At 38.7% G+C, this 288,358-nt stretch overlaps 4 protein-coding genes across 5 annotated transcripts; 3 read left to right on the forward strand and 1 right to left on the reverse strand.

Moving 5' to 3' along the window:
• Positions 1 to 17,127: 17,127 nt before the first annotated feature.
• prkn (parkin RBR E3 ubiquitin protein ligase) lies at positions 17,128 to 170,687 on the forward strand. Its single transcript, XM_084093279.1, has 12 exons — positions 17,128 to 17,217; positions 48,952 to 49,115; positions 73,854 to 74,070; positions 77,759 to 77,877; positions 90,900 to 90,983; positions 92,686 to 92,801; positions 98,819 to 98,955; positions 153,180 to 153,241; positions 154,913 to 155,062; positions 165,924 to 166,010; positions 166,291 to 166,408; positions 169,956 to 170,687. The coding sequence occupies exons 1-12, from the start codon at positions 17,211 to 17,213 to the stop codon at positions 170,063 to 170,065; spliced, it is 1,371 nt and encodes a 456-aa protein (XP_083949405.1). The 5' UTR covers positions 17,128 to 17,210; the 3' UTR covers positions 170,066 to 170,687.
• A 1,052-nt stretch (positions 170,688 to 171,739) lies between these two features.
• Positions 171,740 to 186,594, forward strand: LOC311069673 (uncharacterized protein). Its single transcript, XM_084093009.1, has 19 exons — positions 171,740 to 172,244; positions 172,372 to 172,501; positions 173,497 to 173,639; positions 173,733 to 173,819; positions 173,972 to 174,122; positions 174,746 to 174,907; positions 175,123 to 175,232; positions 176,233 to 176,361; positions 176,447 to 176,538; positions 176,619 to 176,730; positions 177,901 to 178,071; positions 179,382 to 179,452; positions 179,540 to 179,707; positions 181,924 to 182,042; positions 182,118 to 182,322; positions 185,310 to 185,520; positions 185,600 to 185,676; positions 185,817 to 185,986; positions 186,184 to 186,594. The coding sequence occupies exons 1-19, from the start codon at positions 172,176 to 172,178 to the stop codon at positions 186,225 to 186,227; spliced, it is 2,421 nt and encodes an 806-aa protein (XP_083949135.1). The 5' UTR covers positions 171,740 to 172,175; the 3' UTR covers positions 186,228 to 186,594.
• A 689-nt stretch (positions 186,595 to 187,283) lies between these two features.
• Positions 187,284 to 237,186, forward strand: ubr2 (ubiquitin protein ligase E3 component n-recognin 2). Of its 2 annotated transcripts, none has more exons than XM_084093280.1 (47): positions 187,284 to 187,443; positions 196,164 to 196,423; positions 200,918 to 200,996; positions 201,795 to 201,905; positions 202,922 to 203,052; positions 203,266 to 203,404; positions 203,508 to 203,570; positions 204,667 to 204,787; positions 205,076 to 205,183; positions 211,107 to 211,195; positions 213,836 to 213,934; positions 215,992 to 216,155; positions 216,455 to 216,554; positions 216,647 to 216,775; positions 216,863 to 217,046; positions 217,928 to 217,989; positions 218,076 to 218,186; positions 218,306 to 218,371; positions 218,847 to 218,969; positions 219,121 to 219,184; positions 219,305 to 219,429; positions 224,381 to 224,433; positions 224,514 to 224,616; positions 224,699 to 224,747; positions 225,032 to 225,186; positions 226,904 to 227,006; positions 227,082 to 227,191; positions 227,273 to 227,353; positions 227,434 to 227,615; positions 227,987 to 228,192; positions 228,275 to 228,368; positions 228,836 to 228,994; positions 229,641 to 229,732; positions 229,820 to 229,898; positions 230,016 to 230,164; positions 231,039 to 231,094; positions 231,228 to 231,324; positions 231,441 to 231,508; positions 231,764 to 231,899; positions 232,015 to 232,111; positions 233,212 to 233,342; positions 233,426 to 233,534; positions 233,645 to 233,701; positions 233,788 to 233,865; positions 233,984 to 234,154; positions 235,652 to 235,753; positions 235,838 to 237,186. In XM_084093280.1, the coding sequence occupies exons 1-47, from the start codon at positions 187,360 to 187,362 to the stop codon at positions 235,977 to 235,979; spliced, it is 5,271 nt and encodes a 1,756-aa protein (XP_083949406.1). In that variant the 5' UTR covers positions 187,284 to 187,359; the 3' UTR covers positions 235,980 to 237,186. The 2 variants fall into 2 exon arrangements, with proteins under 2 accessions (XP_083949406.1, XP_083949407.1); XM_084093281.1 differs by lacking the exon at positions 213,836 to 213,934 and adding an exon at positions 214,018 to 214,116.
• Positions 237,187 to 251,493: 14,307 nt separating this feature from the next.
• On the reverse strand, positions 251,494 to 255,325 carry prph2b (peripherin 2b (retinal degeneration, slow)). The gene is made up of 3 exons (XM_084093890.1): positions 254,381 to 255,325; positions 253,249 to 253,495; positions 251,494 to 252,725 (listed from the first exon to the last, which is right to left on the reverse strand). The coding sequence occupies exons 1-3, from the start codon at positions 254,959 to 254,961 to the stop codon at positions 252,525 to 252,527; spliced, it is 1,029 nt and encodes a 342-aa protein (XP_083950016.1). The 5' UTR covers positions 254,962 to 255,325; the 3' UTR covers positions 251,494 to 252,524.
• Between the last annotated feature and the right edge of the window lie 33,033 nt (positions 255,326 to 288,358).

Genomic DNA, 288,358 nt, shown 5'->3' on the forward strand with positions numbered 1-288,358 from the left:
CGGGCTGGGCAGCCCTCCTGCGGCCGGCTTCATGTCGAGACCTGGGTATTCTTTTTTTGTTTTTCACGCAAGCCCTACCGCCTTGGCGGCCTTTTTCAGCATAGCTGTCATCTCTGGATCTGGCTCGGGCAACGCTGGTCTCCCAGAGGGAGGCAGCACAGCCGAGTCGTCATCTCCAGAGCCCAGCTCCCCTTCCGATGCTGCGATAGACATCCTGTTCTCTGGAGGGGCCCCGAATGAAACGGCTGGTCGGTCCACTACAGAGGGACCAGCGCCTTCATCGGGGAGCTCCACCGGTTGCGGTGTTAAAGAGGAATGAGGGATCCACGGGGCTTTGCCGGGCGGATTACCCCTCACTGTGATCCTCAGATCACCCAGCTCGGACGGCACCCTAGCCCTCCTCTGGGAAGGCAACCCAGAGGAAAGACTAGGGAGGGGCCCAGAGGCGGGGACTGCACCCACGCTTTTGTCAAAGGCGAGTCTCGATCTCAACACCGAGATGATCATATTCCCGCAATGGGAACATGACTCATCCACGAAAGCTGCCTCAGCAGGCTGTAAGCCCAAACACGCGATACAGTTCTCATGACCATCAGAGGGGGACAGAGCCTTACCACACCCAGAAACGCACGGATGGAATGGCATCTTGAGAAAGACGCACTCACACCCGTGTTGCTCTTTTAGGAAATGGGATCGTCACCAGTGCCGGAGCACACAGGGAATGACCGCGACAACACTGAATCAGTGAACTGAAACAGTGAAGCACTCACTTCTCGCCCTCTAACCAACCGTCAAACAAACAAACAAACAGAAATTTGATGCTGTTAAAACAGCAGTTGAGAGCTCAAGAAGCTTGCGATCACCGCTGTACTCGCGCAGTAGAAACACCAACACTGGGAGGTCTTCCCGCGAGGACACCGACACACTCGCTTGCTGTATAAACAGTAGTAACTCTTCAGAGACATCCGATCGACTCCGAAGCGAAAGGCAACTGGTGCGTTTGTCCACTACCGTGTTTATACCCGCGCTGCGGGGCGGAGCTTGTAATCACGCACACCAATGTTGAATTGGCTTGATTAAAAAGTAGTACGAAAAAGACAGGCTCCCTAAGCGTGATCCCCATTCAGTCGACGTCGACTACGTCTGACGTTCTCGACTGAAAGGGAACTGTGACACTTTGTTAAAGTTAGTTAATAAAAATACTGTCGCACATTGTTTGTTCAGTGCATTAATGTTTACAAATTCTTTTGATTTTAAAAATGTATTAGTAAATGTTGAAACGAACATTAACAAAGATTAATAAATGCTGTAGAAGTGCTTTTCATTATTAATTCATGTTAACTAATGTAGTGAACTACATTTTAAACCCCAACTAAGCAAACCAAATGTGACACTAGTGGCAAGGAGCTCAAACTCCATCAGGTTACAGAAATGGAGAAAAAACCTTATGATTCCAGGCTGCATCACAAGTCAGATTGTGGATTGATATAATTCGACTGGCTTATCAATGACTGTAAGCACTGCGTTGCGGTCCTGGCAGGTCCTGTACTCCTCTGGATTAAGGCTGTGCTGATGGAAGAAGAGGAGGTAAACCGTGAGTAAGTAACCCCTGAGGACAGAACTGCACCACAGCTTTAGTCAGTCTCAGTCTGTTCACCAGGAATAGATTGAGCTTGGACATAAGATCAGCTCCCTCCAATACACACAATTTGCCTCAGAGATGGAAAAGCTATTACACACCATGCAACTTTATATTTTGAAACTCCAAAAAAAAAGAAGAAAAAAAAAAAGACTGCTGTGTGCAACACACCTATCCTATGAACTGTAAAAGTTTTTAATGTTAAATAAAAACATGAACAATTCTCCTTTTGCATTCCAAAAGAAGAAGAAGGGGAAAAAAAGAAGAAGAAAAAACAGCCTACAGGTTTGGAACAACATGAAAGTGAGTAAATGATGACATAACTTCCATTAGATAAAAGAGCACTGCTGTTTTAAACTGGTCAGCACATCATCCGTTTAAGCAGACATCAGTTGGATGCGGCCTGGCCCTGGATGCTGAATTGCCAAATTACATTTTGCCCTCTGCTGCTGAACAGAGGAATGTTTCTTAATGTCAGCTTTAATCATCTGACCTGTTACAACTCCTTAAAGATGCAACTGAACATCAAATGTTTCATTGCCGACCTTCAAAATCTTGAATGCGTTAATGAGAGTCAAAATGGAAAGATATGAAATTTAAATGTATAGAGTTTTCACCAGGGTGATATTTAAATCACAGCTGCATGGCAGTGAATGCCAGACTGTGCTTGCAATATTCCTCCTCCGTTCTGTTCCTTTATTCTCTTGAGACCAGGTAAAAACGCAGTCATCAAAATGCATCAAAAAGGCATTTTGACTTTGTGAGGTCACAATCATCCCAAGCTCAGCTGACAGGATATTACAGGATGGATGTTTAGTCAAGCAGAGAGATGCTTTAAAAATCTGAATGCAAATAATCCTCAGCTCTCAGGTGGTGGTTGGAAATTAGTTTTTCAATATCTTTTTCGGGTTACACTTTATTTCAAGGTGTCCTTGTTACAGTGTAATTATAGATTTAAGTACTGAGTAATGTTAATTAACAACATGTACTTACTACAGGGATAGGGAAGGATTAGGATGTGGTTGAGGGTTAGTTGCTGGTAATCATGCATAATTTACTGTTATTACGTGTAACATATGTAACAAGGACACTGAAGCCACAGGGCAGTTAACTGGGTCCAACCCACACTCTCTACACCAAACTGTGAAAACATTCCACTTTAGACCGTGGATGGTCTGATGAGATGCGAATAGATCCACTTCCGCTGGGCCAAATCTCTCCCATGTCGACTCCACCGTCTCGGGGTGGAGTCTTCATTCCCCAGGCCTCAACCCCTGCCTCGACAGGATGTCTGTTCCCAAATTCTGGTTCCCGGGGACATACATTGCCCTGAGGGACAACAGTTTCCCCTGGGACCACAGGAGGATCTGGTGTGCCAGTCAGAAAAGAGGGCACAACCTCAGACCCCTCTGGTGGTTTATATAGGAGACCACTGTCATGTTGTCGGACTGAATCAGGACGTGGTGGCCCCTGAGATCTGGGAGAAAGCTTCTCAGAGCCCTGAATACAGCCAGCATCTCCAGGCAATTTATGTGCCAAGAGAGATGATGGTCCCCCCATAGACCTCTTGAAAAGCGGCCTTGTCGGGATGCGTCTGTCGAGACGTTTTCCGGCGACAAGATGCTCCCATCACTGGGCCCTGAGACAGAAACCAAGGCTCCTTCCATATCGTCAGGGAGTGAAGGCATCTAGGCGTTACCCTGATCGTACAGAATGTATTTTCCCTCGGGGGGAAACCCCTTGGTTTTCAGCCACCACTGCAGGGGTCTCATGTGCAAAAGGACATACAATCTGCAGGAATGTATCTTGTCTTCCAAAAGTACCAGAATGTGAACAGAACAGAACTTAGCTATGGTCCTTTTACAACAGATATTTCAAGTTACCACACATAATGCTTTTGCAACGGTGTCACTTCTTGTAATATAAGACAAGGACATTTGCTTTCATAGATGAACGTCACCTCTGTTATGACAAAAGACAACCACAGGAAGTAAGGAAGCTTTCTTACTTGATTATGTCATGAAGTGGATGTAATTGAATGGAGCCTCACTCTCCACCGACAATGTATTCCTGAGGGTGCATTACATAGGGGGCTGTAAGACCCTCAGGAGTCAGGATTAACTCTCCACTTTAGAGAAAAGAAAAAGGGTACAGTGGTGGGGAACCCTACCAGAGACACCCTGGAATCTCAGAGAAATGGGGAATCTTATTCAAACAGTATCAACAAATAAGAAACAATATCAAGTCGATAAAACTCTTCAAAATTCGGCGAAGTGTATTGGTGAGAACACTCGTACACAGAATACACACCCAGACATGTGTCTGCACATGACTGCACATCACATTTTTGACATTATTGATACTGCTTGCAATATTAATGCAATGGACCGGTCTATGGGACATAAATTAAGCCTTTTAATGAAAGGGTTATTGAGCTGTTTACACTGTCATATACAATAAAAGAGCATGCAGAGCGAGAGTAAATAGAAATGGACAAACCTGCCTATAGTGCCTACCTTACACAACACTGACAGTGGATTTGCGCAGAGCGGACAAATTCTTTTACACCGCATCTGTCAAAGTATGATGTCACACTCCGCACGCATATTTTAAAAACATAATTCAACATATAAATAACCTTTTTTTAATTGCACACTTAAATGGTTTATTACAGTACCCCTGCTGAGAAATCAATGGAGAAATATCACATTTTCTCTCTTCAGGTTAGTGCTGGGCAGTGTACCGGTTCATACCGAATACCAGTGTTTATTTTTGTTATGATATGAATTTTTAAAATACCGCAGTGTATGTCACTTTAATAAAGATCGGAATGCGGCGCGACACTGTTTGAGAGGGTCCTTTTTCACTGTTGCACTGTGGTGATGCACGTGTTAGGCCCTGTCCCCAATGGCACCCTAAGCACTCGTGGTCTTCCTACGAGTCTGCACTTTCATGACGTAATGCCGCTTTGACTGTCGGGAAGAAGTCTGCTGCGGAACCCGCATCAGTGAAGGCTCGCCAAAAGTGCGCATCGAGGGCACATATCGACCGCAGAGGGGGCGCTCGCGAGCACCCTTCTGAGGCCTAAAATGACAAATGGGACACCCTACGGTTTCACGGACTTAACGGACACGCGGCAGCCATTGTAAGTCCACAAGACTGAAAGTGCATATGAAGTGTGCCATTTGGGACAGGGCCTTACTAAGCGTGACTGTGAAGCTGGATAGGTTAAACTATAATTGATAGCTGTCAAATTATATTACAGTGTTTCCCATACATTGGTTCACAATATCAACACAGCCTTTTGGAAAATTTATTTGTGGTTGGCATTGACATCGTTGAATAAACATGAGCACTGCATGTTTCAAAATCAAAACGCGGCGCGGGTGTTTTTACAGTGAGGAAAATAAGTATTTGAACACCCTGCTATTTTGCAAGTTTTCCCACTTGGAAATCATGGAGGGGTCTGAAATTGTCATCGTAGGTGCATGTCCACTGTGAGAGACATAATCTAAAAAAAATAATCCAGAAATCACAATATATGATTTTTTTAACTATTTATTTGTATGATACAGCTGCAAATAAGTATTTGAACACCTGTCTATCAGCTAGAATTCTGACCCTCAAATACCTGTTAGTCTGCCTTTAAAATGTCCACCTCCAGTCCATTTATTATCCTAAATTAGATGCACCTGTTTGAGGTCGTTAGCTGCATAAAGACACCTGTCCACCCCATACAATCAGTAAGAATCCAACTACTAACATGGCCAAGACCAAAGAGCTGTCCAAAGACACTAGAGACAAAATTGTACACCTCCACAAGGCTGGAAAGGGCTACGGGGAAATTGCCAAGCAGCTTGGTGAAAAAAGGTCCACTGTTGGAGCAATCATTAGAAAATGGAAGAAGCTAAACATGACTGTCATTCTCCCTCGGACTGGGGCTCCATGCAAGATCTCACCTCGTGGGGTCTCAATGATCCTAAGAAAGGTGAGAAATCAGCCCAGAACTACACGGGAGGAGCTGGTCAATGACCTGAATAGAGCTGGGACCACCGTTTCCAAGGTTACTGTTGGTAATACACTAAGACGTCATGGTTTGAAATCATGCATGGCACGGAAGGTTCCCCTGCTTAAACCAGCACATGTCAAGGCCCGTCTTAAGTTTGCCAATGACCATTTGGATGATCCAGAGGAGTCATGGGAGAAAGTCATGTGGTCAGATGAGACCAAAATATAACTTTTTGGTCATAATTCCACTAAACGTGTTTGGAGGAAGAAGAATGATGAGTACCATCCCAAGAACACCATCCCTACTGTGAAGCATGGGGGTGGTAGCATCATGCTTTGGGGGTGTTTTTCTACACATGGGACAGGGCGACTGCACTGTATTAAGGAGAGGATGACCGGGGCCATGTATTGCGAGATTTTGGGGAACAACCTCCTTCCCTCAGTTAGAGCATTGAAGATGGGTCGAGGCTGGGTCTTCCAACATGACAATGACCCGAAGCACACAGCCAGGATAACCAAGGAGTGGCTCTGTAAGAAGCATATCAAGGTTCTGGCGTGGCCTAGCCAGTCTCCAGACCTAAACCCAATAGAGAATCTTTGGAGGGAGCTCAAACTCCGTGTTTCTCAGCGACAGCCCAGAAACCTGACTGATCTAGAGAAGATCTGTGTGGAGGAGTGGGCCAAAATCCCTCCTGCAGTGTGTGCAAACCTGGTGAAAAACTACAGGAAACGTTTGACCTCTGTAATTGCAAACAAAGGCTACTGTACCAAATATTAACATTGATTTTCTCAGGTGTTCTCAGTAAATAGTTAAAAAATCATACATTGTGATTTCTGGATTTTTTTTTTAGATTATGTCTCTCACAGTGGACATGCACCTACGATGACAATTTCAGACCCCTCCATGATTTCTAAGTGGGAGAACTTGCAAAATAGCAGGGTGTTCAAATACTTATTTTCCTCACTGTATATTAATGTATCTGAAGTGAACTGACGGTCTTTAGAGAAGTTTCTTTGTTATTACGATTGAATCTTTCTTTATCTTTCCTGATAAAGCAGCGTTTATGAGCGTTGCTGCTTTGTGTACAGCCGTTACCGGGGAAACCGCTATTTCTGCCGCTCCTAAAGCGCCTCCTGCTGGCACCTCTTTGTAAACAGCCTTGCAAACCTGTATTAATAATGTGGATTTTTTTTCTACAATATTCACTCGTGCCAGTAAAATAGGGCATTCTAAGTCAATCGACTGCAGTATTTCCTCTCTCACTCAGTGAAAAATGTGTTTTACACCCAGTCATGCTTGGAAAAAAAAAATACCGTCATATACCGTGAAACCGGTGTAATTTAGAAAAATACCGTGATGTGGATTTTTGGTCATACCGCCCAGCACTACTTCAGGTGTATACAAGCAGCAACAAGCCTGAGCACAAATGCTGTTCGTGGGTTCAGTGCAGATTATATTCTACACATCGTGCCTTCAATGATTCAGCCTCAACCATTACTTGATGATAGGAACAGTCGTACCTCAGTGTTTGGATTTATGTGTTTTTTGCTGAATAGAGCACTTTGCTTTCAGGTCAAAGTTTTTAAAGCTACATTTAAAGTTGGCCTTTCTGCAGAAGTGAGACATCTTGAGGCAAAAGACTCAATTATCTCTACATAATTACATTGTTGTCACACAAGTGGATTCATATTGAACAGAAATGCACTCTGTCAAGATTACTGAATTCCTACATCAATAATAATATGTAAAATAATTCAGAAATTCTAAATGTAAAAATGCTTTAAGCATTCCTTGCAACAACAGAATGAGAATGAATCAATGAGCTGTGAATATCTCCTGATATGCTGTAGTTGTAGATTCAATCTAGATCCCGATGATGAGAAAATCTGTGTAAAAAAATGTTTTGCGTTGTAGCAAAAATTACTAAGACAGCTAGCATCTCTCTTAGGAATCTACTTCTACTTAAGCACTCCTTTAGTGCATTTAGGTGGGAATTTTGCTTTATTAATTAGCACCAAACACCATGTTCACCAGAGGAGAACTGGCCCCCAGACTGAGCCTGGTTTCTCCCAAGGTTTTTTTCTCCATTCTGTCCCTGATGGAGTTTGGGTTCCTGTCGCCACTGGCTTGCTTAGTTGGGGACTCTTAATATTCAACTGACGCTGTTGAATGAGACCTGAACTGAGCTGGACGATGACATTGTTTTTTTGTTTTTTTGCAAAACTGCTTTATTGATTAAACTAATTTAATGATTGATGATCGTTACAAAGGAACTGAATCAACACTGAACTGACTTCAGCTGAACAACAGCCGGAATGCATAATTTTCCCGCTAACTGCTTTGAAACTATCTGTATTGTATAAAGCGCAATATAAATAAAGGTGACTTGACTTGACCAAGCAAATCTGCTGCACCCTCTTAGCGAACATCTTTATCCTAACAATCACAGATTGCGAAAACACTCACCATCACTCGCATTTGAAACTAAATAACTTTGCGACATAAGTCCCTCTTCTCCGACTCACAGTATATTTGTCAGTTGCAACCGCCCTGCTACAGTTTCCTGGATCTGAGGCAGATCTCTGACAGCTTGGAGTTGATCCCGGTACCAATCTGGCTCCTCCGTGCCAACGGGAAACATGCCAGCATGGCATCTGCGGCGGGGGATCGAGCGACACTGCGACAACAGTTGGAGGCTCATGAGTGAGATAGAGGGACGGAGAAAGCGACACAGCAGTTCCTCAGCATTGCCAGAGCTGTCAGACCATTAAAAAGCCAAATGATGATGAATGAGAGAGATCAGCCTGTCGGAAAAAGCCCCCCTGGCTGTCATCAGCCAGCTACCCCACTCTCAATCCTCATTCCACTTTTGAAGGGTTTTTCCTTTCAAATCATTCACATCCCGATGCATCCCGATTCCCGACACACCTCCGAGATACACGCTGATCGTGTTGATGATTTGGTGTCAGAAATTGAATTATTGCATACGGTGATAAAAGTCACAGAAAAGACTTTTCCCGTGCCTCTATCTACAGGGACGTAAAATAGCAGAAGAGATATTGAATGAATAGAGTGGGCTTATGGAAGTGGATGGGAACTGTAAATCAAAGACAGTAAATGGATAAGAGCATCCACCTACGAGTGGAACTTCACAGCGGCAGGAGTCTAAGAGCAAGCTGAGATTAAGTCGTGATGAAAAGCTAAAAGAATTTGTTTAGCTGTTTTGAACCAGAGTGGTGCCAAATCTAGTAGAGATATGTACTGTACATAACTCTGAGTTAAAAGGGAATCAGGGGAGCAAACCGGCTCCGTTCCAAAACCTGGCATGCTGCCACACATAGGTAGCTGCCATCAAAGGTAGCATCCTGACTGTCATACCTCATAGGCGATTGATTTGAAGTGCTTTACACAGGCAGAAACTCAACAAGAGAGACTCAACTTGCAATTATTTTAATAGTTTGACCATAGCATTTTGCTAAGCTAACGACATGAAAACGAGCACACGTTGCAAAGATTTTATCAAGCACAGATATTTTGGATTGTGGAAATCTAAAAAAAATTGAAGTACAGGAAAACATAGCATGATCTATAATGTTATAGCGGATTCCCATTCATTTTTCAACTCGTGGCTTGTCTCTTATATGTCCCTGCTCTGATGTACTGGCCTTTAGCCAAAGAGTGCAGTAAACACAGTAAACACTTGAGCCCAGATGTACCTCCACTTGAAGAATTTAATAAATAATACACAGCTACAAAACAGAATTGATGAGTGACAAAGCATGGGAAAAGTACCCATGTAAAGGGAAACAATAAAAAAAAAAAAGGAAAGAAAAGAAAAGAAACACGTTGAGAAAACAAAACATTTGAAAAAGGTCAGGATCAGATAAGTGCAGTATAAAAGATACCATATGGGGAAGACTGGATGTGGAAAAGATGTTAGAAACACACGGGCAGTCATGGTGTGGCAGCCTCAACTGAGCGAGAGCAGCTTCGCCTGTGGAGACATCGATCCACGTATTGACCGAATCCCCACACACCTGCCTTTATCTTACTACAGCTCAGCAAGGCTCCTAGAGGAAGAGTGACCAGCGAGAGGACAAAGAGCGTAAGGCAGGAAGAACAGGTCTCCAGTTATTCATCACATATCACCGCCGATGCTCTTGACATTTAGTCTTTGACTCTACATTCAGATGACACTTGCTGCAAAAGATATATTCCTTTGTCATTTTCAGGTGAACAAATATGGCTTTTGTGGCTAGAATATGAGTAGAATTATACAACATCTTGACTAGATGAAGCTAAAGTTCTCAAGGCTCTTTCACATGAATCGCATCAAGGCTTTTGATTTGACCTCCACGTGAAAAGCATTGCAGATAGTATCACGGATGGGCAATTTTACAAGTTCGCTATAGTTGATATAGGAAGCGGGGAACATGCACTGTAAAAATTCACCGTTTTTGAGCTGGCAAAAGTTTTAATACACTGCAAAGTGAAAATCAGGACCTGACGTCAGGCAGTTTATTTCTAACCTGTTGTGATCTACAACTTAATAAAGCGAGATTTGGTGAAAACTAAGCAAATATTTAATTACTACAATAGTAATTGCTTGCTAGAAATAACATCAAAAGTGGATAAAGTTGGCCAAAAACGTACATTTACACACAAACTGACCACCAACCGCAACTTTTAGATGCCATATTTATTTTTTGGCTCAACTGTCACGGAATGGAACGCACAGCATTGTGGGATATCAAAGGGAGTGAACAGTGAAGGACATATCTATGCTGCCTTCAAACATCCATCAGATGAAGGTATCTTCAGGGACTGAAGCTAACATTGGATTCGGACGTGCCTTGTTGCCTTCCTTCCTTCGAATGCATCCTCCGAAGGCAGCAATTTTTTTGCTTGCTGGCGCAGCTCTATAGATTAGTTGATTTAGTTGTTTAATTGTGTTTGGAGCTAAACTCTACAGGACAATGGATCTCCAGGAGCAGAGCTGAACTCATAAGTCATGTAGAAGGTCCTTTACATGTGCACAATATAGTCCGAAGAGTCTGAAAACTTCTAATCATTTTCTTCTAATCATTCTCATTGGAGTGCAATAACATGTCAACACTAAATCTGGTTCAAAAACAACTCTATCTCTTTCTCTAATGACCTGATACTGCTTTTCCACTGGGGTTGGTGCCAGAGCCAGTGCCTAATTTGCAACCGAGCTGCATTTTTCAAAATCCTGGTTCCTAACCGTCCCCCATAACATTGAGAAGAAGTGTAGTATTTTTTTAGTTTTGTCAGATAATTCTATTCTCCTTAATAATATGACTTTGAGCCATTGCTTTTCTGTACCCTTCTTCTCTCTTGCCAGTAACTGAACCTGAAACCAGAAGAACTGAAGCTGGTAGTGTTGTTAAATGACGGTTCTGGCTTTAAGGTCAAGTCTAACATTTGGTAAAATTCTCAAAAACCTACAACAACCATGCTAGGTTTCCTCCCATCGATGAACTGAGACACTGAGGCCCAATCCCAATTCTATTTTATACCCCTTCGCCTACCCCTAACCCTTCGCCTACCCCTTACCCTTGCCCCTTGAAACAGAGTGGCGTAGCAAGGCAAGGGGTGAAAATATTCCCCTAATGGTGTGTTCACACCAAACGCGAATTTAATTATTTGCGCGAGTAGATTACATACAAAGTCAATGCAAAGACGCGAATAGACGCGAATTTGCGCCGGGCAGCGCGAATGACGCGAATTGGGCGACGCGTTTGCCGCGAAAGCTCGATAATCGCCCCAATCGCGTCTTCCGCGCAAGTTGAAAAATTTCAACTCGAGCGGAAAATTCGCGTGAAGACGGTGAAATTCACCGAGTTGAGTGCGCCTCTGGATGGTGCTGTGAACCCAGACACGTCGGCGTTTGGCTTTCCTCCATATTTGGGACTTCCACAACAAGTACAGAGCAGCAATATCATTTATTTCAGACATGATGGAAAAATTATGGCAGAAAGAAATTGTGTTGTTGTTGATGATGATGACACACTCCTTTTCGCGGGATGTTTTTATTCGCGAGTGACGCGAAAAACAAGAAAAACATCCCGCGAGTAGGGGAGAGTGGGGTAAAATGAGCCAGTGGGTAAGTTGACCCACCCCCTGTTTCTAGGCAACTATGCACATTTGGTGTCATGGGACCATACATTTTGAAGGACTCCATCATTTATATATTGCTGTGAAGAGGAGAAGCACATGGGACAAGAGGGAAGTTGTCTTTTCCACAAAAACACCTTTTTTGCTTGTTAAAGTAAATTTTCTGCATTTCAGGTATATTAGCCGTTTTGTCAAAGCAAATTGATCTAGGTCTAAAGTTGTGTATGGTACATGTTGGTGATTTGTCAACATTTAAAACCATGTGAATCATTAAGCTAAAGGTTATCCTGAATTGCTAAGCTAGGCCGTTTTTACCAAAATGGTGGCTATGGGGCAAAGTGAGCCAGATGATGTGGGGTAAATTGAACCAGTGGTTCAACCTTTTTGAAATGGAGAAAATCTACTAAATTGTGTTGAAATAAAATGTCTTTGTATAAGCAACATATTAAAATGCAATTAACATTTATATACCCTAATATTTCATAAAAACGATACATTCGGCCGAAATATGAAAGACAATATTTTGTTGACTAGTTTTGGATAAATTATAAAGTTTTTTAAAATAGACTACTGCCACATCAAATAAGCTTTTGTTTAGCAATTTCTGCTCATATGTTGTATATATATATATACGCACAGTATTTATTTATTTTTTTGTAAAAAATAAAATCATCAACTAAGATGTTACTATAGTATTTGTTCCAATGTAGGCTATATTCAAATAAATGAATACATATAGTAAAATGTAGGCCTATAATTTATTTTTTACAAAGAAAGAGTACACTTGAAATATTGTTGAAATTGTAATTGTTGTTGTAATTGTAATCTTTTTAATAAAATAGCAAAACATATATTTACAAGGTAGATGTAAGCTAAATCTTAGAAGGTCAATATAAGCCTTCTATTAAAATTATTTGTATTGTGCTTTATATTAGTGACACATTTGGGGAGAAGATTTAGTTTTTTTAATAACCACGCATAAACATTATTCTCTCAAAAATACAAACATGTACATACATGTTGCTCACATATTATGGTAGCCCTGTTTTGTGCTAAATAGTGCATTTACACCTTTGCCATTAATATGTGTATAAGCAACTGAAAAAAGCACAAATGTCAGGGCATTTCAAAACATCCCAAGGACCCCAAAAACACCTCAGACCCCAGAGGGTTAACATTGTTTAGAAAGGTAAGTGTGTTATTAAATTATTATTTTAAAGAGGCAAGTTTTTTTATTATTATGCTTGCATAAAAAAGTGAAAGATAGGATGGTCAATTTACCCCCAGATGTCTCAATTTACCCACTGACTGGGATTTACCCCCTAGCCTGGGGTAAGTTGAGTCACATGAACACTTTTTTTTCTGAGGTCATATTTTCAAGGCTCTTTGTCATAGGTGCATTTTTTAATTTTCAGTTTATAGGCAACATCCCAAATTAACAGTGGATGTCTTCATTGTACTTCTGTCTCAATTTCCCTTGCCTTGAGATCCACACAAGTAAAAACTGGCTCATCTTACCCCACTCTCCCCTAATCTAGAGCGAGTAACGCGATGCGAATATACACTTCGCGTTTGGTGTGAACACACCATAAGAAATGGGACACCACTACTACACCGTTACATGTCATTATACGTCGTTGCTAGCGCCTACGTCATAGGACATGCGTCAATGTTAATCACAAACTTCCAAGATGCCGTCGTCAGCTGTAGTCTTGCGTGAGTTACAGCTATTTTTTGCATTTTTCTTCTTAAGTTCGCAGAAAACAATGGCGATGACGATATCTTCGACGCCTAATGCTGCGTTCACACCAAACGCGAATAGAGCGTCTGGTGCGAGTGATTTCAATGTTAAGACGCGTTTACGCGCGCGTCTGGAGGTCTTGCGGCACGAATATGGCGTTTAGCGTGGCGTGGACGCGAATTCGCCTCATTCACGCGTCCACTTCGCTTCAAACTTTTGCTTTTTACACGCGTCATATTGTTAACGAACTTTAGCGATTTTTTTGCAACCGTTTCTTTGAAGAACATGACCGTAAATATGAACACAAGATTGAATGTGACATAAAGAAAATGATTATTGGCAGTCATGTTGCCTCTGTAGCCGGTGTATGCAGGTACATTTCTCATACCCCTTCGTTTGAAGTGTGGTCCCGAAAAATCTTCGTTTCAAGGGCTATCTGGCCCTTCCCCCTACCCCTACCCCTCCAACCAAAAGAGAATCGAGACAACCCTACCCCTTCACGGCAACGCGCAGAACGGAGGGGTAGGGCCAAGGGGTAGGGGCAAGGGGTGAATTCAACTCTCTGGTCAGGCATAGGTGTTCTTCGGTGAGAGAGGAAGATCATATAAACCATCTCACGTGGTCTGATGGAAAAGGGGGTCCTAGTGTGAAAGTGCCATTACATTGTAAGTGAATCTTGATTAAGGTCTTGCAACACATGTAAGTGTGTATGTGGTGTGTAGTAGTGGTTAAGGCCGCTTCAATCCCTCTAACGAGTGAGCCATGAGCCATCACTATTGTGCCCTTGAGAAAGGCACTTAACCTCAGGTTGCTCCAGGGGAATTGTCTCTGTAATAAGTTCATGTGCTGTTCTATGGTGACATTGCGTGAAAGTGACGGAAACAAATTCTGCAGGCTCTGGCCGTGAGGCAATAAATAAAGATTCTAATCTGTTTTATATAGTAGTGTCACTATGAGAACTGGAGCTAAACAGAAATCATGGCCAAAGGAGGTACAAAAGAGACCAATAAAACAACAAAAAAAGTTGCTCTGTGAAACACACAGTTAAATGTTTCCGGCACTTTGCATTTTCATGTCTTATTTATTATTATAATATTTTTTCTCTTTCCTAAACTCTGTAATTTAAATAAGATTTGACATTAACAGCTTCCTGGCCAACAGTCCTCATCGTGCAAATTTATGTCACCTTTTTAATTGACAGGCATAGAAAATAACAGTTCTGAGAATGGCAATTGTTGCACACAAAGCCAACATTTAGAAGAAATGCCTTTATATTTAAAAAGGACTGGAACCTGAAAAATACTGCGTTCAAATACTTTTGGGAAGTTATTTCCGAGTTCAGAAATTGCAATTGCATCATGCTGTGCTAGTGATTTTGTCCAGAACAAATAATAATTGTTGGGCATTTTCCCTTATACTTACCGACAAAGAAAGGTTTTTTTTTAGCACTATAGTGCAACAATGTATGTCCTTTAATTGATGGTCTGTCAATGTATTTTATGATTTTATGCACCCAAAATTATGAGAAATGTAGTTTTGTTGAGAAAAGCTCACAAATCGCAGCAATTAGTTATACAGTCTCAATTATAATACAATCAGTCTAACATGACTTGAAAGCAGCAATAATCATTCGCATTCGCATAGACTAAAATGTTTACCTGATGAACACAAGATCAAATTAACTTCTATTGTTCTGTAAGTTATCTGTTTTATTTTTCTTTAAAGTAATCAGCTATTCCTGAAAAACGAAACATCTAAAAAGGAGTCTGTCCCTTGAGGGAAAAGGAAAAATATTATAATCTGTCATCTAGCTCATTAATATGCAAATTGAATCCTGTTTAGTCAGTCATTTTACCATGCGAGTAAGGTTGTTATATGCCACATCATATTTGTAGAGATGTAGAAAACATAACATTGATGCCTTTTCAATTTGAATATTAATGAGGTTTAAATCATTTGCTGCTCTTCCAGATTTAACAGGTTCTTGCATTTATTAAAGTGTACACAACAAACATCTTCGTAAGATAGATCTTTAAACAGGGCAAGCAATTCTGGGACAGACCAAATCCTATTTGGAAGAGTTAAATGGCTCTGTCTTTGAACTGAATAATGCATTGACAGTGCACATCAAAATATGCACTGCATTTTAGAGTGAAAGACCAAGTAAACCAAAAGCCACTCGTGCAAGTTCAGCAAATACACAACAACGTTACAATATGAGAACCTCAAAAGGTCAATATTGAACTTCACAATTTCCATGAAACAGTCTTGGACTTGCAGATTTAGGTAACCACTAAACTGTTCAGATTTTCTTGGATGTTGATCCAAATTGGATCTGTGATTTTGACACGGGAAACTGCTAAACAATATTGGTATACAGTTGAAATTTGCAGAAACAATATTTTAACTTGTGTGCTGGTGCAACAATTTGGGAGGGATTGTGCACCAAATTCAGCTGGCTTTATGATATTTTGTAAATTGTTAACATCTCAAAAGTAAGACCACAAGATAACATAAAACTAGTAGAGGTATATTTCAACAGGATTATTCCCAGGTCAGCCTGGAAACAGGTGAAACGAACAAAACAGAAGTCCATTTCACACTTTTATAAGCCCTCCAAAAAACAATCAGGCACTGGTATAACATCCAGAATTAATATAGGGCCTGATGAAATATCTGCAGTATATGCTATACCTGCAGAAAAAAATATTTTGTTAGAATTCAATAAATAAATAATGGGTAAATAATAATAATAATTACAAAAAATATAATATTTATATCTGTCCCACATTCTGACTGCAACTGTGTTCTTGCACAATTAAACATTTGATAATAAAACCTAAGAAGTGACACAATTTGGAGTCAGTCTTCAGCTTGGCAGGAAGACAAGTAGAACATATATCTATCCATATCTATCTATTTTTATTTATTTATGGTAAATATGATGTAGTGTAGGCAAAATCTATAACACTGTTATAATTTAAAATGTATTTACTTTGTAAATTTGTATTTTAGCAGTAAATTTAGTAAATTTGTACATTTAAAAATTGATGTTAGAAAATAAGAAGAAACTAAAAAACAAATCATAGTTTTAAGCTGCATTTAGACACATTTGGGCAAAGATTGGGAACATTTTAATAAAATAAACTAAAGCTCAAATATATTTTTAGTATGAGGTGAAAAAACATTTTGTGACTGTTTGTAAAAAAAAAAAAAAAAACCCTCTGCTCAAGTACTGGCAATTTTATGATTTTATGAACAGAATCGTTGCATATTTTTGTTACCTGATTTTATATGCACCTGCTCTGATCATCACCATCAAACTGTGGATTTACCTCCAATAAATCACTTGCAAAGAACATGCTGGTCCAATAACTTCCTCTGACGTTTATCGAACCAGGAAATGTAGTTTTTCCACCGCTCAAGTCTTTAGCACTGTTACCTGTCAGACCCACCTGAATTTGAACTAATCATGTTGTAGCTGAATTAAATTTAGAGAAATTCAGAGAACGTGTCATTCGTCATCTCCTACGCTGATTATTTCCCCTCCGCTGCAGAGCGAGCTCTCATGAACTACATTTCCCATGATTCCGTGCTGTTTTGCCCTGTTAGCGCACGCGACATGTCAACAAACACCAAAGTCACACACTGGAGTGAATCTGGGCTGTAACAGATATAACAGCATGATCGGTAAGCCCATATTTATTAACAGCTACCTATGGCTGTCCGTAGGCTATAATAACTATGGCTTTATTTCCATTTGAAACAGATTTCAGACCGGTGATGTTGTGTCATTTGACATTAGGCTACCTTCACATGACAGCTCATTGCGCTCTTCAAATAATCAACATAACACAACATAATTGTTTAATAAAGAAATAAGGCATAATCATATAAAATGTTGTAAAATGTATCTCAGTGTAAAGCATTGGGTTCTAGGTTATACTTAAAATTACGCGAATTCAGAGAAATGTGAAGGAGAGTGTTGACAATCATGAACATTTTAACTTTTTCACCAACAAGATCTACTACTATTACTAATATGAGGCTAGTTGATTTTTTACCTTTTTTTTTTATTTTTTATTCAGAGTGAGTTTTGGAAGTGTGCATTTATTTGCAGACACCTTAAAATATTTATGAAATAGGCAACAAAACAATTCAAGAAACAGCAAAAATGATAAGGTAACATACAGAAATATCCAATATTTGTTTTCATCATCTTTTCTTAAAAATGGTATAAAAGTTTTTCATAAATTGTATAAATTTATAGCATTTAAATACATATCAGTTGCTCCAACAAAAATGTGACAGTATACCTGATATTAAAGAACACAGTTCAGCCATTTAGTTAAAAATCCCTTATGTAGGCCTAGTTGACTGAGTATATGTTGGTGTGATTTTATTGTGTGCACCTATTTACCCAACAGCTGTTAAAATTGATGATACTAAAATTTGGATATAGAGGACATCATTTAAAAAAAGAGCTTTAGAAGTACTAGATGTTTGAAACCCACATACAAAGACAATACAATAATTTGTGTCAAACCATTGAGTTACAGAGAGCTGTCAGACCTTTGAGACCCAGAGAGCTGTATGACCTTTAAGAAAACTTTCCTGTGTGACATGAAGACATTAATGCTCATATGAATCAAATGCATTTAATACTTGGAGGAAATCATATTTGCAGAGTCTTCTCAGATAGAATACCATTGTTATTTTGATCTATTTTTCATCTATAGGTCTATTGTTTTTTAAATAATTATTTTATTGTGTCAATAAGCATGCTTTATTTTTTTATTTAGCATAGGCCCAATATTTTATCAGTTGAGCTTCATTCTCGTGTTACGCAGCATGTTTGCGCTTCAGCAAGAGGTTTGTTCTCTGTCGTCATGCAGGTTCGGTTGAGTTTCTGTTTTTGTTTCCTGATCAATGTTTATATGTGAATAAAAGTCTAAATTCAATCTGTTTATCATATAAAGAGATCAAGTCTCTTTAGACAATTTGGACTAAACTGCACAATTTATATGAATTAGTTTTACAATCTTTTTATGAACTTTTTGAAGCGTCAAAGCGGTAGTTGCGTAGCTGTTAATGGAGGGAAAAAAGTGATGACAGAATTCAAATTTTGGGGCGAACTATCCCTTTAGTCTAAGTCCTGTCTGTGAAACCAGGCCTATATAGAATTCGATTGTAGCATATTTTCCGGTAAAACTTTCTCTCATGCATCTTTCAGCAGATGTTTTCTCAAAGCAAAATTCTTTTGTCCTTTTTTAGGTGTCTCGCATAATTTTCTGACCGGTCATATTCCACTTTCTTGTGCCTGCCTAGATTATCTGTGAAAAATGATATCAATGTTGAATCTGAAATAAATCGTTAGAGCTTCTCAGCCTGAGTCTGCCTTTGGACTGCTGGGCTCTGAAGAAGACGTATTGATTGTGTCTTTTCGAGTGTCTCGGTACGGGGCTCGCTGATCCCCGCGAGACAGGGATTTGGTTTGAGTGAACTGACTGGCGCTTGTCTGGCAGAATGAGCATGAATCAAGCAGCACGCCTCCACCCTCAGGCACAGCATCTCCTGCTATTGGAACAATATCTGTGCCAATAGTCATGTCACGTAAGCTTGTTTTTATATTGACTGAGCTGTGAGGAGAACTAACTCTCGTCCCGCCAGGGTAGAGCATGTTCAGCAGCACCAAAATCTGTCTTGCATCAATGGAACTGGATATGTTTGTTGATTAGAAAAGATTTAAAATGGCTTGAATTGGATGCAATAATCTTGCATCTTTTTAATGTTGAAATGCTGCACTCCATACAAATGCTTATATTCAGAATACCGTGCTGAACATCTGAATGCTCTTATGACAGTCTGCAATATAATTAATTACTTTTGACATACAGTGAGGAAAATAAGTATTTGAACACCCTGCTATTTTGCAAGTTTTCCCACTTGGAAATCATGGAGGGGTCTGAAATTGTCATCGTAGGTGCATGTCCACTGTGAGAGACATAATCTAAAAAAAAAAAAAATCAGAAATCACAATATATGATTTTTTAACTATTTATTTGTATGATACAGCTGCAAATAAGTATTTGAACACCTGTCTATCAGCTAGAATTCTGACCCTCAAAGACCTGTTAGTCTGCCTTTAAAATGTCCACCTCCACTCCATTTATTATCCTAAATTAGATGCACCTGTTTGAGGTCGTTAGCTGCATAAAGACACCTGTCCACCCCATACAATCAGTAAGAATCCAACTACTAACATGGCCAAGACCAAAGAGCTGTCCAAAAAACACTAGAGACAAAATTGTACACCTCCACAAGGCTGGAAAGGGCTACGGGGAAATTGCCAAGCAGCTTGGTGAAAAAAGGTCCACTGTTGGAGCAATCATTAGAAAATGGAAGAAGCTAAACATGACTGTCAATCTCCCTCGGACTGGGGCTCCATGCAAGATCTCACCTCGTGGGGTCTCAATGATCCTAAGAAAGGTGAGAAATCAGCCCAGAACTACACGGGAGGAGCTGGTCAATGACCTGAAAAGAGCTGGGACCACCGTTTCCAAGGTTACTGTTGGTAATACACTAAGACGTCATGGTTTGAAATCATGCATGGCACGGAAGGTTCCCCTGCTTAAACCAGCACATGTCAAGGCCCGTCTTAAGTTTGCCAATGACCATTTGGATGATCCAGAGGAGTCATGGGAGAAAGTCATGTGGTCAGATGAGACCAAAATAGAACTTTTTGGTCATAATTCCACTAAACGTGTTTGGAGGAAGAAGAATGATGAGTACCATCCCAAGAACACCATCCCTACTGTGAAGCATGGGGCTGGTAGCATCATGCTTTGGGGGTGTTTTTCTGCACATGGGACAGGGCGACCGCACTGTATTAAGGAGAGGATGACCGGGGCCATGTATTGCGAGATTTTGGGGAACAACCTCCTTCCCTCAGTTAGAGCATTGAAGATGGGTCGAGGCTGGGTCTTCCAACATGACAATGACCCGAAGCACACAGCCAGGATAACCAAGGAGTGGCTCTGTAAGAAGCATATCAAGGTTCTGGCGTGGCCTAGCCAGTCTCCAGACCTAAACCCAATAGAGAATCTTTGGAGGGAGCTCAAACTCCGTGTTTCTCAGCGACAGCCCAGAAACCTGACTGATCTAGAGAAGATCTGTGTGGAGGAGTGGGCCAAAATCCCTCCTGCAGTGTGTGCAAACCTGGTGAAAAACTACAGGAAACGTTTGACCTCTGTAATTGCAAACAAAGGCTACTGTACCAAATATTAACATTGATTTTCTCAGGTGTTCAAATACTTATTTGCAGCTGTATCATACAAATAAATAGTTAAAAAATCATACATTGTGATTTCTGGATTTTTTTTTTTTAGATTATGTCTCTCACAGTGGACATGCACCTACGATGACAATTTCAGACCCCTCCATGATTTCTAAGTGGGAGAACTTGCAAAATAGCAGGGTGTTCAAATACTTATTTTCCTCACTGTATTTGACATTTTAGCTTTTACTCAAGCAATTATTTTAGGGTTAGGTGTCTCTCAAGAGCACAATGGTTATTGTTCATGTCATGATCATTTACTCAACTCTATCTGTGAAATGCAAAACGAAATGTTCCAATGTCTGAGCTGCTTTTGTCCATACAAGGAAAGTCTATGATGGTTTATACTAGCCTGACGTCGTCATACTCAGATTCTAGTCAGAATATGAGTCTGATACTGCTCCATTGGGCTGTGATTAAGGGGCGTGTTTTAACCGAACCAGGAAAGAAAATGCCTCTGCACTCAATTGGATAGACCTACAACCAATCAGAGCAACGGAGTAAGTGACGTATGTTCTTCATTCATCTTTCCAATCGACAAATGCCTTGATCACGGTTCTCTGTTCCTCTTTTAAAATTAATGCGCTGTCGATATCTTCTATAACAGAATCGATGACAGAATCTACATGATGTTTCATAAACAAAGTTCGGGAGGAGCACGTCAAATATGCATTTATTCTATCTGACTTATTTGTAAGTGTGAACTCGTGAAATCTCAATTCTCCAGCGGCAGTCATCTTTGTTCTAAACGAATTCAACCCAAGCGCTCTTTGGTGACGTGGATGATTACGTTACTGTTGATCATCTGTCCATAATCGTATAAAGCCCGCCCTGACAATTTGATTGGTCCGAACAGCTCTGGTTCGAGCATAATGGCTCCACAATGGATCAAGTCCAGACCGAACTTCCCGACCTAAAAATGTTGTGGGCGGGGCTAAGTTCGGCTGGCATCTAGGCTAGGTTTATACTGTCATAAATGACAAAAAAGCTCCATAAAAGTATCATAAAAATAGTCCATAATGAACATAATATTCTATAAATCTTCAGAAGAAATACAGATTTATAGAATATTATGTACAAGTCAGACCAACATTCAACTAAATTGAAGTTGTTTTTCACACTGTTAATTTAGTGTCGTTAGTACTTCAATATCAGCTTACTTTATTTGATTTAGTTGCCAAGGCAACATTTCTAATTTCAGTTCATTTTTTTAAGTTTAAGTTTTTTGTTAACTATTTATATTTTATTTCAGCTTTATTTCAATCAATGAAATCGATCCTTAATAGTTTTAGTTAGAGTTTTAGTGTTATGTCTTGTGAAACATGAGAACTGATGGCCTTTTGTAAGACTTTAGTGGGGCTTAGGCAGTGTACATGTGTTTGTGTGTTCTCTTGCTTGCCTGTGTAAATATCAGCACTTTTTATTTCTTGCTTCACAGAAGAAAATGAATGATGTGTGGAGAAAGGTCTGAAGCCTCTGATGGGGAAGAATTGTTGGATTTTTTTAATAAAAAGCCATAGATTTTCTGAAACAGAATGATGATTTAGCATTATATATATCATTTTCATTACCTGTTTTTTTTTTTAAATGTCAACCAACCTTAAAATAAAATAAAGTGCATGTTTTATTCCTGAGCTGTCAGACAACTTTGTGTAAGAGGTATTTGTGTACGTGCCGTCTCAGGATTCAGAAGTGTAGTCGCTGTCTTCTGTCAGGTCCTCTTCGGATGTCTCTGAGTGTTACAAGAAGTTGAAGGAGCTGCATTTTCTGTGGTCTTACTTGAAAACCATCTATATTTGAGGCATTTCCCCACTGTAGGTTTTATCTCTTCCTTTTTTAAGCATGCTCTAGTTTCTAAATACAACACTTCATTTTACATTTTGTCCTGTCCTGTCTTTCTACTGTCTGCATGACGTTGCTTATGGAAGCTGAGAGACACTCTCTGGTCTGATTCGTCATAGCATCCTACAGTGTGTTGCTGTATTGCTCTTAGTCTGCATATAGATAAAAGAACAGCTTTCATGCTTGAAACCTTTCATGTTTATTGGTCACTCTGACAAAAAAAGAAAGAAAGGAAAGGTTTTAACATTTTCTGAAGAAATGTGAGCGATGCTTGACCATTCAAACCTCACCGGCACCGCTACAATATGCTAGACCTCAGTTGTTACCAGGCTGTTGTTGTGCACTTGCTAAGGTGTTTGACTGCAGTCGGTTACTTGGCTGTTGTTTGGTTGTTTTGGGTGGTTGCGGGCTCAAGAGAAAATTGTATTCAGTTCTCTCTAGATAGTATGATGATCGCACAGTAAAACAACAACTCAACTCTCCTTGACCAGCTGTAGAGTTGAAGTAGCCTATCGTTCATGCCTTTAGCAGCCCATACTAATTCTCTAAGTTCCCTTTAATAGAAAAATATGCATTTTCATTCCTTCATACATGGTTGCAACAACATTTAGTTCAAATTTTTAAGTGCCATTGTTAAAAAATGCTATTGACTGAAATTTCAAAGACGTTCAGTTCTTATGCTTTAAAATGTTATGCCATATATGTACCTTCCTGACAAAAACAAAACAAAAACAAATTAAAACGTTTAAGTGAATAGAGGTTGATGATATTTAAATGCGTTGGTGTAGATATAGAAAATGGGTAAAATTCAACAATTTCACAAAAAAATTACAAAAGTGAAACTCTGCATATGATGGAGCCACATTGAGATCCACATATCTCTGGAAATTAACCATATTGGGCCATAAAAATTAAGATGCCAAAAGAAATATTTGTTAAGAATTGGAATCTAAACCGATATCTTTAATACTTACAGGCTCGCAAACTTTGGGCAAAACACACAAGAAACGCTTTTGCCATTTTTGAACTGTCAATGTTGGCATTTAATGCAAGATGTCTAAAGTAAAAAGATTTAACGAATAGACCTACCAATCTCTGTGTAAAACTAAAATAAAGACACTGTCATCTTCCTAAAGCCATTTTTACCCCCTGTAAAATATCTTCTGACTTCAAATATCAGGTGAAAATTGTCGTTTTGACCCAATAGTGGATTACTCAGAAAATATACATCCATGACACTGAATATTTTGAAAAATCAGTATTTTTAAAAACTGCGTTACACGCCACTGCTGGAATCCACACACATTTGGCGGGTGTTAATGTCAAGCCCTGCTTATAATAACAAATCAGGGTTTGTGTACTGATATGACCATTACTTTTTATGGCTTTTAGTGTTTTGAAAATTGTGATGGGATTTGGGGCTTAATTTGATCAAAATACGGAAACTTATTAATTTTGGATGACTAATACACACACACACACACACACACACACACAAAAGCTAGCTGCTCCCTGACTCTTCTTTGCTGTTTACAAGGCTGTTATAGAGACCGATGTCTCAGGACAGCTATTTCAGGGATATCTGTCAGGCAGTAGGGACATGTAATGTGCAATATACCCAAAAATATTGCTTGCTGCATTTTTAAGATGGGATAATACTGTGCGCTTCTCATAACAATCATATTTTGTTGTAAAAGCCATTTGAGGTTTGCAGTACCGTCCCCAAAGCAGATTCTATCAGGGGAAAATCAACCCCACTATAGACCCTGAACGGAAACACAGGTAAAGTAAAGGGTTTGTATATTGGGTTCAGCGCTAATGTTTTTCCTGTGCTGTCCTCTGGTGGAGACGGATAGAGACAGATTGACAGTGGATATCTGTCCAAAGTGGAAGTGATCAGGGGGTCAGGAGGGTCTGCTTATAAACTCAGTCAGAGAGAGAGAGAGCGAGAGCGCCGTGTCGGTCCTCTCTCGGGACGGCAGTGCAAAGGGACAGGATTATTTACTCGCTGTGTTTGGAGTCCAAGGAGAGAATAAATTGCTATTGATTTTTGCAGTTAAGTGTCTTTCCTGCATCCAGACTGACTGTGGGCAAAGAATAATTTGCTTTAATATGTATCCACATTCGTCTTACCTCTTTTTCTCCATGTCCAAAGTGGACGTTTTTTTGACGCAGCATTTTCTCTCACTGTCAGCACTCAGACCCACTGTGTGTATGAAAGATGAAAAGTGATTTTAAAGAGTCCTGAATGCAGAACATAGGGATGGACGAATGCTGCAGGCGTAAAATCATATTATAAAATCATAAATACATTGCATTAGACTCGGAGCCTTTGTGTAGATCTGTTGAGGCTGCTGCTCATAACTGAATCTGAATCTTAAATCTTGAAGTTGGCATGTACTGTATTAGGAATGCTATTTTAGGACGCAAGGGCCACAGAGCAGCAGTGGACTCAAGCTGCACGCGTCTCTATTTGCATGTTTTTATCTTATGCAAACTTTCTACTTCACTGGGGAGTTGAAAGTATATGTTGGGATATGTAGGAAGACAATGTGCCTGTATTGTAGCGGTAATACAGTGAGACCCAGTTACTGCATAATGAATTGTCTATTCAAATATCTGTAAATTTGCAATTAAAGAGCAATTTATGAGTGACATTGTTATGTGAATAAACAAATATAGGGCTCTATATTAACATTTATGTGCATGAGGCACAGTCAAAAATGTAGGGGCAGAGTTAAAGTTTTTAAAGAAATTAATACTTTTATTCAGCAAGGATGCATTAAATTGATCACAATTGACAGTAAATACATTTATATATGTTACAAAAGATTTATTTCTATTTTAAATAAATGCTGTTCTTTTGGACATTTGAAAAAACATTGATTTCAACATTGATAATAATACGAAATGTTTCTTGAGCAGCAGATCATCATATTAGAATGATTTCTGAAGAATCATGTGACACTGAAGACTGGAGTAATGATGCTGAAAATTCAGATTTGATCACAGGAATAAATGTTATTAATAGTATTATTGCTTTTACTGTATTTGGATCAAATAAATGCAGCCTTGGTGAGCACAATTGGCTTCTTTCAAAAACATTTAAAAAAATCATTTGAACGATTAACGGTGACTACAGAAAAAAATAATATTCACTACATGTATTGCTTGTATCTTTTTTATCTTAAATGTGTGCAGCTTTAACTGTCCAAATAACTAAAATACATTTTGACAAATGAAAATTAATATAAAGTGCTATGAAGCATATCATTCTCATTAGTATGAAAATTCACATTCATGAACATTCAAATATATATGAAAATACTTCAATCAAACTTCATAACTAACATTCTATGAGGTGCACATAAACTACCTCACATTGTTTTTTAATTGAAGATGTCCTTCTGGTGTCTGCATTGCTCATGAATATTAATGACATTACTTGACACACAAGTAACTTATTTGCTAACTGGCAGATATTTTTCACTAATCAGTTGGTGAATTAAGGAATCTGGTGAAATTGGGGCTCATGAATTTTTTATGATGTTACTTGACTGGACTTCTACAAGTCTAAGTGGACGTCTACAACATCTGCATGACCCTAGTCAATTTAATAAGAAGTTCTACTTGTTCAGAAATCATAATTACTATGTGCACTTGAACGATTTTAGACGGAATAAAAATGACTTTCATTTTCCATTTCATAAATGCCATGCAAAAAAAAAAAAATAAATAAAATAAAAAAAACACACACGGACATAAACGAAAATAGCAGTCTGAAGCATCATTTGCCTATAAGGTTTTATCTGAGGTTATTATGGTGTTATTTATAAGTTTTAACCAGGTGTCAGATGTGCAGGTTTTTGCACTGCTCTATATTATACAATGAATATTTTCGGATTGCACAGATTCGGCCTGTGGCGTTTATGATCACTAGTCCCACTGCTTTAATTAGCCTCCAGTAATAAGCCTCAAGTAATCAGGCTGGACTTTACATAAAATGATCATTGCGTTAATTAGCAACAGTTTCTAATGCACAATCTAAGCATATCTATGCCACAGAGCCCCTAGTCACATTCTGTTTCAATTTGCATTCAGGCAAATTGGGTTAATGCAAGCATCTACCTAAATTCATTACCATAAAATTAATTTGTACTCATCTTTGAGGTTTGTACATTTGTCAGAAACTGAATAAAGTCACAAGAAACCCATCACAAACTCCTCCGTTGCGCAAGAGACTGTTGGCAGTATTAGCAGTAGAGGTCGAGTGATTGATCGTTTTTGCCGATTAATCGGCACCGATAACCGATATCTGGAACAATCGTTATCGGCAAAAATCCATACTGATATTTTTCCGGGTTGCATCCGTTGTTTGAGCGGCTGAGAAGGGTGTGCTGGCATTATACAATACGAGAGCGACCTGTAGAGGCGAAAAACAAACTATCACTGTCGCCTCTAGGAGTTTGTTTTGACACGCAAGACACTTTATATGCGGATTTAAAACATTTGTTATACATTGACAATAATACGAGATATAAACTCGCAATTGCGAGAAAAATCAGAGTTGCAAGTTTGTTTCTCGCAATTGTGATTTATATCTCGCAATTCTGACTTTATAACATGAAATTCTGACCTTATATCACGCAATTCTGAGAAATAAAGTCAGAATTGCGAGATGTAAACTCGCAATTGTGAGATAAAACGTTGCAATTATCTTTTAAAATGTTTTATTCTGTGGTGGAAACAAGCTTCCATAGTAATGTTTGTTTTCATTAAGTATCTATTGTAAAAAAATTATCGGTTGATTAATCGGTTACCGGCCAGCGTGGGCCAACCTAGATATCGTTGTCGATAAATGTCACTAATGGTCGACATCTAATTAGCAGTGATTAGCAAGCACGAGTTCCTTCTTTGAAAAGGTAATCTTAATCTCATGCTGTTTAGGGCTGATGGTATGTGCATCAGGAGAGAGTGTAATTATCAAGTGAGGTTTTGGGTTAAAGGTTAAAATCCAAGGGTGATAGACAATCTTCATTTTCAAACGCAAGCTATTTCTCTCCGGAGCAGAACTCTTTATATTCCTTTCATAGAAAGTCAGTTCATTTCCCGCTGAACATGGAAATGACTAATTTTCCATTTACATCTTTCAACATTTCAGAGCTTTTTATAACCCGATGACCTTTTAAGAGAACAAATTTGAGATTTAAGGCCAGACTATTTACTGCTTTTCAGGCTGCCAAGAGGGAATTCAAATAGCGTATTTTAATCACATATTAACATTCGGGAGCTCTTTTAGCTCTTTATCTGAAGCCTGATATGTCTTTTCAGTCATATTTCCGCTTATTGGTTCCACCCGAGGCTCAGAAAAAGAAGAGACTTTGAGAAATCGTAGCTTTGCCGTGTGCTGGCAGAAAGGAAATTGGTGTGTCAATCACAGGTTTTCATATCTCCAAGCGAGCTGTCATGAGAATCAGAGAAATGGATGGAGACGCTGAAAGCAAAGAGTGGCAATAAATAGCATAGGTTGGAGAAAGTGAGTAAAGGGGTAGATACCACAACAGCAGAGTGCAAGTGCTGCTATCTAATTACCCCCGCACATTGCAGAGCTATTGCTGAAATTGAACAGGATAATGACTGCACTGCTGTCAGTCAATACGAGCACAGGGTCAGTGGATTTGCACCGATATGTTTGTCGCTTGAGCTTAAAGTCTATCATTAGGCCACTTTTAAGGGTCTACAAGGTCGTTTATGTCCTGAATGCTGTCATTCATTGCAGCGCTTTCCAGATAATGGAATACGTGCATCGTGCCTGAATGTCTGCGGTAAATAACAGCATAAAAGGACAGCTTAAACCCTTGTGCGTGAACAAAATACAGTGCGTGTTGTTTTCCGCTGTGACTGGGGAGACTGAAAGTTTTTCAGAAATTAATGAGCTGCGAAGATTTCTTTTATGAGAGAAATTTCATTCTTTTGAGGAGGCTTTTATCTTTAATATAATATCAGGACAATGTCACCCTGACCTTTTTTGACTCCCAAAAAATGTCAAAATGAATTATAATTCTGAAATTAAAAACATGTTCATTGTAGAAGAGGTGTATTGATCCATTATATGTCTCTGAAATGAATTTTTATTATATATATATATATATATATATATGTATATATATATATATATATATTATAATTTTTTTAAATAAAGTAAATAAATCCTATATAATCCTATATAGTCAATAAAGAAAATGCAGCGTGTTATTGGTCACTATTTTTACTGAAATTAATGTAAATGAGGACTGGGCTGTCTGTCAAGCTCCAAAATTAGGTCAAAGGGGACGATTATCAAATGGAAAGCTTGAAAGATCAAGTCTCCGTTAATTGTAATTGTATGGAAAAGAGCAACCAGGACATTCTTTAAAATTTCTGTTAGAGATGCACCGAAATTTCGGCTACTGAAATTTTTCGTCTGAAAAAGCTATTTTCGGTTCTGTTTCGTGCTCAGTGGATTTTATGTTCCACAGAAGTAATGCAGGTTTAGAACAACATGAGGGTGATTAAATTCTATGTATTTTTGGTCACATATTCCACTTTGACATTTGAAACGCTTTGTAATCTTCATGTTTCTACCAAGCACAAAACCTTCATTCTTGGGCAGTGTCTCTAAAATACCTACAATTTGTGTGTGTATAGTCTTACTGCAGGACTAATGCGTTTTCCCTCTCTTGCTCTTAGGACCCCAATCCCATTCTTGAAACACCTCACTTTGATCCATTTTCCCTGAATTAATGTTTTATTGTTTAGTCAATGATTAGACCTAGGAATAATTTCATGGTTCAGTTGTGCCGGTGTGTGAATAGCCACCTGAAACACGCTGGGCTCCTTCTCTGAATACCTCACTTTATAATTAAAACTTGAGGATGGGGTCTGGAAAACAAATTCTGCCTGAAATTGGAATTGGTTACACAGACTCATGCAAATGTGAGATGGCGGCAGCCGCCCCAGGCCTGACGTGAAGGTGAAACATTTCTCTCTGGGAATAAATCACAAAATGGGAAAAACTAGAGAAAAGATTAGAAGAGCAGTACGTACAGTATGTTAGTCATAGGCCAAAATCTTCACAATAACGGTATCACATTAAAAAAAAAAAAAAAAAAAAAGCAAATGAATTAAATACTTCTACATTTCGTTTAAAAAATACATCTCATTTTAATTCGGAACTTTGGAAATTATTCATAACAAATGATTGATAAATGTGACACATTTCACTCAGAGTTTATTCTGTCATACTTAAAAACTTACAGTATATACTTATAAAACAGGATATATAACACCTAAGAAAATAGTTTTCTTTACATTTTTATAAAACATATATTCAGTATTTATATAAATACTGTAGATGCAGAACCCCCCCCCCCCCCCCCCCCCATCAAACAGTTAGATTTTCTTAAAAAGAAATGGATAGGAAGGACACTTTAAATGGATCAAACGTGATAGTAAAGACACACTTATCTCGGTTTCCACAAAAATATCATCATATTAGAATGATTTCTGACACTGAAGACTGGAGTAATGATGCTGAAAATTCAGCTTTGGTCACAGGAATAAATTACATTTTAAATGTATTTCTATACAATTTTTATAACAAATTTATAGAACAGTCATTTATATTGCAAAATATTGTTTACTGTATTATATTTAAATAAATGCAGCCTTGGTGAGCATAAAAAACTTAATAAGCATTATAATTATAATTTTCTGTAAAAAGATATTACTGACAAACCTTTGAACGGTAGTGTATTTAGATAGAGAAATAGACAGACAGACAGATGGATGGTCGGATGGAGACTTCTGATGTATTTATTTTAGTAGGCTGGTTGTTTTTAAGAGCACTTGTGCAGTGCTTTTAACTCTGGGACCTCTTGGATTCAGGCAAACAGAACACTTACTTTAAAGAGACTGCAGCACAATGCTAAATAAACAATGCATTTTTCATGTAGAGCTCTTGAACCAAATCTAGCATTTTCAATTTCATCCTAGCTTTTCCTTTTTATGTAGCCTCATCCTTCTTGTTTTAAGTGCTTTATCGTTTTGCATCTATCAGCTGCTTTATAAATGTCTGGTGGGCTGAAGCCAGTGTCCCTCAGGTGTGCTGGCCCCGGTGCCACCGGCACAGGTCGAGTCTCACTGCCTAATTACCATTGTTAATGATGTGCCTTTCTGCTCAACCTGTGCCTCAGTGATGGGCCATGACAGACAGACAGTCACGCTCTTCTGTCCAAAATCATCAACACCATTTGGTCCGCCTGTCAGTTTATTGCCTCCAACAGCAGTATATGAATTTATCTTCACAGAGACGGGGTCAGTAGATGTCAAGGCGAATCAGGGATGTTCATAATCTGATTTGAGGGACCAGCCGGGGACACAGATCTCAGCCGAATGGCCTGTGACATCATTTTAGACTTTGAGGCTTTTTTCACACTTGCTTCAATGGCTTGGTATGAACCCTAGTTTGATTTCGCCCATGTTTCACCATGCAGGTCTCTCATTCCTCATGCAGAGGATTCATGTGTGATTCGCTAGTGCAGGTTCAGACATGATGCTCAGTGTTGGGGGTAACACATAAACAAGTAACGCGAGTTATGTAATCTGATTACTTTAAGTAACTAGTAATGCATTACTTTTAAATTTATAACAAAATATCTGAGTTACTTTTTTAAATAAGTAACACAAGTTTATAGACTGACATCTGTCCATGAGAGATATGCAAACCTGCAAGAATGTTAAATAACACATATAATCTCACTTTATTAACCAATGTCTTTGCTGCTTACCTTTGATGATCCAGTTCAACCATGCGAATAAGCAAAAATGACTAGTTAAGCATCACATGTCTGTTTCCTTTTTTATATCTGAAGTAAGAGTGTTGAACTTTCTCCTCCTGTGTCCTATTCTTCTGCAATCCAGAATGGCAGCGCAGCTGAAAGGTTTGTTTGAGCTGCGCCCTCTACTGGACAGGCGTGAGTTTGCATTTCCTTTAGCCTGAAGCTTATTCATTTCACTTTTGGTGTGCAAGCATCTTTACATTTGCCAAAAATAAAAAAAGTATTTCCATGAAAAGTATTCTAACACATTACTTTTAAAAGAAACTTTCCCCATCACTGCTGCTGCTGCATAGACACACATAATCCTGTTGCAGATCTAAGCAGGTGGAGCTGGGGGAGGTGGAGGGGTTCAGCACTGCAGTTTACAGCAATCATTGAACCAGACTATTTAAATGTTGAGCAAGCAATCTCATTGGCTGCAGGATCAGCAGAGGCCAATCAGATTGCTCCATGCGGTAATGATGTAATTAAAGAGAACATATCAGCCAGTGCCCTCTAAAGTTTCATGAGTGAACTACATATTAATCATCCTTGGTGTGACACACAGATTCACAGATAACTTGAACAATAACTATAATTAATTAAAACAATTAAGCTACGGTGTGTCATTTGTAATTAAATGATCAATTGTTTCAACACTTTCCCTATATAGATTTATTCAATTTTATTATAGCTGAAGTTGTACATTTTTATGCACCTTTAAGTAGTGATTTACTGCATGTTTCCATTAGCTCTTTCCAGAGAAAAATTACTCGTTCACTGTGCTAATAGGAGAGGACGGATGGAGGAGGGTATATTTCCTAGTGCCGCTGTGCGCCTGATGAACAGCGCTCGACGGAATCAATTTGGCCATTGGTCTGCGGATAACTCTCCTCTAGACAGTGCCGCGGGCCTCTCGTCTTTTTCTCCTGTACTCCCTTTCCCCATTTCTCCTCTGCCCTCCTCCTTCCCTTCCATGTGGATGGATAGATAGCACTATACAGTAGGTAGTTCTGTGTCACTACCACTGAGTTGTGGCCCAAACAACGCTGTCTATTTTTGTCCTTCCAGTCATATCACTAAAAGTCGAGAAGCAGGGAATGAAAAAGCCTTACAGTAGTATTTGTTCTCTTAATTGCTCAAACGGAGTTCTGGAATGGAAGAATCAATCTTCTTTATTGTTATGGTAGGGGAAATTAAAGGCAATGGAGTTGGCAGTATTTTATGGTGCTTTTGTCAGCGCTGTAGCGGTGCTTTATTGCTAATCAATGGCAAGTAGACCGACCTGAGCCCAGGGAAAGTGGCCTGCAATGTCAGCTGTTGTTCCTAAGGTGTTTTTACAGTAATCACCTTCTTATTTCCATGAACATTATAGGGATGTGCAAAACGACATATTTTCTAAATCGACTAGGGCAGTGGGTTAGTCAATGAAGCAGTCCATTAGTCTGTTTCAAGGAAGTCTAGTTAATTAGGGTCCATCAGACCCCGATCAGAGGTGTTTCTTAGAGGGTGTGCACACAGCCCAAATTTTTGTATTAAAAAAAAACTTAAATAAAAAAAACACCTGGACGGAGCATCACACTGACTTATATACGTCCCCCAAAATAAAATAAATTTTAATTCAGGAAAGAATTCATTGTCATTTATTTTAAAATATATTATTGGATCTGACAAAATCGACAGTAATGTCATTAACTCAAATATATAAGTATTTTTTATTGCACAAAACTTTCATAATCCTCCTAAAAATTAGAAGACATGCATAGTAACAGGAACATTGCTAGCAGCAGGCGTTTTAAAGTCTAACAGTTAGTGTCCTGACATTTATTGTTGAAGATGGTGGATCTGTTAGAAAAGCGGTGCGTTCATTGCTGTAGCAGCTGTGCTTTAAAGTGGATGAATTTAGAGACGCAACTTCTAAAAGAGTTTTACTGTGCTGACAGCATGGGAGACTGTTAGCACACTGAACGTTCAGCTCGCTGTCAGCACGCTAAAACCATATCCAAGATGTTGTGCGTCTTAATTTTTCCGCTTTAATACACCACTGCTAAAAAGGTATTACAAGTTATATTACAAACAATCAAAATATTCTGTTCTTTTTGTGCCTTCAGTCAGTTAACTTAATAACATAAGCCATAACATAATTTTGTCATGATTTTCTTATTGGCTAAAAAACTTGTCTGGAACCGAATTTTGGGGTCCCTGACTGCAGTTGAGGATCGCTGTCTTAAAGAGTTAGTTCACTCCAAAATAAGACTTTTGTTCCTCTTTGACCATAAGACTTTTGTTCATATTTGAAACACAAGTTAAGATATCTTTAATGAAACCCGAGAGATTTCTGTACCTTTACTGAAAGTCCATTCCATCATAACTTTGATGCATCAAAAATTTCAGAAAGATATTATAAAAGTTACTCATATGAATCCAAGTGTTCTGAAGCATCACGTTTGTTTATATTATTTAATTTGGGCATTTTTTTTATATATAAATATTGCTCAACAAAACACACAAGAACCAGTGAGGTTTGTTCTTGCATTTCACACAAACACGCTTCCGCAAGAAACTAAGAGCTTTGTTCTTTTGCGTTACAGAAACGCACTTGTTTACCATATTTAATGTCCTTTTACTATGTCTTTTCAAGCCTTTTAAAGAGTCAATACTTTGATTGCTTGGGCTTTCAATAGAGAGACGGAAATTTCTCAGGTTTCTTTAAAAATGTCTTAATTTGTGTTTTGAAAACAAACAAAAGTCTTATGGGTTTGGAAGAACATGAGGGTGAGTAAATGACAGAATTTTCATTTTTTGAGTGAACTATCACTTTAATGTGTTATAGACATCCTTGAGATGAGCTAGTCAGGTGTTAGAAGACTAATCGACTAGTTGACCCTGCTGATTTATCCCTAGAATATGAGGAGCCATCTCTGTCCAAACTTTCAAGTCTTCCCCATTCTCTTGGGTTTCACATTTACATCTTTCCCTTCGTAAAACATTCTTCTGACCCTGCCTCCTTTCTGTCTCCTTTCTTCTCCTCCTTGGTTCTGTCTGGCTCCAGCGCTAAAGAGTCCCCAGACTCCATTTCTCTCAGATACTGCAGTACAGAATTAAGCCAATCTGTCTTCATATTACTGGCTGTGTGCGGCCTAGATTGATCTGGCCGTCTGCCACTCCAGGCGGACACAAATCATTGGCTGGTCATGAAACCCCGGTCACCCCTCTTTTGATTGACAGCACTCTGCCTCGTCTATCTTGCACTCTTTTATTCTCTCTGCTTTCTCGGCATTACAGTCTCGGCATGTTATCTGTAAATAACACACATTTCATTATAAGATGGCTGGCAGGTAGATTTTCTTCTTCCTAAGCTGCTAAGAAGAGTCGTTTTCTTTAGTCATTCAGGGAATGTGCTCGCTACTGGCGGTTGGTTGCAGATTTCGTTATGTTGTGCCCACATACACAGATAATAAGACATGCTTTGAAGAAAAGACCGTTTCATTCAAATTCATGTTACTCCACTATAAAATGGTGTGGTCTTTCTGTTTTCATGACAAAATGAGCAGGTGGGCATGACATGACATGCTAACATAAAGCATTGTTTGACCAAGTGATTTAGTCATGAGTACCTGTTCCTGGTTCAATATCCTTTGTTGGTCCTGGAACAACATTCCATGAAAACAATTAAAAGGCCAAACTCCATCCCTAACCTTACACCTAACTTAAAGGTGAGTACACAGGTCTTGACCTGGACTTGGATTTGAATGAGCTGGTCTCAACTACAACACTGGTTATAGGCTTCTTTTGGTTAATTTTTCTGGTTAATGACTGGCATCGTATGCACACTTCAGAATCTCGCCAGAAGTAGCAGGTCATCCAGGTACTTTTTGCCTACTCATTTATGAGGACTGTGAATTCAGACATATGTCTTTTGTCACATAGGCCCTACTGTTTTTTTGTCTACTACAGTATATAGTAAATAAGTATGTGATTTCAGATGCAGCCACTCTTGCATTGTGTGTTTGTGCGTTTGTGGGCGGAGCAATGAAGGGAGGGGTGTGTTTGTTTGGGTTAATTTCAAATATCAACAGTTCAACAATGATTCTCAGAAATTGTTTACTGCACCTTTAACCAGAAGAAGCCTATGACCAGTGTTGTAGTTGAGACCAGCTCATTCAAATCCAAGTCCAGGTCAAGACCTGTGTACTCGCCTTTATTTGTACTTACCTTTATTCATTCCAAGCCTGTATGACTTTTATTTCTTCTTTGGAAAATAAAACATGATAATGGGTTTAAAAAGACATTGGATTCCACTGATTTTCAATAGTTGAGTCAATACGTTGAGCAAGACTAGAAGAGGATCAAGTCTGAGTCAAGATTTTCCACATTCTGCTCTGTCTAGCACACAGATGAGCGCAAAAGCCATTCAAAGTACGCTTCATTGACAGTGAGCTCTGATGGATGCATGTGCACTACCCATTACATCTTAAAATTATTTAAACTTAGTTATATTAACATAATCTTGATTAAAATCATTTAAAAAAAATGTACGAAGTGAAACTGACATCATATTTGAGTTTATTTGTTTTATTACTTGGTACGGATCATGACATGGTCGTGCCCTGGGCTCGGACCTGTCTAGGGTACTGGCCACGTTCCCGTTAGGTCCGTGTGTTAATCCATCCCTGTTTATTACAACATATGTACCGGAGGTAAATATCAGGGCCTTAGCATCAAAAAGTTTGAGAAGCACTGCTCTAAAGGCCAGTTCACACCAAGAATGATAACTAGCATCCATACCAGCAAACGATAAAGTCCAGTTTATTATAAACACGTACTTCAGTTATGTTGTCTCCTGCTTTAAATCCTCTAGCTCTTTAAAGTCAGGAGGATTCTAATTGGCTGTCAAGTGTTTTTAGTGTTCATCAGCTGAAAAAAAAAAATGCTCTGAAATTGATTCCAACGATATTTTTCCTCTGTGTCGTTATCTTTATAGTTGTGGTTTGTCCTTCCCTATTCTCTTATAATTAGAATCCATATTAAAAGTTTATAGTAATTGTTATAGTTCAAGCTCTTGATGTGAACTTAAAGCCAGGACTTTCAAGGTCATGAAGTAACTACTGTTTTACTTTTCACTTCATGCTGATGGGTGTTATTGAAGAGCACCGGTAGAAAGCCTAGAATTTTTGTAAATCAAGTGAAAATTACAGTCCACTGCATCAGCATTTTCAAGTCTTGTTTTCACACATTGGCTCATTTCTTTTTTATGTAAGAATGACATTTTGCAGTAAACCTAAATGAATTGAGGGTTTATCATATTCTGTAAATAAGTGTTTAATCAGTGCACTCACAGAACTGAAGGCAAACATTTTAAAGATTCAATTTCCTGTGAGATCCTTTTAAAACTGCAGGAACAAATTCTGTGAGATTCAATAAGACTCTCCCTTACATGCACATTAGTGTTCAGGTAGATAGACACACTCTATATGCATCTCTCCACTTTTTTTTTCACTTCACCCTGTGCTCAGTTTACTCTTAACACAAATTTATTTTAGATGGTTCAAGCAATTTCCAATGTCATGGTCCAGTGAAACCAAGACACGAGGTCTCAGATAGCAGACGTAATAGGAGCTGCGAAACTGTGGGTTAATGTTCTTGTTGGTTGCATTTAGCTTGTTGGGACCAACAACATCAAGGTCAAGGTATGGGTTTGATTTTCACCCAGTTGTAATTATTTGCACCCTGTGTTGAGTAGACGTGAATCTCTAGAAATTAGTTCACCACATTTATCACAGTACTCATGCAGACATACAATCTGCAGTTATTTGTTTTAGCAGACTGCATTTGTCTATTTTTGCGACTCGATTTTATGACCAGAACTCCGCATTTTCCAGCAGCTGTACACAGACGTCAAACATTGCATCAGCTTTCCAAATAAACAAATCTGCCCTAGAGGATGAAATTTGATTTCTGCAGCCTGACATTCAGATGAAGGCAGAGCTTCTGCTGGACATTTTTGGAACTTCGATGAGAGAAAATATCCCAACATCAGAAGATGTGCACTGAACCATGACAGCCTTGTTGTGTGGCTTAACATACTTGTGTGAGACAGCATTTTCCCACATGAAGATAACCAAATCCAAATACCTCTCAGCCTGAACTGATGAGCACCTGGATGCCTGTTTAAAACTTGCCTCAGCAGCTTCTGATTACATTTGGCCTGGCTGATTCATTTGAGTGCAAGTCATCTGAATTTTGTCATTTCTTTGAATGAAAAGATCTTGCATGATGGTATTTGAATAAATAAATGAGAATAACTCACCTCAAATAAATTTACAATGTATCATCGAGTCTAAGGCCATGTTTAAGATGCATTTTAGTTGATCAGATCACAAGTAGACGAGGGAGACACGTTCCCGTTTACACCTGGTGTTTTAATCCGTCTCTTTTGTCCACTTTCAACCACTTCTGTCCTGTATTCTTTGAGGGGAGGGTCTATGGGCGGGTAAATATATGTTTTTTTCACCCAAATCTTTTGATCTAATGGACAAAATAAGCTAAGTTTTTCATCTTAAACCTAATGTGGGTATCCAGCCGACAAAGTTTAAATCCTGTCTAGCTAGCGCGCTTTCCGTAATGTTTTTAAGCATTAGATCTGTAGGTGGAGATTAGGCGTCTTTTGTGGCTGTTTGAACACATAATCCGCAGTGTGTGTACACAACCACCCTTTTATGCTAAAAATCCGTCCATTCCATTTTTTATTTTCCTCATAAATTAGAAACAGTGTCTCAAAATGAGCTCTTCATGAATGCATACATAGAGTGATGCAGGTATGACGTCAGAACCCGGAAGTCTAATTCGTTGCTGGTTCCTTTGAGATTTTCCTATGGGAGTTTATAATAGGGTTTTTGAATTTGAGTAAACTAAAGCCTGTTTTCGATATGGGTGTGTGTAATTTATGTTGTAGAACAAAACCATTATAAGACCCCATAGGAAAATCTCGAAGGAAGCAGCGGTGAAGTAGTCTTCCGGGTTCTGACATCATACCTGAACCACTCTATTGTGATGTCACTGTAGAACAGGCCCCGCCCCTGACTGGGGAAGCTATTGGCCCTATGAGCTTAGCTCCTCCCCTGAGTGACCTGTACACTGTCCACCATGTTAATCTCCTCGCTAGAACATTTAATGCTGCAGTATGCAATTTTTAAAATAGTTGTTAATATTTGAAATCAACCCAAACAAACACACCCCTCCCTTCATTGCTCCAACCCCCAAAATGCACGAACACGCAATGCAAGAGTGTCTCTTTTATCATAGCAGAAGTGAAGCAAAATAATGCTTTGCGAAAAATAAAGTTAAGATGACGTACGGACGACAAGGAAGCACAAAAAAAATATTTGTATTAAATTGCTGCAAGTTTTTTGTGGTGCTCGGTCTGATGCACTTTCAACATTTTTCAAAAATCGTTCACTGCACCTTTAACAGTAGAATTCAAAAAAAGAAAAGAAAAAAGATTATCTTATTAAAGCTACTAAATTTATTAAGTCGAGCACTGTAAATGATCTGTGGGGTATTGCAAATTCCGCCATGTAAAGAGCAATCCACCATGGCGCGAGCGCAACTGGAGACACTGTCTGGAGACTTATATTTCAGCTTATAAAAAGGGGCATAATAGGTCCCTTTTAAAGCATGAAAGGAAAATTCATCCTGTCTATTTTGTAAAAAACATGTTAGATCATCTATGCATTTTAAATGTTAACGTGTTTCTGACCTCCTAATTTTTATTCAAAGTGTCAACTCGATCTTCCAGGGAAAATGTCAGACTTGTCTCTGATGACGAATGCCAGATTTCTCCAATGATTACATCCGCTTAAACCCCATCACTCCACATTTGACAGTATAAGCTTATGTTCATTTTGGAGTGCAACACCAACATCTCAACATCCAATCAAAAAGCTTTTTGATCATTTGTTACACTCACTCAGCTATACATCACATTCACAATACAGAAGAAAATATCTGTTGCTACTTCAGTTTCATAGTGCCTTTATGCAAAATACTAAGACGTTCTGGAATTCATGTTAACTATTTAGTTAACTATTTAGTTCAACTTATCATTCTAATTGTTATGATGCTAATTTGTATTGGGAACAAAAGCATTCATTTTGAAAAATGCAATGCAGAAGCATTTTAACTAATGGACTTTTGGATCCTCCTGCATATTTTGCAAAGAACATCTGCTTGTTAAGTTGTGACTTATTGAATACTGTTTCCAGGTCCAAGCCTGTACTCCGATTAAAGTAAAAATACTATCCCAGCAGCCAATTTTGAGCACTTTTAATTTGTAGCACACATTTAAGCCAAGCTTTTAAAATCTCACGCTGTATACTACAGTCTCCACGCTTCCGGACATTATTTTAATGATTCATAAAGAATGCATTACTCTCTGGCCATTAGCAGCTTAAAAAGTCAGACTTAAATCAGATAGCATTATGAAACACTCCTGGTTCATTCCACTGCAACAAAAGTCAGTCTGTAGTTCTTGAAAAAGGACACAAGAATAGTAATATCTGGATATCTGCGAGTTAAACTTACTAGGGCTTGAATTGTAGCATTCTAGAGTTTGGCCTCATTGCTTTAAAATCGGGCCCAGTGGTGCGGTGATGATTGCTTTCTGTCACTCTCGCCGACTGACGAAAAACTCTGACAGTCCAGGCACGTCGAGATGCGCTCGCAAAACTGACTCCTGCTGTGATGAAACATGACAAAGGGGGAATTTACTCATTTGTTATCCTCCTGGAAGGCAGACAAAACAATGAGGGACATTATGGAAATCAGCACGACAGCACACGTCACCCCCGACCTGCCCTGACTGTGGCTCTGCGCTCGGTACGGGCTTATCTTTCTCTCAACTGTCAGCGCAGTCATTGCTATTCCTAGTGTAATCAGTAGTGGAAATAGACCAGTTGCCCCGACATTAAAGCCCGTTTGGTGTTACAGCGTAAAGAAATATAGCAGTGATGTGTGTAATAAAGAAGGAAAAGGCGTATTTTACGAAGGCAATGCAATACATTGTGATATTGAAAGGATAGTTCACCCAAAAAGGGAAATTATGTCGTCATTTTCTCACCTTCATGTTGTTCCAAGCCTGTATGACTTTATTTCTTCTTTGGAAAAAAAAAACAAGATAACTTCAGCTCTCAACCTGTTGTTAGAATCACAGCTTCTTGTGTGACATATGGACATGGATCACGCTGGTGAGTAATAAAGAAAGCTAGCATGCAGTACAATCTTTATCGTTTATTATATGTATACATAATTCCATTCTACGACTTTTAGTTTGTCAAGAAAATGAAAGTGCCTTTTTGTTTTTTAAAGTGTCCATGAATGTATTGTAGTACCCATGGGGGACCACCGAGTATGACGTAAGAGGGAACGTGCGGTTGAATTTGGGCTGCAACAACTAATCAATAAAATTGATTATTATTGACAATGAAAATAATTGACAACATCAACCAGTCATGTTGCTTTACAGTAGTGAATAATCAATTTCTATGGACAAAACTGATATGGAAAATAGTGGAAGATACAAATTGAAAATATATATATATTTTTTTTATAAATTAAGTGTAGGTTTAAAATACTACATGTAACACGTCTAATCATATTTATGAGAACAGTAACAGTAAAGGCACTATTGTTGGAAGAGCCCATTAATATAATATAATTACTATGTTCAGACAATTGAATGTGTGTGTTCTTCTTACCTCGTACAAGTTAACATTTTGTGTTTTTGTTTTTATTATAATTTTGGTAACACTACAATAAGGATCATTAGTTATCTACCTTAGTTAACATGAACTAAGAATGAACAATACTACTTCAGCCTTTATTAATCTTAGTCGATATTCATTTCAACATTTACTAATATGTTATTTAAATCAAAGGTTGCACTGTGAACTAACATGAAACAATTAACAGCTGTATTTTTATTAACTAAGACAGTAACAAATGTATTTGCTCATTGTTAGTTCATGTTAGTTAATACATTAACTAATGTTAACCAATTAACTCTATTGTAAAGTCTTACCATCATTTTCAATTTAGTCAAATTGTAAGCAATCAGCTGATTTTAGGTTTAAAATGTAATGTTTGTATTTTAACCATTTAAAAAAAAATAATGAACAGCATAGCCTACTGTAGATAGAATCACTATATTTGTTTATAGGCTTTATATTACACATTGTTTGGAGGACAACACTTGGCAGAATGTGGAATTACATTGTTTAAAATAATGGATTTAAATTAATTTTTAACTTTTAAAAGTAATCTTTAATGTATAATACTTTTTTTGTTATTTCATCTGATAAATAAAAAATAAATAAATAGATTATCAAAATAATCATTAGTTGCAGCCCTGGATTGAATCAAACATCTGTAAATAAAGCAAAGCAACTGAGAACTAAAATAGCAAAAAAGTAGTCCTTAGATGCCATGTTCAATAATCTTACATGAATTCGAACTGAAATCGATTAATTAGCAGGAGTTATACTCGTCATTAACAAGGTTTCTGTATTGTTGAACCAATGTAGGTCGAACGACAGATGTGTGACAAAGTCAGGAAACAGTCTCTCCAATGATGCACCATATAGTAGTTAAACAGTGAGTTACAACGTTGTACGGTAAACACATTTCAGGTTTAGGATGGCATGAGGGTGAGTAATTGACAACAAAATTTACATTTTTAAGTGAACTATCCTTTTAATCGTCCTTTTAATCCAAGACTGTTTTTGCTCTTCCAAACCATCCATGTGCAGGTTTCTTCCTCTGTGTTTGTCCGCTCTCTCCGATATGATTTGTTGTATTTTTGGCCTGCAGTTGGCTCAAGTGTCATTTGTCTTCAAATATGGTCGACAGAATGCCTTTATTAGAGAATGTCACGCTTTAACAACAAGCAATCACTCAAAGCCCTCTTAAAGAGCATTGCAAGACCCTCAGCTTTTGTCGTTTAGTAGCAATCAGTGCAAGCGTTGCCCCCTCTGTGCTTAAGTCAACAATATCACTAAATGCAATTTCCTGGAAGAGCTATGGCTGAGTGATATTGAGTCTGCATGACCAAATCTCTCTCTCTCTCCCTGTCTCAGGTTTATATTAAAAATATTCCAAGCTTTATAATGGGAGTTAATGCTACCTTTGATTTTGAAGCCCAAAAAGCACATCCATTCATCATAAAAGTAATCCATACGACTCCAGGGGGTTAATAAAGGCCCTTCTGAGGCTAAGCGATGTGTTTTTGTATGAAAAATATATATATTTATAACTTTTATAAACTGTAATCACTGGCTTCCGGTATTGGCCGTACGTGAGTCGAGTTCCGGCGGAAGAGTGACCTCTGACCCCACGCATGAACCCCTTAAGAAAGATAAAATGGCTATGTTTATACAGAAGCATAATATGGTTGTCTGTCCTATTTTAGAGCTAAATACGATTTTGTTCACACAGTTTCACAATTTCTTACTATTTGCTTTGTGACGATGCTGTATGTTCAATTTGAGCTGAGTGTGTATTACCATCCGTCTAGGTTAAATCGTAACAAAAGAAAATAGACATGACTCCGACGCCCAGTCGTCAGACCAAAAGATACAACGAGTCCAAAATTCAAGAAAAACGATAAACGTTTTATTAAGATGAAGAAGATAAACAAATGTAAAATTGAGTGTTTCCAGAGTAACATAAACCAGTGGGTGTATAATCTTCAGGAAGACCCAAGGCCCAAAATAACAAACAAAACACATAATAAACAAAATATCAAACTTAATACTTCCTATACTTCCTAAACTATACTTCCCTCGAAGTATCCAAATCAAAATCCAGCAAATTACGCTAAATACACTAACAAAACAGAACGAATGTGATTTCAAAGAAAAGGGCAGGTCAACCCTACAAAACACCATCACTGAAAATAAAAGACATAACCGAATCTAAATCAGGCACAATAATGTTCTGACGGCTGGAGAGGAGACGGGAGACGTGCGACCGGCCCGGAATCGCAACAGCTCAACTTCAGAGAGCGGAAGCGATAGTTTTAAACCTGCGTCGATCAAAGGGGTGGAGCCATAACACAGCTGATCAGGGGATCCTGCTTACAAACAGTGGTAACACTTTATTTCGATAGTCCACTTTAGACATTCTACTAACTATAAGTAACTTTGGAGCTACATGTCAACTAGCTCTCATTAGAGTATTAGTAGGCTGTCTGCTTAATATCTGCTAACACTTTATTTTGATGCTCCCCCAACAGACATTCTACTGACTATAAGTAACTTGGCAACTACAAGTCAACTTATTCTCCTAACCCGAACACTAACACCTAACCCTAACCTAACAGTCTACTACAGCCTACTAATACTCTAATGAGAGTTAGTTGACATGTAGTTGAAAAGTTACTTATAGTTAGTAGAATGTCTAAAGTGGACTATCGAAATAAAGTGTAACCCAAACGGCAATACAAAAAACACGGAGAATACAAACAATATACAGAATCAAAACATATTATATGAAATTACACATAATTCTGTAACAGTGTGGAGAACAAACACCTTCACACGTGTCCTCTCACCCTTTCCATTTTTTTTCATAATGTGGAATTTTAGTGTCAATTTTCTTTCTTTAATATCAGTCATTTTTCCATTTTGGGTTTATCTCTACGCCTCTGGGGGCTCTGAAAAGGTTGACTTATTTCAATTAAAATAATAAGCACACACGATAACAAGAAAAAGTCCTTCTGCACCAAATCGCCGTCATCTTAATGAAGGGGGTTGTGTTTTCGAGAGGAGGGACGGCACAGCCTGAATGTTAACATGGGTTTCTATTGTGTCTCTGTCGGTCTCCTGTCCTGTCCTCGTCCCGACCGCTGCTATCTACGACTCCTGTCTTTAGTCTCTTCTGTGAGTCTGGTACTTTCACACTTGTGTAGTTGTGTTTGTGTTGTTTCAAATTTACTTCCAAAAATGGAGGCAAATAAATGTATAAAGCTAAAATTTTAGGTAACCTTTTAAAATGTAATCAAATTAAAATTATACTCAGTATTGTTTTAATAAATTGTATAATTATTATTATTACTTTAAGAAGTACATTCTACTGTGCAATAGTAATGTATTTCTTTCATAATATCTTCAAGTTAAACTGAAGTTTCACTTTTCCAGGTTGTAATGAAGACCTTTGAGTTTCTGTGTTCTTTGAGCTGTTCTGTGTCTCCAGAAGTTCAAGTTCATGTGTTAATTGTATGGTTATGGTTATGGTATTTGCCCTATATGCAGACTGCGTGGCAAGGTGCTTGATTTTATACACCAGTGGCAATGGGTCTGATTGAAACACCTGAATTCGATAATTAAAGGCAGGGTAGGTAGGATTTTATAAAAACAAAAAATGCAAATTTGTTTAAACTTTCTATATATATCAATACATAATTAAAATGTAAGTACTCTGAAAAAAAGAGTATAAAAATCAAGTGACTCTAGACCGTTTAATCTGCATTAAACACAGCTCATTATTTCCATTCGGGACGAAACAAAGGATTGGCTTAGGCGACTGTCACTCTCTCGCAACCATGGCAACCACCCTTTTGCCACGGGATCTGCCCACTTGCGCGCGCACGTTTGATTTGAGGAATTCAAGAGGCATGGAACCTGGGAATAGCAAAACAATGGCAGAGAAAGAGCAATCAAAATTCACATTACCGGCATGCAGTTAGTGAAGGCAAAAAAAGAAGACAGTACAAGAAAAGGTAATGAACAAAAAGTCTTTGGATAAACAAAGAAATAAAACGCCTGTCAATATCGTCGTGGCTTTCCAGCGACCACCCCGTCCTCAGCCTCTACTTCCTCGGACCCTAGTTGCACGCCACGGCCTCTTGCACGACCTCCTGCTTCGCCCTAAAATTATTTTTATTTTACAAAAGGGCATTTTACAAACCTACGTTTTGCGCATGTGCTCCTGCATGCACTTTTCCAGTCACAACACAGCAATCAAAGGAGGACGCGCTGAAAACTGTAATGCTGTTCTCTTTCTTCATAACTCGTACTGAGAAGGTTTGAGTTGCAAAGGAATTTGTGACTGTTTCACCTGTTCAACCACATCAAAGTTTCGTAATTAGTAAGTCCGTGCTTTTTCTCTTTTTGTTCTTATGTGCTGAAGGGCCGCTGTGCCTTGGTGAAACGGTGTTTGTACGTGAAGAGCTCTTTTCCAAAACGCCATAAACCTAAAAAGCTGCCTCAAAGATCCAGCAAAAGTAATGATTATGAATATGTAAAATATTGCAATAAGACATTTTAATTGTTTATTAATTTCTGTGTCGGCTGCAAAGATGAAGCTGACGATAGACTCGCGATCTTCGCAGTAGGCTAGTGAACGCACCAGAGAAATGCACATTTATTAGGCTACATAGTTTTATTTTGTTTTGGATGGTTTTGTTTAGAACCAGCTTTCTGTAAATATATTTCACATTTTTTAGGCCTGTGAGGCGAGGCTACTGTTCGGTTCATGATGATATAATCTCCAGTTCAAGCACCTTGTGTTGTGATTGATAGCCTATATTTATTTTTATGTAGGCTATGTAATCCAGAAAATTGGTTAATGAAAAAAATATTAAAATTAAGATACAATTAATACAAAACGAAATTCGTTTTAAAGAAAGGCTTTGTGCTTTCTGTTTTGAGGTCTCTGTGAAAGTTTGAAAGTCTAAGTGCCGCTTTTCAGAGCGCTCTCGCGTCCATAATGGAGAACTGTCACGTAATATTGTTTTTTCCTCATAAATGCGAACACGAAAAATAAAAGACAAAAGACGTTTTTAAAAAGACAAACCATACATTTTTGAAAAAAAAAAAAATATGGATTTATAGCGTTTTGGGGAAAAATGGATGGATTTATACCATTTTGAAAATGTTTTTTTTTTTTTTTGAATTGATCATCAACAATATTGTTGTTTGATTTAATAATCACTGTTGCAAGAAGTGCCTAGTTAAGTTTTTTTTTTTTTTTTTTTTGTAAGTGGAAAAAGTAGGGGCTGCCACAGATTCTGTTTAGTTAGCTCCTTTTTTGTTTTTTTTCTATAGCCTACAATAATATAGGTCAAATGCAGCAAGTCAAAAGACCAACTGGACCTTCTTTGCCAGTTTGCACACATTTCTTTGAAGGGTGGCAAAAATATCGCCTGAATATCGATATCTAGATATTGGAAAAAAATATCGAGATATTCATTTTTGTCAATATCTCCCACCCCTACATGCAGAACACCATACTGTATATGTTATGAATCTTACACGAAATTCATCTTCATCACAATGTAACTGATGGTAATGTAAAAAAGTGTATCAATGCAACCTGTTTTTATAGCTTATATAACTAGCTCGTTAGCGAATCAAAAAATATATATTTTAAATTTAAACTTTACCAATATCAATATGTTAGGTTGATAGTGAGTACTAAAATACATCTTATTTGTTTATATTCATAAGCAATTAGCATTATATTTTTTTATTACATGTGATTCTGACATGATGTCACTACATGCACTGTGCTCCTTCCTCTCCGCTCGTCTTATAATGCGTGTTCAGCTCAGCGGTCAGAGTCGCGCGTTCATGTGTTTTGGGGGCGTGGCTTTGTAAGGAGCCCAGAAGGGAGGGGGTGGAGTGAATGGAAATAATGAGCTGTCTTTAAAACAGTCGTGAGAGGTCTACAGACACTCGATTTTTATACTTTCTTTTTCAGAGTACTTACATTTTAATTATGTATTGATGTATAAATAAAGTTTAAACAAATTTGGAAAATAAGGTTTTTAGACAAATCCTACCTACCCTACCTTTAAGAGGTGTGTCCCAAAATACACAGCCCGACCAAATAAAAAAATCGCTCTTTGGATTTAAATAGGCAAATGCTTAAGAGTCAATGATTGGATCATTATTGCATTATGTTTCTAGCATGTTATATGTTTGGCAACAGTTCTTTTGCATTCGCAAAATGTCCGTGCAAAGAGAAGTTCCTCACTTTCAGTGGTTAAAACTAAACTGCATTCATTCAGTACACATGCACAGCAAATATAATTTTTGGTACGAATATGTGTAAACCTACACCCCTACTATATCCAGGTTATATATAGTTTATTGCCTGGCCTATACCATTTATCTTTTTTTTATACTCTGTTGCCTTTTCTATACTCTGTATCCTATTGATATATTCTTTTTTATACCCCATATCTCTTTTTATATACCTGTAACACTTTTCTATAACCTATACCCAATTTACTCCAGTGGTTCTCAAACTGTGGTACAGTACATGTACCATTGGTGGTATACAGAATATCCCCAAGTGGTACATGGCACGAAACATTTCTGATTAAATAAAATAAATTAAACATTTATTTGCTTATTTTTTTTATTTATTTACTAGCTTTACACAGCTTTGTTCTTCTAAGGCTGTATTGCATAGGCCGAGTTATTTTGAGATGTCAAGCTGTGCTCTGGTGTGGAAATACTGATAAGGACTCCTTGCATCGGAGTGTAATGCACCATCATTTTAATCCATATTCAAAAAAGAGCGAACAGTATCAACTGCCTCTGCAAAAAACTTAGGCTAGGCACTTGATATCAAAGGCAAGATATGAATTATTTGACATTAAAGCTGATTTAATAGTGACCCTGACACTTTGCTTTAACCTACAGTTGTGGTCAGAATTATTGACATCTCTGGTCAATATGAACAAAGATGGCTGTAAAAATAAATCTGCATTGTTTATCCTTTTGATCATTCATTCCAAAAATCAGCAAAAGTCGAACCTTTCATTGAAGTAAAATAATTGAAAGTGGGGGGGAAAACCACATTATGAAATAATGTTTTTCTCCAAAACACGCTGGCCACAATTATTGGCACCCCTAGAATTTTTTATTAGTAAAATATCTCTGAAGTATATTCCCATTAATATAAAAAATAAATAAAAATAAAAATTAAATGGCTGTAAGAAAATAGATAAAACATTGAAAATGCCCATTTCCACCATCAGGGCAATAATTAAGAATTTCAAATCAACTAAAGATATCATAAATCTGCCTGGAAGAGGACGTTTGTCTATATCGTCCTAATGCACGATATTTTATCCCCCCACTTTAAATTATTTTACTTCAATGAAAGGTTAGAGTTTTGAGAGTTTTTTTAAATTAAATATCAAAAGGATAAACAATGTAGATTTATTTTTAAAGCTACCTGTAATACCTGGGGTGCCAATCATTTTGACCACATCTGTATATGTGGTTTATATAGCTTATTCCTTGTTCCATCCAAATATACTCTATATCCTTATATTTCACTTTTTCTCAAAATCACTCTCATTGTCTCCTGCTCTCTTAGTGTATGTGCGGTTTAATTCCAGCCATGGGTTCCCAGTGGAATTGGAAAGGGGTGCGAGTGTAGCTGAGCTGAAGGAGATGGTGGGGCGTTTGCAGGGCGTACAGCCTGATCAACTGCGGGTCATCTTTGCTGGACGAGAGCTCTGCAATGAATCCACACTTCAGGTAAAACAGTTAAATTATAATCAAGTAATGTACTTTATATGTGCTTTAGTATGTTAGTTAACACATTCAAATATGTGTAAAATATACTTTTGCACATTCAGTACGATTTAAGCACACTTCTTTTTCACAAGGGTTTGCTTTCTCACTCTCTTTGTGCATTTGTGTTTGGATAATTAGGTTGCTCTTTGCAAGTAAGAGAACATCTTGTAAAGTGTATTAGACCGAGCAGACAACTTGTTATTACAAAGCTTTTCATTAATCAATTTCCTCTATTTCTCATGCTTTTGCTTAGTCTCTCTCTCTCTCTCTCTCTCTCTCTCTCTCTCTCTCGCTCATTCTTTCTCAGCATTGTAAATGAGGAGGTCTCTGTGGGGTCTCTGTCAGAGTAAACAGAGTCAAAGTATCTCCTGAACTTTAGTCCAGAGTGCTTCATTAATCCTGACCTTCTTAATTATGCATTAAACCAGACACACACTTACTGAAGCATTCAGAAGCACTTTTCGTTGTCCACGCACATTCATGCTAAAGAGGTCTACAATAACCGGAGAAAGCAATCTGTTGCTTTACCATGCATCTCAATGGCAGTTGCTTGGGTGACATAGGACCCCTGAAAGTACACATTTTGTGTTTCGTTTTTGAGTGATTTCCTGACCTAAGCTGTGAATGTCATGTGCAGTGTTGGAGGTAACGCATTACAAGTAACGCGAGTTACATTGTTTTCCCATTTATTGACTGACGGCTCTACTGTACTTGTGTTCGGAGAAATCGTGCAGAGGTGTTGTGTGCGCTGTGTGAACATGATGGTTATTGTAGTTCTAGACTAAATGCAAGCATGAATTTACTCATCTTACTTGCACAAAAACAGTATTCAGTATTCCTCAAAATATATAAAGATAGTAAAATGCAAATGTCTCGGTTACGTATGTAACCCTCATTCCTTTTCAGTCGGTCACGTTTGACGTCACGTTCACTTCTAGTGTAACTAAATGAGCCAATATACATTGGCATACGAGTTTTGCATCTGACTCACCACCTGCAGCGCGGGTATAAATACGGAAGCAGATGCATCGCATATTTGGTTTCCGATTCGGAGCCAGGCAGGTGACCCGGTCGCCCTGCGGGGGTACAGCAACTGTGACGACGGAACGTAACGTCTCTGTTCCCTTCTTCAGGGAACGAGGGTTATATACGTAACAGAGACGTTCCCTTTCAGTCAGTCACATTTGACGTTACGTCAGAACTGATCCAACGAATTGAGGAAATCTACCAACACGCCGCTGTTGCTGGCCCTTACAGCACCTTATGCAGAGGGCTTATGCTTATATTCCGCATGACCCACTGAGTGAGACTATTGGATAACACTGGGAAAGTGTGTCCTTTCCAATGGGAAAGGAATGCTGCAGAAGCCTTATCCTGCCCTTAGGGAGGTACCATGTGGAGCTTACACATATAATGTGGCCAAGTAGGGAAGTACAACATATGGGATGTCTCTGGGGTGGCTCCAGCCTAGTAAGTGGGAAGGCACACCGGCAGAGACGACACAGCGGACTCAGTCAAGGGAAAGACATGGGTTCACCGAGAGTGGAGCCGTACCGTGGAAGAATACACATATGGGATCGCGGCAGGGAACGTTACATATGGATATACATACTGTATATCTGTCAGCGAGGTGCCTTGTGCCACTTCTAGTTGAGTGTACCTTCAACCCAAATGGACAAGGCATGCCTTGGGTTTGATACACCAAGACTAAAGCATCCACTATCCAGTGGGCTAACCTCTGCTTGGAGACAGCCTTTCCCTTCTGTTGGCCTCCGTAACAGACAAAGAGCTGGTCTGAGGTCCTGAAGCTCTGCGTTCGGTCCACGTACAGGCGCAAAGCGCGGACGGGACAGAGCAAAGCTAGGGCTGGGTCTGCCTCCTCCAAACACAGTGCTTGCAGGTTCACCACCTGGTCCCTGAAGGGAGTGGTAGGAACTTTGGGCACATATCCGGGCCGAGGTCTCAGGATGACGTGAGAGCTGACCGGCCCAAATTCCAGGCACGATTCGTCTCGATCGCTGCAAACAAATCTCGGGGATGGATGCACCCGAAGATGTGTTTCTGCGTTAGCATTTTGCACGGGAGCTTGATTGGTCGTAACTCACCGCCTTTCTTGGGTACAATGAAGTAGGGGCTGTTGAACCCCGCCTTCATATTGGCTGGAGGGACTGGCTCAGTTGCGTCCTTCGCCAGTAGGACTGTGATCTCTGCCCGTAAGACTGGAGCATCGCTGCTCAACATGGAGGTGAAATGGATGCCCCTGAATTTGGGGGGGCGCCAGGGGAATTGAATCGCATAGCCGAGTCTGATGGTACGGATGAGCCAGCGAGACGGCCTGGGGAGCGCTAGCCAGGCTCCCAGAGACTGTGCAAGCGGGACCAATGGAACCACAGACACACCCGCAGTTGGGCAGCGGCCCGAAGTGGGGTCTGAGTGAGCGGTGCAGCACTTACCTGGTTCCACAGTTGGACAGAGCGTCGACATGGCATTGTACATTGCCATCCTTGCCCTCTTGGGAACCAGAGATAGAGGAAATTGCTCTTTTATTGAAAATGTGGGTGCCACATTTTCAATAAAAAATGTGTGAACAGAAGCAAAAAGAAACACAGGATTCTCCACCCGGCTTTCCTACGTGGGAGGGAGTTGTGCAGTCACCATCTCCCGAAGAGCTGTTCCCTCCATCTCTGTGTTGCCCGTCTCAGGGCCGCTTGCTCTTATGCTTACCGCCTGGTTTGGCAAGGGCCTGGACGGGCTGGGCGGGCTTCCTGCGGCCTGCCCCACGCTGTGGCCTGGGTGGAGGCTGCTGCTGAGCGGGGATGGAAATGGCCGCAGGAGGGCAGGGTATGCCTGATCGCCTCCGTCTGCTTCTGTGCAGCTGAGAACTGCTGGGCATAGCTCTCAACCGCGTCGCCGAAAAGGCCGTCCTGGCAGATGGGCAGGGTCTCTGCGGATCCTTAAAAAGTCTTAAAAGGTCTTAAATTAGATTTTTCAAATCTAATTTTTTTAAAAAAAATCTTTTTTTTATAAAAAAATGTCTTATTTTTACTTATGAAAGGTCTTAAATTTTAGATGACTTTGACTTATACTTATCTAAATATAGATAAGTATAAGTCTTATCTATAAGACTTATATGACTTATACTTATCTAAATGCTTTCGAAATTAAAACAATCTAATTAGCGTAGGCCTACGTATCATTTTTTTAAATCTATCTTGGTGGATTTGCTTGTTCACGTGACAATTCGCATCATTTACGGCAGTATATCAGCCTGCGTCTGTCTCCTGCACGCGAGAGGAGAGAAGAAAACGAGTAAATGTCAGTTCGATTGTAAGTTCAATCTTTATGTGCTTAGGAGTGTGCGATGTTGTCTATGAACTATAATGATATTGTAATCATTGTTTTAACTATGTACGAGGCACTGCGAGTGCGAGCTGACATCGCGTTTCTCTCATGCTTGCTTTCACTGCGTGATGTGTCAGTGCAGTTATAGATGTCCCCAAATGAGTTTTTGTCTTATATTTATATCATATTATGTTGTTATATTAGAATATCACATGAGCAAGAGTGCCGTTTTCCTGTGCATAATTGCAAATGTGCTATTTATTTTATACAACAGTTAAATTAAAAATAAAGTTAACATTGTGAGTTACTTTTTGGACACAATATTGTCAATTTTCACTTTATCTCCGACGAGAATTTCATAATGAAGCCGTGGTCCAACAGACAGCGATGTTTTTTTTTTTTTTTTTTTTTTTACTGAAATCCGCGTTTTGAACGAATCATTTCAACGTTTCAATGAACAATCACTTGTTTTTCTGAATGAATCAGCCGTTTTAACAAATCCGTTGACTCCAACAACTCGCTTATTAAGACAGTGACTTGCCGCCACCTACTGGTGGTTTTAGTTTCATATTTAAAGTATCCTTTAATTAAAATGTTAAAATTATAAATCATTTCATATTTAAATATTGAATAGCTTTATTTATGCAATTGTAAATGAAGTGTAAATATAGTAGGCTAATGCCAGTTTTGATGCCGCTTCTGTGTCACCTCTGCACTGCAAGGATGGATTTTAATTTAATGATTTATTTTGACATTGGTACTGTGTTATTCTAGTATAATTTCATTTGAATGTTAGAATTTGACATAAAAGGTGATGCATACCTCTAAATACGTTTAGAAACAATGTCCATATATAGGTGAAAATGCCCCTGGAAATCAATTTAAGGTGGAAAATATTGCCCCGTAATAAAAATGTTAATTTCGGTCACTACTGTGAACTGACCACTATAGAATATAAAAAATATGAATATCTTTGTGGGTCTGCTGTCAACAACAGGCCTAAACCAGCCGGGATACCAGTACAAAAACACAATCAGTAAAATATCATCTAATTATTATCAACAAAACTTTGAAAATATATAGACATATTTTTGTCAATATTGCGCACCCCTAATGTACGGTATTAATTTTGATTTCTTCAGGTCTTAAAAAGGTCTTAAAAAGCCTTAAATTTGACTTTAAAAATTGTGCAGATACCCTGGATGGGGCGTTGAGAAACCGAACCTTGTCGGGCTCACGCATATCTACTAGGTTCAGCCAGAGATGGCGTTTCTAGACCACTAAGGTGGACATTGCCCAACCCAGGGAGCGTGGAACCCTACATAACCCCTGGGTCGGAACTACCCTTGTGCAGTTCCTTTAGCACTTGGGCCTGGTTGACCTGCAGGAGCACCATGGCATTCAAGGCGGAGGCAGCTTCTCCGCAGGCTCTGTAAGCCTCAGCGGCCCAGGAAAGCATAGCCATCAGCTCCGGGTCAGACTCGGGCAATGTTACGGACTCCGAAGGGGGCAATGCAGCCGAATCTTCCTCCTCAGAGGATGCAAGCTCACCCTCCGATGCAGCAATCGACATCCAATCATCCGGCGGAGCCCCAAAGGAAACAAATGGCACCCCAAGAGAGGGACCAGCGCACTCCTTCGAAAGCTCCACAGCTTGCAGTGTGGTAGAGGAGTGAGGGACCCACGGGGATTGGTTACCCGGCGGGAAGGCCTCACTATGATTTTCAGGCCACCAAAGCTATCAGCAAAAGTAGCCCTTTTCTAATGGCCACCAGAAGAGGAACTAGATCAGGGGATAGGGGAAAGGGCTCCACCTCGCTTGAGGTATTGGAGTCTTGACGGCAAAAGTCATTGTCCCACAGTGGGTACATGACTCATCCACGAAAGCTACCTCAGCGTGCTTAAGACCCAAGGCAAGGCAAGTTTATTTATATAGCACATTTCATACACTATGGCAATTCAAAGTGCTTTACATAGAGAGGAATAAAAATAATCACAAAATAAAAGCAAGGAGAATTCAAACAGTTATTCAAAAGCTTTACATAGAAAGGAATTATAATAATCACACTATAACAATTCATAGAGCTTTGCATAGAAAATAGACACAATAAAAGCAGGGGAAATTAAAACAGTTAATAAAAGAGATAGTAATTAAAAGAGATAAATGATACAGTTATAAAATTAATTAGAGTAAAATGAATTAAAATAGTAAATAAACTTCTCATCTGGCAAAGCACCGGTGTATCTTATTTTGACTCTGAGATTTCCCCATGACGGGCAGTATTCTTCTGTGGATTTTCATATACCGTGGATTATCTGAGCCCACCAGATTAGTAATCTGTACCAATCCAGACCAGTAATCTGTACTAGTCACCACAGTGTTCTCTTGATAATCTGTACCAGACTAGTAATCTGTACTAGTCACCACAGTGTTCCCTTGACCGTCATGAGTCAATCCCTCTCAAACTCCACCACAGAAAGGTGAGCACTTGCTCACAGATTTGGTTATCAGGACCATCGTGGTTTCCCCCACTACTACAATACCCTTCACAAAACAACGGTTATCAATCAGTGCCATTTGAGTTCAGTTTAGAATCAAAAGGAAGAATACAGTAGTTTAGAATCAAAAGGAGAATGCAGAGATAAAATACAGTGTAATCAGTCGGACGAACAGTGTCACAGTGCTCATTCAGTAAATGCACAGCTAAACAGATGTGTTTTGAGTCTGGATTTGAATGTGACTACTGTAGGAGCACATCCGATCTCTTCTGGAAGCTGGTTCCAGCTGCGGCTGGCATAGTAGCTAAAAGCAGACTCACCATGCTTAAAGTGAACCCTTGGTATTTTTAGTTGATGTGATCCTAGTGATCTGAGTGATCTGTTGGGTTTATATTCAGTGAGCATATCTGCAATGTATTGAGGTCCTAGGCCATTGAATGATTTATATACCACTAATAATACTTTAAAATCAATCCTAAATGTAACTGGGAGCCAGTGTAAAGACCTGAGGACTGGTGTGATATGTTCATATTTTCTGGTTCTGCTCAGAATCCTGGCAGCAGCGTTCTGTATGAGCTGCAACTGTCTAATGGTCTTTTTGGGAAGGCCAGTGAGGAGTCCATTACAATAGTCCACCCTGCTGGTGATGAAAGCATGAACAAGTTTCTCTAATTCTTGTCTGGAGACAAAACATCTAATTCTTGCAATATTTTTGAGATGATTGTATGCTGATTTAGTTATTGTTTTGACATGACTACTGAAGCTAAGGTCTGACTCCAGAATCACACCGAGATTCCTGACTTGATTTTTAGTTGTTAGTCCCCTAGCGTCAAGGTATGCATTCACTTTGAGAACTTCATCTTTGTTTCCAAATGCAATGACTTCAGTTTTGTCTTTGTTTAGCTGAAGAAAGTTTTGGCACATCCAACTGTTGACTTCATCAATGCATTGGCACAGGGAGTCAATGGGGCTGTAATCGTTAGGCGATAGGGCTAAGTAGATCTGTGTGTCATCTGCATAGCTGTGGTAAGCAATTTGGTTCTTTCTCATTATTTGGCTCAGTGGGAGCATATATAGGTTGAACAGGAGTGGCGCAAGAATCGAGCCTTAAGGGACTCCGCATGTCATGGATGTCCACTTAGACTTATGGTCTTCTCCTATACTCACATAATAACCTCTCCCATCTAAGTATGACCTGAACCATTTTAGGACTATCCCAGAAAGCCCAACCCAGTTTTCCAGCCTGTCAAGAAGTATGTTGTGATCGACAGTGTCAAATTCAGCACTGAGGTCGAGTAGTACCAGCACTGATAATTTGGCTGAATCAGTATTTAAGCGAATATTGTTTATTATCTTTATGAGCTGTGATGCGGTCGGAAACCAGATTGAAAATTGTCAAAGTATCCATTCGAGCTTCAGAATTTGTTCAGCTGATTGAAGACAACTTTTTCAATGATCTTGCCTATGAAAGGAAGATTTGAGGTCTATAGTCTCTCTACAGTAGCAAAAAGAGCGTGTGTGTGGTGTTTATAATATTCGAGAAGAAAGTCTGTCTAGCTTTGCCTAGTTCCTTATTGAAAGCATGGATGCTGTCTTTGTAGATGTTATAATGGACTACAAGTTTTGTCTTCCACCACATGCACTTTTCTGCATTGTCTTTTCATATTTTGCACTGCTGTTGAGTTTCTCCAAGGTGCTTTTAGTCTGCCACTCTTCTTCCTGACTTTCACAGGAGCAATATCATCAATTACACTTTTAACTTTTGAGTTAAAAGAATCAAGGAGAAAATCAACAGTCAGCAGATATGCTTGGTGTTAAAGATATAGCCTTCATAAATGGTACACTAGTGTTCTCATTTAAGCATCTCTTCTTGACAGACACAGATCTAGCTTCAATGGCAGGACAGATCAATATATCAAAGAAAATACAGAAATGATCAGACTGCTACATCCTTAACAATCGATGCAATGTTTAGACCCTTACTGATTAGTAAATCTAGAGTGTGTCCACGATTGTGTGTGGGTCCATGTACATGCTGAGTCAGATCAAAAGTTTTTATAACAGTTTTGATTTATTTTGCCATATTGTTTTCTGCATTATCTATGTGGATGTTAAAATCTCCAGCAATATCAAAACAGTCAAACTCTGAGGTATGTGTTGATAACAGTTCAGTAAAATCCTCATCAAAGGCTGGAGAGTATTTTGGAGGCCTGTAAATAATAAGTAAAATGCGTGGAGCACCTTTTAACACAAAACCCAGATATTCGAAAGATGGGTAATTCCCAAAAGATATTTGCTTATATTGATAGACATATTTAAAAAGAGCAGACACACCCCCACCTCTTCTACCTCCTCTGCAGACACTCATAAAAGTAAAGTTAGGAGGGGATGTTTCATTGAGGACTGTTGCACTGCAGCTGTCTTCTAGCCATGTTTCATTTAGAAACATAAAATCCAGGTTGTTTGTGATTATTAAGTCATTGACTAGAAGTGATTTATTTTTAAGCGAGCGGATGTTTAAAAGTGCTAACTTAACAGTCTTACTTTTTGTCCCCACAGCAATCTTAGTTTGACGTGTAATAGGCACCAGATTAGTTGGGTTTGCTGTACGGCTATTGAAGGCCTTAGACTTTCTATCTTGTAATAGAACAGCAATAGAGAAAGATACAGGCACACTGGGTTCCCGCTTGTTCTGTAAACATTTGAGAAAGTTACTGTTATCATAGCGGGGACCCAACACATATCACTGAGAGCTGGTATCAGTTGTTTTTGGTTCACCTCGAGCAGATGGAGGAGGGTGTGGGCCCTGGCGTTGTGGCAGAGGCCGAAGAGCTCTCACAGGAGGAGGGCGAGCTGGGCCCGCAGGCTTTGGTGTATTTTTTATTTTTTTGGTGTCCATTCAGGTGCTGAAGTGAAGTCCTGTGGTCATTCATACTGTGTCCAGGTGTGTGTGTGCCTTTCAGATTGAGTGGATTGGCACACACTGCAGAAGGATGATGGAGGGAGAAGTAGATATTGTTGTTTAACACTCTTGAACCAAGTTTGTTTGGGTGGTGGCCATCCTGTAGAAACAGTTGTCTCTGACTCCAGAAAAGATTGAAGTTGTCAATGAAGTTCACTCCTTTTACATTGCAGGTTTTGCAGCAGCCATGTATTAAGCCCAATAAAACCGTGAAAACCTGTTTGTTCCTTTTGCTGGAAGTGGTCCACTGATGAATGTCTGAACTTTCAGTTTTTTAATTGTTTCATATCATTCTTCCCCACATGAATGATAAGTCGATTTGCAGTCTTATGTTTCATCTGTTCTGAAGTTCCCTGTTTACATCGGAAGTTGTTGCTTGTGGAAGGCAGCACGTAGTTGTATCCCTGCTGCAAATGTTTCTGATTATGGAGTCCCCCACTATCAGAGCCCTGGGCTCGGCTGCACTCTGAGCTGACTGCCGCTGTCTGGTCGACCTTGAGCACCAGTTAGCATCAGAGTTAGCTACTGGCTGATTCGATCTTTGTTTGATCACATTCATCACGTTTGGGGATTCCACATTTACATTCATTAATACTTCAAATCTGTTCTCAAGGTGTATAGGCGGTGGTAGGAAACCAGTGTTTGCAATCCTTGTCAGAGCCGTATCTGGGGTAGAGGATGCTACTGTGGCAATATGTGATGCTCGTGACAATCTGATGTCTCGAGTGCCTTTGGGTCTCGCTCCCTGTTTGTGCCATAGATTTGTATGTCGATCAGTTACGGCTTGTTTCTCTACGCTCAGTATGGCCTGTCGAGGAGCACTAGATTCATGGGACTCACCGGCTGTATGCTGAGGGCATCCATGACGAAGCTCTGTTGTGTGTTCTGTCTGGTTTGGTGGTCCCGCAAGTAGCTTTGTTTCAAGAACTGCAATCCTTTGTGAAAGTCTGTGGCAGTTTGTGCAGCAAGTAGATTCTTGAACCAGAAGAGGCATTTTCTCTCTTATACTTTTGAATGTAGGCATTTGTGTTTTCCTTTCCCCGGAATGTAAGCTGATGGCTTTCAGTGGGAGGCTGGTCGGATAAAAGAATTCTGCTTTTTTGCAGTAATCCAACCTTTTGTCGTTTGAGCACTGAGCTGATTTGCTGAAGTTGAGATAAAATATAAAAATATAAAAGCGATAAGCAATAAGCAAAAGCGTCCGAACAGTAGCTGAGCAGGAAGTGGAAAAAGTGACCCAGACACGTGAAGCAACGATTGTGACTGTCAGCCGGAGCTAGGTAACGACCGCACATTTATCGCTGAAGAGTTTTGAACTTTTTTCTCCTGCGTCCTATTCTATGTTTTTAGCTGCACCGTTTACTTTACAGCCGTGAATTTGCATCAAATAATTTTGAAAAGCGTTTCCACAAAAACATTAATCAGCACAACTGATTTTAACACTGATAATGTGTTAAAGCATAAATGTCTCTTGAGCAGCAAATCAGCATATTATAATGATTTCTGAAGGATCATGTGACGCTGAAGACTGGAGTAATGATGCTGAAAATTCAGCTTTGATCACAGATAAAGCATCCAATTAGAAAAACAGTATTTTGAATTATAAATATTTCACAATATTACTCCAACCCCAAAGTTTTGAATGGTAGTAAATGCATATATACCTAACATGGGTTAAAACTGCATAAGCAGTTCACATTTTGAGTTGTGCCATACTTATGCCATTGTGGCACCGTTTATGCCACTCATCTCGTAAATATGATCAGTTTAACATGGATCTTTGATTTTATGTGGGTCAAAAGGATGGGGAAAGACATTCACCTTTATGTGCAGACAACACACACGGTAAGGAAATATTTACAATTTGAATCTCCCAGTGGTAAATATGGGAACAAATTCGGGTTTGAGCTCTTGTGTATGTCAACAACAAGGTTTGTCTAGTTTTTGCCACTGAAGTCTGAACAAAGCACAGTACATTCGTGTGATACATGGTACCTCATTTTCACTGATGAAACTCCTGCAGTGCAAGAGCTGTAGCAGATGCTGTGTGGAGCTCAGCGTCTCACCTCATAACTCAACTGAAAATCGTCTGCTCATCATTTGTGCCACCGGCGATAAGGTGCACATGATGTCACACACTATGACAAGTATAAAGTACAAAGTTTTGTACACAAGTGTAATATAGTAACAGTGGCGAAGGAAATTGGTATTTATAGCCTACCATTTAGCTTTAGATTGTTTAATTTAGGCTTTAAGATTTAATGTTAATACACAAATTACTTCAAACTAGGGTTGGGCAACGATTAATCGCGATTAATCGCATCCGAAATAAAAGTTTGTGTTTACATAATATATGTGTGTGTACTGTGTATAATTATTTTGTATATATAAATACACACATATGTATGTGTATATTTAAGAAAAATTTGCATGTATATACTGTAGATATATTTATACATAATTTATATTATATATGAATATTTTATATATAAATACCAAATTGTTCTTAAATATACACATACATACAGTATGTGTGTATTTATATAGACTAAATAACTATATACAGTACACACACATATATTATGTAAACACAAACTTTTATTATGGATGCGATTAATCGCGATTAATCGTTGCCCAACCCTACACCATACATGGTAATTCCTTTAGATTGGCGGGTTTGAGTATGGCAAAACCCAGTTTATTATGCATTCAGCAAATTGATTTTGTGTTCAGCAATAGACCTTGTTGGGAAAACAAATGCTACATCGCTGAGCTGGGAATATTTTGGATTTGTGCCAAACGAGAGAGGTGAACCAATAAATTTGGATGAAGCCATATGTTGGCTTTGTAAGTGTTAAAAGGGCGAACACTTCAATCGCGTTTGTTCAAGTGATGTCTTCAAGTTCCTGTGAACGCAAACGCACATCTGGTCAGGTTGGTATTGGAGAGGCTTTTTCCAAACTGGCCAAATGAAAGAATGAAAGCTGAAGAGCAGGTGCCTGCAGACTATGTTCATACCCTAAAGGCACACAGATGATAATTTATCAGAATCTCTTCGCTGTTCATTCAAGGAGTGGGGATTCATTGAAAGAAAGCTTGCATGCATCACCACAGATAACTGGGTTCGCTGTTAAGAAGTTAGAATGATCGTGGCTGAACTGATGTGGTCACAATCTTATCCTGGCCGTCACAAATGGAGTGTCAGCTGAAAAGGAGAGGACAGCTAGGATCATGGGATTGCGCTGAAATTTGGTAGCTGCATTTGCCCTCAGTTGGCAGAAAATGAGAAATCTTTGTGAAGAGCAAGAGGCCCTAAACCTGATGAGTTGAAAGAATTATGGGAGGACGTTTTATTGTCAATTCCAGTTAGAGGTGGGCGAAATGGGGAAAAGCCTACATTTTGAAATCAAAAAGGCATTCAAAATGGCTGAATTTTTTATTTAATTTTTCTTTATAGTTCTATATTTATTTGGCTGCTCAAAATCATACACTGTAAAAAAAAATAATTTAGAAAAATTGTGGAAACTGAAAAGGTCATATTGGCTCAATAAATGGCTTCCAAATAATTATCCCCATGCAAATAGATGCATTGCTCTCAATCATAGCTTAAGGTCTTCACTTAAAATGTATAGAATTCACAGAAAATCAATTAGGCCAATTGAAAATTTAGATGTGACCAGTGACAGGCCCTAGAAAGTTTTGAGTTGGAGAGGTCTGAATTTTTTTACAGTGTACATTTGAGAACCTTTTATTTAAACACTTCTACATTCCAATAAAACAACTTTATCAGCAAAGAAAACCACTTATATAAAAAACATATTTATATTTTATCTATTGTAGCTCTCAGAACCACAGCCGGTAGTTGGTCCATGACCACCGCAGTGGTAAAAAACTGCCATGTCACAGTCTTAACTTAAGGTAATCTTTCAATCACGTTAGAGCTCATAAATCAGTGGAGAAACATTAATTGTACAGACTTGGATTATTCACACATTTCCTGTCATTTTTCAGTCCTTACTTGAGGTTTTGACTGATAGAACAGACATTTAGAACAGTGGTTGTCTCTAGAGATGTTATGCTGCCTTCATGTCATTGCCTGGAAGTTCCCACTTACAGAATAAGTTCTGAAGTCTAATTACAATGCAATACAGTGTTATTTCGAACAAATTAGACATGTTGGACAATTTCATATTTCTTTCTCCCTCTTTCTCTTCCTGAGAAGCACGATCTATTTATTATTCCTCATAAGTGTAAAGTCGTGTGAATGCTTTACCCTATCTGTTTATAACTCTTGTGCTGCCAAAGAGAATGATGGGAAAGGTATAGGCTGGGGAATATAGCCTGCTGCCCCATAAACTGTTAGTAAACAAAATGTGTGCAAACTACTGTAACTGTAGAGTGAGCACTCACAAAGAACATTTAATTATGATCAATACCAATTTGCAAGGTTTGGGTGGAAAAATAACATTTCTTACTGGTAATTACGCCATTGTGGTGCCGTTTATGGCACTCATCTCGTAAATATCATCAGTTTAATGTGACTTGAAGGAACTGCAATTCTCTACTGTTGTTCTCTGGATATTCATATAAATCTCTCTCTCTCTCTCTCTCTCTCTCTCTCTATCTCTCTCTCTCTCTGAGAGTGAGTCAATGATGAGAGAGAACGTCAATGTTTCTAAACTACTCATGTATATCATTAACTATACATAGATCCTATTTGGCCTACTATAATTTTAATGGTTAAAATTAATTAATTTGAACACTTTAGTTGCACAGAAGGCAGTTTTTTATAATAATAACAATCACAGGTTATGTAATAATATAATGAATATATAATAGTGTGCATATATTTAGCAAAATGCTCCTCTCTAGTGTTAATTTTTTTCTAGCTTACTAACGAGTTATGGTCATTGAATCGCTTTCCTGAGGTTAATCAAATTACTTTGCCACGAGGAAAGACAGTAACGCGCAGAGATCTTCACCCGTATTATTGGAGACCGCCCATTGGACCGATATACGGGCTTACACCCTCATTCAAAATTTTTGATTCCTATTGAAATTACTGTACTTCTCCTTCAAAAAATTGCAGACTTCACATTTGCACTGTAGAACCAAAGACTTGAAATGGCAGAACCCTCCATTGCCGGTCACAGAAGAACGCAGATAAATTAAAAATTATTGCAAACTATCAAAAATGTTTTTTTCTGATATCTGATAGTTCCAAAGAGCAAGTCTCTGTGCCGATTAATCTGAAAAACAGATATATTGGTCAATCTGTAATTAAAAAAATAAATTAAATAACTGATTTGTAATGGCCATTTGACTTGTTTCCTGTCAGTCTATAATGTCTAGTCATTTTCAGGTCAGTTTGCAGACTTCTAGTTTGTTGGTGGCCATATTTCTTCACAAAATTGAAGCATGCAGAAAACAAGTTCCAAACGATTTTGTGTGTCAGTAAATGCGTGAGAATCCTTGTGTTTTCCCTTGGCTCTATTCTCGAGTGGCTCTTAAGCGTTGACACCAGCAGCAGGTTGTCACCTTGCTCTGTGGAATAATATGCTGTATATTTACTCAATTTGTTTTAATAAGCTCTCATCTTCTCTCAAAATTAATTTACGTGTCTCTCATCCATATTTACCACAGCTTCATTGTGCAGTGAATTTACTGGGGCACAGATAAAACTCGCACTAATTAAAAAGATTTGGCCTTGTGTATGCGTGAGTGTGTTGTACTGAGTGTTTCTGGAGAATGTAACCGACTAATAGCTTATTTGCACAGCTCATAGCTCCTGGGTCTCACATTATATATGTGTTTCTCACAGTCTGTGATGCTGTAATCAACTCCTCTTTAATTCCAGACAGTCGTACGTGTTACACATACAGACACTGACATATAAATGCAGTTTTCATTTAAAAAAAGAGTTTAATATTGTGTATCTGTGTGTTTTATTTTACACAAGAATCTTTGATCACCAAAATTATATATTTAAGTGTTTTTTCCTTGAAAAAATTCTTCATGCCTTAAAGGGGACCTATTATGCAAAATTCACTTTTGTATGGTGTTTGGACATAAATGTGTGTTGGCAGTGTGTGTACACAACCACCCTACAGTGATAAAAATCCACTCACTCCTTTTTTTTAAATTTCCATAAATCAAAAGCAGTCTCTCCAAACGACCCGTTTTCAGAATGTGGCTTTAGTGACATCACTAAAGCCACAGGCCCCGCCCCCGAGTGTTGACTGACATACCGTTATAACTTAGACCCGCCCTGATCGAGTTCACTGTGAGTTGTACACATCAGCCATTGCTGCAGCAATGCACTCACGAGACGCGTTGAAGCATCTCCCAAGCGTGGAAGGTGTTGTAGCTGGATGTATTCATTCACATAGCTCTCTCTATTTACTCTTGAAATCTGCCAGCCACTGAAGACGAGGTGGATTCATTTTGTTTTCAAAGAAAATGCTCCCTCAACTCTACAGAAATTTATGTAAGTTACTTATGCACTTCTTATACTGTTTACTCAGCTCTAACAGTGATTTTCTGAAGAAAAACTGATGCTTCATCTTTTGTGTGACATACAGTAAACTTTATTAAACTCATCAGTATATTTTGTGTCATCATTCAGACAATTAGATCGTCAGACGGAGTCCTACAGCAGGCTTGCATTAATAGTGTATACAGTAATGGTGTTCATTTCGACCATAAAAATGCCTACAGAGTCAGAGAATATATGCTTGTATTATACAAGCAATGCCAAATAGGTTATAATCGTAATTAAACTAAACTATACCTTTTCCAACTCCATACAGCATATATTCTCTGACTCTGTAGTAGTGTTGTTTTTGGCGGCCTGTTTTAATTTTAGTTTTAGTCTAGTCTTTGTGTCAAGCTGTCGTTTTAGTTTTTATTAGTTTTAGTCACGTTCATACTCTTTTTAGTCTAGTCAAGTTTTAGTCGACGAAAACTGATGACATTTTAGTCTAGTTTTAGTCAACGAAAACTGATGACATTTTAGTCTAGTTTTAGTCGACGAAAACTCATGACATTTTAGTCTAGTTTTAGTCAATGAAAATTGTATTTTAGTCTATTTTTAGTAATGCAATTCTATTTAACCCAGTCAATATAGAATTTCAAAACAAGGTTATCTTATTATAGCCTATTTAGTATATTTAGGGCAGTGACGGTGGCAGTTTTTTTTACCACCGCGGTAATGGACCAACTACCGGCGGTGGTTGGGGGGTTATTTAAAAAAATAAAAACTCGTTTTATATTTCCACACAAAGACGCCTGATATAGCAGAATAGCCAACCACTCTGCGCTCTGAGGGACACGAGCAGAAAAGAGACCATCGATCTCTTTATGATATCTAATCTTCGTGTTTTCTACTTGAGGTAAATTGGTCTGAATAGCGAATTTTATCCTCCACATGAGCAAAATATTTAGGCTATGTTTGAGATTGCGCTGCCAGAGAAAGTGAAACTAAAAATCACCCGCGCGTGTGAAACGCGCTTTAGCCTACAACTAAACTCGACGTGCCCTATGTCTAATATAGGAAACACAAACTGTGTTAAAAAGAATTTGACATGCAAGTACAAATGTATGCTATACTTTACCACAGTAAAGAATACGAATATAATAGGCCTAATTAAAAGCGAACCAATGAAGAAACGTGTATAATCCCTTTAGAAAATGGGTGAGACGTGAGTGAAGATTTGGGAAAAGAAACAAGAGATTCCATGCAGGGATGAGTCACGATTTTTGTATATTCGATTAGTTTATTTAATTATAGAATATCGAATAGGTTGTGCGATTATTCTCTAAAATAAAATCTCCATGTTCTGGTGCTGATGCGATGACGCGTTCATGTAACCAGAGACGCTGCCATAACGCACATAACAGCTGTCACAAAGAACCGGCAAAAGTAATGATTATGAATGTGTCAAATATATCAATGAGACATTTTAATAGAAAAACTAATGGAATAATATTGTTAAATTCGCTGATAATCGGGTGACCAGATCGCAAAACAGAATTTAAAGCCGTCAAAGCTATGGGTTCACGCACAACTCTCTCATTCGTCGTGACGTTATAACATTTCGTCTCGTCTCGTTTTGGTCAACGAAAATGAGGAGACATTTTAGCATAGTTTTTATTTTGTAAGACACATTTAGTCTCGTTTTTATTCGTCAACGATAATGCATCATACATGTATTTTAGTCATCGTCACATGACCATGCATTTACGTCTCGTCTCGTCTCGTTTTCGTCAGGTGAAAACGGTTCGTTGACGACAATATTTCGTCATAATTTTCGTTGACGAAAGCAACACTACTCTGTAGGCATTTTTATGGTCGAAATGAACACCATTACTGTGACTGTCTGTTTTATTATTATCATCTTCCCTGTTCTGACTCTGATCGCGGCTGCTTTGGCTCCGCCCCCTGTGCCGTGAACCAGCAGCTCATTAGCATTTAAAGGAGAAGCACTAAAACAGTGCGTTTTTCACAGACCCAAAAAATGATGATTTAAACGTGCTTTAAATAAAATTCTGTTGGGTATTTTGAGCTAAAACTTCACATACACACTCTGGGGACATCAGAGAATTATTTTACATCTTGTGAAAAGGGGCATAATAGGTCCCCTTTAAAATAGCTTGAATGTAACTCTACACCCTTGCCTCATTTAGTATACGTGATTTTATGAATATGCAAATGAGCCCCGCCTCCACTCACTCACAGCAACTCAGAGATCCACTCGCTGACGATCACATGTTGATCTGATTGGTTACAAGTTAGCTTGTGATGTCAGAAATACCAGCGATTTCAAACCGTGTTTTTGGTTCACTAGGCAATAGGATAGCGCTACAACCAACCAGAGCATCTTCCCACCAGCGGAGCTAGTTGATAGATTAAACTTTTGCCATATCCAGTCGGCAAAACTACGAACACATCTTCCTTTTTTAAGAATGACTTCAGTGCCGTTCTTTGTTCTTTTCTCAAAGAAAAGCTTAACTCCAAGTCTTCCAGAGTCGCGTCAAAAGCGATTCGAAAGACCCATCTTCTTTGTTTCAAGTAGCAGGGAATTCACGCGGAACCGTCGCAACTCTGCCGTCATTATGTTAAGCCTGCCCACCGACTTTATAGATGATGTGATAGGCCTGACGAGAGTTTGGTTTTTCCAGCTCGCAAGCCAACGGAGAGTTGCTAGACCACCCTGGCTGCAAATTACATTTGCTGCCGCTAGGGTGCGTCTAGATTTCTAGGCTATGTGTAAACTGCATTCAGCATAGATTTCATTGGTTTGTTGTTGTCACCTTATTTGCATAATTCCTTTAGTTTAGTTGCTAAAGCAACGCAGACAGTATGCACGAATAAACAACGCTACCAGTGTCCGGATTTCATTCTTAATGAATTTCCTGAAGAGAGTTCATGTTGCTGTCAGTGTTTTGTCTGCTTTCTTTCTTTGCTTGTCTAGTTGTTTGTCATTATTTCTCTCTGTTACGTCCCGTGTGCCTCCTTTGCTCTGTTCTGTGCTGTTTTTTTTTTTTGGTCTTTGTTTTTCTTTTTTGTCTTCTCTCACTCTTTTATATTCCTCTCTGACCCATTGGCTTGCTCACTGTTATTACCTCTATTTTCCAAAGTGCTCATCTCCCCCATTTTTCTCTCTGTCTCGTCCTCCTCCTTTCACACTCTCCACACTCTCTGAAGGAGCAATACAGATAAACGCCAGTGCTCTGAAGGTTACAACATGCATTCAGCTTCAAGGACTCTTCCTGAATGAGAGTCATCCTCGCCCTTGTCTTTTGCCTCACCAAGGAGCCAATCACCATCTTATTTCAGGTTTGCGCCACGTGTTTCTTTGGGCCAAAGATATACTCAACGCTAGTATGCAAATGTGAATGCTTGGTCAATGCATTGCAAGGACGGGGGTCCCCTTGTAAATACTTAATGGTGGTTTCAAAGCGGATGTTAGTATGTGATTCTAGTGTCGCCCTTGACTTCTTAAGCAGCTTAACCAGCAAGATGCTCTTGTTTTTCCATCTTTGTCTGGCGTCGATCTTCCACAGTTGGTAGTCCCGGCTCATATTAGTCACAGTGTCCTCTCAGGCCCTTTGTCTCAAGCCCAGCTCTCCACACCATCTGTCTACATGGGGAAGTGTCTCAGCTGAGCCCAACTCACATTGTCAGTGTTTTCCGAAGATGCTTAGTCATCTCTGATTGAACTAACAGAGTGGATTTTAACTTGCTCCCTAGCGGTGCTTTAATAGGAGATTTTATAAAATGCTAATTTGAAAGTGGGTTTTTATTATATTAAATTCTATTATATGGTATTACACATTTTTCATGGTCATATCCAGTTTTTTGTCAGATATGCGAGCAAAGGCATTTGCTTAAATTGCTAAAAGTGACAATATACTAATGTTATTCTAAACCTGTTTTCTTTTCTTCTGTGGAACACAATGTTGATCTATCATAAAATAAGCCATATGCACTATATTGTTATAAGCTATAAGTCTTATGAAACTGTATATGAGAAAAGAAATTGAAGGATTGTTTACTGAATAACAATCTCTGCCGTAGCTCTTAAATTTCATTGGAACTTTTATGTATTCATACTTATGTATAAAGATGCCTAGCACCATGTCATTGATGCCAATTGTTGTAGTCGAAACCAGATCATTCAAGTAAGAGTCAGTTGAGTCAGTCAAAACAAAGACTTGAAGAAGGTCAAGTTTGATTCTCGGCCAAATCCAAATGCTCCAGAGTCAATTACAAGACCATGACTGTGAAAATATAAGACTGCCAAATAGGGGCATATGACCAAAATTTTATGTCGCAATATGTCACTCATGATATGAGTGATAGTGTTATCACTGTTTCACAAGCTTGATCGTTTTTTTTGTTTTGTTTTGTTTGTTTTTTAGGCTAGTATTAGTTTTTTGATGTTTGAATGATATTGAGAATGGTGATAAAAATTACGACCTTTCAATGGTATCAACATTTTTGATATCATAAAAACCTTATTTAAAGAGTGATAAATAAAATAGACCTATACCTGAAAAACTTTAAGCGCTATAAATAAGAAATACTAAATCAAATGTATAATCCAAAAAAAAAAAAAAAAAGCATAATCTTTACTGTGTAAATTCAATTTACATTTATTCTTATTACAGTTATAAAAGTGATTCAGTCAAGAGAGACTGAGAGATTTTCACTTTTTTGTTTTGCATTAAATGACAAAATGACAGGAGGTAAATTTGGATGCTGTCAATTTAAGATCGACTGCACAGATCCATTATACTCGTGCGTTGTTCTTTCTCAACCATGGACTTCTCAACTGATTACATTCACTTAAGACATAAATTACTGTATTTACTTGCAAAAACATGGTAAAAACAGAGACCTGAAGAGGGTCTAATCTGATCTAGATGAGTCCAAATACAGAAACAAGACCCTGAAAATATGGTCTTGGACTCGAACTTGAGACAAACCAGAGTACTTCAACACTGCTGTACGTTCTTGTCATGCACCAAGTTTGAATGTGCGGAAGTGCAAATGGGATTTGAGAACTACAAGACCGGGTTTTTCAGTAAATAATGGTTTAACTGCATGCATTTTCCTCACAAAAATCTATAAGGCGGCTTAAAATATATGCACTGCACTCTTAAAAAAAACTAAATCTTTATTGGGATCTATTGTTCCATGAAGAACCTTAAACATCCATGGAACCTTACCATTGCTTCAAAAGGTTCTTTACAGTGGAAAAAGGTTCTTCAGATTATTAAGAAGTTTTTCAGTAAGTGATTCTTTTAAGAATCTGTCCACTGAAAGGTTCTTTGGGGAACCCAAAATGGTTCTTTAATGGCATCACTGCAAAAAAAGAAATATATATATTTAAGTTAATATATTCCTTTTTGGAACTTGAGAACCCCCTTACTATGTTTAAAGCTTCGACATTCTTTGGAACAGACATTCCTTTTGTGTTCAACGTTCTGAAAAGTAAAATATACTTATCTTGAAAGTAACACGGAAATTGTCAAAATGTCACTTCCTCAGTAGGGCCAAGTTTTGTAGAACATCCATTTTTCAACTTTTAGTTTTAATTCGAAGACAAACTATTTGCTAATCATGCACAGTTGACTTTCAGCTCACAGTCTAAGCTGATCCAGTGTCCCTTTAAGATGAAATATAGACGAATATGTTGAGTACTGATGCTGGTAATGACCATAAATGACCTTGAGAAAGTGTCCAGACTCTCTGGGGCTGCTTATGATTCCGGATGAAAGATAAATTGATTGTCTCCGTGCTTTCAGCATTGAAATTCATTCGCTGCGTATTTTTAAAAGCCAAGTCATTGCTAATGCACAGTGTCCCTGTCTTTAAAAGACTGACTTGTTGATCAGGCTCCCCCAAGAGAATGTCTCAAATGAAAAAGGGCACATGTGCGTAAAATGAAGGCACTTTCAGCTCATCAGGAATACAAGCGCCGCTCTGTCCCCAAAGTAAGTGGATTTGAAGATGTAAAAAAAAATAAATAATTAAAATTAAAAATTAAAAAATTATATATATATATATATATATATATATATATATGCATAAATAAAAGTCAGCATCGAGGCGGGCTGACAACCTCAACTTTATTCGGTTTCACTTTATTTTATGTGTCATTGTTACAGTGTAATTATATATTTAAGTACTGAGTAATATTAAGCAACTACATGTACTTACTATAGGGTTAGGGTAGGATTAGGATTTGGTTGAGGTTGAGGTTTAGTTGCATGTAATTATGCATAATTTACTGTTATTACTATGGTAGTACATGTAACATATGTAACAAGGACACTGTAAAATAAAGTGTTACCCTTTATTCTTAGGTTATGGATGATTTTTCCGTCTCTAGGTTTTGTGCTGAATTTTCAGGCTGTGTGTGTGTTTTGTTTGGATCAATGCTTTTTCTAAATGTCACAAGTTCACGTCCTGGAAATTGCTTTTTATCTCAGAGTGCATTTGTAGTGTTATTTTTGTCCAAAGCTTTTCCTTTTACTCTGAGAACTGGAGTTATCAGGGAAACTGCTGGCTCAATTAATGTGAATTAGAGGTTATCGCGAGTTCTGTAGCCGTACCGTTAGAATAAAAAGATCATCTTGCTGTTATGTTGTCGTGGAACACAAATGCAAAGTCAAAAATGCACTGCCGTGCAACTAAATTGATATTGACCGGCATATTTTATGTCACAGCGGCCTTTAAAGCATCCATCATGTAACTAATGATCAATGCTAATTTCCATTCCTGCATTTCTCGATAGAGATCTAGCAATGTGTTTCTATGGCCGCTTTGTTTCCCAGCATGCGGCCCATCTTTCTTTCAGCCTGTATTAGAAGTCTCTTCTATTACAGGAAAGTGTGATAAGGTTTTGCTGGGTGTCCGTTAACCTGCAGCGAGAGGGTCTTTCTTTAATTTATGTTATGCCATTGAAAAAATCAACCCTCAGGGACTGATGGAGAAAATGGACAAGATGAGATTCACATCTTTATTTTGTCTGTCTATGTTGTTTTTTGCTAACACTACGAAATGAACACTTGTTTGAGAACGGTTTCAGACAAAAGAACCATTTTCCCTGTCAGAGAGGATTTCTCTTCTTGAAGGAATGTTTTTGTCTGATTGGCATCAAACATTCTGCTATTTTTCAGGTGAAATTATTCTCTGCTCAACAAGAGGTAAAGACAAATGGTAGAGCATCACAGTTTAATAATTGGTGTGTGAATCGACATGATCTAAAAATTGGATAACATTTCATAAATGAATAAGTATTGTAAAACATAATTGAATGTCTTTGGATGTTTTTTAAAAGGAGAGAAGAATATAGCATACATTTTATGGACTTTTAAACCTTGGCAAATGTGGTCACTATAAACCATTTTATTTAAAGGAACACACCGACTTTTTGGGACTTTAGCTTATTCACCGTATCCCCCAGAGTTAGATAAGTCCATACATACCCTTCTCATCTCTGTAACTCTGTCTGACGCACCCACCGCTAGCCTAGCTTAGCACAAAGACTGGAGGTAAATGGCTCCAGCTAGCATACTGCTCCCAATAAGTTTGTATAGTCACAGCGTGTACAAATAACAAGGTCACATGAGACACAGCCATCTTCTAACTGTATCCATACTGGGAACTATATTCTCAGAAGGCGAAACACTGCTACTTCTGCGGAGTGATTTACTCCAACTCTGAGCGAACTCTCTGCTCCTCACCACGGGGCTTCTCAGGCGCTGCGAGCAAATCACTCCGCAGAAGTAGCAGTGTTTCGCCTTCTGAGAATATAGTTCCCAGTATGGATACAGTTAGAAGATGGCTGTGTCTCATGTGACCTTGTTATTTGTACACGCTGTGACTATACAAATCACAACATGTAAATAGGAAAATGTTGGCGTTATTTTGTCACTTATTGGGAGCAGTATGCTAGCTGGAGCCGTTTACCTCCAGTCTTTGTGCTAAGCTAGGCTAGCGGTGGGTGCGTCAGACAGAGTTACGGCACACACGGAGATGAGAAGGGTATCTATGTACTTATCTAACTCTGGGGGATACGGTGAATAAGCTGAAGTCTCAAAAAGTCGACGTGTTCCTTTAAAAAATGGCAAATGTATAATGACAGCATAAGGTTTTAGAATTTTTGGCTGAACTATTTCCTGTACCCACTAAAAGATACAAATATTTATACAGTCATGGTCAGAATTATTGGCACGCTTGGTAAGTATAATCAAAGATGGCTGTGAAAATAAATCTGCATTTTTTTTATCATTTTGATCTTTCATATTTAAAAAAACAAAACAGTTTTTTTTTACTTCAATGAACTTGAATGATTTTTGTAAATAATTTTAATCAGAAGGATAAACAATGCAGTTTTATTTTCACAAGCTTCTTTGTTCATATTTACCAGGGGTGCCAATCATTCTGACCATGACTGTAACATATATATATATATATATATATATATATATATTCTTTTAAATACCCGCTAAAAGATAGATATGAAGATGTGGTGAAAATGATTAAGTTCTGAACATCTTCTACAATCCACATCTCTACTCAAAGAGTAGTTTTTTTGTCATATCCAGAAAGGAAATTAAGGGACTATGTTTCTACAATCAAGCGAATACCTAAGGGAATTGTACCGTATTAAAGTGCTTCTCATTCTGTATGATATCTTTGTCATTTTTCTGCCTTCTCCAAACAATGCAGTTTTTACCTTCATCTTCCCTTCATTCTCTGCGAGATACAAGCTTTTTGTCTGTGTCTTACAGTGATTGGCATGTTTATTCTCTCTACCTGTTTTCTCGGCGCTACAATCCCACCGGTCTGCGGCGTATGTGCCAGCTTGATTACTTGAATTTGTGAAGGTACTTATGACGGCAAAGTTTGATCCTTTCTTTCCTCATGCTGGAGACAGAAATGAAAGACAACAGGATGAAAAGATCCTCTCGCAATGCGCTTTTGAGACTACAGCACCATAGAATTACTATTCATATCACTGACACTGTGGATGGTCTCAGAAAAAAAAAAAAAAAAAACATTTTCTGAGCAATTTTTTTATCTGACATGGGGTTACTACATTCAGTTTTTCCATTAATAATTACCATAAATTGCTTAGCAGAAGGTGGACCAGTGAGAACTATTACAAAGTGGATCATCATGAAATCTAATTTACATGAAGACAGCAACCACATTAATCTACTCCGCACAGAACCCAAACCTGACAAAAGCATAGGTGTTTCTTAAGAGTGTACTGGTGCATGATGGGTTACAGACCAAACAACGTTTGAGAATCCCTGAGGTATAGTGATATTAAACATGGAGGAAGCTGTAACTATCTGCTTGTCCTCTTCTGTGGCAGGGCTGCGATCTCCCCGAGCAGAGCACGGTTCACGTGGTCCTGCCCCCGTCCTCGACCCGGCGCTCTGAGCTGGTCCAGCAGTGCAGGCTGGGCCACGGGACCGAGAGCTTGACCCGACTCGACCTCAGTAGCTCCCGTCTGAACACCGCATCCGAAGGCCTGGCTGTCATTCTGGAGACAGATGCGTCCAGACAGGGGGACTCTGCTGGACACACAGGTACAGAACTGTGTTTGTGTGTGTTGTTTTATGTGCGTATGTTTGTGTTGGTGTGGAAATCCAATGGCATCTGGTGCTTTATAGGAGTGAAGAAGCACAAATAGTTAATGGAAGAATGTGTACTTTTTGGTGTCTCAAATTTTGCTCTAAATACTACTAAAGGTGAAGTAATTAACATAAGCTCATAGGAAAAACATGCCTCTATAAACTAAAACTTACAAAAAACATACAAGTTTTCAGTTGAAAAACAAAAAAAAACAAAAGCAGTTATGGCAGTAAAACACCAACAACTTTTATTCCTTTAGGCAAATCATGATTACGGTGCAGATTATTGGTTAATGAAGACAAATTTGTTCCTTGCACAATACTGTTATGGCTTCAAAACACTTACCATAGTGCATGATTTGTGAACTAATACATTTTGACATTTGCATCACCTAACCACTTCATATGTATGGCTTTTCTGACATAGTAAACGTGCTCACTAGCTCACCTGGTACAGCACTGCGCGTACGGTTCGGTTACGAGTCCAAGCTCAAAGCTAAAATGGCATGGTTGCTTATGCAAATGCATTTATATCTCTTTACGTTTGCTTTTGTTAACACTAACGGTTAGGTGTAGACTAGGGTTTTGTGTAGGTGGTATGCTATTTCCAAACAGCACTAACATTTGAGCGTCATTCACTGGGCATTTCATTTCCAAACTGCTGCAGTTTGTACAAAAAAACGATGTAAATAAAACGTTGCCATTTTCATGCTTCAGTTAAAACTGAACATGCTTTTAGAGCCACTCACTGGACGTTTCATTTTGAAAGTGTTCCAAGACATGCAAGAAGCAAAATAATGTCATTTTGGCATGCCAGAGGTACGTTTTTCCACTTAGCCTGGGTTAGAAGTTATGTGTATGTGTGCTAATTTTTTAAATACTGTCTCTTACTCAAATATGTGGTTGTGCCCAACCTTATACAGTATATAGATTATTTGCACAATGACATATTTGCCATTGTAATAGGACGCTGTTCTTCCTGTCCAATCTTGAAGCAATTGCCACTGACTAGAATTCTAGAATTCCTTTGTAAGTACTGTATATCCTTTCATTTACATTAGTTTGTGCACCGCTGAGGCTTTTGCGACCTCCTTCAGCAGTAATACGCAGCTCTCAGAGAGAGCATTTGAATGTTTTTGTAAGCGCACCGGTTGGTGAAGTGGATGCTGTCATTTGCCACAATGGCGCCGCTTTTACAAGCTGTCCTCTGCCCGTCCTTCCCTTTTCAACCTCGCTCTGGCTAGCGGCCCACTCGGCTACTTAGTCCAATCACGCTACCTCTTTTATCCAGCCCTTCTCCCTGTAAAAGCATTAGCATAATGGAGGAATCATGCAGAAATCATAAATAATAGGGTGCCTGTCTTATAAAACCCACTCTGCTCGATTTATTGTTAGCTGTGTCAAGGTATCTTGTACCTCTTGGCTGCCCCATGCTTTTAGCTCTAATGAGAACGCTGCTCCCAGGTGTGTGCGTGTATGTGCATGAGTGATTTAAACTGGGATGGGACAGACTGATAGGACATGTCCTCTCTCAACTAAATCATATGCAGAGAAGATGTTTGGTTCTTCTTTTCTGGCTAATTGGATTGTGAGCTCTTTGTCCTGGGACTGTTGTGGCTTGTTGAAGTGCTCCTACACCTTGTTCTTGTTCTCTACTAAGTGCTCTAACCAACACTTACATGTCCCACTCAAAACACTCCACAGCTGTTAACTAACAGAGGACAAGAAGCAAGGGATACAAAATAAAAGCAAACAAAAGCTTGCTAAGATTTAGTCTGCAATGTTGCTCAGCTCATCCCATCTGTTCTTAAATAAAATAATGTACTTCATTTACTTGAAGTGTAATTTCGGCAGGAAACAGAATAAACAAAAAATGTATCAAAATAATGTATAAATATTGGCTTATTCTCTACTGGTAGCCTGTGGTAACAGATGCTACGAGCCTTAGTTCTCAATTCCAAATAATCCTATTTTTTTGTATAGCTGTTCACATTGTTGTTTTAAATGTGGCCAATATCAGATTCCAGTGTGAACAGATCATGATCCTGAACTGACTGAGTTCGCAAAACATCTGACCTGTATCGGATTCAGGACCACGTATAAAAGTGGCGCAAATCAGAATTAACCACAAAAAAACCACAAAAAAAACACAATAAAAGATCAGATTTCATGTGGTTTGTGCTGTTCACACGGTCATGAGAAAAACAGATCTGAGGCGCATACGAGCGAAAAAAATTTGCACCGCAAATAGGAACTCTGAAGTGACGTAAGCCAGCCGACAGCTACGTCATTTAAAGGCACACTATGCAAGATTTGTACCTTAATATAACAGCTACGAAATCATTTCGATGGTAAACAAACTCGTAGTAGGGCAAATCATCCCGATAACAAAGCAGGGGCAAAACCAGCAATGCAGGTTTGAGAGGTGGCACCCGACAAATCTCGCGAGAATAACGACTTGCTTTACGGCACAACGTCACATACATCAACAACATATGAAGCAGCCTCTATGGATGACACTAGCACGCATTTCAGACGTGAATCATGGCAGAGTCGACGAAGAAAATGAAGAAAGCGCGGTCGGAAGAGTCAAGGAAAAGAAAACGACAACTCTGCGTGAGTGGTATTTACGACAGTAACGTTAAATGCAAGTACTCCACAGCGACTCTAGGGGTCGCTGTTTGAGCAAAATGGAAACTGCATAGTGTGCCTTTAAGCATAACATTTAACAACATCAACAACTCTGTCGTGTAAAGGGTGAGAAGTGCCTGGACTTTGGCTTCGGTCCATCTATCACTGTTGATGTTCGTGAAGTTCGTGGAGTTAGTATATAAATGCAAACTGTGTTTTTAAAAATGGCGGGTGCCGGTGTTTCGTATGGCATGTGTTCGGCCAATCAGCGTACACTTACGTCACTGATGCTTCATATTGTGCCTGAAGTAGGAGCTCACTTATCCCTTTGGAGGATGCTTTGGAGAACCGAAACATGTTCTTCCTTTTGGAACATTTATTTTTAATGTGCAGTGCAGAGAACTTTTTTTGCAAACAATCTTCCAATGGTGTGTTGAGAAAGATTACCAGCTATAAATGTTTCTTACCATGAAACTGTGTTTTGCATCATTTACAATACAAAATTATATTTTTGTCCCTGTGCATATTTTCTTGCATATTAGTAAATAGTGCAGGTCATGTGTCACTCACAGCGTACAGTAAATGAGATGAGTCTCCATCTGTCCATAAAACGCCACCTGTTACAAAATGTGAAGACACATTACGATTTTGACCCTCATATTTCCATTTCGGTTGCTTAATGTGAGGAATATTTCACACACTATGTGTTGGCACATTTACAACTGATGTAAAAGTTAGAAGATTTATGATTTTTCTTCAGTAGGCACTATTTGATTTGAATATCTTGCATCATTTACATCATCATGGGTAAGTGATATAATCATGTCTTATGTTACAGATAATAAAGTTGCTGGCCAACTGGCAATAATATGAGTTTTTACATGCTTTAGAATGTCATCCAACAAATGGTTTAATAATAGTTGTCTGTGCACTGAGCTAGTAGAAACTGTAATAAAAAAACACACACTTCACCATTATTGCTTTTTTATGATGTTTTTGGTTGTTCTTACAGAAACTAAAGGCCACAGCAGTTTCTATGTGTTCTGTAAGGCGGTCTGCAAGGCCATCCAGCCTGGAAAACTACGTGTTCGGTGCAGAGACTGCAAACAAGGCACCCTTACTCTCAGCAGGGTACGAATAAAGTTCTTTAGTGTTATTTTTTTGTGTTATGGCTATTTTAAAGAAATGCTTTTGTTCTGTGAGGAGGCCAAAATGGGTTTTCAATGGGATCGCTGCAGAAAACTATGAAAGCTTGTTTCCGCCACAGAATAAAAAAGAAAAAAGAAAAAAAAAGGTAGTTGTTACTTTTTATCTCATGATTAGTTTTTTCCCCCGCAATTGTTAGTTTATATCTCACAATTCTAAACAAAAGGGAGATTGTGGTTTATAAAGTTGAAATTGCGAGAAATAAAGTCAGAATAACAAGATATAAACACACATTTGTGAGAAAAAAAATGTCAGAATTGTGAGATAAAAAGTCACAATTACCAGAAACAAGCTTCCATAAAAAAATTAAAAAATAAATAAAATAAAAAAAAAGCACTAAGGTAATCCAAAATTTAGGTATTTTCATATTGTGGCATTTGGAATACTGTTTCTTGTGACAAGAAAAAAATTGTTCTAACAGTTCATTTATTTAAAAAAAAAATCATTTCATACGTACAATGACATGATTGCACCTTTTCTATGATGAGCACGTTATTAATTTCTGAATTAAAAGTCATAAAGTGGGCATACAATCAAAGAGCTATACAGCTGTCCTGATATTTTAAACAGTTATATTATTATTTATTATTTTATATTGTCACGTTTTGGGTGTTTGTTTCTTGTTCCTGTCTTTTGTCTGTCATGTGATCCCCTGGTTTTAGTCATGTGGTCCTGCCATGTGTTCCCTTGTCTGTTGTGTCATGTTGTAATTGGTTTATTGTTAATTGTTCACAGGTGTCCCTTGTCTCGTCGTTAGTCCTGAATGTATTTAAGCCCTCATGTTTGCCCTGTGTGTTTGTCGAGTATTGTTTGTTATTTGCCCTGGCTCCAGTATCTTGTTTTCCTAGTCTTTGTTCCTGCTCCTGTTTTAGTTTATAGTTTCCATGCCTCGTCATGTTTTTGTTTTATGTTTACATTTACATTTACATTTACATTTAGTCATTTAGCAGACGCTTTTGTCCAAAGCGACTTACAATTTAGGACTAAATTAAGCGAGTCATTGTGAAGAGGCAAAAACAACGCCGGAAGTGCTCAAAATACAAAGTTCAGGCATTGTTCAGAGTAGCATAAGCCGATAAGGGAGGATTAAAGGAAAAGGAAAGAATTTTTTTTATTTGAGGTTAAGTGCTCACGGAAGAGATGAGTTTTCAGTTGTCTTTTGAATGTTGTCAGGGAGGAGCGAGTGAAAGTAGGATGGAGCTGAGCCTGTGATAGATCTGTAAGCAAGCGTCAATGCCTTGAACTTGATGCGAGCAGCGAGTGGTAGCCAGTGCAGAGAGATGAACAGAGGAGTGACGTGGGCCCTTTTTGGCTCTTTGAAGACAAGACGAGCTGCAGCATTCTCTGCAGAATCATTTGTAGAGGTTTAGTTGCACATGATGGAAGTCCGGCCAGAAGAGCATTGCAGTAATCAAGCCTAGATATGACCAGGGCCTGGACGAGAAGTTGTGTTGCATGCTCAGTTAGGAAAGGCCTGATCTTCCTGATGTTGTGCCGTGCAAACCTCCATGATCGAGCTGTCTTTGAAATGTGATCTGTGAAGGTCAGCTGGTCATCCAATATTACTCCAAGATTTCTGACCGACCTTGATGGGGTAATTGATGATGAATCTATCTGGATAGTGTAGTCGTGCTGTAGAGACGGATTGGCAGGGAGGACAAGAAGCTCAGTCTTTGCCAGGTTGAGCCGCAGGTGATGTTCCTTCATCCATGCCGAAATGTCCGCCAGACAGCTTGAGATCCGTGCAGCTACTGTGGGATCATCTGGTTGAAATGAGAGGAAGAGCTGTGTGTCATCAGCATAGCAATGGTAAGCGAAACCATGTGCCTGTATGATGTGTCCCAGTGATGTGGTGTAAATGGAGAAGAGGAGGGGTCCAAGAACTGAACCCTGAGGAACCCCTGTGGTCAGTTGATGTGCTTTAGATACCTCACCTCTCCATGTGACCTACCTGTGAGATAGGACTCGAACCAGTGGAGGGAAGTTCCTGTGGATCTGATGATTCACAGTGTCGAAGGCAGCAGACAGATCCAGGAGAATGAGAACTGAAGATTTGGAAGCAGCTTTTGCGATCCGTAGGGCTTATGTGACCGACAGTAATGCAGTCTCGGTTGAATGCCCTTTTTTGAAGCCAGATTGGTTGACATCCAGCTGGTTGTTCAGAGACATTAAGGATGTTACTTGGTTGAAAGCAATTCATTCAAGTGTTTTCGCAATGAATGGTAGGAGAGAGACTGGTCTGTAATTCTCTACAGATGATGTGTTTAGTGTTGGTTTTTTAAGCAGTGGAGTTACCCAAGTCTGCTAGAATGCAGTAGGGAAAATGCCAGTATGGAGGGATGAGTTGGTGATGTGTGTAGGGCTGTCAACGAATATTCTAAATTCAAATATATATTCGAATAGTTCTAAAAAACAGAAATTCGAATGTAAAATTAATATTCGAATGTGGAAAAACGCCCGCGGTAGCAGAGGCGCGGCTGTCTGCTTTGCGAGTGGGCGCGCTGCCTGAGGGGTCAGGGACAGGTCACAGGAAGAAGCGTTAACGGTAAACAGAAACATTACTAAAGAGTAGGCTACTGTACTGACTGAATAGATATTGCGCAGCATGAATAAGGTAGGTTAGATACAGCAGTTTCATGCACTGCAGGCTTCCACTGGTTTGATTATTTACCATTTCATGTCAAGGAAAAGTTCAATTTTTACCATAGCACAGCTCGCTCGGAGCGTTCAATGTCGGATTCGCGTCTACCGCGTCTAGTTGGACTCTTGAACATTTTGAATTCGCGCATCAAAATCAAAAGTTTGATGCGCGGAGAGCGTGACGCCTCATTCGCGCCACAAGACCTCCAGACGCGCGTAAACGCGTCTTTACATTGACTTAACATTGACTACGTTTACATGCAGCCAATAACCCGTTCAAAACCGGGATATTAGCAATAACCCGGTCGCGCACGGCCATGTAAACACCGGCAAAAACCCGAATATGCTCATATCCCGGTTTTTAAAAACCCGGATATGATCCCTGGGGTACCCCTTTTCTAACCCGAATATTTGGTCATGTAAACGCGTATCGGCATATCCTCATCAAAAGGAACATTGATTTGTGTTCTGCGCATGTTCTATTCGCAAGGAATGTTGGTCTTTTGAGTAGAGACGGCGCATACAAAAACCCGCGTGCAGTATACCGGAAGTAAACAAGAAGTAGAGGTAAACATGGCGAGACGCAGCACAGCACCACACTTTTGGAGCGAGGAGGAAAGCGCAAACAAAGGCGATCGCTATCTGCCCCGAACTATTCATTATCCGCGTGCTGCTGCTGTTGTTGTTGTCTTCGGATACAGGAAGAAGAATCGGAAATGATGCATATTGCGTCTTAAGGTTGTCTGTACGTCCAGATGCTAACCGTGCGTCGCCGTTTACATCGGGATATTGCCAATTGATTACAAATTCCATGTATACAGGAGTAACTCTCTCTGCTCACGCATGTAAACGGGTTATTCCGAATGTTTCAGAAACCCAAATAGTGACCTTAACCCGACCATAACCCGATATTTGACAGCTTGTAAACGTAGTCATAGAAATCACTCGCGCCAGACGCTCTATTTGCGTTTGGTGTGTGAACGCAGCAGGTGAGGGCGAGAGAGAGAAAGAGTGCCTGCGAGTGAGAGAGTGAGAGTGAGGTCTGCGGTCTTGGCCATTAGGAGATTTACTTGTTTGTTTTTGTGTAGGTAATACGTTGTCAAATATTTTTAAACTTAAATAAACTACCTATACAAGTAGTTATGTCTCTTTGTATTAATTTGTCCTGTTATTGACGTAATGTGCGTCATTGACAAAATGCGCAACCAGATGTTCGAATAGTTCGAATATTTGTGTGTTTTTTAGAGGGAATATTCGAACGTCATTTTTGAGCAATTTTGACAGCCCTAGATGTGTGTGAGTGCTGGTAGAAGTGTGGGAGAGATGGCTTGTAGAAGGTGTTAGGGGATGGGGTCTAGAGGGCAAGTGGTAGGATGACTGGAGAGGATAAGTTTAGATACTTCTTCCTCGGTTAGTGGAGAGAAGGAGGAGAGAAGGTTATTGGCTGTGGGAGAGGTTGGTCTGGGTTCTTGTGTGTGTGGAGCTGAGAACTGACTGCTGATAGTTGTTTTGTTAGTGAAGAAGTTTGCAAAATCATCAGCAGTTAACGAGGAGGTGGGTGGTGGTGGACAGAGGAGAGAGTTGAATGTCTTGAAGAGTGATCGTGTGTTAGAGGAGCTGTTGATCTTGTTGTGGAAATATGAAGATTTGCGGCATGAACATCAACAGAAAAGGAAGAGAGGAGAGATTGATACATACTGTCTTTTGATTTGCGCCATTTCCTCTCCGCTGCCCTGAGTTTGGTCCGGTGTTCACGAAGAGCCTCAGATAACCAGGGGTTAGAGGGAGTAGCGCGTGCATGCCTGGAGGAGAGAGGGCAGATATTGTCTTCTGGACAAATCCAGGTCTCAGTCAAGCCCAAGATATTAAGAGTAGATTGAGATGCAAAGGCTGGAATAAAGTCAGCTTTATTGACTGCTGACTGACAATTCCATAGACCCACAGAAAGAGAGAGAGAGGTGTGTGTGAGGATGAGAGAATGGGACGCAGATTAGCAGTATTGCGCTGCCTACTTTGTGTGATGAAAGAGCGTTGTCGAGAGACAACAGGAATGTATTGAAAGCACATGTTGAGTAAGGGGAAATAAGATAAAAGTGTGAAAGGAAAGATAGAAGAAGATAATTAAGTGCCTTAAAGGGGGGGTGAAATGCTCATTTTCACTCAATCTCCTGTTAATCTTGAGTACCTATAGAGTAGTATTGCATTCTTCATATCTCCAAAAAGTCTTTAGTTTTATTATATTTATAAAAGAAAGATAGGCTGTACCGAGTCTTTCCGGAAAAAAACGAGCGGCTGAAGGCGGGCCGTGTGGGCGGAGCTAAAGCTGTGCTAACGCGCCGAGCTAACAACACACAGAGACATTTGAAGCAGTTTTACTCACTGCCCGGTTCCAACGCACGACCGCGAACCTTTATCATTGTGACTGCTCGATCCTTAAGCATTAGACGATCTGCAAATCCGTCGATCTGGGCTTTGTTTATAAAACAAGCATCGTCGAAATGCAGGGAACAAACAGTCTTGCACAACCTCCGTTGATGCTCTGAAAAAACTAACTCCATCCACTGGTCCCTTAACGCCGGGTTCTTTGGGAATCTGCGCAGGGTTGTCTTGCCCTGGCAACCAAAAACCCACTTCTTTGGTGACATTGACTTCCCTAAAGCCGAGCATAGCGCTTTGATGGGCGTACTGCTTTCGCTCTCTCGCTCTGGTCTACGGTTGCGCGCGCGCCCGCGTCCTTCCGGAGAAGTGCCCTTAGGACCCGTATAAGGAAATTCCACTACATCTGACGTCACACATGCCCATACTCGAAAAAAACTTTCCGAAACTTGTGACAAACCGGAAGGAGCATTTTTGGAACAGAAATACTCCTTCAAACGTACAATTTAATTTTTGAAACTTTGTCCATGTTTAGCATGGGAATCCAACTCTTTAACAGTGTAAAAAACTCAGTATGCATGAAATAGCATTTCACCACCCTTTTAATGGTGTCCTTGCTCGGTCGCACATGTAGAGTCGATGTTCTTTACCCGAGTCGGTCTTCACACGAGGAGGGTGAACACGAGAGCTGAACGCTTCCGCGACAGCGCGCAAACTACATACATGTTTAATCTTGTGTTGTAAATATTGCGTTTGGGTCCTCACCTCAACTTGCCTCCAGCGGAATCAGTTGTCACATATATATTTAGAAATTGTCATTACTATTAATCTTATTATTGTATTTTTGGAAAATTTGAAAATGGTATACAAGATTTTTTATTTTTTTTTAAAACAAATGAATTCAAAGAGTATATTTTCAAGAACTTGCCATTTTTAAGAACTTTATCGGCTGCATATTGATAAATTTAAAGCCATCGGCATATCAGCTATAGCATGATGAAGGCAGATATAACAAACCGAGTTTATTAATCAACTGCATGAAGTTGCCTGTTGCATAACCCAACATATTTCTAATATGCGTAAAATAATTAAATACTTGCCAAAACAAAATGAAATCGGTACAAAATATGGTTTGTCAGCATATATAAAGTTGATAGCAAAAATAACCTCTGAAGGTTGTCAAGTCTCATTTGTATTTTGTATTATTATTATTATTTTTTTAAATCTTTGTTCCTCGCTTATAATGTTGGCCTGTTGAATGTTAAATTAATCCAATCCATAATTTGATGATGCAGCAATAAACTAGCTAATTTACCTTAATGCATGTGTTTTTTGTGCTTTGCTTATTTAAAACATGATCAAAACAATAATCAATTTTAATAACAAAAGTTCAAATAAGTAGGCAAGTGACAAGTATCGTTATCGGAATTGGCCAATATTTGTTTGTTAAAATCGATATTGTATTGTGCAAAACAACAACAACAACAACAAAATTCCTGTCGGACCATCCATAGTTTTTAACAGAATGTCCTTTCCTTTATCATGGACACTCTTAAAGCTGCAGTCCGTAACTTTTTGGGGTTAAAAATTATCCAAAATAAATTTTTGAGAACATAACCAGCCAGTGTTCAAAACTATCTGCTTGCCTTAGCTCGGTTCAAAACGGTAAGCTTGTAATAATGATTTTAATTCCAGTGGTACTGGTGGATTTCCGCGGGAAATTCGAGCATGTCTTTGTGTCATTACGTCACATCTGTACACATAAAGAAGAGTCTCGGCTAGTAGGCTATGAGTGTGAGGATGGTGGAGGTGGAGATTTATAGCCTTTTCTCACAGCCCTTGATATAATTAAACTTATCAATTTGATGGCGGATCCAGAAAGGTTCAAACGACAATCATTCACGCGTTGTAAAATGCAAAAGACTTCCGACTTCGGAGTGGCTACAGAAAAAAAGAGACTGCAACCGGCCCATGTGAAAACAAGGATAAATATCGGAAAGGCATTAAATGTAGTCACGCAATGCTGATGTTGTTAACATTAACAATTTGAGAACAAAGTATCATTTGCACGGTTTGGCGTGATATGATAAGCGATCGCTAGATTTAATCAGCGCGATTTACGGCAATGCTTTTTTCCCCTTAGTTGGTCAGACTCAGAACAAAAGTGGATGTTATTTGTTCAGACGACATTTTCCGGTGAAAATTCTTATGTTGATCATACTTCCAAAAAGTAGAATCTGTGATTGCGAATGACAGTATCCACACCGGCGCGGTGACTGACAGCTGCACACTCTCCTCAAAACATTGGATTCATCCGCACTGTGCCATGCCGAGGCACAACCCAAGTAAAGTTGATAATTCCGCGAATAACTGCAATTGCAGATTTCGAACAGAGATGGCGACAAAGAGGAAAAACTACGGACTGCAACTTTAAATGTCCTCATTTAAACTCACAGATCCTCATTTTAAACAATTATTCTAATGCGGGACCTCTGTATCCCACATCACTGAATTATGACTGTAGGGGGAAAACCTGCTTATTACTGCTGTTCTTCAGTGCACATTCATAAGGGCTTTGAGACAAAAACTGTAACCAGAAACATTTGCTCTGTTGCCCCAAGTCTCATAACTAACTAACAGTGACACTTCTTAGCCTGCAGTGTGAATGCAGAACAGCACAAACCCACGTCTCGGCTGTCATAAGCCCCATCCCTCCATAATTCTGCCCGCGGCCCGTTTTATCTTTCGGCCCGTATGGACTTTCTGTCCCAGTGCGTGGGCATCGTTCCCACCTCTGCACGTTCTGCCGTGTTTGGGAAGACTGACTGACACGTCGCTAAGCTGCACCTGCCTTTTCTTTCCGCTCGCGGTGGTCTTCGGCGCTGAGAATCTGTTTGGCCGCTGACTCATTGCCAGTGCCGCCCCGTTCCTTTGCCAATCTTGTGATGCGATTGGCTCTTAACATCCTCGGGCCTGAAACGGGTTCCAGCTCTTCTCATCTAACTCTCTCCAGAGAACTTGCTGAGGAGGAGAAGACGGCAAAGTTTATGCACTCGCTGTCAGAGCTCTTCATTTGGGCCTTTGGAGAGATATTGGAATTAGCAACACTTTCAGTCAAAAACATTCATCTCCATCTACAGAAACTCCTAGCTTAAACAGCCTGCCTTGGCTTTTAACAGATTTACTGTATGATTTAGCCGCTTTTACGCCTAGATCTTCAAAACCTACATCACTGAATTAGGCCTTTAGGGGGAAAACCTGCTTGTTGTTGCTGTTACAAGTTTCTTTGTGCTTTGAACATTAATAGAAAATAACCTTGGCTTGCATCTCTCAAGAACGCAATTATGAGAAATACAGTTTTGATTAGATTGCTGGCATTATAAATATCTCAATGTGCCCTAAGGCTTTAATTAGAAGTTTTAATTATAATGTTCGGGGTGTTCCCATTGTAATGAAACCCCCAGCCCCACAGATATTACATTTCACACTTTACATTTCAGAATTCATATTTGTCTTACGACATTGTGTATCAAGTTGAGCTGTGAGCTTTTTCTTAAAGGAAGGGTTCACCAAAAAATGGCAATTATTTAATCATTTACTTGCATCATTTTGTTCAAAATTTTTATGTTATATTTTTTTCTGTGGAACACAAAATAAGACTTTTTGAAGAAAGTGGGCTGTCCTTTTTTTTTTTTTTTTAATGACTGCAGCTGTCAAGCTCCAAAAAGGACCAACAATATCATAAAAGTTGTAAAAGTAAAATTTGCTTTGTGTGACAGAGAAGGCTGAAATGTAAAAATATACTGCATTTCGTTATTCTGTGAAAATGCAAAAAATGACTGGAGAAATTGTGTTATTTAAAGGGATAGTTCGCCCAAAAATGATATTTAACCCATGATTTACTCACCCTCAAGCCGTTCGAGATGCATATTTTTCAGACGAACACATTTTCAGTTATTTTAGAAAATGTCTTAGATCTTTCAGTGGTTATAATGTGAAGCTATGGGGTCCACATTGGGACTTGAACGATGTGGACCCCATAGCTTCACATTATAACCACTGAAAGATCTAAGACATTTTCTAAAATAACTGAAAATGTGTTCGTCTGAAAAAAGATTGACATATGCATCTCGAACGGCTTGAGGGTGAGTAAATCATGGGTTAAATATCATTTTTGGGCGAACTATCCCTTTAAAGACCTCCTGTGGTGTTTATGTCTATGTGGTGTTTTTAATATGCTTTAAGACAAACCATGTGCATAATTAGCAATATAGTGGGTGCATGATGTATATTACAATGTTATGATGAACTATGCCTTTCTCCACTGACGTTCTGAGTTGTTCAAAGCGTTTCTGATGATTGTTAGAAGGCAGACTGAGATGGCGAATTTGCGTATACTAAATGAAGCAAGGGTTTAGAGTTATATTCAAGATATTTTAAGGCATGAAGAAATTTTACATATTTAAATATGTCATTTTGGTAATCAAAGTTGAGTTTTAAGGCATACAATTATTGACAAGGGGACTTTTAAGTCAATAGTGAATAGTGCAATAGTGAAGTTAAAGTAATATATGTAGTCTTGATAAATCTCAGAAGACAAATACGACTTCCAGGATATGAAATTGCTCTGTGTCTCTCTCCAATTTTGTTTAGATGTTTGCACTGGCACAGCCCACATAATAATACCTCATGTGAATTATCCGGTAATCATTGGCTGCGCGTCGAAAGGTCAGCTGCAAACAGGGTCAACTTTGAGCATCGCATTACAATGCTTCACCTGCTTTCAACACGGTGTCAGGGGTGATGCTGAGGCTTCATGCTTCACTCCACACACTTCAACACACTGATACAACACTGACACAAATCACATTAGAAGCCCTCTATAGTTGGGATTAAAGACTATTTATTATTTGGATGTTAGTAATATTTTTTACTTTGAGAAGGAATTAATGTGTTCCTGCCACTTTCCGCAAATAGGACACAAAATGCATCCTGAAAAAATAAAAGAAATAATTCAATGGGGTTTGCGATGTGTTTGACAACTGAATATGCTGGAGTTTGTTTTTGGAGGAGCGAGGAGGATTTTTCTTGAAACCCTCCCAAACAACATGTGCTGATGTAGGGGTTGTTTGATATATTTTTTAGGCTTTCTGACCCCCAAGACTCAAGTAATCTCTGCAATTCTCCATCTGTGATCCTTGGAGAGTCTTTGGCCACTCACACTCTCCTCCTCACCGTGCATTAAGACAATATAGACACACGTCCTCTTCCTGGCAGATTCGTAACATCTTTAGTTGATTATAACTTCTTAATTATTGCCCTGATGGTCAGAAATGGGGGATTTTGTGATGCTCAACAATCTTTTGCTGCACATCAGAACTATATTCTTTGGTTTTACTCATTGTGATGGATGATTAAGGGAATTTGGCCTTTGTGTTTCCTCATATTTAAACTCCTGTGAAACAAGAAGTCATAGCTGGACAATTTCATGTTCCTAGTCACCCTGGTGTGCTAAAAAAAGTAAATATTAATGTTAATATACTTCAGAGAAGATATTTTACTCATAAAAAAATTCTAGGGGTGCCAATAATTGTGGCCAATGTGTTTTGGAGAAAAACATTTATTTTTATAATGTGATATGGATGGATGGATGGATGGATGGATGGATTGATAGATTTTAGTACTTTAAAAATTCACATGACATCAAAGTGTACAGTATTTGTGTAATGTGTCTAAAGTCTAGTGTATGGTTAAACCAAAGATGGTTTCTTATATAAGCCAAGATTTGATGTCACTGTGATTAGTTGTCTGTTTCCTGAGTATTTGCTGTGTGTGATTCAACTCTGTTTTCTCTGGATGTGTGCCATGTTTGTGTTTTCATTGACTTCAAATGTCTATAATTGAGTGTGGTGAACGCAAGCGCAGTCGACCAATCAGGCGCTGTGACTCGGGTCTGTGTGTGTATCAGATGTGTCTCTGCTGGATACAGGAAGTAGAATCCTCACAGCTGGCTCACACACACAGCCCTCTTTGTTAAACACTAATGTAATTAAGGCTATGTGGGACTGCGATGTTGATTCTCCTCCATGGAGGAAAAACAACCGTCCTGAGAGGGTGGGGAGGTGAGACTGATGTGAACAATGCGGGAGGTGTGTTGTTGAATAATTCATCTGCGATTTTCTCATTAATCATTTACACTCTCAGTGGCGTACGCGTGTGTGTGTGTGTGTGTGTGTGCGCGTTTGTTTTGAGCCGACGCGTCGGGGGTCTGTGTGACCTTTCCTTGCTGTCTCTAAGCAGGTGTCTTCGTGTAATCTCCGGGCTCCTCCACCACGGCACGCGTTTCATCCCTCCTTCCCTTCACCTCCTCCCGCTCCCCCTGTGGGCGAGTAATGATTTTCTTAACCTTTTCTCTTGCTTATTAAGGGCCCTGTCAGAATGTTTAAATGCTTATGCTAATCAGGCACGGTTGGAGTCGGACGGGGTGGGGGGGAGACGTTTTCCCAAAACAATTATGGATGGAGAGAGTGTCTTAATCTGGCAGAAGGACAAGGAAGAGTATGTGACGGAGGTGGCAGGTATAAAGAACACGGTCTGATGCTGGTGGTTTTTAAAGGGATAGTCCACTCTAAAAAATATTTGTTTTATATGTATTATCTGTAATTATTTAACCTGCATTGTTATTTTTCAGTAGATACTTACAAAAAGGCCATTTTGGAATTTTTACGCAGCACTATGTATGTTTTTTTGGTTGTTTTAGGAGCAACTCTCAATGTATGTAAAATAGCTATATAAAGATTCTTCAAAAAGTCGCTGTTTCAAGAGAAAAAAACTTTTCACTTTTTTGGTGAAGTACTTCCTTAAAGGAATAGTTCACTTAAAACTGAAAGTTCTATCCTCATTTACTCACCCTCAAGTTGTTTAAACCCTGTATGAGTTTCTTTCTTCTTCTGCTGAACACAAAAGATGATATTTTGAAGAATGTCTGTAATCAGAAAGTTGATGGACCCCATTGACTTCAATAGTATTTCAATGGGGTTCATCAACTGTCTGATTACAGACATCAGAGTTAGAACAATTAGCGTTTGCATTTCGAGGTCTTAGGTTTTCAACCCAGGTTCATTAGAAAAAAGTGTCTGTGGCGACATTTCTGCAAAATGTTTTTGGTTAAAATTTGGTTTGTATGTTTCACAACACTTTCAAAGTTGAATGTCCAGTTAGAGGCGCTAAAAGTATGTTCATTTTATCAGAAACAGGTGAACGTGAATGTGGTTGTTGGTGATTGTACGTTTCGCAGCAGTTAGGAAATTAAATGTCTGGGAAGTGGCACCAAGGTTAAATGGTGTATTGTAATCAAAAATATTGTGCCACCTACACTAAACTCTGCCATAAACCTAACCAATAATGCTAACAAAAGCAAACTTGAGATATAAACGCATTTTCTTAATCAACCGTGCCATTTTAGCTTGCTTCTACAAGTATTTGAGCTCTTTTATCGTGGTTTGTGTTTCATGGGACTCGTATTCGAGTGCTCTGCATCACAAGTGCAATGTTAGTTACCTAACATTTTCTATGTCAGAAAAACCAAATCCATGATTTACCAATCATGCACTATGGTAAGACTGTTTTGAGGTCATAACCTAGTATTGTGCAAGGAACTGCACTAAAATAAGTCTTTATTAATCGATAATCTGACCACTAGTGTTCATTTCAGCTGGTAGGCATAAAGGCTTTTTTTCCAGTGAGCCAATGTTCAGAGTTTTTGATCCATTTTTCTTTTGTGTTAACCTGCCCTTCTGTCTTTTGACCCTTCTTTCTATCTTACTCTATATTCCTCATCACATTCCTGCCCTTTACTTATCGTCCAATTACCATAGTCGTCCTCATCTTCCTGTGACTGATGTCCATCATCTCTGTGTGTGTGTCTGTAGGGGCCGTGCTGCTGGGATGATGTCCTTCTCCCTAACAGGATTCATGGAGTATGTCAGTCACAAGACTGTGATGGCACAATAGCGGTGAGACAGCAACAATTTTGTTATATGATTATATTAATTATTCTATTGCCACTTTCTTGAATAAAAAAAAAACACACCTTAAAACTGGCTGGGAGACCAGCAAAACCAGCCTAAACCAGCTAAAACAGATTGGTTTAAGCGGTTTATTATCCTTCCCCTGGGCCATTTTGACCCGAAACAAATATTATTTAAAAATTGAGAGTTCATCAGAGGGGTCCAAAACCCTACGACTTTTGTCACACTTGAACCACGAATACACACACACACAAAAAAAAAAAGTTTATATATATATATATTTTTTTTGTTTTTTGTTTTGTTTTTTGTTACAGTGTTAGTGTAACTAAAGGCACCAGGGTGGCGGTGCCACCGGCTTGGGCCCGCAATCGCTGCTCGCAGCTATATTTATATATATATATTTAAAAATACTGAAACTTTACCTAAAAAAATATTTTATAATGTCTACAGTGTATCTGAATGCATACTGAAGAGAACTAACTTTAGGACCAAGTGGAAGAGTGCATTTGCTCCAAATAGAGCTATAAGGCTATCTAGTAGCAAGATTCATGAAATAACATGTTATATTTTCTTTTTTTTCCACAAGAGATTGGCAAAGACACCCAATGTAAGATATTTTGAGCTGAATTAAAAGGGTTATGTATGAAATTGTGATTTATTTTGAATTTAAAGGTGCTATAAGCGATCTCACGCGTTTTTTAGGCCAAAACATTTTTTTTCACATACCGCAAACATCTCCTCACTATCCGCTAGCTGCCTGTCCCCTGAACACACTGTAAAAAAACATGGTCTCTGAGGACAGCCCAGGCTCCGCAAACTGCAGCAAAAACAAACTGAGCAACAAACAGAGCAACCCGCAGCACGAAACATAACAAACTGTTCCAGCCAATAACCGACAAGAATGATGTGGGGGTGGGGTTCGGGGGGTTAGTGCGCGGATGAGGAGGAGGGAGGGTCTAGCTAGCCTCCGTTTTGTTTGATAATAATTCAAACATCAACAAGAGGTTACGCCAACCGAAATCGCTTACAGCACCTTTAAGTTGAAAGATTGTGAGGAATGTGCTTAAATTACTAAATTACTAGGATATTTATTTATTATTAATTGATCAAATCTAGTAATTTAAAGGTAAATAAAATGAAAAATAACAAAAAATCTCAAAAGAATTGCATTAAAAAATAGAACAAATATTATCAAAATTAAATAAAATAAGCTTTCTGGACAAAAAAAAAAGTATAATTTTAGGGCTTCGGGTCATTTTGACCCACGAGGGAAAGATATGTTACAAAGTGCGAGGGAAGGATGAGGGTTAAGACAGGAAATTGTGGTGAGAGATGGAGGAAATGGACGTTGCCTTGGCTGGATTCACACCTGAAATTCTCTTATGGTGTCTTGAGTAAATGTGTTTACATCTAGTCCACAATTTTTATCATTACATACAGTAGTAAGTCACTTACATTTGACCAAGCATGCTACATCAGATTGTACTAATATTAGAAAGCCATTTTCAATGAGGCAGAATATTTATTGTGCCTTTTTGTCTGTCTAGTGCTGTAAGTGCTTGTTGCACTAAATTGGTAGCTTTAACTCAGCTGGATCCAGTAATGCTACCCTCATGTTGTAGGGTTGTTTTAGTCTGTTAGTGGGGGTTTGCAGGTCATGATTGCATCTGGTTTGTGTTTCTTGTAGGAGTTTTACCTGAAATGTGCTGCCCACCCCACCGGTGATAAAGACACTTCAGCTGCGCTGGACTTGATAATGCCCAACACACGCAGAGTGCCCTGCATCGCCTGCACCGACATTGTGTGAGTTGCTCTCGGTTTTTCCATGTGTCTCTAAACCCATCATAGAGGTCGAAATGAGTCTCTTAGGCTGCACAGCTAAGAGCCAATCTGACAGTTCATTACAACATTAATCTCAGCGTGTCCCAAACAGGTGTGATGTGATAAACCAACAAACGATAAAAGCTTTTGTCCTAACCAGCCACGATTACAAAACATTTTGTTTTTGCTTGGTTTCTATTAGGGAATCGATTAAAACCTATAAATAAACCCTGAAACCATAAATATATTAACACAATGAATCCCTGAATTAGCGCGGACACAAACACACACACACACACACACACACACACACACACACACACACACACACACACACACACACACACAGAGAAATTGCCAGTAAATTGCTGAAATAATTACAAGGCAATGGCAAGTAGCATATCAGATTAAATGGGAAATGTTTAAGTAGAAAGACAAGAAAGTGCATTTTCTTGTAAAACGGACTCTGGTGATATTTGTTTTATTTACAACTTTGAAATTTTTTTTACGTTTAAAATATTTCATTATTTAAATAATCATTTACATAATATTGGTTTATGGGCATATTTTTAACTTGAAGCTTGCAGATTATTTCGATTGATGCATATTGGAATGTGCCACAGTTATAAATCCCAGTTATTTCTGTTTTGTCTTGTTATTCTGCTTAGCTCTGCCTACAATACAAACTCATCACTGCTTTGAAACTTTGTCAAGCTACAAGCTATTATTGAAAGTAGTTAAACTATAGTCAAAAGTTCCCTTTTGAAAAAGTACTCTTGTGTAAAAGAATATACTTTAGTATACTTTTAAAAGAATACTTATTGTGGAAATAAGACAGGCATTGGGTATTCCCCGTGAATAAAGGCTGGCTGGCAGCTGTGGGCTCCGGGATGGCATCCGGCAGCTAACCTGTGCTGGTGATGGGAACAGTAAGGTGATCATGGGTAGGATTACACGCTCCTTAAGAAGACCTGTTAGTTAATACCTGCAGGCACCAACATTGTGCCTTAAATTGCTGGAAACGGTCTATAGGGACGTCTCGATAGGGTAATTCGACCAGTAGTTGATGGTTTCCCACCATCATTTTATGGGCGGAGGAAACTTCTCACTAGTATCCGACCAGAAGAAGGTCAATGGCCATTCAATGGAGCTTTGGCCCCATTAAGGAGACCTAGACCTCCTGTCTGCTAACTCCTTTGGCAGCATCCAGTTTCTCTCTCAGATGTACTGGCATTGCCTCTCCTCTGATCAAGAGGGACCTGGACGAGAGAAGCCCTTGAGAAGTGTTAAGTCCCTGATATACTTCAAGCGAAATTGTGACGTCATGTGATGTGACGTCATTTCGAACAAAATCAATCCAAAACAAAGTTTCTTTTGGAGTTCGTTTTGGGAGTTGGATACAGCGGTTTCCGGAAAAGTTCGTTCCGGCTGCTAAACACCTTTGTATACATTGGTCCGTCGTGGTCAGATGTCTGCTAGTAAAAACATACTGAAGAGCTGCTTTATGATAGAAATTTAAGTTTTACTTCTGATGAAATGAGACACTGACACTGTTTTTCATGTTTGAAGCTGCTTAAGCAAGATTTAAGCAATCTATTGTATAAAGTTCTAGGCTTTATATAAATAAATGTGACGTGACTTTACTTGAGTGCAGAATTCTGCAGAGCTCATGCAAACACTTAGCATTTATTTTGTTTTTGAGAGAAAAGCGTGCAGCACATATTTACATATTAACCGTCGCTCTCAGCAGACTTGGCGGCATCGGATGTCCGCTTACAGTATATCACTGATCGCATATTTCGAACTTCGTTTTACCCCTAAGCGAAGAACATAAAAGAACTTCGCCGTGAGTATATCAGGCCTTTAAGACCATACAAGGTAGCTTAAACTGTCCTGGCGGTGACAAAAGTCCACTTGTCCTGACCACTTCTCCTGCAGAAGAAACTTGTGGCTGCATATGGCTTTGCAGAAAAAAACCCAGTTTGAGATAGTTACCAGTGATAAGCCAGAGCAATGGTGATGTGGTGATCATTCTAGGCCAAGCCCATGTTGAGCTACCGCCCACTTTAAGTCATGCAGCCCCTGACCAATAAGGAGCTTCCACTCAGCACAGCATTACCAGAATGGTTGTACTAGTGTGGTTTGTGTTCTACTTAACCCATAAAGTCAAGATTAATTTTTTTGACCCACTTAAAGGTGCAGTGTGTGATTTTTAGCGGCATCTAGTGGTGAGGTTACGAATTGCAACCAACAGAAGTTACGGTGGCCGACAGGAAGTGATGTCGTTGTCTGAGTCAGCAGAGAGTAGCCAGTTAAGCAATGAGTTTTCTTTACGAAGATAAATGAAGAAATTATATTTACATAATTATTCAGTTAAACGATATGTTATTGTGAATATTATTGTTACTTGTTCATCATTGTGTCAGTGTTTTATTCGCTGACTTTAGCTAGCTTCCTTGCACGAAGAACAACATAGTGACGAAACACATTTGTCCGTTTAGGGCCACTGTAGAAACATGTCGATGTAAGGGGACCCGCGGTATGTAGATAGAAATGGCTCATTCTAAGGTAATAAAAACAACGGTTCAGTAAGTAAGGTCTTTATACACCACTGAAAAGTTATGTATATGATATTGCATTTATGTCAACAGATCCTCCTAAATATTACACAATGCACCTTTAAGTACTTATGTATATGTCATTTCATAAGTACTTCTCTACCCCTGGTTTCACAAAAATTGCTTAGGCCAGGCCAAGACTAAAATGTATGTTTTTTTTAACTGAAAGCAAATTGCACCGGTGTATCTTAAAGGTATAGTGGAGGATTTTCTTTTTCCGGGTGGATCATCAAGACTATTGGTCCTCCTAGTTGTCAATCATTCTGGTGATATGTTTATGTAAGGCCGTCGTACGTGCTCGTCCCTAGGTAGTTTTCGCTTTCTGCGCATGCGTACTTTCAGGTGTATATGTGTGGTGGGCTACGGTTTCAGCCATTCATTGAAGCACACTGTTCTCACCGGGTTTTTTAAAAATGTCTGAGGGTCGCAAGAGAAAAAGTGTCTACAAATTGTATGACAAGAAGAGAAAGGCCTCTGAAGAAAGAAACAAGACCAGAGTGTTTTTGGGAGAATATTTCACACGCTGGCGTGCGCTAAAAGCACAGGTTGGGCTTGATGAGCACTGATGCCTCAGTCGCGAAGTTTCTACTCGACAGGTAAAGTTTGGCATGCTATTTGGAGAAATCCATTTAAAATCGCTGCTAGTAAAAGTTAATGTAAGCTATGATTAGCGATGTCTGACATAGTGGAAAAAGTGCAAATCTTCTTTTGGAAAGTAGGCTTGTATGAGCCATGCCGACAGCAACTTGTAAACAGAGCTCTCTCCTGCACACGTTTAATAGGCGTTCCCTCTCGGGAGCAGGTAGAGTGTTGCGCATGTGCATTTTTTCAAAAAGAGGAGAGGGCGGTTCTTTTCTAAAATTCGGGAAAATCCTCCACTAAACCTTTAAAATATGTCAGTGCCATTGTTTTGTCTCACGATGCACATCAGTCATGTTTTTTTTCTTTTTTCTAAGGCAAGTTTATAAAAGCTACTTAAATGTCCTAGTTGAACTAAGGCCTAATCCTGGCTCTGTCTGTAAAAGCAGGACTTATTGTTTTTGAAATTTCAATTTACTGTTAGGTTTAAGTGTATGGTAAAATAAAATATACTTTGATGTCATTTCTATTTAAACTTGTCTATCAAGTATTTAAATATAGTTGTAATTATAGTTGCAGTTTAAGTTGCAGTTGAATACATTTAAAATAAAATAGCTTTAAAAGTAATATTAGGCCAAACAATTAATGCTGTTGTTAATAGGCACCTGGTTAGCACGCTGTGTAAGACCAAAGTCCCTTTAAGACACGTCATTTCACTCGGCGGCCATCTTTAAAACGCCTCTCGGTCATGCAAGTGCAGCTCATATCTCTCTGAATGGGGAAACATCAAATTCTCCAAAATTGTTCGCCAAGCTTACGATTAAATATTTGAAAATCACCACTGAAATCTGACAACAACTCTCATAAGTCTCATAAATCTTGTTTCTAAATGCTTGAATTGTGACAAAAAACTGAATTTTTCAGGCTGGATCAAGCTAATGCGCAATCACAGTCTTAAGCGCTCGTCTCAGAACACTGACTGAGTTCTGTGAACTGACTGTGAACACTGCAGTGACGCGATGACTTTACCAGTCAACGATTGGCTCTTTTCTTATGAGGGCGGGACTGATTCCTCCATATTGGGCGTTGCACTTTCTCCCATTCATAATAATAGGAGTGCACCTTCTTTCTGTATATAAAGTCTTAGTATGACTCACTCATAGACCATTAGACTGATCAAATTACAAAGCAACAGACAACAACCAGAAAGGAAAAATAACTGTCTAAACAAGGCAAGTTTGACAGGGCAGTTTGGAGGCTTTCTGATTGATCCAGCAGTCAGAAAAGATGAAATGCCTGCAACATATTGGACAGGTAAACTAAAGATTGATACAAACATTCTGAACGATAAGCTTTCTGTACTCTGCAACCTACGTACACCTCCTGCTGTGCGGCCCTTCAATCAACAGTGGCCATTTTTCCAGAAAGAGTGAGCGCTAAGTGTGTCCTGCCAATGAAGGTCAGCTATTAGCGGGGCGGTCCTGCGTTAGAAGCTCTACCTGCTGCTCTCGCGTGGAGGGCGCTCGAGCGCCTGGAGGAACCAGACAATGAAGCCCAATCACCAACAACCACCATTCAAATCAAGGACTGATTGAAGTAGTGCCGCAATTACCTTCCTGAGTAGAGCTTTGTTTTCCCACCGTCCTCCATTCGACTCTTCTTCCTCCTCACAGATCTCCTCCGTTTGTTTAAAAGGGCATCGACAAGGACGCGGCCAGGCTCTTACAATAGAAGCGGGAGAACCGGGTCAGAGAGGTGGAACATTGTGTTAGCAAGTCGACTTCCAGTCAAGTGAGTCTGGGTTTGCGAGTGAAGGGGGAGGACTGGAGAAATGGAAAGAAAACTACACTGAAGTAACAAGAGTATTTGAGGTTTTCCGAATGTTTTGAACAAGCAACATATCTAAACAAGCTCTCTACCCGCCCCCGTTCTCCCAGCAGCCCTCTCCTCATCAGTGCTCTTCTCCAGGGAATCTCATGAAAACTGTACGGATCATATCGCACACCAAAAACTCAATAGTTTCTCTGGCCTTGACAAGTTTTTCCAGCAATCCATGTTTTCACTGCTATACCGTAGGGGGCGCTGTTACGCATCTTCTGAAATATTACAGCATCTTTGGATCCCAAAACAAGCAAAGAAAAAAGTAAACCAGGAACGAATAGAAGATTGCTTACGCACTAGTAAGCTAACGTGATCATCAGACATTCAACAGCATATAAATCAAAACTGCCTAACGTTACAGAATGAGATGTCGGACCCATAAAGAAGTAACGACTGTGAAGCTTTGAGGTGTTGATGGACGTGATCTACTCAATGTATGTTTTGATCATCGCTCTGAATCCGATACTTTTGACAAAAACCCGATTTTCTCAGATTTTTGTTCGTTTTTTTTAAATTATTTTTTTAATGAAAAATTCAATATTCAAGTATTAATAAAAAAAAAACTGAATGAAGCTAGAATAAAATGTTTTTATGTTTATTTTTTATTGTTGTTTAAAAGCAGAGGCTCTGTTCTTTCTTTTTTGGCCTTAAAAAAATGATGGAGGATGTGTGGATAATCAAGTGAACTTTAGTTGCTTCAATCCAGTAAATGTTCATCTTGAAATATTACATGCATACAATATGAAAGTTATTCTTATGTCAACTTTATAAAGGTCATCAAAGATTTCACATCAAAAAGACATGTGAACCATGACATGAAGGTGGACGTTTTTACTAAAAGTAATTTTACTTTTATAGTATGATGCAAAGCAGTGTAAATGCACCCTGTCAGTGGGATTCATGTCTCTGTGTGTCCTCCAGGACTCCAGTGCTGGTGTTTCAGTGTGCTGAGCGTCACGTGATCTGCCTGGACTGCTTCCACCTGTACTGTGTGACCAGACTCAATGAGCGGCAGTTTATCCAGGAGCCGCTGGTGGGATACTCGCTGCCCTGCGCAGGTAAACACACCATAAGTGTTCATGGACGTGAGCGGCTATTAGTGCGCGCGCGTGTTTCTGTATTTCGTGTGTGTTTGTGTGCATAGGCTGCTGTGTTTGGCAGTGATTGATGGTGGTGTGTTGGTGGCTGCAGTGAAGAAAAGATACTATCAAATTGTTCTCCTTCACTCTCTGACGCACACATTTGCACACACTGGGCCCTCGCCGTGCCCCCGTTGGCCCACCACATCCGTTAACGCCACCCGGTAATGGGGCTCCGGGGAGAAGCATTGACCCCCTATCAGGCAGAACACCCCACCAATCTCTCAAACGCTGTATCTCTCTGTATCTACCGCTGTCTTGCTCTTGCACTCCTTCATTTGTTTCGCTGCCATTCTCCTCCTTTCGTTTTCTCTTTCACTGATATTTTTTTTGTCTGACTCATTTTATGCTCTCAGTACTTACAGTTTTGCTTCGGCTGCATCTGGTAAAGACAGTCAATATCACTTTACAATAAGGTTCCATTTGTTAACATTAGTTCACTACATTAGTGTTAACATGAACTGACAATGAAAAACACTTTTTTATTAATCTTAGTTAAAGGTACTCTATATAACTTTTGGCCCTCGGTTAAAAAAACAAAACTGCGTGCATTTTGCAGAAGAACATTGTTTTGGTTGTGCTTTGACTCTGCATGACTGTGTTGATGAATGTGGTTCTTTCTCATAACTAAAAAAAAGAGAGAGAGATATTATCCCACTGCTCATAAAACATTCACTTCTACGCTTAAGAGTTTAGATGGAAAAGATCTCTAGCTGACTAGCTGAAGACGTTACAGTAGCTTTACCCATTAATAGACGGTACTTCCTTGAAAATAAATTCCAGCACAGCTACAACAACCATAATGAAACGACTCTTCACAATAGATAATGATTTACAGTGAACTCCGTTATAGAGATACATGTGGCAGTGTATCTGTTCAATAAAATATCTTACTCAGCTGAGTAATAAAAACGCCATCTCTGCGTCGCCTTTACAACAAATCGCACACACACACACACACACACACACACACACACACACACACACACACACACACACACACACACACTCAACTAACCTCTGACCTCCCACACCAGACACACGGCAAAGTATCCGGAGCAACTCTTCTCTATTTATGGATATGATGAGACACACGAGTGAGTGACGCAAATGCGCAAATTCTCCACGAATACCATCCCATCAGGTCTAAAATATAAACACTTAATAAGCTTACCATAATGAATCAGGGTAAGACAAAAACATGTTTTGGGAGAAGTATTGATGATGTATAGACTTATTATTTAAAATGTGTTAATTTTGAACATTTATTTATATCATATTTTCTGGCTAGTTTACTTTAGTTTTTATATAATACACCATACTTCACCCAAACTGAATAATTAAAAACAAGTTTAAATGGGTAAATCTTCTTCAAATATTTTTAAGTCTTCATTTTCTTTTCTGACACACTCCAGTTCTTGTTAAAACACACTAGACATGCTTATTCTGTGCATTTTGGGCACTTTTTGTGTGAAATCATATTTATTTTGTCCATCAAAAGTGAATGCACTCACCGATAAAACGCGTGCATGTTTTATACTCGCCGCATCCGCACGAGCGCGAAGGTGTGCGCGGCAAAAATGCCGTCATTGAGGTGTGGGCGGTCGTGCGCGTTGTGTGCGCAAGGGCCGTTTCGCTCGGCTCCGCATCCGAAGATGCACGACTTCGAGCCGAATCTGAAGTCGAGTTTGTGCGTCTAGATTACATGTTGCTTACATTTACAAAATGAGCCTAAAATAGCAGACGTAAGCCTTTAAATAAAAATAAAGGCCCATGTTTTATAAAAATGTTCACGAAACTAAATGAAAATGTTTACAAAATATGTAAGATATCGTTAATTTAGTTGTATAGGCTACGTTCTCATATCCATTTATTTGGTTCTAATGTCACAAGTAATAATCAATCTCAAGGTTTACTGCTTTAGACAACTCTTTTGTAGTGTGGTTTTGGTGAAGTGTCTAAAAAAAAATCACTTGAGTACCTTCCTTACTTCTCACCACTGATTCCTGACGGTTTAGAGGACAATTACTCTGAGTCGCCCCCTGTCGTTTCAAAGAATATAATATAATATTATGTTAATGCATTAACTAATGGGACCTTACTGTAAAGTGTTATCAGACAATCAAACAAAACTGAAAGTGCACAGCTCACATCAGTGCTGGGTAGAGATGGGATTTGTAAGGAATTTAATGATTCACGTTCAGATTCTGGTTACTTGTGAGTAACAGGCAGTCAGTAATTATACTGATTTATAAAAATGCTCCACCCCAAAATAAAAATGTTCTCATCGTTTACTCACCCTCTTGACTTCCCAGAATGATTTCTGAAGGATCATGTGACACTGAAGACTGGAGTAATGATGCTAAAATTTCATTTTGATCACAGGAATAAATTACATTTTACAATACATTATAAATAGAAACAGTTATTTTAAATTGTAAAAATATTTCACAATATTATTATTTTTTTTACTGTATTTTTATTTTTTTTCTAAATAAATGCAGCCTGGATATATAGACAGACATATACATACAGGCATATTTATGTTTAGTGAGTGTTTGTCAGGGTGTTTGTGTGTGTGTGTGTGTGTGTGTGTGTGTGTGTGTGTGTGTGTGTGTGTTTGTGTGTGTGTGTGTGTGTGTGTGTGTACTTGTTCCTGTTGTGACAGCGTGTCTTTGTGGCCATCTATCACTGTGTGTGTGACTGCAGACTGGAGATTGTGTAGAAAGGTCAGACATCAGCCTCAAATGCCATTTCCACTTTTAAACAACTTTCAACAGTCCAGCCAAAACACGCTTGTCCAAAAGGTGCAGATGAAAGAGGCCAGGCACATCCGCGAAATGTGAAGAAATGATCGGCTGCCTCCGATAAACACGATTGCGTGAGCTCAAGAAGATTTTTCTCTGAAAATGAAAGCGGAAGCCAACGCAGCCTTAACCTTCTTTTGAAATGAGCTTTACCATAACACCTTATTACAAGCTGACCTCAAAGGCACAAAATCTCCACTTAACATTTAGACACACACACACACACACACACACACACACACACACACACACACCACACGGCTTCCTGTGCGTCGAAGCATGATGTGAGGTCCATCCTCTCCTGTATCTGAATCATTCGCATTAAGAACAAGTTGAATTTTACAGATGCAAATGTGCTGAAAATTGCAGCAGTAATGCTCCCGTTCTTCATTTTACTAAATCAAGCCATTATTTTGAGTGGGTCACTCTGTGTATCGTGACAAATGGAATTGTCTGTGATCTTTTGAATCAGAAGAGTTAGATGTACTATGTAAACATGTTCTACTGTAATGTTCAGAACTCAAAACCTCCTCCACAGTTCAGAAAATCTGCAAAAATGGCTGTTCAGTTTTATTTTTAACAGTGTCCTCAGTCATCTTATTCTTATTCTTATACATCTTATTTGAGTGTCGCATTTCAACAGATTCTTTTGTGAAATTTTAATTTTTGTTATGTTATACGGGTTTTGCAAAGAGGTTGTTAGTGCCAGCCATTATCAGTTTTAACCTATAATAAACCATATGGACACAAATACATTAAAATGCATTAATAAAAAAGTTTTTTTTTGTGTGTGTGTTTTCAGTGCCCCTGTGAGAAATCATCAATTAATAATTAATACATTTAATTAGTCTATTATTTAAAACATTATAATATAATATAATTAATATAATATGTATGGTTTTTTTGTGTGTCATTTTTGGTAAAGAATGAAAAGACCTGACTATTTTTTATTTTTTTTGCAAACATATTTTTATTGAATTTTACAACACATTTAACAAAAGAACAAACATATTCCTCTTAAATACAAACATAACTTACTCAAATCCCCCCCCCCCCCCCCCCCCCCTCCACACACAGTTGGTAAAAATAAATACAAATAATAATAATAATAATAATAAAATAAAAAAATAAAAAATAAATAAAAATAAAAAATAAATAAATCCTTAAACACACAGTGTTTTATATCATACACTCCTGTTAAGCATTAAGCATTTACTACAACTTCACACTTCTATAGCCTCTTCAATATCTCCTTCTTTAAAAGACCTGACTAATTTTAATCATTTATGAATTTGTATTGTCAATATCATTCTAGCTACCATTTCTACATGGATTGTGAAGCAACAGGTGACATTGCAGAAAGGCTCTTGGCCATTGCAAGTTGACTGAAAGTATAAACAAGGCTTCAGACGTGCACTCCCCCTCGCTCTGCCGCCCGCTTTCTGTTCCAGCGAAATAAAGTGCAACCCGACGCCCCCATTTCTGATATACATCCTCTGATACACAGTAGCAATTTTGCTCTGCTTATTAAAACTTATATATGCGGGTGGGTTTTGAACCCACTCACATCAAAGGCATGAGTCATACCACTTATACTGATATTTGTATATTTATCCATATATGTGCACATTTCATTTTTGATCATTTATTTCAGTCTGGTGTTTTTAAGTGCTAACTTTTACTTTTTATCCTAAAGAGCTAAAGAGATTTGTTGATATAAATTAATGTAATTAAGTGATTTGGCTGTCAAAAATGACAAAAAAAAAATCTGTAAAAAGTATTATAAAAGTAGTCCACATGACTGATATTCCAAGTTTTCAGATGTTGTACAATAGTTTTGTGTGAGGAACAGACTGAAATATTGTGGTCTTGACAGATCTGCACTAGCTCTCCCTTGTGCATCCATGAGAGAAATAACAGTGTCCTATTTGGGAACGAATCATTCACTTGAGTTGGTTCTTTTTAATCATTTGTTCATGTATCAGACCGATCCAACACGCTGTCACTCCCAACATGTCGCACATGGACGCTTGGTTGGGATCACAGGTTACTCCTTTAGCATCATTTCTCGACATGCGATTACTCCCGTGCTTTCACTTGTTTGCCTTATGCGTCCGATCAAGATCATTTAATTCTTTGCATGCATTTGTAAAATGGTTTTATAAAGATTTATTCTGTTATATATATTTTGGAGCACCTAACCCTACCCTAAACCTAACACAAATAAAACGCGTAACAGGCAGATAAAAGTAGTCACTGATACTTGTTGCGAAAACTGACAACTTGTTTTGCATTCCAAGTCTTCTGAAGCCATGATGTCTTTATATGAAGAATAGAGCACACACACACACACACACACAAAAAAAACATGCGGAAAAACGCTTATTTTCAACCCTCGTTCTGGCCTTCTGTCTGAAATGATTAGTTTTTTAGGGGCAGCTCCTTTAAGGCTTGTCGGACACTGTTGTGATTGGCTAACGTCACTGCATAGGAAACAGGATCAGCGCAAGTGTTTTGAAAACATCCTCCATATAAAACCGTAATTTACAGACAAAGCATTGAATGCTTCAACTGTCAACAAATGTTTAATTGTGAACTCTCCATTACACTGTGCCTCATTTACAAAACAATCAGCTGTCAAATTCTCCGAACAAACATATAATCCTCCGATATGATCCATAAAGCGATTAAAAATGAACCATTCACTTGTTCCTGAAGCTGGTATCCTTATGAAATCTCTACAGAAATGAGTAAATGAGCTGTTTAAACAGTATGAGTCAAAGCGAACGTTCCTTTACGCTTCCATATTCTCTTCCATTTGTCCTGTTGTCGACAGACTCTAGCGCATGGATGATGTTATCTGTATACTGTATCAGTGTAGACAGCGTCAGTGATTATAATGAGCTCCATTTGCCTTGACGTGACGCGGCGCTCGCATCCAGTGTAGGCATGTGTACGCCGTTAATCGACTGAACGCCTGTGGGCGGGGCCTATGGTGTGATGATGTATTCGTCGATGTCTTGCTCTGGATGCGGGCATATGCAGATGTATTTGCCCGTGTGACGTCACAGATCCCTCATCAAACGATCAAAATGAGCTGTTTTTGGAGCTTGATTAAATAAATGCTATGGTTATAATGAAGAGGATGTTTTAATCTATGAAACTCGCAGGATGTTTTATTGGTACAAAGACCTCTTATATGTCAAAAGATCATGGCACATTTGATTTATCATGTCATGACCCCTTTTAGGTTTAGTCACTGAAAATGATCCCGCTCTGTGAACACGTGCTGTCATATCTCCTTCAAAAGATACACCCTAACTTCAGCATGACGCAATCGGTCACAAGACACACGAGAGCCAATGACATTTCACAATCAAAGCTGATGTAACGCTTCTTCCGGCGGCAATTTTCGAATGTGTGCACAGGATCTGGGATAAAACGTGCGTACACACAGATTTGAACTTAAAGTGTGTGTACGCACACCAACGTTCATATTTACAAAAATGGTCTTTGATGTAAAAGTGCTCAGCACCATGTCGGGGTCTGAGCAGACATACACACTTTCCTTGTGTGAGAGTCTGAGAACTGCAAGTATTTGGAAACCTCAAGTAAAGGATTTGGATGTTTACTGGTGCTATTTTATATGTTAATGACTTTAATTAGGTGCTGTTTACAAGGCGGAGATCTGAAACCGTTCAGCTGCACACAATTTCAGGATCATTTGCGATCTTGATTTTCACATCTGGAAGAGAGGTGGACGCACGTTTTTTTTTTTTTTTTGTACGTTCGTTTTCTGAATCACACGTACTCACATTTGAGAAATGATCGTAAGATCAAATGTAGGATTGTTTCTACGCATCATTTTATACATCAGGCCTCTGATCTTGACAATGATCGCTTTTGAGTTTGTTCCTCAAACAAATCAATCTTTTGGCCTCTGAACAATATTTGTATTTTTTTAATATAAATTGTGACTGTAATTGTATCTGTCTGTTATATCCTATGGTTTAAATTATATTTTAAAACACAAATTTCCTGTGTGTGTAAACATACTTGGCAATAAAGCTCTTTCTGATATAATAAACAAATGGTTATGTTTTAGGGGTTGGGTTGTGTGCTCAAAAATAATGTAAATTAGTGTAATGTAATAAAATGATTGTTTCTGGTTAAATTGCAATTCATACCCCAACATATATGTCATACTGGCAAAATTTTACCCCAATAAAATTTCCTCATGACGATAACATTCCCATACCCATGGCATCTGTGTATCGATGCCAGACGATTCTCATCGAAAGCAATGGAAGCATCCATATGTGATGAGTTGGCAGTGAGAAAGTGTTGACTGATCCAGTTCTCAAGTTCAGTTTCTTTGTGTACTAGGAAAAAAAAAAGTCAAATGGGTCTGGAACAACATGAGGGTCAGTAATGATGATATTAACATTTGGATGAAACCTGCCCGTTTCTTACAGTCGACTGCAAGCTCACAATCAGGTCTTTCATCCAATCAACAAATGATGAATAGAATCAAATCCCAACCCTATGTTTTTTTTTTTTTTTTTCTATTTTAATAATGTGTTTCACACAGTTATGTCACAATACAGAAATGAAAAAAAAAAAAAAAAAAAAATCTGATGCTGTATGTGTCAGTTACACTGTACAAACTTTTCTCTAATTTTAAATGAAATTCCACCTTTTATATAGTATCTTTTACATCTACATTTATTATTATTCCTGTCATTATATCAGGCATGTAGGATGGCCTCCTCCCACTCAAAAATCACAGGGATGCCCTCCACCACCTGCGGGTCCCCATTTGAGTTAAAAAATTGGATCATTGTACTTCTAAAGAAACTCTCTCTCTCTCTCTCTCTCTCTCACACACACACACACACACACACACACACGTACACACACCAATTACTGATTTGAGTAAATGTGAGTCAGTGAAGGGTTGGCTGCATGTTTCTGTGTGGGCACACTTATCAGACAGTGAAACGAGCGGAGTTGCATGTTAACTGGGCTCAGCCGCCGATGGCGAGTGAAACGCTAGATAAGGTGGAATTGCTGCAACACCTGTTGGAGGAAACCTTGACATTTTATCAGCTCAAAAAATATCCTTAAATACCACAGACTGCCTGCAGCCACTCCTAACACCTGCCAGAGTCAACTCTGGAAAAATCCAACTGAAACTTCTTTGCTGCTCCGCTCAGTTCACTTTAGCTCTTGCTAGTGCGGGTCTGGGGACGAATGTGTATATATATATATATATATATATATATAGGCAAGTTATTTGTATAGCACATTTCATACACAATGGTAATTCAAAGTGCTTTACATAGAAGGAATTAAAATAATCAAAGTAACTACAACAGATGCATAGGAATTAAAAACAGTATGCATAAGAAATAAAAAATAACAATAAGAGATGAGAATAAAAATATATATAAACTATATTAAGACAGTTTAAAATAAAAAAGGAGGATACTGAGGGCTAAAATACTATTCTTGACTACCCGAATCACTAAGCTCGGGGATCCCCTGTCTAGAATGGAAGAGACTGAGAGTCAGGATCGTGATTTTACACTAAAACTTACCGGCTTCTAGCGTCTTCTCGCTCTTAGGGCTTGACATTAACTTTTTTGCTCACCAGCCCCTGTGGCTAGTTGTTTTCCAAAGTTACTCGCCACTCAGCATTCTCACTGGGATCGATACCATGGGGGAAAACTGCCATATAGATATTTTTAATATCTCATAATTTGGCAGCAGGTATATTAGGCTGCTGTCACTTTAAGACCTGATGCACGGATCCATTATACTGTTAAACAAGCGGTTTCTTTATCAACTGTTTACGTTCACTTAAGACATAAATGACTGTGTTTACATGAATACTCGCCAAGACCGACATTTTAACATTATTTTGTGTGTATTTGACGCACAAAAACTCAAATACACGCAAGTATAGGTATTTGAGACAAATACACTCAAATAAACGTAAAAAGAACTCAATTTAGTAATGAGAGGCAGCTTTATGTGCGTGCACTTGTGAGCATAAAATCTGCGGGAATGAGTAAAGTTATGCTCAATACGTGCAAATTCCACGCTGATATTCAAGCCCGGTAACACCAACAATATCCATCCAGAGCAACTGAAACGAGTGAGTGAGGAGAGGTGAGAAAGCGCAGCTGGTATCATGTATCTATTCTGTGGAAAATAAATAGTGTAAGCTTTTCACATATTTCAGTATCGATATGTATTTTTGACAACACAACATTGCACTTAGTTTATTATTTCAGATGCCTTTTTAAAAGACTACAATTGTAATATATATATATATATATATATATATATATATATATGTTATAAAAGTCAACCCGCCAAAATGGTTAGTAGGAGACTAGGAGTAACTGTGTTACACACCACTGCTGAAATCCACCCGTCTTTCTTTCTTTCTTTCTTTCTTTCTTTCTTTCTTTCTTTCTTTCTTTCTTTCTTTCTTTCTTTCTTTCTTTCTTTATATAGCACTGCCAAATGCAACTGAGGTTGCCCAAAGTGCTTTACATTAAAATAAAAAAGAATAATAACAAATCTCACAACACAGACACCACATCTACCACATTGTGATTACCTGTTATAAGCGGTCAATGATAAATGTGCCTTGAGCAAGTTCTTAAATACTGATATAGATTTAGCAGATCTAATAGATAAAGGCAGCTCGTTCCATAATCTCGGCCCCATACCAGCGAAAGCGCGATCACCTTTATGAAGGCGTTTAGTCCTTGGTACGACGAGAAGTTTTTGATTTTCTGAGCACAATGATCTAGGGGGATTATAAGGAATCAAAAGTTTTGCATGGTACATCATGTCGTTTATACAGCGGGTGGGTTTCAGATGTTGCACAATGTCTTGTAGTATTAATGCAGGAATAGGCTGAAACTCCCTCCACTCTGCAATACAGGCAGGAGTGTCTGATGGAGCAAACGCCACAAACTGAAACTGGGCATGTTGATCAATGATCTCTTTTGACTGAAATTTTTTTTAAACTCCTCACACGAAATCAGTGAAGACTTTTGGTATGTGTTGTTTAACGGGTTAATAACAGAATTTATAATCGAAAACAAGAATTTCTGATTACCAGCATTATCCCTAATAATGTTAGAAAAGTAAATATTTTTTGCATTTCTTGCGGCTTTCTGGATTTGGAATAAAGAGTCTCTGAGGGATTCATAGTGGACTTGAAGTTTGCTCTTTTTCCATCTTCTCTCTGCCTGCCTACATTGTCTTCTGAGGGAACGAGTCATTTCATTTAACCAGGGATTTACTTTTGATTTATGTTTTCTGGGTCTTAACGGTGCAATACAGTTCAGAGTATCAACACAGGTTGATTTTAACAAAGTCCAATGTTCATCCACACCTAAAAGCGGCAGAGAAGATTCTAGCCTGTGAAGATTGCACTTGATTTTAAACAGCGCAGAGAATTCGACATTTGTAGAATCACTCAGTTTCCTTGACACAGAGTCATCCAAAAGCACAGGTTGCATGCCAGTCAATGTCTTAAAAGTGACAGGCATATGATCTGAAAAATTTGTCTCAAAAACCATTTCATCGTCAATTTGCAAGTTAAAATCAGTTCTGACATATGACCCAGTTTGTGAGTAGGGCTATTTACCCATTGCACCAAGCCGAACGATTCAATCAGATTTAAGAATTCACTTGAAAGTGTGTCCTTACCAGAGCAAATATGAACATTAAAATCACCCAGGAGTAAAAAGCGATCATACTTTGTGGACATTTCGTGTGGACAATCTCCTACCTTAAGCCAGGTTTCTGATATCAAGATTGTTCGTCACAATAAAATCATTCAAAATGAAAGTTTTATTTACCAACGAGCGAGCGTTTGTCAGCGCCAGCTTTATTGGTACTAATTCCTTGTCAGGTGACTTCTCGCAGCAAAAACAACGGAGGTTCCTATGATCCACGCCTCTCCCCTGACTGCGTGGTGGAATGATCCATAAAAAGTTCGGCACAATCGGCTGAATCCATCCACACAGTCCCTCCAGGACACTCCAGCAGTTGGACGTACAGACCTCCGATTTATTGCTAGGAGCATCCTAAGTTTAACAGCGATGCCTCCACGGCGTCCTCTTTTCCGGTGGCGCTTTCTGCACGAAGCATCGTACGGAAACCGCCACAGTTGCCTGGGGACATTGGCCAACAAGGGAGGAGGACAGTGACCTGCTCCCATGTAGTCGATTGTTAACGCCTCATCCACAGTTGATTTGAGAAGTAATAGCTGATCCCGATCGTAACTCAGAAGTGCATCAACTTGTTGAGTTAAAAAAGTTAACCAGCATAATAAAATACCAGCCATACACATCGGCGCCATCTTGCCTGCCCGTATTCGGTGGGTTGCTGGGTGTTAATGTAAAGCACTGTATATACAGTGTGAGTGTGTGTGTGTGTGTGTGTGTGTGTGTGTGTGTGTGTGTGTTATGTAACTGATTAATGCTACTGCAGGATTGTACATTGAGCTCGGAGATTATGATAGAAATCCTGCTTCTGGCCTTTATTAGTATTCATATAAGGATCAATGTCTTTGGCGTATAAATAATCCACAGTAGACTGCTATCCGCTTTAGATGAATAATCCCAGAACTCTGTGCACGGTACATCAGTATTCCTGTACGGATGGCATGATCTGGTGTAAATTTATAGGCCTGTTAGGATTTTTATCAGCTCTTTGCTCTATCTGTAAGTCTGTATGTGTCTGTAAAGGCCTGCGCTGCTCAAGGTGTTCTGGAAGATTTGCTGGGAAGATTCATTTCCCTTCTTACAAAGGGAACAATGCCTTGGAAATAAAATAAACAGTAAAAGTGTCACTTCATGGATGAAGGAGGGTTATTAGAAGGGAATCAGAAAGATAAGGCGAGGGAGAAACACAAGCACACGCCAACACAAGTGGTCGTTAGCATGTTAGCATTAGCCAGGACTGTCAAGCTCCTTTCGGTGCCTTTGACGGGCATTCAAAAGAATCTGTATTTATACAGAAGAATATACAGAGTTGTGTCTGCTGTATTTGACATTACAGCTGAAGAATGTCACTAGTAAAGGGTTTGGGACTGTGTATTCTTGCTTTCTTTATACAAAATAATATACAGATGTTTTGCAACTTTTAAATCAAATATTTCATTACAGTAGATGATTTAGCAGTGTCAGATATTTGTTTTGTTTTGTTTCCCTGTCGGCTATATTTGACACCACAGAAGATGATTTATTTATTTAATTTTATTTAATAGGGACATGTGTGAACAATAAACCTGTACCACACTACAACATTTATAGCCAAGGCTAATTTGCAATGTCCGTCCCTAGAAGGGCTTTTCACATACATACAAAAAGTACAAAAAATGATATTGGAACTGTGTATTCATCAGTGAATCAGCATCATGATGGCATTTTCCTGCAACTCCAGAGTGAAGTGTGGCTTATTCTGACCAAGGAATGTCTACAGTAGACAAAAATAAATATGGTTGCATGTATGGTATTATTTGCTCCACCATAATTTGAATCTCTTATGTCTGCAATAGCATAAAAACAAGATAAGGACGGCACCATTTCAGTGTGTTTTTCCACAGTTTTATGTTTCACTTTAGTACTCCAGAAAGCTGAGTAACACTTGACGGAAAATAACTGATTTTCCCACTGGAATTTCTTGAGAGTAGATGGAGTGGAAAATTGCTGGCTTAAATTAGTCATATCTTTCTTCTACAGTGATTCTCTCGCTTTCACTCGCTTTCTCAGTAGGACTAGCTGTCAAAAGAAAGATCTTCTGGATTTGAACATTCACTGTACAGTATATGTTTCTGCAGTTCACGGTAGGGCTTTGATACAAACGAACCCTGGAATTGCAGCAGTGCTCAGGTACGCCCCTCATGGCTGAAGGTTACAGTTCGTCTCTGAATATTAAACTTTTTCCCCTCAGACAAATGAGTTGTGGTGCTCCGATGAGGCCTTCTCTCAGTTATACAGACACCCACACGGATCTGCAGGTCGACTGGCTTTGAACTTGTGAAGCTCAAAGCATGGCCTCTGCGGCACTAGGTGCTTGTTCTTTGTGTTTTATGTATAATGTGATAAAGCGAGCTGGGTTTTGAGGGGAAAACCCAACCGTTAAATAATAGAATACAAGAAAATATGTAGACTTCTCCAAAATCCTTACCAGTGAAAGATGAATGAAAGAAAAGCAGCGCTTTTATATGAGACCCTGGCAGGCTGACTAGCAGCCAGTCATCCGGCTCATGCTGGGTTCGGTTCACACAGACGAGGGGACGTTGTGACATGAGTGAAACATGTGCATACAGTACCGTGATATTCTTTTATTATTCTCTTATTATAGCCTATTTGAAAAATTAAAAATGGTTGCAAATTTTCTAACGAAATGTGAGTGACTGAGTAAAGACAGCTGTACTTCCTTTCAGTAATTATAATTATATCCACATGACTAGAGACTGTGTCTGTGTCACATCCGATAATCTCTCCGTAAACAGGAGAATATCGGATGTGTATCAGTGTATTGGATCCACGTCATTAATGTTAATCAAACTCTTGTTCTTGACTGAATATCTTTAATAGCTTAAATAAGGATGAATCTATATTTAACTTATTCAAATAAATCTCTGCATGAAAGAGTGAAGAATGTTGTATGCAAGTTGTTATAAAGAATGCATCATTAATTAAAAAGAAAACCATGTTCTTGTTTCTTTATGAGAAGTGATTTAATTTAATTTTAAGATAAATACAAATGTGTTATATGTCACATCAGTTAAATCTGTGTCTATTGAAAGTTCAATCCTTAATATTAACTGGTTAACAGATGTTTTCATAATGAGCTTGGAAATTTGAGAGATTTGCTTAATTAATGCATTGCAATTTTACTAAACCCATTAGATTTTAGTCAACTAAATCTACTGTTTATTTAGTCTACTAAAACCTTATGGTATTTAGTTGACTAAAACTAAATGGCATTTTAGTCAAGACTATGACTAAAACTAAATCAAAATTTGCTGTAAAAATGAACATGATAACAGATCGCTCTAAATTGTAATGTAAACACATGCATTTTTTTGTAAAGCTGCTATATACAAATAAATGTGAAGTGAATTAAAATAACGTACTACCTACACTAAACCCATGTGTAAACCTAACCCAGTGTTAACAAAATCAAACATGAGATAAACGTGAGATGACGCAACCGTGCCATTTTAGCTCGATTCTTTGAAGTCTTTGGGCTTGTTTTTTTGTGATTCGTGTTTCGCGGGACTTGTACCAAAGTTTTACACATCACAAGAGCAGTGTTGGACCAGGTGAGCTAACAAGCAGGTTCACTACATCAGAAAAGCCAAACATATTGAGCTGGTTATGTGGTTCAAATGTCTAAATGTATTAGTTTACAAATCATGCGTCTTGAGGTCATAACATAGTATTTTGCCAGGAGCCACGTAAAAATAAGTGTTTGATAATCTGTTCCTTTAGTAATAATTTGTCTGAAAAGGAATAAAATTTGCTGCTGTTTTACTGATACTATTGTTCGTTTTAACTGGAAACTCCAGTGCATTGTATATATATTTTTGGGACTTTTCAAAAATGTAGAGAGGAAAAATAAAATAAAAAATTCCCCCAGTGAGCCAAGGTTGATTCTTTCTAGCAAACATGAGACTTGAAGTTCTTCTTGTTGAGCAGATATTTTGTTGAGCTTGCTACTCTCACAAATTCTCTATCTCATAAGTCATGAACACTGAACTAACTACGGTTGGAGTCCTTTGAAAGTTATTTGAAAGTTTCTATCTGTTACATTTCATTTAGTCATTTAGCAGATGCTTTTGTCCAAAGCGACTTACAATTTAGGACTAAATTAATCAAAGACAATGCAAGAAGTGCTCAAAATACGAAGTTCAGGCATTGTTCAGAGTAGGATAAGCCTGATAAAGGAGGAAAGATTTTTTTCTTTTTTTGGTTCTCACGGAAGAGATGAGTTTTCAGTTGTCTTTTGAATGTTGTCAGGGATTCTGCATTCCGGAGGGATCTTTTGAACCCTCATAGGTAAGGTGTTGTTGTGCCCTTGGAGAAATGCTGGCCGGTTGGGCATTTCATCACTTCTCCATTTGGATGCACAGTGACTGTAGTTTAATGGAGTCCAAGAACCTCAGAAATGACTTCGTAACCCTTTCCAAAATGATACATCTCAACTTTTTTTCCCTGTAACAGCTCTGTGTACCTGAGGTGGCCACTTCTTTATTGAAAGCTCCAATATATATGCGATTTAAACTCAACAGGGCTGATTTGAGTGAAGTCTACCTGTGTTTGGGCTCCTCAGTTGAATATACAACCTAAATATTGTCGATTTCTCTTTCAATTTAATATTATTTTCATAGCAGCAATCGATCTAATCGTATAGAAGCACCAAAAAAAGTATTTGTAATCTTAAGGCACATTTGTATCAATAGCTGCGTTTACATGGACACTTATAATCGGATTGACGGCTCATTCGGACTAAAAAACCTTCATGTAAACACCGTAATCGATCTGATTGAGCTCGATCCGATTGCAATTTTGATCCGATTGAAAGGGGTGGTTTATTCCTTTTGTAATCCGATCGAGAGAACATGTAAACACTTGATCAGATTGAAAACCGAAACTGAAAGGACTGCGCATGTGCAATGACGTTGAAATAGCGTAATGACGTATGACGCGCGGAACGAGCTGTTCTTCCTGTTGAATAAAGTGTCATATAAATGAGTGTCCCGTCATTATAAACTTTTCATTTCACTGTGAAGTGGAGCAGGACAACGTCCCACCAGTCCTTGTTTCAGATTCTCATCCACAGACGACTGGTTTGGGCATTTTTACTGCATGATGATAAGCAGCACGGCAAAACGGTTCATATGCTCATTGTCTCCAAATCATGACCAGAGACAGATAAATAATACGTCTGCTGTTTAAAACTCTGTATATTTGTGCAGTGTGTGTGTGCATTTCCGATTTTAAGCTTGTGACATATAAACGTGCACATCAACCCGATTACTTTATTTATCGTTTATGTCGGTTTACATCGATTTATTTCATTCCGATTGAAACATAAGGTGTCCATGTAAACGTAGCTAATGTTATTGCATTAAACGGCAAAATATCAAACTAAGTGGCATTTATTCTTTATAAACATTATAAATTTTAATAAATTCTTAAACTGTCAGTCAGGGATTGTTTTTTGGACATTTTCTGCTTGTCAAACTCACCATGCGTTTCATTCAAAGTTGTATTTAGGGGATTCCTACTCGATTTCTCTCATTTCTGATGCTTGGAGTGTGTCTTATTAGTCAACAAAGACTCCTAGCAAACACATTGTGGAAGATAAATGATGCTGTGCAAAGCTAGCAGTTATCAACAGAGATCATTTATTGTTTTACACCTGCTGCTGCAAATGTTTGCTAAATAGGTTTACTATCATGCACAGTTGGAACGTTGAGTGATTTGATGCTTTTTATTTGCTTCTTGTTGATTGTTAATCATCTCCTGGGGGCCGCCATGTTTGCTTGACATCATACATCCGCATCATGGAGTTCAGAATTTCCACAGTTCCAAGTCTGACTTCAAGTACCATTTATTTTTAAAGTCATCTTCTTCTTCTTCTTCCTCCTCCTCCTCATTTTCAGGCATCAGATACCATATATATATATATATATGCTTTTTGGGGCCAGTATGCACTGACAAACACACATTTCAGGGAAGGTACTGAACAAGACCCCTTCCACCCGCATCCCGACAGCAGGAGATTAATGATAATGTGTCTACTGAAACAGTCGGGCTCCCAACAGGACAGTATGACATTTCAGTTATGCAAGACTGGTAAGGTTAAAATAGAGCCATCAGAAAGAACGATTGGTTTGGAAATAGCTTCATCCCAATCAGCGCTGTTTCGCTTTCTTTATAGCGGAGATGTTGAGATTGCTGAACTTCGAAGGACCTTATTAGGACACAATGGAAACTGTTTCAACATTAATGTGAGAGAAGTGACAATAGGGTTTTTAGTACGTCTCTTAAACACCAACTCAGGGCCCAATTACTGACAAAAACGAAGCTGACTCACTGACAGCAGGGCATTATGGGCCAGCTAATACTAGAGCTGTTGACGTGAAGCTCGTGGCTGACACTGAAACCCTGATACTCTAATGTGTAGCACTCGCTGAAACCGCCGCATTATGCAGAAACGCTGCTGCTAATGTGCTTCTTTTGACACATGGGATATTGAAAGCCGAATTTCAAGAATAATGTTGAATGGTTTTATTAAACTGCTGGAATCTAAAACAAAGCCTATTAAACTCTGATTCCTTCGGATTATGTCCATTAGCTCAACGTATCTGTATCCTGGGTGATAACTGTCAATATATATCGATTATGCATTGGTCTGAAATTGGTTATTTATTTATTTACTTACCCACTTATTTTGAAAGAGAATTATTTCAACCTAGCACTGTTTATTCAAAATGTTTTGAAAGAAGCACATCTAGTTAAGTTTCCATCAAATTAAATGAAGGCAATAAAAACATATATTTATTTAATAGTTTTCATGTACTGTATATGCACCAATATAGCAATCCAAAAAAAAAAAAAGAAGCCTCTTCTGCTCACCAAGGCCACATTTATTGGATCAAAAATACAGTAAAACGGTAATATTGTGAAATATTATACTGTTTAAAAATAATTGTTTTCCATTTAAGTACATATTTTAAAATGTATTTTTTTCCTTTGATCAAAGCTGAATTTTCAGCATCATTACTCCAGTCTTCATTCTAATATGATGATTTCTTATTTACTATTATTATTATTATTATTATTAATAATAATAATATTGAAAACAGTCATGCTGCTTCATATTTTTGTGGAAACTGTGATACAATTTTATTTATTTTTATCTTTGACGAATATAAAGTTCAAAAGAACAGCATTTATTTGAGATATAAATCTTTTGTGACAATATAAAGGTCTTTACTGTCACTTTTGATCAGTTTAATGAGTGCTTGCTGACACAGAGTCGTACTGACACCAAACATTTGAACGATAGTGTATTTTTACTAAAACTTTTCAATATTTGAAAATTCTATTGAGGATGGGATGAGCGGGACACAACCTAACATGGGGCTAGTTGTAACACACTTGTTTTAAATACTTCCACACATGCTAGCATGACGAAACTTAGTGTATTTACTAGTTGCCATATCAACACTATATAGAAAATATTGTGCCAAAACTCAGAAATATTTGAAAATATCACTAAACATTTATTTAACCATAGCAAAAGTACATTTCTTACTTAGTTAAAGGGTTAGTTCACCCAAAAATTAGCCCATGATTTACTCACCAAGTCTTCCTAGGTGTATATGACATTCTTCTTTCAGACGAATTTAATCAGAGTTATATAAAAAATGTCCTGGCTCTTCCAAGCTTTATAATAGCTGTGAATGGCTGGTTTCTGTTTAAAGTCCATAAAAGTGCATCTCTCCATCATAAAAGTGCATCTCTCCATCATAAAAGTGCATCTATACATCATAAAAGTGCATCTCTCCATCATAAAAGTGCATCTATCATCATAAAAGTGCATCTCTCCATCATAAAAGTGCACCTATACATCATAAAAGTGCATCTCTCCATCATAAAAGTGCACCTATACATCATAAAAGTGCATCTATACATCATAAAAGTGCTCTACACGGCTCTGCGGGGGTTATGAAAAGGCCTTCTGAAGCGAAGAGATGTGTTTGTGTAAGAAAAATATCCATATTTAAAACTTCATTGTCTAAAATAACTAGCTTCCGGCAGACGGCCTACGCAAGTCGACTCACTGTACACCAAAAGAGTAACACTTGATTGACGATGACGATGTAGGAGTAGCATAAGCGTTGACGCCTCTCGCGGTTCAAACAAACAGGCCTGGGCAACAAACTCAAGCTCCTCTGACATTAATGTTTAAAAATTCTCGTTTTAGACTTCGAATTCATGATGGGTGTTTTGTTTTGCTCTATCCTCTGCTCTTCCGCGTTTGTCATTATGTCATGCCGTCGGGTCAGGGGTTACTCTTTCACTGTAAATCGGAAAGCTACATGTTAAAAAAAGCTACAAGCCAAAAAAGCAAACATTGTTGTTTCATCTGACAAACCTGACAACCTCTGCTAGAAATCTTATAACGGGTCATGTTTGGATCTTCCATCAGGACAGTGATTCAAAAACAAACATCAAAATCAAAACAAAAATGTGTCACTGAGCACAAAACCAAGCATCTGCAATGGCCACCCCAGTCCCTGACCTGAACCCTATAGATGATGAGTGGGCTGAACTGAAGAGAAGAAGCGCCAATATGAACTTGTGAATCTGCAGGATCCGGAGAGATTGTGTATGGAGGAATGGTCTCTGATGTCTTGTCAGTGGTCTCTGATCCCCCCCCCCCACACACACACACACTTTCAATTCTTTTACTTCAATGAAAGGTTAGATTTTTGCATTTAAAAAATAAATAAAAATAAATTTACAGCCAGATTTATTTTTTACAGCCATCTTTGATCATATTTACCAAAGGGGCAAATAATTCTGACCAGCACTGTAGGATGGCTTGAGGGTGAGTAAATCATGGGGTAATTTTCATTTTTGGGTGAACTATCCCTTTAATAGTTGTATTTTATTGAGAAAATGATTTAGTTAGTCTTGTATATTTTTTATTAGATCAGATAACATTTTAAGCTGTCATATTGGTCATGTTACAATGTGCCACTCACATGTTACAACATACCCCACCTGTGGGGCATGTTGTCACATTTCACTTCCATTTTTTCGGGGTAAATAAAGAAAAAAGTATTCACTGTATAACTGAGACAAAACCACATAATTGTACTAGACGTGTGAAATTAATGCAGGAAAAAATAAATACTCTGAACCTTAAGTAGATTTACACAAACTGAGAAAGTCACAAAGCATTAGGTTGTGCCCCGCTCTTTCCTTCTTCCATGAACAAAAATGATTGAGGATGCAATCAACAAAGTGACTCAAGGAAATAATTCGACATTTACTCACTCTAATGTTGATGTTGTTACTGAAGTTTAAATCAAGGGACGATATTTAAAAGTCATGGATCTTAAAGTTAGTGCGGTTAGTAACTTGAACGCTCAAATGAATAGTGCAATAAAATAATATAAATACATTTTTAGTAAGATACTAGGCGAGATTGAATGTTTCCTAAAGATAAATTAATTTGATTCTGTAATTTTATGCTTTTAATCATCTTAAATTGGAAAGTCTGAAAGTGTACAAACATAATTCACAATGGCAGAGTGTAACATCAGTCACCGGAACAACAGCTCCATTAATCCTCATCACAGTGACTGTCACATTTACACACTCTCGCTTTCTCCTTAATCAAAGAGATAATTAGGAGATAATTAGTGGGTTGGAAATTTGGGCACGGAAAAGAAAAAAAAGACAAAACTGTTTTACTTCCTCAATCAGAGGCCAGATTGAGGTGCAATCTGTCTGGGAGACTGACTCCACCTGTCAGGGGAATAGGGAAGGTGTGGAGGTGTGTGTGTGTGTGTGTGTGTGTGTGTGGGTTCACCTCCACATGACAGAGAAAACAGCTCGTCTCATCAGAATGAAGGGATGATACCATGAGAGAGAGAGATAGAGAGAGAGAGAGAGAGAGAGAGAGTATTATAATGGTAGTCCTACTGTAAAAAAAGTAATAATGCTAAACAATGTGTTAGTTTCAGCTATTTCATTTGCACAAAAAAAAAAAAAAAACCCTATACAATTGAACTGGTCGCTGTACAAGTCAATCAGACATGTTTCTGGTTCAGACAAGTGGATGGTTCTCTACTTGAAAAAGCAAGTTGATCCAAATATGGCTAAACGAAACTAACCATCACAAGTGTAGCAACAGCTAGACAAAATTGTCAGTAACAGTGGAGGAGGATTCATAAACTCAGTCTATTGAATCATAATTTGGTCCATTAGAGCACAATCTACTATATTAAATCATAATTTAGTCCATTTGAAGAAGGAGTAGCTCGCGTTAGATTGTTGTTATCTCAAATGGAGAGCGTGAGCCTTGAATTTTAATTCACACACTCTCTCGTATCAGACGACATTTCCGTTTCTCGTTATTCTCATGCTGAACGCAACAGCTCGGCCCTTTTGTCTGGTCAGTTGCCCTTCATGCAGGAGAAGGACATTAAAAATGAGATTCGGAGACCCCTTTATCACTGCTGGACGGCCCGCCGGAGGCACGGCGAGCGAGGAGGCCGGTGAAATATAGCGCATCTCTCTGCTGTGGAGACTCTAACCATGCTGTTATATGGGTATTGATTCACTGGCTCTTCTCTTTATGAAAAAGACACTTTTTTGTTATCTGTTTCAGCGAGTTATTAAAGAGGAAATTGAGTTATAATTCTGATGGATTTTTGCAGCATGTTTGGGCCCATTTTGCACTTTTCCTCATTTCTGTCGCTTTTTCTCTCTGTTCCACCTCGTCCATTCCTTTACATGTCTTTATTCACAGTTATTCTGCATGTGTCATGTGGTTAAGTAATGTAAGCTTCGGCTCGGCTCGGAGTGCATTCTCAATTTGCACATTGAATTTTGCTACATTCATTGCGGGACATTTAATGAAAATGCAATCGCGAGTGTCTTAACTGTGAGTGTAAATGCAATTAAGAAAACTAACATTTAAATGATCATTTTGCTACAGTTTTTGCTTGAACACATTTAAACATATCTAATCATTTCTGTAATACATTTTAATTTTAATTTTGCAACTTATAAAGCTTTAAAATATGTATTCAATTTACATATTAAAACTAGTGTATGAAATGGCAAATGTAAGTTATATAATTCAATTATCATTTTCATTTTGCACCAAACGTTGCACAAATGCACAGTGTAGACGACCTCAAGCTGTTTGCGGTAAGGTTGATTGTGGGTTTTATTATGGCCCATAACGCTATGTAAAAAAAAAATGGTGCTTATGGCTTCAATGATTGATTTTGTGCATCATTGCACTCTGAAATGCTTCAGACTGCAATCCATAAAACAGTGCAGTTACAATACATGTTGGATTCTCAGTGTCACCACAGGGGGCGCTATATTGATTATATTGCTAATGCTCGGTAACCGTTAATTTTAGTTCAAATACTGTACTTTGAAGTAAATTGTTTGAAGAGAATTCTGCTGAGCAATTTAGTCAGTCTACATATTTATCAAACTAGTTTTTAACGTAAGAACGGACCATTTGTAACTTGAATGTGCGAGACTTCTTGAGTTTGACGCTTCCAGTTATTTTAGATACTTGATACTGCAAATTGGCATGGTATCATATTATTTTAATGTATTATTATAATCATAAACACACTGTTTTTTCACACAAATAGGTTTACCATTTACTGTGCTTTGGAAATCTTCTTTTTACTGACCTAAAACAGCAAATCAATCTGAAGTCTCACACATTCACAAGAAATAGCGACACGAACCGAACCGTTCATGAATTAGTTAATTGCTTAGTTGCATGAAAAACAAAATGTTTATTCAAACTGGGAATAAATTATATACAGAAAGCGAGCAAAGAATGCTCTATCACTGAAGCGGTTATGCACTCTTACAAAAACTCCAGTTACAATTACTAAAGTTGTCTATCTGTTGTATCTGCACTTTGTTGTATATGATAATTGAATTTGCGAGGGTGCAGAATTCAGTCCGTGAGTGTGTGCACTGAACAAAACGGGCATTTTTTGCATCTAATCTAAATGACTCTGATCTGAATGGAAATGTGTGTGATTGGTTATAATGCTCAACACTAAAAAGAAAAAACATTTAAAGGGAAATCTAATGCAACGTGTGAGCAGATCTTAATGTAATGCTCTAATCAACACTTTTCATTCATTTTCACATTTTACTTTAAGCACAACAGCCGTAATAGATTTAGTTACCTAAACATAGCATGCTACGGACAAGCTCAATGAAAAAATACTCCCTGGAGACAGGAGGAGCCCGACCAGGAGTCACCCCACAGAGCCCAGTCCCTCCATGCACCTGAGCCTCCCGAGGCTTGCAGAGTAGTACAATGGATAAAGGTGACGTGGACAGCCGATTTAAAAACATGATGGACATAATCATCAATTATGCCTCTGAGAGGTTTGGCCACAATGAGAAAGGAAAAAACTAAGCCCACCATTTATGCCATGAACCGAAGAGCCACCAAAATGCATCAACTGCGACAGGAGCTTCGAACCCCAAAGAAGCAGTATAAGTCTGCCTCTGAAGAAGAAAAGCCAGCAATAGCCAACTTATGAGAGATCTTGAGGATTTTTTCCAAACAGCAGCCGTTTGTCTCCAAGCAGCTGTTTGGAAAAACCAAAAGAGTTTTTGATAAATGCAACACGCTGCTTAGAACAGAGGCGACCTAGTTGTTCTGTAGTCGAACTTGGCAAATGCTTATGGGTAAATACCACATAGGTTGGTTGAGTTGCCTTGATCTTGGATTATTACAGCAAATTTTAAGCTGGCACAGTCTTGAGAAAGGATTAATAACAGGTTGCACCATTTTGTTGGTTCTTTTTGCTCTTGCTATGAATATGGTGGTCAAATCAGCCAAGGTAGAGTGCAGGGGCCCCTTGACAAAGTCTGGTGTATGACCGTCCCCGATAAGAGCATTCATGGATGACTTGACAATTACAAATGGCTGTTGCAGGGAACAGGTGAATTCTGTAAGGCCTAGAGAAACTTGGAAGGATGTAAGAGGCAAATGTCTTGCTGAAGCAAAGGCTGTAAGCCATACTGTGAACCCATAGAGGTTGGTTGTAGGGGCTTTGCAGTGCGATCACTTGGCAAAGTCTTCAGCTGGCTCAGGATTACGAGGGTGGCAAAGAGAACAGTCATTTTTTCCACCCTATCTTGAAATTGGGACATTTTTGTTCATTTTGGTGGCACTTTTGGCCACCAATCATTTCCAACCCTGCTTTATCGCCGCCTTCAGTATAGAGGTTGGTTACTGCAAGAGTGCAGGTATGCACTTAATGTGTTTGCAGATTTGCGTAAAGCAGTGGTCGCCAACCCGTCGATCGCTTTGTTGTTTTGCAACCTTTTTTCAAGAGATGTACCGGTCGACCGGCAACTGGGCGGTTTTTAGTTTCACTTTGGATGCTCTCTATTCCAGACTTGCAAACAAACTGCATTGCAATCGTTTCCCGAAATGGCATTTGTGTGAAAATATTACGAAGTCTGTTAACAGGACGTTAACATAGGCCAGAGATGGGACAAAGAGACGGACGCAAAGAGAGCGCAGACGACCAGCAGAGAAAATACCAGACGCAGCAAGATCACTGTTTGTGATGCTCGAAATATAGGAAGAAAAATATAAATGTTGAATTGGGGTGGAGATGTATATGAATGTATCTCTGAAGGAAACTGACTGTCTTTAGAATAGTTTCAATGGCATTTTCTTTTCCTCTTACCTCCTTAAAGTTGTGTTTATAAGCGCAGCTGCTTTTTTTACAGCAGTACACAAAGAAATGCTTCTTTTCCATGAGCACCACCTGCTGTCAGAGAGTCAATTTGCATTTTCATTGTCTGTCTGTTTTTGTTTTATGCAGGTGTGTCTTATGTAACAATTTCACAGAGCTAAAGTCAGACCATTCTGTATTTGCTCTAAGTCTTGAAATCATGCAATCTAATTTAAATCAAAAACAACATGCTACATGTGTGTAGCATCTTTGTTTGGATTGTGATTAAAATGCAGTGATTTACTCTAATTTCAAATGCCAAATAATTTTGCTTGAAGAAGAAGAAGTTGTTTGCTTCTATAGGTAGATCTTGCCTTTCATCAAGGCCGAGGTCATCTTGGGCTTGAAAAGATTGGTGACCCCTGGCGTAAAGTATGTTTCTGGCATTACGTTACCACATATGATCTCAAGCCTTTTGCTAGAGTTTTTATAAGACATATTTCTTGTTATAGTTCTGGATAGTATCATGATGACCAGAGTTTAACTCACCTACAAAGGTATCAGGGAGAGAGAGTGTATCCTGTCAGCGAGAGGTAAAGTCTGCACAGGCTTTGTGTTTGGGCTGATGAGCTGGGCGTTTTCTGCACTGGAAGCGGCCGTGAAAGTAATGCTTGGTAAAGGGTTTCACCATCAGGAGAGGAGATAAGGTGTTCTCTCACTTTCTGTATTTCTCCCCCTCTCTGGCTGCAGCGCTTTTAAGTGGTTCAGCCTTTGAAGTGGAGGCAATTGGTTCTTGCTGCATGTATTGCCATGGAAACGATTTGACTCTGTCATTCACAAAGAGCCCCCTGTAATATGAGAGCATCTTTGGAAGTCAGTTGGGGTCCGTCCTGTAAGTGTGAGAGGTGTGCGAGTCTCCATTTAGGGCTGAACAATATTAAAAAAAACTGACATTGTGATTTTGTTTGTCTCCAATATATATCGTGATATGAAAAAATATAGGATGCATCACCAGATAACTTGAATAGCTATATTTGTAAAGATTGTGCGATTTTGTTGGGGAGTGCATCTGCTTAGAAAGTAGAAAAAGGCTTTTTAAAAGTGTAAAATCCTTTTTAGGTTAAACGATTTGGGAACAACTTGAACAATTTGGGTGTTCATACATGGGCTTACAAGAACCAACTCAAACCAAACCAAACTAATATATATATATATATATATATATATATATATATATATATATATATATATATATATATATGGAGTCACGTGGGGCCGTCGAGGAAGATGGCAGCATAGTTGTGTAGCTCCGTAGGCCCACCAATATTTTCTATTTATTCGAGCATATTCACTCCACATTTTTAGCAAAACTAGTGTCCTTGGTAAGATCAAATACTTGGAGAACAAAAAAGTGCTTTAGATCGCAAATGTCGACCTCCACATCTAAGTATTTTAAGGGGATAACGACGAGCCGCATGACGACCAGACAGACTTCGCTGGCACAAAAGTCGCCATTGACCCAGCCCACTGACCAAGGTTCAAAGTTACTTAAAAATAAGTAAAATGAACTCTACCTTACAAGTGGTAGTGACGGATGTGTCATCAATAAAATAGGTTGTTACTGACCTTAAAAATTCGGTGAATGCAATCCAAGAAAGGCTGGACAAAGCGGAGGGCTGCATCTCCACGTCACCTCGAAGCTTGTCGGTGTCGGCGAGCGACATGATAAACGCCTGGAATTTATGTGGAACCGAATCGAGGATTTAGAAAACAGGAGCCGCCGCAACAACGTAAGGATGATCGTCTGAAAGATGGGCTGGAGGCAGGTGGATTGATCAAGTGCGTGTGTAAAATCTTATCGGAGGGACTGGGTATTGATCCGGATGGAGAGTTCGAGATTGAGAGGGCGCATCAAAAGAGTGACGGGACCAAATATTCTTTGCAAGATTGTCAAAGTGGGGCATATGGGTCAGGTGCGGCGGGTGGGCAGATGAGTAGGATAACTGTGCTGTCTCGGAACAGTTTTGACAGCCAAGGCAAGGCTGGATAGCTGATTCTTATATATATGATATTTTATTCATAATTTACAAGCAAACAAAATGGGGTTATGATCCTAATAAATAAGAGGCTGAATTTTTTAATGTCAACAGAAACTAAAGACGATGTTGGGAGGATTGTATGTATAGAAACCCTCATGCCAGCACCCATATCACCCTCTAGCCCAAGACTAGGTTGCCCACTGAAGCTAAGCAAGGTTGAGCCTGGTCAGTACCTGGATGGGAGACCTCCTGGGAAAACCAGGATGCTGCTGGAAGAGGTGTTAGTGAGGCCAGGAGGGGGTGCTTACCCTGTGGTCTGTGTGGGTCCTAACGCCCCAGTAGAGTGACGGGGACAATATACTGTCAAAGAGCATCGTCCTTCGGATGAGACGTTAAACCAGGTCCTGACTCTCTGTGGTCATTAAAAATCCCATGGCACTTCTCGTAAAGAGTATGGGTGTAACCCCGGTGTCCTGGCCACATTCCCTCCAATGGCCCTTGCCAATCATGGCCTCCTTATAATCCCCATCCATTGAATTGGCTCTATCACTCTCTCCTCTCCACCTATAGCTGGTGTGTGGTGAGCGCACTGGCACCGCTGTACTGTGGCTGCCGTCGCATCATCCAAGTGGATGCTGCACACTGGTGGTGGTTGAGGAGAGACCCTGACATGATTGTAAAGCGCTTTGGGTGTACAGTAGTACATATGAAAAGCGCTATATAAATACCTCATTCATTCATTCATTCATTCATTAATGGAGTTAAAGTGATATTATGCAATGTATATGCCCTCAATAAGACAGATCCGGGTTTTATTAATAAAGTAAACAAGATTCTTGGTGACAAAGATGGACAAATAATTATGGCTGGGGACTTTAATCAGGTTATGGATGGGGTTCTGAATAAGAGTAAATATCAGGGACCTTCAATACCAAGGGATAGGGCTGCCCTTCATTTGCTAACAGAGGATATTGGATTGACTGACATGTGGTGCTTGGTAAATCCAACAGAAAGATAATATACTTTTTTTTTTCTCATTGCCATAAATTTTCTTGCTTTCGAACTCTATCACTGATCAGGTAGTAGATTGTAAAATTGGAGCAATAGTATTATCAGACCATGCGACTGTGGAATTGGGTATAGCTCTAAATACAGAAGCTGGTAGAAAGGGAAGATGGCCTTTAAATATTATTACAAGATGAGTAGTTTAGCACATTATTGGCTGATGATCTGACCTCCCTCTTTGAATTGAATGTAGGAAGCACTGATAAGTTGGCGTCTGTATGAGAGGCCTCAAAAGCATACATTAGAGAGAAACAGATTGCAAAGGCAGCTAGAAAGAAAAAGGAAGGAAGAGACTTGGTTAAGAACTTGGAAGCAACCATTTGTACACTGATTGGCTAGACATTAATGATTTATATCAGGATATTTGTAAATACAAATTTCAATTACATGAGATATATAATAAAAAAGCAGAATATGCTCTATTTAGACTACGGACAAGGTTTTATGAAGGAGGTGAAAAAGCGGGCAAGCTCCTGTCCAGACAATTAAAACAGCAAAATGCTGCTAACATTATTACGGCAATTAAGAAAGGAGATACTATGGTATCATTGACAAAAGATTTTTCAGAAGTTCTATAAACATCTATACACATCTTCAGGTAGTCTGGATGGAGAAAAACTGAAACAACTTTTTTCTAACATGGAGTTACCTAAATTAGATGTATTGCAATCCGAGTCTCTAGACCTTCCCAATACACAAGAGGAGGTTAAAACTGCAATAGCCTCTATGAAATCTGCCAAATCTGGGTGGACGGGTTTCCAGCTGAATATTATAGAAATTATGTTTACATAGTGGCCCCAATTCTAACAGAAGTCTATATAGAGGCATTTGAAGCTGAAGTATTGCCTAGTACTTTCATGGAAGCATTGATAACATTGATACCTAAAAAAGATAGGGATTTAAAAGATCCGGCTAATTTTAGGCCAGTAAGTCTTATTTATGTGGACTGTAAGGTGTTGGCAAAAAAAATTGCTTCACGGTTAGAAAAGATTATACCAAGTATAATTTATAAGAACCAAGTGGACTTCATTAAAGGAAGGTCATCAGCCGATAATATGAGAAGGCTAATTCAGCTGATGTGGCTAAATTCTTCAGAAAACACCCCGATCACGGCTTTATACTTAGACGCCGAAAAGGCTTTCGACAGGGTGGAGTGGGGCTTTTTGGCTGCAGTCCTGTCGAATTTTGGATTCGGTCATACTTTTAGGTCCTGGGTTAGTTTATTATATAAAAATCCTAGAGCTGCAGTGATGACAAATGGCATGGCTTCCTCATTTTTCACAGTTTCAAGAGGTACTCGTCAAGGATGCCCACTGTCCCCGTTATTATTCACAATAGTTTTAGAGCCTCTAGCCATTATGATCAGGGCAGACTCAAACATTATGGGAGTAAGGGGGGTAGAGGAGGGGATAGAGCATAAGTTAATGCTGTATGCGGATGATATTTTGTTGTTATCTCGTGATCCTTGTGAAATCTTTACCTCCATTAATGAGTATTATCCAATTATATTCAAGTGTGTCAGGATACAAAATAAACTGGGAGAAGTCGGAAGCTATGCCAATATCTAGAACATGTCATTCCCATACGGTGACCCAATTTGGCTTTAAATTGATTCCAAAAGGTATGAAGTACCTTGGGGTTAAATTAACGCAGAATGTGCAGAATATAATGTTGTTGAAGTATGAACCAGTGCTGTCAAAGATAAAAAATAGTATGGACAAATGGGAAAAGCTGAAACTTTCTCTGTGGGGAAAAGTAAATATTGTTAAAATGGTTATTGCTCCACAGTTCAATTATATATCCATGATGATACCTGTGAACATTCCAGACCCTATCTTTAAAAGATATGACAAAATTATCAAGGACATTTAATGGGAAGGAAAAAGACAGAGGATTAAAATGAGCAAGTTGGCCTTGGACTACCTGAGGTGAGGATGTATAATATCTCTTTTGAAATGGCCAAACTGGCTAAACATTGGGAGACAGATTCTGAGTTGGACTGGATCAAGATAGAACAGAAACTGGCCTCACCATTTCATCCCATTAGCATTCTTTCACAATGCTCTGGAGCTAAATGGGACTCAAATCCAGTAGCAATACATTCAAGACATGTTTGGAGCAAAATTCATAAAGTGTGCAGGACATCACATTATAAACAGTCATATGCATCATTGTGGAATAACCCTGAAATTTGTATAGGTAAAGCAGGGCTGTTTTGGAAACAATGGCAGCTTAAAGGGGTAACAGTAATTGGTGATCTGGATGAGAACAGTTTTTTTATGTCATACTCTGAATTTGTGAAAAATATAATATTGGGGTCCAAGGAAACTTTTGGAAGTATCTGCAGATTAGACATTGTGTCAAGAACAAATTTAATGCAAGCGATAACCCTGTTTATGCCTATCTTCAGTTGCCACGTGAAGCTCAGACTGCTTCTGTGTGTTACAAATCAATGCTTAGTGTAACTACAGATACCTGTAATAACCTGAAAACAATATGGCAGAAGGATTTGTGGAATAATATACATGATAATGACTGCCGGTACATCCTATTTAATGTGGGAAAGAACATACGGGAAGCTAGGGGGAAATTCATTCGGTGCAAAATAGTACATAGATATTATTATACACCATCTAGGCTTTACATGATGGGAATAGCTGGAAATAATCTATGCTGGAAATGTAATGAAGAAGAGGGTACTTATTTACATATGATTTGGGAATGTTCTTTAGTTCACCCATGCTGGTGTAACATTCTGGCAGTACTTGAAGAGTGGATGGGGTCTAATTTACCTGTGGAACCACAACTATGTCTTCCTGGAGATAAATCAGTGATACCCATCATAGCAAAACATACCTTTACCCTTATTAAGAGTGGTTGTATTAAAGCTGCCAGGATGATTTTACGAAATTGGAAATGTCCCAAAACCCCAGACCTGAAAGACTGGTCTTTCCACTTGAGTTTTCATAGGCCACATTTACACTGTTATTGACCAATTCAACATAAAGTAATAACATAACAATAACATATATTTAATTAAATCATAGTCGATTTGGCAATCACACTAAGCCATATCACGATATCGGTTTTATTTCAACATTTTTTGAATGCTGAATACATGCAGCAAGAACATATGTTGAAATAAAACCGATATTGTGATATGTGTTTTGACTATGATTTAATTAAATATATGTTATTTGACCTTCCCTGTTGTACAAGTCCCTGTTGTACCCTGTTTTGTGGAAGGATGAAAGTCATCCATCTCTATTTCTTGCTGTCAGTTTCTTTGTCATAAACATGTCCCTCTGATATCTAAGGAGGTTTTCTAACAAACTCAAATCACCTCATGATGTCATATTCCCTCTCAAAGGTGCTTCCGACTTTTTGTTTCTGAATATCTCCGGCACTCGAAAGCCTTCAAGTATATTTTCCTCTCAGGCAGGCACGTGTGTGTGCCGCCAAAGTTCTCGCGTTTGTTCTGCACCTATTTCCTCCAGAAATAATCTCATTTCGAAGCTGGCTAGTGTTTGGCAGTTCCTACTCTCTCATCCCAGGAGCCTCTCGCTCTTCGCTGTCTTTCGGCAGCAGAAGGATTTGATTTGATAAAACCACCGCAGAAACATCATCCGTGCTCGTTTGTTTACCTCCACTCACTGACTCGGTTGCTACTTCAAAGTCAGCGGAGACAACATTGGGAGCTGGGGAACTAGTGTGAATGTGTGTGATCTCGTCCTGTCAGTGGTTCTGTTCTGTTTGTGTGTGTTAGAGATTAACTGATGGCCGTGGACAGGCTTTCTGGAGCTTCGCTGGTGTTAGTCAGGAGGGAGATGTGGGTGTAATTGAGGTCATTTGTCAAAGTCTTGACCTTGTCTAGACTGGTCGCTGTCTGTTGAAAAAAGCATAATGTTATTTTTTATTTATAGAAAAGAAAGAATTGATGTTTACCAGGCCAGAGGCCCATGTTAGAGGTTTTTATATGAAACTTTCACATTGAGTTCTTATAATGTAACTTTCACAGAACATACAAATCCCCTTCTGAATCTGAATGTTAGTTATTGATGTCAAGTTAGACACTTTCCATAAAGTCACTGATAAACTCACGGTGATGTTCCTTTTCATTCTTTGCTTGGGGGAAAAAAGTTTAAAATAACTTTCGGGGCCCTATCTTGCACCCAGCGCAATTGACTTTGTACACTGACGCATGTATCATTCCTATTTTGCACCCACGCAAAGCGCGCTTTTCCCTCCACAGAAGCACGTCGCTAAACTAGGGAATGAACTTACGCTCCCTGGGCGGTTCAGCGCAAAAAAGGAGGCGTGTTCCGGCGCAAACAATCCCTGGTGCTATTTTGCAGGTTTAGAAAACAATTGCGCCACTAACCAGGAAAAAATAGTTTAAAGTCAGTGGCGCGTTGCGCATGTTATTCATATGCTATTTTAAGGGCGCATGCTTGGCCATAATCAATGTAGCGTGTGCACAACGCGCATACACTTTGATTCTCTCATCTACACAGAAGCAGCAGTTTTCATTTTTGCAAATCATACATTATTATGATAGATAGATAGATAGATAGATAGATAGATAGATAGATAGACAATTTATTATAAAAGCATACATCTAGCTTACACATTTACCCAAATTATCATACACCTTTTTAACCGAAGTTAATTTGGGTGGGTTTCTCCATCCCCAACGTCCCTGACGAGAGCGTTGCTCTCCTTGGCTGTGAACCGCTCCTGGCGCGCGTCTGGCAAATCCGCCGTTATAATAGGAATCCGCTTTAGAACAAAGCGCGTCTGCTCTTAAAGGGAATGTGAGATGACGCTCTGATTGGTTTATTTCACGTTACGCCCAAACCACACCTATGAATAATGAAGCTACTTCAGACCAACCCATTTTAGATTTGCGCCGGGCGCAAGAGTCATTTATCCCGCTGGGAAAATAGCAACAGCGCCAAGACCCGCCCACAAAGTTACTTGCACTTTGCGCTTTGACACTTGCGTTTCAGATCGTTAAAATAGGGCCCTCAGTGATTTACTGCTAGCAAACATCCCGAACCCACACAAACTGCTGAGAGTGGCTTTTAGATGAATATGTAAATATATGCTGCTCGCGCTTTCCTCTCAATTACAAAGTAAACGCAAAAACAATAACAGCGGTGAGAAAACAGCAGTTAAGAAAGTATCTGATCATAGCGATATGGACATATTTGCACAAGCTCTACAATCCGGCTCTAGCCTGGCAAGCCAGACCCACATCAAGATGTTGGGTCAGGCAACTCACCATTGGCAGGGCTCAATCCGAGGGGTGGGATAAACAGTTGTCTTTCAAATTCCCTCTGCATGCAATAGGATAGCGCTACAACCAACCAGAGTGTCTTCCCACCAGCGGAGCTAGTTGATAGATTAAACTTTTGCCGTATCTGGTCAGCAAAACTACGAACACATCTTCCTTTTTTAAGAATGACTTAAGTGCCGTTCTTTGTTCTTTGTTCTTTTCTCAAAGAAAAGCTTAACTCCAAGTCTTAGAGAGTCGCGGACAAAGCCGATTCGAAAGACCGCTGTTCGCCAGCAGCAGCCGCCATTCTTTGTTTTCAAGTAGCAGGGAATTCACACGGAACTGTCACAACTCTGTCGTCATTATGTTAAGCCTGCCCACCGACTCTATACACGATTTGATTGGCCTGACTAGAGTTTGGTTTTTCCCGCTCTAAAGTCAATGGTGAGTTGCTTGACTATCCTGGCTGCAAAATAAATGTTGCTGCTGCTAGGGTGCGTCTAGATTTCTAGGCTAATCCGGCTCTCCAGTCAAGTCACATCATGTTTATTTATAGCTCTTCATACAGTAGTTTGCTTTAAGCAGCAGCTTTACAGAATTAAACATGACAAAACAATGTCAGTGTTTATTTCAATTAGAATTTACTATAAAGTCTGCTTTATAGTACTTCTCCAGTCTGACCTCAAATGTACAAAAGAAATTGACGAATTAGACAAAGAAGTTTTCCAAATCAAAGAAGGCGGAGCTTCATAGCCACACCCACCTATTTCAGAATCGCCACGGATCAATGGTACACGTAGTTCAAAGACGTTTACTAGCAGGGTAAACTTTTCTAGAAAGTTCGCTTTGGCAAGCTGTTTCAGACTCCCGAAACAAACGCAAAAACGTACATTGTTGTGGACTGATTTTGTTCAAAATTAAGTCACACTAGTTCACCTGATGTTAATCGGGGCCTCAAGGTTATTATTGCATTGAACATGCTGAAATTTGCTGGTTCAGCTTAGATTAAAGACTCTCTGAAATGCTTTCACCAGGAGTTTTATTTTCAGTAATACTGTATTTCATATTGAAACAGGAAGTTGGAGTGGGTACATTAATATGTTTAAGTAGCGTATAGATTTTAGTGCCCAACAAAGAGGTGCAACATACACATGATTTCTGACAGTTGTATTTGTAATTTAGTGTGTGGGGACATTTTTATATAGCATTTTATTGGTCACAAATTCACCCTTGTTAACAAAATGATTTATTTTTGTCAACTTTTAGGAGTATACTAACATATAGATGGCTCTAATCTAATAGACATGGACTGAATGTCACAAAACCTATTGATTTCATGGGGTCTATAAAGGTTAAAACCCCACATGGGACAATCAGCCTTCTAATGATAGCGTCACAGTTGTGCCCTTGAGCACCTTAGGTTCCTCCAGGGGGAATGTCCTTGAGACTAAACCTGGAAGTGTTATTCCACCAGTCTCTAGAGCAGGGGTATTCAATTAAGAGTCTAAGAGGTCCGGTATCTATATTTCCTTCCCGACGGAGGTCCGGGCAATACGTTTTGGAATAGTTACATACATTTCCTTCTGGGCAGCAGTACTACTTTGTAAAAGAAAAAAGAAAAAAATCCTAAACAGTCAAAATAGTCATAAAAGATCATCAAAGATGTATATATCAGAAGTTTTATCCGGATTTTATTATTTTTACGTTTAGATACCTATGTATGGCAGAAGGACATTATAATCATAACAAAAGTTCTTGCTATGAGCAGAAAATAAAGTTAAAGGGATGGTTTGGAGTAATTTCAACCTACAGTCCTTTGCACCATGACCTCGACATCCGGGTTAGCGGTAGCATAAGCCATCAGGCAAGTGTTATTTAAATAAACTCCTGATGTACTTACAAACTTTCCAATGCCTCGTTTTCAAAGCTTTAATGGTCTTTCCTTGCCATCTACAAAAAATAATAATAATAAATAAATAAATCTCAATTACATTGTAATGAAAATGAACATGCTGATTAATAGGCCTAATGCTAAATGTAGATTTAAAAAATCGCTTTGCGTCTTTAGCGGGGAGAGAAGCAACGTGCACGGAGTGGAAAGGGCTTGAATGAAGCATATTTGGCTCTAGATGAAAATATTAGATATATAGTGCTGAACGATCATTACCATAAACGTCCCTGAGCGCTTTGTCGCTCTGTTGTTTTGATGCGCTGCTCACTTTAAACTGTAGAAACAGTAAAATGATGCTACCGTTGTCATTTTGTCTCATGGTCCGGTTGAAACCTTCTGGACCGGGGTCTGCAATTTGAGGATGAATTTGAGTCTTATTTTAATAGAATGTATTTGAATCTTAATATATGAGTATGTATATTTCAGTCCATTCCTTATTCCTTATATATATATATTATTTATACAACCTCTATGATGAGGAGATGAAATGTACTGCATAGTAGGAATGACTCACATAATATATACATATGAATTCATATGAACATGAATGAGCCATGTCTTATCTGTGGGAACTGGTTAATCTTGTCTCTTTGTTTCTCCTCATGAAGTCTGATTTACACGAGTCATCTCTGCCTGAATGAGTATTAACGGGTCTATTGGGTCATTACTGATCCGCTGTAGCGTCACTCTCTTCCTGTAATCGCATACTTTCTCTTTATCTCTCTCATATTTCCCTGTACCAGCAGCCATATCACCCTGTATCCCAAGACTGGTTGCCCACTGAAGCTCAGCACGGTTGAGCCTGGTCAGTACCTGGATGGGAGACCTCCTGAGAAAACCAGGTTGCTGCTGGAAGAGGTGTTAGTGAGTGGGGTGCTCACCCTGTGGTCTGTGTGGGTCCTAACGCCCCAGTAGAGTGACGGGGACACTATACTGTCAAAGAGCACCATCGTTGGGATGAGACGTTAAACCGAGGTCGTGACTCTCTGTGGACATTAAAAATCCCAGGATGTCCTTCGGAAAAAGAGTAGGGGTGTAACCCCGGCATCCTGGCCAAATTTGCCCCTTGGCCTCTGTCCATCATGGCCTCCTAATCATCCCCATATACTGATTGGCTTCATCTCTGTCTCCTCTCCACCAAAAAGCTGGTGTGTGGTGGGTGTTCTGGCGCAAAATGGCTGCCGCCACATTGGTGGTGGTTGAGGAGATTCCCCATTCCATGTAAAGCACTTTGAGTACCCAGAAAAGCACTATATAAATGTAACAAATTATTTTCATAATTCGGTCTTTTAAAGCCACCAGCAGAGCTCTGTCATCCTACAGCTGAGTCATCAGGTTTACCTGAGTGTGAGACTCATCTGACTCCACTGGCTTCAGGAGCCAAAACCTTCCTCTTAAACTTTTAATGGTGTCTTTCTTTGCTATCACAAAAGAACAGCATGCAGGGCAGCTTCCCACTGACCAGATACACATCTGGTTTGGTTATCGACAGGTAAACACCTGTCATGCTAATCACACGTCTTACGCCTAAAGTGCGCCTTATTTGAAGGGTAAATTCACCTCAGAGACGCATTATATCTATCATTGATTCAGTCACACCTTCAGACTCAGATTGAAAAATGCAGTTACAAGAGATGCAAGGCCTGGAACAATCAAAAACTATATACACTATCATTCAAAAGGTTGGGTTTTGGTAATACTTTTTGAAAAAACGTCTCTTATGATTACCAAGTAAACAGTATAACAGTAAATTATGCACAATTACAAAACTTACCTTAAACCAAACCCAAACCCTAACCGTAACTCTATAGTACATGTAGTTAATTAATAATACTCAGTACTTATTTGAGTATTTATTTTATTCCTGATCAAAGTTGAATTTTCAGCATCATTACTCCAGTCTTCAGTGTCACATGATCCTTCAGAAATCATTCTAATATGAGGATTTGATCCTCAAGAAACATTTCTGAAATAATTTGAAAGAACAGCATTTTTTTTATAGAAATCATAATTCTGATTTTCATAATATTATAAATATATATTTAATATAACTTTTGATCAGTTTAATGCAGTTTAATTCACTTCTGCATAAAACATAAATTAATTTGTGACTTGACTCAAATGTGATTTTTTTTACCCCTTGTCCCAGACCAACTTAAAATATAAAAATCCATCATAAGATTATAAATTATTACTTTTAAAGGGGTGGTAATGCCCCTTTCACAAGATGTAAAATAAATCTCTGATGTCCCCAGAGTGTGTATGTGAAGTTTTAACTCAAAATACCCCACAGATATTTTTATATAGCATGTTAAATTTGTCACTTTTTGAGGGTGAGCAAAAACGCACCATTTTTGTGTCTGTCCCTTTAAATGCAAATGAGCTGCTGCTCATTGATGAATTTATGTTGCTTATGTGTAATTATCTTCTAGTCATTGATTAGCATATTTTGTCTTGATAATCAATAAATCTTCCGGGGGCGGGGTTTATTTAAATTTTAGGGTTGGTGATGTCACTAACCCGGGAGGAAGCTCGTGTAGTCTCTACCAGCCGTTTGTTGTAGTCCTTAAAAAGCGATTTCTGTAAAATAAAATATCTCGCTTTGCTTTGAACTGAGCGTCGTAACTTTGCAGATGTTGTTTATGCTCAAACAGCAACATTACACACTAATGAAAGTTAGAAAAGTGAAATCATAATCAACCACCCCTTTAAAAGAAAACAAGAAAAGAAAAGAAATAACTGTATATTTAGCCACAGTGTGTACATCAGTGTTTTGAAATGAGCAAATGTCCCTCTGTGCTGTAAACATTCACGAGCTGAACCTCTGCCTGATATTTTTGGACATCAACAAGCCGTGACTGCAGAGAGATTTGATTGGAGAACAGGAGAAGGCGTTTGACTGTCATTTCTTATGCATGCTCTTTATTGGAAATGTCATGGGTTCACGGGGCGGTGGGGGGAGGGGGGAGGGGGTATTGATTATCTACATAATTAAGCATTCAAGTACTTGGCTTTTGATTGGGCTTTCAAGTGCTAATTCTGGCCTCTTGTCTCAGAACGCAGAACAATCAGAGCTTGATTTGTTGGGATAAGGTGATGTTAATGGAGTATGGCAGAGTTGCAAGGGTGAGTTGCCTCTTGCGTTTTAGCCAGTTTCCAAAAATGAGAGCAAGAGAGGAGGGGTAATGCAACAAAGGGCTGTCAAATGTGAGGTGTCAGACACACATGAGCTTGGCCCCTGCACCAGGCTATCAAAGGTTATGAGGCTGCAGGCTAGAGATGATAGAGACTAGTTTATGAGCCTTTGTCAGGGGTCCCAGTGTTCTCTCGTGAGTGTAAAATCTGCAGCGAAGAGCTCAATGGGCCACATTTTGATAAGTTGTAGAAGTGATGCAAAAACCTGCGGGCTTAGTTTGTTGATATTAAAATATGTTTTCTATTCACTGGTTTTGAAGGGGTGTTACGATCTTTAAAGGTCTAGGAGATGGAACGCAACATTCAGATATCACACTGCTGCTGGACAGCAGAAAGAACCATCAATAGAATACACAAAGTGTTGGAAACGTGATAATTTATTACAAAAAGCCGAAGCCACTAGATACAGTGAGTGAGCTATGTACAATGTAAATGAAAACACACAGAAGGAAAAAGAACAGACAAATAATTATAGGGAAAAGGAACGTAAGTGGCGCCAAATTAAAGAACCAAATATAACAAAATAATTCCCTTAAACTATCCCCCACAACCTCTAACCTAATAAAATACAATGTGAAAAATAAACCGAATTCTTCAGCGTATTCGATGCCCTAAAATCCTTCTCTAACTAAGAAAACAAAAATACAAAGGGTGGCGCACACTTCTTACCTAGTGTGTCTAACACCTGACATTACTACGGGCACGATGTACATTGCGCGATCTACTGACCTGATCTCTTTTCCCACATAGGCCTAAAGAACATTAAGCTCGGGACATTGGCGTAAAGCACAAATAACACTAAGGAAATGAATGTTAGACTACACATACACAACTGGGATTCGATTAAACTGATACAAAGTACGCACACACTGCTGCCAAACGAGACGTGCCAGAAGTCTTTTAAACCAGCGCGGCGACAGCAGATTGGACGCAGAAGAGCCGCCCTGATGATGATTGACAGCTGACACGGCCTATCAAAGGAACCTGAGAGTGAATAGGAGGCATATAAGAGAGGGAAAACAAAAACTACGCACAACAACAAACACGTATAGAACGTAACAAGGGGTAATTTAGGACTGGTTTTAATTTGGTCTACAATTTACTCGTGCCATTCATCATTTTATTTTTTACAGAATATGAAACATTTTATATAATGTGTACTCTTATTTTAAAGTGTCATTAATGTAAAATACAAAAAAAAAATGATTGAATCTGGAAATAAAACAAAATAACTGAGAAAAATGAGAATTAGTCCTCAGATGTCATGTCTTTATTTTATTTCTAAATATCTAGCATTAATTCGATCTCAGACAGTTTCATTAAAGTAGTTATTACTCCACCACCTGCGTGACATCATTAACCAATGGGGTTGAGCGACAAATTTGCGACAGTACGGTTTTCGGAAAACAGTCCTGACTAGCTAGTAGTATTTTTTCAACGATGTATCGTACTATGGTAGTTAAGCGAGTTATGTCATTGTTCGGGAAACACACCCCTGGAAGGTTACACAGCAATGTCACCCTGACGACATTAATATTCATGAGTGAAGTCATCAGTGTGTCACTGCATCACACACAGCCCACCTCCATCAGCATCTGTTTTTTCCAAATCAGATATGAAAAACACTTCTTTATGGGTCTGTAAAACTCAGCCCTTCCCATTCATTATTTTATATCTAAGCTAATGTCCTCAAGGCAAGCTTAACCAAGAAAAGCTTCTTACAGTTCAAAGTTCGAACAATAGATCGCATTTAAGATCGTAATCACACGGGGAGTAATGCAAGCCAGAATTTGTCTGCGTCTCTCTTCGTCCCTGAAATGAAAAGGTCTGTGTGCCTCTGGTCATTTCTGCTCAGCTGTAGCACATTTAGCTCATAGACAGACTCAAGGGTCATGAGTAAGTCTTGATGGTGATATAAGAGGTGGATCACTGCGAATCCAGACTTCTTCAGTCCCGTCTCACATGTGGCACTGTGGCGTCAGCATTACTTCTGCTCGCTCTTCAGAGTCGAGGCACATTATCATGCATTCAGAACAACTCGCATAATGAGAGGTCGTGCTGGTGAATTCACAATTTATGTAACATCATTTACTCACCTTCATGTCATTTCAATCACTTATGACTTGCTTTCTTTTGTTTAATACAAAATGAGACGTTTTGAAGAATTTCCGTGCTTATGAAAGCATGCAATGAACATCCATCAACTATCAAACTCCAAAAAGAACAAACACTATAAAAAGCTTTGTGTGGTAAACCTGTCCCATCCGTCATGATTTTTAAGGAATGTATGAAAAGCAAGTGATATAATTTGCACTGTTATTTTAAACTGTCATAAATGTATTCATTAATATTTGTTAATGTTAGCTAATAAAAACTCTTTATTATGAATTCATGTTAGCTCAGGTCCATTAAATAAGATTAGCAGAGACAACTATTAATTTTAATAATGTATTAGTATAAATAGAATTTAACATGAACTAAGATTAATAAACACTTTAGAAGTATTTTTCATTGTTAGTTCACGTTAACATGTGGTTAACTATAAAAAAAATGGAATCTTATTGTAAAGTGTTAACCAAAATAATTATTAAATAGTAAATCCATTATTATTTAAACAGTCATAATAATTACTACAACATTCGCTAATCACTCATATTAATGTATAGAAATAGAGGGCCCTATCTTGCACCCAGCGCAATTGACTTTGTACACCGACGCATGTATCATTCCTATTTTGACTTTTCCCTCCACAGACGCACGTCGGTAAATTAGGAAATGAACTTGCGCTCCCGGGGGCGGTTCAGCAGAAAAGAGGAGGCGTGTTCCGGCGCAAACGTTCCCTGGTGCTATTTTGCAGGTTTAGAAAACAATTCCGCATTGCGCATGTTATTCAAATGCTATTTTGAGAGTGCATGCTTGGCCATAATCAATGTAGCGTGTGCACAACGCGCACACACTTTGATTCTCTCATCTACACAGAAGCAGCAGTTTTCATTTTTGCAAATCATAGGCTACATTATTACAAGGAAAAATATTAACACACGAGGGAAATCATTGCGGTGTCCATGAAGATGTGAAAAAATAGGCATAAATCTAGATTACACATTACCCAAATTATCATACGCCTGTTTAACCGAAGCTAATTTGGGTATGTTTCTCCATCCCCATACAGTGTCACTTCTCTGTGTTTTATGGCCCTGACGAGAACGTCGGTCTCCTCGGCTGTGAACCGCTCCTGGCGAGTGTCTGGCAAATCCGCCGTTATAATAGCAATCCGCCATGGAACAAGCGTGCCTGCTCTTAAAGGGAATGTGAGATGTCGCTCTGATTGGTTTATTTCACGTTACGCCCAAACCACTCCTATGAATAATGAAGCTACTTCAGACCAACACATTTTAGATTTGCGTCGGGCGCAAGAGTCATTTATCCCGCCGGTATAATAGAGACCCGCCCACAAAGTTACTTGCGTTTCGCGCTTGATACTTGCGTTTCAGATCGTTAAAATAGGGCCCTGAGTGTATATAGTGTAAAAAGTAGCCACAATGTCATAATGACTGTTAAATTGTAAATAATTTTGTATAATTTCTAATTGTGAATTGATATTAAACAATTGATACCCATATGACAGCTTTGTGTGGTAAACAGGCTAAAATGTAAAGTCTATGTGAAATGCCATTCGCAACTCATTGACTGAATCCATCATGAAAAGATTGGATTGTAAAAAAGTGGCCATTACATACCAGAATTATTAAATTAATAGTTTACTCAAAAGTGAAAATTCTGTCATCATGTATGAGTCCAAAACTGATTACTTTCTTTCTTCTGTAGAACATAAAAGAAGATATGTTGAGAATCAGTGTTTTTTGTTGTTTTGTCCATGTAAAAGTCAATGGCCTCCAATGTTGTTTGGCTCCCAACGTTCAAAATATCTTCTTTTGTTTTTTTGCAGCAGAAAGTCATTTAGAGTTTGGAATGGCAGTAAGGCGAGTAAATGATAACAGAATTGATTTTTGGTTGGTTTATTACTTTATCCCATAGCGAGTTTTTGATTTTGATTAAATATTACAAAGACAAAAGATTGTTTTTCTTTGGAGTAATGTTCACTGATCAATCGTGCGGAATAAGATGCGCATTAAACAAGGGAAAGGGTAAGTATAGGTTTCATATTGAATTTAAGTCTTTTCCTCCATTAAATCTCTCAAATCTCATTTGCATATTCACATGTAGATGCATCGCAGTACACTCACATAAAGCAATATACTGTATACTACACTGCTCAAAAAAATAAAGGGAACACTTTTTAATCAGAGAATAGCATCAAACTCCTGGGATATTGATCTGGTCAGTTAAGTAACAGAGGGGGTTGGTAATCAGTTTCAGCTGCTTTAGTGTTAATGAAATTAACAGCAGGTGCACTAGATGGGCAACAGTGAGACAACCCCCAAAACAGGAATGGTTTTACAGGTGGAGGCCACTGACATTTTTTCCCTACTCATCTTTTCGGACTGTTTTTCACCAGTTTTGCATTTGGCTAGGGTCAGTGTCACTACTGGTAGCATGAGGCGATACCTGGACCCTACAGAGGTTGCGCAGGCAGTCCAGCTCCTTCAGGATGGCTCATCAGTACGTGCCATTGCCAGAAGGTTTGCTGTGTCTCCCAGCACAGTCTCAAGAGCATGGAGGAGATTCCAGGAAGACAGACAGCTACTCTAGGAGAGCTGGACAGGGCGGTAGAAGGTCCTTAACCCATCAGCAGGACCGGTATCTGCTCCTTTGTGCGAGGAGGAACATGATGAGCACTGCCAGAACCCTACAAAATGACCTCCAGCAGGCCACTGGTGTGAATGTCTCTGACCAAACAATCAGAAACAGACTTCATGAGGGTGGCCTGAGGGCCCGACGTCTTCTAGTGGGCCCTGTGCTCACTGCCCAGCACCAGGGAGCTCGATTGGCATTTCCCATTGAACACCAGAATTGGCAGGTCCGCCACTGGTGCCCTGTGGTTTTCACAAATGAGAGCAGGTTCACCCTGAGCACGTGACAGACAGGAAAGGGTCTGGAGAAGCCGTGGAGAATGTTATGCTGCCTGTAACATCGTTCAGCATGACCGGTTTGGTGGTGGGTCAGTGATGGTCTGGGGAGGCATATCCATGGAGGGACGCACAGACCTCTGCAGGCTAGACAATGGCACCCTGACTGCCAATAGGTATTGGGATGAAATCCTTGGATCCATTGTCAGACCCTATGCTGGTGCAGTGGGTCCTGGGTTCCTCCTGGTGCACAACAATGCCCGGCCTCATGTGGTGAGAGCATGCAGGCAGTTCCTGGAGGATGAAGGAATGATACCATTGAAGGGCCACCATGCTCACCTGACCTACATTCAATAGAACACCTCTGGGACATTGTGTTTCGGTCCATCTGACATCACCTGGTTGCACCTCAGACTGTCCAGGAGCTCAGTGATGCGCTGGTCCAGATCTGGGAGGAAATACCCCAGGACACCATCCGTCGTCTCAGTAGGAGTATGCCCCGACGTTGTCAGGCATGCATACAAGCACGTGGGGGCCATACAAACTACTGAGAACAATTTTGAGTTGCTGCAATGAAATTTCAGCAAAATTGACAAGCCTGCTGCATCATTTTTTTCACTTAGATTTCCGGGGTGTCTTTGAATTCAATCCTCTGTAGGTTGATTATTTTCATTTCCATCAAACGATGTGGCATCCTTTCGTTCATAACACATTACCCAGTCCATATTAGTATAGATATCCAGCGTGATATTTTTCCCCATTGAGATCTGATGTGTTTTCAAAGTGTTCCTTTAATTTTTTTGAGCAGTGTATATAGCAGATCTCAACTTGATTGTTTATATTGTCGCAAAATGCAAATCTAACTTTATCCGTATCTCTAATCAGCTAAATATAACTATAAGGCATGAATATATTAATATATTTTAAGCATTAGCATCATGGTTTTCTGTAAAGCTGCTTTGAAACAGTGTGCATTGTGAAAAACGCTATACAAGTAAAAATTGACTTGACTATTAAGTTTGATGTCAAAAACACGAATTCGAACATGACTCAGAGTTCACGATTTCTCCTGTTGTGTTCCGTGGAAGAAAGAAAGTCAGATGGGTTTAGAACGACTTCAGGATGAGTAAATAATTGTAAAAAAAAAAATAGTTTTGCATGAACTGGCCTTTTAATATGCAGTAAAAGGTAAGCCCATGGTCACGTTGGGAACATCCATTGGCTCATTATCTCCTGTGGAGGGGAGTGTTATTGTACTTGTAACACAAGCTTTTATCAGCATTGCAGTGTGCTAGAAGCATAAGATCCACATTAAGTAGCTAACTAACCCCTGCGGTTGGATTAAATTTAGAGTTGCCGTGGACCCGCTGGTTTCATTTCCTAAAACATTTCTTGAGCGTGACTCAAACAGCTGTGCCAGTCAGCAGGAGGCACTATACATTAAGACGCCTCCCTGCTGGCAAACTGCGAATAGTAATTAAGCTATGAAAGTCGCTAAATGAGGCTTTAACAGTTGTGCCAGGCTTATGATGCCGTCTTTGTAACTCTGTGTGTGCGCGCGTCAAACATCTTTCGGTACAGATCAAAAAGAAGGGTGGGAGTTAAACTTTGATCTTCCTGCTTTTGTTTGCATCTTTTGATCCCTCCCGAATGGTCCGTACACAGAAGAAACTGTTTGAGCTCTGAGGATTTGAAGTGCTCTATAGTTCGTCTAGTCAAATTGTCCTGACACCGCACGTTTACACGCCGAACAAAAGATGTCTGTTTTGAGGCAAAGGCAGTCATTAGCGTGTGTCTGTATTGATTTCATTATGTTGTAATACATTTTCTTTTGCAAGCAAAATTGAATTGTACAGCACAGCACAGCACAACTGATCAATTGAATTGCACAGGAGACTAAACAGATATTGACCAGCCAGACATGAGATGTAAAGGCTTTTTTTGCTGTTTCTTTAGCAGACATTTTATCATAGTTGTGCCTGGCAGATGGTGGATCCTCCAGCATGACAAAATAAAAATCAATGGAAGTTTCTTTGTATCGCTGTGTGACTTTTCCCTTCATTGCAGTATATCACTTCAACTTTCATTTGCCATTTCAGGTTTTATTATGCTGCATGATTCTAAGTTGACCATGTCAAATGAATGGTAGTGTATTAACATCTCCATATAGCTGCTTTTGCCAGATGCTTCTTCTCAGGGCCTCTTCTTTTCTGATACCCTAACTTGCCCTGCAGGACTATTAGACACCTTTTTTCTTTTTTTTTGTGGCATTATGCAATGGCGCTTCATGAATCCTCAAGTATAATGATACCCTTGCAAGGAACTATAAATATAAAGGCTGCTAATACAGGATATTTGAATGTATAAAGATTAGGGGTGTAACGGAAGAGTCACGGTTCGGGACAGACCTCGGATTTGTATGGAGTGAATTTAGTCTCAATAATATTTCACGCAAAAGACATGATGCACACATGCGTAGTCAATATCACATGCACAAAACCTAATTCACGTGCGCAAATAAAAAGTTATGAATTCACAAAAAGCAATTCACGTGCGTAAAATAAAATTATGTGTTCATAAAATACGTTTTACAAACTGTGCACAAAAAGTTTTGAATGTTTACAATTTACGAGTTTATCGTTGAATCTGAATGTGTAAATCATCCATCGTGTGTGAATCGCCTTGGATTTGTGTGCGTGTGTGTGTGTGTGTGTATTTTTGAGACTTTCCTGGAGGTGCCCATTAGAGATGCACGGTCGGCGGTTACAGCCGCGGACTCCGCGGATAAACCGCGGATTGGGCGGATGACGTGACGAAAAATAATATTTTAAATAAATTCGGGCAGGTGGCGGGCGGTTGAACCAATCAAATGAAAAATATATGTAAACACAAATCAGCGGATGGCGGGCGGGTGCGGTTTTGAAAATTGGTCAAAAACGTTGGTGCGGCTGGATGGCGGACGGATGGTGAGTTTTGTGATGCGGTTGCGGATGAAATAATAGCCCATCCGCGCATCTCTAGTGCCCATCTCCCACCCGGGTCAGTCGTACTCTTTAACCAATCAGATTTAAGCTTATCAATCGACCAGTCATAATCGCGTGAGGGCGTGCCTACCTGGATGTTACATCATCACCTTTTGACCCCAGTTCAAGTCATGGCTGAGCTATGTGCAGTTAAACAGTTAATTTCTGTGTGTTTTCTGAAGTTGAAGAAGTTTCTACGATATTTTGCGCCAGTTTCCCAGGAAGTGACGATTTTGTTCTCTTCAACACATGATGGAAACGCTGCTTTATTCGCAAATGTTTTATGCGATATTCCAATTTTTCGCATGAGTTACATATGATTACTTTTGATCGATGTAATGCGTCCTTTTTGAATAAAAGTTTTAAAAAATAAAATTGTACTGACACCAAACTTTTGACCGGTAGTGTATATTAAATGGAAAAGAGCAGTTAGACTCGTTGATAATAACTCCTTATGTGTTCCACCTGCATGTGGCCTCTTTATTGTATAGATAATGTGGGTATGGGATTCAAACTGTGTGAGAGTATTTCTAGCTGATGTGCGCTAACAGCTGTGCCACAGCTCTGACCTTAGGTAACTCCACAGGAGATATGCTAGTCAAACTGGTCTCTTTCCATATGTCTCTCTGTGTGTTTGCGTGTGTGTGTCCTGAAAAGTTCACCTCTCAGTATGCTACACTCCTTCATTGCCATGGTAACAACATGTCATCCCTCTGTATTCTTTATCTTTAATTATTTTTAGACAAATGTGAGCCTTTTTTCCCTTTTATAATTCTAATATTTGCTGGCAGCCTGCGAGTCCCCCAGCGGGTCCAGTGCGATTAGTGCGCTCGCCCCATTTGCATGAGAAAAGTGAGCCGGCATTTGCGCTAGCAGCCCTGGAGGAGGATTAGCAACATTAGCATTTTGCAGTCCACAGGACAGTGTGTGCGTTCGAGACTTCAACTCTGCTACAGGTTTCTACTGTGTGACCTTTAGAACTTTGTCCATTTTGTTGTTGTGGAAATTTCAGTGTAATATGTGGCTATTTGCTTCTATCCCTTCACACTGGATACACATTAGAATGAAGGTGTAAATGCAATATGGCCGTAAACATCCAGATACTGTCAGGGTAGGAAATGTAGGGAATGTTTTTAGGGATGTCTTACTTATAGGCTGCTTCCGAAAGCTGAAAAATGCTGCCTTCAGAGGATGCTTTCCAAAGTTGGAAAGGCATCAAGGTGGGCCAGTAAGAGCTAGCTGTGTGTGTAAACCTCACTCCCTTGATCTCAAGAGGCGCTCTAGCAACTGACGCTAGAGGCTACAGTCTTTAGCCTCCTTGTTGGCACTCCCAACCTCCCATGCAGAAGTTGGAATACCACTCGGAGCAGATCGAGTAGGACCGGTTACGTTTTGTGCCTTGACCTGGATGAGAGTGAGGTTTAGGGGGGTGATTGTAACGGACGTAGGCCAGTAAGAGCTGTGTGTGTAAACCTCTGATCTCAAGAGGTGCTTTAGCAACTGATGCTAGAGTAGTGTACTTCGGTACCAAGTTGGTACTGAAATTGTAAAATTGTGACGCTTTGAGCGCTGTTGAACGGAATCATAAACACCTCTGATTGGCCATTGTGATCACGCGCTCATCGGATATGTTTCTGATTGGCTACAATGATCAACGCACGGGAGCGTTTGAAAGCACAAGCAGCCGTCTGTCAGCGCCAGAGGACCGATCCGCTGATAGACGCCTGCTTTCAAACGCTCCCGTGTGTATCTGTGTAAGCGTGTCATTGGTGTATATTTATAACATGTTTTTGAAGTGCTGATCAATTTAGCCAATCACAGTCATATTTCATGAACGTGTGAACACAATTGGCAATCAGAGGCGTCAGAGGCGGCACATTTTTTAAATTTCAGTACCGACTTGGTAACAAAGTTGGTACTTATGACAACACTACGTTAGCGGCTGCGGTCTTTAGCGTCCTTGTTAGCGCTCCTACCTCCCATGCTGCAGACCCCGGTTCAAGTCTTGCTAGGAGCTGGTCAAGTAGGACCGGTTACAAAGGCACGTTCGAATCCAATATTAGCTTCACTTCCTGTCTCCGGAGATTCCTTCATCTGATGGATGTTTGAAGGCAACATAGATGTATCCTTCACTGCCTTTGATATCCCACAATGCTGTGCGTTCCATTCCGCAACAGTTTAGCTAAAAAAATAATGCCATTTGAAAGTTGCAGTTGGTAATCAGTTTGTGAGTAAATGTACATTTTTGACAAAATTTTTCCACTTTTGATGTCATTTCTAGCAAGAAATCAAAATTGTAGTAATTAAATATTCGCTTTAGCTTGTTCACCAAAAAAATATTCACCAAAGCTTGCTTTATTTTTTGCCTCAGAGGTCTGTCAGAAATCAGTTTCTTTTCACCTTTGTGCACAAACGCTGCCTGCCAAGTCATTGCCTGATTAGGCAGCGAGGCAACAAATCACTGCCTAAGCTTTTTGACACAGCCATAGTTGTGTCTGCACTTTTTTTTATATGGGAAAGAAGAAACACAATTTAAGACAATTTTAAAGGGTCAGTTCACCCAATAATGAAAATTCTTTTATCATATAAATCATGTCGTTCCAATCCCATAAGACTTCTGTTCATCTTTGAAACACACACAATGTTGATACTTTAATTAAACCTGAGAGATTTCTGTCCCACCATGGAAAGTCTATTCCACTAAAAGGCTTTTACACACCAAACCAATATCAAAGAACTCGCAGCGACGAAAGCAACTGTTTTGTCACCTCGCATCATCTGCGTTCGGGCTGAAGACAACAACCAATGTCCAATTAGCATGTACATTTAGCGCCTGCATGAGAGGAAATAACTGTCTATACCAGTAGGTGGCTGTAGTCTGTATTTATCAATCAAAAAGGGAAGCCGGTGTTGCTACCTCCCATTAAAGGGGTCATATAATGTCATTTTTGTACAAGCTAATATGATTCTTTAGGGTCTAAATTAAAAGTTTGTAATATACTTTAATTAAAAATTCTCATTAGTATTGTAAGAAAACACTCATTTTACCTGGTCAAAAACAGCTCTGTTTTCAGCACGCCGCTTCAGTGCATGTGTCTTTAAATGATAATGAGCTTTGCTCACCCCGCCCCTCTGTTCTGTGCGTACACCGTTTAAAATAATAATACAAAAACCATAACGCGTTGTTCATTATAAACGTGGGATTATGAATTATATTGAGAACGTTGTACATAGAAAACATGCCATAATGTACCCTGAGTGTAAAAATAGCCACATTCATCGTGAAGCGTGCAAGCTATTTGCAAAGATTAATATAAAGATTAATATAAAGGTCAATAACACTCACTTGTTCTTCTGGAGGTTCAGCAGGAACACGAATAGTTGGTACTGATCCTTTTTTCTAGAGCAGCTTCTTAGCAAAAACAGCTTTATACTGACCCTCGTTTGTAACGTTAAAGCAGTCTCGAGTCTGGTGAAATGATTCGCGCAAACATGACAGCATTGACGTTGATCGTGGGGAATATTCCCTTCGAAAACAAACTCAGCCACTGCGTCTTCAGCTGTACGGATTTAGAAACATCATCAATATGACTGCTGTGTTCATTATTACACCCAAGAACAGAACACCACAATCGTTAGACGCCATTCTGCTCAGCACTCCAGCTATCAACAATGAACGCGCCGGTCGGCGCGTGCTATGATTGACAGCTCGGGCGCGAGGGCGGGTCTGTGTTTGAAACGCTGCTGTCAATCAGCCATTGTGGGAGGGGCGTCGATATTGTGACGTCACAATATCGAACAGCTTGGTTTGAGACAGGAGGAAACATATAAGAAGATAAAAAAAAAAACACTGGATGGATTTTTATAATTTTATGATGGTTGTGTACAGGCACTGCCAACACACATTTCAGTACAATCAACTTGTAAAAGTTCATGTACCATTATATGACCCCTTTAAAACAGTAGGTAGCACAATTCAATAGCGAAAAATGCTACCTATGGATTGTGTTACAAGCATCATATTCCTGTGGTTTGAGGCTTTATTAATTAACATCCATTACCCTTAAAACAATGCAAATGTAGTGTTGGTAGCACAATCTGATGGGTAGCATTATTCGTCAGAACCAGGCATTAAAAATGCAGATATACAAACCGCAAACAAAACAATGCTTGCTTACCATTTTGAATATTAATCAGGTATATGGTTCATATTTGAATATAAATCACATATTTGTGTATTTTAATGCTCATATAACATGAAAATGTAAAATTGGAAGAGCCTTCTCTGTGTGCACTTTTTGGTGTTTGCTCACTTTCATCACTTTCACTATTCTTTTCGTTCCTTCTGCTTCCCTGGAGACCCCCGTCATGTTTAGTAGCGTTTTCTAGCCATTTAAGGGCATTTTCACACCTATAGATCATTTGTTTTGTTCCGAAACAGAGACTTAATTTGTTACAATTATGTATTTTCTTCTTGGTTTGGTTCGCTTTCACAAGGCAACATTTCAAACCGTACCAAAATGAGTTTATGCAAGTCACATGTGAGTAAAACTGTCCTCTTAGTGGTCAGAGTTTCCTCTGCGTCATCCATCAAGATGATTGACAAGTTCACTCCATGAGCTCATTGTGGCTTATTTGTAACTGTCAGCAGATACACACGCAAACACTACACGAATATAGCTGTCATTCCCGCTTTATTATATAACATATGTAATGCAGGAAGCAATGCTTCGTCGGGACAGCATTCTTGCAATGGACGGAGAAGAGCAATTACACAACATTTTAAGATTTTTTCAACTGCAATAACTAATGTTATTAGATAATAACTAATGTGCTCACTCACAGAATCAGACACTACTGATTTTTAAATAACACATTTGTCGTTATGAATTATGATGCCGCTTGGTTCATTGGTCCGTTGGGTCGGATTGATTTCTCACCTCAACCGAACCGCCCCAGAGTTCGTCTGCAGTCGGGCCGAGACCATCTCGTCCAGGCGATCTCGGAGCCATTGGTTTGGTGTGGATCCGAGAGAACTAAGCGAACGAACCTAAACAAACCGAACTAAGCGAGAAAACGCTCCAAACGAGCCAGGAATGAAATCACCCTAAGATTAACAATTTAAAGCCTTTGAAAGTAAATAACTGATTAAGATTAAAATTGATGTTCAGGGTTTGAATTTACTGTCTTTTGTGACTGTGAAGATGTTACTTAGTGGCCACAAATGAACCCCGACAGCTTGCATATTTTCTCTATCTATTCGCACAAAAGCAAATCGGTGGGGAGCAGATCGTCTGTGATGATGGGAAATTCCTTCTGGCCATTTTGATAAGCGTGTGTTTTGTACTGTTTGCACTCAGATGCTATCAGCCTTTAAATCTACATTCATGTTTTTAGAGATCACTCCGTTTCACTCTTTGTAATTTAAAGTTCCACTCCGCTTAGGTGTACGGAGAATGTGTGTGTGTGTGTGTGTGTGTGTGTGTGTGTGTGTGCCATCACATGCAGATTAGAGTAGTCATTAGTCTCCGAAGAGATAATTGGTGTGTAGCAAGAATCTTTGGTCCAAAGCAAAACGTTTCCCTACAAAAGGGACCAGATCATTACACCACGGTTGTTAGAGGAGAGGATTGGACTGCCACTTTGGGGTCAGACCCCTGCCTAAGCTCACACACATTCATCTTCACTCATTTTGCCGTCCATAATTATCCTGTGTGGATTTAACCGCAAGTTTTTTTCTGTGGGCCAGGAAAACGAAGGACCTCTTTGGCTCTGCTCCCCATTAAGGTGCTTCTCCTCTCCTCCTGGAGATTAGGTGGCTCGAATGAAAGGCGTCTCCTCTCAGAGCGTGACCCTGAGGTGGATGTTGGGTGCGTATCAGCATTGCAAGTGCTGGGCATCCTGAAGAGCACCGCTCATTAGCGTTTGTGTGCGCCTGAGTTCGGGATATTGAGCGTAATGTATGTTAATACATGCACTTGTCAATTCTCGTTGCATTCTGATAAGGAAATGCTGAAATGACCAGCATATACTCTATGTTGTGTTTTGGATGGTGGCGTGCCAAACAGGCTTCTTGGCTAGCTTGACGCGCAAGACTTCAAAGTAGCGAGATCATAAAGCTCATAGGTCAACCAGCTTCACCAGCTATGTTTTGCTATGGGTCAGTGATAAATAAGTGGCTAAAATGAGGAAGAAAATCTTAGTTTAGAACAAATCAAAACTTATGTTGGATTTATATTGTCACGTTGTGGCTGTAGGAACAAAAAGAGTCTTAATGAAATAAACAAGGAACACTCAGGCGATCGCAGGAGAATAAATAACACAAACATGTTAACTAAGGGGTTGTTTACACGACACAGTTTTCAACTAAAAGCGTATGAAACTTTTAATGCGTTTTGGCCGTTCGTTTACACGACAGCGGCGTTTTCGGTGCCTGAAAACGCAAACTTTTGAAAACAGGTTTCAAAGTGTACGTTTTTGAAAACTGTCTCCATGTAAACAACAAAAACGTGAATCTCTAAAGACGATGACGTCATGCACATGCGTGTTACGTATTCAATTTATAGTGTTTCATCGCCATCTACTGGTCTGGCAGAAGAATACGGCGTTTTTAGTGGTTTTCACTGATCCGTGTGAATGGGGATCGTTTTAAAACAATGGTGTCGTGTGTACAAGGAAACTCAAAGGAAAAACTTCTTGTTTTAAGCGTATAGTTGTCGTGTAAACATGTAAACATAGATGATACCAGAAACTGAAAAGAAAGAACTCAAGGCTTAAACAAAACAAGGAGAACAGAAACAGGTGTGTGGAAACTAAGTAACAGCCAGAGTAACTAACTAGGAACTCAGGCAAACCGAAACAGAGCAAACAGAGTGAAAACAGAACATAACAGAATTTACACGTTACACATTTTGAAAGCTTTTATACCATTTTCAACAAAAGTTTAATGACTCAAAGAATGTCATGTGGTATAACCATCAATTAAAACGTATGTACATATTTACTTTACACCTTGAATACAAATTATTTTTAAAGTTTTAAAATATATTTTTTTGGTAGAAATGTGTTTTTACAACTCTAATTAATTATTAATTCATAAATGACATTAATTTGGTATCATAAAGCATTTTGTGAAATAACCTTACCTTGGAAGTAAATGTTAAATTCATTAAAAATGTATCATCAGATATTTGAAAAGACTTATTGACCCTGACTTTTTGCGAATTTCATCCTGTTAATGAGGCATTTTTCTTCATTAAAATATCATGACAAGGGTTATTAGAGACTAAAATTAAAACCATAAAAATTACTTGAAATAAAATAAACATATTAACTGAAATAAAATAAAATATAAAACAAAACTTACACTTATTTTATTTCAGCTAGTTGTCAAAGCAACATTTCTCATTTTCAATTAGTTTAACTAAAATGAAATTAATAAAAACTAGACATTTAAAAAAAACAATAACTAATAAATGTCATAAAAGTGACAAAAAGACAACAAAATTACAAAAAGTTTAACTAAAATGAAATTTAAAAATACAAAAATAAATTTAAAATATTAATAAAAAAAAAAAAAAAAACTTATTCAAATCTAAAATTTCAGTGATACTAAAATAGCACTAATCAGGACAGTTGCAACACTCTGACACATTTGCTTTCATGCCCACAATAATTTATACATGAAACTGAAGTTTATTTTTAGAAATTACAAAATGTGTTCATTGAGGTGTATTCATGTCATTGTCAGTTGGCTTTTTAATGTATTTTTGAATAAATTAATAGATTTACCAAAAAAAAAAAAGAGTATCATATCATTGACCTGGATTGACCACTACAAAACCAACACTAACTCGCATATAACATGGAGCAGGATGGGACTTCATGCTGGTTTAAAGGACTATTCATACCAGAAGTAAACATTTCAGAATGAAAATTCACTCATAATTTAATCATTCTCTTGAGTCCTTCTAAAGCTGTATGACTTTATTTCTTCTGTGCAACACAAAAAGAAGATATTCTAAAAAAAAAAAAAAAAATTGTCCACACAATCAAAACTATTTTCTTTTGTGTTCCACAGAAGAAATAAATGTATTTAGGTTTGGAATAACATGAGGGTGAGTAAATGATGATAGATGTTTTTAGTTATGTGCAAACTCTCTGCTGTACACATCCGTTTCAGCCCATGCTAATGTTCCTGTTTCCTTTCTGTGTCTCCAGCCGGCTGTCCTGATTCACTCATTAGTGAGGTTCATCATTTCCGAGTCCTGGGAGATGAGCAGGTAGGTTTGGTCTCATGCACACACACACACACACACACACACCTTCTCAGCAACCTTCCCTGTCCTGATCACGGCTCATGAGAAATCCACGCTCGTCCTGGTCATCAGATGGTCACATGCGAGAGGCTGGCTGTTCGATGCCATTCACTAAGCCCTGCGCTCGCAACAAGACCTCACCACTGCACCGTCTCACCAAACGTCCTCGCGGTGCGAAACCATTTTCCTCGTTCCTCGCTCCATCTCCACCAAGTGTTTGTCTTTGAAGTTTTCACGCCAATCGGAGCGGTTGTGTTGTGTGTCGGTTGTTTTCTCCTGACATCTGTGCGCATCTTGTTCATCTCGCTCTCTCCTGTCCCGTTGGGACGCTCGGCTTGCGGGCCAGATGTCACAACCAAATTTATGCCAGATGAACACTGGGTTGTTTTTATTCCAATACTTTTACCATCCCAATTTAGTTTCAGGGATCATATAATAATAATCATTTGATCAACAGCTTGTTAAAGCCTACTGTGTCATATTTGATACACACTAAAGCCTCTAAATGATCAACATAATCAAAACTTTGCTGAAAAACCTGTTGTACACAATCTGCTACATGCATCCTGTTATACTTTTAGCAAGTAAAAACGTCCACCTTCAGGTTGTGGTTTGCGTATCTTTATGTAAATGCTAGAATAACTTTTATATTGTTAGCCATATTTCAAGATGAACACTTACTGGACTGAAGCAACTTAGGTTTACTTGATTATCCATACATCATTTTTTTGAAAAATCATGTTATAATATGAGTATCGAATATGATCCATCAGGCTTTTGAGGAAGGTTTATTTGTTCATCTCTCAATCATTATTGTATTGATTGCATTATATGTTTTGCCCCCACAATAAAAACTACAGAGCTTTGATCTAACCATAAAACTAATCATTTAAATATCAACTTACTAAGACTTACTATTATTAAAAGATATAAAGTGACATTTATATGCATTTTATGTAAGTATTCTGCTGTACTGTTAAAGATATCAATGATTACAATCTATCACAATTTCATTTGACTTTTTCCCCATATAAACTCCATCAACTGCAGCAAATTGCATATTTTTGCTCAGTTTGGGTTTCTATGTTTTTTTTTTGTTTTGTTTTTTGAAGCCTGATGTATAAAATATGATACTCAACAAAAACACAAATGCAAACTTTTTTTTTCCATTTAATAAACTGTTCCATTTACAAATAAATCGATTTTTACTGACTATTATTTTATATGCCAGGTCTTACGGGGTTAACAAATAATTTCAGTAAAATGCTAATCAAATGTGTCTTATGACTCATTTTTATTGAAAAGTGTATAATCATCCAGTGTTTGAACTTGTGTTTGACTTTTTTTTTACAAGAATCTTTAAAACACTTAAAGGGATAATTCAACCTAAAATAAAAATTCTGACATCATTTACTCACCCTCATGTCATTCCAAATTGGTATGACATTATTTCTTCTGTGGATCATAAAATAATACATTTTGAAAAATATTTTTTGTTCATAAAATGGAAGTCAAAGTTGTCTTCTTTAATTTCTGCAGAAGAAAGATTTGGAATGACATGTTCATCTTTTTTTGGGGATCAGCTATCTAACATCACGAGCTGTGTTTTTCCCTCGGCCCCTCTCTGTTTTCCAGTACGAGCGCTACCAGCGCTACGCGGCGGAGGAGTGTGTTCTTCAGATGGGGGGAGTGCTGTGTCCCGCTGCCGGATGTGGTGCCGGGCTGATTCCCGTGGATGATGGAAGGAGAGTCTGCTGTGAGTTAGGAAATGGACTCGGCTGTGGGGTAAGATCTTCACTTCACTGACCTCACAACAGCTTTTACTGTAATGCAGAGACAGCGGTCAGAATGAGTGGATGCGCGCCGGCTGCTTTTATACCCGTATGTCCACATGCAAATTCCACTCGCTTATTTTCATTGGCCGTTTCTCAAATCATCAGAGGTGATTGTGGCTCCCAAGAATGACCCCTAGGGCCAGATTTACTAAACAGGGCAAATTAGCGAGCAATTCCAAAACAGCGCAGATGTGAGTGTAAAGTTCAGCGCGTGATCTACTGACGACACGCAAATCAAAGAACACAGACACAGCCGGGTCAAATCCATAATGACCAACACAATCTACCAGTTAGCGTCTGGTTTAAGACATGTTGTTTTTGGGCGGTAAATAATGGAGCAAATACCAGTAAACTGACTAGCGAAAACCTTAGTAAATCAGCTTGCATTATTCATTTAAATACTCTCCTCCCATACATTTTGCATATGCAATAAGATCAGCCGCAAAAATAACCCTGTCCACGCCTTTTCAGCGTTAATTTTTCACTGCGTGTCTTTAGTAAATCCTGACTGTAGTTTTTTAACACCAAAAGAGGGTTTGTGCTGACGCACGCTGTTAGTAAATCCGGCCCTAGTGTCAGTCATTGACATCACGTCGAAGTGACTGACAGATAGGGAACGGGAGGTTTGAAACTGTGTTTTTGAGACTGTGTATTTTAAGTGTGAAAGAGAAAAAAATACAACAATGGTGTTGACTAATGAATTTGCACATGGTTTGTCTCATTAAAAACAACACATAGACATATAAACGATGTTAAAAACTTGATTTTCACCACAGGGAGTCTTTAAAGAATGCTTTATGCCAAAAAGGTTCTACAGTATATAAGAGAAATGTCTTCAATGATTGCACAATTCTTTCATGTATAACAGGTTATTTCAATTTTTAAGAGCTGTTCAGTTCATTAAATGTAATTTAAAAAAATAATTAAAACTTAATCTATCAAATGATCCCATGACGGGAACCCCTAAGGATCTGTATTGAAGTGTCTGACAGAACCCTTTAAGGCTCTTTAGACGTGATTCACAGCAGCGCCATCTTTGATTTTTATCTGAAATGAATGCGAGGCTGTGAGAGACAGACGTGCATCTCTTCAGTGGGCTGTGCTGTTATTGAATGTGTTTTTGGATTGTTCTGCTAATTAAACACTGCAAAAAATATCTTTTTGAAGAAATGTCAGTAGACAAAAAAAAGAAAAAGAAAAACTCCAGACAATATGAGCTGTGGAAAATGATAAGTGGTCTAGAAGTTTTATACAGCGGATGACATTGAAAACACAGTAAGTCAATCCCTCACAGCTCACTTTCATAGCCATCATGGCGCTGCTCTGAATAAGGTCTATATAGAAGAGTGTAGCAGCTCAGAAATCACACACTTTACCTTTAGTATACGTTGTGTTGCACGTAATTATAAAGTTATCTATCAAACAGTCTCATGCGATACAGACATAACAGTCAGCCTGAAATGACAACGATCTGCACTTTTACAAACCTTTGAGCGAGTATATCCCTTGTTTAGGATGGCATTCCTGTGTTTCATCCCTGCCCTCTATCGCTTGCATACTCCACTCGTCCAATCACGACACGATTAAGATGTAATTACCACACAATTTGCATGATGTTTTTTAATTAGCCAGTCGATTAAAGATTAGGGTGCAGTTCAGCTGCCATTAGCACTGACTGATTGCATGTTTGCTAACAAAAACATCATCATTCCAGTGGGAGGAAACCCTGTATCTGCGCTTCTCTGTGTCTGTCGAAGGTGATGCCTCAAACCCTTCTGCTGTCATGGACAGGGTTTGAGCTGGAGATGAGCATTAGACCAGGCTACATTTGCTTTAGAATTATTATTATTATTTATTTTTTTTTTTTGTATGTTTCAGTGTTCATCCAAACAAGCACAAATTTAGTGTGGATCACCAACAAAACCCAAAGCATGGTTTTAAGACACAAACTTGGTATAGCAGGATTGCAAATCAATGCATCTAGTGGTGGGTAAACAGTATTTTCTAAAGTTGAAACACCTTCTCACTCATTCGTTTTTGCAAAAAAAACTTAATTTAAGACTTTCAAAACTTAAAAAATTCAATATTATGTTATATTATGATTTCACTGTTCATCCAAACAAATAAAATGTAGTGTAGATTGCTAGAAAGGCATACAAAGCAGGGTTTTATAACACTATTTTGGCAATAGAATAGAGTGCTGCAGTGATGTATTTATTTATTTAATTTTTTTGGCCAACCTGTGAGTTAGCATCACCCTGTTCCCTCGACAAAAAAACAATATGATTTTTCCACTGGCTTTTGGATTATTGCAGGAAATAAACTCTGTGATCAGCAAAAGTTTCTCATTCAAAAACTCATTCAAAAACAATTGACTTTGGGACGGTGGAACAGGAAGTGCTAAAATAAAAACTCGTTTCTGGGTTTTGGCAAGAAGAATACGTCATCCCTGCAGCACAACACTGTAAAACACAACACAACAAAACATCCTGTAATGGGCAAACAGTCATTTCTAAAGTTGAAGCACCTTGTGACTGACACGCTTTTGAAAAACAACAAATTGAACTTAATTTTATTAAGACTTTTAAAATTAAAATAAGAAACCAAAAAATACACTTGTATAAATCTCTATGAATGCTAATGCGATCTCATTAACCACATGGTGAAGTTTTAGCTGTTATAGATTACATGACATGGTTTTGAGCTGTAGATGGGCATTAGACTGAGATATATATGCCTGAGAATCAAACTCTCATCCTTCCCTCGGGTCATTTTGACCCGAAACTCTTTTTTTTTTTTTTTTTTATGTTCATCGGAGTGGTCAAATACCTTAGGACCTTTGTCGCACTTAAACAAAATTGACTGGATTCAAGGAGTTTATTTGGTTGTAATAAAAATAGTAACAAATGCGTTCCTCGCGGGTCAGTTTGACCCCCTTAGGAATGAATGAAATGCAAGGAATTCTAAAAACTGCTCAAAATTAAAACTAAAATGCGAAAACTTTACCAAAATTGTTTTTTTATAAGGTCTGCATGTGTATCTGAATGCATACTGAAGAGATAAACTCAAGAAATTGACTTGAAATTGACCCAGCGGAAGAGTGCATGTGCTCTATATAGAGCTATAAGGCCATCTAGTGGAAAAAGTCATTGAATATCATGTTATATTATTTTTTTCGGCAGAGACACCTAAATAGACCCAGTGTGAGAGATATCCAAACAAATAAAAAAATAGTTCTGATTGCTGCAAAAACACACAAAGCAGGGGATTTTAAACACAATTTTGGTAACCTAATAACAAAACAAAAACCGTCCTTTGTTGGGCAGTGTCACAGTTATTTGCAGCAAGGAGAGAAGTGAGGCAGCCGTCACTTTATTTAACAATAAACCAAAACAAAATGCATGCTGGAGCAGGAGAATCACAACCAACTAAACATAGACGAGAACGGAAAACTAACAAGCTAAACAAGGAGCAGGTGGATCAACTCAATGAAACAATGAGTAACCATAGCAACAAACAAAAGCATGCTAAGAAACCATGGAAACAGAAAAGAAACACTGCATACAATGATTTACAAACTAAAAGTCCAAGACTACAAAACGGAAACCAAACTGGACGTTACAGGCAATCAGTATTTTCTTTTTTTTTTTCTTTTTTTTTCTGATATATTTTCACAATTTTCACTTTCAATTTCACTTTATATTTAAATTGCCCCATTATGCTTTTTCAAACATAACCTTTCATGCAGAGTGTAATACAGCTGTTTGTGAATGCAAAGGTCTGCAAAGTTTTAAAGATCAAAGTGCACGACAAATAAAGCTATTGTCTCCTAAAAGAAAGAATCGATTCTGAACTGCCGAAACGAGTCGTCAGTAATTCCAGTCTCACTTCCTGTTACAAACCTATGTAACAATGTAACAATGAGCCATCTGACCAATCAGAGCAGAGTCTGCTCTCAGTAAGGAGGAGTTTAGAGAGACTGAATCTTTGAATTAACCGTTTCAGACTCTTTGAGAAAGAGGTGATGGTGCAATATATATTATGAGAAAATTAAAGAGTTTTTTGACCTTTGGTGGATCAACTCAATGAAACAATGAGTAACCATAGCAACAAACAAAAGCATGCTAAGAAACCATGGAAACAGAAAAGAAACACTGCATACAATGATTTACAAACTAAAAGTCCAAGACTACAAAACGGAAACCAAACTGGACGTTACAGGCAATCAGTATTTTCTTTTTTTTTTTCTTTTTTTTTCTGATATATTTTCACAATTTTCACTTTCAATTTCACTTTATATTTAAATTGCCCCATTATGCTTTTTCAAACATAACCTTTCATGCAGAGTGTAATACAGCTGTTTGTGAATGCAAAGGTCTGCAAAGTTTTAAAGATCAAAGTGCACGACAAATAAAGTTATTGTCTCCTAAAAGAAAGAATCGATTCTGAACTGCCGAAACGAGTCGTCAGTAATTCCAGTCTCACTTCCTGTTACAAACCTATGTAACAATGTAACAATGAGCCATCTGACCAATCAGAGCAGAGTCTGCTCTCAGTAAGGAGGAGTTTAGAGAGACTGAATCTTTGAATTAACCGTTTCAGACTCTTTGAGAAAGAGGTGATGGTGCAATATATATTATGAGAAAATTAAAGAGTTTTTTGACCTTTGATGCAATTGTAGGAGAACCCAAAACAAAATTAGGAACCTTTAAAGGGGCATTCCACCCATAGGAACATTGTTTTTTTATTGAAAGTGGGTCATATATGTAGTCGAAATGTAAAATAAATTTTGAATTTGGTGCCTTCTTGACCGAGGAAAGACAAAAAATAACTTCAGGACGCATTTGTATGAAAGACAACAACTCCCACAATGCACCACATTGCACAGCTCCGCAAGCCACTCCCACTAATCCAGAACAGCGCATATCTGCATATAAGAGAAATCACTCTTCCGTCTACAAGGCTAGCTACCACCAGAGCTTGAAATTCATTTCACACAAAATGTCTAGTTAGTTAGCGAACTCATTAGTGCATTACTCCTCGTTTTTATTTCTTTCGAAAAGGTGAATTATTGCATGGTACCGGGATGTTCAGTCAGAACATATGCGGTGCGAAACTAGGATAGTTCACAACACAAACGTCCGTGTCCTCGTCTGATTCAGAGATTTCGTCCAGGAGAAATTGTCATCGTTGAAATTCTTTGCCGCAGACGCTATCTCTGTGTTCGTAGTTGCATAGTGAGATCACCGGCGCCACCAGTCCGCCCTAACTCGAGCCAGTCCGGGCTCCTCGTCCGCGGCAGGCAGGTCTTCTGCCTCGGCTGCTCTTCGCTATAATGCGGCTTGTAAAGGTAGCCACAAACACCTGATTCAAGCATCAGACTTCCGAAATCCTCTTCTTCTATATCATATTGAGTAGCAGCTACTCTCCTCCGCTATTGTCATAACTTTACATCTGTCTCCACAGCGCCTGTTAGCTTAGCTTCAAACAAGATGGAGGATATTGCTTTCAGTTTCAGAGAGTAAAGTCCCACCCACTGATCTGTAATAGGTCTGTAGCGTGAGCGGGTCCCGCTTTTCTGGGAAAGATTGGAGAGATGAGGAACTAGTGCTTGTAGTCTCAACAGAAATCCCCCCCTCTTACACTTCCTCCGACAATGACGCAAAATGACGATTTTTGCGTCATTGTGGGAGGAAGTGTAAGAGGTAAATAACGGATTTCTCCCGTCTCAGGGGAAAATGAGAGAGTGTTGCACGACCATTCAATAGTATGACTGGGTTTCTAACAATGCAAAGCTTAGTGCAAATGGGTGGAGTGTCCCTTTAAAATAAGATAACTGGGTACTTCAAGACTTTCAAATTGAAATAAATTTGATAGCACGTAACATCCTGTGGTGGGCAATATTTTCATATTTTTAATTTCTTCTGATATATTTTTGCTAGTGAGATCACATTGGCTAATGGTAACGTACAGGTGCAGCTTTAGCTGTGATTTAGTCTATTTTTGTGTTTGTTAATAAGTTTGAATTTGGAGAGCTTGTCCCTTATCTTCTAACCACACGACTTCTACAGTGTCCGTGTGAGAGCGAGTGAGTGTGTGTGTGTGTGTGTGTCCGGTTCTGCTGTGGTCAGAGCTGCGTCTGTGAGCTGCAGATAAAGGCTTTATTGGAGGTGGTGTTAATGAACCGTTTGCACCAGCACACACACATATACCAACGATGGCACATAAAAACACAGACAGGTTTTTACACGCTCTGGACCTGAGGGACACCTCACAACCTGTCCTACTTCACCTACAGGAAAATCAATATATCCCCTCTCTATAACTTCTCTTCCGTTTTATTCGGCCTTCCTCTCTTTTGTTTGCCCTGTATCAGCAGTGTGTGTTGAAAACTAGAGTTGATCTCGCTCTATTCAGTTTCAGTTTTGTAGTGTGTGTGAATTCAGCAGGGTTTGCTGTGGTGGTTTGTGTGTACAGTGAGTGTGAACTGTCAGCTCTCAGCTTCATGAGAATCAAGATGTAGTGATGGAGAAAGATCTGCTGTACTGGAACAACAGGTATTATTAATAATGCTGAATGTAAGTTTTTATATTTTCAGTTGTACAAATTATAAAATATAATATACTTGTATTTTATGCCAAAATAGCTAGCAACTTCCAAGCTACATAATCAACCCTGTTACCTATTCTAAAGTACGTGTGTGTGTGTGTGTGTGTGTGTGTGTGTGTGTGTGTGTGTGTGTGTGTGTGTGTGCGTGTGAGTGTGTGTGTGTGCGTGTGTTTGTTTGATCAGAAATTTTAAATTAAATGTTATTGATGTCTGTTGAATTGTTTTTAAAAACGTTGATCTAAAACAATTTTCACATAGAAATTGCTAACGAATTTCACAAATTATTAAAATGAAACAGCAGGTTACATATTGAATTAAATGTGAATTTTTTTGAAGTAGAAAAAAGTATTTTATTTACAACTCTTAAAAAGTGTTATTTTAGGTACTATTATAGTTTTTTTTAATTATATATATATATATATATATATATATATATATATATATATATATATATATATATATATATATATAATGAGATTTTGTTTGGTTTTATTTAATTTAAAACCATTAATTATTAATGATTATTTTGTTGTGTTTTATCATGTTTGTATTTTTTTTTTTTTTTTTTTTTTTTTTTAGTTAAAGTTAAAGTTAAACAACATGACTATGAGAAATATTGCCTTGGCAGTTGAGTTATAATAATAACCATACAGGGGTAAATCACAGTGTATCACCTTTCGTTTGTTTGCACCTTACAAAAAAAAAAAAACTTTTGCACTTCACATACTGTTTTGTAGACTAAAAATAAAATAAGAAAGATTTCATTTTCACTCGTCTTTTCAACTTAGTTGAAAAATAACCCAAAACTTTGAGTGTGTTTCAAAGTTTCAAGCCCTGATTTGTGCCCTAATTGTAGGAAACGTCAGGTGACTAGATGAAGTCTGTTTTTAAAATGGCATGTTTATGAGAAACTGTACGATCTGTCTGTTCTCTCATTGTGTTTGTGGCTCTGAGCGCTGGGGACCGTGAGCCAGGTGTCAGAAAGATGCTATTATTGCACTGAAGCCATACATTTGGGTCAGGAATGTGAGCGTATGTGTGAGTGTGTGTGTGTGTGTGTGTGTGAGAGAGAGAGAGAGAGAGAGAGATCAGTCTGGCAGATGATCAGAGAAGTCTCTTTCTCTAAGAACTCTTTCACCGTTTCACTCTGACTGTCTTATTTAACACACATCAGGCTGCCACTGTCAGATCCTGTCTAAGTCTACACACACACACACACACACAGAGTTGAGTGCATGTATAAACGCTGGAGCCCAGATCAAAGCGTCCTATAGCATAGTGCCCCGTGTTCGGCATGTATAAGTGACAAAGTTTATTACAGAATGCGCTCTATAAGTCTGTTGGAATGACACATTTAAAGAACAGACACAACTTTTTCCTGTGGCATTCCTGTTTTTGCTGATTAATATTTTTGTTGAAAGACTACCTTTGAACAGTTTAAGGTAAAAAAAAGAAAATAAATTATTTTATTCAGACACATTAAATTGAGTTACAAAATAATTCTATTTCAAATAAATGCTGTTCTTTTGAACTTTCTGTTAATCAAGGAATCCTGAAAAAGTGTCACAGTTTCCTCAAAAATATGAAACAACAGACTGTATTTAAACATTTATAATAATCAGAAATATTTATTGAGCATCAAATCATCATATTAGAATGATTTCTGAAGGATCATGTAACTTTGAAGACTGGAGTAATGATGCTGAAAATTCAGCTTTGATCACAGGAATAAATTATAAATTAAAATATCAAAGTATGTGCAATTGTTAGTTTTTTCCCCAGCATTTTTTGCTGATTTTAAACATTTAAAAAAAGAAAATGATAAATCCTAAGACGTCATGGGTTAAATTGTATAAATTCATAGTTATGTTCAAGAAATTATTATTCAGCTAGATTTTATTTTTTTCCAGTAGAATTACTGTAATCTTTTTAAAATCTCTATCCGGTTAATGATGAATGATTGGGAAAAAAAATTAAAAAGAATTAGTCAGAAGGTTTAGGATTCCATAATTAGCTCAGAGATTTAATAAACAAAAGCACAGAGCGATGATCAGCTTTATGACTGGCAGATGTTCTGAATCTGCAGAGGATTCTGGGAGTTCTTCGGGAACATATTACCTGTTGAAATGCCTATTAGCGACGAGAACTGACTTGACAATTCAAATATCCCATTGCTCGAAAAGTAAAGAAACCGACACAGAATTTCACACTAAGAAGGGTTTCACACTGTTCCACATCAAACGCACTGGCTCACACACTCTGGAGAAATGAGTGTGCTGGAGAAGGACACCAGCAACCAGGGTAATAAACATGAAGGGTGGCGCGTCTGAGAGGGAACAAATGATAGCCGGGGTGAAAAAAAGTAGAAAGAAAGTGGCTGTCGAAAGAGCTGTGTTTTCTCATCATTACTGGAGAGAGGGAAAACAAAGAAGCATCTGTCTCTAGACCTTGAGAGGAGGATCTGTCATGAGCAGCTGAAATTATAATGCAAAAAGATGATGTGATGTTCCCTACTTCACAGTCTGGATCTCTGAAGAAACACTAGATCAGTGGAGCTTCAGAAGAGCTGTGGAGGAAGAGTGGAGAAACACTGCCCTCTTGTGTGGCCTTCCGATCCTGCATGAATATTCATTTGTGCTATTTACATCATAAACTGGTATTGTAAACATGATGATGATTCAGACAGACCGAGGCGTATCAGAACTCGTTTAGAAATCAGAGCCAAAGTGTCTGCAAGTATTGGGGAATTAAACCTGATAAATGGCTCACATCTAGTCAGTGATGTTAACTAAGACTATTTCAAGATATTTGATCATTTTGATAAAATAAAATATAAACATTAGGGGGGAAACTAGAAATATTGCCTTGGCAACTAACTGAAATAAAATGTGAAAAAATGTAAGTTCTAAAAATTACTAAAACTGAAATAAAAATAAAGTAAATCTATATATATTAAAAAAAAAGAATAATAAAAATGGCAAAAGCAACAACATTCATCAAATTTTAATATTATGTAAATTGCTTGAATTTTATATATGTATAAAGTTTAATGCTAATTCAAATTATGAATTTATACTGTAATATACTGTATGAGTGTGTGTGTGTGTGTGTGTATATATATTAAAGCTAATTTAAATTATTAATACAAAATAGTATACAATTAATACAAAAATACTAACACAGCTTTTAGTTGTCTCTGCACATTATTCTGGAATAGTTTACAGTATTTTACCATTGTAAAAATCACCTGCTTCACGTGTAAAGGTTATATGTTGGTTATGTTTCCGGTTAACAAAAAGCATCAAATCCGCATATTATAATGATTTCTGAGGGATCATGTGACTGTCACGGTGTGGGTTTTGTCTTGTTATTGTCTGTCATGTGTTCCCCTGTCTTTTCATGTTTAGCTGTCTCCCGTTATGTTGATTAGTCTTCCCAGGTGTTTGTTTAGCCACGCCCCCTTTTTATCTTGTTTAGCTTGTCTGTCTGTGTATTTAAGCCCTGTGTTTAGTTCAGTCTTTGTCAGTTCTTGTATGTGGTTGCGCCATGTTGGTTGTTCTGTTCCCTGAGTCTCAGTCCTGAGTTTGTGCTTGTATATGTGAAGTTTTGAGTTTATTTAATAAAAGACTACTGCACGTGGATCCTGCTTCCTCCTCTGCTTCAACCAATAGGTAACAGTGACACTGAAGACTGGAGTAATGATGCTGAAAATTCAGCTTTGATCACAGGAATAAATTAGTTTAAAAAATATATTCAGATAGAAAACAGTTTCACACACACACACATACACACACACACTTATGATAAAGTCCCACAATGCAGTTAAAATGACCTTCTATTTCTATTGTGAAGGAAAATCATTTTAATAATAATAATACACTGAACAAAATTATAAACGCAACACTTGTTTTTGCCCCCATTTTTCATGAGCTGAACTCAAAGATCTAAGACTTTGTCTATGTACACAAAATATCTATTTCTCTCAAATATTGTTCACAAATCTGTCTAAATCTGTGTTAGTGAGCACTTCTCCTTTGCCGAGATAATCCATCCACCTCACAGGTGTGGCATATCAAGATGCTGATTAGACAGCATGATTATTGCACAGGTGTGGCCACAATAAAAGGCCACTCTAAAATGTGCAGTGTAATTGCTGATCAATATGAGAGCTGTGGCATGTAAGTGTTTTCTGTTTGTGTCAGTTGGTGTTTTGCAGGGACTGTAAGGAAGAGTATCACGAGGGCTCCTGCACACACACAATGGCCACAGCAACAGGACGTGCCCTACAGGTGAGAAACACACACTTTTAATATTACCACATCACATATGCATGGACCCAGTCAGTTAATGTTGGCCAGATATCATCAGTCATCTCTCTCTTTTGGGTTGAGCCGCCTGAGATTATAGTCATAAGAGTGTCAGTGCAAGCCATTCCCAAATCACCTGATTCATGACAGAACCATAGAAGAGGAAGAGGTTAAAGCTCAAGTCTGCTTGTGCTGTGTTTGATCCCTGCTTTACGGTGTGTGTGTGTGTGTGTGTGTGTGTGTGTGTGTGTGTGTGTTTCAGGGTTATGTTGTAGATGAAGAAGCGGCTCGTCTTGCCCGATGGGATCAGGCCTCACAGGACACTATAGCCCAAACCACTCACCCCTGTCCCAAATGCCAAGTTCCTGTGGAAAAGAACGGTACTGATGGGACCTTTTACCTTTCTCTAGTTTCTCAGGGGCTTTTCAGAATACAGTCCTACCATACTTCTCTTGCTATTACTATTACTGACTGCTTACAGTGCTGGGCAGTCACTGATTATATGTAATCGGGAATACGTAATCAGATTCCAAACATTAAAGTCGTCATTAAATGGATTATATAATGTGTAATGTAATAGATTGTTTCCAATTATAATTTCTGTCATGTAATTTGTAATCAGTATCAGACTACAGTTTATAAACTGCTAATGCACAGGGTAGCGTCATATTTCATTTCTGACAGGAATGAATACGAGGCTGTGAGGTATAGAAGTGCAGTGTGTTCAATGGTTCGGACTGTTGTTTAACAACATTCCGATTGTTTAGCTAATCTTTCCAAGAAAAAAACAAAACAACTTGCAGTAAACAAAAACTCCATGAAATGTTGTGAGTCGTGAAAATGATGTGATCTAGGACCGTTATACAGTGCATGCTATTGTAAGAAACTGTACGTCTATCACCCATTATTGATAAAAATAAGCATTACATTATGCATTTTAATATGGAAGGGACTTTTTTGTTTTGAATTTTTGTTCCACACACATTTTAATTTCGTTTGAAATCAAACAATAATTTGTGAACCACCTGCAGTACTGCTACGGACACCTAGGGGTCGCAAACCCACTGTTAAAGAGCCCTAATCTAAATTATTATCCACAATGTGCAGTATACAGAGCACACTGCATGAAATACTGTATCGCACAATGGAAGTTTTAATACACACTCACCTGACACTTTATCAGGTACACCTTGCTAGTACCGTGTTGGACCCCCTCTTGCCTTCATAACTGCCTTAATTCTTCATGGCACTGATTCAACAAGGTGCTGGAAACATTCCTCAGAGATTTTGCTCCATATTGTCATGATCACACAGTTGCTGCAGATTTATCGCTGAACATCCATGATGTGAATCTCCCGTCCCTTTGGAACCTTCTCCGGCATTATGGTGTGCCAGCCAAGATCGTCAACATCATCCGAAACTCGTACGACGGTATGACCAGCAGAGTGGTCCATGGAGGGAAGCTTACGGAGACCTTCGAAGTGAGAACCGGGGTTCGTCAGGGATGCCTGCTCTCGCCGTTTCTCTTCTTGCTAGCCATCGATTGGATAATGAAGACTACAACGGCACGTACAAGAACAGGAATCCAGTGGACACCCTTCACACAACTCGACGACCTGGACTTTGCGGATGACTTGGCCTTGCTATCCCACACCCGACAGCAGATGCAGGAAAAGACAAACAGCACAGCTGCCACCTCCGCTCAACTAGGTCTGAACATCAACAAACAGAAGACAAAGATCCTCAAGGTGAATAACACCAACAACAACCCAGTCCAGTTGGACGGAGAGGCGTTAGAAGAAGTGGAGGCCCTCACCTACCTGGGCAGTGTCATCGACAAGCAGGGTGGAACAGACGCTGACGTCAAGGCACGAATATGTAAAGCAAGAGCAGCCTTCCTACAGCTGAGGAACATCTGGAGCTCGAAGGAACTGGGCCTAAGGACAAAGGTCAGGCTGTTCAATACCAATGTCAAGGCGGTCCTTCTCTATGGTGCAGAGACATGGAGGAAAACAGTGGCGACGATGAAGAAAGCTCAGACCTTCGTCAACTCCTGTCTGCGAAGAATCCTCCAGATCCGCTGGCCAAACACCATCAGCAACCAGGACCTTTGGCAGAGAACCAATCAGCTTCCTGCATCACCAGGCAAGCGCTCACCTGGAATCCCCAAGGCAAAAGGAAAAGAGGAAGGCCAAGAAATACATGGCGCCGAGATCTGGCAGCTGATACCAAAGAACTTGGATACACCTGGAGCCAGCTGGAGAGAAAAGCCCAAGACAGAGATGCCTGGAGAGCTCTTGTCGGCGGCCTATGCCCCAGGAGGGGTAGCAGGCATAAGTAAGTAAGTAAGTCAATCACCCCATCAAGGTCGGTCAGAAATCTTGGAGTAACGTTTGATGACCAGCTGACCTTCACAGATCACATTTCAAAGACAGCTCGATCATGCCGGTTTGCACTGCACAACATCAGGAAGATCAGGCCTTTCCTAACTGAGCATGCAACACAACTTCTCGTCCAGGCCCTGGTCATTTCTAGGCTTGACTACTGTAATGCTCTTCTGGCCGGACTTCCAGCATGTGCAACCAAACCCCTACAGATGATCCAGAATGCTGCAGCTCGTCTCGTCTTCAACGAGCCCAAGAGGGCCCACGTCACTCCTCTGTTCATCTCTCTGCACTGGCTACCTCTCGCTGCTCGCATCAAGTTCAAGGCATTGACGCTTGCTTACAGATCTATCACAGGCTCAGCTCCCTCCTACTTCCACTCACTCCTACGAGTCTACATCCCTACCAGACGCCTACGATCGGTCAACGAGCGACGTCTCGTGGTTCCATCACAGAAAGCCACAAAATCACTTTCCAGAACATTCTCATTCACAGTTCCATGCTGGTGGAACGCTCTCCCCACCCTCATCCGGAATGCAGAATCCCTGACAACATTCAAAAGACAGCTGAAAACCTATCTATTCCGTGAGCACTTAACCTCATAAAAAAAAAAAAAAAAAATCCTTTCCCTTTGAAACATCACTTATCAGGCTTATGCTACTCTGAATAATGCCTGAACTTCGTATTTTGAGCACTTCCGGCGTTGTTGTTGTTTTTGCCTCTTCTTGATGACTCGCTTATTTTAGTCCTAATTTGTAAGTCGCTTTGGATAAAAGCGTCTGCTAAATGACTAAATGTAAATGTAAATGTAAGTGAATTGTATCCTCAGTTTGCTGTTCTCATCTGACAGGAGTGTCACCAGTGTGTTTTCTGCTGCTGTAGCTCTTCTGCTTCAAGGTTCGACATGTTGTGTGTTCAGAGATGTGAACCAGTTTGGCCATTCTCCTCTGACCTCTGACATCAACAAGGCATGTTCTCCCACATAACTGGATATTTTCTCTTTTTCTGACCATTCTCTGTTAACTCTAGAGATGGTTGTGTGTGAAAATCCCAGTAGATCATCAGTTTCTGAAATACTCAGACCATCCCCACCATCAACCATCCCACGTTCAAAGTCACTTAAATCACCTTTCTTCCTCATTCTGATGCTCAGTTTGAACTTCAGCAGATCGTCTTGACCGTGTCAACATTCCTAAATGCAATGAGTTGTTGTCATGTGATTGGCTGATAAGATATCTGTGTTAACAAGCAGTTGAACAGGTGTACCTAATAAAGTGGCCGGTGAGCGTATATAAATATATACACAAATGGTTAATTCAGCAAATTGCATCTAGTTAATGCCAGAAATATAAATGACCATATATATATGGTCATGTGAGCATATTATTGTATGAAATGTTTTGCATTATATGCCGAATACGGTTTCACATTTTAAAACTAGGTTGGTTATCTTTGTTTTTATCTTTACACTTGAAGAGTGTATCATAATGACGCTGTTATCTCCTTCAGTGCAGATAAGGTGTGTTGTCATGATCTTTCTCAGGTGGCTGTATGCACATGGTGTGTCCGCGTCCACAGTGCAGGTTTGACTGGTGCTGGATCTGTCGTGTGGAGTGGAACAGGGAATGTATGGGAAACCACTGGTTCGGATGAAGACTTGTTTTGGTACGCTCTGAAACTCAGGGAATGGAACCAATGGGAAACCTTGCAGGACACTGTTAAATCATTATCACTGTTGTGAGGTACATATCATGAAATGCTGCTGACATTCAATGGTAGGCTAGTTGTGGTAACCACAAATATTTTGGCTGCGATTGAAAAAAATTCTAGTGTTATTAAAATGTTTGAAAGAAATCCTGAGTCGTGTTTTTTTTTTTTTTTTTTGAGTCATTCATTTACAACATATTTAATTTGCTAATGGGAGTGTTGCTGTATTTCTGACTACACTCAATAACCACAATGAAAGTTTTCCCCAATCCAGCTTTGATTGTTATGCTAACCTGATCCAATCTAACATTCAAAATCTAGCAGTGGTATACACTATCGTCCAATGGTTTGGGGTCGGCAAGATTCTTAAAGAAGTCTTTTATGCTGAACAAGGCCAAAATAAAACGTTAAAACAGTAATAATGTGAAATATTATTACAATTATTCTTTGTTATTATTAGGATTAATGGAGAGAGATGTACCATCTTGTTTTCGAAGGGTCGTATAGCATACTACGTAACACAATCATAACAATAAAAACAAAACAAAATTACTATTAACAGTACATCAACAAATAAACAACAAAATACAAACAATAATGAAAATATTACACCATCAAGTTATCAGAATAGACAATAATAAATACACAACAAAATATACAGTGAATACAATTGTATATTGTAATACATACACATATACATATAAACAAGGTAAATACATAAATATAAGCATAATCAACAGTGACAGTTTCAATTATATCATAAGCAGTCTACCAATTAAAACTCTTTCCTATTTTAAACTGTAATTTATTCCTGTGATCAGTCTAAGTTTTCAGCATCATTACTCCAGTCTTCAGTGTCACATGATCTTTCAGAAATCATTCTAATATGTTAATTTGATGCTCAAGAAACATTTTCTGATTATGATCAATGTTGAAAACAGTTGTGCTGAATAAAAGTGAGTTTAAAAAAAACTACTGAACAGCAGCTTTCGATGTGTATTAGGTTCTTCACTATGACACTGTTATTTTATATTTTTACTTATTTATTTATATTTTATTTAATTTTTGAGCTCTGACCACGATTCAGTTGTATTATGATTCTTTTTCAAATTGAAAATATCTCACTATATTGGCATCATATGAAATGAACATAACACGTCCACCTGTTTTCATTGTATGTTTGTTACTATTTTTGTCTATTTGCATTCAATCTTCCATTGCTGATGTAATTTGACATCTGTCAATGCATGATGTCATCGCATTCCTGGCATGTCAATCATTTACCGCTCCAGTGTTTCACTATTGTTCTCTCCTCATGAGTATCAGCAGGGCCGGATTATGAACCGAACCGACGGGGCCACAGAGAAACTGAACAACAGGGCCTTCAAACACTACAGGCCGAGGCTGAATGATACATATGCTGGATAATAAATAGTTTAGACTACCTAAAATGGACTATTTTACCTAATATCTGTCTATACTTCGTAATTTTATGCTTACTAGAGTTCTGTTTGGTTAGCTTAGCGACATGCTAACAACAAAGTATTGAAATCAATTGTAATGTAGTTGCTGGCAATGTAGAGTGGTCCAAATCCAAACCCTAATGTAGAGTGTCCAAGCAAGCCTGCCTGTGTGTTATCTGGATTATATGGTGATGAGATGCCCTTGATGGTCATTATCTGTTAAAACAGGACACTCAGTACTGGTGCCATAAACATAATCCTGTGCTTGTGTTGCCCTGCGACCTCTAGTTAAACATTATGAGATAAATGTTAGTTCATCAAGATTTATTACAGGCAGGGTGTAACTGAGTGTCTAACACACATGTGCTTTACGACTCACAGTATTGGTGACTGAGAAACAAATCATGTGAAGACAAACACAGCCTGTTATTGAAGACGTCAAGAGAGATATGCAGGGTAACTGACGTGAAGCTGCGCATTTTCTGCTGTCCTGCTTCCATTACACTTCTGCTGAGCTCATGTTCGGGGTCGTAACTTCACTCTTAGCATCTTAAGGAGATCCTCAGGTGTTCTCGGCTGAATACAGGAGAAGAATGAAGAGATTTGGTCGAGATGGGCCTGATAACATTGAGCTTGAACTGACTGATGGAGTCTCCAGTCAGGTGAGGAAACTGACATATTATTATATCCCATCTCCTGAACTGTTGAGTTCAGCACAACTCACATTTTAAACTGTCGTGTTATCTGGTGATGTATTTTTACTTATGATTTTTGTATCTTTGGCTGCAGCCAATCTTTGCTCCTCCGATATCCGTGACCTCAGTTAAAGATGTGGGACGGTCAGTCGCTCACCTGGCGTCCTATACAAGAGGCCGCTGGAAACATGCTGCCCGCAGGCCTGTGAGGAAGAAACACACAGGTATTTACAGTAAATATATATATACTCTCTCTCTCTCTCTCTCTCTCTCTCTCTCTCTCTCTCTCTCTCTCTCTATATATATATATATATATATACAATAAAGGGTTTTCTAACTTTTTACCTGCTTTGTACAATGTGGTTTTGAAGAAGGTTGTGATAATGTGAACTTTAACAATGATGGAACATTTATTTGATTACGATTGTCCTTAGAAAAAGCTACTGTAGTTGTACCGTAGTGCATTGATGTATCAGAAGGTAATAATGTTGTACTTTGAAATATACCATTTGCTGAATTAATGTACCATGTTTTTTTGTGGTATTCCATGAAGTATTATCATTTTCAAATACCACAGTATAGTATTTTATATTATATTTATGAGTGCTATATATCTTTTTACATCAAAGAAAACCATGGCATTATCATGACACACAGTATATGTACATTTTTTAAATTACACCATCGATCAAGAATTTGGAATAATTACAAAAAGTTTCTTCTGCTGACCAAGGCTGTATTTATTTGATCAAAAGTACAGTAAAACCAGTAATATTGTGAAATATTATTACAATTTAAAAGAAATGTTTTCTATTTTAGTATATTTTAATGTAATTTATTCCTGTGATCAAAGCTGTATTTTCAGCATCATTACTTCAGTCTTCAGTGTCACATGATCCTTCAGAAATCATTCTAATATGATGATTTGATGCACAAAACATAAAAACATCTTGATTAATAATTATTTCTAACATAAGAATAATAATAAAAAATTATATATATATATATATATATATATATATATATATATATATATTCTTTTTTTTTTCTTTTTTTTTTTAATCAAATATATAGCATTGTATTTTACAATATATGTCCAAGGTAATACCATGGAACATGTCCATAAATAAATAAATAAAATAAAATAAAATAAATACTTATGGTACTTTTGTTTTCAGTGTAATATCAATCCTAAATCTAAATGATTGTGTGTTTTTAGAGGAATATGTAGGCAACAAGTACAAGGGTCTGGCAACAGATGAAGACGCTGTAGATGGACTGAAGAATATGAAGGTCCAGCTGAATAAAAGGCTTCTGGATCACTTTCGAGATCTGGCGGCCAGCAATAAAGACACAGATGAGGTAACATGAAGCAAATGCTCCACGTTGGTGAACTTCGGGAGACATGGTGTCATATTTGTCCATGTCACACAGTGATATAGATTTTTGCTGTAGGTGGACCTGCAGTTGCTGAATGATGTCCTCACACATGGAGCCGACCCAAACTCAGCAGACAAATACGGGCAAACGGCCCTGCATGAGGTTAATGTTTGACTCCTTATGTAAGACGTATGTGCCATAAATTGTCATTCTGGGATGTAAATGTTCAGCTTGTTTTGAAATATTTAGAATATAAGTCACGCCTTGCCTATGAACAGCTGTAAAGCATTCACAGATGTTTGTGTCTCTGGTAGATATCTCGGGCGTGGAACGTGGACGTGATGCGGTTTTTCCTGGAAAGAGGGGCTGATTTTCAGAGGGCCGATGCCTTTGGAGTGACGCCTCTTCATGTGGCGGCCGCTCTGGATTATGAGGAGATGATGCGCTTCCTGTTAGAAAGAGGAGGTGTGTGATATCAGGACTCAGCACAATTCACAATTTGTCTATCAGGATTTTAAGATAAAATTGTGATTTTAAATAAATTGGCCATAACATATAGGGTTTTGAAAGGAAAATCAACTCGTTTAAAGAAAATACAAGCCGCATATATACTGTATTGAAAAGTTTGCGGTCAGTAAAAAGGTTTTTTTTTTGTTGTTGTTGTTGAAGAAATGAATACCTTTATTCAGCAGGTTCACATGAAATTGTTCAAAAGTGACAGCAAAGACATTTATGATAAATGCATTCAAAATAAATGCTGTTCTTTTGCAATTTCCTGGAAAATGTTTTTTCCGCAAAATTATGAAGCATCGCGACTGTTTTCAACATTGATAATAATCAGAAATGTTTATTGAGCATCAAATTATCATATTAGAATGATTTCTGAAAAACAATTCAGCTTTGACCACAGTAATAAATTACATTTTTAACATATATCAGAATTTCACAATGTTACTGTTTTTACGGTATTTTTGATCAAATAAATGCAGCTTTGGTGAGACTTCTCTCAAAAATGAATTAAATAAATAAATCATAACTTCTCTACGGTAATGTGTATGTTGTCTCTGAACTGTTCACTGTAACGGCAGCGGACATTGAAGCTCGCACACTGAAACACAAGCAGACTCCGCTGCACTTTGCCGCTAAGAATGATGCCGTTGGCGGAGTTAGGATGTTGCTGCAGAACGGGGCGGACATCGCTGTTCGAGACTATAAAGAGAGGACGCCTCTACAGCTGGCTGCAATCTTCGGTAAGGCTTTTATTAGCAGTTCACATGCACAGATAGACCCGAGTGGGGCTCAAACACCTGACCTTTTGGTCTTTGACTAGACAAGCCACGAGGTCAGACCTAATGCATGTCCTCAAGCTCTAACAGTGGACAAACCTGATGACTGCAGTCGAAGAAGTCTCTTCTGTTTTGACGTCTGCATCCCTGGGTATGATGAGGGTTCTTGTTACGTACAGATCGGAGTGAGACGGCACGTTTGCTGCTGGGGTTTGGAGCCGATGCTGGAGTGCAGGACTCTGACGGACAGCTCTGCATTACTGCCATGATCACTAAAATGAGTCCTGTGGTGAGTACTCAAGGACTGTTATGGTTACAGGACAAGATAATCAACATTCGTAGATTAGTAGATGCTTCCGAAGTGACTGTCGAATTAAAAAAAAATACTAGAAAAGGCCATTAATCCAAGATGGATTCAATACTAAAGTATTGCTACTAAATTTTTGGAAATAACAAAGTAACGCAATACTAGAGGAGACGCAAGTGCAAAAGTTTTTGCAAGGTTTATCTGGAGATTGCAATCATGTGGCATAATGAAGTCTAGTGAAGAAAATTCAATTCATACCTCATTTAAAAAAAAACTAAAAAAACATTACATAACATTACATAAGATGATTGTTTTTAGTATAATAATTGGAATATAACTCACATAGTGAATATAACTCTAAATGAATCATTTTACATTATTTTAAATGTATTATTTATGCTTATAAAAAAAGCAAGCTTCACATTCCTGTTTTTAAACCCTAAACGATTATTTTGATAATTACATAGTAATAAACACACTACTGCATTTGGGGTCAGTACGATTTTATTAAAACAAAATTAATACTTTTATTCAGCAAAGATTCATTAAACTGATTAAAAGTGACAGTCAATAATTCTAAAACAAAAGATTTCTAATTTCGAAACAAATTTCTATTTATCACAGAATTCTGGAAAAAAAATATATCATGGCTTCCACAAAAATATGAAGCAGTGCAATTGGTTACAACATTGATAATAATGAGAAATGCTTCTTAATCATCAAAACCGCATATTAGAATGATTTCTGAAGGATCATGTGACACTGAACACTGAAGTAATGACGCTGAAAATTCAGATTTGATCAGGAATAAATTACATTTTAACACATTCAAATAGAAAAGTTGTTTTAAATTGCAATCATATTTTACAATATTACTGTATTTCTGATCAAATAAATGCAGCCTACAAAAAACCCAAACTTTTGAACAGTTCTGTACTATTCTCAGTAAACTTCTCAGTGATCATCATCTTGGTGTCGACAGGCTGATCTGGCAATGAATCAGTTCCTTATGAAAGACCGAATAGCCCGACAAAAGTTCTACTACCTTCATCTTCTGGAGCCAAAGTCGGCCGACAAGACAAACCCAAAAGGTTCTGATCCGTCATCACCGGTACACATCTTTAAACATATTTCATATAAAGTTCCCCGATCCAGGTGTTGCTGCATTGGGTTATGAGAGCTGTCTCTGTCCACAGCTGGAGTTTATAGTCAGTGAAGGGAAGCTGGACCTCATCATGCACCCTGTAGTGCTCAAACTCATCACTGTCAAATGGAACTTATATGGCAGGTAAACCGTATCAAAGTCCAGCGCTGATGCATGGAGAAACACGGGCTGTGATTCACATCACATTAAATGTTTCCCTACAGAACGGGCGCCTGGATACTCCTGCTTTTCAACTTCCTATTTATCGTGTCTTGGACAACAGTAGCCATATCTGTGTCAGTTCGTCCAGATGGAGATCGCTACAATCTTCCTCAGGTCAGACTAACTGCAGTTTATAGTCCGGGGACATTTTATTTCAATGGTCCACTTTAGACATTCTACTAACTCAAAGTAACATTGCAACTACTTATCTCATTAGAGTATTAGTAGACTGTTAGGTTAGGGTTCGGGTTAGTAGTATAAGTTGGCATGTAGTTGCAAATTTACTTGAAGTAGAATTTCTAAAGTGGACCATTGAAATAAAGTGTAACCTAGTCCTAATAGATCAGTAATTTTGATATGTACAGTAGGTGACAAAATTGATGGACAGCCTAGGAAAATTTACATCTTCACCCTTTATTTGAATATTAATAAAAATTTGTTAAAGATTTTGTAAGCATATTGTGTAGTTGTGCTTGGAGTCAATTTGTGATAACGCAATGAATCACGCCAAACTGTGTGGTCATAATTTCTGCCCAGGCTAACCAAAAATAGTCAATGTATGCCTTTTCCTGTGAGCATTTCTCTTTTTTACCTGTTGATTTTTCCCCAAAAAAAATGTTGTCAGATAAAATACCCGAACCAACATATTTCCCTCATATTTTGGTGGTTTAATCAAACTTGTAGGATCATTAAAATCATTATTCCCTCTGGACATCACTTATGGTCTCTACTGTAGGCTATAGACCCCATGAAACCGCCTGTCGAACACAGTTTTCCGTCCTTCGGATGAGACGTTAAACCGAGGTTGTGACTCTCTGTGGTCATTAAAAATCCCAGGATGTCCTTCGGAAAAAGAGTGGGGTGTAACCCCGGCATCCTGGCCAAAATTTGCCCCTTGGCCTCTGTCCATCATGGCCTCCTTAATCATCCCCATATACTGATTGGCTTCATCACTGTCTCCTCTCCACCAGTAAGCTGGTGTGTGGTGGGCGTTCTGGCGCAAAATGGCTGCCGTCACGTCATCCAGGTGGAGCTGCACATTGGTGGTGGTTGAGGAGATTCCCCATTCCATGTAAAGCCTTTTGAGTACCCAGAAAAGCGATATATAAATGTAACAAATTATTATTAGCATTATTATTATTATTCCTGTGTTGATGTTCCAGGACATATTTAACATTATGTAGAACACACAATGCAAACAGCTGTACGAGCACTGGAATATTCCTCTTTCTTGCGTATAAACACACACACACACTCATCCAGTACATGCACTGCTGTTGGCAGGACTGGTGGCGTGTGTTGCTGGTGGTTTTGGCACTGGTGCTGACGGTGACCGCGGTGTACAGGGAAGTGATGGAGATCGTGAGATCTGGGAGGAAACTGAAGCACTGGCAGTGTTGGACTGTGCAGAAGATCAATGAGGACTTGAGCTGCTCCCATCCCATGTGGCCTGAGGTAACATAACGAACCCATACAGCTCTTATTCAAGAGATGAAGGATATCATAAGCTTATGGACTGATCTCACAATCTGAACTGAAATCTTTTGATGTTTTAATGGATCTCATGTTTTGGCATGTATTTTAAAGGGTTAGTTCACCCTAAAATGAAAATTCTGTCGTCATTTACTCCCCTTCTCATCAAGCATATTTGAGCTTCCGTTTACCATATTTGATGTGCGTTGATCAATATTTGTATGTGAATAAAATGTTAAGTTAAATCTGTACATCATTATAAAGCAGTCATTTCTCTTTAGAAAACTTGGATTAAACCTAACCACTCAATTCAAACTTTTAAAATGTAAATGCAAAATCTAAACATTATGTGTATCCACATTTTGTGATAAAATTGTACTGCCTTGTCTGTACAATGTAAAAAAAAAGACGAGTGCGAGAACCAATGAGGTTCATTCTCGTGTTACGCAGAACATTTTAGCTTCTCAAGAACCAATGAGGTTCATTCTCGTGTTACGCAGCACGTTTGAGCTTCTCAAGAACCAATGAGGTTCATTCTCGTGTTACACAGAACATTTGAGCTTCTCAAGAACCAATGAGGTTCATTCTCGTGTTACGCAGAACGTTTGAGCTTCTCAAGAACCAATGAGGTTCATTCTCGTGTTACGCAGAACATTTGAGCTTCTCAAGAACCAATGAGGTTCATTCTCGTGTTACGCAGAACATTTGAGCTTCTCAAGAACCAATGAGGTTCATTCTCGTGTTACGCAGCACGTTTGAGCTTCTCAAGAACCAATGAGGTTCATTCTCGTGTTACGCAGCACGTTTGAGCTTCTCAAGAACCAATGAGGTTCATTCTCGTGTTACGCAGCACGTTTGAGCTTCTCAAGAGGTTTGTTATCATGCATCAAGCAAATACGATTGAGCTTCTGTTTATGTTCGCTGATCAATGTTTATATGTGAATAAAAGCCTAAATTCAGTCTGTTCATCATATAAAGTGATCTAGTCTCTTCGGAAAATGAAACTGCTCAATTCATGTGAATTAGTTTTACTATCTCTTCATGAACTTTTTGAACCATAGAATTAAATTTTAAGTGTATTATTGTAAACACAATTTGTGTTTGTTTTTACAAACCGAGAGACGGGTCGAAATCATTTTCTGTGTAAATGATGCTATGGCCTAACTTATTTTAAACTCAGAATGTTAATTTAAAATTGACTGTGGTGTACAGTATACATTAATTTCTCATAAAAAAAAACAATAATAAAATACACAATTGTAATAATTAATGTGTTTTGCTTTACAATATAGGAACGCAATTACTTAGAAGGCCAAATTAAGTATATTCGAAACCTGAAAGGAACCTACACTCAGGACCCCTGGTAATGTACTCACAATAAGCCAATGTAGAATGTGAAAGAGTGTGCAAAAAAATGAATATACTAAGTATGCTGATGTGTCGCCCACAGGAATATCTTTGATTGGCTCGTGTATTTGCTGCTGCTGGCTGTTCTGGGCATCCACTTGACAGACGTATTCCTAGTGTCCGACGCACTTCGACAGAACAGTCTTCGCCTCTTCGCAGTGTCCATTATTTTCCTGTGGTTAAGGCTAATGAAGCATGTCCGTGCTTTTAGGTAATTTACCATTTTGAAAGTAACTTTGGGATCTTGCAGGTCAAGAAAATTTGATTTTAGAGGAACTGATTATGATTTCCAAAAATCAAAAAACCCATACTATATCTTTGTATCCTTGCGGAGTGAAATGAAAAACTGGAAATGTAATTTGAAATGTTTGAAATGAAAAACAAATGCAGGATGATCCAAGTCTACACTGCCGGTCAACAGTTTGGAATAATTAAAATGTGTTTATGTTTTTGAAAGAAGTCTCTTCTGCTCACTATAAGGCTGCATTTATTTGATGAAAAATACATGAATATTGTGAAATATTATTCCAATTTAAAATTAATGTTTTCTAATAGAATATATTTTAATTAGTAATTTATTCCTGTGATCAAAGTTGAATTTTCAGCATCATTACTTCAGTCTTCAGTGTCACATGATCCTTCAGAAATCATTCTAATATGATGATTTGCTGTTCAAGAAACATTTCTGATTATTAATGTTAAAAACATTTTTGCTGCTTTATATTTTTGTGGAAACTGTGATACACTACCATTAAAAGTTTGGGGTAAGTAAAAATTAAAAGAAAGAAAGAAAGAAAGAAAGAAATGAATACTTTTAATAAATTGTTCAAAAGTGACAGTAAAGACTGTTTTCAACATTGATAATAATCAGAAATGATTCTTGAGCAGAAAATCATCATATTAGAATGATTTCTGAATGATCATGTGACACTGAAAACTGCAGTAATGATGCTGAAAATTCAGCTTTGCATCAATAAATTACATTTTAAAATATATTACCATAAAATAGTTATTTTAAATTGTAATAATATTTCACAATATTACGGTTTTCATTTTCAAAATGGCTAATTCATAAATTCTCCACTGCTCAATTGTGTTTTAAAAGATGTATGCTAAAATAAACAGTTTTTTAAAGGGTGGTCACGAAGCGTCTATAATCGTGGTCATGTGAGCTTGAGAACATCGGCTCTGTAGGAACACCTGGTCAGTGGCAGTTACCATAGATACTCGTGCTGCAAAGCAAGGCCCTCAGATATAATGACAACACCTTTACGGTCTCCTGGATGCTACGGCACACAGAGCGCCTGAAGCCGAACTGAACCACCTGCTCAGTGGCCCGAACAACAGTGCTGGCATATCTCAGGTTTCTCTGAGACTCCACAGGTGGCCATCTCTTTGTGAGCTAGGTAACCATGGGAATATATGTGTTACGGTAACCATAGAAACATAAGGACATGGGGGTTTGCACACCATCAAAGAGTATAGAAGTACCTATACTCTTTGACACCATGTACTCAGTCACTTCTTCTAAATGCTACTGCAGTATTTGCACTTTTCAAGGAATAACTGGCCACTTTTTCCAGCCTTTTCCCATTGTTTCCATAGGGATTGCAAAAATAACTCCGTGAAGACTAAAACATGAACCAAATCAACCAGCTCCAAGATAAATCACAATATTAAAAAACTTTGGTTTAAAAAAAATAATAAAAAATAGCAGCACAACTGTTTTCAACATTGATTATAATAATCAGAAATGTTTCTTGAGCAGCAAATCAGCATATTTGAATGAAATCTGGAGGATCATGTAATACTGAAGATTGGAGTAATGATGCTGAAAATTTAGCTTTGATCACTGGAATAAATATATATACCAGGTATTTTAAATTGTAATAAAATTTCACTATATTTATGTTTTTACTATGTGCAGCTTTGGTGAGCAGAAGTGATTTCTTTCAAAGACATTATAATATCTTAGCGTCTCTAAACTTTCGAAGACTAGTGTACTATTATAAAGTGAATGAAACTTTGCAAAAGACGTAATTGAGTCAAAAATTACCGTACAATTTGTCTATGGTGTCAATTAAAGGGATAGTTCCCCAAACACGACAATTGTGCCATTTACTCACCCTCATGTTGTTCCAAACCTATACATTTCTTTGTTCTGAAGGAACACAAATATATTTTGAAGAGTGACATTGAACCCATTGACTTTATTTGAATGAACAAAAAAGATTAAGACATTTGTCAAAATATCTTCTTTTGGGTTTTGTAGAAGAAAGAAAGCCATACTGGTTTGGAAGGACATGAGGGTGGGTAAATGATGACATTTTAATGATTTTCACTTCTGAAAACTGATCTTTGCACTCTATTAGCCAACACCGTGACACATGATTGTACTCCAGGTAAATGGCTGATGTTATTCTCTAGAACTATGGGTCCCTTCATTGTCATGCTGGGGAAGATTGCAGGAGACGTGCTGCGTTTCCTCTTTCTCTATATAGAGATCTACATTCCATATGCCTGTGCCTTCTGGATCATATTTGGAGGTACTGTCACAAAGATTTACAGTATAGTTAAAGACATGATGCATGAGACATAAACATTTCCTCTATTGCTCTCAGGTTTACCTGAAGTGCCCAGTATGAAGACAGTTCCTGAGCTGCTCTACAGCCTGTACCGCATCACCCTGGTGGATGAGTATGAGTTTGATGCCATGGTGGATGTGGACGCAGTGATGGCCTACCTTCTCTGCGGAACATTTCTGGCCCTGTCTGCTATTCTCTGTGTTAATTTACTGATTGCTCTGCTTTCTGACACCTTCCAAAGGTATTAATAAGTCATATGTACTTTTATGATATGCATGTTAGGGGTGTAATGGATAATGATATATCAATATGAATCAATGCCAACAAATGAAACAAGCATTTCATGTTTTAAATAAAGGGTGAAGATATAAATTTTCCTAGGCCTGACATCAATTTTGGCCACTACTGTATATATTTTAAGATGCATTGAAACTCTCATGTAAGACGCATTTTCGTCAAAGTGCGCATTCTCTTTTAATCTGTTCAAACACCATGATTGTGATGCAGCAACCTAGAAGATGTCAAATTGTCACTGACAATTTTTCTGTTCGGGATGGTTGGGGGGTGGGGATGTCCCCCCTCAGTCTGTGTACAGTCGCTTTCCGGTCGGGGGGGTTGGTAGGGGGTGTTGGTTGTAGAAAGTGGTCAGAAAGTGGTTGGGGGTTGGGTATGCCTCCCTCGGTTTTGATCGCGATTTTTTCCGGGTGAAGTGGGAGTGGGGGAGTTGGAAGTGGTCCGTTCGGGAGGGTTGCGGGTGGGGAATCTGGGGATGCCCCCCTCGGTTTTGTTCGCGATTGTGTTCTGAGTGGTGGAGTTGGAAGTGGTCCATTCGGGAGGATTGGAGATGTCTCCCTCGATTTTGTTCGCGGTTGTGTTCCGAGTGGTGGAGTTGGAATTGGTCCATTCGGGAGGGTTGGAGATGCCCCCCTCGTTTTTGTTCGCGGTTGCATTCCGAGTGGTGGAGATGGAAGTGGTCCGTTCGGGAGGGTTGCGGGTGGGGAATCTGGGGATGCCCCCCTCGGTTTTGTTCGCGATTGTGTTCTGAGTGGTGGAGTTGGAAGTGGTCCATTCGGGAGGGTTGGAGATGTCTCCCTCGATTTTGTTCGCGGTTGTGTTCCGAGTGGTGGAGTTGGAATTGGTCCATTCGGGAGGGTTGGAGATGCCCCCCTCGTTTTTGTTTGTGATTACGTTCCGAGTGGTGGAGTTGGAATTGGTCCATTCTAGAGGGTTGGAGATGCCCCCCTCGTTTTTGTTCGCGGTTGTGTTCCGAGTGGTGGAGTTGGAAGTGGTCCATTCGGGAGGGTTGGAGATGTCCCCCTCGTTTTTGTTTGTGATTGTGTTCCGAGTGGTGGAGTTGGAAGTGGTCCATTCAGGAGGGTTGCGGCTGGGGATTTCCCCCTCGATTTTATTCGCGATTGTGTTCTGAGTGGTGGAGTTGGAAGTTTGTCCATTCGGGAGGGTTGGAGATGTCTCCCTCGATTTTGTTCGCGGTTGTGTTCCGAGTGGTGGAGTTGGAATTGGTCCATTCGGGAGGGTTGGAGATGCCCCCCTCGTTTTTGTTTGTGATTACGTTCCGAGTGGTGGATTTGGAATTGGTCCATTCTAGAGGGTTGGAGATGCCCCCCTCGTTTTTGTTCGCGGTTGCATTCCGAGTGGTGGAGATGGAAGTGGTCCGTTCCGGGAGGGTTGGAGATGCCCCCCTCGTTTTTGTTCGCGATTGCGTTCCGAGTGGTGGAGTTGGAAGTGGTCCATTCGGGAGGGTTGGAGATGTCCCCCTCGTTTTTGTTTGTGATTGTGTTCCGAGTGGTGGAGTTGGAAGTGGTCCATTCAGGAGGGTTGCGGCTGGGGATTTCCCCCTCGATTTTATTCGCGATTGTGTTCTGAGTGGTGGAGTTGGAAGTTTGTCCATTCGGGAGGGTTGGAGATGTCTCCCTCGATTTTGTTCGCGGTTGTGTTCCGAGTGGTGGAGTTGGAATTGGTCCATTCTAGAGGGTTGGAGATGCCCCCCTCGTTTTTATTTGCGGTTGCATTCCGAGTGGTGGAGATGGAAGTGGTCCGTTCCGGGAGGGTTGGAGATGCCCCCCTCGTTTTTGTTCGCGATTGCGTTCCGAGTGGTGGAGTTGGAAGTGGTCCATTCGGGAGGGTTGGAGATGTCCCCCTCGTTTTTGTTTGTGATTGTGTTCCGAGTGGTGGAGTTGGAAGTGGTCCATTCAGGAGGGTTGCGGCTGGGGATTTCCCCCTCGATTTTATTCGCGATTGTGTTCTGAGTGGTGGAGTTGGAAGTGGTCCATTCGGGAGGGTTGGAGATGTCTCCCTCGATTTTGTTCGCGGTTGTGTTCCGAGTGGTGGAGTTGGAATTGGTCCATTCTAGAGGGTTGGAGATGCCCCCCTCGTTTTTGTTCGCGGTTGCATTCCGAGTGGTGGAGATGGAAGTGGTCCATTCGGGAGGGTTGGAGATGCCCCCCTCGTTTTTGTTCGCGGTTGCATTCCGAGTGGTGGAGATGGAAGTGGTCCGTTCGGGAGGGTTGGAGATGCCCCCCTCGTTTTTGTTCGCGGTTGCATTCCGAGTGGTGGAGATGGAAGTGGTCCGTTCGGGAGGGTTGGAGATGCCCCCCTCGTTTTTGTTCGCGATTGCGTTCCGAGTGGTGGAGTTGGAAGTGGTCCATTCGGGAGGGTTGGAGATGTCCCCCTCGTTTTTGTTTGTGATTGTGTTCCGAGTGGTGGAGTTGGAAGTGGTCCATTCAGGAGGGTTGCGGCTGGGGATTTCCCCCTCGATTTTATTCGCGATTGTGTTCTGAGTGGTGGAGTTGGAAGTTGTCCATTTGGGAGGGTTGAAGATGTCTCCCTCGATTTTGTTTGCGGTTGTATTCCGAGTGGTGGAGTTGGAATTGGTCCATTCGGGAGGGTTGGAGATGTCTCCCTCGATTTTGTTTGCGGTTGTATTCCGAGTGGTGGAGTTGGAAGTGGTCCATTCGGGAGGGTTGCGGCTGGGGATTTCCCCCTCGATTTTGTTCGCGATTGCGTTCTGAATGGTCGAGATGGAATAGGTCCATTCGGGAGTGTTGCGGTTGGGGATTTTCAATTAACAGCCCTAACATTTATTGTGCATTTTGGGCACGATGGATATGCTCACTGTGAACTCTCATTGTACGGAAACGACCTTGGTAGAATTTTCATTTTTGGGAGCACTATTCCTTTAACCCTTTTGCTGAACGCTTATGTTTGCAGGGTCTATGACAACGCGCTAGCCAATGCGGTGATGCAACAAGCAGCGATCATTCTGCAGATGGAGGAATCCATGTCTTGTCTGAGACGTTGCTATGACAACGAGCACATCCACCGCCATTGCGCCCCGCTTGGAGAATTATTTGATGATGATGATTTCACCACTAACCCAGATCAGCATGCAGAGATGAAGAAGCTTACGGAACAGATCAAGGTTTCTACGTTACTGGAAGTTATATTTTAAATGTCTTTTCTTATATTGCAGAATAACTGAAACTTTGCATGCTCTGCAGGATACTTTAGATAAATATCTGAACATCCAAAGAGAGACAATCTCACCTCAGTATGCAGATGCCAGAGATGTCACAAGGTTGGTAGATTGAACATCCTGGAACTTATTGGGCTTAGATTGCTGCATTTTTCGTGTTACCATCTTTATTACTTGTATTGTGACAAGTGATGTTCCTGGAAAGGCTGCCTAACATACGTATGTTGTTTTTGTTTCAACAGAAGGAGAAGCGTTGCACCTCCAGAGAGAGAAGAACATCTCAAGACTCTTCACAGACTTCAGAAAGACCAGCAGAAGCAGAGTCAGGACCTGAGTGAGCTGAAGGCTGAAGTGAAGGAACTCCACAGTTTGCTGCTCAATCTGATCCAGCCCCGGACAAACTCAACATCATGTAAGAGACTTCTGCACTTATTATGGAAGTCTGGGGGCAAACATGCTGTTCACTGAAAGTTCATTTCTGCCCATTTTTACTGGTTTTAATGAGGTAGTCATTGAATCTAAATTATTGTCTGTGCATGGTTAATGACAAAGTGCAATTTAGGTTCATCCAGAATATTCCTTTAAGTCATGTTACTGGTGTTTCTGCAGCCACTGATGAGAATAAGACACACTCAGAGACAAAGCAACTTTAAACCGGATAGCAAAACCTCTGAAACTGATCAATGAACTACTGAAATCAACACCGAATCCACCAGGAGCAAGACTTGGAAAGGATTTCTGCGCAGCAAGTCATACATGAATTTGTGACCAACATTTATTTTATTATTTTATTCTTAAGTTATGCATTGTACCAAGTTACTGTAACAATATAGGTTTGCATCTGTGTATATTAAAGACTTTATCTTAATTATTAAGGTTTTATTATATTAAATGTGAGAGAAAACCAAGTCTATTTCTCTGAATTGTTCACCCAAGCATTTTTTTCTTCATTATTTACTCGCCCTCATTCCATTCAAAACTCATCGTACACACACTGCTGGTCAAAAGTTTGTAATTATGATTTTTTTTTTTTTTAAATGTTTTTGAAAGAAGTATCTTCTGCTCACCAAGGCTGCATTTATTTGATAAAAATACAGTAAAACAGTAATATTGTGAAATATTATTACAATTTCAAATAAATGCTTTCAATGTTAATATATTGTAAAATGTAATTTAGGCTTATTATTGTGATCAAAGCTGAATTTTCAGCAAAACACTGAATACTGAATAAATGATGCTGAAAAATCTGCTTTGATCACAGGAATAAATTATTTTCTTTAAATAGTTATCTTAAATTGTTATAATATTTCATCAGGAGGAACAGAAAGAACATGTTATTATTAATATTCACTAATAGTCTTACTGTGTTCAGATTCAAAAATGTGATAGATAGATCGATAGATCAACTGGCCTATGGGTGAATGTGATTGAAAAATAACTGCATAATGATGTTGCAAAAATGCACTAGAACAGCCTCACATCATGAGCACCTTAAAACACTGCCTACGTAGGGAGTTTATTAGAGAAATAACAGCATACAGTGTTTGGAAGGACAACTCATTTCCTTTGAAAACACCAGAAGCTTTGGTAAAACCTGTGAGAACTTGAAGGAGTGGCTGGCTACTATCGTGACTTGTCACCAAGGCAACCACAGGGACACAGACCGTACTTTTCCATTAGTCAGCAAAAAAGTTTTCCAGGTTTGTGACGGAACGGAAGTAGGGCTGGTTTCCGGTTCCCTCACTGGCACTGCTGCTTCTGCTGCTGCTGGGCACTGAAGGAAAGATGGCGGCGGCCGAGACTGATCGCGATGCACCGTCCGCTCTGTGTAGCGAATTCCTCAATTTCTCCGCAAAGGACACCGCTGCGGTAGGCGACAGTTTCGTAAAGACTCTGCAAATGCCCTATCCTGATGAATTATATATATTTGTTGGCAGAAATCGATGCGAGGGCGAGGAATTTTCTGTTTTTCTCGCTCCTCATCTCGGGTTGTTTTGATGAGTGTTGTCCTGCTAACGCGCTAACAAGCTAGCCTGTGAAATTTTCACAACTCAAGCTCCAAAACACGCATTTAACACTCCGTTTACATGTGTTTCTGTAATATATCTACACGTTATAAATGCTTTAATTTCTCGCATTTGGTGTTTAACTTATGGCTTTGCTTACAAAGAAATGAGCTTTTAAAGAGATCTGTCAAGAGTTGGATAAAAACAACACTGGCTTTGTTCAATATCTTTACGGTTTTGCGTTCTTCTAATAACATTGTTTCACGGACAGCTCTTTTGACACGCTGTTTAAACTGATTTAGACAAGCAAACCGAGCCTGTCTATTTGTGTAGCCTAACGTTAGATTTTCTGCATTCCTGTAAAAACATTAGAATGAACTGGATTTCTTTCGCAGAACAGCAGGTGTTGAAGAATGTTGTGGTTAACAAACTAAACATTAATTTATTTTAGATATTCTAGTTACATGTTTGTTTTTCAATTTTGCATATCGGCTTACCCACTATATTTCCATGCCTCACTATCGGTTAAACACAAGTAGGTTTGTTTTTGCAATGTAGCACACACGGTGGCTATTTAAAACCACATACAATACCTCAGTTTGTCTTGGTTTGTGTTGTCTGACTGAACGACAGCAGTGCACATTATCCTGGCTATATTAGACTCTATTAATCTCCATACGCATGAAAATGGATCATTTTGTGTTATAGGTCTATAGCGATAAAACTCCAATCTGATTGGCAATCTCAAATCAACTCATGCATATGGTGAATTGTCTGAAAAGAGATGCTGGATTGTTTGGCTATATGTTCTCTAGCACTAAATCCAGGTTAGTAGGTCGATGTAGACAGTCACAGAGACTGCCAAGTTCCGCTTACTGTACATATGTAATCCCTGTTTCCTTTTAGCATGTGATTGTGGCACATACCTGCTGTTGGACATCAGCTAGGTTGTTATTAGTATTTTCTTTAGGAACAAATTATGTCAGAATTGCACACTATAGTTACAAAACCTAGTGAGCTTCCTAGTCCTACATGGATTTTCTAATCTAAGGCATGCATCATTTTTTGTGCAATTTTGTGCCAATTAGTATATGCGGATACATGAATATGCAAATGAGCCCCGTCTCCACTCACTCATATAGGCTCTACGTGTGGATGTATCAGAATGGTTATGTGTAGGGCTGGGCGATATGGGCAAAAATAAATATCACAATACATTTTTTTATATCAGTCGATATCGATAATTATCACGATAAAAGTCAAATATTTATTTCTTTCAAGTTTAAAGGCAGATTTTTGCTCCTAAGTGAAAGTTGTAGAAACCAGAGCGTTAATTGTGGTTTTTAACTACTCTTTATTGTCAGAACATATCATGACAAACACTTGCCAAACTGGTGAACATTTCACAAATCTGAGGTAGAACATTCAAACATTTGTCATTTTTCCTTAACAAAATAAATATCTTTATTGGACAGTTCATTTCTTAGTTTCAGCATGCTCATTTTTATTTGGTAAAATGTAATATTCTGACTGTTTTAGTTTTATTAAACTTAACCATTGGTCATCTAGTATCATGCATTTAGATCATGATAACCTCACTATCATGGCTTTATGGTTTCTATGGTATTTGTATGAAAAACAGTAGCCTAAATACATTATTAAATACTGTAATTATATTCCATCAGTCCTTTAATACATCGTCTACATTAATAATATAATACAATTCAATATGTATATCCCACATTTCATGGTGCAGTTAATATTACTAGGCTAACGTTACAGTAAATCCATGGTAAATGATGGGAATTTGTAGACGGAAAAGCCTTCTGACTGTATCGTTGCGCACAGTGTTTCTCCTGTTTGTCAGCGCTGTTTCATCTGCATTTAAACTGGTTTAAATCACTGAGACATTGTGTTCTTCGCTGAATTCAATCTCGTGACGAGAGCGATCAGAGTAAACGCATCGGCTCTAGTGAGCTCGCGCTTCGCTGCCGTTTGGACTTTGAGCCGAGCGGATAAATGGTCCGTGTGGCGCGCGGTTCAAATGAGTTTCGTTCCGCTTTTGGCGCATAAACATTATCGAACATTTATCGAACTCTTGATATCGTTTTATCGAGAAAAATTATATCGCGATAATTATCGTTATCGTTTTATCGCCCAGCCCTAGTTATGCGTTTTATGAATCGCTTTCTACAAGGTCAGACACATAACTGAAATTAACATGATTAGCCTTGACTGTTATTAAATAGCTAATATTGTGTTGTTTATGTTACACAAACCATGTTCCCGTTCGTCATCTCAGAGTCAGACACCTGCCTTCTAAAAAACAGCATCCGGAGAGTAGAACATCAGTGGAGAAAGGCAAATAGTTCATCATTACATCGCAATATACATAATTCACCCGCTATATTGCTAAATGTAGGCTACCTGATTTTACATATCAACAGAAAAATATAGTGGAATAGCCTGGCTTCTCATGAGACTTCAGTGGCTGATTTGAAAAGTTAGCAATAAAAATAAAATGAAAAAGTTACACTCATAGACTTAATACAGATTATTTGACATTCTGTATCAGATTTTGTTTTGTTTTGTTGTTATTACTGTCAATGACAACTGATTCAATTGCACATTTAAATACGGTTGTCAATCTAGAAACTTTGCAATATGTAGTTTTTTATTTAATTTATTTTTTAAATAAAAACATATACAGAAAGCGAGCAAATATCGCTGCCATTAAAATCTAGAGATGCACCAAAATTTCAGCTACCAAAATGTTTGGGCCGAAACAGCAGCTTTCAGTTTGGGTCTGAAACGGTTTCTCAGGGCTGAAGATGTTTCATTAGCGCTTCTCTGATGGCACGTTTCCACTGTGTTCACTATTTCGTGCACACAACGTGGATCAGTTACAGCAGTTAAACATGTCAGCTGTGTGGACACTTGCTCTGGATTGACAATATTAATTTCTTGGTTTTAATCAGTAATGGTATGGGTTTTTAAATCTAAAATCCTTTAGTCTGTGCTGCTTTCTGTTGATCAAAACTTAACTAAACATTTGATGCCTGCCATCCCATAATCGCAAAAAGCGTCGTTACTTTTAATATGAAGCAAAGTCTCATCTTAAAAATTCTGTTGATTTTATTATGAAATTCAAACAAAGTAATTTTGGTGCTCTTTAATACAGTTACTGACAGATCACTGTAATGCCTCAGTTCAAGCGCACATGAACCACTCATCCCATCATTTTCGGTAATTCGGTGCCGGTACCTTTTTTTGTTGGTAATTTAGGCATGTTTACCTCAATAACTGTAAAGAAACTAAGTCTTTTGTAGAAGTGTTATTGACATTATGCCAGAGCTGCCTTGGTCGCTGTCTGCCATTGTCTGTGATGCTTGAATATTAATAAAAACAACCATTTTAGTAATAATAATAATAAAAATAAAATGAAAAATAATCAGATGAAATTAATTTGATTAAATGTTTATTTAATGTTATTTCCACCAACAGTATCCATATTGTAATCTCTGCTGTATAATCTAGAAGAAAAAAAACATACATTTAATTTGGTCACACCATAGAGCTGAGAAACCTTTAAACCTGTTCTGTCTATTAAGCCTTTGACGAAACACACCGTAACATTCAGATCTGTGTTCACGCTGCTGGCCCAAAGAGAGCAGGTGTCATGTTAAAGTCTTTTCAACCTCACCGTATCATTATTTCTGCCTTACAAATATTCTATCACAGAAGAACTGGGTTAAAAGTTTATATTTCAGATAGGGCTGCACGATTTGGGGAAAAAGTCATATTGCGATAATTGAGGTCAATATTGCGATTGCGATATATAATAAACAAATGGTTTCATGAGTCAACTTGCTTGGTTCTTAAGGAAAATAAATGCACACACAGATTAGTGATAATCTGCCTAAAGAAAAAAGTTATTATCCAAGAGCAGTGAGTGTTTTTCTCTGTTTCCTTTGTTCTTTGATTAACTTTAGCGACAGATATAATTAGTGGCTACTGTGTACTGTCCCTTTAAGACCAGCCGCTGTTGTCAGAGACGCGGATTTCACGTGCCTCATTCTCTCACGAGTCACATCTCTTCATGTTCATCATAAGACTACTCTTATGTTATGAAGATACTCAACAAAAAGACATTTTGGCATAATTGTGCAGAGGCGGACAGAGTACACAGCTTCATTACTTGAGTAAAAGTACAGATACCCCTTGCTAAATTTTACTCAAGTACAAGTAAAAGTACTACAGTCAGATGTCTACTTAAGTAAAAGTACTAAAGTACTTGTTTTTAAAAGTACTTGAGTGTCAAGAGTACAAGAGTACATTTTCTAAATATTGCATTACTACTGCCACAGTGCTTGCATTGGTAAACACAGCAAACACTTGAAGCGAATTAACTTGTTCAGAAAATTGAAATAGTCTGGCGAGGTGGGGGAAGACTCATGAATATTCATTAGGGAAGTCATCCCTGATTGGTCTGATGACCTACCCCTAACCCCACCCCTAAACTTACCCGTCACTGGGGGTCTTATGACCTCCATAACCCCGCCCCTAAACCTACCCGTCACTGGGGTTAAGACCAATCAGAGATGACTTCCCTAATGAATATTCATGAGGCTTCCCCTACCATCCTGGGAAAAAAAATACTCCCGGGATGGACCTGCTGCGTCTTCATCCATTGTTTTGTCCATGGTTTCGTCTCTTATCTAAATCTGACCATGGAGTTGACTTTGGCGGAAAGCTGAAGGTGATTGCTGATAGGCTGTCCCGATCAGTGGCGCCTGCACAATCCAATCACATTTGAGAGGGAAACAACAAATTGAGGGTTTCCGAGAATTTTTTTTTCCTTTTTTTTTTTTTTTTTTTGAAGAAGTAACGGGTACTCACAGTTATGGATAGAAATATAGTGGAGTAAAGAGTACAATATTTGCCTCTCAAATGTACTTGAGTAAAGTCATGAGTACTCCCCAAAAATGATACTCGAGTAAAGTACAGATCCCTCAGAATTGTACTTAAGTAAATGTACTCCGTTACTGTCCGGCTCTGTAATTGTGTGTGTTATTGTTCGTTCAAGCTCGAAAGAGAACTGTATTCTGGCATGCTGTCTTGTGCGCACGCGAGTTATTAGCGCGAGTCTTTCTGTGTGTCACAGTCACGACAAGGCAGCGCGTTCATTTTGGCATACATGTGTGTTGTTCGTTCTACAGCGAAAGAGAACTTGATACTGGCGCGCGTCTATCTGTGGGTCGTGTGTGTGTGTGTCAGGAGGACATTCACAGGCAGCGCGTTCTTTTTTGTCTTATCACACATGAATGGTATAGAGGCTACATGCAACTTTTTCCCCAAAATAAACATAACAATAGCCTTTTTATTTGACCATTTATGACTCAAACATCTCCTGATGAGCATACTGACACCTTGTCAGCTCACAGTGGGTGCACCTATAAGCCTGTATCCTATTTTTCCTATTTTCTGTCGGGTCGGATTTTTCGTGCGCTGTCTGCGGATGTGACGTCAAGCGCGTTCATGTTAAACGTTTCAGATCACTCTGCCACCACCGCTAGTCAGCAAACAAACTTAGTTTCTCAAACAATATATGTATTTGACTGTTCTTACCTCTGTAAACATAATGTTGACTTCTTTGCAGCGGATGACTTGTGAAGTGTGCACGTACGAGAGCGAGCAGAAAGGAAGAGCAGTTCCGTTTTTTGGCCACAGGTGTCAGTCGCGAGTTTAAATTTCAGAAAATCGCATGTAGCCTCTTTAAGCATTTGCATGAATAAGAGCGGGATCATGTAACACTAGCCAAAGGATGCCAAAAATTAACAGATGCTGCGTGAATTGCGTTAACAGCGCTAATTTGTTTATTTAATATAAAATCGCAGCATTTTGCGTCATATAATCGCGTCGACTTGACATCGCGATTGCGATACGATTAATCGTGCAGCACTAATTTCAGATAAAAACACTGATGTCTACGGTAGCGATCGAATTAGAGCAAACCCCCGATTCAAAGTAACCTGGTGATTCAAATAACGATTATATCGATTACACCTTTATGCCACCATGTGGCGACAAGTGAAAACATGTATTTGTCAGATTCGTTCAAAAACGCTGATTCATCCAGTTATGAAACGTGTTTGAATGAGTCATTGAATCATTCATTCAAGCCGAGTGTTTTAAATATTTCAGATTAATTAAACATTTTAAGTAGACCTCAGCAATTCATATTTTGTCAGAACCTCTAGTAAATTACGTTATTTTGTTTAGTTGTTGGAGAATCTTAAAAATAAATAAAAATCGTGATTCTCAATGCATCCAGAATCGTGCAGCTCTAAACTCACACTTCTAGAACAAACATTGTGTTCTGCCTAGTACTTGCTACATATAAACTTAGTTGAGAAATGTTTTAAATGACTGGTTGTCCTGTAAGGTCATGCAAATATAAACCAGTGGATGCAGCAATGCAATCAAACGCTGACGACTAGTGTTCCTAGTTTTCAGACCTGACCTTTGTCCACTGATCTATTTACCTTGCCATTGTTTTGTTTTTTATCTGTGTGTGTCTGCTTTCACATTGAAGCACTAATTAGCTAAATTAATTTATTCACAGATTTAAAATGATTAAAGTAAAAGGCTGCATTTCTAATATTCTGACAGTTGTGTGTTAGGGCTAAGAGAAAAAATCGATTCACCTAGCTATCGTGTTTTTTTTAATTATTTTTACGATTTTAAAATCTTTTTTTTTTTTATTATTACAGAATTGATATAAATTCAAATTAAATTGCTTTATTTCCGTCCTTGCTCATAGACAAGGTTGACATAAGTTAGCCACTTGTGTTCCAACAGAGGATGAAAAGGTTTTTCTTTTTTCTTTTCTTTTTGAATGCCAGTCACATACAAATAATAAACATGACAATAAATAATATACAAAAATAATACAAAAAATAATAAATAATTATACATTACAACAAATAGGAAAAGAAAATATAGTGGAATTAAAATTAATAATACAAGATAAAAAAGAAAATAATATAAAAAGAAAAGGAACAGGTATGAGATCATCATATAAATAGCATAAAATCTCTTGCTTTACTATTTTTCAACCCAATTAGAATTAGTAATTCAATATAATTTAATTTCTATCTGAAATAACAAAAAGTTGGGTTTTCCTTTAGCCCATTTTTGTTTGTGTATATGGTATTTCCCCATAATTAAACGGAGATTAACAATAAAGGCCACATTTGGTGGTAATCTTTGTCTATTAAGTTAAAAAAAGGCATCTTTTCAGAAAAGTAAACTTTCATCCCTAAGCATTTACAAAGAAAACATTCCAAATTGACCCAAAACATTTAGCTATAAATGCAATTAAAAAATAAGTGGACAACATTTTCTTTCTCAGTCCCACAGAAATCACGTTTAACATCTACATCAGTACGAAACCTAAGAGGAGGAGTTTGAACTGGGTACACCAGATTAAGTCTTTTAAAATGTACTTCTCTCACCATATTTATGCAATATTTTTTAGGCAGCAACCATGCATATTTCCAGTCGATGTACTCAACTTTATAATGCCAGTGTGTTTTAGAAGATATTGGGCTGTGTTCAGTTAGTAACATCCTAATAAAGTAATTATTCCATCTTCTATCTGTAATAGTAACTCCTTTAATTGCAACATCAGGTCTGAGACTCACAGTCTCCTTATTCACATTTCCTTTAAACAGACATTTTAAACCGGATGGTATAGCATTGCAGAGGATGAAATGTGTCGTTATCTGTGAGTGTTAAAGTGACGTAACATCCCTTTCAAGTGGACGTGTGAAAGCGACGTGAGACTGAAAGCACTGAAAAGCACTCGCGCTACTCATATACTGAGGGAGATAAGACAGTAGAGCTGCACGATTCATCTTTAAAAGACTGAGATCTCGATTCAAACACCCATGCGATCATCTTCCATTTCATCTGTAAACCGTTGACAAAATCATATCGCGACATTCAAATCTGTGTTGCCGCTGACCCAGAGAGAGTAGTCATGAAACAGCAGTCTTTTCAGCCTCATTATTTCTGTGATGCAGTAGTTCAAATTATCATAGAAGTACTTGGATAAAAGTTCAAATATAAACAATGATGTCTACGATATTGATAAAAATAGAGTAAATCAGCTTTTGATAGAAACTTGGCGCTTAAAATAACGCATTTATCGATTACATTTTCACCAGTAGGTGGCGACAACTGACTCTTAAAAAATGTATTTAATGAATCATTTATTCAAGAGAATGTAGGATTGTATGATGCTTCTGAAATAAGTCAGAAAGATGTGATGAATTGTTTTTGTAAATATGACTCATCTTATACATCATGTACAGTCTGTATAAGTGTATGATTTAACTTTTCTCCATGGTGTAGTGTAAAAAAATCGCAATATATTGCAATATCGAATCACAATTCTTAAAAAAAATCGCAATACATATCATATCGGCACCCAAGTATCGTGATAGTATCGAATCGGGAGAGAGGTGTATCGTCCCAGCCCTATTGTGTGTGTCTAATATTTGACCCATCTGTCCACAGAAATGGCTACAGGTGAGCAACCTGCCCAAAGAGGTGTACCAGCACTTGGCTTGCTACGTCCCCAAGATCTACTGCCTGGGCCCCAACCTGAACCCCCAGAACGAGGATCTGCTGGCCCAGCTGCTGCTCCAGGGCCCGCTCGAGTGGTACCTGTGCGGGGAAGAGCCGTCCGTGGGATTGGCCAAGCTGGAGCAGAACAACCAGCCCTCACAGCTCTGTGGCCATGTGTTTAAAGTGGGAGAGCCAACGTATTCCTGCAGGTACACCGTCAACACTTCATCATCATCATCTCTTTCAGGGGTCCCACGGGTCCTGGAAATCCTTGAAAGTTTGTCAAAGAAAAGAAAAATGTCAAGGCCCTGGAAAGTTCTTGAAAATAAACACAGGTCCTTAGTGCTTGAATTTATTTTGTGCAAGACGTTTTCTGGAAACAATTCCATATTATTCCCTCCGGTCCGCTAATGTGTTATTTCGCCTACACCTCGTGGCCTATGCATACTAGCTTGCTTGATTTACGTTAGCTACGCGCATTTGCGTTACGTTAAGTGTTTCCCGCGTGAGGTACTTTGTGTTGTACGTTGCCATGACGTTCACACACGCAAAACTGTAACAATGTACCGTATTTTCCGGACTATAAGTCGCACTTTTTTTCATAGTTTGGCTGGTCCTGCGACTTATAGTCAGGTGCGACTTGTATATCAAAATTAATTCAGACTGAGATGAAAACATTACCGTCTACAGCCGCGAGAGGGCGCTCTATGGCAGAGTTGTTCAGAAGCGACACCAAGGATGAAGAAAATTCAATGGATTCAGTGATGTGGAATGAGATCGCGGGAGCTTGGTGAGCTTGTTTACTGGTAACTTGCTTGTTGGACTCGCTGGCTTATGTTAATTTAGCCTATTCAGCCTCCCAGGTGTATGTTCTTTATGCTATTGTGTAGCTGAATAACTGTTAATGTGTTGCGTTAACATACCGGATACCTACTCAGCCTGTTGTTCTGTGTGCTACTGTGTAGTTGAATAACTTGCCCTTCCATATTAAATGTCTGTTCTTGGTCTTGGATTATGTAAAATAAATTTCTAAATAAATGCGACTTATAGTCTACTTTTCGTAAGTAGCCTACTAGATGTGTTGGGATATTTAACATGCCATTTTATTTATATTATGCTGAAATGAACGAAATGACTCGAAAAAAGATTCATTCATTTTGCTGAACGAGACTCAAAGATCCGAGTCAGTAAAATGATCCGAACTTCCCACTACTAGTGACGCGTCGACGCATTTCATGCGTGTCGACGTATTTTCATCGTTGCGGCCCTAGTCCAGTGCGACTTATATATGTTTTTTTCCTCTTCATGACACATTTTTTGACTGATGCGACTTGTACTCCGGAGCGACTTATAGTCCGAAAAATACGGTATCTTGCAAGGTAACACGATGTAACCTTGCTCTCACTTGAAATGTGGCTCCACATTAAGTCCTTGATTTTGATGGTATTGGACCTGGAAAGTCCTTGAATTTGAAGTTAACAAAGCTGTGAGAACCCTGTCTTTCTGATCCACCCAAAGAAGGGTGTTGATTCTCATCTAGTCTGCACCCACAATTATTCTCAATTCGTTTGATGTCAAAGGCATTCAAACTAGTGATCATGGCTCTGTGCGCTGCTCATCGTCTACTGCCTAGATTGTCATAATGTATTTATTTATTTTCCCCATGAATGTATGCTGCTGTAGCCGTCTGACCTGGGATAGTGTGGGTCACCGTGTTCCCACAGACGGGGAAGTCTTGGCTGAATTAGGTCAGCTTGCTGTTAGGTTAAGTCCTTTAGGCAAGATCACAGTAAGCCGGCTAAGAGGCCGGAGGTGACTGGAGTCTGCTCTGTGTCTTTGAGAAACAAATGAAAGGGCTCAAACACATATCCCCGATGCTTTATCACGCTGGCTTTATGAGACTGGAATCTGATGTGACTGTTGTGTGAAATATATCTTGCATCCTAAGAATTTGTGCAGATCTTTTTACAATCCTGTCATGTAATGTGTTACTGGCTCTGATCCAAAACCCCAGTGATCTGCTTTGCTGTCTACATAGGCTACATCTTGTGCAGCCAAGGGAGCTTCAGAAAGCTTCATTCAACTAGGGCTGGGTGATTAAAACAATACCATTAACAATTATATAGCGTTTATATTATTGTTGATGATTTTTCAGCCTTTTCACGATATTCAATCAATCCTTTCTTGATGTTTGCTCTGAAATGGCTGTGATTTTGAAATGAATTTTTATGATTATTTTATTATTATTTTATGATTATTTTTTCTCGTACACTAACCGTTTGTGTCTGAAATCAGTGTGCAAAAGTCTTTTATTTTTATTTCCATAGCGCTTTATACAATACAGACTGTTTCAAAGCAGCTTTACAGTGATAAACAGGAAAATAAGAGTTTTTCAATTCTGCTTTAAAGCATCTCTAAAGAGAAAAGTGTGTTTTACAGCTGAGGTCAGTTCAATGTTGATTTAAGTTCAGTTCAATAACTATGTAAAGTTAATCAAATATGAAATGTTCATCTATAAAGCAGCTCTGCAGAAAACAGTGATGTCAGTTCTAGCTCAGTTCACTTTCTTACCCAATACTTTCAGTACTAGTATATCCTATGCTGTCCAATTAATAATATTGCTTAAAGTGTCCTCATCTAAGCAACAGTGGGAAGGAACCCAAATGCTACCATTTGTAACTATTTTTATGTTTAATTTTATAATGTAACAAAATAATTAAATGAAATTTGTTTGTTTTTAATGCTATTAATGATAAGTAAATAACTAAAACATTATTGTACCCTTCAAATATTGTTCAGTTAAATAAACCTTGAATTAACAAGATCAAATGAAAAGTTAGAACTTTTGTGATGACACGTTGGTTATTAACTTGTAAATGACTCATTATGCAAGAGGAGAGTCTCCGCATAAAAAAGACCCACGACTGGCAGATCAACGTTGTGCTGCTACATTTCTCTCTGATACTGTAAGAAATTAAATTAAATTGAATGTTACAATGAACTGGCACGATGATTGTCATCAGTTTAAATGGTGACAGGATGCATGTAATTAAGAGTAGGCAAGCTTTTGTCATAATCACATCTTTAACGGAGCGCTCCATCTCCGTTAAAGATGTGATTATGACAAAAGCTTGCCTACTCTTTTGCTATCCACTTAAAAGTATGTACATTTTCTTCACAAGAACAGTACATACTTTTAGGGTATAGTATAAGTAGGCGAATCGGGATGCAGCAAGAGAGCTATTCAGTTGCAGTGCATTCTGGGAATGCTTTACGATGCATGCCATGAGGAATCTTAATGGCAGCATGATTTTGCTACTAGGGGTGTGACGAGACGCTTACTCCACGAGAACGAGACAAGACGAGATTTTTACACAATTTTTAAGAAATCCTAAATGATGAAATGTATGAATGGAAAATAGTCTTTTATTCAACTGAAAATCACAAAATGCAAAACAATTTAGGTGCATTTTGAAATCAACTTGTAATGAATGTTATTTTACTTCTATTTTAATGAATTCTATGCAGTAAAGGACATGCAAACACTGCAAAATGTTTTGCTATAAACTCTACCGTCTGGCTTCTCCCCTGTACGATTTCACATGAGAAATCTAACTCCTTTCCACAAATCGAACATAAAAAATAAATAAAACAGTATAAATAAAATAAATATAAATAACTGAAATAACACTTTAAATGCAAACAGTAAGTGTGTATCCATAATCAAAGTAGCCTACTGCTCTCTCAAAACTACAAGTTCAAACAGAAAAAAAAAAATTCTTCAAGCATGAAAAAGAGATAAATTAACTACACAGAACAGACTAAGATTATGGTCATGTTCTTTTTCAAGAATATAAGCATGTCGACGATTTCTGGCAGCAGTTGAGACCTTTGGGCAGTAACTAGGGCTGCACGATATGAGGAAAAGCTGCGATGTGCGATAACATTGTTTAATATTGCGATGTCGATATGACTTGTGATATGTGAATGTTAGCTATACTGTTCCCATGTCTTAGTGCTTTAATAGGTTCTTTGCGCGATAGGTCAAATGTTTATTACCTGCCTGGTTCAGTTTACACTATTTTAGCGCGATTTTGGCACGATCCGTTTCGTGGAGATTCGTAAAGGACAACGGGCGTCGGGACGCAAGATTCGATCGTTTCATTTCGTATAGTGTGTCATAGTGGGCGACAACGCGTCTGCGATGCAGGACATCACGACAGAAATACTAGCATGTTTAATTTTAACGGTCCTCCACGACGGGTTGAGTGTGAGCGAGAGTGAGTGTGCGCGAGTGAGAGTGCGAGCAACAGTGAGTGTGCGTGCGCGAGTGAGGGAGTGAGCGAGGGACAGTGAGTGTGTGTGTGTGTGTGTGCGCGGAGTGTGTGTGTGATTGGCCCGGCACACAAATGATTTAAAAGTGGCAGGGGCATCTTCAATACTAATTTCACCCTCACGCTCCATCACGCTGACATCACAACAACTCACGAGACAAAGTTTCACCTCGACGAGAAATCTCGTCGCGTTTTAATCTCGCGAGATCTCGTAACACGAGATCTCGTCACACCCCTATTTGCTACCATTTATAACAACCTTCATCTGTGTCTCTGCTACCTGTTTGTTGTAGGCAGCTCACTGGGGTTTTAACAGCTGCTATCCTTCTGTTGAAGTCATTTACATCTGATATTGTTTCTCCTTATCAGGGAGTGTGCGGCTGATCCAACCTGTGTGCTGTGTATGCAGTGCTTCTTAGGCAGCGTTCACAAAGAGCATCGCTACAGGGTAAGAGGAAACGAGATGCACACTTTAACAGTCTTAAACATCTCACTCGGGTGTGTCAGCATGTTGGTGTGACAGTCGCAGAGAAAGTGTCAAATACCAAGTGTGTGGACCCGTCTGCACTAGTGCCACGCGGACCCTGGCTTCTCCCTGACAAGAAAGTCCTGCTCAAATCCTGTCCACTGTAAAGATTGTTATTATGGCTCAACCCAGAACTTTTTTAGTGTTTAAAACTGAGGGCTGGTACAGTTCTTTGTAAAGGTTACAGGACTGATGGGGCTGTTGTGTCTGTGAAGAGAAAACAATCAATCTAACACAGTTAACTGTCCTATAATTTAAGGACTGTTTCAGTTTAAACTATGACTGATTTTTGTAACCATTTTGTTTGAAATGAGACATCTTCATACAAAAATCACCTTGACACCAGCTGATCAAAAGCCATTGCAAAAATAGCTCTCAGAAAAAAGACACGTGAACCATGATTTGAAGTGGGATGTTTTAACAATTATACTAAAAGGCCTTTTACTTTCTATAAAGTATCAATCAGACGACAGAAGGCATGTAGTAGATTGTGTGCAACAGGTTTTTCAATACATTTTTGATCATGTTGATCATTTAGAGGCCATAGAAATGTGCATAGCAAATACGATACAGTAAGCTTTCTAGGGTGTGAAAAAAAGTGTGTTTGTTAAGGAACACTAGAGCAGACAGTCATGTGTGTTGCAGGTTGACTCATGACAATGAGGTAGACAGATATAGGAGACTTGAGATCATTTGCTGCTGTCTTTGTGCCCGCTGTAGATGACCACCTCAGGAGGAGGAGGCTTTTGTGACTGTGGCGACACAGAGGCCTGGAAGAAGGGCCCTTACTGTCAGAAACACGAGCCCAATATCAGTGACTGCTCCCAGAAGGTAAGATCCCTCTTCCTCCGTGGACCTGTTGTAGAACAGGCCGCTCCCGGATGACACACACGTTTTTAATAATAGAAAATCCACCAAAATGTTCTTTCTGTCAAAACTCTTTATCATTGAAACATGTTTTATTAAATTGTGCTAATTTTAACCCAGTTAAAATTCAGTTAACTCTTTTGAAGAAATGTAACCAAATATAGTTTTATAGTTTTTTGCAAAAATAAATTGTAAACAACTGATGTAGTTTTACCATGAATTTTACTCGCCATGAAAATAGCCACAGAATCTGGCATGGCGTTAAAAACAAACAAACCTCTTCCTCCGTGACATAGTCTTAGCAGGAGGGATGGGAATAATGAGGCATTTAATGATTCCCAATTACGCTCAGGGACCATTAATGGAACCACATCAAAGTCATCAGGAATGTGATTTTTCTGTATTTATATGGTTTCCGTGCTGTTCGACCTGGGACCCACATGACCTGTGTTAATCTGACTGCATTGCCTCAAACAGTTACTAAACAAACGGCAAATTCTGTGTTTTCTAATACCTTTATTTCATGCATTAGTTGCTTCTGTATGCGGTATGTCCATCAAAACTCTGTACAGTACTGTACGTTTGGGTCGATTATAACTTGCATTTTAAAAACATGCGCCAACCATTTTATATGATTTGTAATGAGAAATGTTTATATGTTGTCAATAAAAGAGACAAAAGGTCTCCCTGCTCAATGGTTTAATGTTGGAGAGCACAGAAATTAAGACAGCCATAAACATTAATATTGTAATTGTACTGTTTTTCTGTAAAATAACAGCATTAAAGTTATATATATATATATTTTTTTAATGTCTCTAATATATGTCTTTAATTAATTTTTATTTCAGTTTTAGTCAGTTTAGGATAACTTAATTCTAATTCTTCATCTAATATTTTATTTCATTTCAGCTTTTATTTTAATTGCTGAAAATGATTTTTAATAGTTGTAGTTGACAATAACAAGCCATCTTGTTTGGTAGGATCCGTTGGCTAATCTGTCTGCAGAGATGATCGCTCGCACGTATAATGTTTTCGCCATCATTCTCAAATACGCTGTGGACATGCTCACCTGGGACAAAGAAGACGAGCTACCTGAAGGCCTCGAGCCACCGTAAGATATATATAATCACTCATAGCTTGAAGTCATGTGATGACAACATGTCCCTTAAATGTTTTTCCCCAATCAGAAGACACAATTTTTAGCATTTGGGTTGGAGAAAAACCCATTCTAGACCCTCATGATCGTCCATCATGCATGTGATGTTTTTGAAAGCTGCATGTTAGTATATTAGGAGATGTGTAACTTGCTTATTTTCTTCTGAAGGGCCCGTGGAGACACGTACTACTGCATGCTGTTCAATGATGAGGTCCACACGTACGAGCAGGTCATCTACACACTACAGAAAGCTGTGAATTGCACCCAGAAGGAGGCCGTCAGTTTCGCCACCACCGTGGACAGAGATGTAAGTGTCAGCTTAACCTGCTGTTAGTTCACCTGCCAGAGCCACAGTTCAGGCTGAAGGCTCTAGCTTCTGTTCACTGATTACTTCTGTTCACCGTATTCAGGGCAGGAAGTCTGTTCGCTTCGGGGACTTTCAGTTTTGTGAGCAGGCCAAATCTGTTATCGTGGTAAGTTCTCTGCAATAAGTAATCCATCCGTTTGGGTTTTTTACTCTTTTTACTGAGAACTTTTTCTTGTTAGCTAAGGCATTCATTTAAGTTTTATGAAGACATCCACTCCAATCTGCATATCATTTCAGCACCTGGCTATGACACATGGTTCACAAACAAGATTGTTAGTTGTTTGCTTAGACAAACATCGCTATTATCATTGATGCATCAAAATTTCGCCAAAAAGTGTCAGCTTACATATCTGACAGTTTTATCCCAAAACCCATACAATAAATAGCATTTGATGCTCGCTTCAGTTCAAGCGGCACATGAACCAATCATCTCTTCCTCTTTACTACTAGTTATATCACATGAATATGTGGAAAGAAACAGTACACCTTAACATGTCTCATTTAATCACTCAATCAGTTTCAACTGTGAAGAGACATCAGTAAAACATCTTGTAATGTTTCATTTACCTTAGGAAAGTCATTCAATGTCCACAGCTTGATAGCCAACTACAAAAAAAAAAACTCTTTAAGAGAGGAGCATTTTGAAATATATTTGCACTATATAACATATTCATCATATTTTTACTTATCCAGTTAGTGATGTCTTCATTATTTAATATAGTTCTTGTTTGAATAAATATTTTATAAAAACATTTTATTATATCCACTGTTTAATTGTTTATTTGAATGAATTTGAGTAAATCATAATAAAAAGTTTATATAATATTGTCTTGTGCCATTTAAATTACAACTTTTTTCTTATTTGAGTGTTCATTATTAAATACATTTGATGAATTAGTTGATTTTTAACTTTTTTTCGAGAACTATTTTCTGTTTTCAGCTAAATCAAATGAAAACTTTAACTTTGGTTTCACTTTTTCTGTAAATAATTGACTTTTACTAAGCAATCATATTTTAATCTATCAGATGATAAAACAAGTGGAAAGAAATCCCATAGACTTGCATTAAAGAAGGGCCATCCGTTGACTTGGGGTGGGCTTAGTTCTAGAACCACCCGGAACACTATAGCCACTATTCATGACACTTTAGCATCATTAATTGTTCTTGTAAATGTAGTTTGTTTGTGAACACATGTTTTGCAGAGGAACACGAGCCGTCAGACGAAACCTCTGCGGGTTCAGGTCATGCACTCCTCTATAGTGGCTCATCAGTGTTTTGCGCTCAAAGCTCTCAACTGGCTCGGCCAAATCATCAGATACTCAGGTCTGTCTCTGTATCTTTCTGTCTCATTTCCTCTCTGTTGTCGTTTCCCTTTCCTTTTAATCACTTCTGTAGAAGTCATGTTATAAAATTGTGCAAAACCAAACTTTCTAATCTTCTCCATTTAGCAATTACCATACGTTTGGATTTCACAGCTGTTTATTTTGGTATTTTGCTATGATTCCAGTAATCTTTCATCAGTTTCGTGTTTAATAGAGCAGTGTGTTCTGAGTCAGCGTTTGCATCTGCTGTAGTGAATCAGTGCCTGAGTGTGTTACTGTCGCCCAGCAGATGCTCTGAGGAGGATCCTGTGTCAGGTGGGACTGCAGCGCGGGCCGGAGGGAGAGAACTCTTCTCTAGTGGACACGCTCATGCTCTGTGACTCCAAGATGTGGAAAGGTGAGTGAATGCCTGTGCTGACATCAGCTCTCCTGAGATAATGCAGCACTGCAGAAACACACAGCACAGTGAATGACATGACGACATTTCCCTCTCACAGGTCACCTCAAAATAAACAAATTAACAAGTTGTATATAACAGGAAAAATTGGGCATATCTAAACCCCTCCTTGCTAAGAGCTTCCTCTGCTCTTTTCATGGACAAATCACGATTCACCAAAAACATTTGTTCTAAAATGTATTCTAAATTTACAAAGAAATTAGGAACAACTATAACACACATACACAAAAAACACTTTCTCTGTGTGGCCTTAGGAAGTTATATTTCATATTAACACAACTTTACTATATGAGCAATATTGCACTGCTACTCATGTGATATGGCTGTGTATCAGCATATCACACGGCTTCGAGTGTGATATTGCGTTTATACACGAGAGTAAATAAATAAGAAACAAGAACGGAGTATCTTTAAACAAATCTCTTGTGCAGAACTACTTCCTTCCGCTACGGATTTAAATCTCAAATTGATAGTTTGACAGTTGCGCCCGAGCCTCCATTACTAATTCTGAAACGTCACTTTAGATACAATGCAATACAATACAATACAATATACTTTATTGTCCCCTTAGGGAAATTTGTCTTGGGCACAGTGTGAATGCTGCATTTTTAAATCACACAAACTAATACGTAGTAAACAGTATAAAATAAAATAATCAGTGTTAACCAGAAACGCTCAAGTCTTTAAACTTGTCATTCAGGATTCTAATGGAGGCAGGCACAAAGGAGTATTTAAAGGGTCATGACACCCTAAACCAAAATTTCTGAGATTTTAACAGAGGTATGTGTGTTAAACACCATTGAAAACAATGTTAGCATCTGTTAGATTTAATAGTAGGGGGAAAATGGTTAAATTTTAGTTTTTATACGCTATTTTCGTCTTCCGGGTTTAAAATCTTCATTGTGTCCACGTCACAGGTACTTTGATGACTCATCGGTGTCTCATAATTATTAATGAGACTGAGTTTTTTATCCAATGAGAAGACACTTTCTCTTAATTATTCATGACACCACGTGGAACTTTCCAATGACAGACAGTATGTCAAACTATGATATCGCGTAGTAGATGAGAGAGGTATGGACGCGCGTTTGTTTTCGTGGTGCAAAAGTTCCAGTGCATCTTTCCCCGCGATGCTGCCCGGGCTGGACTCTGACTGCGGGCGGCTGGTTGGCCATCAACCACGGACACTTCTAAACTGTGTGTGTAGCAACCATTCAACGGGAGAATGGTGGACTTCGACCTTGTACACCAATGCAGGTTTCATCTTGCAAGTGATGTGGTCCCGAGGACTTTTCTATCGCTTCAGAGGTATGTGTGTGTGTCTAGAATGTAACCCTGACCGTTTTACTTGCCTTCTGTTAAATAATCACTCGTTATTAAAATTTAGATATTTCGATAATACCTCAATTGTATGGAACGTATGCTTAATTTGTGCAAATTTCTATGTCACTGTCCATCTTTATTATGTGGGTTTAGGGGGCGTGTAGATCTAGGATATGTAGGCTACTGAACGTTTTTTTTTTTAAGCGTTTTTTTTAATTTATTTTCAAATATATGCATTTATAGTGTGTATATAAACAAATATATATTTTATAATGACATAATTATACATATACATGTGCATTTATGTTTTAAATACAATTATAAGGTGTCAGTGTATTTAGTATTAGTATTTCATTAGACTATAACTTTGCCAGCTATAAACAAATCTAGCATTTCCTCACGTTTTACCACTGATTTTTAGTGACAGTCGATGACAGTTTCCCCCCCTCCACTCTCCCCTGCCGTGCCATACCACACCCTCTCCCCTCCCTTCTTCTCACAGCCACCACGCCCAATTAAGTTGCATTTTTCAAAAAGATTGTGAGCTAGACTGGAGCTGAAAGAGGGAGTGTTGTGACCCTTTAAATCGGTTAAGTCGACATTTGGGCACTCTATCACTCTATGCTCTTCTGCCTTCTGCCTGAAGGCAGAAGAACATACTCAGGATGAAGAATGTGGGAGGGATCCGCCAGTATTCTGTGTGCCCCTCGATACACAGACTGCTCATACAGTGTTTGAAGCGATGGATGGTCTTTCCACTCCACAATTTTCATGGCAGTTTTGATAATGTAGGAAAGTCTGTTTTTTAACTGTACAGAGAGGTTACCGTACCAGGCTTGGATCCCATACCTGATTAGGCTCTCCAGAACAGCCTGGTAAAATACAGTCATAATTATTTTGCTGACACCATACAGCCTGAGTCTCCTCAGGAAGTAAAGTCTTTGTTGGAGTTTAGTACATAAGTTATCAACATGAACCTGCCATGTAAGCGTGTTATTAATATAGATGCCAAGATACTTATATGAACACACCTGTTTAATTTGAGTATCATGGATAACAACAGGACTGTGGGCGCCGACTGCTCTGGGGTCAAAAACTATTTCTTCTGTTTTTTTAACATTTAGAATCAATTTGCTGGCATCGCACCACTGTTCAGAGTTCTTTATCTCAGAGTGATAGAGAGATAGATCAGAGTCTTTGTACAGTAGGCTCAAGATGGCTGTGTCATCTGAAAATTTAAAAATGTAATTTCCAGTGTGTAAACTCACGCAGTCATTAGTATAGATTGTAAAAAGAACAGGCGAACTCACGCAACCCTGGGGAGCACCTATGTGTGTTAATTTAGAATCTGATAGGGTGTTATTGACCCTTACAACCTGAGTACGGCTGGTTAAAAAGGAGTGGTACCATTTAATCAAAAAAGGGTTAACATTCAACTGACTCATCTTCTGAATCAGAAGTTGAGGTTGAACCGTGTTAAAAGCAGAACTAAAATCTACAAAGAGCAAGCGTGCATAGGCTTTGCTGTCCTCTAGATGTTTTAAAATCAAATCCGTAATGCTGTTAACCGCATCATCTGTACCTTTCCTGTACCTGTACGCGAACTGTAAAGGATCCTGCAGGGGGTCAGTATCAGCTCTAAGCAGGGGGAACTAAGATTTTTTCCAAACATTTCATTACAACAGATGTTAACGCTATTGGTCTATAGTCGTTATCATCCATTGGACATGATTTTTTTGGAATAGGTGTAATAATAGATTTTTTCCACAGGCTGGGAACAGTGTGTGTGCCTACAGATTGTTGAAAAACAGGCCACCAGGCTGGGGTCAGTTCATTTGCAAAAGTTTTTAACAGGAATGCTGAAATGCCATCCGGGCCAATTGACTTTTTGACACACACCTGTTTAAAGACAGACTGTACCACATGTTTTTCTATATTTGGTTTGTTCTCTGGATCACATCGTATAGACCCCAGCAAAGTGTTACACTCCTGAGAATGGTCCTCTGTTTCAAACCTGCAGATCTAGTAATGAAGGAACGTTGAATCGCTTCATTGCAGCTTATTGTATTATGTAGCGTACAGTATTATGGCATTATGAAAGAGAGATCGACTAAACAAGTGTATTACCTGCATCTGATATAGCTTTCATTCTTCAGGTCGATGTCCATATAATTATTTCCAAAAAATCAGTTTTATTGTCCGCTGAGGAAAGCGAGATGTTCGTCTTTGTCCTTCCTATGACAGCGCTAAAACAACTTGTTCTGACTCAATCATAAAGACAGTCTCTGCCGCCATCTAATGGCGTAATAATGTAAATTTCAGTGAAGTCCATATCACAATCTTTTCTCAATGCCAAATACGGCATATTTATTAGGGCTGTTTTCGACTAAGGATTTTCATAGTCGAATCTGATTCGTTAGATTTTGCCGTAGTCGACTGATAGTCTAACCTTTTTTTTTATTTATTTTTTAGATAGCAGCTAGATTTTTTCCATTTCAAACAAAAGAGCTAAAAAAAACTAAAAGAAAAACATGGTGTGTAACAAATACCTTTTATTCATTTAAAGCCAGATGAACAAAACATATCACACATATATCATAACATTTCATAAACATGAGGAGCAATATGAGAGAGAAATTTGGTGATCGTTGTTTAGGTACATTAAACCACGTAAAGCTTTTTCACGTCCATGACCATGAGAACCGTGTGGAGTCAACCCACAACCGCTCTGCTGCCCTGCTGAAAATGTGAAGCAGAAACGCTTAATGTCAGATAACGTCCATAATAATTGGACTCTGGGTTCGATTTTTTGACCATTTTCAGTGGTTATGAGGAGCAATATGAGAGGGAAATTTGGTAATCATTGTTTAGGTACATTAAACCACGTAAAGCTTTTTTCACGTTAGGACTTAGCCTATATATAAAGCCCATGAGAACCGTGTGGAGTCAACCCACAGCCGCTCCGCAGCCCTGCTGAAAATGTGAAGCAGATTTTTTAATACATTTCTATTTATTTACATTAGTAAGCTACAGGACACCGTCTTTCAAAACATGACCTGCGTGAAAGCGGGAAAAAAAATGTTTGTACCCAGCCCTTCTGAAAATGCGAATGCGTCTCTGTCCCCAGCACATTTCAAACCAAACTGACGCCCATGTAAATTCAACTACGAGGTTCATAGTCGAATCAGACCTCTCCGAATCGAATCGTCGAATCCTCGACTATTAGAAGTCAGCCCTAATATTTATATAAAATAATATTTATCAAACAACAATAGGAAATAAATAGGAAATAAACACAAGCAAACAATTCAGTCAAACATACAAAAGCAGTGCTCTAGTACAGGATTTAAGTATAGCTTAAATATATAGAGAAATATATAAAGTTATGAAACTTAATTTTCCCGTCAACCAAAATCAATTAGCTCCGGAACAAGTAATAGAATAATACGACTGATTGCCTGTTTGATATACCCCAAATAAATTATATCTCATGTTTAATCACCATCTATCTACTTAAGAGCCAGCAGCAAATTCGTGCTTGTAAAATTGTAAAATAGGCACTATGATTTTATGTGGTTCACATATTTGGAAAAGGCTCTCAGCCAGGCTGATTCGAGAACCAGAAAGAACTATATTATATTATATTATATTATATTATATTATATTATATTATATTATATTATATTATATTATATTATATTATATTATATCATCTTGACTATATTTTGTCCTGTTTGTGCAAATCCTAAATAATCCACACAATTATTAGTGAATGAGACCCAATAATAACTTTATTTGTTGTGCACTTTGATCTTTAAATCTTTGCAGACCTTTTACATTCACAAACAGCAGTATTACACTCTGCATGAAAGGTTATGTTTGAAAAAGCATAATGGGGCACTTTAAAATGTATTTGCATTGTGACATTTAATGACTGACAATACTGATTTTCCTCTAAAGTCTCTTTACTGTAATGTCTTTGTTTTGTGTTTTTATTATTATTCTCAGTTGTCTGTCTTTACATTCACCTTATTAAAAATATCCTACAATATTTTAAATCAACATAAAACATAATTATATGAATAACTATAAGATTTTATTGCACTACAGAAATGAGGATTGGGATGGAAATGGTATTAATTGTCATGCAAAAAAAAAAAAATCGATCATATAAATTTCCTTAAATCAAAATACAATTTGGGGAACACTCTAGTTTACAGTGACCTTGTTATACATATTACATGTACTATGTACATTACATAGTAATAACAGTAGATAATGCATAATTACAAGCAACTGACCCTAAACTAATCCCTAATTCCAACTCTAACCCCACAAGTACTTGTTGTAAATTAATATTACTTAATAATACAGTGCTTTCTTGTATAATCACGCTGTAACAAGGACATCTTAAAATAAAGTGTGTCCGTAATGTCTTGTTTTGTTTCTTTTGTTTTTGGGGATAAGATATGTTCTTGCCTGGTTTTGTGAGATTCGCCCAGTTAAGCTCATGCTGTACCAAACCTTGTGTTTCCTGCAGGAGCGAGAAATGTTTACCACCAGCTCTTTATGAGCAGCCTACTCATGGATCCAAAGTACAAGAAACTTTTTGCAATCCAGTTTGCGAGGGTAAGACTTCCATTCACAATGACACAGTCCTTATATTGATTGACAGAAAAATATCAGGCACTGTATTACAGAAACATCCTAATCTATCTGCTTACTAACCATGGTAGTTTCACTTAAGAAATAGAACTTTTCAAATCTGAAGATAGGAAGTTTCTGTAGTATAGCCCAGAACTTTATCTCTGTATGCCATGAAGCCCCAAAAAGTGGTGAACAGTGCATTTACCCACCAGCATTCTCACGTACATTCTCATGCTTACTGAGGAATGGAGTCAAGAGAAAAAAACATTACAATTTGTTGAATTCATAAAGCAAAAATAGCATAAATGTTACATATTGCCACATGCTTTACGCTTTCTGGGACTCCGTGACAACCTTTATGTTAAAGGAACAGTTCACCCAAAAATGAACATTTTGTCATCAATTGCTCACCCTCGTGTCATTCCAATCCCAAAAGACTTTTATTCAACACTGATGAAGAAAACTTCAAAAAGTTCATAAAAACATTGTTGAAGTAATCTTTTTTTAGAGACACATGATGAACAGATCACACATAAACTTTGATGAACACACTACATGGTGGAGCACATAAATATATCAGCCAAAGTCCCCTGACACTCAAGAACAAACCTCATTAGTTTGGAATGAGGGCGAGTAAATGATGAAAGCTTTTTCATTTTTGGGTGAGATATCCTCTTAATTGTTTTTAGAGTACATGATGTTGAAGGAACGTTCTGGCTCCAGGTTACAAGTTAAAATAGCTGTAATGCTGTTACACTGAAAGTCTGTATAGGGCAAGGCAAATAAACATTAAAATGCACATAATTTTAAAATATTGCCACAAAACGTTATACTTGTTAACTCAAGTCTAGCATTAAAACGATTTCCTTCTAACTATCTATATAAAGTTATTTCCATTCTTAACTCATGTCATGACCATGTAAAAAGGTTACCTGCAAGGACACCACCTGTAAAACACATTTTACATGGAGCAAACTCCACACACAGGATTTCCAGTGTTACAGCAATCACCATTTTAGTTTTTTAGTTTTTTTTTCAAACTGGGAAAATTATTTTGTGTGGTAATCAATGAAATGTTCTAGAATCCGTTGATGGCGCTTAAGCTTGTGTTGCACCATCCTGTGAGACAGAATTGTTTCCACAGACATAGCCAGAATATTCCAAGTCTGTGATTCACACTAGAACATCCAGTTCACTTTCAGTTCACTCAGTTTGATTCAGCTGATCTGTGAGGATAAGAGAGTTTGAGAATCCAGTCCCTGTTCAGTGAGGGGTATCGTCTCAGAGAGAGAGAGAGAGAGAGAGAGCCTTTGTAATAGAGTGATACTTTGACTTGGCGTGTTACTCTTGCTCTCTTTGGTTCACTGCCCACCGCGGTCCTCCGACTGACCCGTCCGTCTGTGACAGCAGGAAACCTCAGGTGTAGGGCCCTATGAAATCACTTTTGTTTCTTGTTTTTTTTCCCGGGTTCCGTTTTATTGTTTGCCAAATTAATTTTTTTCTGGATTCAGTTTTAATGGTTAAAATTTAAGTAATCAAAAAGCATGTCTAATTAATTGAAATCATGAAACTTGTATAATTTAACATTTCCTTTTAAAATTGAACAAATAATTTGTTTAGGGCCTTATGAAATCAGTTTTATTTTTGTTACCAAATTCCATTTTATTTTTCCCAAGTTCCATGTTTTCAGATTATTATTTTTTTCCGGATTTCGTTTTAATGCTTTAATCAAACTGTATTAATCAAACTTTAACAATTTCATAACTTATAAAAAATAAATAAAAATGTTTTAATTTTTCTGGGTTCATGATTAATACAAATGTATTATCAATTACCGTATGAAATCATAAAACATTAACAATTTAATTAATCAATTAACAATTTCTTATATGATGGTAAACAAAGTGTTGCACAGCAAAGGTTTACTGTTAAAATTAAAACGTGGAATGTGTGAAGAAAAATGTGTGATGTTCCTTAAAAGTAAAGTTTTAATAATGTTGTTATTTTTGTTACTTTAAGAAATGCATTCTACTGTACAATAGTAATATATTTGTCATACATTCTTCGTTAAACCGAACTTTTATTTTGTAGGGTGTTAGTCCTTATATAGTGAGATGACGGCAAAAGCTGAACATGAGCGTCACGCGTGTTTCAGTGTGTATGTAGTGGATGAAACTGTCGATCATTCACACAGGACATGCAGACTTGAGATTTTAGTACCAGTCTTTTTGTGTGCTTTAATATTCACAGACACCACTAAAAATATTGTGGTATTTCTTTTTTTAAGTGTACAGTCCTACTTTTGATTTAGTCATTTAGTCATTTTTATGACTAGATTCCACGATCCCGTGTGCGTTTCCACACTGTGGTGTTCATAGGGCCCTTCCTCAGGTGTCACTGACAGCACGTGCTGGCAGAGATTAAAACCTTAACTCTAGAAAGTCTACTAATAAAGCAATGTGCAAAGTTCAGCTTTAACTCAAGTCCCCCGGCTCCACACATGCCGTTCTCAACGCTGACCTGTGCCGCGGTGTAACTTCAGGCCGTATGTGCCGCAGAGCTGAGAACCGAGTCGGGGGACAGAACTCTGACCCGGAAGGTGAATGTGCCCCCTTCCTTTAGAATTACCAGCGCCTCCAGACAGATTTTATGGAGGACGATCACGAGCGTGTAGTGTCAGTGACCTCTCTGTCAGTGCAGCTCTTCACCGCCCCTACTGTGGTGAGTACCGCCAATCCCACACTCCTCTGCTCTCTCTTCTGCCTCTTTCTCCTCTCCTCCGCCTCCTCCACCGCTGCCTGCAGAACTATGAGCGCTTGCAGAGCGACTACGTGAAAGACGACCACGACAGGGAGTTCTCGGTCACTGACCTCTCTGTGCAAATGTTCACCGTGCCTTCTCTGGTAAGTACGTGTGAGGAGAGACTGCTTGCCTTGAGGAGGAGGGCTTGTTTGGGGTTTTTGGTCTCTTCTCTCGTTTTACTTTTTCTTTTCACTCTTTCTGGTCCCTTTCCATCTTCGTATTTCATTTTCACTTTCCTCTTTACTAGTGGTTGCACCGAAATTAATTTTTTACCAAAACACAGACACCGAAAATGTCTGAAAACAGAAACTGAAGATAGTTTATTTAACTCTAGAACTACCAAGGCAGTCATTTTGACTGTTTTAAAATTTTGCAATGTAATAACTTAGTTGAAATAAAACCCATGTAACTATAGGACCCTGACTTTTCCTAAATGTTTCTATATTTTATTCTATCATTGTTATTTTATTAAAATGACAAGACACAAAAGAGTTTTGAGTATTTCTACCTTGAATGGCCATAAGTCATACTGACCGTATGCATACAGTTTGCATTGTAATTTTACAGCATGATATTTTTGCTCACTAAAACAAATATTGGTTACTAAATCAGTTTGTTTTCTCGCAGTTTATTATATTTTCATATTATTTTCCCGTGACGGTCAGAATGACCTTTTTGGCCAGTTTGGGGCATATGTGTTTCATATGTGCCCATAAAGGTTTTACCTGTGCATTGAAATGCATATTGGCGATGTTTTTATAAGTTATTGTATTCCAATATCCAAGGATGAATACATTTGTTTTCATTTTACAAAGAAAATAATAGAAAATTGATCACTTTCGACTTTATATCTGTAATTACAATAGCTATTCTGTGGTTGTCGATTAACTAATACATTTTCACATACATTAGAATTAAAATGTAGTGTTCTGATGTTTATTATTACCTATCCTAACATTTACAGATCCATTTATTCTTAGATATGATATAGCTTATTGAAATTATATCCAAATAATGTATGAGTGGTCAAAATGACTGCTATGGACATTATAGTAGTTATAGAATTCCGGTAGTTCTGCTGTTAATAACACTAAAAAATGAGTTGTGTATATGTAAATACATTTAAATTCCACACAAGACAGTTTTTATTATTATCCTTTATTTAACCAGGCAACAACAGCCTGGCAGATTTTTAGATCAACATATATGCATGTATGCGATTCTGCTCCAGTTTGTTATTGAAGGATAAATATTTATGGCTGTAATAACATGAATGAACAGCAGAAGATAAGTTGAAAGATACAGTACAACTTAATGAAATGTATCATGTAAACCAGTTTTTTGGTGCTATAACTAGTAGTAAAGAGGAAGAGATGATCGGTTCACATGCCGCATTTATTGTTTTGTTTATTCATTTATTGTTTGAAATGAATTTTGTTTTAAAATGTACTTTTTCATATCAAGCCACAAAGCTTATTGCATTTAGTGAGTGGGTAGATGTGCTACAAATAATGTTTAGTGAAGTTTTGTTCACACATCAACTGAATACAGCATAGACTAAAGATCTTGGTTCAACAAAATGAAGATCGATTAAAAATGAGAAATTGATTATCATAATTAAATGCTCCAGCGTCCACACAGCAAACATGTTTACAGCTTATTCACGTTGTGTGACGAAAATGAACTAAATAATTCAATTATTCTTTCATCCTCCTTTTTCTTCTTCACTTCCCCTTCTCATCTTCTTTCTCACTCTCTTTCCTCCTTCATTTACTGTGCCTTTGTCTTTCTGTTCTCCTCTTCTCCTCTCAAAAAAATGGATTTTCATACATTAGGAATTATATATATACACACACACACACAGAGACTGCTGGTGGTTGGGGCAGTAAGCTGGTAATATATATAAAACCAGCTTACCGCCCCAACCACCAGCGGTCTGTCAGAGACAGCAGTGAACGTGTATCTGATATTTTCAGGCGCGGATGCTGATCACAGAAGAGAACCTGATGACCACCATCATCCGCACTTTCGTTGATCACCTCAGACACAGAGACCTGCAGGGCCGCTTTCAGTTTGAGCGCTACACCGCACAACAGGCCTTCAAGTTCCGCCGAGTCCAGAGCCTCATTGGAGACCTCAAGTAAGATCACATCAAACGGTCGATGAACAGACTGAGAGATCCCTGGCACCATAAATGACATAAGAATAAAATACTTGCAAATCATTTTTTCCTTGAAAGTTTTTACACGAAATCTGATTCCAGGTTTAATTCACTTAAAGAGAGTTCTGAAAACAGATGCATGAATTGTTCTGCAAACAATTAGGCTTTGAATATGCTTTGAACCCATTTGAATGATTTCGTACACAGTTATGCATTATCTGCGTCTAAAATGTCTATTTCTTGAGATGCGTGTCATGATGCATTTCTATTGGACGCAGGTATGTCCTGATAAGCCGTCCAACAGAGTGGGGTGACCAACTCAGGGAGAAGTATCTGGAGGGTTTTGATGCTTTCTTGGAGTTGCTAAAATGCATGCAGGTGACTATAGCAATCTGATCTTAGGGTTGTGTGTCTAGGGTAACTGAGATTAGCCATTAAAACGTGTGTGTGTGTGTGTGTCCTCTTTGCAGGGAATGGACCCAGTAGTACGTCAGGTGGGGCAACACATAGAGATGGAGCCAGAATGGGAGGCAGCGTTCACCTTACAGATGAAGCTCACACATATCATCTCTATGATGCAGGAATGGTGTGCCAGTGATGTGAGTGCATGTTAGACAGTCACATTAGTACCCATAATGCACCTTGACTGAGCCTGTATATAAGTGTGTTGTTTGTCACGTGTATAGGAGAGAGTGCTGATCGAAGCCTATAAGAAGTGCCTGATCGCGCTGACTCACTGCCACAGTGGTTTCACAGATGGGGAACAGCCCATAACCCTCAGCATGTGCGGCCACTCCGTCGACACCATCCGCTACTGCGTCTCTCAGGAGAAAGTCAGCATACACCTGCCTGTGTCCCGGCTTTTAGCAGGTGACTCTAATAGAGCTTATGCGCCAGAGAATCAAGTGCACAGATGTCATTAGAATTTTGTCTTTGAATTTCTGTTTTTGCGGTAGCTCTGTATATTATTATTGCATCACTGTCAGAGAGTATTTAGCAGGTGAAGTGGATTCACTTATTGTAGAGTTAACGAAAGTAATCATGAGCATTGTAATGTTTGAAGTGGTTCATTCATAAATCAGTAAGATCTTTCCTTCATGCTGTGGGAATACAAACCGGAAGACAGAACACAACGAGCCCAGCGCTGAAAAGGGGCGGAGCTACATAAGCTCTATTGTTTCACGCAAAATCCATTGTGCAGGAAGGTATGGAAGCTTGTTTCAGCCACAGAATAATTATTTCTTTTTAAAAGTACAATTCTGACTTTTTTCTAGCAATTGCAAGTTTAATTTTTAGCAATTTATACTTTTTTTCCTCATAATTGCGAGTTATAAATTCAGAATTGCTTGAAATAAACTTGCAAATCTTATTTTGTAACTTGTAATTGCAAGTTTATATCTCACAATTCTGAGAAAACTGAGTTTAACTGTGACTTTTTCTCAGAATTGTGATATAAACTCTGCAGTTAAGTCTGAATTGCAAGAAATAGTCCCAATTCTGAGAGTCATAATTGTGAAAGAAGTCGCAATTACTTTTTTAAAATATATATTCCGTGGAAACAAGCTTCCTTAGAAAGGTCTTGAACACGCTGCCGTTTTGGCAGCGTGTTCTTTCCTTTCTTGATTACTGAATCCCATTATTGTTGTGTGCGTACTGAATATAGGATTCTCTCCCGAAATTACTTGAAAAGTGGTTGATGATTAACACACAACATATCAACTGAACTTCAACTTGCTCTCTCTTGCAATTAGGTTTACATGCTCTGCTGAGCAAAACTGAGGCTGCCTATCGATTCCCTGAGCAGCTGCCAATGGTGAGTCTGGGAGTTTTGGTTCATGTCAGTTTTTGTTCTTCACAAACATTCTCAATGCTTCCTGAGGCCTCTCTTGTCTTCTACAGAGTGAACTGAGTCCACCCATGTTGATCGAGCACCCGCTCCGCTGCCTTGTACTCTGTGCTCAGGTGCATGCTGGGATGTGGAGGAGAAATGGCTTCTCTTTGGTCAATCAGGCAAGAAGCTTATTTGTTTCATTCTAATACTCTTGACATTTTCTTTTAACGCAGCGATTGTTAGTGTTAATGCATTTCCTTATAAATATATCACACTTTTTCTTGAATTGTCTTTGCAGATCTATTATTATCACAACGTGAAGTGTAGAGTGGAGATGTTTGATAAAGACCTCATCATGCTTCAGGTCAGTAGTGTCCAGATGTTTCTGAAGCTTAACTGATAATGCATTGCTATAATTCTAGAAAATTAATATAAGTCCTGGGAATATTTCTTTCCAAAATAAAGAGATTAAAAAAAAATCTTATTTTTACATAAAGAAGGCTATTTTAGGACAGGTAAAAATTGTAATTGGATTATTTTGTTAATGAAAATGTATGTGCTTGTAAATGTAATGTGCTGAAAATGTCACAATACAAATTTCATGAATTAATATTAACAGTGAAAAGGTCATAAATTCATTTGTTAAAGTGTGGGAATACTGTTATTTAAAGTGTAGTGTTTACACTTCATGGTGGTATTTATTTTACTGCCTTTACGCTGATTTAAATAATAATAATAAAATCACGTTTTTTTTAGTATGATTAGAGTAACAAGAATCTTTTGATAAGGTGAATTCACTGTAATTTAGTGATCATCATGTTTCGTGTTTTTGGATCTAGGCTGGAGCTTCAATGATGGATCCAAACCACTTCCTGATGATCGTGTTGAGCCGCTTTGAGCTCTATCATATCTTTAGCTCAGCCGACTGCAGAAAGAGATACGGCAGAGAGAACGCTAACAAGGTCTGCTTGCCTCTTTTTATCCTATTACTGTTCTTTTCACTTGCACTCACTTCTGTTGCCAATGACGTGTGTGTCTCTCTCTCTCTCTCTCTCTCTCTCTCTCTCTCTCTCTCTCTCTCTCTCTCTCTCTCTCTCTCTCTCTCTCTCTCAGGATGTGGTTCAGCAGAATAACACACTAATTGAGGAGATGCTGCACCTGGTCATTATGATTGTGGGTGAGTGATCATTCCTCAACACCTGTCATTTGAGCTTTGTTTTAGGTGTGTATTGAGCTTATTAGACACCATAGAAAGTAAAAAAAGAGTGATTCCTGTTTTGTTTGTTTGGTCCTGCAGGTGAGCGATACACTGCAGGTGTTGGTCAGGTGGAGAGCTCTGATGAGATACGGAGAGAGATTGTTCATCAGTTATGCATTAGACCCATGGCCCACAGTGAGCTGGTCAAAGCCCTGCCTGAGAATGTAAGTCAACACTCAAGACTTCACTTGATCATTAAAGTGCTGGTTATTGTCTTATAATTGTTAGCATGATATTATCAGTGTTTGTTTTTAGTAGTGATGGGCAACGATTAATCATCCAAAATAAAAGTTTGTGTTTACATAATATATGTGTGTGTGTATACACACATGCATGTATATATTTAAGAAAAATGTGTTATTTATATATAACACACACACACACACACACACACACACACACACACACACGCGTATATAAATTATGTATAAATGTACATACAAGTATATACATGCAAATATTTCTTAAAAATATAGATGCATATGTGTGTATTTATATATACAAAATAATTATACACAGTACACACACATATATTATGTAAACACAAACTTTTATTTTGGATGCGATTAATCGTTGCCCAGCACTAGTTTTTAGTAATTATGTTGGCTTTGAAATCTGACCAAAAAAAGAGATGCAGTAATTGTAAAGGTATTAAAGGGATAGTTCACCCAAAAAAATTAAATTCTCATAATTTACTGCTATCCCATCCCAGGTGTATATGACTTTCTTTAGATGAACACAAACAAAAAGTTGTAGGAAAATAATCCATCTCTGAATCCATATAATGCAAATGAATGGCTGCCGCTCATTTGATGCTTGAAAAACCACACTCAGCGATCGTGACGGTAATCCGTTTGACCCCAGTGAATGAATCACTGTCTTATATTTTTATTTTATTCTATTTTACTTTAACTATCATTGCTTCTAGTCTACTGTCATAGGAGCATTGCTGAGAGGAACATTGTGAAAGATGACGCAAATGCATTGTGACGTTTGCGCAAGAACTAATGCGGAAGCACAGAGGAGTCACTTCGCGCACAAGCTTCACAACGCACTTATGTCACAATGGCCAAAAGTGAAGATTTAAAGTTAAAAAATGAGTATTTTTCTTCCACCTATCGTTTGGCTTCAGAGACATTGATTCATCCACTAGGGTTGTGTGCATTACCGTCACGATCGCTGTGTGTGGTTTGAGTGGCAGCCATTCACTTTCAGCTTTATATGGACTCACAGACATTGATTCTTTTCCTAAAAATCTAACTTTGTGTTTATCTGAAGAATGAAAGTCATGTTACATCGGGGATGGCATGAGGGTGAGTAAATGAGAGAATTTTCATTTTTGGCTGAACTCTTCCCAGGGTTCCCATGCATCCTTTTCTTTTTTTAGCCAAGAGTGTATGGCCCAAAACTATTAACATTAGTATCCGAAAGTGCTATGTTCAGGGATGCTAAGTTTTGACGTGTGAGAGAAGTGTTTTGAATGATGACTTTAAAGCTCATATTAATATGTCATGACCATAAACTGTACATTTTTTAATGGAGACTTAGACTTTTGGAACTTTTGAGACTTTTAAAGAGCAATATATTATTTTAGGGTGTGATCCTTGTCTTTTATTCCCACCGTAGTAAAATTTAAAATGTCCTGGAAAATGATTGCTAAAAAGGAGTGGGAACCCTTTAACCTCATTATTGCAAGAATTGTGTAAAGCCGTTTAATTCTGATAAAAATTGCTTTAAAACGGCATCTATTCTTTCTACCTAAAATCACTGTATCATTAAATCCACCTGAAACCATCATTAAATCCTTTACAATTCCTGTCCCTAATCATGGTCTTTGAGCAGAGAATAGCTGTATAATAGATCTCTTTGCTCACTTAGCAACTTACAAATGCACAAACTAGGGCTGCACGATATTGGGAAAAAATGACATTGCGATATTTTATTTTTCTGCGATCGATATATATATATATATATATATATATATATATATATATATATATATATATATATATATATATATATATATATATATATTGCGATATAAAATCGAATCTAATTTTTTCTCAACATTTTTTTCAAACAAAAATGGGGTAAGCACACTTACATTCTCATTTTAAATGATTTAAACATCAGAGTATTATTTAAATTAGAGTAAATTATTTGTTTGTAACTTTAGGATATGGTTTGAATTTTTAACATTAGTTAACGTATCTAATAATAACATGAACTTACCATGAGCAATACTTTTGTTACTGTATTAATCTTTGTTTATCTTAGTTTATAAAAATACAGCTGTTCATTATTTGGTAATGTTACTTCACAGTGCATTATCTATGTTAACAAATACTGTACAACTTTTGATTTCAATAATGTAGGCTATAGGCTATACCCTAAATGTTGAAATTAACAATGTTGTAGAAGTGCAGTTTACTAATAGTAAATGTAAACTAATGTAGTTAAATAGTTTAATAAATAGAACATTATTGTAAAGTGTTACAGATTTTTTTATACATCAGTTCAGACGTCTCGTGAGTTCATTGTTGGACAGGTCAGTTGTTTAAACCATTCATTAAATTGAATCGGTTCAAAGGAATCATTAGTTCGCGAATCGGACGTGTAGTCTACGGCACGCGTTGTGTAATTATCTCGGCAGTTTAAGCCAAGTTCACACTACAGGATTTTAAGCCCGATTTGCAAATCGTTGAGCTCGCCGACAGGTCGGGGTGTTATCGAGTGCAAATCGCGGGGGATTAGCGGGCGATGAACGCTCGCCAATCTGTTAGTATGAAAGAGCCAACAACGCATTGCAGACGCTCGCAGCCGCGTCGTCGAGCCCAGAAAAATATCTAGCATGCTAGATATCCAGAGCTGTCGGCCGACTCGATAGCCTGTGTGGTGTCACGTGTTGCGACGAGCAACAGCCATTGATCAGCTTGTTATGACATTACAAAAAGTCATTTGTATTTGTAACCATCGTTGCCAAACCACAACAGGCAGCTGCTTTTTCATTATAATGTTTTACTCACTTCCAACTCTCTCTGACAGACAATCCCTGCTGCCCGCGCGTGCTTATCCATTCACCCATATTCTTTTCTTTTTTTTTCGGGGTTCTAAACAGATCATGTGCAAACAACATGTGTATGTAGGCTATATATATATATATATATATATTAGGGGTGTGCCGGTTTCAGAATTTGTGTGACGGTTATGACGTGAGTCAAATGACAAAACTCATCATCCGCACTAACGTTTTTTTAATCAAATTTCAAAGCCGCACCCGCCCGCCATCCGCTGTTTGTTTTGCGGTCGGACTGATGCGAGCCGCAAGAAAGCCCTTGTCTGTTCAAGAAAGGATGCAGCAAAGATATTTAATGCTAATGTATGAGGCATAGGATAGGCCTACGCTGAGTTTCATTCATTTACGATGAGATGCGCTCTAGTTCACAATGCAATGCAAGTGAACGCGACGCGCCGGCGCCCGCATGTTGTTGTTATTATTTGCTTTTTATTTGATAAATACATGCAATTGGTTGATGAAACATTTATTAAAATTAAGATACAATTTGTACAAAACGAAATTCGCTTTAAAGAAATGCTTTCTACAAAGCAAAACTTAATGAAGTGGTAAAAATCATGTCTGACGATTTACAAAACAAAGCTTTATTAAGTGGTAAAAACCCAATATATTGCGCATCTTATGATCCTATATCTTTTATTACAATAGTTTTTTGAGCTAAAATGTAATACACATCATATATACACACTGTAGCCTATATGTTTCTTTTATCAAACATGTTTTGGCCAGTCAAGGGGTAATTAAACTGCATCAGTTATCGGTAATGATAGGCTACGTTGTTTATTGCAAATGTTTATTGATAATGTTTATTATTGCAAATGTTTTTCATTTGTTTAATAAATCTCATAATGATGGCACATCACTATATCATATAGCTTTTATTTCTATCTCAGATGATTGGCGGTCGGTCAAGGGGTACTTGGCAAAGAATCAAATAGGCCTACAGTTGGAAACGATGTATAATAACACAGACTGTCAACAGTTGTTTTTAATTAGTATTTAAAATCTATGATAAAAAAAATATTTTAATAACAAATAACACTGTTTTGGCGGTTATAGAGTTCTAATGATGGTGTTCAACTATAACCCCTAATATATAATTTTTTTTATTATTTTTTTTTTAACCGCCAATTTTGTCCCGCCATCCATTTTCAAATAGACAATGCGCCATTGGAATGCACCATTTCCCATTCCACTTCTTGCGCATGTTTTCGTGACAAAATGTGGTTTTGGGACCGGATAGAGTCGTTGGGTGACAGAGTTGTTGTCAGCTCGTGTAGTGTGTAACCCCCCTGTTGCAGAAGATTTACGTAGTGTCACGTAGTGTGAACACCACAATGACTTCAAGACTCCAGAGCAAGTCATGTAGTCTGAACAGCACAGCGATCTGTCGACGTTTAAAGTTGTGTAGTGTGAACTAGGCATTAGGATATCGCACAAAATTTGTCAACACAGTAAACATTTCATCACTGGATAGTTTTTTTTGTTGTTGTTCGACACCGTGTCAATTGATTATGATTATATGCGCGAGGTAGAGAGAGCAAGACAGCGCTGTTGTTTGAAGACGGTGAAGGTGTGCTGCGCGCGCGGCCGGTGCTCTCTCGCTCTCCCTCTCTCTCTGCTCATTCTTATATGCGCCCTGTTAAACTGACAGGACTTAAAAAAACATGCAAATGATAAACTTTAACTCTATGATGGTTAAGCTGTGCAATTAATCCGCGAATCACATGCGTCAAGGGCCGGGGAGCAGCTGGCCCGTACGGTTAATGATTCACGGATCAACTACAACAGCCTACATCGCACATCCTGCGATGTGACTATCGTGGATTCGTACATCGCGATATCGATGCTTAAACGACACATCGTGCAGCTCTAGCACAAACCATGATAGTCTAGTCTAAAAAGTGCTATATTTTTAAATCTAAAAAGTATTATCTTTTCTTCGAAGTTCTGGTTGATAGACTTTTTTTAATGTGACTGCCACCTAGTGGTACTTTGTGCTAATGAATTCCCCTCACTCTTCTGTCTTCTGCACACAGGAGAATAAGGAAACTGGCATGGAGAGAGTCATCGATAGTGTGGCTTTGTTTAAGTGAGTGTCCTGAATTAAAGATTCTCGTCCAAAGCATTGGATTGATCTGTGTGTAATCCTAAATGAAATGTGTTGTACAGGAAGCCTGGTGTGACGGGAAGAGGACTTTATAAACTCAGGCCAGAGTGTGCTAAGATGTTCAACCTGTACTTCCACCATTACTCCAGAGCTGACCAGTCTAAGGTACGCATGTATGTTTGAAATTGAAACTCGCGAAGAACAATTGTTGAAAATCCATGTTCATTTTTTTTCTTCTGTCGTTCAGGCTGAAGAGGCTCAGAGAAAGATAAAGAGGCAAAATGGGGAAGATTCAGGTACTACTATCCATACATATGATGTATGCTATTAACACTTTATATAAGAGCAAACAATTTAAACCGCACTCTGAGATGCAGATCATGAGCTGCTCACGTGTAAATGAACGCAGTGCCACACTTCACTCTGAAACATGCATCGCATACATTTATTTACTTAAAATGGCAATTTTGTTAATCGCACTAAGCCATGTCACGATTTCGGGTTTATATCAAGCAAGCGTGCAGCCCTGGCAATATGTGATGTCAATTCAAAAACTGATTTGCATGTATGTTTCTTGTAGTTCTGCCTCCGCCAGTTTTGCCTCGGTTCTGTCCGCTGTTTGCTAGTCTGGTAAACATGCTGCAGTGTGATGTGTTGCTGGGGATTTTGGGAGCTGTGCTGCAGTGGGCAATGGAGCCCAGCGGGGGACACTGGTCTGAGTCCATGCTTCAGAGGGTACGTCTTCACAAACTGGAGCACTCTCTTATATTAACAACTAGAGTTGTCAAAAAGTACAGACTTCGGTACCAAGTCGGTACTGAAATTTTTAAATTGTGGCGCTTTGAGTGATGTTGAGCGGAATCGCAACACCTCTGCAGGCATGAAAACTCCTCACCTTTCGGCGAAATTCGCCGTTTTAAAAACAAAATGGGTCACCTACGTTATTTGTGCTCGTCGTGGCCAGCATTTACCCGCTATATCTCTATAGTTACCATAATCTTCGCAGCTTTAAAAAAAAAAAACAATCATCATTCCTAATGCCAAAACAGCCAATCCGAGTCAGAGTAGGGCAGAATTGTTTTCAAAATCTTTTACACCGCGAGTTTGACAACTGGACACACTGCCGAACAAAGAACCGCATGTTGGAAAGCAAGCCTGAGGTAAGTTAGCTTACAATGTTAACTGTCCTGTCAGATACAGACAGCGATGTTGCCAATGTCATTATTTTGACATGGAAGAGGGTGGGATAATATCGCGAGCGGGCGCCGTGAGCGCTGAGTGAGCAGGAACGAGTTAGTGAGTTGTCGTCGAAAAAGATGGATAAAGCAAAAAAGCTGTCGGGGGCTAAAAATAGAAAAAGAAAAAGGGGAAAGGAGATGGCATGTCAACTGATGCGACAGCAGCTAAATAAGTGGATGGTGAAATTATTGTCTTTCCACTTCCGTATTATGGCCCCAAAAGTACTCACTGGACCATTCAGAAGCTTAGAATGGCGCCTATAACCAATGCCATCATGTTTTGCAACAATTAGGTTGCGGCGGTCTTGAGTCAGCTCTTTGCTTTTACCCATCATGAGATGTGTCTTGTTTGACACCTTGGCAATGAGACCTTTTTGTAGGCCATCATTTGGGACTGAACCAGCTGTTATTAATTTCCACTGACGGGGCTGGATTGCTTTTTAATTACTGTAAGTTTTCAGCAGTTGTCTTGGCTTTCCATGCCTTTTTGCGCCTCCCTTTCTTCATGTGTTCAATACTTTTTCCCTGTGTCATTTCACATTATTACACATAACTTAATTTCTTAACTTATTTTTGTTTGTTTCTTTGTATGTATGGCTTACTTGGGTTGTTACCAACATCTGGTGAAAATTTCATGTCAATAGCACCTTTGGAAATATATTTACTGAGAAAAATGATGACGTGTTCAATACTTATTTCCCCCGCTGTACATCATCGTCACTCTTCAAGGGCTTACTCAGATACACACGGGAGCGTTTGAAAACGGGCGTCTATCAGCGGACCAGTCTGCGGATAGACGCCTGCTTGTGCTTTCAAACTGGGGAAGCACTTTCAAAACGCTTTCAAACGCTCCCATGTTTTGATCATTGTAGCCAATCACAGACATATCCGATGAGCGTGTGAACACAATGGCCAATCAGAGGTGTTTATAATTTGTGTTTACAAAAGCGTCACAATTGTAAAATTTCAGTACCGAAGTCGGTACTTTTTGACAACTCTAATATACGAAAAAGATAATTTTTTGATTTGTAAAGTATTCAAATCACAGTATTTAAATAAAAAATAATTACTATTAAATAACTTTGTCAATGAATTTCTGGTAAAAGTAACTATATCATGAATGTTTTCTTGATATAATTTTACTTGTACCATGATGTTCGACGTTGTTCTTACCACCCATCCAAATCAGAGCTCTATATGAATGTGTCCCACAGGTGCTGCATCTCATAGGCATGGGCCTGGTGGAGGAACAGCAGCATCTCATCAGCAGCGCAGAAGATAACGAGACCAACTTCAACTTCACTCTCAAAATCTCCAGTATGTCTTTCTTCTGTATCCTTTACACACACACACCCCTCTTATAGTTGAGCTGAACAAATCTCTTCTTTGTAGGACCCGGTGAGGCTCCTGCGAACACTCCCAGTATCTTGGCTTTATTAGAAACCCTGCAGAACGCTCCTCACCTGGAGGTGCACAAGGACATGATCCGCTGGATCCTCAAGGTAAAGCTGATTCAAATCTCATTACAAAGCCACCTGTCATTAGAATGAATGTGTATTTTCATATTTATTGTGTATCTGCAGACTGTGGCCACCATCAAGACCACACGGGAGTGCACGGCCAGTGCGCCCCCTAGTGACAGCTCAGGGCACAGTCAGGAGGAGGTGAGCATAGGAAGCACAACACACTTGCGTCATGACCCGTTAAGGTTGCAGGTATTGTCTCACTGGATTTGTTTGTGTAGACGGTGCGGGACAAGGATAAGGCGGAGCGGAAGAGGAAAGCAGAGATGGCACGGCTCCGGAGGGAGAAGATTATGGCTCAGATGTCAGAGATGCAAAGACACTTCATCAACGAGAACAAAGAGTTGTTCCAGCAGAGCCTGGATGAGCTCGACCCCTCCACCTCCTCCTCACTGGAGCACAGGTACACAAACACATCATCACTCTGCAAAATCTCACGGATCAAACATTAGTTTCCAGATGCCGTCCTCTAATTTCTCTCTCTTGTGTGAAACGCGCTTTACAAATAAACTTGACGCGCCTTACCATGTCTAATAACACAAGCACAAACTGTGTTAAGAATTTGACGTGCAAGTAAAAGGGTAGGCTATCTTTCCTACAGCGTTTTTTCTACTTTACCACAGTAAAGAATGCGAATATAATAGACCTAATTAAAAGCAAACCAAAGAAAGAAAGTTTTATAATCCAAACACATCATAACGCTGCAGAATCTCATGGATCAAACATTAGTTTCCAGATGCCGTCCTCTAATTTCTCTCTCTCTTTGCTCCGTAGCCCCAGCTCGTGTGATAGCGTGCTGGTGTGTGTAGGCCCACGGCGGTGGCGTGCGGGTGGCAGTGAGAGGAGGCAGGTGGTGACGTGTATCTTGTGTCAGGAAGAGCAAGAAATCAGGGCTGACGGCAAAGCCATGGTGCTCGCTGCTTTTGTCCAGCGCTCCACCGTCATGTCCAAAAACCGCAAGAGACCTCCACACAACCCAGGCATGTCTTGTGTGTGTTTGGTGCATTGTACTATATACGTGCATTTTCGTGTTGATGAATGCCATTGTTTTTTGTGCTATAGATAAGTATGACCCTCTGTTCATGCATCCTGACCTGTCGTTCGGGACACACACCGGCAGCTGCGGACACATCATGCACTCTCACTGCTGGCAGCGGTAAGCATCATCATGATAAATGAGAACCGCATGCTTCCATGTGCAGAAAAATGTGCTCATCCTATCATAGGGACAGAAGAATGTAGCCGTAAACGCCCTCTTTTTCAGCAGCCTCAGTTCCAGAAGTATTTTTCCCAGTCATTATTACATTGTTTCCAGCTTTTTTTATGATTTAGATCATCTAGCACTTTTTGTTTTACTCTTTTCACTTTATTATGGTTTAGTTGGTTCTTGTGAAGGGTACACCCAAGTGTTGAATAGCCAGATATAAGTTTTTCCTCAAAATTGTTCAGCTCTAGAGTGTCTTTTTTTTTTTCTCCAGCTTTTTAAAAATATTTTTATTTTCTATGCATATGCACTCCCCAACAATATAACCACAATGTCATTTTAAGTGTTTTGTCACTCTCATCATTTATGATTTGATCATTCCTTTGCATTGTAACTGTGTGTAATGTCTCCCCCTGCAGGTATTTTGAAGCGGTGCAGGCTAAAGAGCAGCGCAGACAGCAGAGGCTACGTGTGCACACGAGTTACGATGTGGAGAATGGGGAGTTCTTGTGTCCACTCTGTGAATGTCTGAGTAACACAGTCATTCCACTGCTGCCTCTTACTAAGACCAGCTGCTGGTACTGCAACAAACACACAGATCAATCTTTGATTCGGTATAAATACTGTAATTTACAAAGCTCTCAGAGTGCAAGATTAAGATCTCAGATTAACACCACATAGAGGGGAATGGGTAAATGAATGGAGTGGATTGGCTGATTATGGACCATGTTTGTATAATACTCTCATCTGTAGTGAATGTGGCGATCCCGTTGATCCTTTTGTGTGATAAAGAGACTAAAAGCCTCTCTCATATGAGATCAGCACTGTTTTCAATACACACCGCCACATGGATCTTTGGCTTGAACGGCTGATTAATAAAAATGTTGCATGTTTCCTAACTTCGCTGTCATGTGCAAGAGACGGATAAATATCTCTCCTTTGATCTGAGGACTGAATTGAAAGAGCTGAATTGCTGCGTTGACCAACAAAAAGCTTCTTGGTTTTAAAATTGACTTCTGTGCGAGATGTGCTTCATACATCGCCACACTATAATAGACAATGCAGGCAATAATAGGTAATAGACAATGGATTTTTTTTTTTTTTTTTTGCAAAATTTCGCCAACATTTTTCTAATATGACTACATCTTTAGTGCATGATTTCTGTCCTTTTCTATCAAAATATAAGGCATAAGATGGGTTTGATTGAGTTTGTGTTTGTTTCAGCTCTGAGCAGCCTGATCTGAGCCAGTGGCTGAACATCACCTCTCAGCAGATGAAAGCCCTGATCTCTGCTCACAGGAAGAGCAAGGCCAACAGTGAGTAACACCAGTCCTCAGAACGGCCTCGCTGTTCATTGAGTCAGTGGCTAAACAGGCAACCAAATGATTAATGTGTGTCTGCAGGTGCTGAAGGTGTTGATGACACAGATGGTGTTAATAGCTGTCCTCCACCTGATGGCTTCAAACTGGACCACACTCCAAAGTAAAACCACATTTCACTACCAGTCACCCATAATTCACTTATACAAGCTCAAATGTTTTACTTGTTAAAAGTCAAACAAAAGACACAACACTAATAAAGCATGTTTCTATCTGTCAGCAACCCATACTCAAGCACCATAAAGGAGATGTTGACCACGTTTGGGACGGCCACATATAAAGTGGGTCTTAAAGTGCACCCAAATGAGCAGGACCCCCGCGTGCCAATCATGTGCTGGGGCAGCTGTGCCTACACCATTCAGTCCATAGGTCAGTCAGTCCATATATTTATATAATTTTTATAATCTTTTTTTTTTTAATGTACCGTTTTAGTACTTTGCAAGTGAACTATCTTTTATTTACACATCATTTTATTTTTTATTAAAATTATTTTTTAAAAGATTTTCCATAATCAAAATGTTTGTCTTTTTTGACCCAGGTATCAACTGAGGCTTTACACATGCAGACTGTTTTTTACGAGTTATACATCGAGTTCGATTTTTCTCAAAAATACTGTTGTAAAATTTACTAGGGTAAAATACTAGGCAGGGCATTATGCTAAATTTTCCCATATCTCATACTTTTGAGACTGAATTTTGTTGAGAAGTACTATTGCTGCATGAAAATAATCTTTTTAATTTGCAGGTTTCTGCAAGTAAAATGAATATTTTGTTTGAAAACAGTTCAGAGTAATATTGATGTTGTTTTGTTATTGTTATAAAGTGAATATAATGTAGCTTTCATAAATGTGGGCTGTTTTTGAGCAGTCATGATTTGTAATTTAATTTGACTTTAAGTCCATTGATTTCGATGTTATTACTGGTCATTCTCAAATTACACGTTCTTATAAATTTCATATATGGTATTTATTAAAAAATAAAATGTATGAAAATTAAGAAAAATATTTTTTTCTTGCATTACAGTTTTTCAAAGAATTTAGCAATTTTTTTATCAATAAAAGTGTAAAAGTAGCAACATGGTAGCATTTAAAACTGAGAAATGTTTGTGCATTCACTCATTAAGTTGCTAAATAAATTCCACCAGACCCAGGAATGCAAAAAAATGTATGACGATTTCTAAGTGCTTTATGAAGGCTAAAAGTAATTTGAAAAATAAATTAGATTGTTATTTCATTCTCACACAGAGAGATTGCTGGTGGATGAAGAAAAGCCTTTGTTTGGAAGTTTACCATGCAGACAGGTGATCAAACCCCTTATGCAAGCTTGTTATTTGAACGTGTAATGAATATGTTAATAGTTTGTCCTATCCGAGTGGGCTCTTAAATCTTTACTCTTGAGTTGTCTTTGATAACCCAAATGTTTTGTGCATGCAGGACGACTGTTTGAGTTCTCTGACCCGCTTTGGCTCCGCCTGCTGGACAGCTTCCTCTCATAGCACTGTACAGAATCACTTTATCAGGCTCTTAGCAGGTAACCAATACGTGTTACAGTCTCTAACCACAAGTGTTTGTTTTGGCATGTCCAATATAATGAGAAGTGAGTGACAACCCCTCACTGCATTCATTTGAACATCTGTGCTTCTTCAGCCCTAGTTCCTGATCCTCGGGTGGAGAATACGCCAAGCATTCTGGATATAGACATGTTCCACTTGCTGGTAGGCAAACGACCAGTTTTGCTCCTACATCTGCCATTCACATAAGCGTCCGACTGCACAGTGCCCTAACCTTATACATTCTCTTATTAATTGAATAACTCAAGTTGACGAATCTGTAGCATTTTACCACATATCCTGTTCACACAATAAAAATACAGTTTTTTTTACAGCTAAAACAGTCTGTGTAAAGGTTCCTACTCGTACTCAGTCAGTTGTTTCAGAATGACCTTTGACCCCAGGTTGTGTGTGTGACAGGTGAGCTTGGTGCTGTCCTATCCAGCGGTTCACTGTCTGGATTCCTCAGGGCTTAGCGAGGACACTGCACAACTGCACTTCTTGCACCTAGTCACTGTTGCTCACATAGTCCAGATCCTTCTGACCTCCGTACCAGGTGAGAACCTCACCTTTCCCCTTCACAAGCAGCAACATGACCAGAGAGACTGCATAGATGATTTTGAGTGTTTTGGGACGGATATTCATGTTTGCGGACTCCTGTGTGCCATCAGAGGAGATGCGGATGGAGCAGGAGAGTGGAGGAGCGGAGAGGGAGGAGGAAGAGCGAGTGTGTATGCTCTACAACACTCTCAGGACACATCTGAGCAGGTGAAAGCACACACACCGTTAAACCTGCCTATTGACTTGGTGTTATATCATAAATTCATTTGGGTTACACTTTATTTTAAGGTGTCTTTGTTACACTGCAAGTATACATTTAAGTACTGAGTAATATTTACGATATTAGGATGTACTTACTATAGGATTAGGATTAGGGTTTGGTTTAGTTTATGGTTAGTTGAATGTAATGATGCACAATTTATAGTTATTACATGTAACATATGTAACAATGACATGGTAAAATAAAGTGTTACCGAAATTTGTCTAAAATGGTCTCTGGTGATCATATGGTTCAAGATTCTCACTGTTTGGTTTGGATCACTGTTCTGGGGTCATAGTTTTGGTTCAGTTCGGTAAATAGATCTAAAGTGACCGAAGAGACATTTACATTTAGGACTTTATATTCATAATAGAATCCTGAAAAAAAACGCATCATGCTTTCAACCAGCACACCATTAAGTAATGATGTTTACATGACACAAGCAAACCTTTCCGCTCCATTTACATGCCATTTTCATTATTCTGGTTATTCTTGAAGAATTGTGGGAATTTTTACCAGCATAATTCACACGCCCCAATGAACAGCACAGATGATGAACTCAAGTACAGTAGGTGTGTTACTGGCCAAGCTCCTTCACAGATGTGTTCACTGGTTCTTTGGTTCCTCTGTCTGGGTTCCTCAGTCATTTTGCCTAAAATGTCTCCATTTAAATGTATATACTGCATTATGTTCATGTTGTGCAACAGTCAACATGAACTCCGTTTCTTCAACACCCCAGAAATCCACGTGCACACTTTGATCAGAGTGGAATTGATGCGATTAAAGTGTTCACGTGCCTGTTTATTGTGATTAAATTCAGCATACGCCACGTTTTACTACTCTAATGGTTGTTACGAATATGAGCTAAATCGCGTCAATTTGATCAAAGTACGTCAGGTAAAGTTTCATCGCAATATTGCCTAAATCAGATTATAATCGCTTTATGAGGGTGCATGTAAATGTAGTCACTGTCCGAGATTGTTGATTGCAAAATGTCACCCTACTAGCTTTGCACGACCCTAATATGAAAGCTGTGTGTGTGTTTCAGTGGCTTGCGTGAGGTGAGCTCAGGCTGGCATCTGTGGCACTGTGTGAAAGCTGGAATCCTGCCTTATCTCAGGGCAACCGCTCTGTTCTTCCACTATCTTAATGGAGCTCCAGCACCACCTGAGATACACGGTAGATGACTCGCTCAGCGTTTCACATTACACACAGATGCTGCTTTTACTTGCTGCCATTTCTAATGATGACTGTGTTTTCAGCTCTAGGTGTGGGTGAATGGGAGGCTCTGTGTGGATACCTGTGTCTGCCCTCCAACCTGTTACAGCTCTACTACAGCAATCAGGAGCTCATGGAAACTCTCCTGCAGGGGTAACTGTCAATATCTAGATGAACACCTCTGAAAACTGTGGCATATTGTCCAGATGTGTGCTGTGTCTTGAATGAATGATGGTGTGATAACTGTTGGTTGTGCTCTGCAGATGGTGCTCTCACCCAGGTGTCCTACAGGGTCTTCAGAGCAGCTCGGCTCTCATCAGGTGTGTCCTGCACCTCGACACTTTAAAGTTCACTGCAGATGACATTCAAGTGCTCACCTGTTTCATTCTTCCGTATCCCGCTCTAGGTTTCCCAGAGAGTCCAATCATCTCATAGAGCTGCCATGCGACTACAGTGCTCTGATTAACCAGGCCTCCAGCTTCACGTGAGTCACGTGTCTTAGAAATCAAAGGCGATTGATAACTAAGAGCTGCCGGTTCTCTACGGATTCCTGATTCCATAAGTCAAATAATTGATCTTCTGTTGATCTTGGCGGCGTCTAGGTGTCCCAAATCTGGAGGGGATAAGTCTCGCACTCCTACTCTATGTCTGGTGTGTGGGTCCATGCTGTGCTCTCAGAGTTACTGCTGTCAGACCGAGCTGGAAGGAGAGGATGTGGGCGCGTGCACCGCACACACTTTCGCCTGCGGAGCCGGTGTCGGCATCTTCCTCAGGTTTGTGCAAGGATGTCGATTACAACCTGTCAATATAATGGGCAAATTATTTAATGAATAAGATTTTGCTTCGGGATCCTGAGGTTTATTTTGCAATATTAACTGACTGAATGTGCATGTATTATTTTTATGTGAGAAGAGACCACACAGAGTGCTGGGAGTCACATGACTTAGTGTAGGGAATTAGTTGCCTTAAGGCTGGAATACACTACAGGACTTTTAAAATCGAAACAGATTTTAAAACATTGCGCCATTCACTTGTCGACTTTGTAATTGGTTACAGAGAAAAACTGGGCATCATACACTAAATGATTGAGGATCACACACTAGTAGGCACACACACAAGCGTGTCACACACACACAAGCACGTCAAGCATAAAATGCCTCGTCCACTTGGGGAGGCGTGCGCGCAATCAGTGAAGAAGAGATAAAAGCCCACCCACACTGACAACTTGATTGGTTGACTTACCGAAACGGGCCAATCAGGATGCTCTCTCTCGCTCCCTCTCCCTCTCTGCCGTGCGCGCGCTACACGGTTTGGAACACAGTCTCTGTCTCGCATGTGCACTCTTGCTCGCTCGCTCTAGATTCCGGGAGATTTTAACTAATTTGCGGGCATCATGGAGCCGCTATTAATATGCGGGAGACTCCCGGAACTTCTGGGAGACTTGGGATGTCTGTAGGTACTCTCGCATATAGGCCTAATAGTCAATACGAATGGAATGTTATTATGTGTCATGGAACATTGCGCTCCCCAACTCGCGAAAGGTCGGATGTGCTCCATCTTTTGATGGATTCAAGGTTTTCTAAACAAAACTTATGTAAGACAATGTCATTAGACACAATCCATGTCATTAGAATCAATGTAATTAGACACAACGTGCACACATGTGCAGGCCAATGCTTTTTTTTTTTTTTGCGCTGATGACGGTGACAACCTCAGACCCGCGGTAGGCATCATGTGACCGCGGTATTGCGGTAATGCGGTAACCGCCCCAGCCCTACACACTAGAAGACTTTAAAGGGTTAGTTCATCCAAAAATGAAAATTACCCCATGATTTACTCACCCTCAAGCCATCCTAGGTGTAATGACATACTTCTTTCAGAAGAATACAATCGGAGTTATATTAAAAAATGTCCTGGCTCTTCCAAGCTTTATAATGGCAGTGAATGGCTGTTTCTGTTTTGAAGTCCATAAAAGTGCATCTATCCATCATGAAAGTGCATCTATCCATCATGAAAGTGCATCTATCCATCATAAAAGTGCATCTATCCATGATAAAAGTGATCCACACGGCTCTGCAAGGGTTAATAAAGGCCTTCTGAAGTGAAGCGATGAGTTTGTGTCAGAAAAATATCTTTATTTAAAACTTTATTAGCTATAATAAGTAGGAGTTGGGTGGATTTTGGCCATTTATGCCCATGGTCAGATCACCTTGTGGCTTTTTACATGGTATCTGTCAGCAGGGTTTCATTTGTATATGTTTGTGTGTCAGGGTGCGGGAAAGTCAGGTCCTGTTCCTGGCTGGCAAAACTAAGGGCTGTTTTTATGCTCCCCCATACCTGGACGACTATGGGGAAACAGACCAAGGGCTAAGGTACATCTCTACTCCTGATGTTTCACTCACATGGTTATTTCTAACAGTTGTGTGAGATCAAGTGTTGTGTTTGGTCTCTCTTAGACGGGGAAACCCATTACACTTGTGCCAGGAGCGCTACAGAAAGATCCAGAAGCTGTGGCGCCAGCACAGCATCACAGAGGAGATCGGCCACGCCCAGGAGGCCAATCAGACTCTGGTGGGCATCGACTGGCAGCACCTGTGAAGTCACATGACGTGTTCACGCCCACCCTTAACGCACAGGGCTAGAGGTTGCCAAGGCGTCACCAAGGCCTCTTGCTCTTCCTCCACCCCTGTCTGACAGTGGATGAATGCATGACTGTTTTTTTTGGGGGGGGAGTGGGTTTTCGCTCCCTTTTTTCTTTTAAATATGATATTAATACATATTTAAAGAGACACATAGCCAAGGTATTGAACCTTAACAATAAGGGTTCCTTCGCAACACAGATATTCTTCATAGGTATGCTATTTAATTTCCTCTCCAAGTAATATTAAATTATTTTCCAGGTATTTTGGTTACATATATATAGGTTTCTCTTATCGCTTGAGACTTGAGCGGTGGTGCTGCCCTTCAAGTAAGCACAAACGTCCCTCAATGCCCATGCAGGGATAGCGCCACCTGTAGGACACAGAGCACCTTCTCTGCCCCGTCATCTCAAATGCTGCAATACATTTGTTAAGGCCACCTAATTAATGTGCTCAGCGATGTTCATCCAACACAAGCCAACGCCAGGAAGACCCGGGAGCACATGAGTATGTCCTCTGAATGCCTGCTTTCTGTCCGTCTGGGTTGCGTATGATTGCGTGAGTGAGTTTTTTACGTACAGGTGTTTAGTTGGTATGTTTCTAATATGATGGATTTCTAAGGTGGTCCGTTTTTACAAGACTGTTTGTTTCCGTTTCTTTCGTGAAGCGTGTTATTTATGTGTTTCTCGCGGGTGTTTGTTGTATTCGACCTTGATCTATGGAATCATGCAATTCCACTCTGAAACATGATTTTGACGTGTGGTGTTGTGATTTCGGACATTTTCTTTCTTGACACTGCTGCACCATTTTTCAGCAGTAATGGATGCAGAATTGCATATCCTTCTTTCAGTTTCAGCTTTGGTCTCCTTTAGACTTTGTTCATTCTTTATAGTGGCCTTGGCCTGAGGATTTAGTCCAAATCGAAAGTTTTATTTCTCAGCGATGCAGACGCACGATGCTTCTTTCAGATACAAGTTTTCATGCCTCGCGCACTTCAGATGAAACGCCTGGTTCTAATGCGGTGAGCATATTTCCTGAGACACTTCCAGTGGCTGCAGCAGTGTATTACATCACAAACTGACTTGTTAATATTTGTGAATTCTTGTATAAATGGGTACATTGTACTATATTGTAAAACATTAATGAAATAAAGAAAAAAAGCTCTGTGTTGTGTGTTGAAGTGATCCATGAAATGCATTGATGAATGAGCTGATGCACCATCAATGTAAGGGCTTTATATGTTTGTGTTGTGAAGCTCTTGTTCTGCATGTTCCAGCGCAGGTACAGTGTTAGTGGCCTGATGCAGACAAGTGTGTGTGTGTGTGACCCATTTAACTGGTTACAGCTCTTCTCAGCTGTGCTCTAGTTCTGTCCAAATCTTTGTTTATCCAGGAATGTTGCAATAAAGAGGATTAGACCCAGAGTTCAAGCACGGACTGCTTAGACTTGCAGTCTTATTAGTCCAGGTTTTGATGACCGTCAACTTCGCAAAAGTAATTGTTTGAAAAAATAAAAATAAAATAGGATACCCTACAAGTGGACTATTGAATTATATTATTTGGTGGTGCAGTTGTTTAATCTGATTATTATAATGTCAGTTATAATCTCTCAATATTTTTGGGTGGGTAAAGGATGTTCTTAAGGCCTGTTCATGCCAATAACGATAACTATATTAGCCTCCACAATAACTGTTTATTATAAGTGTGTGCTGCAGTTAGGTCCACTTAAAATTTTTGAGCTCTTTAAAGTCACTGTGAAATCAGAATAAACAGCTAATACCATCTTAAGCTGGTTGGCAGCGTAATTTATTTTTAATGGAATATTGCAGTATTTATTCCCTCGGTTTCACAGACAAGGCTTAAGTCTAGTCCCAGACTAAAATGCATGTTTGAGCAGTTTTAACTGAAAGCAACTTGCACTGATAAATCTTAAAATGTGTCAATTTTGTCTCAAGATGTAAACCAGTAATGTTTTCAAAGGCACACTTATAAACGCTACTTAAATATCCTAATTGAACCAAGGCTTAATCTAAGCCCTCTCTGTGAAACCAGGGGCCTGTACCATGAAGGTAGCTGAACAAACTCGGGGTTACAGGATAAGTTTTGAGTTGACAAAACCAAACCGATGCAATCAGGCTTTATTGGTACCATGATGCAGCTCATCAACTTTCTCTGTCAACTCAGGCTTTGATCCTCAAGCTATGATTACTCCACGCGCGCGTGCACATAAAAGAGTGACGTCGACACTGAACAACCAATCGCGGGTCGCGATTTTTCCGCGGAGGAGCAAGAGATAATCATTCATAATTACGATGAATTTAAATATGTATTTCAAGCTCGAAACAATACGGTTTCTGCGGCCAAAGCAAGAGAAGACTGTTGGAGAAAGATTGTTAATGTGTAAGTTAAACAAATACGTTCTATATTTATGTAAAATTATGTATGTATGTGTAGCCTATACGTGTAATATAGCCTATTTTTATAATATATAAAAATGTGCATGTACCGGTACTAAGAAAAATTAATATTCATTGATTTTTAGATGCAACCCCAACTCCAAATGTTCTTTGCAGCAGATAAAGACAAAATATTAAAATATAGTTCAAAGTGGTGAGTATTTACCACAACCTTTTATTACTTTTGTGAACATTTTATCACAAACACTTGTTTGCAGAAAACAGAAATAAAGAGTTAAATTCAGAAAACCAGAATACACTGGCGGAGGAGTGGGCTCTAAGTAGGCAATAAGGGACGGCCGATTATGGATGGGATTACAGGTGCTGTGCAACCTAACCCTGGTGCTGGCTCCTCTAAGCAAGTAACACTGGGTAAGTGTGCAATACATTACTACTTTTAAAAGTTTTAAATATGGCTGACTGTATGTTCTGCAGTAGAGGGAAATACTACAGTGTCCCTGTTGAAGCCAGCAAACACACACACAGTCTCCCACACAGAGGTCAGTATGCAGCAGACAGAACACCAAACATAACCTGCTTTTCAACAGTTATGCTTTACATTGGCCTATTTTTATTTATTAGGGTGGTGGAAATGAAGACACTCTGTCTGTGTGTTCTCAGACAGTTGCTGATGTGGATGTACTGGGCTTTTTATTATGGCAAACATTTGAATGTGTGGCATAAAAAAGGGACTGGCCCTTACACATCTCTTTTATTGTAGGATTTTTCACAACCTGCCCCAGAAACTGAGGCCTCTACCTCAATGGGCTTCAGAAGAAATGTGTAAGGATTTAAAACCCTTGACATAAATTACAGTCAGTCCTGTGTTTGTAGGAAGTCAAGGAACTTTTTGTGATTTTGATGAGCCTCCAGAAAACTTGTAATGATCATGTTTGTGGTGGAATTATATTTCAGGTGGAAACAGACTCAGTCAGGGCCCTGTACAAAAGGAGTCTTGAACTAGACTGCACACTAAAGGAGACTTGAACTAGACTGCACACTAAAGGAATCTTGAACTAGACTGCACACTAAAGGAGACTTGAACTAGACTGCACACTAAAGGAATCTTGAACTAGACTGCACACTAAAGGAGTCTTGAACTAGACTGCACACTAAAGGAGTCTTGAACTAGACTGCACACTAAAGGAGACTTGAACTAGACTGCACACTAAAGGAGTCTTGAACTAGACTGCACACTAAAGGAGTCTTGAACTAGACTGCACACTAAAGGAGTCTTGAACTAGACTGCACACTAAAGGAGTCTTGAACTAGACTGCACACTAAAGGAGACTTGAACTAGACTGCACACTAAAGGAGCTGACTGTGAGCTGAGGAGGCTCCAAACAAAATCAAACAGCTGGATAAAACTGATCTCTATATATATATATATATATTAGTATAACTTATTTAACCAAGTAACACTTTAGTATGAATATTTATTAATGCAACTTTCTCTTGCTCTCTTTCTCCCTCCCATCCCACAAAACCAATAAAACAGTTTGAGACATATCTGCAGTTTCAATGTGCTTTTATTAAGTGTAATATTGTATGGTGATTGCATCTACATCTGCACCAGCTGGGTGGTCAAGTGTGATCGGGTCAGTTTCATCGGGGAGAAGCTGGTTTTGTGGTGTTTCTCGCTCCTTTCTAATGGTGGCTATATTGTGCAGAATGGCACATGCAGTCACTATCTGTGATGCCCGCTCTGGTGACTCTTAAGGGCCGAACACAGTTGAAACGTGCCTTTAGGAGGCCAAAGGTCATCTCTATCTTCACTCTGGTTTTACTGAGGGCCACACTGAAGCGGTGCTGTGGCCCTGTCTGAGGGTCATGATAGGGGGTTATTGTGTAGGTTTTTCTATCTCCGTTCAAATTAACAGTGTTTTGTACTGTACCAAATTTAACTTGCTTTCCTCAAAGTGCTGACACAACACAGACTCACGGAAAATTCGTGAGACAAGCACTGGAGCCAGGCCATTTGGCATCCAAACTTGATCATATATGTTCATGTGAAATTTGCTTAAAAAAAAAAAAAAGTGTTCATGTGATGTCACCCTATCAATATATCTCACTGGCAATTTTATAAAAGCCCTCTTTTATGGATATGGTCGATAAATGTCCGGGGAACACTATTAATGAAACTTTTCATGTAGCCTACTCCTGCAGAGCGAGGACCACCTTACGAATGGTTTGACAAACCGTGTTTCCCCCTAGCTTCTGTGCGTCACCCACTGTGCAAGAATGTACCACTTGCAAAAAAAAAAAAAAAAAACGCAACGCAATATTTGCGGTACAGTAAGTGCATGAATTCGACGTGTTAAATTCTTTATGTGCGGCTCAAGAAGTTCGCAAAGATAAGACATTCCTTCCGCGGAAAATCTGTATCTTTCATACAAGTAACTATCAGTTAAGGCAAGGGGATTTTGTCTGGCTAAAAACTCTTTCTCTACGAAGTGCTCGTCAAACAATTTGCGCTGATATGTCCACCGGATTTGGAAGAAAAGGTGAAGTCATTGCAACAGACACTTGGAATAAGTTACGTCACCTATATGTTTCTTTGCTCTCAGCTGATTGGTCAAACTTCAGTCTGAGATCTTGAATCCAGAACATAACCTGCCCCGGAGCAGGTTAGCCGTGCAGCGTAAGATACCATGGCAACGAACACAGATTAAAGCCGAGCTACTTTCATAGTACCTAAAACCCAGGGTTGGCGGAAACTAAGCTGAAACATAGCTGGCTAGCCACCTAAACCGGCTTCATGGTACAGGCCCCAGGTCATTATAAATGAATTATCTGTGCACGTCATTATATTTTGACCCGCCCAACTTTTTTTCTTTTCTTTTTTTTCTTTTTTCTTGTTCATATACATCAAAATAGGGAACCACTGACTTCAAAGTCGGGTTAATTCTGATTTGCTGTCAATGTTTTTATCCATCAACTGGAAAAATCTTTCTGAAAGTGATTCCAATTAAAGCTGTTGTCATCATTAAAGCTGTGGTGTGGACTCGTAGAATTATGGTGCGTTCAAGTCATCTCGTAAATTTCGTATTTACGAGTTGAACGCACATGAACGCCACCACAATGTCGTAAATACGAGTGGGAAGCTCTGGGTTTGCTTTAAGCCCGATCTTTACAAGTTGGGGGCGTGTCAGTGAGAAACATGGCGGAATACCACAATACTGGAAGTTATCAGTGTTATTGTCAGGCTTTTCTATTTATAGCGCATTAAGCTAATTGCCTGCACAGAATATGATGGCATTATAATATAACAATGTAACATGTAACGATAAAGTTTGCAGTGGCTTCTAAATTAATTAAAAAGATAAAAAAGCAAAGCACACCTGATGCACATTTCTTTGTTCTTCATTTTCTAGAACTAGAGTTTAAAAATCCTGCTGTATTTTTGTGTAATTAATTAAGAGAAAGTACGCCGCCATCTTGCTCCGACGAAAGTGACTTGAACGCACATGCAGGTCTGCTGTCGTAAACTCCCACCTCGTAAGTAAGAAATTCCCAGGAGGACTTGAACGCTGGCAGACAGATGAGGAAGACGTAATATCCAATATGTTTATTAAAGCTACACTGTGTAATTTTTTAAGTTGATTCTTAGCAAAAAACACTTTGTTCTTTCAAAATGATATGGGCTCAGAAATTCAAACGGATAACAACACACACTGAACATAGACAATACCGGACACAGAACTGAACATACAGGTGTTAATGATGGTGACTGAATAGTGCACAGCTGAATGTGATTAGTGTCCGTGACAACAAATGAGTGATGAAGGCAGCTGATGACAAAACATAACGAGTCCAAACTATCGTGAATGTGACAAACGCAACTCCTCCTGGGAAGTTTGTATACAAGTTGAGAAGTCTTGTTTATGAACTTTTGTTGGAGCAAGATGGCGGTGTACCTTCTCGTAATTAACTACAAACCTACTTCTAGAAAATGAAGAATGTGCATTAGGTGTGTTTTGCTTTTTAACGTGTTTTATTAACCTGTCAAGTCATCTTTCATTTAGTTTTAATTGATTCACTTCAGTCACAACGATCATTAACTTAGTAATTAGTTATCATTAGTTATTAACGCCAACACCGTTTTAACAGAAAACTCTTAAGTTCTTTCTGCGCAAACTTCAAAAACGCAAACCCATGAGAACGCTCATGGCGTGCACGTGCGTATTACGAGTTCAGTCTATAGATAGATTTCCGATGACGTCACATTTCTCCCGCAACTCCTTACGGCGCCATCTTGTGTGTCAAGTGGGTCAAGCGTTTGTGTTACGGAGCATGATAATATCCTGAATCGGCATTATTCTGAACATAAAAATCATACGATTATTCTCCGTTTGGCTGGAGTTAATATTCAGTGCTGCTCTTGTGAACATTTAGAGGTTTTGTGCTCTGGAGATGTGACACTTTATCTAATCATTTCCAAGATGGGCTAGCTAAATGCGCTAGCTCTCATCGGCTGTCAAATCGCTGTACCCAGGCGGCTACTATCGACACAGCCCTTGAGAGGTGTTGGCTGGGCAGAAGCACACTCTGACGATTGTCCACCTTCATCACTTTCTCTGTGGCCACGTCAGCTGGTCGAGCCAGAGGCAGAGGCTACACCTGGAGCACATCGCTCCGTGCCTCTGCTCTCCATCTCTCTCCTAAGTTACACTAAATTAGTTCGGAGCGTTGTGTTGTTGTTGTTTTTTTACCCAGATGGTGTTGTCTTGACACTGAGTCTAAATGTACCATATAATAAGGGCTGTGCAGATATCAGCCGCCTGGCTACAGCGATGTGAACCGTCAATGCAGGGCTCCAGACTAACATTTCCACGAGGGAGAGAGAGCAAGACAGCGCTAGTTTGGAGGAGACGGTGAAGTCTTGTTTACATGTTCGCCTGGCTCCGAAGAGAGAGAGAGAGAGTGCGCGCGCGCGACCGGCTCTCTCTCTATCTGCTCGTTCTTTCAGTTAAACATGCACCCAGTTCATCTACATTGCTCACCGATCAAATAAGACTTTGGCGGGACAAAAATTCACTTTGGCGGGCGCTAAAACAAGTTCAATGCAGGAGAATTCATGCGTGAATTTAAGTATAGTGTATGACCATGCACTCGCACAAATGCGACCACTCAATTTCACATCATATCTTGCCTTGCAAACATCGTCTAATGTGTCACGAGGCTGACTCCAGCTCCTTTTTCGCCAGCTCCTTATTCGTCGAACTATTCATTCCACCTTAAAAAATGTTGGATGGTTGTTAAGCCCTCCCCCTCGGTGCTTTTGGCCGTATTTCTTAAAGGAACAGTTGTACGTGAATTACGAGCCTGTGGATCGGGCAGCATTTTTCATTTAAAAGTGAAAATAAATACTCCTGAAAAGATTATCTTGTCTGCCTCTATAAATGTTGTAAGCTACGTGGTAAATTCAACCAGAGTACTTATATTGTATTTAAGTTCCATTTCTTACTAAATGTCTTTTTAAAAGTAGGGAGAAACGTGACATTATGTTTCCAACTGAGATTTAATGTAATGTAATTTCTGTTCTTTATTAGAAGTTATCCATTACTCCAGTCTAACATATATATATATATATATATGTATGTATGTATGTGTGTATGTATACTGGACAAAGCATACTCGACAAACCATACTAGAGGTGTCATTACTTTAGTATTTCTCAAGTTCTCAAAAAAACAAGCACGTAGAGGTATAGATAATTCCATTCTTAAACGAAATCTTGCATTACAACATTTTCTGATGTGTTATTATTGAAATATGGTACCCAGAATTTGCCTCTCCATGCAGCTTTGTGTGCCGACGAAGCTGGAGGTGTCATTACTTTAGTATTTCACAAGTTCTCAAAAAAACAAGCACGTAGAGGTATAGATCATTTCATTCTTAAACGAAATCTTGCATTACAACATTTTCTGATGTGTTATTATTGAAATATGGTACCCAGAATATACCTCTCCATGCAACTTTATGTGCCGACGAAGCATGCTGGAGGTGTCATTACTTTAGTATTTCACAAGTTCTCAAAAAAACAAGCATGTAGAGGTATAGATAATTCCATTCTTAAACAAAATCTTGCATTACAACATTTTCTGATGTGTTATTATTGAAATACGGTACCCAGAATATGCCTCTCCATACAACTTTATGTGCCGACGAAGCATACTAGAGGTGTCATTACTTTAGTATTTCTCAAGTTCTCAAAAAAACAAGCATGTAGAGGTATAGATAATTCCATTCTTAAACGAAATCTTGCATTACAACATTTTTTGATGTGTTATTATTGAAATATGGTACCCAGAATATGCCTCTCCATGCAACTTTATGTGCTGACGAAGCATACTGGAGGTGTCATTACTTTAGTATTTCACAAGTTCTCAAAAAAACAGGAATGTAGAGGCATAGATGAATTCATTATTAATTTAAATCTAGCATTACAACATTTTCTGATGTGTTATTATTGAAATATGGTACCCACAATATGCCTCTCCATGCAACTTTATGTACCGATACAGCGTACTGGAGGTGTCATTACTTTAGTATTTCACAAGTTCTTAAAAAAATAGGAACGTAGAGGCATAGATGAATTCATTATTAATTTAAATCTAGCATTACAACATTTTCTGATGTGTTATTATTGAAATATGGTACCCACAATATGCCTCTCCATGCAACTTTATGTACCGATACAGCGTACTGGAGGTGTCATTACTTTAGTATTTCACAAGTTCTCAAAAAAACAGGAACGTAGAGGCATAGATGAATTCATTTGTAAATGAAATCTTGCATTACAACATTTTCTGATGTGTTATTATTGAAATATGGTACCCAGAATATGCCTCTCCATGCAACTTTATGTACCGATACAGCGTACTGGAGGTGTCATTACTTTAGTATTTCACAAGTTCTCAAAAAAAAACAGGAATGTAGAGGCATAGAGGAATTCATTCTTAATTGAAATCTAGCATTACAACATTTTCTGATGTGTTATTATTGAAATATGGTACCCAGAATATGCCTCTCCATGCAACTTTATGTACCGATACAGCATACTGGAGGTGTCATTACTTTAGTATTTCACAAGTTCTCAAAAAAACAGGAACGTAGAGGCATAGATGAATTCATTCTTAATTGAAATCTAGCATTACAACATTTTCTGATGTGTTATTATTGAAATATGGTACCCACAATATGCCTCTCCATGCAACTTTATGTACCGATACAGCGTACTGGAGGTGTCATTACTTTAGTATTTCACAATTTCTCAAAAAAACAGGAACGTAGAGGCATAGATGAATTCATTCTTAAACTAAATCTTGCATTACAACATTTTCTGATGTGTTATTATTGAAATATGGTACCCAGAATATGCCTCTCCATGCAGCTTTGTGTGCCGACGAAGCATACTAGAGGTGTCATTACTTTAGTATTTCACAAGTTCTCAAAAAAACAAGCATGTAGAGGTATAGATCATTTCATTCTTAAACTAAATCTTGCATTACAACATTTTCTGATGTGTTATTATTGAAATACCCAGTCGGCCCATACAGTTGCATGGAGAGGCATATTCTGGGCACCATATTTCAACAAAAAAACATCAGAAAATGTTGTAATGCAAGATTTCGTTTAAGAATGAATTCATCTATGCCTCTACGTTCCTGTTTTTTTGAGAACTTGTGAAATACTAAAGTAATGACACCTCCAGTACGCTGTATCGGTACATAAAGTTGCATGGAGAGGCATATTGTGGGTACCATATTTCAATAATAACACATCAGAAAATGTTGTAATGCTAGATTTCAATTAAGAATGAATTCCTCTATGCCTCTACGTTCCTGTTTTTTTGAGAACTTGTGAAATACTAAAGTAATGACACCTCCAGTATGCTGTATCGGTACATAAAGTTGCATGGAGAGGCATATTGTGGGTACCATATTTCAATAATAACACATCAGAAAATGTTGTAATGCAAGATTTCATTTAAGAATGAATTCATCTATGCCTCTACGTTCCTGTTTTTTTGAGAACTTGTGAAATACTAAAGTAATGACACCTCCAGTATGCTGTATCGGTACATAAAGTTGCATGGAGAGGCATATTCTGGGTACCATATTTCAATAATAACACATTAGAAAATGTTGTAATGCAAGATTTCATTTACAAATGAATTCATCTATGCCTCTACGTTCCTGTTTTTTTGAGAACTTGTGAAATACTAAAGTAATGACACCTCCAGTATGCTGTATCGGTACATAAAGTTGCATGGAGAGGCATATTGTGGGTACCATATTTCAATAATAACACATCAGAAAATGTTGTAATGCTAGATTTCAATTAAGAATGAATTCATCTATGCCTCTACGTTCCTGTTTTTTTGAGAACTTGTGAAATACTAAAGTAATGACACCTCCAGTATGCTGTATCGGTACATAAAGTTGCATGGAGAGGCATATTCTGCGTACCATATTTCCATAATAACACATCAGAAAATGTTGTAATGCAAGATTTCATTTACAAATGAATTCATCTATGCCTCTACGTTCCTGTTTTTTTGAGAACTTGTGAAATACTAAAGTAATGACACCTCCAGTATGCTGTATCGGTACATAAAGTTGCATGGAGAGGCATATTCTGGGTACCATATTTCAATAATAACACATCAGAAAATGTTGTAATGCTAGATTTCAATTAAGAATGAATTCATCTATGCCTCTACATTCCTGTTTTTTTGAGAACTTGTGAAATACTAAAGTAATGACACCTTCAGTACGCTGTATCGGTACATAAAGTTGCATGGAGAGGCATATTGTGGGTACCATATTTCAATAATAACACATCAGAAAATGTTGTAATGCTAGATTTCAATTAAGAATGAATTCATCTATGCCTCTACATTCCTGTTTTTTTGAGAACTTGTGAAATACTAAAGTAATGACACCTCCAGTATGCTTCGTCAGCACATAAAGTTGCATGGAGAGGCATATTCTGGGTACCATATTTCAATAATAACACATCAGAAAATGTTGTAATGCAAGATTTCATTTAAGAATGAATTCATCTATGCCTCTACGTTCCTGTTTTTTTGAGAACTTGTGAAATACTAAAGTAATGATACCTCCAGTATGCTGTATCGGTACATAAAGTTGCATGGAGAGGCATATTCTGCGTACCATATTTCCATAATAACACATCAGAAAATGTTGTAATGCAAGATTTCATTTACAAATGAATTCATCTATGCCTCTACGTTCCTGTTTTTTTGAGAACTTGTGAAATACTAAAGTAATGACACCTCCAGTACGCTGTATCGGTACATAAAGTTGCATGGAGAGGCATATTGTGGGTACCATATTTCAATAATAACACATCAGAAAATGTTGTAATGCTAGATTTCAATTAAGAATGAATTCATCTATGCCTCTACATTCCTATTTTTTTAAGAACTTGTGAAATACTAAAGTAATGACACCTCCAGTATGCTTCGTCAGCACATAAAGTTGCATGGAGAGGCATATTCTGGGTACCATATTTCAATAATAACACATCAGAAAATGTTGTAATGCAAGATTTCATTTAAGAATGAATTCATCTATGCCTCTACATTCCTGTTTTTTTGAGAACTTGTGAAATACTAAAGTAATGACACCTCCAGTATGCTGTATCGGTACATAAAGTTGCATGGAGAGGCATATTCTGGGTACCATATTTCAATAATAACACATCAAAAAATGTTGTAATGCAAGATTTCGTTTAAGAATGGAATTATCTATACCTCTACATGCTTGTTTTTTTGAGAACTTGAGAAATACTAAAGTAATGACACCTCTAGTATGCTTCGTCGGCACATAAAGTTGTATGGAGAGGCATATTCTGGGTACCGTATTTCAATAATAACACATCAGAAAATGTTGTAATGCAAGATTTTGTTTAAGAATGGAATTATCTATACCTCTACATGCTTGTTTTTTTGAGAACTTGTGAAATACTAAAGTAATGACACCTCCAGCATGCTTCGTCGGCACATAAAGTTGCATGGAGAGGTATATTCTGGGTACCATATTTCAATAATAACACATCAGAAAATGTTGTAATGCAAGATTTCGTTTAAGAATGAAATGATCTATACCTCTACGTGCTTGTTTTTTTGAGAACTTGTGAAATACTAAAGTAATGACACCTCCAGCTTCGTCGGCACACAAAGCTGCATGGAGAGGCAAATTCTGGGTACCATATTTCAATAATAACACATCAGAAAATGTTGTAATGCAAGATTTCGTTTAAGAATGGAATTATCTATACCTCTACGTGCTTGTTTTTTTGAGAACTTGAGAAATACTAAAGTAATGACACCTCTAGTATGGTTTGTCGAGTATGCTTTGTCCAGTATACATACACACATACATACATATATATATATATATATATATATATATATATATATATATATATATATATATATATATATATATATATATATATATGTTAGACTGGAGTAATGGATAACTTCTAATAAAGAACAGAAATTACATTACATTAAATCTCAGTTGGAAACATAATGTCACGTTTCTCCCTACTTTTAAAAAGACATTTAGTAAGAAATGGAACTTAAATACAATATAAGTACTCTGGTTGAATTTACCACGTAGCTTACAACATTTATAGAGGCAGACAAGATAATCTTTTCAGGAGTATTTATTTTCACTTTTAAATGAAAAATGCTGCCCGATCCACAGGCTCGTAATTCACGTACAACTGTTCCTTTAAGAAATACGGCCAAAAGCACCGAGGGGGAGGGCTTAACAACCATCCAACATTTTTTAAGGTGGAATGAATAGTTCGACGAATAAGGAGCTGGCGAAAAAGGAGCTGGAGTCAGCCTCGTTAATGTGTCCCTGTAAATAACCTTAACCTTGTCGCCAGGTTTGGAGGAATTTGTCATCGTTATCTCACACAAAAGAGTCAAAAATACTTTATATTAACTGGCTTTCTATTAATGCAGCACAGTGAATGAGCCGTGTCTCCCAGTGGCTTACTGACAGCTTTGACACACAACATGGTGGCGGCGCCGCAGAGGATAATGGGTAATTCGAGAAACGGAAACCCATCTATAGGGATGCGCGTTTGAATATATGTGCGCAGGCGTGTAGTCCTTCCCTTCAAAGAATTTGTGAAGCCATGTAAAATTTATCGTTACATATATTAAAATGCTATGATATTTTGTGCTGGGAATTAGCTTATTTTGTTGTAAATAAAAAAAAAAAAGCCTGACAATGTTGACAGCTAAATAGCCTACATAATATTCCATTTTATTCACCTGGAAAATAGCCTGTAGGCTATTTGACCGAAATTTCTGAATTGTCAGCAAACTATCTAGATAACACAGTGAATGTTTATAATCAGGGAATGGGACGCTAAATATCATTTTGGCTTTAATAAGTTTTTCCCAGAAAATAGGCAAGAATAAACCTTGTGATTCCCGTTTTTTCCGACAACAAAGTAGGCTACTTGTGCGACGAGCTGGTAATCACGACTTAAAGTGGTAAGTAGGACATTTCCGATAGCACATGAACTTCCCTGACTACACAACGTGAACGAAAATAAAACGCAATTAAGCAGCAGCCAAAGGTAAATTTCATGTATGCAGCTCTAAAGCCTAAAACCTTAACTTACCCAATAATAACATTTCTTTTCTGCCTACTTGTAATGACAATTGCGTTTGTGTGTCATGGCCGGAGCTTCACCTGAGAAGGTAAGCTGCTCCAGAAAGCTGATTAACGGCTTTTATCCAGCCTTCACTGTTTATGGACTTCAGGCCCGGAGAAAGTACCAGATGACAGATATTCTGTTTAGCGTATACCTGTGTGCAAAGTTAGAATTGTAACCCTTCTTAATGTCCATTTTACTTAGCTTAATATGAAATTATTAACTTAATTGGTATTAAATTAATATGAACTTTAATACTTTTTTCTTCTTCTGGATGGATGGATTGATTTGTATTGAGTATTTGTATCTCAGTGCAAAAAAAAATAAAGTCCAAGCTAGTGCAAAAACAGGTAGGCTACTCATTATAAATAAAATTAAATGGGTAAGACTTATTTTAAGGTCCAGTTCTCACTATTAACTAGTTGCTTAAGCATGCGTATTACTAGTATATTTTCTAGCTGTCTATTAGTACTTATAGAACACATATCAATGCCTTTTTCTGCATGACCATATTCTACATCCCTGAATCCTACCCAATACCTAAACTTAACTACATTGCTAACTATTAATAAGCAGTAATTAGGCGTTTATTGAGGCAAACGGTGTAGTTAATAGAGAATATGTGTTCCCCATACTAAAGTGTTACCACAAAATGAAATTATGCCTTTTGATTGGGATATTGATTATGGCACGTTCTTGATATGTTTCTTGACATTCACCAATATATCTATTCTAGAGCAGTGTTAATTGAACTGTTTCATTGTGGGCCACATCAACAGTGAAAGTAAGGCAGCTAAGAGGTGGAGAGATACATTTTCAAGTTAATTTATACTTTATACATATTTATATTTTAATCTAAAATATTGATGTTGAAGAAAAATTCCCGTCCATGTTTTTTGCTTAAAGGTATTCTGAGGATGGGTGTTCAGCTGTTCTGAGCAGGACAAAAGTCCCATTTAGAGAAATCCATTTCCTTCTCTTCATCCAATCAAGTAAAGCTGTGTCCCGCTGGGATTCAACTGTCCAAACATCTCTTACCTGTGACCTGCTCTACAGCCACTTACCTCACCCCACATTCACCCCTCATATTTAAGTCTTTTAAGTATTTTAAAGCCTAAAGTTAAACAGAAGCAAAGAGTCACATGGTGGAGGTTGAGGAGATTCCCCCCTTCCATATGTGAAGCGCTTTGAGGACTGCTAATAATTATTAGTATTATTATCTGTTCAGAGGTAGGTGTGCATTAGGAACAAGCTGTAGTATATACTGCATTTTGCAAAAAAAATACCACAGAATACCACAGAGTCTCATTAAATATCTTTATCTCACAAATGGAGTTACCTACATGATCCACAAAAACTGACATTACTGCAAAGTCAAAGTCAAATGTACAGAAAGGTATATGTGAAAATGAAAAATTCACAGAAATTATATGAAAAAGAATACAACTGATTGGGTTGTCTGACTTAACAAATCACACACAATCGACTAGAATCTTTTACATTTGGTACTCTTGACAACTTCTGTAACTGTCCCATAGCTGTACGCTCAGCAGAGCTCTGAAATGGTGCAAGTTGAGGCAGAAAGCCTGTTTTCACATCTCTTCAACTAGTGAGGCAGATATTTAACCCGAGAACTACACACATTAATGGCGAACGTGAGTTTCCCCATTGTTACAGAGTTCTCTCCAGTAGATCACCATCAACATGCTTTTGAAGATTGTCAGACAACCTAAGGCCTGTTAAAGGCAGCGTTGTGTAAAAAGCAAGGTGTGCCACTGTTTCCATCCCTTTAAATCCTGAGAGGTGACGGAACGCTTTTTCCTCAGCTGCCGGATAAAAGCTGCCATGTGACCCCTTCAAGAGAGGTCATTTCTGATTTCATAGCACACAATGGCTTTAGGATGAAAAATATATTATAGGTTGAAATATATGCTATTGCATGTGTGAGGCTGTCGGGTTAAACATCCGCTCAACCAATAAATAAACTGGAAATATAAGGGTCAGACTTTGATACTTCTACAAACGAACGTGGACGGTGAGGCTTGTTTGGTTGGAATATCAGAAATGGTCAGATGATAATATCAGGACATTTACAGATATATTTAAAATATTATAAAATAAACTTATTGATTTATATTTAATTTGTATTTACAGTGTAGAGTGTACATTTCAGTTGGAATCTCGTCAAATTGCAGGTGTATTGATCTTATCTGTATGCACATACACCTATATTTTAAAGAGAGAACATTTTAATCAACCTTTCATGCATTCCTTCTCCCCAAAGTGGGAGTGGCTACGGACATGATGGGGCAGGAGGGGGCGTGGCTCTCAGCTTTATGTGGGAGCTGCTTCTGCCTCTTCCTCCTGTACCTGGTTGCCTTTACACAGGGACCTGATCTTCGTCATGATGCTAGAAAGTGTCTCCTTTACACTATGTTCCAGCAGCCATCCCTCGCTTTCGCTCTCAGGATTCTCTGGGTCTGCCAGGGTTTCCAGTGAAGTAGTCAGGTACTGCAAACCGACAGTCACCACAGCCTGCGACAAAATTTCAGGTTAATGAATCTCTAGAAAGTTTCACACATGCTCTAGGCAGCATCATTGTTGAATTTCTTTTAACCACTAGGCGAAGAACTTGCGTACTTGTAGCATAGCGTGTCCTTAACAGTTCATATTGAAGGTTTGCTGTTTCCATCTACTCAATTGTGTATGCATTACTGTATAGTTTAATGTATTTTGTAGTAGTAATGTAGACAAGTTCTGTAAGAGGAAGATGCCAAGTTCATGTTATTTGTCAACTTCCCACGTGTTAAATGTTTATCAGTTATACCTTGTCGTGTCATCAACACAAAGTGTTAATTAAATCAATTAAGCAGTTAATTAATCTGATTCTTTCAGACCTATTTATATTACTCTTTACGCACCAACTGACCTTATAATCTAGCAGCTCTCTTTAGAATCTAGCAACACACTCTTTACCCACCAAGAGTGTAATCTAGAGACTAAGTCAAAGGTCACGAGTTAGCTGTGTTCAACTTAAGATTCCAGATCCCATACCCACCTCCAAAATAATGAACAGCAGCACAAAAGCACCAATACTGTTCATCATGCCTCCATAGTAGGACACCAGGGCTTCACGGCAACCTCTGGTCCAGATGTTTAGGTCCTCAGTGTGGTGGTCATAGCTGTAGTGAGCGGAGTTGTTGGTCAGGTGATGTTGGATGCAGGGGCGAGGGGAGCCAGGGTTGCAGCAGCTGAAGGGAACACTTTCCATCAAGTATTTGCCTTCCACGTTGCTCTGGATACGGCTAAGAAATTCCAAAAAAAAGATTGAGAACTCTCTGACATATTCTTGGGTGTGGCATTTAAGATTTCAGGAGTAACAGGCTTAGAAACATATCTCAACAAAGTTGTATCTTTACATTAACTTTGAGATTACTGGACAAAGATGAGAACTCCAATCTGATGATTAAAAACAACACCACTTTTTAAATTAGATTTGTGAACCTCCTTGGGATCATTTATCACCTAAACGGTGATAGCCCCTTTGGAGGCCAACATTGGGGGCATAGATTGTACAATGTTATTATTGGTGTGGAGAGTAAGTAAGCTTTAAAGGACTTTGGAATAGGATCCTGACAGATTATCCAATCCATGGATCCGTTTGCCCCCTTTACCCATTTCCTTTTTATAAAACCCACCAGCCAATTATCTCTCAAATCAAACCCTTAAATTTGATTCCTCTTGCATTCAACATTACAGTTTTCAGGGGGTCTGCTTTGAGAGGTCTCCGTTAGAACTTTTGTGTTATCTTTTATCTTGGTTATTGTATACATTATTGCACAATAGAGCGCCTTCTGGGTTGCGCTTCCTGAAGAGGAGAATAATATATACATCAGCTGATCTCTATCCGCTTAGCTGCCTTAAACAAGATACAACTTCCCCAAATCCCACTGAACATAAGCCTTGATAACTTTATCCTAATACTTGGACATATATGTTTAATGCCTGTACCTTGAATTTATCTACATCTATAGTAACTGTTAACATTTTTTCATCATTGAAAAAAAGGTACATCACAAGAAGTTGCATAAAAATCATCCAGAATCTCTTCCACTTAGATCCCTCGCCATCTCTTATCTACGTTTCCACTGATACCTATTGCTTTTTAGGAAAAAAATATCAGTACTCACTCTTTAACATCATCATTGCTGAAGTCCAGATAGCGATTGCTAATCCACTGGATCTCAAACCAATCCTTGTAGTTGTTGTTTCCGCAGCAACGGAACTCAATCTGGGTCATATCCAGTGTTCTCTTCATGAAGCATCGTCCTGGCGTGTCTGTGTCTTTGTAGTACTTCATTCCATTCTTCAGGCCTTCAGCCAGGGCGAAGTGCAGAGAGATCTGCATCAAGAAACACAGCAGAGCGGTGACAAAGAGGGCGATGCAGAAAACCACACATCCACACATGTAGGTCTTCAATAGATGTTTCCACTTGGTGAACTTGACTGTGTCAAGGGAGTCATGGCACACTTTGCCCCCAAAAGCGTTGACACCACAGGCCACAAGTCCCACCAGAATGAGCAGGTTGGGCACGAAATGACTCTCATTGTTATCCATAATCTCGCTTCTCTTGCGCAGCTCAATCTTGAAGAAGATTCCCATGCTGAAGATGAGGATTCCAGCCATGACAGAGAGCCAGTACAGGAGCCACAGTCCTTGGGCAAGCTTGACCCGTTTGGCCAAGTCAAATTTCATAGGCATCAAAGCCATTTTGTTTTTGGTGTCTAATGAGTCACAATGATATATTCACAGGGATTCTTCTTCAGTATGATTGCCTGTTATTGTATGATTTGATGTGTTTTCTTTTCCTTGTTGAAATTCTTGAAGACCTTAAACAGAAACGCTGTAGTCCAGAAGCTTAGTTTAGTAATCCGTCATTAAGTATGGCTTCAGAATGTGCTGTAGCAAGGATTCCCCTCTTCATACCCATTCTGATCATCCACAATTTAAGAGAGTCCATAATGTTGACAACCAGAGGCCTCTTCCTCTGGAATTTCTCATAAATCCACCCAAATGGACCTGCTGGGGTGCTACGTGACTTTTGCTGATGGTTCCCTTCCCTGCAAAAAGGGGTGGCCGGCTGAGGAGCTGTATGATTGTAGAATCCAGTTCCTCTACGTCATCCTAAAGCCCACTAATCAGCACTGATCCCATTTGCAGATGAGCCGAGGACTAATCCTTTATCTTACTCTGTAATTGGTTAGTTACTTCAGTTTCCTTTTTTACCTGCTGGTATTGCTGGGCTGTGGGGTATCTTCAGACCAAAGCATTCTTGTCTGATAGGCCTTTTGTTTGTACCTTATATGGCTACTCAGACCACTGATTTGTTAGGATAATACACTCAAATGTACCGCTGGGTGGTTTGTATTTTCCAGCTCCTGTGCCAATAACATATATTTACTTATTCAAGTCACCTCTTGTTAAAATTTTATTTCCCAGGGTACATTATACAACATAAATTTACACTATCACATGGAAATCAAAAACAACATTACAAAAAGTTAATATATTGCTGAGTCTTCATCATAGTTGTGAAATGTACAAACTTTGTACCAGTAGTTCAAAATATTTTTTAATATTTCATTTATAAAAAGAATTGAAAAGTCTTTTTGGGGGCACATTTTTCTGTGCATGATACTTCTGCTAAGTGTAACCTAACCAAATGTACAAATGTCTTTAGCTCAGCAATTGGCTTCCATCTGTAAACTGGAGAAACTGGAAGAACTGGTTGAAGAACGACCACTCCTCGAGAAGACAAAGGACCTTTCTGGAAATGAACATTTGAACTCACCCTTGTGCACTATCCAGACGAAAGTCTCACCTCCGAAACATCCTAATCTACATTTCTTCCCCTCATCCCCCACTCCTTCTCCCTCATGCTGAGATCACCAAAACTCACACAAGAATCTATATGGTTTAATGTGAATAATTATCATTGAGTATTATACATGTTTAGTATCATTTGAAATGTCTCAGTGCGACTGGTACAAATGTCTCATTTCCAAATAAGTAAAACATAAGGTAATAAGGTTTTTAAGAGTTTAGAGATAACATGCACACAAAGGAGGGTGGGAGGGTTACACTGTCCTGTTCTCAAAGGGTGTAAGCACTGAATGCAAATTACCATTGTTGACAAATGTTTCCATGTGAAAGCTATATAATGAAATGCAACTGGAGGCTCTGGGCCTTTTGTAACTCAAAGTTGGCCCATGATACTAAGAGTGAACAAAGCTCTTAGCATCATGTATTTTAATGTTAGGTTTGCATCTTTTCTCTTTATTCTAGAGCATTCAGTGTTATTGAATTGATTATCTTTGAACTGATTATGAAATTGGCATGATACATTTGCCTGACATAATAAATTGTAAACATTTGATTTTATTCTAACGGACTCTAACATTGTTTTCATTAAAGAGTTAAAAGGAATAGTCAAACATTCGCTCGCATTTAATGAATAACAAGAGAATACATACATTTAATCAAAATTACTTTGCCACGCGGAAAGACAGTAACACCTTCTCCGCTGATGGATGCCTCCATTGGGCCACATTTTTGATATAATGATAGACCCCAGACAGGCCAGGTAAATGTGACCGATGTGTTTATCCTGTTGTCTAACTCCACAAGAAGTTGGACAGGTCTCTTAAGATTATTATCACCCAGACATGTAATTGAACAATCTTTGTTCCCTGGTCAATCCTCCCATAGCAACTTCAAAGTTATGGACAGCTTTCCTTCTTCCTTCAGAGGTGATTTTTACATGATGAAAGGAGATGAAGCCACGTTTTTAATGTCATTATCTAGTTGGCTAATTTTTGATCCTCAACAAATCATGGGAAGATCCAGTCATACAACCCATCCAGACAGATTTTGCCCCTAAGTCAATCCAATGCACTTTGTCAAAGAGCAATTAGCTCATTTGACAGTTACCATGAAGAGCAAATCAACTTTCTGTGTTCGCTACTTAACCTATTTGCAGCAATCACAAGCTCTTATAATTAGTTGTGAACTTTAAGTCCTTTGCCACTTTGGTTAAGCCTAATCAAATACCTAAACATTCTGGCTCAGAGACAATGGGTGAAGATTAGGACTTTTGGTGGATTGACCCCAAGTCTTCTGTAGGGTCTCTTGCAAGAGCACTTGACCTGTCTTTGGACCAAGAGCTAATTGGTTGAGTTGTAGAGTTGCCTTGCAGTCATGTCTATATGACAGCCCAATGGGGCATCACCCCTGTAATTAGCGTGTGTGGGTCACATGTGACAAGATTACAGGGACTGATAGGATTTGAGTGACTTACTGTCAGATCCATTTAGAAGGACACGTAGGCACTGGATGATTTGCACGCAATGCTTCTACCCCAGCAAATGAGAAGATTGAGAAGCTTGTTACATTGAGGCTCAAGTGTGCATATTTGTAGGTGTGGAGGGAACTCTTGGTTGGCCGTTGTTATTGTGGGGCATTCTGAGCTCAACATAATATTCTGTGTTTCTTTTTGTGATGACCTCTTGTATGTTTTTTTCAAATTGTACTGTGCTTTAATCTGTTCTCAATTCCAGACAGAGTAGTATATAGTTGTGATGACTGCAGCAGATGAGAGGTTCATGCTCAAAGCTGGTGTGTACTACTGAACTACAGCTGTACTACTACACTACTACTTTGGCAAGCTGTGAGAATAGAGCACAACATCGACCACCCACTTTTTCAGTGGCCTTGGTTCTGGAAATATTTCTCCATTCATTGTTTTCATAGGGATTAAAGAAAAAAAAGTCTATCTAAAAAAAAATACATCCGCTGATAGACGCTGCTTTCAAATGCTCCTGTGTGTATCTGTGTAAGCGCTCGATGAAGATATATATTTTGATGTGTTGATCATTGTAGCCAATCACAGACATTGTGTGAACACAATGGCCAATCAGAGATGTTTAAGAATCCATTCAACAGCACTCAAAATTCTGGGAAATGCTGGTATCGTCATTTTGTATTTTTTAAATTTCAGTACCGACTTGTTACCAAAGTCTGTACTTTTTGACAACTCTACCAAGAACAATTCAAAGTTACTATGGAAATTGCAACATTATTTCCAATGTTCTCTAGTTCTAGCGAATTATGAGTTGTGCAGTTATTCATTTGAAGTTGATTTATTTTTATTTTTTTTATGAAGTTAAAACAAATTTTTTTTTTCATTAAATTCTACTGTTGCTTTATTAGGAGTGGACAACAATGTGATGATTTTGCTGGCAATATAAAATTAAGTACTTTTGTGAGTATTGTAATGATTGTATTTAGCTTTTTATTTGGCCAATAATTTTCCAAAAAGTTTCATGATGCTTAGTTTCATGAATCGCAAGTACGAGAGTATTGAGACCAACATTTTTGGTAACACTTTCTATGAAGATCATGCTCATAATGAATTATAGCCCCATTTATAAGTATAACTATTCTTTAAATATATTTATAAAGACTCATTAAAACATACATTTGCTTTTTCAACGTGCATGCTCATAATCCATTATACACTGATTTATAATATAAAAATATATAAAATATATCCAAAGATACTTGTTTGCTGTACCAATTAGTACAATTATCACAATTATCAATTATGTTTTAAATAGCTAATGTCTGCTAATTTTGATTTGTTAAAATCAATGTCGCCTCAGCCATATGCATGGTATTGCTTTTAGCAGTTTGAAATTATACTTTAAAATATGTTACAGTGTTTTTCTAGTATGTTTAAAAATTAAAAAAGATATTTTTTTTTCTTCATGATTTCTTAACATTTGCTTTAGGAAAATTGCATCCTATGTTTTTACTTTACTTAATGCCACCAATGATGCATTTATACAGTTAGTAACTGTATTATCATCACTCACAATAAGTATTTATAATAATATAACACGGCTATCAATAACAATATATTAATTTATTTGACAGAAATAAATCTGAATAACTATAAAGTGATTGTAACTATAATATAATAATATTATAGCAATGCAGGTTGCATATTTATTAGAACCATACGACTGACTTATTAATACTTATAAATCAGTGTATAATGGATTATGAGCATGCGCACTGAAAAAGCAAATGCATGACTTATAAGTAATTATAAAAATAATATAAATGTATATAACTGTTCTTATAATGCAGTATAGGTCTTAATTAGTCTTTTTAAATATATTTATAAAATAGTAATACTTATAAAGAAGTATAAATGGAGCTATAATTCATTGTAAGCATGGTCTTCATAGAAAGTGTTACCATTTTTTTTTTTTTTTACGATTTTCAAGTTCACTAAAAAAATGAACACAGAAGTCCTGCCTGGCATTTTTCATGTAATAATGTTTTACAAATTCTGAAATTTCAAAATTATGGTATGTAAAAAACATACCTGCCTTTTACCTTAAGCCATTAACGTACAAGAAAAAAAAATCATTGACTGAATAAAAAAGGTTGACGCCTCTCCACTTCCTTCCACTGTAGGAAAATTAACCCGAAATATCGAAGAAATGGGGGGCGTTCTCAAGATGGCGTAGGTTAAATTTTCTCGGCTCTTTCCTGAATTTTGTGCAAAACTTGATTTTTCTTCCACTTTGAAGACTAATATTAAGTTTGTTCACGCGGTCCATACATCAAAGATACTGTGTTTTATGAATTCCTAAAATTTTCCCTGTTTTTCTCAACGACCATTCACAATAGGCTACAACACGTGGATCTGAGCTCTCCTGTGTGGAGTCATGATGGAGGTGGACGATATCCCGAAATCTGAAAGTGTTAAACGTATGCATAATTATGCCAAAACTGGCCATGATCTGGATTCATTGGATGTGTGTCTTCCCAAGTCTCCTGCGGCAAGCCCTTTACCGAAAATGCGACGCCTGGCCTCAGATCCTTCAAATGCCGTCTTGCTGGAAGCAATAGAGAAGCAGGATGACTTTTTGGAGAAACTTCTGGAGATCGAGAAATCGGTTGCATCCAATTCCACCCTCATCTCCGATTTCACAACAAGGGTTGACGCTGTTGATAAAAAAATCAGAATACAGCTGTTAAATCTGATAAAATGGACTCTCAGCTGTCTACACGGGCTGCAGAAAACAAACGCTTATGGGATAAAGTGGATGAGCTGGATGTCTACAAGAGGTGATGGAATCTGAGGATTTCAGGTATGCTGGAGGAAGATGGGGAGAATGTCAAGATGGTAATAATGGACATTTTTCTTCAGGTGTCACCAGGCTTAGCAGATGTTCTGCAGTCTTGATTGATGTTGCGCACAGGCTTGGCCCTAAACTGGCCAATGCACACCCTCGCAAGATAATTGTTCAATTTCTCTCTCGGTCTCACCGTGATCGTATCTGGGCTGATGCAAGAAGAACAGAAGTACTCAAACAGAAGAAGATAAGGATCTCAGAGGACCTGACACAGAGGACGAAGGAAGCCCGGAACAAGCTGTGGCCTTTGGTGGAGAAAGCCTGAAAGGAGGGTCGCCGTGCTGGCTTCAGGGGTCCAAATTTGCTATCGTGGATGGAAGGAGGATTTCTGTGGACGAAATGTAACGGGTATATATTATCTAAAAGTAATTATTTTTTTGGCTGACTTTTATTTTGATGTCTAATGAGTTCTAATATTTTTTTATTTTGTTTTTGCCGTTCAGTGTGTGCTGCGAGGGGAGAAGAAGAAGAGTGCGGTGTATGAGAGGGTCACACACTAAAAAAAGTGAGTGTTGTGTCGTGTTTGAGAAGCTCGTTCGATAAAGTAACTTAAACGGAAGTTAATCGGGGCTTTAGTTGAATAAAGGACAACATCAAGTGATTTTTGTGAACTGTGTCCTGCGTTTCGCAGTTTTTTTTGTGTAGCTTTGATCCATGGATTGCATTGCATTGGACTGCTAGAGTGACGCAGTAATGCTTTGTGAAGGCTACGAAAACTGTGAGTGCATATAAAGTACAAGTTTTGCTTGATTGGTGACGATTGAAGAGATTTTTTCACATTTTTGCTGACTTTTACTTGATTGAGGAGCAGCCTTACAAACTATTCAACCAAACTGGTCACGCGTATTTGAGTGTTCTGCACGTGTCGTCGCACGTGAGATGGGAACTGCTGTATTTGCAGTTGGTGCTGAACATAGTTTCGAGAAGATTTGAGTTTCAGACTATTTTGTGTTACCCTGCCATCCAAAGACATCTCAGTTTGATACATCTCATTTGGTGTATCTCAGTTTGATTCATTTGCTGTTCGACTCATTTCATTGAGCTTGAGTGTTTTAACTACGCAATCTCAAGTTAATTTCAACGCACGCTACGTCAAGACAATGTATCTCAACTCTTCAATTTATTCCTTTTTGATATTTTGATCCGATGGACAGTGAACTGTGAGAGTTCAGTTGAACTACAGAACTTAAAGTGAACTGAGTGAACACATAAAGAGATGTTTAACAAGTGCTCTTCCTACTGTGAAATTTCATTGTGTATGCCATTGTTGTTTTGTTTTGTTTTTCAAATGTGATTGTTTGATCATTTGAAGTTGATCATTTGAAAACTGAGAACTCATCCTAACTGTACGTTCACACCGCCGCCGGCGAGAGCGGCAAAATTCGCTCTCGCCACCCTGCCAACGACACCGGAGAAAGATTCGGGGACGCTCTGATGCTCTGACATAGATCGAAGGCATGATCTTTTTAAACCAATGTTTACAGGATTGCGTTCTCTGGAATCCTCTCAGGCGGCAACCGCGTCTTAGCTTATTACCATAAAGTTGACTTGACTTCAACTCTCCTCGCCGCTCTCACCGTCCAACTGTACGTTCACACCGCCGCTGACTTGAGCTTCCAAAGTTACCGGAAGTCATTCATTTTCAATGGAAGCTGGCTTCTCTCAGCTGCAAGGAGCGTCAAATCCATCAGCGTCACGTTTTGGGCGTTTTGAGCGTTTTGAGCGTCAATCAGAAAGTTGAAAGTAGCTCAACTTTATGGTAATGAGCTATGACGCGGTTCAGCGGCAAGCAGCGGCAAAACGCCGGCAACCAATCAGAATATAGACTTCCTTCGTGCTGGCTGATTCCGGAGAAACATATGTAAACTTTCGTTCCTACCAAAACATTAGTTCCGAGAAAATGGAGGAGAAGCTGATCATCGCCGTTGCTGGGTTTCCTATCATTATCGGATTAATTGCACAGTTTAACCATCATAGAGTGAAAGTTTATCATTTGCATGTGTTTTTAAGTCCTGTCAGGTTAACAGGGTGCGCTTCACAGAGCATATATAAGAACGAGCAGAGAGAGAGAGAGCTCCGGCTGCGTGCGGGCACTCACTATTAATAATAATAATAATAGCTAATTATTTTTTTTCCTGACCAAGTGTGACCAAAACGGTTATAAAAATGCTGTCATTATAAAAGTTTTCTAGTGTCAATGTATTGCTTGTGCTGTTTACATTTCATGGTGTGACACAGACTTCAGAGCGGCCAAAGCGTCATCAAGCTTCCCCGTACTTTTTGACAAGCGTCCTTGACAGGGCGGCCAGAGCTTCTTTGCAGCTCAAGTTGGCGGCGGTGTGAACGTACAGCAAGACGCGCCGCCCTCGCTGGAGCTCGCCACCGGCTCTCATTGAAAATGAATGACTTCCGGCCACTTTGACGCTCTCGCCGGCGGTGGTGTGAACTGTGCGTAAGTGGTGTTTACAAAAATTACAAGTGTTTTTCATTTTGAAAGGGGATTTAACATTGTACAAGTGAAAGGTTTATAACTTTTACATTGAAGGTGTTTGTGATTTGTAGTGAGTTTAAAAGAAAACTCTTAAAACAGCATATTTTATTTATTTTCTTTTATTTAGTGATTATTTAAACTGGAGTAACATTTGATTACAAGGAAGAAAAATATACACTATATACAGAAAATAAATATTGTTTAATTTTTGTACTTGCCAGCATTATACCTTTTTGTTTAGAGCTGTCAAGGAGTAGGGGCGTCTCAGCTACTTTATTAGACCAGGGCAGCGCTAACAAAGGCCGTCTGATTTTTCTAGGACGCTGGAGGTTGAACGCAAATGCCAGGGATGTTCACTGCCGTTCTGACTGAAGAACTTTTGATTGGCGAAATAATTACTGACACTGGCAAAAAGCTGTTGTGGAGGTATTCAAGGACTTTTATTTTGAAAGTTGTTCTCCGAAAAATACGCCAACCATAAAGGAGAGCGCAGGTGAGAATATCGGAGAGCATGAGTGAGATGATCGCGAGCGCGAGTAAAGCGGGAGTGAAAGATGAAAAAAAATAATAATATATATATATATATATATATATATATATATATATATATATATATATATATATATAGCGTGATCGCAGCTGAACTTCGGCTGTGTGATCCGAATGTTTGTCTCCGATTTAAGGGAGCTGAGGCACTGAGTTTTCTTCATTGTTGTTTCACCACAGTTGACATCCAGAAGAAAAACACGTAGGCCTACATTATTTTTGTTGTTGATGTAGAATAAAGCCGATTCAGAACGAATGGTTTTTGCTACTGTTGTTTCAAGAAAAATCCTCGCTAGCCATTTTTGACACATTAGCGCCGCTCTTTTGTTATTAATTGTTATCACATTAGCGCAATTCTTTTGTTTGTTTTTTACTCCCTATTTTGAGTATTCAGATACTGAATGATGCCTCCTACACTGATGATGCCGTCACCAGAGTGCTGCCAGGTTGCTCAGCCCTTGTAATTGGCTAGGTGTTCCATGTGCATGGTTCCCCCATTGGGTGACCCCCACGTGTATTTCCATGGTAAGTCTTCTTCGAGCTTGTGTTTTCCCACTCTCTCGAGGTTGAAACATTCCACCCTGCGGGCTGGATACCTCTGAGTCTTCCATATGCATCCCGTACGCGGGTCATATGTGTATTTTAAGTCCTCCCTATGGGTAAGCATTGTGTTACATGTTCCTCCTGGGATATGTTACCCAGTGAACCATGGTATTCTTACGTTAAGCCTAGCCTTTCGTCTGTGCTAGTCTCACGACACTGGAAGACAGCCGATGTGGCGTGATTATACTGGGACCCCCAATTTCGTCAGTCACTGACGTAACTCGTAGTGACCGTACGAAAGGGAACGTCTCGGTTATGTATGTAACCCTTGTTCGAAGTTACGTCCCTCTGCCACAACCGCTGGAATAGCCTGGAGTTCAGTCTCGGCTCTTCAGCGAGGAAACATAATGCGAGATTGCCAGCGCTCCTCCTTTTATGGTCGTGGCATGCAAATTCCGCAGACCCAAGGCATTTTCATGCCATTGGCTCGTTTTCTAAAACTCGAAGGTGATAGGCTTCTAAGCGAAACCCCCAATTTCATCAATCACTGACGTAACGTCTCCGTTCCCTACTCAGGGAACGAGGGTTACATACGTAACGAGACGTTTCATTATAAGTTACCTCCTGATTTCCTGAAGATGACAATTTTTCATTCTTTTTTTCCCATGTTATTTATTTCTATTCATTTATTGTATGTTTAGTTTCTATTGCTTTAAATGTTTTATGAATTATTATTATTATTATTATTATTATTATTTTTTAGTAGACTATCTCTTACTGTATGTACTTGACTGCCTTACTTTACATTGAGTTTCTTATCCTATTTTTGTATGACATGTATCCCCTGTGATCTTTGTTCAATAAAAAAAAAAGAAAAAAAAGAATGGTTGTTGCCGATTATGCACAGTAGCGGAGCCATATCAGTATCAAGGTCCCGCCCCCACACTTTTAATAGTGTCAAATAACTAAATAAAAGCACACTTATTGGAAAAACGAAGTCTTGAGCATACAGCTGTGTGATAAGATACCGAAAATGAAAGAAACCTTCTTTGATTTATTTATTTTTTATTTTTTTGTGGATTTTTTAGTTTGGCTTTCATCCCATGCCATGTTTTATGACTATACTGCTGCCAGCCACCAGAGGGCAATAGAAATGCTTTGGCTTCACTTCACAAAAAAATACCCTGAATATCACCAAAAATAATGATTATCACCCAACCTTAGTCACCATTAAGGAAATGCCAGTTTTTGTTTCATTTGGATTTTTTATTTTATTTTTACCAGGGCCACATATTGCTCTGTCTTTCTGTACAGGAGATTATTCTAAGAGCTAAAAAACTATTGAAGAATCTGTTTACCCATAATCCTCTTGCATCGATAATCTTTTTTATGTACGAAGGCAACGCTTTCATGAGCTTTTAAATATTTTTCTGCCAGCTCACTGCCATATTATTTCTACACATACTAGATAGATAGATAGATAGATAGATAGATAGATAGATAGATAGATAGATAGATAGATAGATAGATAGATAGATAGATAGATAGATAGATTGATTGGTGGATAGATAGATAGATGGATAGATAAATAGGTGGATGGATGAATAGGCAGATGGATAGGCGGATAGATGGATAGATAAATAGTTGGATGGATGGATGGATGGATGGATGGATGGATAGGAGATAGATAGATAGATAGATAGATAGATAGATAGATAGATAGATAGATAGATAGATAGATAGATAGATAGATAGATAGATAGGTGGAAATATTGGTAGGTGGATAGATAGATGGATAGATAAATAGGTGGATGGATGAATAGGTAGATGGATAGGCGGATGGATAGATGGATAGATAGATAGGTGGATAGATGGATAGATAAATATTGGATGGATGGATGGATAGGTGGATAGATAGATGGATAGGTGGAAATATTTGTAGGTGGGTAGATGGATAGATAAATAGGTGGATGGATATATGGTCTGTATCTAAGTTGGTGACAGAAGAAAAAGAGAGAGGTAATGATGAACAGACATAGGAAGCTGAAGAGGATTGGTGACACATGCACATTGTGCTCTGGATTTGGGGGGGGGGGCATTACAAGAATTTCATAACAAGCACAAGGGCATTAATATGTCAGGGGCTCATTGGAAGCAGATGTGTGATTTATTTTTACAGGCTGGTAGTTTGGGTCGTTGCAACAGGCACTGAAGCTATTCTTCCACCGCCGCTTCCCTCGCTCACCTCCACCTCCTCTTCCTCTGATATAAAACAACAGCCTATTTTCCTCATGTTGAAATATGCTACTGTCGTCTTCATCATCATCTTCCTCTGTTCCACATTTTAGAATAATAGTAAAGTCGTCAAAACTATGAAACACAATGGAGTATAGTCATGAGCTGCGTCTTTGTCTGGATTCCAGCTCTGAACATAATTCCAACCAATTATTCTAATTTTAGTAATATGAAGATAGACACTTTATTTGTTTGCATCAGTCAAGTGTACACAACTCTTTGACTGGTGGTGTATAATATGTTATATGTCCACTAGATGGCGACTGTGGCATGGACTTCATTTGAATTTTGTCATTTTAACCTTTCAGACTCTGAAAAGTTCACTTTTATTATCCTAAAAAGAAATGTGTCTTTTATTGAATGTTTACAATAGATTCTTTGATAGATACATAGAAAGAGAAGTTCGTAAGGAGTTAAAGAGCTGTCTGTGTTCTGGATTGACATGCAGTTTTCCAGACTGGCTGACACATGTGAAAGAGTGAAGCATTTAGAGTGACAGTCTGATGGGAGGAAACGGCCCATTATTTAATCAATAGAATTGCATCAATTTGTGGAAAATTTGTGTCCAGTGAAAACAAACGAACAGCCAGTTCAGCAAAGAGGCAGATTTTTCTTTTGCGTGACTCAGAGCACATGTGAGAAGGGCTTCTCACGGTGTGTATCTGTGCCTGTGAATATCTTTGCAGTGAGTTTTCATGCTCTCTGATGCTCATGTGTCCAAACTTGGCTGACGCTCGGGTACAAATTGAGTCGTCACACTAGGCTGTCAATCTGTTTCAAGGTCTACCTGCTCATACCTCTCGTGACTCCTGCGTGTAAATCTCCAGCAGGGTCGACGAGTTGATGTCAGTGTGTGTGTGTGTGTGTGTGTGACATTAACTTAACCCTAGAGGGTCAAAAGGTTGTGTTGGGGGATGGACTTCATCCACTGTGACTAAGGCCCTGTTTACACCTGGTATTAAGATGCGTTTTGGTCGATCAGACCAAGTGGGCAGCGCTATGTAAACGGGGTCTAAAACGTTTTGAGCTTGTCCACTTTCAACCACTTCTAGAGATAGTCGAAAACACATTAGATCGGATTGCTTTCGTAGTGTAAACGCTCATGTGATCGAATGTTCAAACAGCCATAAAAGACCGTCTACTCTCCGTCTACTGACCTAAGTAGTCGGCTGAAGACCTAATTTGGTTTGAAGACAAAAAACATATCAAGCACAATGTTCTCTCACTATTCCTGATTTCTAACACACACTCACAGCGTTCGGCTGGTTTTGCGGCTGTCAGAGCAGAAACTAAAGCTGATGCTCTGTGTTTTTCTGTCGTCACATTTCGCATTCATATGTAAATTGCACAAGCTTGTTTTGTCCATTAGATCGAAAGATCTGAAAAAAAAAAAAAAAACATACATTCACCCGCCCATAGACTCTCCCCTCGAAGAAATCAGGACAGAAGTGGATGAAAGTGGACAAAAGTGACGGATTAAAACGCCAGGTGTTAACGGGAATGTGTCTCCCTCGTCTACTTGTGATCCGATCGACCAAAACGCATCTTAATACCAGGTGTAAACAGCGGCTAAGAATGTGACTTCAGTAAAAAATGTCCCATAGGCTGAAAACTTCAAAACAAAAGATAGGCCTACTTAATGTTGTCATGAAACAACTTGAATGAGAAAACATTTAGGGCGGGACTTGATTTTGTCTATAGGGAACTGATCGGGTTGATATTAATGAATACTGTAATATTCCATAAAAAAACAATAATTGCCAATTTTGATGTAACGGTGACTTTAAAAGGATTATTTTGTTGTTGTTGATGCATATATTCATGGTTTGGGTAGCATTTTGAGCCCTACAACAGCCTCTTGGAGCAAGTTTTAACAATTGGAGAACTCTGAAATGCCGTAAGGAGTAGAGAGAGAGATCAAGCGTGTATGAAATACTTGAGTTTTTGCGTCTCAGCATATTCAGTAGCGTCTCTTTATCTGCAAACCAAGTTTATCTGCACCAGAAACAGAGCCGTTATACATCGCTAGTGAGAAATGTCTTGAAGCTTTTAAGTTGTTAAACTATTGTACTGATAAAATCGTCAGAGCAGAGCTGACAGCATGTTTCTGTGCGATGTGTGTCTGTACTGTGTGTGCGTGAGCGGGAGAGAGAGAGAGAGAGAGAGAGTATGTGCTTTCCGTACAGTATAAAACATAATTTTGTGGCAAAAAACAGAGAAATAATTTGCCGTTTTTATCCTATTGCTTAAGATATTTATTTGCTTGGTCAATGTTGCTGTGGGTGTTTGTTCTTTTGCTGTTGTAGGCTGTTAGGACCTTTTGAAATAACTGAAATCATTCGGCGGAGTGATATGGACATGTAATGCGGTCAAGACCTGCCTGGAACTACTTTAGTCGTGCGTTTCCCTGAAAATTATTGCACACCTTAGAATGTTCGTCAACAAATCAGATTCAAGCATTCAACAGCCCTGTAGTATAAGAGTTTTTAATGCAAATTAATTATTTTTTTATTGCCAGTTGATAAAGATGAGCCAAGAATAAGTTGATTCAAGGAAAGGAAGACATGCTACAGAGGAGAACACCTCTCGCCTTGTTTCTGACAATGAAGCGCTCAGATAGGCAGCCAGAAGTGCAGTGTGGAGCAGGAGCCTGTCAGGCAGATTTATGTCAGGCTAAAGGTTGTGGAATAAAGCTGTTAATGGGGCTTACTCTTTACTGTCCATCACTCTCGACTCGCTATTGAGGCTCTGCCACAGCAAACATTCCCCACACACACACACTCCTCACAGAGACTGGGATACGGGCACATAAATCCAGTGAAACTTGTGAAAACTCTCCTATAAATTCACATTCCAAGAATTAAGGATGCTCAGATACAAGAGAATCTGTTTATATGATGAAACGGCTCCTTGTAAGAAAGATTAAATTCTTCTAGCCAAGGTCAGTAGAGACTGAAAGCACATTCCTGGTTGCCTTCCCGATCAGAGGCAGAGTGACTCCTGCTCTTCCCATACAGCTGCAACAACATTATAAGAGATTTAATACCATCCCTGACACTTACAAATTCATCTTTGTAGGGTCATTCAATGGATAGTTGGCTGTCTAAATGGAGTACATAGAGTAGGCATACAATCTGCTTCAGAGTATCAGGAGACAGAAATTACTTGCATAGAATCTCTTGAAACCATGCACAAGTACATTTTTACCCCTAAACATGTATAGTTTTTAAATTTGCATAAAGGAAAATTAAGATGTGTACGATATTCTACACAGAATTTACCTCAAATTCTCATTGCTATCTGGAATTTTTTTGTTATTTTGTTTGTGTGAGTTTGTGATTCCCACACACAGTATTGATTCTCATTACTGTATTACAGTTAAATAACTGCTGTACATTTTTATCAAAAAGCATTTTTAAAAGCAGTACAAAAATAATATCATGATAGTAATGTTGCAATGCAAAAACTAAAGGGTCCTTTTTTTTTTTCAATATAAAAAGAAAGTAGCACTCATTGCAAAGAAAGAAATCAAATCTTCACTTTTAAGCAAAACATTTAACAAAAAAAAAAGGTTTGTTAGGTTTTGATAGGATGATTTATAAGTCATTCATCCATCCATTAATTCTCCAAACTGCTTGACCCTCACAACCATTTAATTTTTTTTTTTTTTTTTTTACTTAATTTTATTTAGTCTTCTCATTAACACCATTCATTGAGACTGTTTTGCGCATGCAAAAAATGCATACAAACGCGAGGTGGGATTAATTGCGTGAACAGCCAGTAATTCCCCTGCATTGATTCAACTGACTTCATGCATCCCCCCTAAAATCACCTTGAAACCAGTTGAAATGTCAGAATGGCTGAGAAAGTTCATCCTGACAACAGATCATTATTGTCACTTATCTTGGTAAATTGTAATCCACACAATATGGATTCCAGCAATGCTCTCTCTGGTAGAAAGCCTAACACTTTCTGCAAAACTGGCTAGGAAAAGGCCTAACGAAAAGGGAGAGTAACAGAAGAAGACATCAGTCCTGATATTAAAGAAGAAACAAGCTTCCAAACTCCTTATCTTGAGCTGAAAGTGAAGGAGACCTCACTGTTGCACTTGAGTGCTTTCCAAGAGATTTTTTACACTGTGGGTTTCACTCCTGCTTCGAGAATATAAGCTCACGATCGCCAGAAGGGGCCTTGGAAGGGGAGTCACCTTTGAGCCTCAGATTATATTCTTTGTCTCCATTCCAAGATTCCTTGTGCAGTCGAACAAGACTTGAAGGAGACGCAGAGGAGCACAGATGAGACAAGCAATAGATTACAGACTGAAATGAAGTGAGAAGGCACTGAAAACTTCCCTCAAGAGAAACCGAACGAGAGATAGCAGTCTACAGCTGAAGGCCTGGCCTCGGGTGAGGGTGAAAATGAACAGCAGTAAAACTGACAGAGGTTATCTGGTGTCTGTTGTGGAGACGAGGCCTAAACCTGTTGTGCGTGCTTTGCTTCGGCCTGCTTTTACTTGGGCAGGAAACAACACGGCCACTCTTGATCTTTGGCTTTTCACCTTTGACCCCAATGAATCACAAAGCTAAAAATGGAGTGTCTACCACAAGAAAAAAAGGGGGGTTGAATAGCGTGGAATAACTGAGAAGAATGTATATTCATACAACTGTGCAATGTTTTTTTGTCCTATTTCTAATCTAATAAAGATGTATGGTGTTTGAAGCCAAGTTCTGCTCTGCATATTTTGATAAATCATTCCCACCAAAGCATCCTTCCAAATTATCTCCCCTGGCTGATCCTAACGTTGAACACACACACACACACACGCACGCACGCACGCACGCACGCACGCACGCACGCACGCACGCACGCACGCACGCACGCACACACACACACACACAGAATAACATCTGATCGTGGAACCCTACACTGAAAAAAACAATGGTGTAGAAACTAATTTCACTGACAACATGCTAGTAAATTTCACAAATAATTGCAAAGAAATGCAAGTAACACATTGAATTAAATGTGGAATTTTGAAATAGTATTTTCTTTTAAAACAATCCAGTAAACTTTGAAAAATATATTTTTTTACAGTTTACAAAGCTGCTCAGCCAACTCTTGGATTTTTTTTTCTTGAGCCACCAGTGTGTGTGTGTGTGTGTGTGTGTAATGGTTGAGCACAGTGGTTAATAAAGAGAAAAAAGGGCTCATTGTGGCAGCAGGGGCACTGGGGCACTTTCTGATGATGCGTTCACTCCCCGGGATGACCTCTGACCTTTATTAAACTGTAATGAGCAGCAGGGCTGAGCGGGCTTATCTCAGACCTGTCACACAAGCACAAGGCAGTGTTGGGGAATAACTAACTGAAAGTAGTGATGATACAACTTCATTATGTTTTTCAGCTGGGAGACAGTAGCACGGCAACTTTCTTGTCACTATTGCACACAAACATCTTAGCGAGCCGACACACTAGATTCAGTCTGGGGTCAAGATAGGCATACTGACATGCAGACTAGCATATTCAGTATTTGTACTGGCCATAGAATGATTAATGTGCTTCGAAACACACCTTTTGCTCAGTTCTTTGGTGCTCGAATACATTCTCTGAGAACACCACTTTACTGTTGGCAGTCTGATCAGATCATTGCATTGTGAGATGCAGTATTTCTTGAAGTGCCCTCTGTTGTATACGGCACATTTCGGCAAATAGTAGTCTTCCATGTATACAGAACATTTATGTTGCATATTATACATGAGTATGTTATATATGTATAAAAATATCAGTACGTTTTTCAAATGATTTTAAATGAAGTCTCTTATGCTTAACAAGATTGTATTTATTTACTTAAAAATAAAAGTATTACAATTTAAAAGAACTTTTTTTATTTGAATATATTATAAAATGTAATTTATTCCTGTGATCAAAGCTGAATTTTCAGCATCATTACTCCAGTCTTCAGTGTCACATGATCCTTCAGAAATCATTCTAATATGATGATTTGCTGCTCAATAAACATTTATTATTATTTATTTATTTATATATATTATTTTTTTATTACCATTCTTGAGATGCATCTCATTTCATTTAATTATTTATTTATAAAGCAGGGTTGACCAAAGTGTTTGACAGATCATTATACTCAAATAAAAACAGAAAAGATTATAATCTATAAAATAACAAACACAAAGCTAAATAATTCATTGAAAACCAACATTAAGAAAATATGTTTTAAGCTTTGATTTAAAAATGGAGAGTGATGGCACTGATCGGATCGACACCGGTTGGCTGTTCCAGAGTTTAGGATTCGCAAAAGCTATCACAAAAGCTCTCCTCGATGTTTTAGCCTAGATCTACGGACAGAGAGCGATCCAAGGTTGCCAGACCTAAGTGACCTAGATGGGTTATGAGAACGTAGTATGTCAGATAGATAGGCTGGTGCTTTATTAAAAATCTGTCAAATTGGGGTAAGAGAATATTACCCAGAGGGAAGTATTATAAGCATTCCTTGAATGAAAAGGGGCATTATTAGGCTTTCAGTCAAACACTCAGCTGATACACTGTCCTGCTGTAGAGTTGATCTTTATCTCGGTGAAGACATTTGCAGACCATATCCTGATACAGAAATCTGCTGGTGAAGAGAACTAGTGTGGATGTTCAGTTAATGACTGCTTAAAGCTGCAGTATGGAACTTTTACCTCGCTATCACCATCTTTGAAACATAAAATTGTTGTTTTAAGAGTTATTTTTTTATATGTGGGTTGTGCTTCGGCACTGTGTGAATCTGTGATCAGAGTTGATCTGTCATTGTACATCAACATGACAATTAGTCCTGCATATATCCCAAAAAAATAATTCATCTGAACAAGTAACGTATCTGCCGTTTTTTCCTGACCAAATAAAAACGTAAATGTTAAAATAAATCCCGTTTGGATCTAATGATTGCTCAGTCAGATCAGACCACACATTGCAAATTAGCTAGCTATTGAGCTGCTGAAATATAAAAATCCACCTCTGTGTCAGTCTTCAGTCCCTACAGATCTCACAGTTGCCAAGACCTTTAAAAAGCCATGAAGTTATTTACTCTAGTTTTAGCACAGGCTCTGTTGTGCTCCTTCTTGACTGCAGGCTCTCCGCAGCTCGAGGTTTTCCTGGTTTTGGTTGATTCCCCAGATGTCTATGGTTGTTGTTTAGACCGTTCTAGATTAAAATCAGCATCTGCATTCTCAGAACACGCCATATTGTAGCCGGGTCTTCTTCTTTCTGTTTACTGACCATGCCAAGACAAATGAAGTTCGTCTAAAGTTACATAGTGCAACTTTAAACTTCAGTTTGTGCCTTACACAAAGCTATTAGATGGCTTCAGAAGACTTGGTAAATAGAGCTTGAGGCATATAGATTTCTTTTATGATATTTTATGGTGATTTTGCATGCGTTTCAAAGCTTTTGAAATCCTTGTTCATTGTATTAAAAAGGGCAGCCATTACATTATAAATGTATATCTAAAGTGTTCCTCGGAAGAATTCTTTAAATTACAATTTGGCATCCTGTTTGCTTCTTCATATTCAGGAATTAAATTGGCATTCAATTGACCATTCGCAAAGACCCGCCCCCTTCAGTTACTGTTGCTACGTCCGACAAGCCAATGCCGCTCTCACGCCACACATCATGTTCTCACGCAGTGAAAAATACTGTACTAATGTATTTACTAATGTAAATACCATTTTATGGCTCTTTAATGTGTCTAACAGATCGCTGTAGAACCGGTGATCGTGAACCGATCATCTCTTCCCACTAGTTGATTTATAGCATGATATAAACATGAATGAACATCAGAAGGAACGGTGTTTCAACCGCGTTTTTTCAAGTTCAAGTCCACCGGCATTATTATTTAGTGTAGATAGACATATAGAGGCAGATGTGAACAAACAGCAGTCAGACTGAGCCGAGATCAGCAGGGCAATAAGACTCTCCATCAGTGTGTGTCCTCCTGTCTCTCCTGGGCTCTGTCTTTAATAAGGGATAATGGTTCATCGGGCACCGTTTCCTACAGGCAGTCTTAAAAGCCATTTTCTCCTTATTACATGCATGATTTTAACTGATCCCAGAAAAGCAAACAAGTGTGGTCCCAGCGGAGCGGTCCCATTTGAACTGCACTGAGACCAGCCGGAGGGGATGGAGGTGGGGGGAGGTGGGTGGGGGGCAGGAGACACAATGATGCCCTTTGTTTTGGGAGGTGAGCGAGAACAAGTCTCACGGGCACACACATCATTTAGCAATGCATCCAATTTTCTCTTTAACACAGCTGATTTATGAACATCTAAACTGAGATGCTTCATTTGTGCCGGGTAATACTGCATCGAAGGCAGTGTGCTGAACATACACGTGTTTTTTTTTGCGCTAGGTCTCTTGACTCAGTGGAAAATGCATCTCTGGATCCCACATCCAACTCACATCATCAGCAATATTTAAAGAGCAATGAAAATGACGAAAGTGAGGTTTTAAAGGGCAGGCAGGCTGTCTGTCTTGAAACGAATGAGGAGAAAAGACATTCAGCGTGAGCACTTCTGCTTTTATTCTGTTGAATTTGGACCCGAGCGGCTGCATTAGATCATCAGCAGATGTCAAAGTCTCCTGTCATCTGCCAAGAGAAATGGGAACAGAAAAATGAAGTGAGGGAGGGAGAGAGAGAGAGAGAGAGAGAGAAAGCTGAAGGTCACTGTCTGGAGAGGAAGTGGAGGTAATGCCGAGGCTCGGAGGAAAGATGAATGCTGTGCTGAAGTTAGATCTAGTTATTTCTCATTAATTTCTCATGAATGCATAAGCATAATCTGTGATGGACATGACGCAATTACTTTGCACAGTTTACAGTAATCTCCTTGTTTCGCTATGTAAACATGCGCTAGACAGACATCTGACCATTGCTCTGCATATCACATCTTGTTCAGTGTCTCACACTCGAGATCCTGCCATCTCTGACACTCATCAGCACTGCAGCCATTACTTTAATATTGTGCAGCATCTTGTGTTTTCCCTGCTGAAAAGGTCACCAGCATAAGGTATGTTTTGCATGCTGGGACCAGCATGGGTTGCTGGTGTGGTGGTCCCCATTAAAGTAAGCAGGGAGTGTCTGTGGACCAGCTACACCAGCTCAGTTTTGCTTGAGAACAGCATGACTATCCTGGTCCACCATCTAGACCCTCTCTATATCCCGCTCTAAACAGTCTAGACCAACATGGAGTTTATGCTGAATTTTTCAGCAGGGTTTAAGAGCAAAAACTTGTTCTGTGTGATCGTCCCCTTACACCTGTTACTCAGATGTAAAAAAAAAAAAAAAAAAAAAAAAAAAAAACAGATTGGACAGATTGCTTGCTTCTCCTCCAGGTGGATGAATAGAAACTGATGATTGACATCACAGAGATTACCGGTATTTTGGTACAGATGAAACAGATGGTACAGATTTAATGGCATCTTAGCAGTAAAAAGACGTAACTCCATTGCTTGTGTTCACAGCATATATAGTAAGATACAGTATATTTACTAGAAAACAAATCTGGCCATTTTACGATAATTTACCAGGTTTAATGTGCGAAAGGAGCTATTGAGGTTATGCGTTGACATCACTTTCCCGCGGGAACACACTCCCTCAGCCGGACTGAGTGGCAGAAGAGCTGCTGCGTGGCTGGATTTAATAGGGAAAACTGCGAAAACGTGAATAAAACAAACGATTATCAGTTTAAACTAAAGGTTGGACTCGATATAGTGTTCCTTACAACTTACCAAAGATCCAGTGATCCATGGATATTGACATGCAGCCAGGAATCGTGTTTCCTGACATTTATATGTGCCTGATTTCGACACCGGGGAAATACATAAAGCACATTTGCCTGTGAACGCTTTATATAAATACAATATAGGTAGGTCTAAGTCCGGGTGATCACTCATATCAATGTTATATCATCATATCATCCAGCCTTAAAACTTGTATCATTTTTTGTCAGGGTTTATTTAAAAACATCCAATTATACAGAATATACGATGGTAAATATTTAATTGATGAGTTGTCAATACAATATATAACAATACAATATATAGGGTATGATTTTACCCCTAAATTCAGCATATTGACACAAAATGATAGCTGCAATTCCACCTTTCGCTGTCTGGATCCAGTTGTTTCTGTAAATTGCAGCAATCCATTTGCTTCTCTGTTCTGTAGCTTTCGGCAGTCTGTAAAAATATTCCTCAGATTTCTTGTCAAATCTAGTTGTACAGGCAATCGCAAAGCAAATGTGTTTTGTATGTTTTTCGCAGCATTCACGCTGAAAACCAATGCTGCCGCTCAGTCTTTTTGCCACTCAGTGTGTGTAACCGCATGTTGAAAAATGTAAAAAAATATATAATTTATAACATTTGTATAAATATTCATATGATTTGTTCAGTTGTGACAGAATATTTATGTCTTGTGTTTTATAACTTTGTTTTCCTAAGAAAATGCAGAAATGGAAAACTGTACAATGCTGTGTTGTGGGTTGTTGTCAGGTCATTACTAGATGGTTGCTTACTGGCCCAAGTCAATAGAGCCCTTCCTTAAGTCCATCCATCCATTTTTCCAAACTGCATGTCCTATGTAGAATCACGTTGATGCTAGAGCTTACCTCATCACTTTGGGAAATAGGCAGAAAAAACACCCTGGATGGATGGACAGTCCATCACAGGTCCATCACTTAAAGGTGCAGTCTGTAAGAATGACAACTAGTGGTCGAAATAGGTACTGCAGTCCAATTCAAAATATGGGAGATCATCGTTTCTCCCGCCTGTTCATCAGACTGGACGGCGCTCACACGGGTTGCCAGTTTGAGCACAAGCAACAGGAACGAGCGCAATGGACAATGAAAATTGGCAAACTGGCAATGTGCAGTATCACAGACCAAAATAAAAACAAACATTCCAGCCTGGAAACGCACATTTCATAGTAAAATAACTGGCTGTAGAAGTGTTTTTCAGAGAAACGAGTATATGAACTTAGCATGTTTCCTCAATATGCAAACATATTATGGTATTTTTATGCTTTAGTAGAGTGAAAAAGTTACATACAGCACCTTTAAAGGAATAGTCTACCCAAAAATGAAAATTGCCTTGGCAGGCACTACTAAAAATATCTATATTGATAAAGAAAAGCATAAAATGTTCCTCCTTTTTTCTCTTGGCTGATACTAGCATCCTGAGACAGAAGCTCAAGGATATTAGAACAAGTGCTGGCCAAGTTCAACAGGCCATTATTTAGCAGCGGAGAGAAAGACATGAGTGTGCCACACAGGGATGCCAGGGAAACCCTTGCCAGGCTGACAAAATCTAATCCCAAAACCTCAAGCACCTCTCTCGTGCCAACCTCTGGGTGGGCACTCCTGGGTGGGTCTCAAGCACATATGTGTGTGTGGAAGGAAAACACACTTCAGACACAGGATGATACCTACAGGAGCGTTTAACACAAACCCCAGGCCCTTTTCCCCTCTCTCTTTATAGACGTTACAACACTAACTACAGCGATTAAGTCATTTCAGTCCAGCTTCACAGCTGATCGTGGATCAGATCTCAGCTGACAAGAAATGAAGGCACCTAGACTGAGATACGGCTTAAAACTGAGACTGCGATTATCAGCACACAATGCAAACAGATGCTACTGTATCGTTCATGCTGTTTGGTGAATTTGTTTGTCATCTTAAATGTCTTTTTGTGTGTGTTTTTTTTATTTATTGTCAGGATTTACTAAAGACACGCAGTGAAAAATGAACGCTGAAAAGGCGTGAACAGGGTTATTTTTGCGGCTGATCTTATTGCATATGAATTTGTAGGAGTTTCCCTTTCAGACTCAAAATTGTGTGGGAGGAGAGTATTTAAATGAATAATGCAAGCTGATTTACTAGGTTTGTGCTCATCAATTTACTGGTATCTGCACCATTATTTACTGCCCCAAAAAAGCATGTTTTAAACCAGACGCTAGTCTGCGCTGCTCTTGGTAGATTGTGTTGGTCATTATGGAAATGATCCGCTGTGTTCTTTAATGTGTGTGTCGTCAGTAGATCATGCGCTGAACTTTACACTCACATCTGCGCTTTTATGGAATTGCGCTCTCACGTTAACTTGCCCTGTTTAGTATAAATCTGGCCTTTAAGATGTGACCAGTACTATCCCAATCTCATTTTCTGTGCAGAGCTGGTATCAGATTGTACAGCACTGAATAATAATTTTCAAATTTGCCTGTGCCTGTTTCACAAATCTCATGACCTTATAGGACAAGTGGTTTGGAGAATGGATGGACCAGTGTTTCACAAATGCCATTTTTATTAATCAATGCTTCATTAATAATGCTGTCAATAAAATATCAAAAGGGGCATAAAATATCATAAATGGGCATTTCTAAAATTGCATATAGAAAAATCATGGATATATCAGATCAAAACAAACAGTAATGCTACTGTATGTATCTGGATGTGCTACCAATTTGATACTATATGGTTAAGATTAGGGGTTAGGGTCTGACCGAAGACATTATAGAAATGGCTGCGGGGTGAGGTCGGAGCTTAACTGGTTTGGGAGAAAAACAATCATGTTTGTTATTGTGATTTTAGACACTGCTTAATTTTGCTTTATTTAAACACTGAAAATCTCCCTTTTCATTGTAGGTTTTGCTGGTACATAAAAAAATAAAATACATTTCCTCTGTCTGTAGATATGAAAAAGTGATGTTCAGTTTATGTTAGAAATTTAAATGCTAAGCAAACAAAAACATTAAAGGAAATGTCAGACTAAGTGTAGCGTAACATTTTGATCTCAAATGCGGATGTAGGGTGAATGAGGTTACAGTGAACATGACTGACTCTCTGAGAAGGAGAGAGTTAGAAAAATTAAAGACAGATCTCAGTCTGAATGATGAAAGCATGACATCACAGTCACATGTGTCTTGTGTCACATGTACACTGGCTCTGAGAGCATACTCAATAAACACACACACACTGCAGACACACAAACACCAACAAAATCAATATGTACATACGGTATTCTTTATCCGGCAGTTGAAGTTGCAGATGTTATTCACATCAGCTTCTTAATCACATATTCAGTTACAGCCATATTCAAGAACACAATATGAAACACTGTTGTGTGTGAATGTTGTATCCCGGTCTCAATCCAAATGTTTAGGTTGTTTGTGTGCAGTGTTGAGATGTGGATTGTGTGGTGAGTCTCGGCCACGCTGGAATCTTAATTCTTTCCAATAACATAAATAGAACATAAATCTTCACCCAGCATTGGTTGTTCAGGAAAAACTGAGCACTGTGTTCGTGTGGCGTGTGGAGTGCTGGATAATGGCTTTTTTCTTCATTTCACAATGTTCTCTCCCCTCAGTTTCAATCGCACCATTCCACTCTTTAGCTTATAATGCCATGAGTTTCAAAAGCTACTGAAGCGATTCAGCTTTGTAATGACATGAGGGTGAGAAAATAATGACAAAATGTATATGTTTGGGTGAATTGTCCATTGTGAATTGGATGTAGTTCACCCAAACATGTAAATTCAGTCATTTAATCACAGTCACTTCAAACCTTTATGTCTTTATTTCTTTGGTTGTACCCACAAGATGATCTCTACTAATGATTTGATGAGTTGATTCAGGTGTGTTTGATTAGAGATGGGCTGGGAACCACTGCTTCAACATATTTCAAAGAATACCCTGCTATGCCAAATTTACACTGAAAAGGTGATACAGAAGCACTTCTGAAGCGGCATTTAGGTGTCTTCTCAGATAAATTGTAATGCTGCTCAGAGGTGGTGTAAATGCATTTACACTGTAATTACAACTATATTGATACATGAGATTGAGGTTGATCATAATTTAGTCTGGCTTTGATGTGGCTGTCAGGATAAACCAGACTCACAGACAGAACAACGAGCCCACACAGATGTTTATAGAAACAATTCAGGGCTTCACTTTATTTTGATGGTCCCTTTAACACATTCTGTTGACTTTAAGTAACATTGCAACTACATGTCTACTAACTCTCATTAGAGTATTAGTAGAGTATTAGTAGACTGGTAAGGATAGGGTTAAAGAATAAGTTGACTTAGTTGCAAAGTTACTTATAGTCAGTAGAGTGTCTTTTGAGGAGCATCACAAAGTGTTAGCAGATATTAAGCAGACCGTCTACTAATAGCCAACTCTATTACATGTTGCAAAGTTACTTATAGTCAACAGAATGTTCAAAATAAAGTGTTACCCAATGCAGATATGAATAAATGCAGGTGAGTAAACGGCAGACAAACAGTTCTTGAATTCTGGCTGGTGGATAGCTTGTGTTCCTCTCTTTAGCAGGTTTCGTGAGGATCTCTTCTGTGACTGGAGGAATGAGGACAGGAGAGCACTCACCTAAAGCAGGTAAGCAGAGTGTTTCCACACTGAGAGGTGTGTGCTCTTACACTAGTGCTGAGGGAGCGCTGTGTGTCTGTGACAGTGACATCCCAGCTTATGCCTGGCACACATTCTATTATTTTGGGATGTCCCAGAAGATGATCAATTGTGGTGATTTCTGTGGTCGTGGCTCCTAAACACTGGTCCTACATCGTACACAATGGGAGAGGTTTAAAGACGGCTGTTTTCACAGTCTTGAAGATAGCCTGCGTTATCATGATCATCTCACAGTGTGTTTGCTGCTACGACCTACATCTACTGACTAGCCAATAAAAATGCATCATGAAAATGCGTATTGATCAATGCGATATGGCAATAAATCTTAAAACTATAACCTCGAGCTCCATTTGCAAGATTGGCATGCCATGTTGGCCTTTTTTCCCTATAGACCCCGGTCCATATTCTTCTTTTTCACTTCCTTCTCTTTTTTTTTAAGAGCACGTAAAAACTACAAAAAAGTGCTTGCAAAATTATATAAACGGAGTGTTCCCTTAATGTTCGCATAACCAAAAAATGTGTACATTTTATTTTGAAAAAAAGCATGTTTTGAACATTTAGAGAACTGCCAGAATTTTTATAACTTAATGAAAATGTTAGCAAAATGTTCTTATTTGTTAGTTGGGATAATGTCTTTACACAGAACAGCCTTAACTCTGCCATGTAAAGATGCCTTTATCACCATCATGCATGTCCAATCACAATGGGTCTCATTCAATAATAATTGCGTGTATTATTTCGTATTTTGTATCCACAGGAGAACTTCTCACAAAAACTCTCTGTCTAATTTACAACACGCTGTCACACACATGAATTTGTTCTTAACATCGTTCTGATGTTAGTGAATTTGGAGTATTGTAAATGAGCGGCCGCATGCACAAGATTAATCATTTGAATAAAACAAGCTCAAACCATCTTATTATTTAATGATTTTATTATATCATTTTATATATGGATTATATAATACAATTAATGCAACATACTTCAATATAATTATAGTCGTGTTAGGATTAAATATAACTTCATAACACAATTATATTGCCGTAGAGTAAGTGATTTTTGCGAACGTGTGGTTTCAGTTGTTCCTATATTTTTTCATAAATTTAGAATACATTTTCTGAAATTTTTGGCGAATCGTGATTTGTTCTAAAAATCGTTCGTACGCACATTTCACACACAAATTTGTGCGTATGCATGCTTAGTGAATGAGACCCAATATGAGACCCAATGTTTTTGCCGATGTAAGTGTGCAAAAGTCCATGTTGGTACCATTAGTATTTTTTCTACTTTTGTTAGTGGAATGAAATTAATCTTTCTCTGTAGAATCAATGTTTGGCACTGAGCTTGGAAAAGTTTGAAACAAAACATACACACACAATGGCATGGATCATTTACACCCACATCTATTTTTGTTGTGTGCGGGCGGTGTGTAGCACCTCTGGACGCTTTGTTTGTTTGAGGGTTTGGCTTTTGTTTTTCTTGGCTTAACCGTGTGAGAGTGTATATCAGCGTGCGTGTGCGTAGTCTTAGTCTACACGTTGTAGACTCAAAATTCTATCATCACTCAGAGTTTATGTGAACAGCCGGCGCTGGCTCGGTCCACATCCTGGGAAAGTGACTGGGATCGGAAGCGGCTCAGACTAGGAACGTAAACACACACAAACACACACACACACTACAACACACACTGCCAAGCTCCACAGAACTCTCACACTTAAATAAATACATGCTGAACGTAATACAATGCACACTCTAGCAGGCTGTCACATTTATTAAAAAGCAGCTTTTGACTTGAGCTTTATTGCTTTACATTGCAGAGTGAAAGCAGCATTCACTTACTGTATGACGCGTGCATATGGCCTGCACATGTACACACATAACAATCGCACATGCTATTAGCTATCAGAGCCATATTCAATGCTTCTGCTTTTACTGTTGCTTACTTAAGGTACATATTAATGTTTCTAATATTTAGGCTAAGGGGTTTTAGAAAAACTTGGAATGTTTTCCTCTCAGAGTGACTTAGCAATCACAGCAACACCGTAGCAATGCGGTGGCTAGTCTTGCTAGCACCACTCACATTTTCTTCACAGTTCAATTTACCTGTTTTCTGTTTTTATTACATCACATTAGGGCAAGGTTCCTCAAATCCAGCCCTGGACGGCCACTGTCCTGCAGAGTTTAACATCATCAAACTCACTTACCTGCAAGTTTCTAGGCTGCGTTTAACTCTTAACTCGTCTATAACACTTTTAGACATGCACTCGCCGAAACTTCCCTAAGCACTTCCCTTAGGGAGAATCACCACTGCCATTTTGTAGAGCGTTCAACTTTGACAAGTGGGATGAGGAAAGTTTATTTGGACAGACCCTCAATTTTGACAGAGGGAGCGAGTCTACTCAATATGTACACTTCAGGCAGATCCATAGACCACAATGCAACATGATGGTGACGTCACAGCAGATCACACTTAATTTACCCCCTCCTCACACAACTCTAGTGTATGATATTGTTCTAGTTATTTTGACATTTAAAGGATTAGTTCACCCCAAAATGAAAATTTCCTAATAATTTAGGAATAATAATTGAGCTGATCAACAAACGGACAGGGAACTACGTCATCACGTTGAAAGGTCACGTCGTCAATACTATTTGAACTACTATTCATATTCATCAGAATGTTATACTATTCATATTCACTGAATACTATTACTATATATATAATAGCAAACAATACTATTTGAACTATCCTCCTATGTACGGTTGCATTGTAAACAGTGGAGCAGTACTTCTGCCGGCGCCAGCGTGACCTTTCAACGTGATGACGTAGTTCCCTGTCCGTTTGTTAATCAGCTCAATCCGAACTATTGAAGGTAAAAAGTCTTTTTTTTTTTCTTTTTTTTTTTTGAAAATGACCTATCGTTTTGTTAGATAACAACCTCTTCTTCAGCTGTGATCGCGTACAGCCCGTTTAAACACTTCAAAGACTTTTGAAACTGTATTGATTTGGACTTAAAAACGATGGTAATCAATGAAGTCCATTGTTAGAAGAAAAATCCAGAAATGTTTTCCTCAAAAAACATAATTTCTCTCTCACTGAGGAAAGAAAGACATGGATATCTTGGATGGCATTGGGGTGAGTAAATTATTAGGAAATTTTCATTTTGGGGTGAACTAATCCTTTAACTGCATTTAATACTTGTAGTTACAGTTTACAGTTTTTTTTTTTTTTTTTTTCACACAGAACGCGTGTTTCCATTCCAATGTAGTACTTTTCCATTATTTATCAATGTAAACACGCGCTAGATGGACGTGAATAAATGTTACGCTCACATCTTACGTCTTTTGCATCGTCTCGTGCATGACACGGCATTCTAAAAACGCGGCGCTCAAGTTAAAATCAGTTCAACTTTAAAAAACGCGTCTGGAGACCTTGTTTTTTTTTTCCTCCCCCTATTCCACTGCCCGCATCTCAATATAATGATAACAATACAATGAAGGGCTCGTTCTCATAGAACGCGTTTTTGCTTTGAAAAAGTTTATTAGTTCTTAGTTCATTGTTTTATCATTTTCTTTTCTTTTTAATATGTTATATTTAATATAAATGTATAAATATAAATATAAATATAAATATATTTATATTTAATATTTGTTTATATTTAATCTAACAGCCCAAGCATATACATACAGGCCTATATAATGGTGTGTAAAACTAATTAATAAGGTAAAAAAAAAAAACCCTATAAATAATTAATCAGCTCCATATCAGATTCCAAGTGATCAAGGGTTTAGGGTGGTCCATTTAAACACATTGAAAGGGCTCCACGAGTAGTGGGCACTCATGCAACGTAAGCAATGATGTACATCCTAGGAAGGGCATAAAAAAAATCTGAAGACATTAACTAGCTTGTTCAGGTATGTTTGATAAGGGTTTGAACTAAATGGGAACTAGCTGGCAGTGGCCCTCCGGATCTGAGGAACCCTGCATTAGTGTGCAAGATTGACCTCTTGTCTGTATGAAATAATCATATGAAACAAGTATAAATATCATCACAGAGCGCCATTGTATAACCTCACACAAGATTATTATTTTTTTCATTCCAGCATTCTCTGCGTGTCCAGATTTACAGCTACTGTATTATAATTTGGCCTATTCATATAGAATGCAATGATTCATTTTAAGGATTTGCATGCAGATACAGTACAGCCACTTTTTTTTTTTTTTTTCTTCACATAGCAGTGAACTATACCTTACTGTTTACCTTTAAAATCACTTGAGAGTCTAAATCACTCATTGTGGTTTTGTGAATGCTGACTTTACCTCTGAAATGTTCCATTCCGAAGAGTTTTTACTACATTTCTCATAAATTAACTTTAATTTCATATTATTATTGGGCATTAATCATATCTATTATGGCATAATTACTTAAGTTTTCCATCATGTGGCAACATTCTATAACTGTTTTACATGATTATTTACTGTAAATGTCTCAGTGAGAAAAATTCTTCGTAAGATATACTGTAGCCACTTATGTAGGTATGAACTAACAAAGAGAAGGCAGACCACCCAATACACTGACATAAAAGAGGCATTATAAAACTGATATTCCCAACTACTTCTCCAAGATTTTGATTGAATGAGACATTAAACTCTGAAAAATAAAGGTTCTTTAGTGGCATTGAAGGTTCCATGATGAACCTTTAACTTACAGTAGCTACATGGAACCTTTCCATTCCACAAAAAGAACTTTATAGTGGAAAAAAGTGTTTGTATTGTCATCGATAAATCTATTTTTTTTTTTATGTTTTTATATATATTTATATATATATATATATATATTTTTTTTTTATCTTATTGCAGTTGCTGCCATTTTATAAAACCAAAGCCACTCCAAGCTGTGTTAAAGTGATTTTACCATGGGTTTTAGTAAAGCAACTTCTCTTTATAGCTAAAAACACCTTTTACTTATTTTGGTAAAATCATTGTAGCACATGGGCTGCTTATTATTTCAATAGAGGTGTAGACTGGTTTGAACTGATATTAACAATGGCCATTGAGTGACTATAGTGTGTGTAGGTCTGTGTGTTCATTTTTGCAAATTCGATGGTGTGTCTATGATTGTTTTAGAGAAAGTATTGGCAAAAAGCCTGAGGTTATGAATCTAATTATACCATAAATTAGGGCTTTTGTGCTTTGTGCCTCTGTAGTGAGTTTTCTGCTGGGTAATGCGATTTTGTTTTTACAGTTTAGCAGAGAATAAATCATACAGCTATGGCTGTCTACCAGAACATGGAAGTCTAGCCACTGGGGACAGGACAAAACCTACACACACAGTCACAGAAATACCCTTAACTAACAAGCTTTTAACTTGGCAGAGATGGACTGCTCTTGAAGGCAGTTCATAAGACGAAAAACTAGATTGTTAACTTTCAGTGGAAGCGTCTGTTTGGTTAATCAGTGAACAGTGAACTAATCTGAGCTGTCCGTATTGTTTGGAAGACACCGGAAATCATTAAAATGTGTTCAGGGAGTGTTTTAATGCAACAGTTCCATGTTTTCAAGACGTGAAGCCGAGGAAGGTGACTCACTTGAATATACTTTATTCTCTTGATAGAAAGTAAAGGTGAATGATTTTTCTTTTTGGTAGTTTTGGGATCTGAAGGAGCGTATGGACCTGATGTCAGACGCAACCATATAATCAGAATAATGTTTTGATAGTACTGCAGCTTTTATTCTTTAGGAAATCAACCTACCTGTGTTGTCTCTGCATATTAAGCTGAGATAGATTCAAGTAATTGACTATGGGGGAAAAAATTGCACACTTCACCTTTAACAGATAAAAGAGGATTCCACGTTGACACAAGGAATTACTGGAGTCTAATGCTGGGCATTAAAACATCTGAATGAATACTTATGTGTGTTCAACAATGGAGTTTTAATGGTCCTGGACGTCTATGACCCAAGCTAACAGAGCCTTTCAGGTTCCTGAATCATACATCTAATGAATGCGTCTGTGGAGGAACCATTACCAGGGACCGTAGTGATTTGTGCCTTCTAAATCCTTCCCATAAATCTTGAGCCCCCCAGTCCCCTTATTCCAGACTACTGCAGATTTCACTAACACGCTCACCCCGTGAAACCTTACTCCACGTCCTCCGCATAGTCGTCCACTAAATTAGTCAGCTACTAAAGGTTTAGGTGAAGTAATTCGGCCCAGTTCAGTAGCACCAGTGAGGGATTCAGTGGCTGTGGGAACAGGGTGAATTCCAGGGGATAACGTTTTAACCTGTGTGTGAAATCTAATATTGGATGGAATTTTAAACATGCTGTCGACTTCAATAGGGATGCAAAGAGAGAGTGTTTCTTACATTAAACAGACAGTCTGTGGAGGTGAATCACGTGTGTTTAAGCTGTGGAGGAAGCTGACTGGAGGTATTCCCCCTTCTGTGTTTGTAGGCTGAAATAAAAAGCTAATAAGGAGCCACAAAAATCTCATTTGGCTTTAATTATAGGGCCGTGAATGAGGAAGGTGGATTTACTGCTTTGCTGTGTGGTGGCTCTCTCTCTCTCTCTCTCTCTCTCTCTCTCTCTCTCTCTCTCTCTCTCTCTCTCTCTCTCTCTCTCTCTCTCTCTCTCTCTCTCTCTCTCTCTCTCTCTCTCTCTCTCTCTCTCTCTCTCTCTCACTCTCTCACTCACTCCCTCCATGGGCTGCCCTGTTCCTCATTACTATATATTTCGCACTGGTAACACTTTACAATAAGGTCCCATTAGTTAACATTAGTTAATGCATTAAAGGTACACAATGCAACTTTTTTTGTTCAAAATGTCTCTTCATATACGTAAACAAATGCTCCGACTTTGCCTCGTGTCTGGTGTGGGAGTAGAAGAGGTTAGTTGAGTGTGTGTGTGTGTGTCTGGTGTGGGAGTAGAAGATGTTAGTTGAGTGTGTGTGTGTGTGTGTGCGTGCGTGCGTGCGTGGTGCGTGTGTGTGTGTGTGTGTGTGTGTGTGTGTGTGGTGTGGGAGTAGCAGAGGTTAGTTGAGTGTGTGTCTGGTGTGGGAATAGCAGAGGTTAGTTGAGTGTGTGTGTGTGTGTGTGTGTGTGTGTGTGCGTGCGTGCGTGTGTGTGTGTGTGTGTCTGGTGTGGGAGGTCAGAGGTTAGTTGAGTGTGTGTGTGTGTGTGTGTGTGTGTGTGTGTGTGTGTGTGTGTGTGTGTGTGTGTCTGGTGTGGGAGGTCAGAGATTAATTGTCACAACGAGTGAGAAAGTTTGACATGGACGAGTTAAATCTCCAATCTCTGGAGAATCACCCGTTTAAAACAAACACCAGACAGAGGAGAGTCTGCTGGAGAAAAGAGAACGAGACAGAGCTCGCGATAAAACAAGAATCAACATCGGCTTGGCTTTTCATGGTGAGAACTGAGCGATTTGTTGTAAAGGCGACGCAGAGATGGCGTTTTTATTACTCAGCTGAGTAAGATATTTTATTGAACAGATACACTGCCACATGTATCTCTATAACGGAGTTCACTGTAAATCATTATCTATTGTGAAGAGTCGTTTC

This window comes from Abramis brama, assembly GCF_963993115.1.
Source record: "Abramis brama genome assembly, chromosome: 19".
NCBI classification, from domain to species: domain Eukaryota; kingdom Metazoa; phylum Chordata; class Actinopteri; order Cypriniformes; family Leuciscidae; genus Abramis; species Abramis brama.

Coding starts and splice junctions, on each gene's coding strand:
- prkn (XM_084093279.1), top strand. Junction 153,242..154,912: donor GAGTCCTGGGAGATGAGCAG/GTAGGTTTGGTC, acceptor TCTGTTTTCCAG/TACGAGCGCTACCAGCGCTA. Junction 166,011..166,290: donor CAACAGGACGTGCCCTACAG/GTGAGAAACACA, acceptor TGTGTGTTTCAG/GGTTATGTTGTAGATGAAGA.
- LOC311069673 (XM_084093009.1), top strand. CDS start 172,176: ATGAAGAGATTTGGTCGAGATGGGCCTGATAACATTGAGCTTGAACTG. Junction 174,908..175,122: donor ACAGCTGGCTGCAATCTTCG/GTAAGGCTTTTA, acceptor TGTTACGTACAG/ATCGGAGTGAGACGGCACGT. Junction 185,677..185,816: donor GATGCCAGAGATGTCACAAG/GTTGGTAGATTG, acceptor TTGTTTCAACAG/AAGGAGAAGCGTTGCACCTC.
- ubr2 (XM_084093280.1), top strand. CDS start 187,360: ATGGCGGCGGCCGAGACTGATCGCGATGCACCGTCCGCTCTGTGTAGC. Junction 203,405..203,507: donor CCACCACCGTGGACAGAGAT/GTAAGTGTCAGC, acceptor CACCGTATTCAG/GGCAGGAAGTCTGTTCGCTT. Junction 230,165..231,038: donor CTACACCATTCAGTCCATAG/GTCAGTCAGTCC, acceptor ATTCTCACACAG/AGAGATTGCTGGTGGATGAA.
- prph2b (XM_084093890.1), bottom strand. CDS start 254,961: ATGGCTTTGATGCCTATGAAATTTGACTTGGCCAAACGGGTCAAGCTT. Junction 253,496..254,380: donor AGCAATGATGATGTTAAAGA/GTGAGTACTGAT, acceptor GGAATTTCTTAG/CCGTATCCAGAGCAACGTGG. Junction 252,726..253,248: donor TGCTGTTCATTATTTTGGAG/GTGGGTATGGGA, acceptor ATTTTGTCGCAG/GCTGTGGTGACTGTCGGTTT.